The following is a 288358-nucleotide window of genomic DNA, read 5'->3' on the forward strand; positions in this document are numbered from 1 at the left end:
TAACCAAAAAAGTACATTAAAATAATGTCACCTATCAAATTTGTACATTTTTAAAACTCATTATTCTCTAGTTGGCAGATATGGGGAAAAGTCACCTTCCTATACCGTTTGTGGGCTCATAAGCTGGCACAATCCTCCTGGAGGCCAAGTTCATGATATTTACATTAAAAGCCATAAAATACTTGTGACCTTGGACCTCACAACTTCGCCCATAACAATTTAACCTAATAAGATAATTAAGAATGTTTACAAAGATTTATCAACAATATTATTCTCCTCAGCATTATTTATAATAGTGAAAACTTGGAAACAATATTAATGTCTAGAAACAGGACTAGTTAAATAAACTACACTTATATAATAGAACATTATGTGACCATTAAAAGTCATGTTTTTGGGGAATATCTAACAGCCTGGAACATATGACGTTATTGAATAAAAATAACCAATCAGTATTACCTGAGGGTGGTTCTCTAGAATCAGAGCCTGAGACAAGGATTCTTGAGAAAGTGATTTGTTGAGAGCATGCTGTGGGGAGAAGGGAGCAAAGGGAATGAGAGATTGCAGGGGAAGAGAGCCAGGCATGGGTGTGGTCCCTCAGGAGCTCTGGAACAGACTTGTACCCCCTTGTTGGTACCCCTTGTGAAGCTGGTCTTTTGCGTCCCCACAGCATTAGCTGCTAACCACAGGCAGCAGGGTGGTGATGAGGGTGTATAACTTCCCCAGATACCTCTGCCAAGGGCACATCTCCTGAGAAGGGGCACCACTCCTGTCCATTTGTTCTTCATGTGAAGATCACCCCATCCACCCAGAGTTTCTTCAAGATTCTGACAGGTTACACTCTCTGGGAAATCAAGTGGGGACAAGTATTTAGCTGCTGCTGCACATGATACTGAAGTCATGGCTGACCCTTGTCCTTTCCTTCCCCTTGGCGAGCACTTCTGCTAGCCTAGGTGACCTGCCTGGTGGAGCAACCCAGGTCCTTATCCCTGAGGAGTCCGAGCCCCTGATGACCATGCTCTTACCAGGCTATGGCTGCTGTACGTAACCACCTACAGTTACAATGGACTATGAAAGTACCAAGGGGCAACAGAGGATCATGTGATGTAAAACATTTCTTCTCACCACTGTCACAGAGCAGCAATCCTACCTCCTCATGAGGATGAGGACCAATCACTCCTTTCTGTGTTTGCTGGTCTTCTGGTGTGAGACCAGAAATCCAAAGTGACGAGGCAACAGCCATAGCTTAAGTTTAGTGGAACAGCTACTATGTACCTTGGTGGAAGCATCTCCCTTCTGAGACCCAGGATCTCTACATGGATAGACTGAAGTTGCAAACAGGAAGCACAAATTCTCTGGGTGGGTCAGAGAGAGAGAAGAAGAGCAGGGATGCTCCTTTTTACACCCCTTGATTCTCAGACCTATGTCATCTGTCTACTGGGGACATAGCACCATATAATGGCCATTGGTTTAAGATGTATACTCAGCCTAAAGGATGTTGCCCCAACCTTGCAGGTGTCACCTCTAAATTGATACCTCAGCAACATCTTTAAGAGGCCATTCCAATCCTCAGTCAGGCCAGCAGCTTCCAGATGGTGCAATATATCAAAGGATCAGTGGATCTCATGGTTATGTGCTCACTGCCATACCTCCTTTGCCATAAAATGGGTCCCTGGTCCAAGGCAATGTTGTATGGTATCCCGCGTCAGTACATTAACAATGATTTGATTCTTATATTTGTGGGTGGTGCTGGCTGAGACACTGCAGGCAGAAAAGTTAAACCTGAACTCAGAATGTGTCAGTCCCAGTCAGAATGAAATGTTGCCCACCCCAAGCTGGAAGAGGTCTGATATGTAAAGGATTCAGCCATGATTTCTGGTTTTCGCAGGTCAAACATTCAGCTATGGCAGTAGCTAAATCAACCTTAGGGAAAGAAAACCCATGTTGTTGAGACTATGAATAGCCTTCATCTTCGCCACCAATGCCACTCCATACATCAGCCCATTGTGCAAAAGTAACATCAATATATGTACATGTGTGGGTTAGTACTCATACATGTATTTCCTAGTCCTGTCTACTGAGAGGGTTAGATCAATCACACCTCAGTAGCAATGAGCAGACCTAGTGCCAGGTCTTGGTTTCTAAACACTATTCTCGGGACCTCCCTGGTGGTCCAGTGGTTAAGACTCCTCGCTTCCACTGCAGGGGGCAAGGGTTTGATCCCTGATCGGGGGAACTAAGATCACTGCATGCCCCATGCAGTGTGGCCAAAAATAAAATAAAATAAAATAAACGCTATTCTCTAATAAAAGAAACTAGGGCTCCTTATGAAGTGGTCGATAGTAGGGCTACTGCAGGGAAAATAAAAGATGAGCTTGGAACGTGTTGTAGTGCGAGAAAGTAAGAAAGTGCTCGAAAAGATGTGGGCTTGTCCAAAGAACAGAGTACAACCTGAAGGGGCTCTTAATGGCCAAAGCTGGGAAATTTGGGGAAAAAAATAACGACAGTACTCAATGTAACCCCTAGAATAAAATAAATATCCATGAGTCCATACTGATATGAGTGAATGAAGAAAGGAAAAAAATGGAGAGGGAGGGAGGGAGGGAGAAAGGACAGCTTTCTTGCAGTAGATTCCAATTAATAAAGGCAGAAAAAAGAGGGAAGGAGAAAATCATCATTACTCAAACACTACAGTAATAATTTTTGTAGACAATATCTACCAATTTGTGGTAAAATTAGTGGGTGAAAGTTTGAAGAGAACTAGGATGTGAGTAGTTTCAAAGTATCTTCCTCTAGATACTAAGTAAAAAAGGAAGATAGTAACTTTACAGCGGAGAAACCTAGGGGAAACCACCTTAACCAAGCGATGAAAGTCAGCATCACCAGTAGTAAGACATTTTGACATTATGAACCTCTTGATTTGGTGCACGAGAAGGACATAACTAATTTCTTTGGTATTCTTGCCCCCAAAAGGCATACATACCCTCATTCCAAACAGGAAAAAACAAACCAAATTGAGGGATATTCCATACAATAATGATCAGTACTTTTCAGAAATGTCAAGATCATGAAAAAAAAAATTTTTTAACTGAAGAATTGTCAAGACTAAAGATAAACAATAAATAAATGTGCGATTCTGGAACACAGAAAGGACATTGGTGGAAAACTGGTAAAATTCAAATAAAGTGTAAAGTTTGGTTGAGTATTGTACCAATGTTCCTTTCCTGGTTTTGTGCTATGGTTATACGTGCTGTTAACATTAGGGTGAACTGGGTAAAGGACATAAGGGCACTTTCTATACTAATTTCACAGCAATCCTTTATGTCCCAAATTAATTCAAAATGAAAAAGTTAAAAAAAATAAAATAAAATACACTTCACATTTTATAAACCAAGGAAAAAGGAAAAGAAAGTGTAGGCCCAGGTAATGCAAATTCTTTTTAGTGTTACCAGAGCCCAAGTAAAACAAACAACTCAGGTAGAAAAAATAAAAATTATGTTTACTCCCTAACCAAACAGAAACTCTACTAAGAGTCTCCACATGCTGTGTTCTTCCATTAGCATGGATCATTGGAAACTGACTACCTTTAGAAATGATGCCCAGTTTCTCTCTCTAGGTACAACACAAGATAAATTCCCAGGGCAGTGGCCTCTGTTATTGAATCCAGCACTAATTAAGTTAATGTATCCTACCTTGTGTGTAGAGGTGTAATTCAGGTGGTACAAATCCTTTATTGAACTCAAATTCAATAGTCATGTACAAATCCCCTATTTGTGCTATGTACAAAGGTTGTAGGAAAATTATAAAAGGTGATACATTATCATTATATTCCTATGACAGTCGGGTGTTGTCATTGACACAAGCCATTCATGGGGCACCCTTTCATTTGCACAGAGGAAAATGTTCAGTTGAGTAAACATCAGCACACAATCAATGGAGCAGAGGCCTGCAGCTTTTGCCAGCCCAGTATTTTTTTCTCTTTCTTCTGTTAAATTTACCCTGATTTACCTTTGAGGAACTACCTCCTCCCTTCTTGTAGCCCATATAATTCAGGAGGGCAGGTGTCACACCCTAGTTCCAGACATGGGCCCAGGACCCCAGCCTGGCCAACAAGGTTCCCTTCTAGAGCTTTTGTTGGAACTGTTAGGAAAGAGAAGGACTCCTCCTTTCCAGGTGGTACTAAGATGATAGGGGGTAAACCCAGAGTCAGGGGTGCCCATCATGCTGGTATCTTGGAAGAGATGCTGAATGAGGCCAACGGGGGGAAAGCAGAGCTAAGAGAGATGGTGACCAACCAGGTACATTTGTCATGTTTCTTTTCTTTCTTTCTTTCTCCCTTTCTCTTTCTTCCTTTCTTTCCTTGTTTTTTTCTTTCTGTAAGCCAGCTTTAGTTTGGTTTCTAATACTTACAGAGTAAATAATTAAAAAGAAAGATTTCCAGGCCAAAAAAATATTATTTATTTGAAACCTCAGCACCCAGATCTATCTCTGAATTCACTCACTCTGTTATATTATAGCATTATAAGCAATCCTATCTTTCTAATTCTTTTAATTATCCTCTCCTTCACTTTCCTGGTCTTCCCTCTCACCTCACACCTCAACAACACTTATGAATCTCACTTCACCTCAGAGCAATCAAGCATCCCGCCTGCCCATTTCCCCAAGGGTCACACGTTTGAAATCTCTGTAACTCAGACTTTGAATTTTCTCTCTCCTCAGAGCAATCAAGCATCTCGCCTGCCCATTTCTCCAAGGGTCACACATTTGAAATCTCTGTAACTCAGACTTTGAATTTTCTCTAAGCTCTAAAATAAATAGTAAAAAGGAGAGAGACAGAGAGAGGAAGGAAGGGAGTGAAGGGAGGGAGGGAGGGAGGGAGGAAGGAAGGAAGGAAGGAAGGGACGGAGGGAGGGAGATGGGGAAAAGAGTAAGACTTGCATGGTCATCCTGGGGTTAAACGTGGAAGTTTATTCTAACAGGAGAGGCAGCCAGACTGGAAGTTGCCACGGCCTGTGTTTTCATGGCAGCCACTAACCAGTTCAGAAGTCTTGGACAAGACACCTAAAGGCATAGGCTCCAGGTCTTAGGCCATGAAAGGAAGGGTTACACTAGATGGGAGAGGGCGCTTTTTCCACCAATATGCTTTTCATCAAGTCAGATCATCCTCCAGACGGGAAGTTGCAGGGAGGAAAATAATCTTCTAGCGTACCAAGAAACTAGACAAACTTTTACTTCCTGAGTCCCGATGTTCTTATTCAGCCTTAGCATTTTACCCACCTTCCCCCATTAGCCAGCCTCCAAAAGGGCAGAGACCATCTGCTCGCAAGCAAAGAATAGCAACATTGGTAGCAAACGCTTTCTGCATACCTACTATGTGCCAGGCACTACACTAGACACGCTTCTAACTGTATCTCCAATCCTCGCAGCATCCCTTTGAGATAGGCCATTTTAGTCTCCTTTTTTAAACAGGAAAACTGAAGTTCAAAGAGGTTAAATAACTTGACTGAGATCCCACAGCAAGGAAATGTCAGCACCATTGGTCAAATCAGGGTCCGTCTCACCACAGAGCCTCTCCCTTTCCTCTACATCTTGCTCTATATCAGCTTCCAGTCTGAGCAGAAGAGCCACAGGCAGGATGGTGTGTGTGAAGCTGGTGTCTTTGGAGGTGGGCTGGGAGAGCTGGGTCTGCCAAACGGAGAGAGGACCCGACAACCCCCTCCACACCTTCACCCGGCGCTTTAGATTAGCAACGATGAAGAAAAGGTGCAACTTTCCAATGCATATCAAGGGGCAAATCACAACACTATAATGAAGAAAAAAAATCTGGAACCATCACCTGGGAAATGGCTAAGCCAAGTGCCATAGATCACGAGGACAGAGACCCTGTAGCCCTAAAAAATGATATTTGCTATTGTGTACATGAAACAAGATCAAGGGAAAAGAAAAAGAAAAGCAGGAACCAAAAGAATAAAAACATCAGTTAAATAAAATAACTTTTTTTGGTCATATAGTATGTGCGGATATAGTGACTGGCACATTACTTGGATTATCTCACCAAATCCTCAACTGTAACGCTATGAAGTAGGTATTATTATTCCTCCCCACTTTTCAGATGAGGAAACTGAGGCTCAGGTTAAGTACAGTGCCCAAAGTAATTAAACTGGGACTCATTTTAGAAGCTAGGGAAACTTTACTCCAGAGCCTTCTCTTTTAAGTGTTTATCACTGCTATATGAAAACACAGATATGAACATGTATTCAAGAACAATGGATAGGAATGCCCACGTATGCCCAGCACTTTTAGTGTTCTGAGATACAGAATTAACAAAACAGAGAAGGTTGCAGATCTCCTGGAGCTGAGATTCTGGGGGAGGCAGAAGACAGACAAATGTGAGGATGGAGTCATGGACTCTGAAGAAATTGTAGAGCGAGTAGGAGGATGGGGAGTGATGGGGAGGGTGCTAGATTAAAGGTTTGAATAGGGTCATCCAGAAAGGCCTTTTTGAGAAGGTGACATTGGAGCAGAGAAAGAAAAGGAGGGACCAAGCCATGCAGCTGGAGTCGGGGTCAGTGGGGAAGGGGAGGGTGTTCCATGGGAAAGAAGCATTAAGTGTGAAGGCGCTGAGGAAGGATTTACGCACGCACCCAAAGAACAGCAAGAATGTCAGTGTGGCTACAGGAAGAAGGGGTGATGGGAGGTGAGCTCAGAAGGAGGCCAAGATCCTGAAGGACTTCTCGGGCCATTGTAAGGCCTTTGAATTTTATGAAACAGGAACCACTTCAGGAGGGTTATGAGCAAGGAGTGACATGATCTGATTAGGTGGGCCTAAAAGGGGCACAGTGTAAGACTGAATTTCAATCTCAAAATATCTAAAGGCTGTGAGGTCTTTTAAGGGCATCTCATCCATCTATAAATGGGCAAACTGGTCCCAAAGGTGACTGACCTAAGGTCAAATCACAACATGTGTGAAAGGGCCGATTCCTTTGACGACCTGTACAACTTTGGGCAAAGGAAAAGGAATCTCAGTGTTTGAAATCAAAAGAAATAAGGGACTTAGGACCCCTCAGGCATAAGGTCACTGGGGGCCCCCGAATCTCAGTGTTCTTATGTGTAAAATGGGAATAATGGTTACCTCACAGAGTTTCTTTTAAGAAGATGAGACACGTACACTCATCTAGGTGTGGTTATAGATTACTGACTACACTGCACTGTGGTCACCCAACTGAGAAAGCTTAGCAGGTTCCCAGTTGTCTATAGAATAGAAGCTAAATGACTGTCATCCAGATTGCCTCCTAAATATCAGCACTTAGGTAACCCAACCCTTCCTTGCCTATTCCCTTGCAAGTTGTATCAACCCCTAGGTCTCTCTACCACATGTCCCTGTTTCATTTTCTTGATAGCACAAATCCCTGGTTTTCTTATTTATTCCCCTGTCCTGCTCACTGCTATATCCCAAGTACTTGAAACCATATTTGTTACACAGTGCTGTCCTCTACAGGTGTTGACTGAATTGGCTTGAGATTAAAGACCTTGGACAAGACCTTCTTGAGAATGAAGTGATTCCTAAAGGACATTGTGACATCCCCTTTCCTACCTGGAATGGCTTGAAGACTGTCTTGCCAGTGGACAGAGAGTTGGAGCAGGACACCTCTTCAGGCCCTTTCTACTTTTTAGAATTGTTTTGCCTCCCCCTATGTCTCTTTGCCCCTGGAAAGTCTGTCATTTGTGAGAAGAGACAATGAGCCAGCAGCATCTTCTACTTCCCTGTGAAGTAGAAGATACATGTGAAACCCATGCAAAATTGTACAATCTGGTCACGCAGTTGAAACTCAACTCTTGGAAGAGAAGGAGGAAGAGAGCTTTTTATACTCAGGAGCTAAGACTAAAATATGTAAAGAAAAATAACAAAGCTGGCGGTAAGTATTGGCAGCTTCCCTGACAGCAAAATTCAAAATAAATCAGGCAATTCTTGAAACTAGAGCTAGACTTCAGGAAATTAGGGTTTGTGTTCAAGTGGGCACATTACAATTTCATAAAAATTGTCTTAGCTCTTTCTCTGATGTGGACTTGGGACGATAATGATGTGTTTAATGTTACTGATTATGTTGCTGGGCAAATCGGGGACCATGGAATAATTGGAGAAGCAGAGACTGAAAGGTATTTGGAAAGAAATAAACCAGAGGCCATCCTCTAAGACTTGTGTCTTCAGCTCACAGCTTGGGCCAGACCTTCACACCATCCCCCCACCACACTCCTACTTCTACTTTGGCTCCTTTAAGTCAAATTCAACCGAAAGGGACAGAAGATCCTAAGTCCATTCTTAACAGGGATTGTTCTGTTTTCAAATAGACGGTGTCAAAGGGGAAAAAAACCCTGCTGTGTGACAAACCTCATAATGGGTAAAAGCAGCAGGGAAGCCCTTTCTCTGCGAGCAAAGGGTCACTGTGCCTTCCAAACCAAGATTATTCCAAGTCAAAAAAAAAAAATAAAAATGTTTAACAAGAGAATTTACGATTCATCTCCTAGCAAGGAGACTCCATTAGTTTAGGTCCAAAAATGCCTTGCCTTAAAAATACCCAACATAAAGAAAATCGGGTCCTATGGATTGAAAATAAGCCCAAAGTCAACCCTCTCTCATTTCACACAAAAGGAAACAGAGGCTTCAAGACATTGAACACCATGCCCAAGGGGACTTTCCAGAGTCCAGACAAGATCTCAGTTCTCTTTACTCCCAAGTAGGGTAAGCAACCATCCTGGTTTGCCTAGAACTGTACTCATTTTAATATTGCAAGTCCCTCATCTGACTTCCAGTTTCTGGTTGGCACGTAAGGAGTTTGGAGTCTTCACTCCTATCCTAACAACAAGTAAAAAGCTGAACAAGCTGAAAAATCAACAACTTTTCTTAGATCCATCAGAGAAGAGAGGTCACAGGGCAAACCACTGCCCCCAAAATTGGGGAAACACACAAGCAGTTACAGAAAATTATAACTTACTAGAGGAGAAACCCACAAGCAGAAACCAGTACTAGGATAGGAAAACCTGAACTATAACTGATAAATTACTGAAGGTTCATCATGGACAAGTCTGAGAGTTAAAAATACTGGCAGGGCCCAGTCACAGGGAGGTCCTGACATTTGTGAGATTTCCCTCCAGGTAAGTCACAGTGAGGATAGAAGAGAAATTCCCTCATGCTTCAAGCAGGAGGAGGGGGAAGTAGCCATTTTGAAATACACCAGAGCATTGTGCTCTTTCGGACAAGGCCTACCCACAAGAGAAACTATTTTACTGGGGTTTTATCAGAGCCCAACTGACCTGGGGGAGGGAAACACCCAATTCCAACCTGCTCTAGCCTTCCACATGGAAGAGGGGAAATAACCATCCTGTCTCACACAAGGGGGAAAAAATTCCAAGAAACATTGTGACATTCACAGTTCAGGGACACACGTTCACTAAAAGATTGGGACCTAATCCTATGACCATAGAATACTTCTCTTCCCCTATACCTCACCACCATACCACTGAAGGACTATTTATCACAGTTCCTTTTACCCAGTACATCATGTCTGGCTATCAAGAAAAAATTGCAAGGCATACTAAAATGCAAATAAAACACAGTTTTAAGAGGTTGAACAAGCACTAGAACCAAAGTCAGATATGGCAGGAATGCTGAAATTATCAGGCCAAGAATTTTTTTAAACTATGATGTATATGCTAAGGACTCTACTGGAAAAAGTAAACAACATACAGGAACAGATGGATAATATAAACAGAAAGGTGGTAATTCCAAGAATCCAAAAGAAATGTTAGAGATCAAAAACACTGTAACAAAAACAGAGAATTCCTTTCATGGGTTACTAGTAGACTGGATAAGGCTTAGGAAAGAATCTTTGAGCTTGAGGATATGTCAATAGAAACTTCTAAAACTGAAAAAGTCAAAAGAATAAAAGACTGAAAAAAATGGAACAGAATATCCAAGAGCTGTAGGACAGCTACAAAAGGTATAGCAGACATGTAATGGGTAATACCAAAAGGAAAAGAAACAGAGAAATGAAGAGAAGTCATATATCAAGCAATATAGATTGGTAAGTTGCCTCAAATTAATGTCAGATGCCAAACCACAAATCCAGGAAACTCAGAGACAACCAAGCAGAATAAATGCCAAAAAAAACTACACCTAAGTATATCACATTCAAACTGAAAAAAAATCTTGAAAGAATCCAGAGGAAAAATCACCTTACCTATAGAGGAACAAGGATAAGAATTAAATGTGACTTCTCCTCAAAAACCGTTCAAACAAGAAGAGAATGGAGTGAAATATTTAGTGTTGAGAGGGGAAAAAAAAACACCAACCTAGAATTCTGTATCCTACAAAATTATCCTTCAAAAGTAAAGGTAAAAGACTTTCTCAAATAAACAAAAATGGAGAGAATTCATTACTATTAGATCTGCCTTGCAGAAAATGTTAAAAAGAAATTCTTGAAAGAGAAGGAAAATGATACAGGCCAAAAATTCTTAACTACATGAAGAAAGGAAGAGTATTGGAGAAAGAATACAAAATTGTAAAATTCAAAACTTTTATTTTTCTCATGCTTTATTGATCTAACAGATAGCAGCTAGGATGAGTTCTGCTTGTGCCTTACTCAGAAATGGGGGCGAAGTGTCTCTGTAATGATCACAGAGGTTAATGGGGAAATATGTCTAAAAGTTATAGTTGAGGAGAAATCTTCTGAAATGGGTCTCCTACGTAAAGCAAGACATACCTATTAACAATGCCCATAAGTCAAATATTTGAAAGTGGATTTCTTAAATCACAGGTCAAAATGAATTACTTCAGTACTTCTGTCCTTAGGCTGTAAGCCAGCCTCTCAGAAGACAGCATCTAAAATAAGTCCTTTCACCTCCACACACAAGGATTTATGGATATTCTGGCATACACATCACTGAACTATTGGGGGCGGGAGGTAAACTTGCCTTCTAAAATACATATTTTAAGACTTTTAGAGAAATCACATTTTATCTGTTAAGAAACTTACTCCACTCCCCTGAGGGCCCGCAGACCTTAAGGGCTGTGCAGGTTGTAATTGTCATGTGGGGAGGTGGAGAAAGGGGACTGGAGGAAGAGAAGAATGGGCACAAGGACTCCTTGCCGGGAAAAGACTGGTATAAGGAGTGAGGGTTACTTCTCTCCCAGGTTTGTTCCACACACCTGCTTTCCTTTGAAGCTAATGCACCTTGCTGGACCACAGGGTTGGGGGCCTTTTAGACTGCAGTGATGAAGGGGCCCAAATGTCACTAAAATGAGAGGTTGGCCCTTTCCTAAAGAACATTCCCTGATTCTTTGTTTCATTCCAGGAGGCATGCTGAGTGTTCCCAGAACCCCTAAAATGAGGTAATTCCACAGATAAGAGCAGCTTCTCAAACGTCAAAGTGCATTCAAATTACCTGGGAGCTTATAAAATGCAGGTTCTGATTCAGTGGGTCAGGGTGGGGTCTGAGAGTCTGCAGTCCTAACAAGCTCCCAGGTGTTGACAATGCTGCTGGTCTGAGGAGTAACAAGGACTTAACGGTCTCATCCCATGGGCTCGAAATTCATCCTTCACAGACAAACTGGATCCCACACAATTTTCCATAGTTGGAGCTTTATTCCTTGAGATTTAGAAACTTCATCTCATGGTTTAGATACCTTCCATACACTGACAGTTCCCAAAATCATACCTCCAGTCTAGATGTCTCCCCTCAGTTCCAGATTTGTAAATACCACTGCCTAATATCTCCATATAAATGTCCAATAGACACTTCAGACTTACGTGTCAAAAACTAAACTCCGGATCTACCCCCACCAGAAAATATTAAAACAGCTAATCAAACAAACAAAAAGCTTCTTCACCACCAGCCTTCCTTAGCCCAGAGGAAAACGATCCTGTCCTTTCAACTCTTCACATGAAGAACTTGAAGTCATCCTGACTCCTTATTCTCTCACACCCACACCCCATCTGTCAACAAATCTTTTTGGCTGTTTACCATTTCTCCTGGTAACCACTATGGCCTAAACCATTATCATCTCCTGCCTGGGTTGCTGCAGTAGCCATCTAACCAGTCTCCCTGCTTCTGCCCATGCCCCCTGTAGTGGGTTGAATGTCCCTCCCATCCCCCAAAAGATATGTCTGTGTCCCAATCCCCAGAACCTGCGAATGTGACCTTATGTGACAAAGGGGTCTTTGAAGATATAATTGCGTGAAGGTCTCTAGATGAGATCATGCTGGATTATCTAGGTATGCCCTAAATCCAAAGACAAATGTCCTTGTAAGAGTAATACAGAGGAAGATTTGAGAGACAGAGAAGAGACGGCCATGTGAAGACAGAGGCAGAGACTGGAATCATGCAACCAGAAGCCAAGGAAGACCTGGACCCACCAGAAGCCAGAAGAGGCAAAGAACAGATACTGCCCTGGAACCCTAGGGAAGTGCAGCCGGCCAACACCTTGATTTCAGACCTCCGGCCTGCAGAACTGTGAGAAAATATGTTCCTGTTGTTTTAAGGCACCAGATGTGTAGTAATTTGTTGTAGCAGACACAGGAAACTAATATATCCCCCTATAGTCTGATCTCAACGAGCAGCCAGAGGATCCATTTAAATCACAGATCAGATCTGATCACTCCTGTGCTCATGAGGGGAGTTCTACAGTGGCTTCCCATGTCCCTCATGATCTTCTGGATCCCCAGAGGCTCTGCTCCCCACCTCTCCCACCTCATTACTCCTCTGACACCCTCCCCTCTGCTCTCCCTCCTGCCCCTCCACTCCTCGCTCTACGTTGAATGCACCAGGGACACTCCCACAACAGCGCCCTCTGCAGAGATCTGGATGGCCATTCCTTCCCTTCCTTCTACACTTTGATTCAATTTCACACTCTCAATGAGGCCTACCTGACCATTGTTTTTAAGATTGTAAGCCCCAGCTCCCAAATACCCTTACTCTGCTCAGCTTTTTCTTTTTCTATAGCACTTGTCACCTCCTAACATATAATTTCTATATTTATCATGTTTACTATTTATTATCTGTCTCCTCCAAAAAACTATAAGCTCCAGGGTGGCAGCAATTTTTACGCCTTTGTTCACTGATATATCATAAGTGCCTTAAATAGTGCTTGACCATAGTAGCTTCTGAAAAGAGAAAGGAAGAGAGGAAGGAAGGAAGAAGGAAGGAAAGAAGGAAGGAAGGAAGGAATGAGGGAGGGAGGGAGGGGAGAAAAAGAAAGAAGGAAAAGAAAATAAAGGAAAGAAAGAAAAAGAAAGGAGACGAAAGGAAAAGAAAAGAAAAGGAAGAGAAAGAAGGAAAGAAAGAGGGAGGGAGGAAGGGAAGAAAGAAAAACTTTCCTAATATCATAGTAGAGCTGATATTCAAACCCAAGGCTGCCTGGCTCTAAGGCCTTTATTTTTAATCCATGCCACCACCCTAGATTCTTGCTACAATACTACCCTTAAAGTACCTGCCTTTGGACATCCTTGTAGGTTAAACCTCCTAAGAAGAAGCTCTCTTGGAACTCCCATTATAAACACACGTGGAGAGAATCCAGGGCAGACTTAGCTTAGCCACAGCAGAAACTAAGGAGCAGAGTGAGATGTGGACCCTCTGCACAAGGAGAGGGGGCAGTGCAGGGAAGAGCAGAGGTGAGACATGTTTGAAATATGTCAGGAAATAAACCCAGAAGTAATGTAAGTAATGCCACAAGGCAATAAGTCAGACACTTCTAAAACGGGAAAGGGATCAAGGGCCACCTGAGTCCAAACACCCACCGATGTTTAACTCGCCTCTACATCAATCCCACCAAGAAGGTGACTCAACTCTTCAATTAATACCTTAAATTTAACTTTTCTTCCTTTTATTGTATAAAAATAAGTGTCCACCATCAAATCCTCCAAATTAGACCTTCTTTCATAGACCAGAAGCCAGCACATATTTTTTTTGGAAAGGACCAGATAGTAAATAGACTTTGTGGACCATATGTTCTCTTTGGGAACTATTCAACTCTGCTATTGGAGCACAAAAGCAGCCACAGACAATACATAAAGGAATGGGTATAGCTGTTTCAAATAAAGCTTTATTTACAAAGGCAGCCAGCAGACCTTAAGTTTGTCAATCACAGCATTAGACCACCCAGAATAAGTCAAGTCTGTCTTTCACAGGTCAGTCCTACAGATATTCAATAACCCCTCTATTCTCTGGATCAAAAAAGTCCAATTTCTTCCTTTCTCGCTGGTATGGTCTCCAGCTGCTCCATTGGAACCCTCCTCTAACACCCATTTGTCTGTGTAGTTCTCAGTGGGGGTCCTACACTGAATAGGATGCCCCAGCAGGACCAGGCTGCACTAGAGAGGGCCCATCAGCTCCTTCACTCCAGCCATCATGCCTCTAATAACATTGCCACAGGTCACGTGCTTCCCCGCATCCCACATCCCACTGTTGATTCAGAACGCACTCACCATCGGCTAAAACCCCGAATTATACCCACTCGGGCCAAGTCCCTCCCCTGGCCATGTTTGTGCCCTTGGTATTTTAGGCCTGACCTTTGCCCCCTTAGCTGTTACCTCATCAGATTTCAGGCTTTGGCTCCACCCAGTCAAGATCTCTCTGACTCCTACATCTGTCACTGAGTATACTGATCACCCTCCCATCTATGCCATCTACAAATTGATGAGCAGACCCTCTCTATCTTCACCCAAGTCCTTGATAAGAAATCTCTAGGAGGACATGGCCACTTGCCCCTACATTCTCTGGCACTTCTACTCTCCCATGTAGCCCCTTCTGTGGTTCAGAATGACACCCTGAGTCATGATTCCCCTGGCTGCTTTTTCTCTCCTTCAGATCCTGCATCACAGGGGGTGTAAACACCAGGCAGAATAGGATAGAACTGTATGGAACGTGTCCCCATGTCAGTGGCCCCCGGAGGGTGGAGGAAGGGAGGGAGAAGAGCCCCTGCTGGGATACAGCCATCACACTCCAGCACATTTAAAATCCAAAGATGTGCCTGTGCCTACTTTTTAGGGAGTCAATACGACTGCAGTAATTTCACATGATTCTCTCTGATGTGATATTGGATGGAGAAAACCAGCTATCAGTGTTTTATCTCTCACTACCACTAAGGCATTGAAAATGGAAACTTTTGTCCAGTTTCTAGGCTGGCTGGGCTTTTTAAAGATCAGGTAATTGTGGTTTTTTCTTCTTCTTGAAGTATTTTTAAGAGAAAAAAAATAATTGTTTTTCATTAGGTGCTAAGTTATTTTTACTCACCACACTTCTGACACCAGATTTGGTGTTTTTTCCCTCACACCAACCAATTCTCCAACTCTCCAGACACCAGCTGGGTTGCCCTACAATTCAGTTCAATTGACACTAACCACCTGGAATTAGCATCACATCCCACAGGGCTCAGTCCCACAAGACTGCCCCCACTTCAGATGCCAGGGGCAAGCTCCAGACCATCCGTACTGCTGACCAACCGGCTGTAAACTGGGGATTCCCATGACCCTCTCCTCACGTTCAAGAATTCACTAGAACAACTCACAGGACTCAGGAAAATGCTTAACTTACTATTAGCGGTTTGTTATAAAGGGTACAATTCAGGAACAGCCAAACGGAAGAGATACGTAGCGCAAGGGATGGGGAAAGGGCACAGAGCTTCCACGCCCTCTCCAGGCGTACCACTCTCCAGCACTGCAGTGTATTCACCAACCCAGAAGCTCTCTGAACATTGTTGTTCAGGAGTTTTTATGAAGGTTTATTAAGTAAGCAGAATTAAGTCATTGGCCATTAGTTATTGAAGTCAACCTCCAGCCACTCTTCCTGCTCAGGGGCTGACCGGAAAGTTCCAGCCCTTGAATCGCTGGTTCTTCTGGCTACCAGCCCCATCCTGAAGTCCACCAACTAGCTAGTCACCTCACTAGCATAAACAAGTATGGTTGACAGGGGCTCGTTATAAATAACAAAAGGCACTCCTATCACTCAGGAAAATCCAAGGGTTTTAAGAGCTCTGTGATGGAACCAGGCACAAAGACCAGTTATATTGTTTATTTTATCACAAGTACACATCATTGACATCCATTTTTAAAATTTTAAACATCACATCTACTTGGGTCCCAAGGGAAAAGCAACTCAGAAGAAATGTTGGTCTCTCCCTTGTCAGTATCAATCTAGAATCATCTAGTGTTTCATGCTGTAACAGGGAATCAGACTTGCAAAATCAGAGGGAGCAGAAAGAGCCAGAAATACAAAATTCTTTATTGTAGTCCTAAGAAATGAGGCTGGAAATTCATCAGACCTGAGTCGAGACTGATGGTGGCTTTTTCTTCTATTTGAATAGAGACAGGCTTGGAGTATGTATGTGTGAGTATGTGTGCTTCCAGCCAGTTACCCAAATAGAATTTGGTATTCCTGAGTTTTATATTTGTCTGTTTAAGGATGCTCAGACATAAATGGATCTTTAATTACAGGGTCTAAATATAACCCCATTTCCTTGCACACAACCCCACCTTTCACCGGATACATTCATTTGCTCCTACTAACATTAGCTCTTTCTGAGCTTTCAGAGAAAAGCCTAGGGTGACTCAGGGAAGGAGCTTCTTATGTGCAAAGGAAAGACCCCTCCTCAACAAGGAAGCCCTCCTTCTCTTCTGTGAGTCTTCCCCTTTCTAGGAGAAGGGAGGGTGAGAGGAGCCAGCGCTGCCCAGTTGCAGCCTGACCTGTCCATCTGTTATTTGTGAATATCAGCGGTTTTTTTCAGGCTGAGAAGCTTTGCCTTAGTTGGAGGTTGTTACTAAGTGCAAAAAGGCTCCATTCCACAGCCCTGCATGGGAAGTGTTGAGACCCAGGCTGGAAGTCGGTGTCTCTGGGCAAAGTAGGACCACCCTGATCCCTGTCCCCAGGAAAATCTCTCAGCCACTGGCTTCCCAAAACCTGCTGGGTGCGCTGAAGCTTACTCTCTGCAGCATTGACATCCACCAGCTACTCTGATTCCCTGTCTGAATGTAGAGTTGATTCTGGGTTGGTGGGGAGGCAGTAAAGGCAGAGGAATTGTGGGGCAGGAGCTGTGTCTTAGGCAGAAGAACCTGGCTGTGTGTGTCTATTAGATTTGCCTCACCGAGCCTCTTCCTGGAAAGAGCCCAAGGCGTCCCCTCCTCCCACCTGCACTCCCTGAGCACACAGCCACATCCAGCTCCCCACCACACACTTCTACAAGCTTTGAACCCTTCCTTGGCAACCCTGGGTTCTTCTTCTTCCTTTTCTTCTCCGGATGAGCTCAGATACCCCAAGGGAGTGAGGTGAGGCCAGATTCCAATGTATTTCTTTGTGCTCCAAACCTGAGACTTGTTCATTCCCTGGAACTGAGAGCTCTAATAGCCTGCATGCCACGGCAACCACTCCACACTGCAGCCGAGGCAATGTGCGTTTCAAAAGTAAGGAGAGTACATTGCGGAGGAAATATTTTATGCAAATTAACCAAGCTTAACACTTTGATAAAGGCCTTTTTTTTCAAAAAAATCAAGGAATCCAGTACTCCACTGCAAGTTTAACACAAAAGAAAATTTCAAAAGCCTGAATTTTTTAAGTAGGTGACAGCAAGAGACATTAACCACCCGTAAGATGGGACAATAGGCAAAGTGCATGACTCTATTAGTTCAAAACAATATTTATGTGAGCTTATGGATTAAGGTGTTTCAATAATTTAAACAATTCTCTCCCTTCTTTTGAGCGGGCTCATCGCTAAGCCAAAACATATTTGCAGTGGGATCAATGCTACATTTGCACATGAGCTTGAAACCTGCTCTCAAACACAGAAGGAGGAGGAGAACTAAGATTCCTCCAGTGTGAACTGGGCCATTTGGAAGGTGGGCCAAGCCCTGTGCTAGGCACTTCACATGTGTTAGCCCCTTGCAACAAGCGTGCTCTGAATTCCCTCAGAGAGAATGACAAAGGGCCCAGGAAAAGCCACAAGCCGATCATTCTGGGTAAAGACACTTCCCTTTGGAAAGAAAATGGCTGAAAAGAATTCATGTCTTTCTCACTTGCTCCCTGGACACCTGCATAAGATAGTGCTTCAAAGCTGAAAAAGGTGGGTTGAAGACAAAATTTTTTAGAAGCCTACTAATACTGCCACTCATCCCAAATTCAGGCTTCCCAGAAGCCCCGAGCCCATGTCCTCACAATTCCCAGCTAAACAGTTTAGAGGAAGAGGCAGGCTTCAGCATCAGCCAACGTTCTGAGTCTCTTCACCTACTAAGATGTGATTCCCAACAGAGGTTCCCAAACCTGGGTTCTTAAAATTATTACAGAGGGATCCACATGCACGCCAAATTTGTCTGTAGACAGAATGCATGCTTCACGCTTAGGTGCACTGTTTCTCAAATGTGTGTCACTGCTGTGGTGATTAATACAATGCAGATTCATATTTCAAAGTATCTGAATGTGTAGGTTTTGGTCATTATATCGGGTTGGTCAAAAAGTTCGTTCAGGTTTTTCCATAACATCTTATGGAAAAACCAGAACGAACTTTTTGGCCAGCCCAATATATTCTCCATCAATAGACTCTAAAAGTATAATCACTATCCTGTAGGGGTCCACAGTGTTTTTTACCTTAAAAAGACTTCCTAAATGCAATAAACTTGGAAACTGGTGACCTCAAAATGGCTGGAACAGCTGTCACCAAACTCACATGCATTACTATGTAGGAAGAAAACCACAGGCCTGTGCTACAGCCTCAGTGACTCTTGTTTAGAAAGAAATCTTACGAAGCTTGATTACCTATTTTTCCAGAGATAAAATTTATGAATTAGTAATGTGGGAAAACATAAAGGACACTCAAAACACTCAATTGATCTGACTATAGAACTTTAAAAAATTCCTGTGAGTCAAAAATTCTCTATAAAAATTTAAATCACCAACTGGGAAAATAAATATAAGCAAAAGGTTTAATAACCTTAACATTATATATATATATATATATATATATATATATATATATATATACACACACACACACACACACACACACACACACACTCACACACACACACATATATACGTCTTAATGTATAAGACACCAGAGAGCTCCAAAGTAATAAAGGACATGAATAAAATGCATAGAAGTACAAATGACCAATAAACACTTTTTAAAATTCAAACTCACCAGAAATCAAACATGTACAAAATTAAACAATTAGATATCTCTTCTCACCTATCCACCTGGTCAGACATACTTAAAAATAATACCTAATAATGTCAAGAACCTAATGAGAAAGACATTTACATACTTTTAGTTGCAATATAAACTGGTACTGTGTTCTAGAAAGAAATTTGGCCATGTGTAACAAGACCTTCTTTAAAAAATAGCTTCATCAAGGTATAATCAACATACAATAAACTACAAATGTTTGAAGTGTACTACTGATAAAATCTGGCATACATGTATGCCTGCGAAATCATCACCACAATCAAGATAGCAAACATATGCATCACCCACCAGAAGGTTCCTTGTGTCCCTTTGTAAACCCTCCTTACCACTTCTTCCTGCCCCCCATTCCCAGTCAACCATTGAAATGCTTTCTGTCTACACTAGATTCGTTTTTACTTTTTAGAATTTTATGTAAATGGAATCATATAGAATGTGCTCTTTTCTGGTTGGCTTCTTTTACTCAGCATAGTAATTTTAAGATGCATCCACCAGAAAAGGGAATCCTCCTACTCTGCTGGTGGGAATGTAAATTGGAGCAGCCACTGTGGAGAACAGCATGGAGATTCCTTAATAAACTAAAAATAGACTTACCATATGATCCAGCAGTCCCAGACCTGGGCATATATTCGGAAAAGATGAAAACGCTAACTCAAAAAAGATACATGTACCCCAATGTTCATAACACCACTATTTACAATAGCCAAGACATGGAAGCAACCTAAATGCCCATCGACAGATGAATGGATAATGAAGATGTGGTGTGTATATATATATATATATATATATATATATACACACAATGGAATATTACTCGGCCACAAAAAAGAATGAAATAATGCTATTTGCAGCAACATGGATGGACCTAGAGATTACCATACTTAGTGAAATAAGTCAGACAGAGAAAGACAAATATCATATGATATCACTTATATGTGGCATCTAAAAAAATGATACACATGAACTTATTTACAAAACAGAAAGAGACTCACAGACATAGAAAACAAATTTATGGTTACAAAAGGAGATATTGGGGGAAGGATAAATTGGGAATTTGGGATCAACAGATACATATTTCTATATATAAAATAGATAAACAACAAGGACCTACTGTATAGCACAAGGTGCTATATTCGATATCTTGTAATAGCCTATAATGGAAAAGAATCTGAAAAAGAATATATATATATACACACATACATGTATAACAGAATCACTTTGCTGTACACCTGAAACATTGTAAATCAACTATACTTCAATTAAAAAAAAGATGCATCCATGTTGTTGCAGGTAGAAATAGTTTATTTCTTTTTATTGCTAAGTAGTATTCCATTGTATGGATATTTCACAATTTGTTTATCTATTTTCCAATTGAAGGGATTTGCGATATTTCCAGATTTGGGCTACTGTAAATAAAGCTGCTATTGACATTCATAGACAAGTCTTTGTATGGACATATATTTCCTTTTTTCTTGAGTAAAAACCTAGGAGTGGAATGGCTGGGTCACATGGTGGGTGCATATTTAAATTTTTAAGAAACTGACAACCTATTTTCTAAACAGGTTGTACAATTTTATTTATTTTTTTGAATTTTATTTTATTTTTTATACAGCAGGTTCTTATTAGTTATCTATTTTATACATATTAGTGTATACATGTCAATCCCAATCTCCCAGTTCATCCCAGCACCACCACCCCCCAACCGTGCTTTCCCCCCTTGGTGTCCATATGTTTGTTCTCTACATCTGTGTCTCTATTTCTGCCTTGCAAACCGGTTCATCTGTACCATTTTTCTAGATTCCACATATATGCGTTAACATGTGATTTTTGTTTTTCTCTTTCTGACTTACTTCACTCTGTATGACAGTCTCTAGGTCCATCCATATCTCTACAAATGACCCAATTTCATTCCTTCTTATGGCTGAGTAATATTCCATTGTATATATGCACCACATGTTTAAAGAGGTTGTACAACTTTACATTCTCACAAGCAACATAAGAGTTCCATCACCAACAACTGGTATTGTCCATGAAAGACATGTGGCCATATGTATCAAGAGCTTTAAAACAACAACTCTACTATCTGATCTAGTAATCTCACAAGACCCGCAGGCTGTATGTCCAGCCCCCGATTTGTTGGGAGTTGCCCACAGTGTAAACAGAATCAGTGGATTTCAGAGCTGACGGTCCACTGCTGCCTAGTAGGTCTTTTGGAGCTCAAGTCTCACGTGGCTGGTTGGGATATGAATACACCTTCTCAGCAGAGGGCTTCCAGACATTTCTACCCACCGGGTCACATTCCAGGGGAACACACACACACACACACACACACACACACACCTGAGGAAGACTGTGAGGTGATAAAGCCCCAAGAGATAGGTCTGCATCCGTGGGCCAGAAAGACTGGGAGGCTCCCCAGCAATGAGCTTTTGCTGCCAGGACACAGCTCTGAAGTGCAGATTTTTGCTTAGAGAGAAAGCATTTCACAAAGGATTCACTGATACTAAGAAACAGGAATAAAGTTATCAGTTGAGTCCCCAAACTCTTGAATTGAGTTTCCTTGAATTCAACATTCAGAGTGCTCCTTTCACTATAAAAAAAAAAAATCCCCTGACCTCTCCAGTCTGCAGATGGAGATGAAGGCACATTGACCTCAAAAACTCAGATTCCCTACTCTTACCCCACACACTTACGAAAGCCCTTCAGTTCTTGGAGATCCTCCATCACCAAACAGTCCCCGAGAAGTGTCCCGTATAGGCTCATAGGCCCATCTATCACCTGCAGCCACTGTGCGGGACCGTCACATCCCTCCTCTGCCTATCTATGTCCTCCCCATGAGCTGCAACAAAAGACAGCCTTACCCTTGTTGCTTCTGACGGCGCCCATCAGAACACACCGATCGAGGCTTCCCTGGTGGTGCAGTGGTTAAGAATCCACCTGCCGATGCAGGGGACACGGGTTCGAGCCCTGGTCCAGGAAGATCCCACATGCCGTGGAGCAACTAAGCCCATGCGCCACAACTACTGAGCCTGCGCTCTAGAGCCCGCAAGCCACAACTACTGAGCCCACGTGCCACAACTACTGAAGCCTGAGCGCCTAGAGCCCGTGCTCCACAACAAGAGAAGCCACCACAATGAGAAGCCCATGCACCACAATGAACAGTAGCCCCCTCTCACCGCAACTAGAGAAAGCCAGCGTGCAGCAAATGAAGACCCAACACAGCCAAAAATAAATTTTAAAAAAAAGTTATTAAAAAAAACGTCACAGATCCATGCCAACATCCGTGCCAGATGTGCTCTCTCCTGACACCCCCAGAGCCTACAGAGCCACCCGCCTTCCATAACCATGTGGGAGAACACCCCCTCCCTGACCATGAGTCTCTGTATCCTGTGGGCACCAGAGCATCCTCCAGCACCGCCATGGCTTATGGGGTTCTTTGTGAAAACAGCAACTTCAGCTTCCAACCCTAAGCCCTCTTGCCATCAAATTTAGGGACTGGGCTGAGACCAGACCCCAGAGCATCCTCTCCACCACACTTGTCCTCTCCTCACTCTGCTCCAGGTGCTCTGGCCGCTAGAAGTCAGCTCTCATCCTTTAGGCAAAATCCAAAAAGATGCATAAATTGTAACTCCTTGAAATAAAGAACTAAAGGGGTCCAAGACCTATATTTCCTGCTGGATATTTTCAGTCATATGGTCCATCTCTCCTCAGGTTCAGTATGGGTAAACTGAACCCTTCCTGCAAGCATAACCTCTTCCCTACCACTACCCCCTTTCTGTGTCTGTTAGCAAAATTTTCATTCTCCCCAGAGGGAACCAGACTCTCAGAGTTCTCTTGACTCCTGTCTCTCAACTCCACCCCCAGTCACCAAGTCCTAATGTGTCTTTCCTGCTTGCTTCTCTCTTTCTCCAGCCCCAGCTCTGCCAACCTCATGCCCAGACAATGAGACAGTCCCTCACTGGTTTCCAGCCTTCCTCTCTCTCTCTCCCTCTGGTCCACAGCTGGACCACAGCTCAGTGAGAGCAAAGCTGCTAAAGCACCTCTCTGGTCACAGCCCATTCCACATGCCCACTGCAATGCTGGGGTAGACAGTCACCCATGAACAGAGAAGAGTCATGCTCTATTACCCCATGAGCATCAGCAGTAGTGTCCATTTACTGTACACCTGAGCCAGGCACTTTGAATACTTTATTTTACCCATCTTCACACAACTCTGTAAGATAGGAGGTATTGCTCCATTTTACAGATAAGAAAAATGAGGTTCATACACTTAAATTACTTTTCCTCCAAAATAGAGGTTCTAAACCTATTTGAGGTCTCAAAAACCTGTGAGAATCTAACAAAAGCTATGGACCCCCTCGCCCAGAAAAATATATGTGCTTAAGAATTATACTAGAACTATATTGCATATGTATATGTATAATATACTATATATTATATATCATGCATATATGCATGCAATGCAAAGTCCTGCATACTGTTTCAAGGGATTAGCAGATACCATGAAGGAATCCATATGCCTCCTATTGGTGTATCCCAGGTGAAGAATCCCAACTTAACAATGTCTTTCACCATCCCCAGAAGTGGGCATGTAGAATTTTAAGCTAATGGTCTTGAATGGTTAGGTTTTTTTTTTATCTTTATTTTTTAGCACATTCTACTCCCCTGGAATGAGGCTAAGGCACCCAGCTCATAACTCTAAGGAAAGACAAGAGGGTAAGCCATTACACACCCCAATTCCCCTCGAAAAGCCAATTCCTAAATGTGTTTCCCTAAATGTGTGAGAGGCATTTCCCCTGGGCAGCCAGCGTGGCTTTGGAAGAGATGAGCAGAGCAGAGGTGTAACTGAATGGAAGGTAACCCACAGGGTTAAGAAACCAAGCACTTTCCTTCAAGAAGATCAGAATTTAATCTGATTGGTGTCAGAAATACTTCCTTGTGGCACCAAGATTTTAACTCATGACACCAAAAACACAGTGAATGTCCAGCTTTATAATCGCTAAAATGCCCTTGGCCAGCCCCAGGTTAATAGGCTGTCATTCCGAACACAGGTTTAGCCAGAAACAAACCACAGCAATGACAAAACAAAACCTCTTCCTCTCCTTCTCACTCTCCTCTCCATCCATCCAAAATTTATTAGTCACCTATTGGATGCTTGTGGATTCAGAAATGTCCCTGCTTTCAAAGAGCTCACAGCCTACAGCGAGAGACAGATGATTAAATGGATAATTATAGTGTCGTCTGAGTGTGGATAAACGTACATCACAAGGGACAGGTTAAATTAATCATGAAATAGCCATACACTAGAGTCCTATGTAGCCATTAAAAAGAATGATGCAGGGGCTTTCCTGGTGGTGCAGTGGTTAAGAATCCGCCTGCCAATGCAGGAGACACGGGCTCGAACCCTGGTCCAGGAAGATCCCACATGCCGTGGAGCAACTAAGCCCATGCGCCACAACTACTGAGCCTGCACTCTCAACTAGAGAAAGCCTGCACGCAGCAACGAAGACCCAACGCAGCCAAAAATAAATAAATTTATTAAAAAATAAAAAAAAGAATGATGCAGCACCATATTTATTGATAGGGAAAGATCTCAGTATATTAAATGGAGGAGAAAAAGCAGATTGCAAAACAGTATTTTGCTCTCTGTCAAATTATATTTTACACACACGCCAATATCGAAAGGATGTTCACCAAACTACCAGTTAGCTCTGGGTGGTATGTTTTCAAGTGATTTTTACTTTATCCTTCATGCTTTTCCGTTATATTTATACAATGTAAATTTTTCAAAAGGAAACATCTTTCATGGTAAAAATGAGAGGCACTCACGGCAGAAAATTCAACGTGCTAAATTCAGTAATGGAGATACTCCCACACACAGACACACATGCACCCGTACACACCCAACTCACTTGGAGTGCAAGATTCTCTGCACCTGTACACACCCAACTCGGAGTGCAAGATTCTCTAAGGATATGTGAAAGGTGAATGACTGTGTCTAGAGTTTTCTTCCATTTTTCGTTAGCTAGCTAGCTATATGGACCAGAGTTTTCAAAGCTAAAGATTTTGAACTGGGAGATTGGGATTGACATATATAACTAATAAGAACCTGCTGTATAAAAAAAATTAAATTAATTTTTTTTAAAAAAAGCTAAAGATTTTGGAAAATAAGAAATGATACTAAATGGCCTGCAGCATTCACTACCAATAATGGCAACAATTTCCCCATTCTGCAAAAGTGAGCTTCCCTTGACTAACTGAGCAGCTTTCATTTGATTCTACAAGAGTAACAAACCCCACCTCCACTATTCTGGCCAGCCCCTCATGCACTCCAGCCCTCTGGAGTATGTTTACAAAGCACCCAGCAAATCCACTCAGCCCAGATCCTCTGCCTCGGATCCGCCTTTCCTGCTCTCACACCCAAGCAAGGTTGGGGGTTTAGGGTCATTGATTCACTTAACACATACTGAGCCTCCCCTGTGTGCTCGGCTTCCGTTAGGAACTGAGGTGTAGAGATGAACAAGACAGGTATTGTCTCCATCCTCATGGTCAGGACCTGGTGGGAGAGGGGGCTGAAACAAAGGTGACTCTGGAGTCAAACTCCCTGTGTTTAAGTCGTGGGATCCCACTGACCAGCTGGGTCACGTGGGGATGTGGCTTAACCTTTCTGGGCTTCAGCTTCCCTGTCTGTTAAAGGGGTGTAATAAACCCCATTGAGTTGCGAGGGGATTAAATGAGGTGAAATGCTTGGAGCCTGACATGAAGCAGCCCCAGGTGAAGGTTAATTACCATGGTCACAAGCGCTTGCACACGTAGTGGGCTGTGTAAATGAAGAGAACGCAGAGAACAGAGCTGAGGAGCTAGCAGCAGGGTCGCTGCCCACCTTTCCAGAGAAAAGTGGTTCGATAGGAAAAAGGGAAAATGTCATCAGATGTGGCACCATCACTCTCTTTCATTAAAATCGTTTCCATTGAGGATGCACAGCATTGCTGCAATTTCCAGACCACATAGTTCAACTTGGGCAATACTGAAAGGAAGGAGACGGCAGAATGTTAATATCTCTCATTCTGGGAAAATATATAGTAGGAGCCCCACCATGCCGACCTTTTCAACACAGAATATTTTGATTAACTGGCCATCCTGTTCCTCCCCTGCAGGTCTAAAAGGCTATCAGCAGAGAGCAGGTGACTGGTCAGTCAATCACATTTTTGGTTCGCTGAAAAGGTTAAGAGACTGCAATAAAGCACAGTGTCTGGAGGGGGAGAGGAAGCACATCTGTAGTCGTGAAAGGGGGATGTAAGAAGGTGGAGCTTCCCCACCTTGGCTCCTGGTCCTGAGCCAGGCTCAGCCCTTCTGCTGGCCAGTTAATTCCAAGCACCAACATCTGCCCTGAATACTTCAAGATAATTAGCACCACATGTTATCAACAGGAAGCTGGTACCCACGGGCACTTGAGATAATTGTTTCCACACTGGCATATCCCTGCCTACCGTGAAAGGTCACTGCAGCCGATATATTCCCACCACCCCCATCCCTCTCGTTCAATGAAAAAAGCTGTCCCTTGTCACTGCAGTTCTGTCAGTTCTTTGGTGCTGGGCTCAGAGCACCCATACAAAGGCTTCTCAGAGGGAAGCATGCTCCAGGAGTTTGCAATGATTACTTCCTGCGACCTCTGACATCGCAACTGTGGCAAACCCCTCATACAGGCAGTAGCTGAGAAACATAGCCTGGTTTGGTGTGTCTGGGACCTGATATGCTCAGAAGAAAAAATACAATTGCATTAGATGATTGTGACCAAGACTCTCAGGACCCCCAACAAAGTTCAGGGAAGCGTCTTCAGGAGACCAAGGAAAAGTAGAAATCTCAGTGCCCTGGCCAACCCTGCACACGAGCTCCAGCCACACAACTGAGCCATAGTCTCCTTGCTCTAGAACTACAACCGTTCTCCTGTTCTCTTCTCCCTGACCTCACCCCTGCTGGCACATCCACCTCCAGGTCTCCCTTTAGCCAGCGGTGCCCGCCAAGCCTTCCCTGAAGCTGCTGGAAGAGGTCAGGTCCTCCCACAGCCCTCAGTCTCACCAGCCTTGTTTCACCCCAACCTACCCGCTTCCCCACCAAAGGAGAGCCCAGTGGAGCAGGGATCCCAACAGCCTTGCTCATCCCCTCTACCTCCCGTGTCCCGAACAACACTCAATAAATCTTTACTCAGTAAACTTTGAACACACAGAGGGCATTGCTATTTGCTAGCTGATGCTCTGCTGCTTTGCACTCCAAGTAACATGAAATTCAGGAGAATATTAGTCCCCAGGGAGGCACAATCAACAAAATTCTTGATTCCAGAGCAAACGGGAGCAAGAAGACCTTAACTGTGAAGTGAGTCACCAGTCGGAGGCCCCAGCACAAAGTTTCCCAGCAGGCAGCTGCATCCTTCCCGGGGAAACATTCTGACTGCATGGAAGGATGACTGCACCCACAGGTCAAGGCACCAGACACAGCAGCGAGAAACTCAGAACGGCCCCAGGCAGCCGTCGTGTATTTGTTATTCTGTGTGCCCAGCCCACAGAGGCCCCCTGCACCTGGGGCGGGATCCGGAGCTCGCCTTGTGCTGACACCCCCTTCCCGGCCCAGCCGGGCAATAGCTGCACCAAGTCACGGGGTGAGAGAAGCTTTCGTACCTCCCCCCCAACCCCACCCCACTCCATCAGACCGTCACAAGCCCTCACCCCCAGAGCTCTGGCCACACTGGCTTCTCCCCACCTCTAGGAAGTGCCCACACCTGGCTCAGGGCCTATTGGCCTGGCTGGTGCCTCTGCAACCTTCACAGCTCCCGCAGCCACAAAGATGGGTAAAGCCCCGGAGGGCACCACAGTCCTCTCCTGCGCTCACTTTCTCCTGTTGTCATTTTACATCCAGCGTGTGCTTACTTGATTAATGCCGTTTTCCCTCACTAGACCGTCAACATCCTGAGGGCAGGGGCAAGCCTAGGTCTGCTTCCACTCGCCATTTTGTCCCCTGTGCCTGGCACTCGGGTGGCGCACAACGGAAGTCTGCAGAGTGAGGAAATGATCGGCTGACCTAGGTGTGCCTTACCTAAACTGAGTCGTAAGGAAATGATACCACGTGCTCAATAAACAGCGGTTTGAGCAACAGAGTGCTCTCACCTCACAATACACGTCAGCATGTTATTTTTAAAACTCTGAGGGGTCCTGCAAGAAAGAAACTCATTCAACTTTAATCCAATGTTTCCCAATGTACCTGAGTGTGAAATCCTTTTCTCATTCCTTTCAATATCCTAGAGAGAACAGTGTGCCATAGAATACCAGTTTGGGAAACACTATCCTGGGTAACGTTTCTGTTTTTAAATATCCTATTTAAACAAACTGGGGAACCTGCAATTTTTCAAGAATGCTCTGAGCCATCACAGTGGGGTGTGAAGGATCTTCTGTTCCCAGGCTCTGACTCCTACCTGCCCCATCCCTGCCCTTCCGTCCATGGTCTGTGCCAGGTTCGAAAAAAAACATGCTGATAGATGTAGACAGAATGCCCCAGGCTCACTTCCCTTGGGTTTAAATCAGGACTAAGAACCAGGCTGGAACCTGCACAGACCTGGAACACTGTCCTTTTCAAGTTCATGATTCCTTCATATCACATGCTGGCCACACAAAATAAGAACAGCAGTTGGCATTTACACTTTTCAAATCACATTACTGATGTTGTCCTTTTTGTCTCACAAGAAACCCAGTAGGTAATTCAGATATAATTTTCCTTATTTGAAAGAATAGAGGCACTGAGACCCATGCGGTGTGAGTGACTTGCTCAAAGTCACTCAGCCCCAGCAGTTACAGAGCATGAACTAAAGGACAGATCCTATGCCTCTCTGGCCGAGGCTCTTCCCTCTACAAGACGAGGTCACTCTTTCAAACTAAGACTCTTCCAGAAGAGACAGCTTCTGGCCCAAACAGGTCTGCTAGCAGAGAGAATTCCCTTACACAAGGAGACAACCCCAGCTCACCATGGGCCGGGAGAGCCCAACACATCAACGGAAGAGGCTGCAAACAGGTAACCTCTGAGCTGAATCTAGTGGGTTTTGTTCAGTCTAAATAGTGGTGTTGTTTCTTAGCTGCCTGCATTCTAAAATCAACTCCGGAGGCCTGGCCACCTGGGGACTGCATTCCTGTGGCCAGCATCAGTGGCACAGTACTCTCTGTCGTTCTGGACAGGCACGACCCCTCCAGCTCATCCCAGGGCCCCCAGCCTGTATCACTCATTTATTTACCCTCTGGGCATTGTGGGCACTGAAGTTTGACCTCCTGCTTTGTAGATGATGGTCCTTCCCAAGACCACAAGACTCAGAGGTGGGGGCAGAATGGAGGGACACGGGGACAGCGAAAGAAAGAGGGAGAAAGCACCGAGAAGGACATCTTCTGAGGTCTGGAAGAACAACCTCTGCCAAAAACTAAAAGCAAGTTTCTGCAACAAAGAAAAAGCGGACATAAATTCCCTTCACCCAGCAGCCAAACGTTTTAATATTTGTGCCTAGACTTTCCTGGGTGATTTTAATTCACATGTGAGCTTTCCCTATAGAAAGTAAAAAGGAAGACAGAGGGTACAGAATGTGAAAAATACTCAAAGTGCCATCATTTAAATGTAATTGAATCCATTACAAAACACTGTGTCCAGCAAAGCCATTGCCTTGAGAGGTGTTTCGTCAGCTCTATGTACCACTCAAAACCCATCGAAAGCTATGAAAAGCACCTGCTGTCTCAGTGAACTCCAGATTCATTTGCTCTGGGGTTGGATTCTAATGTGGCCCCTTTGCAGCAGGAGCAGAGCTGGGAGCGACAGCTGAGGAACTTCTCAGGCATGTGACAGGCGAACTTATCACATTACATTTCAAAGCCACACACTATATTAAACAGAAGCAATTCCATCCCGGGCAGCAGCATCTCAGTCCCAACTTTATCAGGTCTAGCTGGCACCGGGAGGAGAATACTGATGCAGAACTCGCCAATCACACTTTTGCAAGTCCTTCAGAGTTCAATAGTTCAAGTTGGCTCTTTCTTCCAGTAAATTCACCTCACTCCGGCTGTGGAGTTGGTCGGCTGGGCATTGCACGGGTATGGGAAATAATTTCTCCCCAAAGAGAACTCTCAAGTCAGCCTGCCTTCCAGGTTCAGGTTCACCATTGTCTCCTCCAGGGAGCCCTCCACCATCTCTTCAACCTTCCCCACTCTCACTTTCCTCCCAACTGCTGGAGTCTTTGGTATTTTTAACACTTGGTCTGCTTCCCTGAATTATTAATTATCTTTTCTACATGTGGATCTTTGTGACTGGCAGCTAAGCAGGCTGGTCCCTCACGGCAGAATAGGGCCTCCTACTTCTCTTTGTAAAAACCTGGATAGATGCCGGAATGGCCACTCTTATGCAGAAGGCATTCTGGACATGAGATTTAGGGGCTCCAAGGGTGGCAAATAAACAGCAGAAGCGCAGGCCTGGAGGACCATGTGGCTGGGAGGATGGGCATCTCAGTGGCCAAGGGCCAGGGCTTTCCCAACCCTTTGGCTGCCCAAGACCTGGCACCCTGGCACTCCCCAGAGGAGAGGCAGGACCCAGGAATGACCGAGGCTGAGTTTCTACCACCTGGTATGATGAGGACTGAGATTTACAGAAATGGAACATGTTACACATCTGAGTTTGTGACCAGAGAGTCCCACTGGCCTCAAATCTAATTGAGCGAATGACAGAGACACGAGAAATGAAGTGTAGGTTTTCATCCTCAGTGCAGTGGAGGGAGGGATTGAGAACGTGTGGGAGGAAGTTGCAGCACAGGCTCTAGGAGCAGAGCATAGGGCACGAGTGTGCCCCAAGTCTGGGACCAGCGGAATAGGTTTGCTTATGGAACCACAGTGCCTATTTGTATATAATTTCTCTACTGGTCTCAATAGGTACCCAGAACCCTATTTTCTGTCCCCCGGGAGAAACCATTAAAGGCCACCTGGAGGTCCCCAAGGAAGTAGGGCACCTTCTGAGCAGAGAGTTCTGATCTCAGGGAAGACACCGGGGTGCAAAATCGTGCCATGTCACACTACAAGTGGCTGTCCCGCCACAAAAGCTGCAGTTTCCCCAAACCCCCTTCACCAGCAAGAAGCATGCCTGGCACATGGTTGAATGAAGAATGAATGTCCACAGATAACAAATGCTGGAGACGGTGTGGAGAAAAGGAAACCCTCATACACTTTCAGTGGGAATGTAAATTGGTGCAGCCACTATGGAAAACAATATGGAGGTTCCTTTAAAAACTAAAAATAAAGCTATCATATGATCCAGCAATTCCACTCCTGGGCTTATATTCGGAAAAACCAAAAACACTAGTTGGAAAAGATACATGTAGCCCAATGTTCACAGCAGCACTATTTACAATAGCCAAGACATGGAAGCAACCTAGGTGTCCATCAACAGTTGAATGGATAAAGAAGAAAGGAAGCATAGCACAGGGAGATCAACTCGGTGCTTTGTGGCCATCTGGGGGGGATGATAGGGAGGGTGGGAGGGAGATGCAGTGGGAGGAGATATGGGGATATATGTATATGTATAGCTGATTCACTTTGTTATAAAGCAGAAACTAACACACCATTGTAAAGCAATTATACCCCAATAAAGATGTTAAAAAAAAAAAGAATGCCATAAAGAGACTGATAAGTTAGCCAATGTATTCAAGGGGTAATTTTTAGATTTTTCATGTAATCAGCAATTCTGTGTGCTTCCCAGTTTGGATGTATTTTGACCTGTTAACTGAACTGAAAATATGTTTATATCTATACACTATAAGTAGTCTCAGATATATGTTTTGTGTTTATTCCATTAAGAAAATATGTTCAAAAATCTAGCACGTATACTCTTACCACTTGGAGAGAATAAAAATTTGCCTAAGTATTCTTTTCTGTATGATCAAAAATTGCTAGATGATTATAATAATAAGAATTATAAAAATAATAATTTCCACAATTTATTAAATACTACCTGTATTCCCAATACGATGCTAACTATTTTACCTAATTTATGTATTACTTAATAAATCATTTTGGTTTAATTATCAAAAACAAAAAGATGTGGTGTATATACATACACAATGGAATACTACTCAGCCATAAAAAAGAGTGAAGTTCTGTCATTTGCAGCAGTATGGATGAACTTGGAGGGTATTATGCTAAGTAAAATAAGTCAGACAAAGACAAATGCTCTATGATATCACGTATGTGGAATCTAAAAAATAAAACAAACAAATGAACATAAAATAGAAACAGACTCAGACATAGAAAACAAACTAGTGGTTACCAGTGGGGAGAGGGAAGCGGAGGGGGGCAAGATAGGGGTAGAGGATTAAAAGGTACAAATTACTATGTATACAATAAATAAGCTACAGGGAATATTGCCAATATTTTATAATTACTATAGATGAAATATAACCTTGAAAAATTATGAATCACACTATTGTACATATAAAACATATAATATGTAAATCAACTATATCTCAATAAACATATGTATATAATTTCCCCATAACATGCAAATAAATAGGAAAATTCACAAAGAACAACAATAAAAAACAATGAATGAATGAGTCAATCCATCAGTGAGGCCTACCTGTTCCTCTCATCCACTGAAGAAGTATTCAATCTGCACCCGTTGCCACTTGCCACACACCCTGCAACTGCTCTGCCACAAGACATACAGCAGGATCCAGGGAGACATGGACAGACACAGCTCCCCCCTTCATGAGGTTTGCCCTCTAGATGGGGGAGAAGACCACCCAAAACTGACAAATGAACCATTTCAGGTAGGGATCCGGGCAAATAAAGAGAAGTAAAGCAAGAAAGAATTTTAAAATGTTGGAAGAGCAACCGTCTAGATGGTCACCTGCAGGAAGGGTGACATTTGAGCAGAGACTTTGTGAAGATCCGGGATGAGTGTTCCAAGCAGGGGCAAGAGCAGACACAAAAGGCCTAAGGCAGGAGTGAGTCCAGCAGGAAGAGAGGGAAGGCCAGTCGCGGAAGCAGGAGCGTGGGAGGAGGGGCTGCACCGCGGCCCTGTTTATCATGCACACCTGCTCTGGGAACAGAACCACCTGCTACTCATCTTTCTACCGGCAGTGCCAGCCCCGGAGGGAAATGTGAGGGCAAGGCTCCTACTCCTGCCCTGAGCCTCCAGCACCACTAAGACCCCACAAATCCTGTTCAGAGAGAAGACCTACAGAGCACCCATCCTTCAACGAGATAAAATGGAGTACTTTCCGACCCAGAACTTTCTGAACATCCCCTTTGGGCCCAACATTTATGTTTGACGCCAGCTCAAAGGAAATTTTGTCTCAAAGCGTCAGTTACCTCTGTTCTGCTATTTCTACATCTGGGGAAACAGTGCCTCAGTTTAAAGAAGATTCCAGAGGCTTCTCTCTCCCCTATCCGGATCACTGAAGGGACGCTGAGCTCCCCAGATGGAAACATCAAGGGTGGACAGACGGTCCTTGATCAGCCCTATGACTGGGCCAAGCAGGGGCAGTTTGCACCTACGCTAGAGACCACGGACCTGCCCCAGAAGGAGCAAATAAGAGAAAAGGCCAGGGCAGAGGCCATCAGTGCGGCCCTGGGGTCCTCCCCCATCTCCTAGCCCCTCCACTCCTTCCCCAGCTGCTGACCACCTGTCACGTGGAGCATCACCACAGCGGCAGCCTCACCTCCCACGTCACACTGCCCAGACCGAAGGCCCAGCCGTGACCTTGCTGCTCTCTGTTTACAACCTTTCAGAGGTTGCCACTGCCCTAGGGATAGAGCCCAAGCACCTTTCACAGTCCATCCAGCCTCCCTCCCACCACCCAGTCCTACACTCAGCCCAGCTCAGCCAGCATTTCCCACAAACCTGGGACTGTGCTCATGGCAAGAAGTAGGTTTTGCGGGAGACCCAGCGCACATACCCACACAGGCTCGTGAGACACAGGTTTCAAGAAACACTGATCCTTACCATATACAAGCCCTGATGTTTTTGATTCCAGATCATTCTATTTGCTTTTGAAGCTGGTCATGACACACTAAATTGACCTCATGACCCACTAACAAGTCATGAACCACAGTTTGTAAAACAATATACAAAACCGATTTTGTAGTCGATTTGAGTCATCTCTCCCTCTTGTCCCTCTGAGATTTCATACACGCAGCTCTTTCTGGTGGAATTCCCTTTCTCTTCCCTATTCGCCCTTTCTTTTGCTAATTCAGTTGTTTCCAGTCTCGGGCTGCCCATTAGATTCACATAAGATGCCTTAAAAATATGCCAGTGCTTGGCCCCCAGTCCCCCAGATTCTGATGTAATTGGTCACGGTGGGGCCCTGACTCCCAGATGATTCTCACTCTTAGCCAGGGGTTGAAAAGCCCTGGACTCACTCCTGCTCAGTCTTCAAGTTCATCTGAAACAGCCTCTCCAGACGGACAGACACACACACACACACACACACACACACACACACACACACATGTCTAGGTGACCCTCTCATGAGCTTCTAAAACTCCCTGGCCCAGTCTCTGTAGCACCCACCACGTGCTACTGTACTTGGCATTCTGTCTGTCTCCCTTTAGGTGGTGAGTGGTTTGAGGGCAGGGACGGTGTCACATGTCATCCCCATAAACCCATGGTTCTCAACACACAAAAAGTGCTCAGGAAATATTTGCTACATGAACCTGTGAGGAAGGTCCTATTATGATCCCATTTTACAGATAAGGAAACTGATGTTCAGAACGTTAAATAAATTAGCCAGTGTTGTACAGCTAGAAGTGGTAGAGGTGGGATGAGAACTCAGATCTGCCCATTTCCAAGGTCAGAGCCTGCTAACCAGCACAGAGCTCCCTGTCGTGGTCTGATAGATAAGAGTCACACTAAGTCCACAGGCCCAACTCACAGCTGTTGTTGGTCCATAAGGATGAAGATCCAAGGAAAGCCATTAGGTCACATAGCAGGGCTGTTTCCCACTGGCCCTTTTCCGGCCCTGGGTTCACAAAGCATCCCCCAGGGACTTGGTCCCCGGTCCTCTTATATTTCCACTCTGCCCTCTCACCAAGGATGCCCCAACCCAGACCCCATACTGGTAATGCCAGTTGGACACTTGCAAATGGACATTCTCAGATAATGACTCATCCCAAACTCATGTTCTCCCTCCTCTCACCCAGTCTCACTTCCTCCTCTCTCTCTTAATGCTTCCAATTAACTAAGTTCAAAATATCCTAACCCCAACATGGCTGACCGCCCCCTCCTCCCAGCCCCCCACACCATACCATCCTGCTAGGCACCCGGTCTCCTCTCTTGCCACTTCCCACACTCCACTTCTTAACCCCACCATTCCAGTGGCCCACAGCCAACCTGCTCCCAGTTCATCCCCACCTTCCCTTGGACTGCAGAAGTGGTTTCCATACATCTTTCTGCTTCCAGGTTCTCCCCACCTATTGACCCCCCACAAATAGGATACCTGACAAATCTTCCAAAGCCCAATTCTGGCCAGATCTCTTCTTCATTCAAAATCCTCCAGTGAGCCCATACTAGCCTATACTGGTAGATAAAACCCCAGTGTCAAAGTCCACTGCTGTGACCTGGTAGTATGGGACCTTTCCAGCCACATATCACCATGGCTCTGCCACTGGTGTCTGCGCCACTAACTAACAGGTCTGCCAGGTATGTCATTTCTCAGATATGCCTTCTACTCCCACCCCATCTAGGCCCCAGTATCACCCAATTTCAGGAGAAGGGCTCAAGGGGAAATAATACCTCAGGAGGACCAGGCCAATAAACCAGATGATTCAGACGTTAACCCCCTGCTCTCCATGTTAGGCCCATGACATCGGGTCATAGCTTGAGTTCATTCATAAGCTAAAAGTAGGGTCATGGGGTCATGGAATCTTGGTCATGTTAACTGTGAAAAAAAGAAGGTGGTGATCATAATGGTTTCTAGTGGGGCCATGGGGAAGGTGGTTGTGAGTAAGGTAGCACAAAATTATGGGAGTAGGAGGGCTGGCAGCCTGGAAATTGCACCAGGACACGGGGCCTCTGTGGGCAATAGGGGAAGGGGATATTGGCCCCTGGTATGCCCTCAAGTGAGTTACATTTTCATAAGGGGAGGAGGTTCTGCCAGGGTATCTGTCTGTTCTCAAGTAGATAAGACTCAGAAGTCTTCAGGGAAATATTATTCAGAAACATCTTCCCCTTGGCAGAGGTTTCTTTCCTTCCAGAGACTGGGAAGGTTGAGATCATGCCTCTTCCATCCCACCACACGAGGGGAATCAATCCCGAGGTGTCCCATCCCAGAGGGTCCCCAAGTCAACCCCTTCCTACCCTGCACCCTGTCCCTGGCTCAGGCCTGATGCTCCCTTGCCTGGGTTAAGTTGATTGGGGTCCCTACTTTGGCATTCCAAATGCCTAATTGGGAATAATTACATCTCAGTTATACTTCAATCATTACATACCAACACCACAGCTGCTTTTAAGTTTTATTTTTCATTAAAGCAATGTTTTCAAGAGCCTGTTTTAAAGGAAGGAAAAAAACTACTGAATAATCATTTGTAATTTAAAAGTAAACAATAACAAATTATGTTCACATTTGTGAAACAAAATGCTCTATCCAATCCAGTTAGTTATTAACCTAAAAATCTCCTTGAGTCACCTGGAGCTTCACATGCACTAGGCTCAGAGACTCTGAATCTAAGATCCTAGAGTTAGTTTCCGGTAACCATAGACCCAAAGATACTTTGGGTCCATAGACCCAAACACTACGGTTTTTCCAAGAAAGGATGGCTGTTTGAAAGCAGGACTCACCTACAGAAAAAAATAATTCCTTACACTGATAGAACGCTTTATATATATATATTTTTCAGATGTATTTGTGCATAGCTCCAAGCCTCATTTTCTCTGGTGGTTCTTAACCTTTTAAAGATAAAGCTATGAAAACTCGTCTCCAGAAAAAGGCACATATACCAAATATACCTAAGATTTTGCATCCAATCTTAAGAGGCTCACAAGTTCAATAAGGCCATCCATGAATTCCTTAAGACTTATGATTTGCAAGCTTCTCGATGTTCATTTGTTTGTTTCTAGTAAATGGCTAAAGCATAGACGTACTTGTAAGTTATTGGGTTGGCCAAAAATTTCATTCGGGTTTTCCATACAGGCACTATGAAATTTTTAGATATAATTATTTACAGTTCATTCTACAAACAATGACTAAGCACCTACTGTGTTTCAGGCACTGAGCTCCTTGCCAGAAGAGCGCTAGGCTCTGGTGATGAATCAGATACGGTCCCTTAAGGAACTCACAGCTCAGTGGGAGAGGCAAGGGTAGGACACATGTTATAGTGAGAAGGAAGGGGGAGGAAGCACTGGAAGAATGCTGGTCCCTGTGATGCTGCCACGCTTGGCCTTGCTGCCATAACAAAGCTGCAGCTGGGGTGGGAGGGCAGGGAAATGCCTCAGCACAGACATGCAACAATGGCATTAATGCCAAAACCTGAATCCCATGCTAGGAATGTTGACCCCCTGCAGGCAAGCCCTTGAGCCTGACCCAGTGGCCAGAGAATGTGACCAGTTCATCCATGTACTGAGTATTCTCTAAGGACCCTAGAGTCCAGAAGAGACCTACAGGTCACAGAAGAGAATTTAGAAACTACCACATAAGGGTTTGAAAAATAAAACATGATCAAAGTATACAAGTGACCCTTGAACAATGCAGGGTCAGGAGCACCAACCCTCCGCACAATGTAAAATCCAGGTAAAATGTATAGTCCACCCTCTGTACACACAGTGTCCCGTATACCGGGTGCCTCCGCGTCTGCGGTTCTGCATCCGCAGATTCACCCGACCATGGATCACATAGTACCCTAGTATTTACTATCGAAAAAAATCTGTGTAAGGGACCCTGCACAGTTCAGACCCTTGCTGTTCAAGGGCTGATTGTATAAGAAGCAATTAGCCCTGCCCAGGACAGAAAAAGGAAGGTTTCCCAGTGGAGGAGCTACCCAGGCTGAGTGCTGAAGGATGAAAAGAGCTCCCGTCAGTGTGGTTGATAGAATCCTACAGACACACTGGAAGGGAAGGCAGTTGGTGAGAAGCACAGTGCCAACTTCATTTTTTCAAAACTCTTGTATCTACCAACAGCCCTTATTGTCCATGTCTGTGACTTTTGTACCTTAGATACTGTTATCGCTAGACTCTCCTTACACCCCGAAGCTGGACTTTCCTAATTAAAGGACAAACACTTCAAACTATTACTGGGTGGCCTTGCTCCCTAACAACAGCCCAGTTTTGTTAGCTTTACTACATTTGTGTGTAGTTCCTTATTTTTACAAATACTTTGATATTAGCTTATGGGAGAAAAAAACAAAGGCCTATAACTAGAGGGAAAAAAGCACATAAACTTTGTACAATTTAGAAAAAGAGGAGAACTATTTTGTGAGCCCAGAGTAGTACATCTTTAGTCCCAATAGTACTCAATGGGCTTAAGCCAATCCACTACGTATTCAATTTTGAAAAAGAACAAAAACATGAACATGTAAGACTTGCAGTTAAATATGACCAATTGACAACAAGCACTTATGTCTTCTCCTTCTGAAAAACTCATTAAAATCATAGCAAAGTAATTTTTTAAGTATAACTACCAAGAGAAAGGAGAATGAGAAAGAAGATAGCAGGGAATAAACATTTTCCACAGATTTTGGGAAGACAGAAAGTGGATGCAGGGTTGGTAAACCACACAGCTAGGCGAAAAAAACCACCACCAATGTGCCCACAAAATAGAGATATCTGTGATATACAAAGAAATCCCTTCTTCCCTCATCCACCCCAACACAGACCTCAGAAAAACTGAGGACTTAAGGTTCTAGGTGCCGTCAAAGGCAGTGGGTGAGGAGCGTGAGACACAAAGCTGAAAGGAGGACTCGTGGAAAGTGAACACAGAATTATTTTGCCTCCACAGCCCCAAACAACCAGGTGACTAGCCCCACCGACCCTATTCCCAAAGGTTTATTCTCTGCAGAAATCCATTCCATCCAGACAGGCTCTGGACTCAAGAACATCAGGCATATTAGAGATATAACATAGGTTAACTTAAAGTCTGCAGTCTTAATTCCTCCTCTCTATTCCCAGAAAGCTGGAAACAGGCCATTCTCCTCCCAGGCTGGAGACTAGAGGATTCATATTCAGAGAAAAGATAGCCAGATTCCTACATATCACTGCAGTGAAGTATACTACTTGACCAATCACACACACACACACACACACACACACACACACACACAGTAAACAGCTTTTTAGGACTCTATTGTGAAACATTAACAGACAACCAAAGATCATCTAACATCTGAGGAATTCTTCTGATACAAAAGATAGATCAAAACAAACAAAGTAAAAACAGGTAAACTGAGGTAATCAAGAGAAATAATTGTCAAAATCTTAATTAAAAATGGATACTGCATCCAAGAAAAAAATAGGATTCTCTTTGTTAAGTGTACCGAGTTGAAAAAAAGAAATCTAAAATTAAAAATAAAATAGAAGAAATAAAAAATTCAATGGAAGGCCTGGTAAACAAAGATAAAGAATTTACCTCAAAAGTAGAGTTTTCACCTAGTTTCCTTTTTTCTAGAAAGAGAGACCAAACAAAGGGACAGAATTGAACCTGGGGTGCAGAACATAATGGAGCAACACTTTCAAATGAGTTTTTAACCTGAGATTTCATAACCAGCTAAACTATCATTCATGTGAGAGTAAATAAATTCATTTTCAGACTTGAAAAAACTCGAAACTTAAGCAGGGGTTCTGAAGCAGGAAAGCTGTAGTACCTCTGGGTGTCACTGCCACAGACCTAAAGAATAATCAGTCCAATTTAGAAGCAGGACGATGGAAGCTCCCAGGAAGGAGGACTCTAGGAGGAAAACAACATCACAGAATTGACAGAATATCTATGTGTGTGCTGAGAAAAAATTTTTGATAGGAGTGTGGAGGTTGCTGACAAAAAAGAAATAAAGTTTACGTAAAAAGAAAACTCTTGAAGTAAAAAGAGGGGGTGGGCGGAGATGTTAACTCTAGAAAAAATAAATAAATAAAAAGTCCTCAAAAATAACAGAAAACAACTATAGTACTGAACTTGGCTTGTCCATAAATTAAGCATAATCATGTAACCACTGACTTCAAATTCAAGCAAAATACGCTACATAATCATACTGGAATGGGGAAGCGGCAATGTGGTAAGGAGTGGAAGGTGAGAAGAGGGTTGTGTGTAAGCATTCTAAACCCACTCAAATTAGAATTCAATAATGTCCAAAGTGGATAAATTAAGAAATGGTAAAATAAATAAGCTACAGGACATATTGTACAACACAGGGAATATAGACAACATTTTATAATGACTATAAATGGAACACAACCTTTAAAAGTTGTGAATCACGATGTTGTACATCTGTAACATATAACATTGTCATCAGCTCGATCTCAGTAAATAAATAAACAGAAAGAAATGGCAGTATTAGCATATTATCTATAAATACAGAGTTAAGTTCCCAAAGAAATATTAAAGATGTGGAAAGCAGTCGACTCTGGGGGACAGAGAACTGAAAAGGGACAAGGTAAGGAGAGGGGGGACATTTGACTGCTACTTTCCATTGTAAGTATTTAATGACTGTGCATATATTACCCTCATAAAAGTAAATTTTATTTTTTAAAATAACACACATGAAACATGACCATACCATTTAAGAGTATGTTTAAATGGTAAGAGGCTTTAAGGATTTTGTTACATTTTCAGTTCTCTGAGAACAGACACACTCTTATAACACATGTCTATCGTTCAACATCCATCATTCAACATCCACCTAATCACGTCTGACTTTCACCTGTACGTTCAGGCACATGTTATGGACAAAAGCAGGGGTATGACTGCTAACATTTTCCTACCACTCAGCAGCTAAAGGCTCCCCAGGCCTCTGCAGCTCTGAGTCCAGGCTTGGACTCATAGTTTCATGGTTGGTCCAGCCTGTCTGGCTCACATGCTAATGACTTCATTCATTGTTCCCTATGATAACAACAGCTGAGCCATGATTTTCAACAGCCGGAGCCCTGAGCAGCCTGCCAGGACTGGCCAGTACTCCTGTCTGTTAAGGAATCTACCTGCCCCTCAGTAAGAGCCAGGAAGCTGCTCGTGCCAACTTGCTCCCCTGGCTCAAAACTGAGTACCAAGTCCTCTCCCAATACCTCCTCAGTAGGAAGATGATGAAAGTATCTTTTGCAAGGTAATAATCCCATAATTGTGACGACTAATAATCTCCCTATTGTGAATGTCACATCTTCCCAAGAAGTCAGCAGAAGTTAGGTCCCTACAATCTGTGAAGCTCCCTGGGGCTGGGGTCCTGAATAGTCACTGCATCTGGACCCTCCTTCCCAGAGGTGCCAGAAGATCTCCTTCTGTCCCGATGTGAAAGCCAGTCTGTGTGATACAAGCCTGCTGTTGAGCAGACTATCAAGTGAGCCAGGCTTGACTTGGACAGTCTCAGCCCAAATCCAATCACATCCTAATCAGGCTTAAGTGAGATTAATAACCTCTCACAACGGACTCTTAAGTATTTCATCAACAGACATCCTGCTAAGGAAACAGCTCTGCCAGCCTCCAATCTGGCCAAACAATTTCTGCCCTCCTCCTTCCCCACCCTGGCTCCCAGCCCATCAGACCACCCAACCCTGCAGGAACAGAGGAAAACACCAAGGGCACTGTCAGGGCTCAAAGCAGATGGGAGAAGTCAAAGCAGAACTACTACTGAGTCAGAAATATCAGAAATGAGCAAGCCTCTTTGCCCCACTCTAATGGCCCCTATAGGGTAGACACAGGAAGGTTCTAGAAGCAGTGTGGCCATCGTTGTTTCTAAGATGGGCCAGACCTAGACCATCTGCACTGTGGCTTAATGCTTTCTAGCTCTGCCCACACTGGCTGCCACGCTAGACTAAAAGTCATTCATTTCCTCAAAAGATATTTGTTAAGCACCTACTATGTTCCAGGCACTGAGTTGCAAACTAGAATTTACTGGAGAATAAGATAGACAAGGTGCTTGCCCTCGGGAGTTTAGAGTCTAGGCAGACAGACTAAGTCAATAATCTCAACATGTAGACATGGACCAACAAATTTTAATGAGGGCTGTGAAGTGAGAGTGGGGGGTGGATGGTGGAGTGAAGAGAGGGAACCTAACTTAGATTAGGGGTCAGACAAGACCTCCATAGGGCCAACTGAAGGATGAGTAAGAATTAGCTGGACATGGAGAAAAAGAGCATCCCAGTCAGAGGAACAGTCTGTGCTGTGTCCCTGGGGCAGGACTATGACAGGTGGTTAGTACAGCTGACACAGAGCCAGCAAAGGGGACAGCAACGCAAGAAGAGGCCACAGAAGTCCACAGAGGCTGGATTATGGCACACTGGGTAGGCACAATGGGAAGTTACTTACTTCAGCAGGACAGCCCTTTCTGTGGTTTTGGCAAGATGTCTGGGCATAAACTTTATAGCACTGTCCCTACTTTTCCCGTTTGGAAAACACTTTACCAGAATAAAGTAAATTCATTCGTTCATTCATCCAGCAAGTATATACCAAGGTAATAAGACTGACTCTCCCACACCATGGGTGAAATCAGTGTCATATGGTCAGTGGAAAAGTCTGTCCTAAAGAAATTCTAGGTGCTTCACTGCCTGGGCACATGGAGGCCACAGCAGGAAACACAGGCTCCTGACCTCAAGGGGCTGGGGAGAAAAGGCAGGTCAGCCTGTGGTTCCCCAAACAAGAAAGGCCTTTTTAGACACCTGCTCTAATGGGGTTCTTTTTCCCATCGCGGAGCACAGGCTCCATGCGCAGGCTTAGCAGCCATGACTCACGGGCCCAGCCGCTCCGCGGCATGTGGGATCTTCCCGGACCGGGGCACGAATCCGCGTCCCCTGCATCGGCAGGCGGACTCTCAACCACTGCGCCACCAGGGAAGCCCTAATGGGGTTCTTTTAACTTAGGACTTCAGAAGGAAATAAAACAAGTTGAAAGGAACTAAACTTCACTTAGGAATGAGAATTCTGAAATGTACCAAGCAATACTGTCACATGGACACACACGTTCCAATCTCATTCTAAGGCATTCTCAGCTAAAGGGTGGTCCCGATAGTCAGTGCTGTAAGAGTTAAGAGGGGGAGGGATAGGTCTCTGCTTCTTCAGATGGAAAAGCAAGAAAATCCCCCATCTAGCTTACCTCATCCCCATTAACTCACACTCTGCACATGGGCTATTCAAAGAAGCACTTTATAGAGAATCATAGTTGAACACTTCAAAAAGCTTCAACACTGAAGATGCTTTTTGATGGGGCCTAGAAGGTAATAGCTTTATTCCCAAGAGTTTGCACTGGCATCAACAGCCTATACAGAGCTTTTAAGGTGACCCAATCCTTAGGAACAGCTTTTCAAAAAAAAAAATTGGAAATGGGCCCCTACCTTATCCATTGAGGCATGAATACTGTGCCTATTACCCAAACTGCCAGCTATGAAAGCAGAGAACATGAGATGACTGTCACAGTGAAAGCTGCAATTACCGACAGCTCCAGCTCACCTTTGAGCTTCCCCATCTCCGCTGCTTTTCAATCAGGTGTTTTTTCCAAACCTACTGAAACTCAAGCGCTGGGCTGCGTTCCTGTGGGTTGTCAGAGCTCTCTTTCCTAAGCCCCCCGGGAAAGCCAGAGGCCTCAAATTCTTGTCCTATCTCACTCCTCTTGTCTCAGGACATTGAGTGGGGAGTCCCAAGCCTTGCCAAAGGCACCTTCGGAAAGTCGGGTCCAGGAGCCTCTCTCTGCAGAGCAAAGGGTTAGAGCAGGTAAAGGAGTATGAACAAGGTGTCTTTGGCTGAAAGGGAAGCAAGAGCTATAATGGGGCTGTGATTGCAGAGTTCTCAAAAGCTTAAAAACGTAAATACCAGCACACAAAGCAACCCATGATACGAACTCAAATTGTTCTCTCCTCTCCCTTCCCACTGGCTTTGCCTGAAGTCAGGGACTTGCCACCCATCTTCTGGACTATCGTAGCAGTCTCCCTGCCTCCAGCCTGGCCTCTCCAATCCAGCTCCCCCATAGTCACTTCTATCAGAGTGACTTTCCCCAGACTCGGTTGTGACTCTCTCACTCCCACACTGAACATTTCAACAACCATCCACTGCCTACTAGAAAAAGTCCAACCCATCTCCCTAGAGTAATGTATATGGCCTTTCGTGATCCATCTCCTGTGACCTTCACTGTCTCGTATTCCCCTCACTCTTCTCTTTCCCCAAAATGCACATCCTCTCCCCTCAACAGAAATGCACCACCAGAGACAACTCCTGGGTGTGCCGTAGGGTTTGCATGCCTGTGCCTTTGCGTATGCTCTTCTCTCTGCCTGGGGTGCTTTCTCTCTCTGCCTTATCTGTTCATAAACACTCAGTTAAATGTTACCTCCCTCTGAAGGCTTCTCTGTTCTTCTCTGATAACTGGTCTGCTCCTCTATTGTCTAATACAACCTGTAACACCAAATGGCAAGTGTTGATTTACAGGTTTGTCCACCTCACCAGACTGAGTTCCTTAGAACATAGATTAAAAGGTCATCCTTCTCCAGTCCCTTACCCAGCACCTAGAATGAAAGGATCTTTTCATTGTCCATAATTAGATAGAATCATTCCCATTTTACAGTTGAAAAAAATGAGGCCTAAAGAGGTGAGTCACAATGCCTATTGGCAATAGACTTGGATCTAGAAATCAATTTATCCAACTCTTAATCCAGAGGATTTTCCACCAGGGCTCCCTTCCCACATGGGGTTGGGCCTGCCCATCTCTGCAGAAGGTGAAATCTTCAACCTTAAGTCCCATTCAGCCAGAGTCACTTGATACAGAAGTCTCTGGGGTCTGGTGTCAAGACCAAAACACAGGGCCCCTCCTGGGCACTGCCATGTTACCTCACTGCCTTTTTCACCCATTTCCAGGGAGCTCACTAGACTCCCAGAAGCAGATTAGCGTCAGAGACCTAAACTCACTCAAGCTCCTAAAAGTCCATAGAAGGCCTTACGTAAAACACTGTTTACCAAAGAGTAGAAAAGTGGCCTAGTTGAGAGGCCTCGGACAGAGGGTCAAGGCCAAGATGCAGCACAGGGGCTCAGAACACCCATATTCTCCACATCGTCTTAACCTCCCAGAGTCGTAAGTACAGAGAAGGCCATCAGGAGAGAGCCTTTAATTACCTGCAACTGTCCCAATTAAGCAGCATTGCCTCCCCAATTAGCAGTCCCTTCCACTGGAAATCATTAGGCTTAATTCCATTTCCCAAGAAACACCTTAATCAAGCAAGCTCTGTCCCAACTCCTCAGGCAGCCAGACTCCTGCTGACGTCAACCTGGCCCTGTCTGGCCTAGATGATGATGCTAAATGGGGCTCTGGGTCAATTTCGCAATTAAATACATCCCTTGAATTACACTGTTATCTAATGTTTAGCCAGACCAAGGGAGTATATTTCTTAAATTACTTACTAAAGAAAAGGTAAGAGCATGTTCAAAGAAGGCCCCTCCCTAAAGAAGGAGATAAATTTGTAAGCATATTCCAAAAAAAGCATCTCTGTTATAAAAAATAAATCTCAAATACCACAGGGTGAGAGCTACAAAGCACAGCCTGTTTACATGATGTAAGACAGGAAAACTACAGGCACTTTCACTGTCAAAGCCAGAGGTGCCCTATTTCTCCCCCTTTTATTTTCCTCCGCTATTCCTCCAAATTATTGAGAAAGAATCTAAGGAGAGAAGAGACCTTTCCAGGTGCAGATGCCCATAGAACTTTTCAAATTCTCTGTGTCTGAATACAAAACATTTTAGTCAAAAGGTGAGGGAGAGGAACCAGAGAAAGAAGAGGATTTGGAGTTGTCCACAGCCTGGATGACTATCAATGGAATTGCAGCCTATTACATGTCAGCACTAAAGCCAACTTCTGACCACCAGATTTACAATTTAGAGATACTCCTTTTTGGTTGTGTCCAACTTGCTTGTTCCAAAATCACAGAGCCCCATTCGCAGGCTGACAGAGGGTGCATTGCCAACCAAGGGGCTCACTTCCCCTGTTACACCAGCCTGAAATCCTTCACACTGCAGTGTTGCTAAAGCACCTTTCCTCCTCACTCTCAGCATGGCATCCTCCTCACACTCCACTGCTTTATTTTTTTCTCCCTCTTGCTTCATTACCAGCAGACTTAAACCTCCTGGAAAGGGAAAAGGGAGGGAGGAAAAGTACAAGATGAACTTGGTTCAATCACAATTTAGAGTCCCTGGAAACTTATCCACGAAAACCCTACAAATACATCTTAATTTTCACTCTGAAATAGACTATGTAGTTCAAATCGAATTCTGTTTCCTTCAACTTTTTTTTATATCCATGTTAATCACATTCCTATGAAATTGAAGAGAGAGAAGTGCCCCTCTCCTTGATGCTAAATTTAATATGGAGATGATTAGAAGTGCATTTGCCATTGTTGCCTGGAGAGCTTCACTCATTAGCCCTCCATAAATTAGATCAACACCTAACCATTCCTGCTGCTCCCCAAGTCCTCACCGCAGTGCCAGCCTCTGCAGTTATAACCCTCTATTGATCTTTTTCCCAAATTATTTATTTTTTAAACTTCATGATCAGTTTACCTTAGTTGATTACTATTCAACATTTAGGAACAAACTCCCAAACCCCAGGGAACTCTGATCCTGTCCCCTAATAGGTGGGGAAAAATATATATATGTGTGTGTATGTGTGTATGTGTATATATTTGCTTGTGTGTGTATGTATGTATGTAAAACTTGTCTGAAGTCAATTGTTTTCTGTTGACTTTGACCATTTCTTCCTTCTCTTCCCCAAAGACAAAAGTATTTAGATCTGATAAAGCATCTGGCCTGTTAGATGAGCTTTCCTTTCTCCCTTATAGAAATCCTGATTGAAAATGTCTCTGCTCTGATAGTGGGATAGAGAGTTCCCAGGTGCAAGCCACAATTTGTCATTGGGTTCAGCTGCAAAGCTTTCTGGTTGGGGGAAATGGGACTCTTTAAATTTTCCTTAACAAGTCTCAAGTCAGCCCTGAGAATTCAGATGACATGTGCCCTGTGCCTTGCGACCCATGCCGCCCAGGCCTCGAGGGAGGCTTACTCGAGGCAGTAAGCCAGGTCAAAGCCTTGTGATGATAGTACAGGTGGTCATGATACTAAACTGTTACAAATAATAGTTAACAGTTGAGTCCTAACTATGTTCCAGAAACAATTAAAAAGGGCTCTCCCTGTATTATCTCACTTATATGGTAGGTATTACTATTACCCACATTTTGCAGAAGAGAAAGCTGAAGTTTAGTAAAGTCAAGTAATTTTTTCAAGAACATGCAGCTAGGAAGTGACTGTGCTCAGAATTCAAACCCAGTCTGTTCTATTGCCAAGTTGTCTGAAACTTCAGAATTGACAAGAGAGGAAATTAATACCGAGCTGGGGTTAACATCTACTATGTTAGATACTAAACCTCAATTCCTGCCCTGTTTACATGACTGTAAACTATAATAGATCTCACCCTGGAGTCAGGTTCAGACTTCAGGTGAATCACTTTCTCCTGAGTGTTAGTATTCTCATCTATGCAATGAGAATATTGGACTAAGTGATCTCATGGGAAACTTCAAGCTCTTGGTCTAGGATTCTAGGTGGCTGAGATATAGATAGTGCTATGGACAGACATTGAAAGTTGGAGATGATCTAACCTACGTATGTCAAATGCACAACATACAAGCTACCTCTTCCCTCTGCGGTGCCCACGGCAGATATCACTAATGGATCACAATCTCCTTCTGGCTGAGCCCAGTTGTAGCTTCAGCATCCTTTTCAATTCTATGCTGAGGAAGCAAGCGAGTGAGACAACAGCATATTGGATAAATCTATTTGCTTTCCAAATTTACAAATGAGGAAACTGAGACCCAGAGCAACTATGGAATTCAATAAACATATATTGGGCAATGAATACATGCCAGGTCTTGTGTTAGATCCTGAAGATAAGAAGATGAATGTGACATAGTCTTGTGCTCTAATGACTTTCAGTTTAGTGAGAGATGTAGACTGTAATTACAATACTGATGAGTCTTATTTGGCCACATGGGAAACCACCTAACCTAGACTAACAGATTCATGGAAGGCCTCCTACAGGAAATAGCACTTAAGCTGAGACTTGAAGGGAAACAGGAGTTTGTCAGATGAAGAAGGGGTAAGACAGCCACTCTAAAAAGAGGGAGGAATCCAACAGTGCGAGAGAGCTCAGACTACTCAAGGAGTTAGAAGTTGCTAAGGATGGCTGGACCCTTGGAGCATAAAATCCAATAAGTTAGGGAATGGTGAGCAGAGAGGAGGCCAGCAGCGGCCAGCCCATGAAGGGCCACGCACGCCATGACACCAAGGCCTTCCTCTAAAGACATGGCTGCACTCCTCCCTCTGAGAGGTACGGTCTTTGTCTGTCCTCCTTGAATCTTGGCAGGTTTGTAACTCCTTCAACCAATACAGTACTATGGAAATGATGGCATATGACTTATGAGGCTGAATCATGAAACACCACATAGCTTCAACCTTCTTCACCGGAACTCTCACTCTTGGACCATGAACCGCTGTGTAAGAAGACCGACTACCCTAAGACCACCACGCTGGAGGGGCCACATGTGGGTGATCCAGCTGACAGTCCCATCTAAGCCCAGCCTTTCGGTCCTCCCCACTAAAGTGCCATATATGTAAGTGGAGCCATCTTGGATTTAGACTAGCCCATTACCAGCTGAATATGACCAAATGACCTGTGTTGATGCCCCATGGAACAGAAGAATTGCCCGGCTGAACCCTGCCTGAATTCCTGACCCACAATTTATGAGATATAATAACATGACTGTTGTCTTAAGCTACTAAGTTTTGCAGTAGTATTTTTATGCAGCGATAAGTATCCAGAACAGCAAAGGAGTGATGAAGGTTTTTAGAAAGGAGAGTAACATGATTAGATTTGTTATAGCAGGAGCTATGTGGGGGAATGGTTTGCGGAGGAGGGAGAATGGAGCAGAACAATTCTTTGGGCTACTGCAGCTGTACAGGTAAGTGATGACCAAGAGACTGGCAGTGAGGTGAAGAGAAATGCTGAGCTGACTTGAGGTACATATAGAAGGTGGAGTCAACAGAATGCAGTGACTGATGGGAGAGAGGAGAGTCAAGAAAGATTCCTAGTATTCTGGCTTGGGTGACTGGGTGGATGGCAGTACCATTGCTGCGATGGGGAAGTTTGGAGAAGCATGTATGGGCATCATGGGGAGAGGAGTGAGTCCATCTTAGATGTGTGAGGTAAGATAATGCAGGATGGGGTGGGTAGCAGCTGGAGAACTCAGGAGATCCACCTGCACTGGAAACCCAGATGTGAGAGTCATGCGCCAAGGGATGGTGATGAAAGCCCTGAGGGGGTGGAAGGACCAGGGATCTCACTGCGAGGAATGAAAAGAGGAAAACTGGGCACAGAATCACAGGGAGTAGCAGAGCTGAGACGCAGCGGGAACAGAGCACAGCCTGGCCACCTAAAGCTACTCCTCCTGGCTGAGCCCCAAAAGTTTCTTACCACCTCCCTTCTCCTGTCTCCTATCCCCTAGGAACTTTGAGGCTTTGAACATGACAAACACTGAGGCTGAGGAAATGTGGGACTAGGCTCTCTTCCCCTGGTGCTCATCAGGAATGCATATGCCACCCCATACCAACTTCTTTAATATTTTAAACGCTCTGCTTTGTCCTCCTCTCTCCATTCCCTCCAGCCTGATTGTTTTCTTTTAAATGCTCCTCATTTCTTTACCATTTCATTTTCTTTCATCTGCAACCTGCTATTAAGGTTGTTTTCCCCACAGCTATTTTGACACCAAAGCAGCTTAATCTAGTCTCCTAATTAGCTTGTGATACACAGAGCCCAACATACCCTGCACAATAGCATCTCCTACACAATGGGGCTTTCTTCCTTTCCACTTCCCTATTTCCTCCCACCTGTTCTCAGGGTGATGGCTCTCCCAGCCAGAGCTTCCTCTCTCTCTGGTCAGGTGACCATGGACCTGGACCACTGACCTGCCCAGTGACTGCAGTAGTCATCTTTGGAGTTCTTCCATGGAGTGAGACATTGTCTCCGTAAAGCCCCTGTTAGAATGCACCATAAGAATTAAGCAGTATTAATGATATGTCAGACAGCTTTCTTTGAAAGTTAAATTCCGATGGAGTAAGGAAACTCAATCGAGGGGGAACTCAATTAAGACATTGAATGGGGGAACCAAACTCAAGTCCAAATAAAGAAAAATGTAAAGATGCACCTGGAGAGTGGGCAGCCGGGTCTGGGGTGAAGGGTGGTGTAGGGGATGTTAAGTTGAGCAGATCAGAAGAGAGTTCCCCCTGGTGTGGGGTGCCTATGCCACGTGGAGGCAGTGCAACAGCCTCACAGAGTCTCACGGGCCTCGACTCCTCCCCACTGCCTTCTAAACACACACACATTCCCCCACAAAACAGGCTGCTGATAAAGCTAATGAGCCTAAGCTGGCCAGACTCACCTTGGAAATTGCGTGACTGGCTGGGCACAGCCCCAGCACAAGAGAGAAGAGGAAGAATCTGAAACAGAGGCCAAAATATCATGCTTTCTTCACAACCTCCCACTTTGTTGAAGTTGTTGGCAATTGACTTAATAGCCTACAAAAACTCATTTTAGCCTCCAGACAATCCTGAGTATTTTTCTCATCTTAAAGAGGCTTAGGACTTCCCTGGTGGTGCAGTGGTTAAGAATCCGCCTGCCAATGCAGGGGACATGGGTTCGAGCCCTGGGCCGGGAAGATCCCACATGCCGCGGAGCAACTAAGCCCGTGCACCACAACTACCGAGCCTTCGCTCTAGAGCCCACGTGCCACAACTACTGAGCCCACATGCCACAACTACTGAAGCCCGCGCACCTAGAACCTGTGCTCCGCAACAAGAGAAGCCACTGCAAAGAGAAGCCTGCGCACCGCAACGAAGACCCAACGCAGCCAAAAATAAATTAATTAATTAATTTTTAAAAAAGAGGCTTAGAGGCAACTCCCTGAAAGCCGGACAAAGTCATAGCTTTCTCAATATTCCCAGGGTTCCCCTCCAGCCTTGGCCAGGACTCTAAGTATCACCCCAGGAGGCAGATGTTATCAAAGGATAATACAGGTAGAGGGATTTGCACCAGGGCTCAGATATGTTAGGTCCCCCATGAGTGGTTCTTCTCTAACTTCAAATGCCACAACTCTTTCCACAATGCTTCACAGTGTGCTGAAAACCAAGGGGCCTCACAGCACTGCCCATGATGTAATCCAGGGGTGTCACAACACTGTCCCTTAACATAATCCAGAGATGTCACAACATTGCCCATGATATAACCAGAAACTGCAGCACTACTTCTTCTGAAAATACTGGGTTCCTTAATCCCAAGAACAGTCTCCGTGGGGTGAGCCCCCCGCCGCCAGCTGCTTATGAAAAGAACCACCAAACTCCAAAAGGAAGAATCTTTTTATCATCTGAACTGCAAACAATGTCTATAAACCCTCTGAAAAACCTACAATCACTTGTGGTCTGCATTTCTTTTTCTCAAGCTCACACCCTCCCGTCTAGCCCCCTAATTCTCTGCAGGAGAATTACAGAAACTCACCATCACACTTCAATACACACCTCCTGCTCTTTCCCTAAGGGAACTTGGCCTATTCCAAACTCTCTCCCCAGTCTATATCAGGTTCCTTTCAATAAAGTTTATGGAGCCTGGACTCCCAAAATAATTATAGAAAACACATTTCCTAGACAAGAATATATTTACTCTAAGAAGCATTACCTTCTTAATCTGCCTTGCCCTTTGCACTCCTAATGACTTCCCTAATTGAGTTTTGACAATATTATATATTAAATCATAACTAATACAGTTAGGGCAGTGTCCTGGCCTCTACTGTCCTCTGCCCTTGTCCTATCAAAGCTGTTGGGTAAATACACACCTACAGCTTCTGGAACATCCCGAACCTCATTTCTGAAAGCAGAAAAGTACAGAAACTGGAGGGATGTGTTCTTGCCCTCAGAGGTCAAATATTTGTTGCAGGTGGCTGATTTGCAGAATACACAATATGGCCAAGAACATGGGTTTTAGACTCCATCAGACTGGAATTAAAATTTACTAGCTTAGCCACTTACCAGCCCCATGGCCCTAGGTAAGTTATGAATTTTTTCAGCACCTGTTTTTTAATCCGTAAAATGAAGATGACAACAGTACCTATCTCACAGGGTTATAAGAGAGAACATTATAAAACTCCCAGCACTGAGCAAGGCATAAGGGAAGCACTCAATAAACAACAGTTATTAATTATACATTATGTTGGGGATGTCTTTTATAAACTTTGAGCTTTGTGATGTGGTGCAGGGGCTGTTCTTGGGATGAGAGAACCAGGTGCCTTCCTAAATAGTGCTGGGTAGCATCCATAATTCAGCTGTGATCTCAGGAACCATCTTCACTGCCTGGTAATAGGTTTTGGTGCCACCAAACTTCAGGCACCCCTACATCCTCAGATTGCTTAAAGCTGTCAGTGCCCTTCACACAGACTCTTGGTCCACTCTGAGCTGCAAAGTTGCCATTTTGGGGGGTTATTTCAGGGTTGATTGGATGAAAGTGGGCATCAGCAACCCTCTAGTCCAAAACCCAAACCCCACACATGGGGAAATTAAATCATTCAATTCAATAAACACCCAATCTACCTCCTATCCCAGCTCATTTCTTCTTACTAAGTCACTCCCACTCACCCTCTGGAATGGCAGTACATTAGCTGGGTCAGCAAATATTTAATGAGTACCTACTATGTGTCAGGAAGCACGCTAAGCAATGGGAGTAACAACAATGAACAAAATGGGCAAAAATATCTCTGACTTCATGGAACTTATATTCTACTTAGGGAATACAGACAATAAACAACTAAATGAGTGAGTGGTATAGAGAAAAATGAAGCACGTTCAGGTGAGAAGGCAGCAGGGAAGGAGTCCATCAGTTTCTGTAGAGTAGTTGTAGGACTTTCTCCCAAAGGCCTTGATCAGAGGCCTGCAGAGAGTGAGGAAATGATACCTGGGAAGAGCATTCTGGAAGAGGAGGCCACAAATACAAGGGTCCCAAGCTGGAGCAGAGTGAGTCTGATATGTTGGAAGACCAGCAGGAGATCAGAGTTCATGCAGTGGAGTTATCAAGAGCAAAAGAAGGAGAAGAGGTCAGAGAGAGAGTGAAAGGTCAGATCAGGCAGAACTTGGGAACCAAGATGGCAACTTGGTCTTTAACTCTGGAAAGATAGACAGTCAGTCTGAACTGTGAGTAGAAGAGAGACATAAGCTCACTTAAGCTTTAAAAGGATCACTCTGGGTAGTGTACTGAGAACGGACTGCATGGGTAGCAAGGTAGAAGCAGAGAGGTCACTTAGGAGGTTCCTACATTATTCTAGGAGAGAGTGGGCCAGAAATGCCACTGAAGGTGGTGAGAGGAGAGCTCACACCCCACTTATTATAGGAAGCCTCATTCTCTCCCCTTCTGTGGTGCTTGCACCATCATACCACTTTCACCCTGTATTTTAATTGGCTCTTTCCCTCCACTGACTCTGAGCTCCTAGAGCTAAGAACCCTATTTTATGCATTTCTATAATCTCAGCAACTAACCCAGTGCCTAGCACAGAATACACAGTCCTAATAAAATGAACAAACTTTCATGCCAGGTACTGTAGGGATGAACACCAGTGGTCCATGGCCTTAGAGAATGTAGCAATGAATGTTTATGCTATCAAGAGTGATCCTGAAGGTCCCTGGTTTGTTGTTTTGCTGAAGCACAAATTCAGATTACTTGCCTGAAGATTGGTGTACAAGAAAAAGACACTTATCTAGTGACTGGGCCCCACGACTACCCAGAATACAAGCTCTATCCAATTTGTTTTTCTCTTTTTCCTCAGTGGCATTTGGCAGAGGGATTCAGATATTTCAGGATCCACAAAGATCTCCCTCCTGAAAGTCAAGAACCTATTGTAGATGCAGTATCTACCTTCATCAGGCTCATATTCTATTGGGGAGACACAGACTATAATAAAATATAAGTGCTATAATAAGGTGGAAATATGGAAGAGAAATAAGGAGGATATTTAACATATGAAAATCAATTACTGTTATATACCATATCAATAGAATTCAAAAAAAATGATTATCTCAATAGATGAAGAAAAAGCCCTTGGCAAAATCCAATACCCTTTCATGATAAAAAAAAAAAAAACACCTCAACAAACCAGGAACAGAAGGGAATCTCCTCAGCATGATAAAGTGTATCTAGAAAAAACATACAGTTAACATCATATTAATAGTACTAAAAGTGGATGCTTTCCTCCTAAGATAAGGAAAAACAGAAGTATGTACACTCTGCCACTTTTATTTAACATTTTACCAGATGTTCTGGCCTGGGCAAGAAAATGAAATAAATAAATGACATCCATATTGGAAAGGATGAAGTAAAATTATCTCTATTCACAGATGACATAATCTTGTATGTACAAAATCCTAAGAAGTCCACTAAAAAATTATTGGAATGGGGCTTCCCAGGTGGCGCAGTGGTTGAGAGTCTGCCTGCCGATGCAGGGGCCACTGGTTCGTGCCCTGGTCCGGGAAGATCCCACATGCCGCGGAGCAGCTGGGCCCGTGAGCCATGGCCACTGAGCGTACGCGTCTGGAGCCTGTGCTCCGCAACGGGAGAGGCCACAACAGTGAGAGGCCTACGTACCACAAAATATATATATATATATATATATATATATATATATATATATATATATATATATATAGGAATGAATAAATGAGTGCAGCAAGTTTTCAGAATATAAGACTAATTTAAAAATTTATTGTATTTCTATACACTAGCAATAAACAATCTGAAAATGAAATTAAGAACACAGTTCAATTTACAACAGCATCATAAAGAGTAAAACAGTTTGAATAAGTTTAACAAAACTTACTACACATCTACAGTAATCAAGACCCTGTAGTACTGGCATAAAGATAGATATGTGCATCAAGGGATTGGAACTGAGAATTTGAAAATAAATCCATAATTCATGGTCAGTTGATTTTTCAACAAGGATCTAAGATCATTCAATGGGGCAAAGAATAGTATTGTCAACAAATTGTGCTGGGACAACTGGATAATCCAATGCATAAGAATGAAGTTGTAGTTTTACCTAGCAACATATAAAAAAAATTAACTCAAAATGGATCAAAGGCCTAAATGTAAGAGCCAACACTATAAAACTCTTAGAGGAAAACATAGCAGGAAATCTTCATTACCTTGGATTAGGCAATGGATTCTTAGATATGACGCCAAAAGTCCAAGGAATAAAAGAAAAAATAGATAAATTGGACTTCATCAAAATTAAAAACTTTTTTGCTTCAAAGGACACTATCAAGAAAGTGAAAGACAGACCATAGAATAGTATGAAATATTTCCAAACCATGTCTGACAATGGAGTCGTGTCTAAAATCTAAAAAACACATTCATTAATAAAAACAGATAACAACTTTCAAATGGTAAAAAAAATCTGAATAGACATTTCCCCAAGGAAGATATACAAATGGCCAGTAAGCACATTTAAAAGATGCTCAACATCACTAGTATCAGGGAAATGGAAACTGAAACCAGAATGGGATATTACTTCAAACCCAGTAGAATGGATATAAACAAAAAGTCAGAAAAAACAAGTGCTGGTGAGGATGTGGAGAAATTGGAACTCTCACACATTGCTGGTAGGAATGTAAAATGGCACGGCCACTTTGGAAAACAAACTAGAAGTTCCTCAAAAAGTTATACATGGAGTTACTCAGCAATTCTAGTACTAGCTGTATGCCTAAGAGAACTGAAAACATGTGTCCATACAAAAACTTGTACATGAATGTTTATAGCAGCATTATTTATACTAGCCAAAAGGTGGAAACAACCCAAAAGTCCACCAATTGATAAAGAGATAAGCAAAATGTGGTATATCTATACAACTGAATATTATTCAGCCATAAAAAAGAATGAAATATGGATACAAGCTACAACATGGATTAACCTTGAAGACATTATGCTAAGTTAAAGAAGTTACTCACAAAAGACCACATATTATATAATGTTATTTATAAGAAATGTCAGAACAGACAAATATATAGAGACAGAAAGTAGATGAGTGGTTGCTTAAGATTAGACAGTTTCTTAGTTCAGGCTACTATAACAAAGTACCATAGACTATATGGCTTATAAATTGACATTTATTTCTCATAGTTCTAGAGGATGGAAGTCTGAGATCAGGGTGCCAGCACTGCTGGGGTCTAAGGACCCTCTTCTGGGTTACAGACTGCTGATTTCTTGTTTTATCCTCATATGGCTGAAAAAGAGGGAGTTAGCTCTCTGGTCTCTTATCATAATGGCACTAATCCCATTCATGAGGCTCTCCATCCTCATGACCTACTCACCTCTAAATACCATCACATTGAGAATTATATTTGAACATACGAATTTTAGAGGAAAACAAAAATTCAGACCATAACTGTTGGAATGGTGGGTTGAGAGATGACAGCTAAAGGACATGTACTTTCCTTCTGGGGTGATTAAAAGTTCTAAAATTGATTTAGTGATGGCTTCACAATTTTGTGGATATACTAAGAAACCACTGAATTCTATACTTTAGTGAATTGAATGGTATGTGAACTATATCTCAATAAAGCTATTTCAAAAACAAAGACACAAGGGGGGTAGAAAAAATATATATAACATGTTTAATCAGAGTTCCAAAAGTAGGAGAAAAGAAAATATGTAAGAGAAAACAATCCATAATTTTTTTTTCCTTTTTTCCTTTTTCAATCTCATCAAGCGTCACATCCTCCCTCCCTACTCAAAACTAGAAACAATTAACTTTCTGCCACAAATTTTGGCTGTCAGGCTCCTAAACAAAAAATATTTTCTTTCCTAGAACAACAGAGGACCTAATAGTCCAGTTTCAGCACTGTAGCTTCTAAATGAATATATAAATTTTTTCTATAAGTTCAGTCGTGCCCTATGATGATACAGTTAAATGCATTTTTTAAGTATATTGTAGTAACATTTTTAAAATTTAAGTATACTTGATTTACAATGTTATGTTAGTTTCAGGTGTACAGCAAAGTGATTCATTTATATATATACATATAAATACATATATATTCATTTATATATATATATTCTTTTTCAGATTCTTTTCCATTATAGGTTATTACAAGATATTGAATATAGCTCCCTGTGCTATACCGTACATCCTTGTTGTTTATCTATTTTATATATAGTAGTGTGTATCTGTTAATCCCAAACTCCTAATTTAACCCTCCCCCAAAACACATTTTGATTAAAAAGAATGACAAATCTTTTACATTCCATATATAAGTGATATCATATAGTATTTGTCTTTGTCTCATTTATTTCACTAAGCATAACATTCTCTAGGTCCATCCACATTCCTGAAAATGGCAAAATTTCAACATTTGTTATTTGTAGGAAGCTAAAAAATAAAACAAACCAATGTATATAGCAAAAAAGATCCCTGACTTCAGATTATACTACAAAGCTACAGTAATCAAAATGGTATAATACTGGCACAAAAACAGACACATAGATCAATGCATCAGGATAGAAAGCCCATAAATAAACCCATGCACTTACAGTCAATTAACATACAACAGAGGAGGCAAGAATATACAATGCAGAAAAGGCAGTCTCTTCAATAAGTGAAGCTGGGAAAACTGGACAGACACATGTAAAGGAATGAAATTAGAACATTCTCTAACACCATATACAAAAATAAACTGAAAATGGATTAAAGACCAGAATGTAGGACTGGATACTTTAAAATTCTTAGAGGAAAACATAAGCAGAATACCATTTTACATAAATCACAGCAGTAGTTTTTCTGGATCCACCTCCTAAAGTAAATTAATGGAAATAAAAGCATAGCACTGACATATACACACTACCAAATATAAAATAGATAGCTAGTGGGAAGCAGCTGCATAGCACAGGGAGATCAGCTCAGTGCTTTGTGACCACCTAGAGGGGTGGGATAGGGAGGATGGGAGGGAGACACAAGAGGGAGGGGATATGGGGATATATGTATATGTATATGTATAGCTGATTCACTTTGTTATACAGCAGAAACTAACACAACATTGTAAAGCAATTATACTCCAATAAAGATGTTAAAATATATATATTATATATCTATATATAAATAAAAAATGTTTTAAATTTAAAAATGGGACCTAATTAAATTTAAAAGCTTTTATTTTTTAATCATCAAGTATACGTTGTATGACATACATGAGGACTGACTGAATTCAGATTAAGAAGGAAATTTGACATTAGACAGAGGGTAGGGTTTTTTTTATTTTATTATTTTTTTTATACAGCAGGCTTTTATTAGTTATCTCTTTTATACATATTAGTGTACATATGTCAATTCCAATCTCCCAATTTATCCCACCATCACCACCCCCAGCTTTCCCCCCCTTGGTGTCCATACGTTTGTTCTCTACATCTGTGTCTCTATTTCTTCCTTGCAAAATGCTTCATCTGTACCATTTTTCTAGATTCCACATATATGCGTTAATATACGATATTTGTTTTCCTCTTTCTGACTTACTTCACTCTGTATGACAGTCTCTAGGTCCATCCATATCTCTACAAATGACCCAGTTTTGTTCCTTTTTATGGCTGAGAAATATGTCATTGTATATATGTGCCACATCTTCTTAATCCATTTGTCTGACGATGGGCATTTAGGTTGCTTCCATGATCTGGCTATTGCAAATAGTGCTGCAATGAACATTGGGGTGCATGTGTGTGTGTGTTGAATTATGGTTTTCTCTGGGTATATGCCCAGTAGTGGGATTGCTGGATCATATGGTAATTCTATTTTTAGTTTTTTAAGGAACCTCCATACTGTTCTCCATTGTGGCTGTATTAATTTACATTCCCACCAACAGTGCAAAAGGGTTCCCTTTTCTTCACACCCTCTTCAGCATTTGTTGTTCGTAGGTTTTCTGATGATGCCCATTCTAACTAGTGTGAGGTTATACCTCATTGTAGTTTTGATTTGCATTTCTCTAATAATTAGTGATGTTGAGAAGCTTTTCATGTGCTTTTTGGCCATCTGTATGTCTTCTCTGGAGTAATGTCTATTTAGGTCTTCTGCCAATTTCTGGATTGGGTTGTTTGTTTTTTAATATTGAGCTGCATGAGCTGTTTATATATTTTGGAGATTAATCCTTTGTCCGTTGATTCATTGGCAAGTATTTTCTCCCACTCTGAGGGTTGTCTTTTCATCTTGTTTATACTCTCCTTTGCTGTGCAACAGCTTTTAAGTTTCATTAGGTCCCATTTGTTTATTTTTATTTCCATTACTCCAGGAGGTGGGTCAAAAAAGATCTTGCCATGATTTATGTCAAAGAGTTTTCTTCCTGTTTTCCTCTAAGAGTCTTATACTGGTCTGTCTTACATTTAGGTCTTTAATTCACTTGGAGTTTATTTTTGTGTATGGTGTTATGGAGTATTCTAATTTCATTTTTTACATGTAGCTGTCCAGTTTTCCTAGCACCACTTATTGAAGAGACTGTCTTTTCTTCATTGTATATCCTTGCCTCCTTTGTCCTAGATTAGTTGACCATAGGTGCATGGGTTTATCTCTGGGCTTCCTATCCTGTTCCATTGACCTATATTTCTGTTTTTGTGCCAGTACCGTATTGTCTTGATTACTGTACCTTTGAAGTATAGTCTGAAGTCAGGGAGTCTGATTCCTCCAGCTCAGTTTTTTTCCCTCAAGATTGCTTTGGCTATTCAGGGTCTTTTGTGTCTCCATACAAATTTTAAGATTTTAAAATTTGCTTGTTCTTCTGTAAAACATGCCATTGGTAATAATGATAGGGATTGCATTGAATCTGTAGATTGCTTTGGGTAGTATAGTCACTTTCACAATATTGATTATTCCAATCCAAGAACATGGTATATCTCTCCATCTGTTTGTGTCATCTTTTATTTCTTTCAACAGTGTCTTACAGTTTTCTGCATACAGGTCTTTTGTCTCCCTAGGTAGGTTTATTCCTAGGTATTTTATTCTTTTTGTTGCAATGGTAAATGGGAGTGTTTCCGTAATTTCTCTTTCAGATTTTTCATCATTAGTGTATAGGAATGCAATAGATTTCTGTGCATTAATTTTGTATCCTGCAACTTGACCAAACTCATTGATGAGCTCTAGTAGTTTTCTGGTGGCATCTTTAGGATTCTTCCTGTATAGTATCAGGTCATCTGCAAACAGTGACAGTTTTACTTCTTTTCCAATTTGTATTCCTTTTATTTCTTTTTCTTCTCTGATTGCCATGGCTAGGACTTCCAAAACTATGTTGAATAACAGTGGCGAGAGTGAACATCCTCGTCTTTTCCTGATCTTAGAGGAAATGCTTTCAGCTTTTCACCATTGAGAATGATATTTGCTGTGGGTTTGTCATATATGGTCTTTATCATGTTGAGGTAGTTTCCCTCTATGCCCACTTTCTGGAGAGTTTTTGTCATAAATTGCTGTTGAATTTTGTAAAAAGCTTTTTCTGCATCTATTTCGATGATCATATGGTTTTTATTCTTCAATTTGTTAATATGGTGTATCACATTGATTGATTTGCATATATTGAAGAATGCTTGTGTCCCTGGAATAAATCCCACTTGATCGTGGTGTATGATCCTTTTAATGTGTTGTTGGATTCTGTTTGCTAGTATTTTGTTGAGGACTTTGCATCTATATTCATCAGTGATATTGGTCTGTAATTTTCTTTTTTTGTAGTATATTTGTCTGGTTTTGGTATCAGGGTGACGGTGGCCTCATAGAATGAGTTTGGGAGTGTTCCTTCCTCTGCAATTTTTTGGAAGAGTTTGAGAAGGATGGGTGTTAGTTCTTCTCTAAATGTTTGATAGAATTCACCTGTGAAGCCATCTGCTCCTGGATTTTGTTTGTTGGAAGATTTTTAATCACAGTTTCAGTTTCATTACTTGTGATTGGTCTGTTCATATTTTCTAATTCTCCTGGCTCAGTCTTGGAAGGTTATACCTTTCTAAGAATTTGTCTGTTTCTTCCAGGTTGTCCATTTTATTGGCATAGAGTTGCTTGTAGTAGTCTCTTAGGATGCTTTGTATTTCTGCAGTGTCTGTTGTAACTTCTCCTTTTTCATTTCTAATTTTATTGATTTGAGTCCTCTCCCTCTTTTCCTTGATGAGTTTGACTAATAGTTTATCAATTTTATTTATCGTCTCAAAGACCCGGCTTTTAGTTTTATTGATCATTGCTATTGTTTTCTTTGTTTCTATTTCATTTATTTCTGCTCTGATCTTTATGATTTCTTTCCTTCTGCTAACTTTGGGTTTTGTTTGTTCTTCTTTCTCTAGTTCCTTTCGGTGTAAGGTTAGATTGTTTATTTGAGATGTTTCTTGTTTCTTGAGGTAGGCTTGTATTGCTATAAACTTCCCTCTTAGAACTGCTTTTGCTGCATCCCATAGGTTTTGGATCGTCGTGTTTTCATTGTCATTTGTCTCTAGGTTTTTTTGATTTCCTCTTTGATTTCTTCAGTAATCTCTTGGTTATTTAGTAATGTATTGTTCAGCCTCCATGTGTTTGTGTTTTTTATGGTTTTTTCCCTGTACTTCATTTCTAATCTCATAGCGTTGTGGTCAGAAAAGATGCTTGATATGATTTCAATTTTCTTAAATTTACTGAGGCTTGATTTGTGACCCAAGGTGTGATCTATCCTGGAGAATGTTCCATGTGCACATGAGAAGAAAGTGTAATCTGCTGTTTTGGGATGGAATGTCCTATAAATATCAATTAAATCTAACTGGTTTATTGTGTCATTTAACGTTTGTGTTTCCTTATTTATTTTCTGTCTGGATGATCTGTCTGTTGGTGTTAAGTGAGGTGTTAAAGTCCCCCACATTTATTTTGCTACTGTCGATTTGCTCTTTTATAGCTGTTAACATTTGCCTTATGTATTGAGGTGCTCCTATGTTGCGTGCATATATATTTATAATTGTTATATCTTCTTCTTGGATTGATCCCTTGATCATTATGTAGTGTCCTTCCTTGTCTTTTGTAACATTCTTTATTTTAAAGTCTATTTTAGGGCTTCCCTGGTGGCGCAGTGGTTGAGAGTCCGCCTGCCGGTGCAGGGGACATGTGTTCATGCCCCAGTCCGGGAAGATCCCACATGCTGCGGAGCAGCCAGGCCCGTGAGCCATGGCCGCTGAGCCTGTGCGTCTGGAGCCTGTGCTCCACAATGGGAGAGGCCACAACAGTGAGAGGCCCGCATACCGCAAAAAAACAAATAAATAAATAAAAATAAGAATAAAAAATAAAGTCTATTTTATCTGATAGGAGTATTGCTAATCCAGCTTTCTTTTGATTTCCATTTGCATGGAATATCTTTTTCTATCCCCTTACTTTCAGTCTATATGTGTCCCTAGGTCTGAAGTGGGTCTCTTGTAGACAGCATATATATGGGTCTTGTTTTTGTATCCATTCAGTGAGCCTATGTCTTTTTGTTGGAACATTTAACCCTTTCACGTTTAAGGCAATTATCGATATGCACGTTCCTATTACCATTTTCTTAATTGTTTTGGGTTTGTTTTTGTAGGTCCTTTTCTTCTCTTGTGTTTCTCACTTAGAGAAGTTCCTTTAGCATTTGTTGTAGAGCTGGTCTGGTGGTGCTGAATTCTCTTAGCTTTTGATTCCTCCAACAAATCCGAATGAGATCCTTGCCAGGTAGTGTAATCTTGGTTGTAGGTTCTTCCCTTTCATCACTTAAATATATCGTGCCACTCTCTTCTGGATTGTAGAGTTTCTGCTGAGAAATCAGCTGTTAACCTTATGGGAGTTCCCTTGTATGTCATTTGTTTTCCCCTTGTTGCTTTCAATAATTTTTCTTTGCCTTTAATTTTTGTCAATTTGATTACTATGTGTCTCAGTGTGTTTCTTCTTGGGTTTATCCTGCCTGGGACTCTCTGCACTTCCTGGACTTGGGTGGCTATTTCCTTTCCCATGTTAGGGAAATTTTCGACTATAATCTCTTCAAATATTTTCTCATGTCCTTTCTCTCTCTCTTCTCCTCTGGGACCCATATAATGTGAATGTTGGTGCGTTTAATGTTGTCTCTTAGGCTGTCTTCTTTTTTTTTCATTCTTTTTTCTTTATTCATTCTGAGGCTGTGAATTCCACCATTCTGTCTTCCAGGTCACTTATCTGTTCTTCTGCCCCAGTTATTCTGCTGTTGATTCTTTCCAGTGTATTTTTCATTTCAGTTATTGTATTGGTCATCTCTGTTTGTTTGTTCTTTAAATCTTCTAGGTGTTTGTTCTTTAATTCTTCTAGGTCTTTGTTAAACATTTCTTACATCTTCTTGATCTTTGCCTCCTTTCTTTTTCTGAGGTCTTGGATCATCTTCACTATCATTATTCTGAATTCTGTTTTTGGAAGGTTGCCTATCTCCACTTCATTTTGTTGTTTTTCTGGGGTTTTATCTTGTTACTTCATCTGGTACATAGTCCTCTGTCTTTTCGTTTTGTCTGTCTTTCTGTGAATGTGGTTTTCGTTCCACAGGCTGCAGGATTGTAGTTCTTCTTGTTTCTGCTGTCTGCCCTCTGATGGATGAGGCTATCTAAGGTTCTTGTGCAAGCTTCCTGATGGGAGGGACTGGTGGTGGTAAACTTAAAAGCTTTTGCACAGCAAGGGAAACCATAAACAAAACGAAAAGACAGGGCTTCCCTGGTGGTGCAGTGATTGCAAGTCCGCCTGCTGATGCCGGGGACATGGGTTCATGCCCCAGTCCGGGAGGATCCCACAAGCCGCAGAGTGGCTGGGCCCATGGGCCATGGCCACTGAGCCTGTGAGTCCGGAGCCTGTGCTCCGCAACAGAAGAGGCCACAGCAGCGAGAGGCCCACGTACTGCAAAAAACAAACAAACAAAAACCGAAAAGACAACCTACGGAATGGAGAAAATATCTGCAAACAATGAAACCAACAAGGGATTCATTCCCAAAATATACAAACAGCTCATACAGGTCAATATACATAAAAAAAAAAAGCAACCTCATCAAAAAATGGGCAGAAGATCTAAATAGACATTCATCCAAAGATGACATACAGATGGCAAACAGGCAAATGGAAAATGTTCAACATTACTAAATATTACAGAAATTGCACATCAAAACCACAATGAGGTACCACCACACATAGGTCAGAATGGTCACCATTAAAAGGTCTACAAATAATAAGTGCTGGAGAGGGTGTGGAGAAAAGGGAACATTCCTACACTATTGATGGGAATGTAAATTGGTGCAGCCATTGTGGAGAACAGTATGGAGGTTCCTTAAACAACTAAAAACAGAGTTACCATATGATCCAGCAATCCCACTCCTGGGCATATATCCAGAAAAGACAAAAACTCTAATTCAAACAGATACATACACCCCAGTGTTCATAGCAGCATGATTTACAATAGCCAAGACATGAAAGGAGTCTCGGTGACCACTGACAGAAGAATGGATAAAGAAGATGTGGTATATATACAATGGAATATTACTCACTGATAAAAAAGAATGAAATAATGCCATTTGCAGCAACATGGATGGCGATTACCATACTAAGTGAGGTAAGTCAGACAGAGAAATACAAATATCACGTGATATCACTTACATATGGAATCTAAAAAAAGATACAAATGAACTTATTTACAAAACAGAAATAGACTCACATCCATAGAAAATAAACTTATGGTTATCAAAGGAGAAAGGCAGGGGAGGGATAAATTAGGAATTTGGGAATTAACAGATATACATTAATATATATAAAATAAACAATGAGGACCTACTGTATAGCACAGGGAACTATATTCAACATCTTGTAATAACCTATAATGGAAATTTTTCTGAAAAATAATCTCTCTCTCTTCATATATATATATATATATATACACACATATACATACACATATATGTAACTGAATCACTTTGCTATACAGCTGAAACATTGTAAATGCACTATACTTCAAAAAGAAAAAAACAAAAACGAAACAGACTCACAGATATAGAAAACAAACTAGTGGTTACCAGTGAGGAGAGGGAAGTAGGGACGGGCAAGATAGGGGTGTAGGATTAAGAGGTACAAACTATGTATAAAATACATAAGCAACAAGGTTATGTGGTATAGCACAGGGAATTACAGCCATTATCTTGTAATAACTTTTAATGAAGTATAATCTGTAAAAATACTGAATCACTATGCTGTACACCTGAAATCACTATGCTGTACACCTGAAACGAATATATTATAAATCAACCAAATGTCAGTAAAAATTTAAAGAATGATGAATCTGGGGAGATATATGTGCACGTGTGGTGCTGTCCATGGTTCTGATCCTGCCTGCTAAAGTGCCTTTTTTTCTCCTAATCTGGGACAATGTGATCATTGAGCAACCTCTTCCAAGAATTCTTTTAAAATATGAGGGAAAAGGCAGTGGTGAGAGACAAAGAAACGGGGAAAAATGGGGAGAAGGAGAAAGAGAAAGGAAAAAAGCAAAGACAATTGCAAATGTAGAGACCACTGAAAGATAAATAGCCAAGTGAAAAAGAAGAATACTTTTTGTTTTATTTTTCAAACAATTGTAGTTACCAAGAAGGCATGACTAATCATAACTGAACAATGAATAACAAAATTACTGAAGGAAAGTAGTAAATTTATCAAGAGTACCAAGTGATGCTAAGATTTAATGGTGTTGATACCAGTAAATAAGTTCTTGGGGCTGGATGAGAACAGCAGGTAGGTAGAGATGATATGATTGAGTTGTGTTGTACCAAAGTTTTTACAGGTTTTCTTTACTTTTATTTTATATCTTCATAGCTTCTTTCCATCACGTCTCCAACAGCTAAATTATTTTTCTCTTTGAGAGGTTAAGAGGCAGTCCCCTCCCTGCCCTCCTTCTCCCATACCCATACCTCTCTGAGACCAGCACTGACAGCATACACCACATAGAGTTTACTCAGCCACTGGAAGGTGACAAATGGCCAGTTCTTTCAGCAGATAACAATTCTTCATAGCCTGTTTTCAAAACATTTGAACTCTATAATGCATGCTCACTCTGCTACAAGGAATTACAGAAAATTGATGCGCTCCTCAATATCATAAAGCAGAATTATTGTTCTTTGTTTGTTTACATGTCATCTGGGCTTCAGGGCGTATGAGGAGAAACTGCAAAATTGAGGGCAGTATTCAAGGGGCTTGGAGTATGAGATGGCTGAGAACTGCTCAGAGCCTGGCAAGGACTTCTCTGCAAAGTAATCATGGGCACCAGCACAGAGGGATCACAGCTAGAAATCAAGGTCAGCTGGAGTGTTCCGCATGGGAGATAATTCTATTCAGTCCATTTTGGTGGCCGTTTTTATTCTCAGTATCATTTTTCAGTATTCCAGAATGTCAGAGATAGAAAGGGCTTAAATATACTCCACGTTTTCCAATGTTCTCATTTACAAGCAAACAACAATAAAACCTTGAAACCCCGAGAGGTTGGGTGACTTCTAAGGTCACAGAATTAGTGAGATAATCAAGGCTGGAATCCAAGGCTCTGATCCCAATCCAGTGCCTTCTTTATAACATTATGGTCACTCGGGCTCTACCGCTCACTATGAGTATGAGTAAGCTAATTACCTCCTCTGGGCCCTAGTTTTCTCATCTGTTGAATGGAGACATAATTAACCCCTCTCTCTCTTTGGGTTCATGTGAGGATAAAATGAGATCATTCATGTAAAATGCATAGCACAGTGTCTGGTACATAGTAAATATTCAACAAATGAGAACTCTCATTATTACTAATGTTATTATTAAAATTTCCACCTTACATGTGAAGAAACTAAGTATTAGAGCCTCGAGAAGATTGACAAGAGAAAAAGATTTCAAAATAATTGATTTTGAACTCTAAACCCTAACTTGTTATGGACCCTTGAGATGACTACTCTCAGGGATATGTTTTTTGGGACAAACATGTTTTGAAGCCAGCAAGATTGTACCTCGCATACCCCCAGTGACCACAAGGGCTGGGCTGAGAGCTCTAATATCCAGAAAGAAAACTAAACTCAAACTGCCCTTCACTTTCAGTTTCCTCGTCCTCAAAACCCAGGCTGGCAATAAAGCCATCAGCAGACTGAAATTCTATATCTGACCTGCCTGTAAATTTCATTGCTCAAAATCCCAATTTTTGTTAATCCTCTAACCTGCTTAATGAAGCACAATAAATGTTTGAGGATTAATGAACATGTTAATAAGAAAAAAAGAGATGAATTTACCAAGGATGACTGGAAGATAAAAGAATGAAAGCTGATAGAGGAAAAATATTAAAGGATGGGATTAACTACACATGAGAAAGATGCAGTTACCATTATTGTTTTCAAAAAAAAAAAAAAAACTCATCACATGCATCAGATTAAATTGCTCCTTTTTCCTGAAAATAAAATAGAGACTTGTCTCCTCTGTAATGGAATTCAACCCTCGGCTCTTATGAATCAGGACCAGATTGTAACATTCTTGTCCAATAAGTGTGGAATTATTTCCAGCCAATTCAGAAGCTGTTCACTTTCAGTTATTTAGATCATTAACAAAATTAAAATATAGGGAAGAAGACCCAGCTTTCACACAAATCAGGGGAGAGGGAAGACAAAAGGGGAGAAAACCTGCAGGTGGGAATCAGTTAGACTAGCTCACAGCCTTTGCATACTCTAAGACTCATTCAAAGGACCAGATCCAACTCCAACTCATACTCCCACTCATCACTCATTCCCTAAGACCTCATATTCCTCTCGCAGAAAAAGTCACTTTAGGGCAGGCAAGAGACAACATAGACTAAGAGGGAAGGATGGTGCCTGCCACTTGCCAGAGATTTTGTATATTTTGAAGCTCTTTAGTGTACATGATTCTGTTCAAGCTTTGTACCAGCCCTACAGATGAAGAAGCTGCATTCCCAAGAAGTTCTGTGACTTACCCAAGTTTGTGGGGTTTTTTCCATAATAATAGGGGAAGGATTCAAATTCAAGCTTTGTGGTTCCAGTACTAAAGCTCTTCATTACACACACACACACACACACACACACACACACACACACACACATGATATTGGAAATACCCCCAGGAAATTCCCTGTCACCTGAATTCAGTAGGAGAAATCTAGCAGAAAGAAATTAAATTTGCTGAGCACCTGCTGCCAGCCAAGCACTATGCTGGGCCTGTGCCATGCACCACACTCACAACGGAGGCTCTGCAACGGAGATACTATTTTATGGGGAGATGGCCCCATTTTACAAATGAGGAAACTGGGTCACAGAAAAGCAAAATGACTTGCATGGGCTTCAGTTTCCTCATCTATGAAACTGTAGGATGGAACTTGAGGATCTATAAGGTCTTTTCCATCTCTAAGATCTGTGATTCCAAGACAAGTAAAGAAGCCACCTTCCCCAGGCAGTGGAAGGAACACCTGGGCCTCATCTTCCACGCTCACTGCCTCTCTCCCTGGTGCGCAGGGGCCAACCCCCATTGCCTGAAGCCCTCCTAGGCCAGAAGGGGAGAGGGCTCCTCTGAGAAGTGAGAAGCCCCGTGGAAATTTCTTTTGTCCCTCTCCAGGTGAAAGATCTCCATGATGCTCAGCACGCAGCCCGGACCCACAAGCCCACGGATTCCCATGGAAATGCGGCTCCCAGCTGGGCAGCCCCATATGCTGAGTGGGAGGCCCACATACACACAACCGAAACAAACTTCCTGAGAGCCCCATGGAGACACCCACTTTCTGTGCGCCTCCCCACAGCCCACTTGTCTCGGCCCTCCACTCCTCACAGCAAGAGCCACAGCCCCAGAGACCAAGCCACACCGAGAGGGCATTTATGGAAGTGTCTGGCCCAACCAAGGTTAACTTCCCTTTCCTGATACTAATAAGAGCAGCAGCTGCCGCCATCTGTGCTCTCTGACCTCGTGCCACCCATGGCCCCCAGTGCTTTGTCTTGCACAGCCCGCCCCAGTCAGTCCTTTCCATGACTCTGTGCTGTGGGCACTGCTTGTTATCGCTGTTTTACAGGTTTGAAAACTGAGGCTCAGAGGTTAACTGGTTAAAGTCACAACACTAGGAAATAAAGGACTTGGGAGTTGCATCTAGGTTTTTCTGACCTGACAGCCTATACTCTTAGCGGCTGGCAGCGGGCCCGGTGCTCACCAAGCACCTGCTGGAAGGCGGGGGTGTCCATATGGTAGAAGGACAGGAGCCCTACAAGGGAAGAGTGCCTGGGCTTTGGGAGGAAACACACAGGGCTGCAAACAGGCTGCAAGCAAAGCAGTGCTCAAAACATGAGGGAGACCCTGTACACAACCCTGGGGAGACGAGCCACGCCCTCGCCAAAGACTGGAGGTGAATAGGGACATAGGGTGGGTGGGACCTGGTGTTTATGTTTAGAGGAGCTTCTTTTTCCTGAGTGTCCATTCACTGTACAGTCAAAATTTACAAATTTCAAAACATACAAGGGAATCAACTCCAGAGAAGGTCTTAAGAGGGAAAAGGGGTGGGGTAAGCCAAGTGTAGAGAAAGGGAGGGTGGAGGTGGGATAAGCATTACAGGATAAGGGAACAGCATATGCAAAGCCCTGAAGTCTGAGGCACTGGAGGAAGGCCAGTGTGGAAGACTGTGATGAGGTGAGTCAGAAGGAACGGGCCTGGAGAGTCCCGCAGGACCTGATCATACCAAGTTCTGAAGGCTATGCTCAGCGTGTTCTGTCACTTTGCAAGCACCATGGGAAGTTACTAAGCTGGCAAGAGACAAGAGCAGTTTCTCGTTTTGGAAAAGCCATGCTGGCTGTTGTGCAGAGGATGGATGGGGGCTTGGGGGAGCTGGAAGCAGGGAGGTGAGTTATGAGGCTAATGCTTCCATCCAGGTGAAAGTGAAAGGGTAGCAGATTACTGTGGTGAGACATGCAGTGAGTCAGGTGACATTTTTGGCAGGGACTGGGATGGGGGTAACAAATAAGACTGGAAAGAGCTGGAGCCACATACCTTCCCATCTCCACCTCGCAGAAGCTCCAGGCATGAGGAGATGGGGGTCTCAGCCTCTCCGACACTACTCCCTCACATGTGCAGAAAGCTAAGCATAGTCTGGGTAGCTGCTCCCCCAGCTTTCACTCTCATGTGGGACCCTTCCCACTGAGAGCTAAGTGGCAGTCCCCAACCAGGGCTCCCTGGAGCAGGGGGAGGGGGTCACACTCCTGAGAGGAATACAGATAAAAAGCAGATGAGAGGACAAGAAGTTGCCAATATGCCTCACAAAACAGAGAAGCTTCAGATATCAAGAGGCAGGGAGGCCCAACCCAAACCCAGCCCAGCTCCAAATAAATGCTTTCTAATTGAAGAAAAATCCTGATACGATTACAAATATATACCCAGTCATTTCTAAATGCCATCCTTAATATCATCTCAACTTTTCTAGGGAGGATCAATAGACACATTTGCCCTTATCAAACTCTTGATTCCAGAAAGAGAAGCAGAGACGATGACTCCATCCAGGGAGGCTCCATGCCTGGCAGAGACCACGGTGAGGTCCCAGGTCACTCCCCACTTTCAGACCAGCCAGAGCCCTACACAGCCATCCCCACTAACAGTTCACAGAAGAGCTCCCTTTTCTTTTTTTCTTTTTTTTTTGGGGGGGGGGGTGTTGTCTTATTGGATTATTTTTATTTTTTATTTATTTTATTTTATTTTTTAACATCTTTATTGGAGTATAATTGCTTTACAATATTGTGTTGGTTTCTACTGTATAACAAAGTGAATCAGCTATATGTATACATACACATATACCCCCATATCTCCTCCCTCTTGCATCTCCTTCCCACCTTCCCTATCCCACCCCTCCAGGTAGACACAAAGCAGCGAGCGAACAGCTCCCTTTTCAATATCACCCCACACCCACCCCAGGGCTGGTGGTTCCATCGTAACCCTACTAATGAGAATAACAGCTACAATTTATGGAGCATCTATTGGGAGCCAGACCCACATTTCAGATTGTGTTATTGCAGTTATACAGACAAAGGATCTGAGGCTCAGAAAGGTTAAGCAACTAGTAAGTGATGTAACTAGGACTCAAACCCCAGGTCTGTCTGACTTCCGAGCCACCCTTAACCGCTTTGCTATATCTCCCACTGGGCGCCCTGGGCCACCCCTCCAGGTACTTTTGCATAAATCACCTGGGGCCTGAGAGTGGAGAAAGGGCTGGCAGTGTCCTCTTCTGGAATGAGAATGAGAATGATGGTCCTCACTCTGTCCTCTGCCAGACAGTCAGCCCCCTGTTGCCTGCTGGGCTGAAACAAGAAGAGACAACCTCAGAGCTGAAAGCCAAGGGCCTGGGCGCTGGGTACTCAGAGGCCATTGGATTGCACCTCCCAGAAAGGACGGCCCTGGAACCCCAAATCCAGAGCTGATGGCTCTCCCTGCCCCCTCTCCACTTGTCTCCAGGACAGACACTATTATCCCCCAGGGCCTTTGGCGGGGAGGTCTAACCGGACATTGTCCTACTGCCCTCAGATTCCTCCCAGGTACAGAGAGGCAGTGGAGTGTGGTGGTTAAGAGCAGGGCCCTGGAGTCAGACCACTGGGATTCTAATCTTGGGAACCTTGAGAAAATGACTTTCCCTTTTTGAGGTCACAGTTTCCCCATCTGCAAAATGGGAATAACAGTAATAGCCCTCACTGGGTGGGGGTTGCTGTGAGTGCTGGGTGGGACAATGCAGGTGAAGCCTGGCACATGGCAGGTTGTGTTAGCCGTCATTCCACCTTCCATTCCCGGAAAGGGCTCATGCATCCGGCGAGAATGACACTGATCATGTTAGCTCTGCCAAGAAGCCCTTCTGGCTGTGGGTGTGCACACATCCGTGTGCGGGAGAGCAGGGCGAAGCACCAGCCCTCCACCTGGCCAGCACGACCAGGAGCCCATTGGAGCCTCACCAGAGCCCTCTGAAATCACCCTTTCTATGCAACTTATGTGGAAATGGAGGCTCAGAGAGGCAAAGTGATTTACCCAGAGCTACACAGCCAGGGAGCGGTGCTCCAGGAAGAAGTGAACCCTGATCCAGCGCATGGTCCATCATTTCACACCATCGTTTGTTCTTCCTGTGTAAAGCATGCCGATGAGTATCTTACCATTCGTTTATGGAGAACACAGTCTGGGCCAGACACTGGGCTATGCTCTGCCCTCAAAGATGAACAACCGGTGTAAACGGATGACTGCAATTTATGGCGTGGGTGTCTGCACAAGGTCCCTTAGAGACACAGAGGAGGTGGCAATCAACCCTGCTGGGGAGAGGAAGATAGAAAGCAAAGGCTGCCATGAGGAGAGACACCACAGCCAGGAAGACAAGCAAGGCTGGGGAGGACAATCCAGACCCAGGCATTAGAGAGCTACTTCAAAGGTCTGAGCCTGGTGCAGTCACCTACACCTTGTGCTCCTGTCTCCCTGTGTCTGTGTGCTGCCCTGGTCCACTCTCCTAGAATTCCCCCTGGTTAATCCCCAGAAGCTGCTCCTTAGATCACCTAATACTCTCCCAACCAGTAGGCACGATATCCCACAAAGTGCTGCTCGCCGGGAGGCCACTGTGGTCCAGCCATTGCTCAGCCCTCGACAGTGGCAGGAGAAGCCACCAAGGTTCAGACAGCCTTGGTCTCAGGTCCACTCGAAACCCTCGCCTTGTTCCTCCCTCTAGGGCTGCTTCTGGGCCAGGAGCTGGGGACCACAGTGCCACCTGAGCTGGCATGGCCAGGTTGAGTCACATCTTTCATTCCTGAGGGGTCTTCTCCCACTCCCAGCTCCAGGGTCCTCCCCCGGCCTCACTGAGTCAGCTCATCTAGCGGCTTTATTATTAGCAACAACAACTACTACTAATTTTTAATGCTTACTACATTCCAGGCCAAGAAAAACAATTTTTTTAGTTAAAATGAATATTCTGTCCAGGATCTGCAATTCATGGTTAACACATGCTACCCAAGAAAGACAGTTGAGTCTATCTCCTTCAGAACCTTCCTTGAGAGGAAATTTAACTTTTTATAGGCTAATCATATTTTCCTTTGGAGCGATAACCTACCTAAACGGTTCTACTCCAGAAAGTATGGATATTTCAAGATTATTTCAGGGACCAAATGCCTCAGTGGTAACAAGATCCTTTCTCCCCCCTCCAAATGTGGGCCTGTGAGAATAAAATGATAGACAGGCCTGCTATTCTCCAGCAATCTGTAAAGACAGCAGCAATATACCTCAAAGTATCCCCAGAGATAAAAGAGTAAGATTAAATAATTTGAAGATAATTTATTCCATGAAAAGAATAATGTTGCCATCAAAATGAAAACCCTTGTAATAAAACCAAATTATGCTGAGACCTCGGGAGTACTCTGCCGCTCTCCCGCCATTTCGAGAGAGCACTTCTGCAAAAACGGTGCTGGAACTGTCAGCACAGGGCTTACACAGGAGGCGGAGGCTGGGGGGTTGCAAATGCCCACTCTACCCAGTCCCGCAGGATAACACGGGGACCAGGTCCAATATCAAGTGCTAAGTGAGTAAGCACACAACAGGAGAAGAGAGAAAGCCTGGCCAACACCAAGGAGTCAAAACCAAGCTGTGTCAGACCTGCAGGAAATCAGAACCAGCCACTCTCTTGTCCTCTCCAGTTGGGTCCAGTCCAGTGGGTTGAAGCGTTCCCATTCGGTTTGGGGTCTGTAAATGGAGTGGGCCCAGAGGCAAATCTGTGTATGATTGGAACCCAGTGGGCTGAGAGCAGAGAAAGGCAGCAGATGGGACTTGCAGGGGTGCCTGTAGAATCGAATCCTGCTGGAACCAGGGATTCGAGTACATCATGTGCAAGTCTCCTCCAAAGGCTAGAGTGGGAGAAACTGGGCAGAGAACGTATTTAAGCGTATACATAAGGACAATTCCATTTCTGTCTTAGCACAGTACACCAAAAAGGCTGGCGATATCTTTCCTTCTAATTAAGGGTGTGTTTGAGAAAGTTTGACTTAAAACACAGGGACATAGACTCGTCACTTTAAAAGCACCGAGGGGTAACTCCTCCTCCTCCAAAGCATCCATTGGCGCCCACAGGCCAGGCCCTCAGTGAAATAGTTACATTCATATTAAGACAATAGAGGCAGAGAAAACAACAGGAGTGTTCAGTGTGGGTCTTCAACTGAAAGCCTCAAACACAGACTGCCTGGCCCTCAGGATATGGTTTGTGATGGGGCAGTTTCTTACTGGGCAGCGAGTAGTACCAGGGATTTACTTATTTCATGGTGTTTAATGACTTACCTGAGCCTCAAAGGGGAGGCCAACTGGTCTTCACAACTAGCTGAGCAGAGAGCAGAGAGGAAAGATGCAGAGCATGGCCTGAAGTTTCAGTATGGCCTGGTACCAACAGGACCTGCCTCCAAGGAAAGGCTCTCTACTCCTGTGGCCTCTGCCTGCCTTCCTACCCTAAATGCACCTTTCCAGCGTGGCAGGCTTCCACGTGTACCTGTCCTTCTCTCTCTTCTGAATGCAACTGCCTAGAGCAGGGCTGCATCACCCTGATGTGCCCAGAGTCCTGCGCAGGGCTTAGCACACAATGGGTGCTCCACTGAGGGCTTGGGACTGGATAAACAATGACCAAGTCACTAGGTCTAAGGCCTGAAGCCTGTGAGGTTAACTGAAAGAGGCACTTTGCTATTCCTACCCCCTCCATTCCCATTCCTCCCCTACCCCACTGAGTTTCCTACCTCTCTCAAATTCTGCTCCCCCAGAAGGACCTGAAGCCATCACTTACCTAGCTCTTAGCTGTTTCCTCTGCCCTGGGGCTCCTGCATTTTAAGCTGTGTCCCTGGGATGAAAGGCATTGTCCCTATTTGAACAATGTCAAGCTTAACAGAGAAGGGAACGAGGGAGGCTGGAAGGAGGGAAGGAGAGAGGAAAGGAGGAAGAGAGAAAGGGGGAGAGAAAGAGATTGAAAAGTGTTTGACTTAGTTCAAGCAAAAGAAGCTGGAAGGCAAGAGGAAAGGCAGAGGGGGTCTGTATGCCACCAAACCCAGAGGAGCACGCCCCCTAAAAGAGAGTCCAGGGAAAGTATTAGTTAAGACCTTGATGCCAGACAGACCTGGATTTGAATCCTAACTCTGCCCTTTCCTAGCTGTGCAATTTGGGACAAATTACTTGACGATCCTGAGACATCTCATCATCAGTAGAAGGGGGATGCTAACACTAGGCTCTCAGGACTGCTGGAGTAAATGAGCTGATGTAGATAAGTCATTCAGGGGAGTGCCTGGCACACAAAAGAAATTCAAGGGCCAGTAGCTGTTAAACAATTTGTATTTCTAAATCAAAGAGGGGCCTCTGGTGTGCAAGGAAGGTATTTTCTTAAGTTATAGGACAGAACTGGCTTTTAAAATCTTTGAGATTCTCTTCACACAAAAGGAAAAAGCTTCTAGGATCTCTCAAAGATATAATAAGGAATAAGGCTGGAAAACAGCTTTTAGGAAAAAAATGCTTTGGGGAAGTCACAGACAACCCGGTAAGCCTCCGCATAACATTGTTTATGGTAACTTTAAAAAATTCTCCCACTGTGAGAAACATTGCAAATTTTATACTATCTCAGGGGGTGGGGGGAAGGGGGAGAAGAGTCATGTCTTGTTTCACTTTTTTATATAGCCAATTTCATGCACTTTTGACAACTGTAGCATATCTCTAAGATATGATTCTCTTCCCCTGCCCCCATACATGGAATATCAAAACGATATATTAGGGTTGCCCCAGGCAAAAGAACACAAGGACAAGTACTCAAAACTGAGATGACAAATCAGGTTCATCACTGGTGCCAACTCTCATTGATTAGCAAGAGGCTGCCTGGTGCCTTGTCTTGCAGGGGTCAGTGAGAAGGTGTCATAATTGATTAGTGATGTCTGCCTTGGACGCAGAATAGGGTACCTAGGACTCTAGTGATATGTTTTTGACATCACTAGATTCTGTGCTAATTCTCCAGCTACTTAGGAAGATGAATAATAATGACCAGATTCTGCTCAACAGTTGCTAAAGCAGGCAGGGGAGTGCCCCAAGGAGAGGCACTACTCAGGAGGAGGATGGATCAATGCTTAGTGCTTGGTGAAAATGTACCACCTTTCAGAAGGAAGTGAAAGAACCAAACTTAGTCAATTGGGTCATGATGAGAGGCATCTGTGATGGTTAATTTTATGTTAACTTGACCAGATTAAGGGATGCCCAGATAGCTGGTAAAACATTATTTCTGGGTGAATCTGTGAGGGTGTCTCTGGAAGAGATTAGCAGTTGAATTGGTAGACTTGGTAAAGAAGATCGCCCTCACCAATGTGGTTGGGTGTCATACAATCCACTGAGGGCCTGAATAGAAAAGGTGAGGGAAGGGAAATTGGCTCTCTGCTTGAGCTGAGACATCCATCTTCTCTTGCCCTTGCACTTTGGTGCTCCTGGTTCTCGGACTTTGGGACTCAGACTGGGACTTAACACCATTGCCCACCCACCCACCCACCCTCAATTTTCAGGCCTTCAGACTGCGACTGAATTACACCAGCAGTTTTTCTGCTTCTCCACCTTGCGGATGGCAAATGGTGGGACTTCTCAGCCTCCATATCAACAGAAGCCAATTTCTATGATAAATTTCCATATATATATATGTTGGATTTATTTGGCTCTGTTTCTCTGGAGAATCCTAATACAACATCTTAACAAATAGCTGTTTGATCACATTAGTCAACAGAAAATTTTGGGGGAAAAAAAGAGCAAATGAAGCAATGGGTTGTGCTCAAGAGCATAAAGAACTCTTAGCCGATGAATTTCCTGAATCTTTCCAAAATTGTGGAAAAATTAAAACCAAATGGGGATGAAGAAAAATGAAGATAGACTCCTGTCAGCCTCCTCCAAAACTGATGAGGACTTTGGTTTAGTTTCTACATATTTGGGGGGTTTTCCTCCAGATATACTATAGTTACTGATTTCCAACTTGATTCCACTGTGATCAGAGAATGTACTCTGTATGATTTCAGTACTTTTTTTTTGAATTTTTGAATTTTATTTTTTTATACAACAGGTTCTTATTAGTCATCAATTTTATACACATCAGTGTATACATGTCAATCCCAATCGCCCAATTCATCACACCACCACCCCCACTCCCCTGCCGCTTTCCCCCCTTGGTGTCCATACATTTGCTCTCTACATCTGTGTCTCAATTTCTGCCCTGCAAACTGGTTCATCTGTACCATTTTTCTAGGTTCCACATATATGAGTTAATATACGATATTTGTTTTTTTCTTTCTGACTGACTTCACTCTGTATGACAGTCTCTAGATCCATCCACATCTCTACAAATGACCCAATTTCGTTCCTTTTTATGGCTGAGTAATATTCCATTGTATATACATACCACAACTTCTTTATCCATTCATCTGTCGATGGGTATTTAGGTTGCTTCCCTGACCTGGCTACTGTAAATAGTGCTGCAATGAACATTGTGGTACACGTGTCATTTTGAATTATGGTTTTCTCTGGGTATATGCCCAGTAGTGGGATTGCTGGATCATATGGTAATTCTATTTTTACTTTTTTAAGGAACCTCCATACTGTTCTCCATAGTGGCTGTATCCATTTCCCACCAATGGAGCAAGAGTGTTCCCTTTTCTCCACATCCTCTCCAGCATTTGTTGTTTGTAGATTTTCTGATGACTCCCATTCTAACTGGTGTGAGGCGATACCTCATTGTAGTTTTCATTTGCATTTCTCTAATAATTAGTGATGTTGAGCAGCTTTTCATGTGCTTCTTGGCCATCTGTATGTCTTCTTTGGAGAAATGTCTATTTAGGTCTTCTGCCCATTTTTGGATTCGGTTGTTTGTTTCTTTAATATTGAGCTGCATGAGCTGTTTGTATATTTTGGAGATTAATCCTTTGTCCGTTGATTCGTTTGCAAATATTTTCTCCCATTCTGAGGGTTGTCTTTTCGTCTTGTTTATGGTTTCCTTTGCTGTGCAAAAGCTTTTAAGTTTCATTAGGTCCCATTTGTTTATTTTTGTTTTTATTTCCATTACTCTAGGAGGTGGATCAAAAAAGATCTTGCTGTGATTTATGTCAAAGAGTGTTCTTCCTATGTTTTCCTCTAAGAGTTTTATAGCGTCCGGTCTTACATTTAGGTCTCGAATCCATTTTGAGTTTATTTTTGTCTATGGTGTTAGGGAGTATTCTAATTTCATTCTTTTACATGTAGCTGTTGAGTTTTCCCAGCACCACTTATTGAAGAGACTGTCTTTTCTCCATTGTATATCCTTGTCTCCTTTGTCATAGATTAGTTGACCATAGGTGCGTGGGTTTATCTCTGGGCTTTCTATCTTGTTCCACTGATCTATGTTTCTGTTTTTGTGCCAGTACCATATTGTCTTGATTACTGTAGCTTTGTAGTATAGTCTGAAGTCAGGCAGTCTGATTCCTCCCGCTCTGTTTTTTTTCCCTCAAGACTGCTTTAGTTATTTGGGGTCTTTTGTGTCTCCATACAAATTTTAATTTGAGTCCTCACCCTCTTTTTCTTCATGAGTCTGGCTAATGGTTCATCAATTTTGTTTATCTTCTCAAAGAACCAGCTTTTAGTTTTATTGATCTTTCCTACTGTTTTCTTTGTTTCTATTTCATTTATTTCTGCTCTGATCTTTATGATTTCTTTCCTTCTGCTAACTTTGGGTTTTGTTTGTTCTTCTTTCGCTAGTTCCTTTAGGTGTAGTGTTAGATTCTTTATTTGAGATTTTTATTGTTTCTTGAGGTAGGCTTGTATAGCTATAAACTTCCATCTTAGAACTGCTTTTGCTGCACCCCATAGGTTTTGGATCATCGTGTTTTCATTGTCATTTGTCTCTAGGTATTTTTTTATTTCCTCTTTGATTTCTTCAGTGATCTCTTGGTTGTTTAGTAACGTATTGTTTAGCCTCCATGTGTTTGTGTTTTTTACATATTTTTCCCTGTAATTCATTTCTAATCTCATAACGTTGTGGTCAGAAAAGATGCTTGATATGATTCTAATTTTCTTAAATTTACTGAGGCTTGATTTGAGACCCAAGATGTGATCTATCCTGGAGAATGTTCCGTGTGCACTTGAGAAGAAAGTGTAGTCTGCTGTTTGGGGATGCAATGTCCTATAAATATCAATTAAATCTATCTGGTCTATTGTGTCATTTAAAGCTCCTGTTTCCTTATTTATTTTCTTTTTGGATGATCTGTCCATTGGTGTTAAGTGAGGTGTTAAAGTCCCTCACTATTATTGTGTTACTGTCGATTTCCTCTTTTAGCGCTGTTAGCAGTTGCCTTATGCATTGAGGTGCTCCTATGTTGGGTGCATATATATGTATAATTGTTATATCTTCTCAGATTGATCCCTTGATCATTATGTAGTGTCCTTCCTTGTCTCTTGTACCATTCTTTTTTTTAAGTCTATTTTATCTGATATGAGTATTGCTACTGCAGCTTTCTTTTGATTTCCATTTGCAAGGAATATCTTTTTCCATCCCCTCACTTTCAGTCTGAATGTGTCCCTAGGTCTGAAGTGGGTCTCTTGTAGACAGCATATATATGGGTCTTGTTTTTGTATCCATTCAGCAAGCCTGTGTCTTTTGGTTGGAGCATTTAATCCATTCACGTTTAAGGTAATTATCGATATGCATGTTCCTATGACCATTTTCTTAATTGTTTTGGGTTTGTTTTTGTAGGCCTTTTTCTTCTCTTGTATTTCCCACTTAGAGAAGTTCCTTTAGCATTTGTTGTAGAGCTGGTTTGGTGGTGCTGAATTCGCTTAGCTTTTGCTTGTCTGTAAAGCTTTTGATTTCTCCATCGAATCTGAATGAGATCCTTGTCGGGTAGAGTAATCTTGGTTATAGGTTCTTCCCTTTCATCACTTTAAGTATATCATGCCACTTCCTCTGGCTTGTAGTTTCTGCTGAGAAATCAGCTGTTAACTTTATGGGAGTTCCCTTGTATGTTATTTGTCTTTTTTCCCTTGCTTTCAATAATTTTTCTTTGTCTCTAATTTTTGCCAGTTTGATTACTATGTTTCTTGGCGTGTTTCTCCTTGGGTTTATCCTGTATGGGACTCTCTGTGCTTCCTGGACTTAGGTGGCTATTTCCTTTCCCATGTTAGGGAAGTTTTTGACTATAATCTCTTCAAATATTTTCTCAGGTCCTTTCTCTCTCTCTTCTCCTTCTGGGACCCCTATAATGTGAATGTTGTTGCGTTTAATATTGTCCCAGAAGTCTCTTAGGCTGTCTTCATTTCTTTTCATTTTTTTTTCTTTATTCTGTTCTGCAGCAGTGAATTCCACCATTCTGTCTTCCAGGTCACTCATTGTTCTTCTGCTTCAGTTATTCTGCTATTGATTCCTTCCAGTGTAGTTTTCATTTCAGTTATTGTATTGTTCATCTCTGTTTGTTTGTTCTTTAATTCTTCTAGGTCTTTGTTAAACATTTCTTGCATCTTCTCGATCTTTGCCTCCATTTTTTTTCTGAGATCCTAGATCATCTTCACTATCATTATTCTGAATTCTTTTTCTGGAAGGTTGCCTATCTCCACTTCATTTAGTTGTTTTTCTGGTGTTTTATCTTGTTCCTTCATCGGCTACATAGCCCTCTGCCTTTTCATCTTGTCTATCTGTCCGTGAATGTGGTTTTTGTTCTACAGGCTGCAGGATTGTAGTCTGATTTCAGTACTTTAAATGTACTGAGACTTGTTTTATGGTCTGCATGTGGTTGGCCTTGGTGTACAGATATACTGTGGTAAATAGCAAAAGCCATTTACCCAGCAATGGCCCAGGAAAAGGTGGAGTCTACTTTTTCCATTCTCTGAGTCAGGGTTGGCCATGAGACATCAGCAAATGTGAGAGAAGAATTTGCCACTTGGGGCTTGGACCTCTTTCTGTGCCTGAAGAGATCACCATGTGAACAAGCCTGAAGTAGCCCCATCCCAACAACCTGCCAACCACCAGATATTTGAGTGCAGCCATCCTAGATCCTCGAGCCACTGGCTGACCTGTCACTGACCCCAGGCACAGGAGCAATCCCAGCAGAGACCAGACAGTCTGCATCAGACCAGAAGAACAGGCTGACCAATCCATAGAATAGTGAGAAATTATAAATAGCAGTTATTCTAAGCCACTTAGTTTTGAAGTGTTTGTTATGCAGCAGAAACTGACACAAATGTATATATGCATGTTACATAACACACAGTACACACATACATATATACATACATAGAAGCACACATGCCCCAATTATCCCTTTTCTCTCCTTTTTTCTACTTTATAAAGGCGCTGGTATAGATTGTGGTTGCTAAGTGGATATTTAGGCTTCAGATTATATGCTATCAAGGCAGAATTATCACTGAACTAGAAAAGGAATAATATCACTTAGAGAGGCAGTGACTGATGAAATTTGCTTTCCCTTTGGGGAAACAGGGTAAGGACATTGCAATTTTTGCAGAGGATAGTTGCGTTAAGTTAGAAAAGAGCAAGTTGTTATTGCTGTGGTTGTTTAGACAGGTGGGAAGAAGGGTATGTATGGATATTGAGTAGCAGATGGAAGGAATGTGGCAGATCATGAGGACTGAAAGCTCAATAGGCCTTCTTGTCCCCTCCTACATTGCAGAGGCTGGAAAGCAAAAAAACGACATTTCCCACACAGGGGACTATATTCAATATCATGTGATAAATCATAATGGAAAAGAATATAAAAAAGAATGTGTGTATGCGTGTGTGTGTGTGTGTGTGTGTGTGTGTGTGTGTGTATAACTGAATCACTTTGCTGTACAGCAGAAATTAACACAAAATTGTAAATCAACTGTACTTCAATAAAAAATTTTAAAAATAAACTACAGACTCACTTTACAACTAATGTTTCTAGATATGATTTAGGTTCTGCTAATGAGATGCACTAAAGCAAAACAGGGATTGGGATCTAAGGGAATGGGGAGAGAGGTGGGCACCCATGTTCCTGGTGTGGATGTGGCCGAGGTGGGAGGCATCCAGCCAGGAGCTGCGACAGCCGTCTCTGATTCTGCAGTTCCCCACCTGGGGCAGAGGCAGCTGGGCTCTGGCAGCCTAGCTGTGCAGCACAGCTCTGAGAGCCACAGCAGCCTCGAGCCTCTTTCTTTACCTCTCCCAACAATTCCATAAGCCATTAAATATCCTGCTACCTGTCGCTCTCTCTACAACTGAACCCTGACTAGACAAGGACCAATTCTCCACTGGCACGAGAATCCAACCCCTCACATTCTTAGATGCCATTCTGGGTAAAAGAAAAGGGGACCAGACAAATGTAAGAGGCTAAGAACTACCTAAAAAGGGACTGTTAAAATTTTTGAGTAAGACTAAATTTACCAGATTGGACTAAAAATTGAAGGGTTTTTCCCTCCCGCTAGCCAGAAAGTGGGTGACTTGTGAGGAAAATCAGAGCACTATTAGAGAAACCAAGACTGCATTTTCTCTGTTCATATGACTGTCTTTCCACTAAATGAGATAATACATATATGTATTATCTCATTTAGTCCTCTGAGTTCAGGACTATTATTGCTCCCACTTCAAAGATGAAGTAACAAACTCAGAGAGATAGTTCCCAAGGTCATGCAGCCTATAAGCAGTAGGGCCAGGAATATAACCTAGACAGCATATCCCTGGAGCCCCACTCTTCACTGCTATGCTCTTCTGGCCCCAGTTTCCCCTCCCTGCCTGCTTGGCCTCCACTCAGGTCCCCAGTGCCCTCTGCTTCCCTCACCTTTCAAAATGTACTTAGGTATTCACACTCAGAGAGGAACAACTGTTGAGATGTTAACTTTGACAGGCAGGGGCGTTATCACTTTAACAGCATCAAGATCCTCTGAGCTTGAAGGATAAAACTTCAGAGTAAAGTAAGCAGAGCGAGATGTGTGTGGGTTCTGGAAAACCACCCCACAGTCACCTAGTCTCTCCAAGCACTCATACTGTCTCCCAGCTAATCTCTCCATGCCTGCACACCTCCTCCCAATCTCCCCCGTAGGGAGAAGAATCTACCAAAGGCAACCGAGCTGCACCTACTGATACCTACCCACCACTAGCCAGGATGTATCCAAAAGGCAGCAACTTGGGGCCTCAGCAGCAGCAGGCCTGACAGCGGGCGTATGTGGTGTACATGTCAAGGATAATGTCCTTGATCCTCCGTCAGCCTCCAGGAAGCAGCTTCCTGGGGAAGCCTAGGGGAAAACAGCAGTCAAATTGCATCTTCGTCAGCCCTGACTTCAGTTTATTGAAATCCATAACTCTCCCCATGTCTTCAAGGGAATGTGTTTAGGTGTGGGAGCATCTGATAGGAAACTGAAATACTGATGAAGATAAGCCTATAATTTTTGATAAATAACATGCCTTCCGATACTAGATTTTAGTACTTTGATTTTGTCAAAGTATGAGCAAAAATTTGCACCCAAGGAAAAGGATTAACAATGAGGAAATTCTGTTCATGCCATTCCTTTTTTCCTGTAACTTGGAGAAAACTGCTCTCCCTGAACATCAGCTGTGGCATGGCATCTTTAAGTAGTTGGAAAGGGAACTGCTTACTTCAGTTTGACAAACATTTTTTAGCACCTTATTTATGCCCTGTACTGGGTGCTAAGGACACATTCAGACCTGGTCCCTACCTTCAAACCAATTAATTTTTCAGGAGAAACAAAGCTGTGAATGAGTGAGTGCAAAATAGCATGGAATCGTAGCAAAGAACATGGCCTTCAGACTCAGATAGATGTGACGTCACAATCCTGTGCAAATTTCCACTAGTTATGGAGACCCTGTGCAAGTGGTTTAACCTCTTTGAGTTTCAGTTCACTCAACTGAAAAGGGGGGAAAATGATGCCCACCTCTCATGGTTGTCATGAAGGTCACCCACGAAAGCAAAACTCTGTGCCACTTCCACTCTTAAAGCCTCCTACGGTGGACGTACTGGTGCATAACCCAGCTCCCTGGAGGCACGCGTTCCCCCAGCCTCCTATAGTGTCATGTGCTAATGGCTCACAGCCGAGCCCCTCACCAGAAATCGCTGTCTGCCCAGGAGAGCTGCCTCACCCAAGGTTATATGACCTGCAGGGGTGGGAGGTGAGAGTATACATATAAAATGACCTTTTTCAATGAGTTATAATTCACACTCCCTAAAAACTTGCCCTTTTAAAGTTTAGTTCAGTAGCATTTAATATATTCACAAAATTGTATAACCATCATCACTATCTAATTCCAGAACACTCCATCTCCTCAAAAATACTCCAGATAACTTCATGCCCATTAGCAGTCACTCCCTGTTCCCCTCTCCCGCTGCCTCGTGCAACCACCAATCTAGTTTTTGTCTCTATGGAATTGCCTATTTTGGACATTTCATACAAATGAAACCATACAATATATGGTCTTTCATGTCTGGCTTCTTTCACTTAGCATAATGTTTTCAAGGTTCACACATGTTGTAACTTCACTCACTGCTTCATTCCTTTCTATGTTTATCCATTCATCAGCTAATGGACATTTAGCGTTCCACTTTTTGACTATTAGGAATAAAGCTGCTATGAACATTTGTGTACAAGTTTTTGTGTAGACATATGTTTTCAGTTCTCTTGGATGTATACCAGGTAGTGGAATTGCTGGGTCATATGTTTAACTTTCTGAGGAACTGCCAGACTATTTTGCAAAGAGGCTACACTATTTTACTTTCCCACCAGCAATGTATGAGTATTCCAATTTCTCCACATCCTGGCCAATACTTGTTATTGTCTTTTTTATAATAGTCACGCTAGTGAGTGTGAAGTGGTGTCTCACTGTGTTTTTGTTTTTGTTTTTGTTTTTGTTTGCGGTACGTGGGCCTCTCACTGTTGTGGCCTCTCCCATTGCGGAGCACAGGCTCCGGAAGCGCAAGCTCAGCGGCCATGGTTCACGGGCCCAGCCGCTCCGCGGCATGCGGGATCTTCCCGGACCGGGGCACGAACCTGTGTCCCCTGCATCGGCAGGCGGACTCTCAACCACTGCGCCACCAGGGAAGTTTTGATTTGCATTTTCCTGATGGCTAATGATGTTGAACATCCTTTCATGTGCTTATTGGCCATTTGTATATCTTTTTGAAGAACTGTCTATTCAAATTCTTTGCCCATTTTTTAATTGGTTTATCTTTCCATTGTTGAGTTGTAAGAATTCTTTATATATTCTGGATGCTAAATCCTTATCTGATATATAATTTGCAAATATGTTCTCCCATTCTGTGGGTTGTCTCTTCACTTTCTTGATGGTATCATTTGAAGGATAAAAGTTTTAAATTTTGATGAAGTCCAATTTGCCGCCTTTTTTTTTTTCAATGACTGATTTTTGCAAAGATTCAAAAAGTAGTCCCCTTGTGTCAACTCAGGACAGTACTGAAAGGCTATCCCAGCTCCAGAGTTCCCCAGGCGATGGACTGAGGCCTCTGCTGCAACTGCATTATAGTTCAACTCTCCCTCTACCTCTTCCTGCTTCCCTCTCTCCTTCACGGAGGTTATAGCTAAGAGCACTCGCCAAAAACATTCTGCATGAATATCACAGCATCTAGGAGTATGTTTTGGGGATAATACTTCCAATGTTTTCCCACTGACCTCAAGAAAGAGAATTACCTCCTCCCCATGGTTTCAAGTCCTTTGGGACATGGCTCCTACCCACCTCTCCAGCCCCATTCTTGTGTGTTCCCCTTACGCGCTGTGATCCAGCCATGCTGAACTACTTATGCTTTCTCAGAAAGGCCACCTCTGTAGCCTCTGGGCCTCTACACTTGCTATTCCTTCTTCCTCCCTCCCCCACACCTCCATCTATCCTTTCACCTGGCTATCATCCATCATCCATTCAAAGTAGAACCTTAGCTGCCCATCACTTCCACCAGGACAATTTCCCTGACCCTTCTGTGTACATCCACAGGCCCCTTTACTCACCCCACCCTTATGCGTACCACACTGATTCTAATGCCTTCTTTATTACTTTGTCTGCATGACCAACATGAACCCCACAAGGGCAGGGACCCTCTCATTTACCCCCTGGTGTAGAGCCTAACATCCAAGAAGAGCTCAGTAGACATGCATTGAATGAATAAATACGTATTGAATACACACAAAGTACAGAAGCAGCCCAGAGAATGCAGTGAGTAACTAGGGACTGTCTCATGAAGGGACAGGGAAGCTCCTGCACAGGGTTCAGAGGGCACAGGAGCCCCCAGGCCAACAGTGGGAGGGCTGCAATGAAGCCACTCCAGAGTCTGCAGCCCACTGGGCATCCCTGTATTGTGTAGTCCGCACCACAGCAGACCCCAGTTCTCTTGCTCATCCCACCGTCTCTACCCGGGCCTCCTGAATCCACCCCGGGCAAACCCTCCTGCATTCACAGGATCCCGGTGCCTAGCATTTTCACAAGTCCACACAAAAAAATTCTACTAGAAGCTGCTAGAAATCAAACCACCCTTTCTGAGACATGCATAAAACCTCCTCTGGCTGCCTGGAGAGGGTTTTATGGGTTGCCTTATCAGGGCACTGCAGAAGTCACAGGCACCAGGACAGACCATTCTTTAGTTAATCATTCAATAAGAGGCTGGGGTACATTAAAATGACAGATCTGTGCCTGAGAAATACATTTGGAATGCTCTCTGTAGCCTCAGCCTTTCCCCGCCAGATCCCCTCCTCCCAGGTCCAGGCTGCAGCTTGAAGGTGAAGATGAGGCCCAGAACCAGAGGAAGGCCCTCAAGGGGACCATTAACTCCCAAGAGTGCAGGCTCCCTCCAGACTGGGGTGCAATGCCTGTCTGTCCTTGACCTCAGAGGGCCTGCGGCTGGGCCTGGTTTTATTACCAGGGTCCCCCTGCTAGCAATTGGTGGGCATGAGTTTAAACCCACACTGTCCAGCTCAGAGCCTTAGCTCTTAACCACTATGCTACATTGTCAAACTCTACTTTGCGACTAGATCATCCAGTTCTTCCATGGCCCTCTCCATGCTGCCACACAACCTCCTCACAGGTTCAGGGAAGGCCCAGGCCTCTCCAGCTCAGATAGGACCCCTCCCGCTCCATGGCCAGGGCTGAAGCAGCAGCCTCACTTGGCAAGAACAGCCCCAGGACAGCCCCTTGGCAGCCAGACCGTGCACATCATTTTCTTGACCTCCTTTAACTTAGCACAGCTCAGCCACCACTCGATGGGCCACCATTAGATGTGAGGATGTCCTGGAGTACAGGATGACAAGGGAGTTGGGGAAATGCCTCCAAAAAGCCAACACCAAATCTCACCCACCTCCACCTCCCAGTTTGCGGCTCAGAAAGACTTATGGTGCTGCACACGTGGGTCATTCTTGCGATAAACGTCATAGATCTTGCAGCTGACAGGCCTCCTCAATCAGAGCTTCAGGAAAGCATCCACGACGGTTAAAGGAGCTGTCCCTAAAGCCTCAGTGACAGGCTCCTAAAGGTCTCCGTTGTTTAGATAATGTCTCATTCATCCTGCAAGAGGGACATCCGCTCTTGATGCCAACACAGCAAGGAAGATGGCTGAGTGAGGCTGGAGAGGAAGACTTCCCCACCCAGCCCTGTCCCAGAGCCCCAACTCTGTACCTCCTCAGCAGATGCCAACACAGGGAGCATCATTATCCCTCACTGCAAGGGGCCCTGCATATGGTCAGTATCCAGCCAAACTAACTGCAGGGACAGATGCTAGACTATGGACCAAAATGACGTGTACTTTGGATCCAAGAAGGCTGACCCCTGGAGAGGGAGCCACATGGCACTTGGAGTCAGGAGGCTAATAGGAGCCTTGACTGGGGCCAACATTGCTAATTGCCCACCCGACGTCCTTTCTCCCCTTCTTTCTCCCAGGCAGAACTCTGAGTTTGTTTGGAGCAGCAATGTGCTCAGTTAAAAGCATTCACCTCCTCTGACTCTCTTGCAGCTGGTGGCACCGCAAGGAATTCTGTTAGGAGTTTCTGGAAAGGTTTTACTCTCCTATTACAGGTAGTGCTCCTTCTGCCTCCCCCTCCCTTCTTTTTCATGCCTTTTGCGGATGTGAAAACAGCTGTGAAGTCTCTACCTTGCAACATGCTAAGGATGGAAGAGCAGAAAGACAGAAGGACCTAGGATCCCAATGACACCATGGAACTGCCTGTGCCAGCTCTGGAATGCCTACCTGTAGACTTGTGGTTATCTGGGTAAAAAACCCACTCTTTGGTTAAAGCCACTATTGTCATTTTGCTGTCACACGGAGCCAAACACAATCTTGGTGATAAAGTCCAAGCTCTTACTGACTAGGAATTTGAGTGAGTTGCTTCACCTGTTTCTAGCCTCAGTTTCCCCATCTGTATGAAGGGAACAATGAGAGTGATAATTGCTACCACTAATAAACCACCCACTATGTGCAGGCACCATGTAGTGTTTCAAATGCCCCACCCACTGCATTGAGAAAGTGACCATCGTATATAATAGGTAGACACGCTGCACAAAATAATACCTGCCTTGGCTACCTCACTGAGCTTTTCTGAGAATCAAATGAGACCACGTTTGAAATTCCTTAGCAATAAAGAGTTATACAAGTGCCTACTAAATCCCACATTCTCTGCAGTCGATGGGATCAAATCCAGGGAGATGCTCTACTCCTGGAACAGGAAGTAAACTCATGAAACAAGCCCCCATCACCACCCAGAGGAAAGGAGAAAACAAAAGGGATTGAAACACAGTTGTGTCAAATAGAAAGAAGCCACGTGGCTGCCAGGTGAAAGCAGGCCCCAAGTGCATTGCTTCCCTTAGTGACCTCCTTCAGAAATTAAGCCCTGGGTGAATCCCCAGCCCAGACAAGACCCTGGGCAGAGAGCTTGCCTCCTTTCTCATGTCTGTCTTCCCTCTGCTCATATGCCTGCTGTGGTGACCGCATGCAGTCAGGATGTTCTCTGTGCTGTCACTGCAGAGATTAGGTTCTCATTCCAGAGGTTGTTCTGCTGGGTCCAGCCTCCCCGGGGCCTTGAGTGGCTGCCTTCTACGTTTTAGGGTCTTCTCATGCAGTCTTCTGCATAAGTTCACAAAATTGAGGGCACTGTTGCTGAGAGGCAAAGAGACTGGCTCAAAACCATAAGACCGCCTGACTGAGGTTACATTTGAACCCGCATCTCCGGACTCGGAAGCTTCTGATCTGAAGCTCTAGGCTGACCTGTCTCCTGCCACTTGAAGAAATAACACTGGCTCTGTCTGGCTTGCTCTAGGTCTCTGCCTATGTATTTCTATATGAGTGGCACCTTGTCTGCTACGGGTGCGTGCGTGCGTGTGTGTGTGTGTGTGTGTGTGTGTGTGTGTGTCTTGCTCATTGTGTTTCTGTCTCCCTCTGATTCTGTCTCTGCATGTCTCAGTCTCTCTCTCTTGGTCTCTGTCTCTCTTGCTTTGTGTGCATCTCACACCCTTTCCCCAGGTCTCTGTGAGCTTGTCCCTCTCTCTCTGGGTGCGTGTGTTTCTCTATCCTCCCCACACCCACCCCCCACTAGCACATCATACAGTGCCTGCTGTTTTCCAACTGTGTCCCTCATGGAACTCCAACCTCCAGGTCCACAGGGACCATCTACCTCGTTGGCAGTTGCATTTCAAGTACCCACCACAATGTGCAGCGTAGATGCCGAATGTATTTCTGTTGAATGAATAACTGTTTGTTGAACATACTGTGAAGGGAGAGTAAAAGATTCCCAACACTGGAAAGATGGAGGGAGGGTTTCTCAGAGGCAGCTGGGAACTGAGAATAGGAAGGGAAGGAAAACAAAGGGAAGGAAAGATGTCTAAAGCCAACTTTTCCAGTCCTTACAAAACTCACAGTTAGAGGACTCATCAAACCATCTTGATCATGCATGATTACTGGCAGGGCCCAGTGGCCTAAGAGCTTAAAAACATGTGGGGCATAGTCGTCCAAAACTACTTCCACGGAAAATGTGGGTTCGGAACCTAGCTCCCCACTGTCACTGGGCCTCCTGAACCTCATTTCCTCCCCGGTCAGGTGGGGGCAAGAACAAGACCCTGCAAGTAGAGTAAATGCTCCCACGGATACAAGAGCCCTGTTTACAGATGAGGAACAGAGCTCCAGAAAGGGGGAGGGGTTCCCTGCAGGCCACACAGCTGTGAACAAGGCCTCCTCCCACCTGAGGCCGGGGGAGGACTCAGACACCTGAGGAGGAGTTGGGCCCTCCATCCACCTGGGAGTTTGGAGCAGCCCTCGAAGCTGGAGTGACCACAGGACAGGAGTCTCAGAAAGACCAGGCCCACCGCAACAGGACCACCTCTCCTCTGTCCACCCCAGAAAGGGTGGTGGCTCTCAAGCTTGCGGTCACTCCCTTTCCTCAGCCCCAGCACAACCTCAGGTTCAGGCAGGCAGACACGGGCCCTGGAGCCTCCGCTGGCCTCCTGGGGGACCCGGCTCTACCGCAGGTGCCCTGGCCTGTCTGCAGCTCCAAGCCCCAGTCCCCAATTCTGCAAACACAGGCGCTGGAGTGGACGATGTCGAGGGTCCCAGCCAGGTGCCCCACCCCCTGGGCCCTGATATAGAGCATTACAGGGAAAGCCACCTGGGCAGAAAGGAATGACCAGTGGGGGACGCAGACTGCTCATAGAAAACCTCACGAGGCAGGCAGAACAACAGATTTCATATCAAAATAGACTAGCTAGGTAGGGTCGAAAGACCCTATTTGTAAACTGTAGAAGGATAAGTTGATAGAAAAACCACCAAATATGATTTCACTCTGAACTTCTGGTTAAGGTAAGGAGAAACCAGGCCAAAGGGTCAAGGGGAGGGAAAGGTGTGTGTGCTCAGACAAGCACTCCTTTGCTCATCTGTCCCTCCCCAGGGCCCTCTCAGCGGGGGTGACAAGGGCCCAAGTGGGTGGGCCCACGGCAGGGTGGCGGCGGAGCAGGTCGCCGACCTGGCGCTGGGCTCTGCCTCACTGCCTGCCCTGGAGGGCCAGACACTGGCAACCTCCTCACTCTAGAATGTGCCCACAAGGTACAGCCCCTCTGGGATCCTGCGTGCCACAGTTCAACAATCAGCCTCGGCAGAAGGATGGGGACTGCATCGTTTCTCAAGGTTATGTATGACGTTGAGCCAGTTAATTAGGCCTTGCGATCCTGCGAATTGGGCACCATCTGCCTCTATGAGGTGTTGTGGGCATTAAAGCACAGGGTCTGGTGCATGGTAAATTCACAATAAACGCTAGCCAGTGTGATGATGGAAACAAGCGCGTCCTAAGCCCTCTTCTCAGGCTGATTCTCAAACTCAGTCGTGAGCCAAAAGAGCTAGGAGTTTCCATCTGGGTCTGCTCCGCTGCTCACTTATAACACACCCTCAGACAAACAGATTCACCTCTCTGGGCCTCCTCTGTCCCAGTACGGATGCAATGAATAGTGGTTACTGCTACTATCACCACGGTAACAAATGTGATTATTTGCCAATAGTGTAAGATTGGGACATCGTTGGTCCAACTGGCCTGAAAACTTGGGCTTCAGTATTCTTCTTGAGCCAAGTTTGCACTTCCCAGCAACCCTTAGGGCCTCCCTCTCCTTGGTGCTTCTCAGCATGCCCTGCTCCCGTCATCACCGCCTCACTGCTGGAGTGAGGAGGCTAAGGACACAGACTCTGGAGTGCAACCAATATCCTGCAGCACTGCTACCATAGGCAAGTTGCTTAACCCCTGTGCATCTCATATCTTCATCTGTAAAACAAAGATAATAATAGTAACTCAGAAGACCATGATAAGGATTAAATGTATTGATATAAGTAAAGCACTTAGAAGAGTGTTGGCACATAGTAAACACTCAATAAATGTTAGCTATTATTATTTCATATGTGTTGATATTTTAGCAGTCAGCATATTTAATAGTTGTATATATTTAATAAATGTAATTAATATTTGCATTTTTAATGGTTCAAACATAACAACATATCTATAAAAATCTCTAGGTATTGTAACAAACATTTAAAAATCAATGTTTATTTACAGCCAAATCTCTACCTCCTCCTCCCATGCTGGTACCATCTCACCCACCTCACGGTGATCACCAGGCAGTTGTCCACACAACCGAACACCCACTGGAGAGACTGGCCTCTCTGGGCCTCACTGAAGATCGTTGTGAGTCTGGCACTGTGTCAGATAATAGAGACCAAAGGAACCCAGACTCTGTCCAGCAGATCCTGAAGAGAAAATCTTTTGAATCTGAAGACATGCAGGAGTTAAGTCTGCCCTTTTCATGTCTGAGACCGAGTAAAGAGACTGGACTACAGAAATGAAATACTGAGAAAGGTTCTCACAGTTCAGCTTTTATTAAAGTTAAAGGAACATAAAGTATGGGAACCTAGAACACAATTCCTGTTAAAAGAATACATGTGAGGAACTGTTTCTTCAGCTAGCACTGTAACTGATGGAGCATGTGACAAGTCTTCTTTTACAAACTCTGTGCTCCCTACCGTCCAAGCAGAGACCACCAGATCAAGGACCCGACCTACGCAGTGTGGTGTACAGGGTGTCAGGGATCAAGTCTGCCTGCCTACGGACAACCACATGGACATGGCACCCACACAGACACACAAATTCAGTGTCTTGAATCTTCTTTCAAAGAAAGTATTTTACACATCACATACGAATTAAACAAGAAATTCAACAAGGGTCCTTATTGCCACTAAAAAGGGGGGAAAATAATTTGAAATCTCATAACCAAAGGCAAGAACACTGCACCAGAGCACTTTGTTGCTCCAAATGCCACTGACCCATGCATTACTGCCTTGGCAGATGCTGTAGCTACAAGTCACTGAGCCCCACGATGGAGGCTGCACAGGGGCTCTGAGGTTGTGATTATCCACTACAGAAGAGGCCTCAGGCACTCCCAAACGTCAGAAGTGCTGCCGGCTCTCCTGCTTGGTCAGTAGATACACAGCACAGCTGAATATGAGGGGCTTAGGACTCTAAATAGTGCAAACACTTAAAAAAAAAAAAAAACACATTCCAACCTCCTCGCTTCTCCAGGCAAACAGAGAACCTCCAGCTAACTGGATTATGAATTTGCTCAACTTCCCAATTTGATCTGTCAAGGTGCAAATGGGGAGCAAGCATGGAGGCAATTCAAATGGCACCTGTCCCAATAATAATAAAAATAAAGATTTTTTAAAATGAGACTAATTGGCAGATAAATACACAAAACAGAACCTGGAGTGTAGACACAGCTCAAGAAACAAGTAAGCTGTAAGTGTAGCATGAACATCTGCAAAGCACATGCTGATCACATTCTTAGTGGGGAGCATGAGGAACGAGCCCTCTTTTAAAGTTCATCGACAAGATGCTTCCAGAAGGGACATCATCCAGCAGCAAAAGCCTTAAGCCTGAAGCTCCGAAGAATAAGGAGACAGAAAAGAATGAAGACTAGTCAGCTCGATCTAGGAAAACTCCCGGGACTATGCGCTGAAGGGCAGGCCTTTCCCTGGGCTTCTCCATGCCACAGCATGCCAGGCTCCGTGCCAGGCCATGAGAGATGCCAGGAGATGGGCCAACCAGAGTCCCCCCTGCCTCACCCTGCCAAAAACAGACTCCAAGAAAAGCAGATCGGCAACATAGATGTGGAAGGGCTGAGTCAGGCTTAATGTTAGTCCCTAAACAATTCAGTAAACACCAGTGATTGTGTTTTTTCAGCAATCTCCCTTGAATGTGGTGTAAGAAAGAAGCTTCCAAGTCAACCTGGAGCTACTGAAGTTTGGGGAGGGTGAGAAACAAAGGGAAGATAGCTACAGGCATGAACGATGTTTGAGAGTGAATGATGCATAGAACATAACATTTCATTATCATGGACAATAAAAAGCAATTCAAATATCGTGAAAAATTACTTTATAAAAATATCTACATTAAAATTTTAGCCTGAAAGCTGTAGCTTCAGTTTTATAAAAAGGCAATCTTTGAAAGGATCTGGCTCAGGAATATACAAACATTATACAACAGATATCAAAGTAAGACAGCTCAAAAAGCATCTTAGGGGATATTGCAACTGGTCTGTCATGAAATAGAATTAAGTATTCTTATTGCATAGCAGAAAATGAGGTCACTTTCATTTGCATAATACTGCAACTTATTAGATGGAGAGATGCCATTGGGTACTTATGAGAAAGAACTTTGGAATTCAGAGTCTGACTTCTCTGTTGTCCAAATCAGAATCCAAGTGGTGTCTAAGCTGCTTCTAACCTTGGGCTGCAATTCCATTTCATCGCTGTGATCAGACTTCAGATATCCCACAGGCAAAGCTGCATTCACAAGCAGGTGTGGCCACCAGAAGAGGGGATGCAGGGGGGTTCACCTACCACATGACCAGCACAGACGTGAAAATAAGTCTATTGTGCCCACTGTGGAGACAGAATTGTACCTGGTGATAAAGGGACAGCAGGTTTTGGATGGCATCTGTGGGCAGCTAGAGGAGATTGGCTATTTGGTGATGACGTACCAGTGTTCTAGTCCCCGTGAGAAAGGACACATGAGGATAAAACGAACATGGCCTCAGCAGCACTACCAGCAGGGGCAGTGCTTCCTGGGAAAGGGGACGTGAGGTGGGGTCAATAGCAAAAATCCAAAAGCAGGAAACACAGCTGGCTAGCTCTCAGGGAGGGGATCCTTTCTGGGAAGATGACACACAAACAATAGCCTCCCCCCACATAAGCATGATAAGCCTGGAAGTTTAGCTTCCAGGTGTTGGGGGGGAACTTCACCTTTCGTCTGAAATCAGGAGCTGTGTGATGGCACACATCAGACCCCAACCTCATCCCCCACCCCACCCCCCCACACACACACCCTGAAACAAAGTCCCAAACCTTCCTCGGAGAGGGAGGAAGAACATTTGGAACAGAAAGCGCATTCCATCAGCTTCCGATCCAGAGGCAGGCAGAGCTTTGAGACCACAGTCACCTCCATGCCAGGTAAGAGCAGAACAAACCAGCTAACAGCATGTCTTGATCCCTTTGGAGCTGTTCTTCCAGGTCCACCAAAGCTGGATATTTCAGCCTCTGCCCAAGGTTACTAAAAATTCTGGGTACCTTGGTATTCTCCAAATGTCTCACTGAAATAACATCTGCTCAACATCAGAAGATGTTTCCCCCTCGGGGGAGTTGAGTGGTTCACGCACAATAAATATACAGTAAATACACAAAGTGTCCAACTCACTGGGGAAAGTCCTGGGTTTATAACTTCAGGGTGAAGTGGGGAGAATGACAGTCTCCTATGAAACCTGCTTGGAAGTTGCCCAGTTGTATGAGAAGTCCACCACCAGAGTTCATAAAGCCCCTTGGCTCCCTAAAGGTGGACCTTGACATCAGGAAGGGTCAATTCCAGCCCCCAAGTTGTGAGACTCTTCTCCAGACACAAGACTTCCCCTTCTTATGCTGGAAATTCCAATATAAGCAACTTGCTAGTTCAGGAACAGTACAGCTTTACGGTTCTTTTTTTTTTTTTTTTTTTAATGCAAATGACTCCCTGAGCCCTCAAATACCCTCCTCCGGATGCCTGAAGGTCTGTCATTAATCATTTTTACCTGTGAATTAGCAAAGCTTTCTTCAAGCTCCTCTCTCAAAATGCAAGTACTCCTGAGAGAGATCACACATTCAGGGCCCACCACCATGTCCTCCCTCGCGGGGGAAGCTAGGAGGGGGAAGTTCTGAGGATTGGCGAGAGGGTACAGGCCTGGAATGGGGGAAGAGCACAAGGAAAGGAAGACAAGGATGTGAGACAGACTGGACCAACTGCCGAGGGCCAGGCCCAGGGTGCCAAGTATACACCCCTTTGAATTCATCCATGTCCATGTAAATCACATGTGACCCCATCCAGTGCAGGGACAAACCTATCTTTGGGTTTGGAGGTATGGTGAACTTTTACTTAGCCTCCAAACCAGAACACTTTTGAGAGTAAAACGGGATGCTCTGAAAAATTAAACCTGGATAATAAGTATAAACAGGGACTGTCCTATCCCAGGAAAACCCAGAACTAGGATCCTCTCTGGGACCACTATGGACAAGGACTGAAGCCTTACCACTTTGTTTTCTTGTGTTTTTGTTTTTCATGTATTTTTTTCCTCCAGTGTGTTACTCAGTGCTTCTCTGAAGAGCTAGTTTTCCCAGCTGAAGAGACACGAAATCTCCCAAACCTGGAATCCTTGACCTCAAAGACCAGTAGCCCAGAGACTGGGCAGTTCCGATAAGAAGTTCCAGGAGAAGAGCCCAAGGAAGAGCACCCAGCTGAGGGGCTAGAGAACCTGTGGTCCTAGTTCTAGCACACAGAGGACACGGGGCAGCTTCGAGAACACCCCACTCTTCTGCAGACAATGCGAGTAGTCTAGGCCAGTACATGGGCCTGGTCATTTCTGGACATTCCCGGTATGTCCAACGGCACTTCCAGTAGACAACAGCTCTAGTAGTCTCAAGGTCCCCATGGGGCAAATCCGTAAGAGAGGTTTCTGTGATTTGATTTTTAGCATAGCGGAAGGATCAGTAGTATAGAAATGGAGCAGACCATCACCACCCCCCAATTTAGTGAATCACCACGTTCTGCGCACACACACACACACACAGACACACACACACAGGTTCCAGGTTCTCTGATGTCCCTGTAGAAACACACAAAAGAACATTCAAAGGTGCAGCCGGAGCTATCAGGAGCCCACTGCTCAGGGCAGAGGACGAAACACCTTGCGGGAGCAGGAGGTGGGTCACTGTCTTCCCACCCTGACGACACTGCCAAGTTGGAGGAGGGCGGTCCCCGCTCCTCTGCAGACTCCGGCAGCGAGTGGCACCCAGCCAGCGTGGTCCCACTGTGCCAAGTCACAGGCAGCACCCCTCCCTTCCTCCACCTCCTGGCAGCGGGAGTTGGGGTCACAAGGGCTTGTGAATCACAGCAACACCTAAGATGAAAGGGGGAGAAAGTTACCATCTTAGCTTCTCCGAACTTATTCAGAGTCACAAGGAGTTCGTGACCCACAACACCCCAAGCCACAGCCAAGGGAAATGGGCACGATTTGTACCCAAACACTGAAGGGTCCGTGGACTCAGGCTGCCAGCAGCCGGCTGCTTCCCGCTCTAACAGCCACGTCTCCACACGACGGTTAAACACAGAGCACAGTCCCTCAACACCACAGGGGAGTGATCTCACCCCGCATCGTCACACCGACTCACATCATATCGTAGTGACTCCCCTTCCCAACCCCAGCACTCACTGTAATGACACTCGGCACCCGCACTGGAAACCTCACAGCTCTAGATCTGTATCACTTTAAGAGAAGTGATGAGTGATACATGTCTCCTTTTAGAAGACACTGAAATGAAGTAGAAAGAACAATAGACTGACTTCATGGTAGCAAGAACAACTGAATTCCCATCCTAGCTCTGCCACCAGTCAAACTGCATTGTGGCTTCAGGCAAGTCCATGTACCTCTTCAGGCTCCATTCCCATATATTCAATATTTTCTAACTGAAAGACCCCTCCAATGCTAAATTCTATACTTGGATAAACAGTCTAGACATGTCTGTATGTGCTACTGTTTTGGCCAGGTTGAACTCAATAGCTAACTTATGAGCCTAAAATCTTGCTTGTAAGGGGTTACAGTCATGCAGCAGATACTATAGGCTGATTCATCCAACATCCCTTCTACTTGCTGTCCTCTGCTATAGAGACCAGCAAGTTATGAGGTCAGCTTCCCAGACTACCTTGCAGCTGGAGGTGCTATGTGACCCAATCCTGGCCCACGAGATTGTAACTACAAGTCTGCCAGTGCTGCAACTTTGGTTTTCTTCCTCGTCCTGCCTGGAAGAAGCTCACGCAAGGTGCAAGGGGCAGCAGCAGCAGCTATTCATAAAGCTGGCAGAACAGAAAACACAAGAGAAACCTGATTCTTCGATGATACTCTGAGGCACCAGGCCAGCCCTGGACTCCTTTCTGCCTGGGACAAATACATACATACAAAAAAAGATACTTCCTTATCTAAGCAAGTATCTGTCAGTTTTTCTGGTACCTGCAGCTGAACCAAATTCTAACTTATAGTTAAGGTGTAACTAGGAGCCTTATTTTAACATATTACCACCACTATCAAATCTTCTGGTTGAAAATGAGATTGAGAGAACGTTGCTAAAAGAAAGCCCAGGACACCCCAATGGTGACATTCTGCTAAGACATGCATTTCATGTTAATTCCTGGATAAAGCCACAGACATAAAAGATTAGAAGTGAGGAGAACCCAAGTCCTCAGACCCAGATGTGTGCTGCCTGACCTTGAGAACATCTTGCCTGCACCTGAGGCTCCTCTTTCTCAAGGGAGCATGTCTTTAAAAAGCAGGCTCCTGTATTGCTTCTTATATAAACTTTCTCTTCTGATTCTAAAAATAAAATATTCTCATTATGGAAATTTTGGAAAATACAGAAGAACACCAAGAAAAAGAACTTTAATCCTTACATACAAAAGGAGAGTCACCGTTAGCTCTTTTGGAATATTTCCTGGATTTACTAATAATAACCACAATCATTGACTGAGTGGTTTCTACCTGCCAGGCAGGCACTGTGCTAAGTGCTTTCCACGTATTATCACGTTTCATTCTCACTACAGCCCTAAGAGACTTGATATGATTTTATTCTCATTTTACAAATGAGAAAACAGAGGTTCGGTCAGACTGACTACCTTGCCCAGCGTTCCAGGGCTAGTGGCAGACCTGGGACTCAAATTCAGGTGTGACTCCAGTATCCATTTCTGTAAGCAGGAGCTACTCTAACCCCCATGACCCAGGACTGCTCGACTGAGCTCACGTGGTACATACATTTTGCATCATCCTTTTCTCAACCAGTCTGTCACAAACATCTTCTCATATTAAAAACACGTCCACTGTATAAATATTCCACAACTTATTTAGCTATTTCCCTCATGTCAGACATTAAGTAATTCTCAGTTTTTTGCTCCAATAAATAACTTTGTCCATAAATCTTTGCATTTTAGGCCATATCCATAGATTCTAAGAAAAGAGATTCACTCAGTCAATGGGTTTGAACACAAATCGCACCTCTGCTCATCTCCTTCCCACCTACTTATGGGGTGGGCAAACAGTAAAGAAATGGACATGAAATATTCAGCACTGACACAAAATTCTAACTACTCACACCTGCACCTTCCCCTCTCATTAAGGCTCACGTGGAGGCAAGGTGGGATCCCTCACTGGCCTCGCTGCCTCATACAGGAAAATGCCCTGTACTTCCCACTTCAGCTTTGGAGAGAAAATGACAGTGCTAGTTTTTAATAATTAACCATGAGAACAGAATCACTCTAGGACCAAAATGCCTCTAAAATCTTTTCTATTTAATTGAGAAAAATCCTAAATGAGAAAAAAAATTTAAATAAGTTCATTAATTGAAGCCTTGCACAGACAGAATGCGATACAAACCCCTTTGAGCCTGCATGGCATAATCTTCCTTTGCACTGAAATCCAAACAAGATGGAAAACGGAATAAGAGTACCATTGGAGTTATGACGGAGATTATACATGGTAATGGTCATAAATACTTAGGATGATGCCTGGTACATTGTCCATGCTCAATAAATAAACGTTAGCTCTAATTCTTCCAGTTTCTGGAGAACCAAATACAAGGAGCTGAGTTCTTGGGTTGGCCAAAGAGTTCCTTCAGTTTCTAAGTATAAATAAAAGACACATTTTTCATTTTTACCAAGAACTTTATCGAACAACGTATTCACCATTTTGTTCCACTACCTTCTGACATTTTTCAGGCAACCGCATAATTCCACCTTCCCAAAACCTTGTATCTTTTGAGCAAAGAACTGCTCCAGGTGCCTTTTACAGTCTTCCAGGGAATTGAATTTTTTTCCATTAAGAGAATTTTGTAAAGACCTAAATAAATGGAAATCCGAAGGTGCAATGTCTGGCGAATATAGCGGATGAATCGGAATTTCCCAGCCAAGCTGTAACAGTTTTTACTTGGTCACCAAAGAAACATGCGGTCTTGCGTTATCCTGATGGAAGATTATGCATTTTGTGTTGACTGATTCCGGACGCTTTTCATCTAGTGCTGCTTTCAGTTGGTCTAATTGGGAGCAGTACTTGTTAGACTTAATTGTTTGGTTTTCCAGAAAGAGCTCATAATAGAGGACTCCCTTCCAATCCCACCATATACACAACATCACCTTCTTTGGATGAAGACCAGCCTTTGGTGTGGTTGGTGGTATTCATTTCGCTTGCCCCATGATCTCTTCCGTTCCACATTATTGTAAGTATCCACTTTTCATCGCCCATCACTATTCGTTTTAAAAACAGAATGTTTTCGTTATGTTTAAGTAGAGAATCGCACGCGGAAATATGGTCAAGAAGGATTCCCCCCCACCCCCGCCCCCGCTTAATTTATGTGGAACCCAAACATCAAAGCGATTTACATAACCAAGCTGGTGCAAATGATTTTCAGCGCTTGATTTGGGTATTTTGAGTATGTCAGCTATCTCCCACGTGGTATAACATTGCTTGTTCTCAGTTAATGTCTCGATTTGATTGCTATCAGCTTCCACTCGTCTATCCGGCCGTGGAGCATTGTCCAGCGAGAAATCTCCAGCACAAAACTTCGCAAACCACTTTTGACACATTCGATGAGTCACAGCACCTTCTCCATACACTGCACACATCTTTTTTTGCGTTTCAGTTGTGTTTTTTCCTTTCTTGAAATAATAAAGCATAACATGCCAAAAATGTTGCTTTTTTTCTTCCATTAATATTATAAAATGGCTACACAAAAATTCCCCAGTTTTGATGTTTTTTTAAAACTACACGCTGATATGACAGCTGTCACAATACAATCTAACAAAATTGTTTCAAATGATATTAAAGACAACTAACTGCTACTAGAGCCATCTTATGGGAAAAAACGAACAAACTTTTTGGCCAAACCAATACCTCATAGATATCTATGTTTGCTTGTCTCCCTATAGACCCTCAACCTCAGCCCCACTGACTCTGATCCTGTCCCCCACACCTCATCAAAACCATCACACACCCCACCAGGAATAAGCCTCTATAGCCACCTCATTCCTCCTTCTTCCCTCCAGCCTCTTGCTTAGAATGCTTTTTCCCCCAACCCTGAGCTAGAATAGCACAAAAGGCATGGGCTTGGGACTCAGACCTGGGTTTCAATTCTGACCCTGACATTTTTTTAGCCACATGGTCTTGGGCAGATTACTTAAACATTCCAAACCTCCGTTTCATCATCTATAAAATGGAATGGAGTCTCATTCAACCACAGGGTTGTTGAAAAGATAAGAGTGTATGTATACACTGTACCTAACAGACTGCTTTGTGGCCCAGGGAGTGGGCAGCTGGCAAAGGGCAGCTACCTCTATGACTGTGACCCACCCTCAAAGTTTAATCAGGCTCCACCTCTTCCAGGAAGTGTTCCCTGACATGTCATGTCCTAAAGCCTGTGCAGTACATTTCATTTAGAACTTACACTTACATCATCTTGTATTTCCTATTTTTGTAGGTAGGTCTTATCTTTCCAATTTAATTTCTGGAAAGCAAGAACTGTATCTTATTCCACCTAGGGGCCCGGCACAAAACAAATCAGGAAGGGCAATGAAATTCTAAAACCTCTTATGACAATTCAGATCAGTCGGACGTGGCTCCCTGGAACACTGTGTCAAGAAGAATTCTATGGCTACATTCAGCTTCGCTGGGGAAACGAGTGCTAATTATGGGTATCTGCCGTGGGCGCAGAATGAAGGAGTGGTGACATGTGACAATCATCTGCCATGCCTGAAGGAGGCACTCAGCCCCAAGTTAAGCAAGCTAACCTAGCCCCCACCTGCCCCACCCCACCTGGGCCCCAGGATGGGGGTGGAGCACACTGACCTGCGTAGCTCCGCCCTGTGCTCATGTTGCTTGGCAGCAGCGTCCACTTGTCAGCGACAGGATTGTAGTACTCCACCGAAGCCAGGTTACAGGATCCATCATCCCCTCCAACCACATACAGGAGCCCATTCACTGCACAGACCCCTGGGAATCAAACAGAGGCCAGAGAAGGCATGACAGCAGGAGCAGCAAGGGGATGGACCAGAGACAAGTCTGGATGGCCCTGGAGGCGCTCTTCCTCCCCTTCCTGCTAGAATAACAGACAATTGGCTCCTAGGGTTTAAGTTTGCTCAACGGAGGAACACACAACAGCCACTGGGATCTGAGGATCCCCCTTCCTAACAAGGTCATGTCTCTGACGAGGGAGCTTTCACGACAACATAGCCCCACAGGTGTTCCCTGCCCTTGACCCTAAGAATAGGCAGAGCACTGTAGGTACAGACCCCATTCTACTGCAGCACTGCCCACTGGTGCATGCAGGCCTCCCACGCCCAGTCTGAGCTACGTGTGGAAGGAGACAACTCAGGGGATTTCATGTACACTACTACTCTGCTTGTTAGCTGTTCCTGATAAACCATTTTATCCACACTGTGGGGCACTAATGGTTGTGTCTGTGATCCCTTTACACAATTGGTTTCTGAATCCACATACAGTTCCCAGGGAAAAGGCTTCCTACCCACCCTGATCTCAGAGTGAGCTGGTTTGGAGGCACAGTCTCATGTAGCAGGGACTCAAGAGTAGGAAAATGTAAGTACTGCTCATCAAGATTTAAAAGGCTGTAGTCCAATATACTGTGTATTTTTTCAAAATTAGACTCAGGGATTAACGATGCGCAAAAAGTAGTAATTATCAGTGTTGGTGAACATACTCTCAAATACTGGTGAGTATAAAATGCATCACCTTCCTGGGTGGTGTCAAAAGTACATATACTCCCTCTGATTCAAAAGTTTCACTTCTGGCCTTTTATTCTAAAGAAATAATTTTAAATGTGTGCATTAATTAGCTATAAAGGCTATTTATAATAACCAAAGCATTACTTAGAGAAAAGATGGAAATGACCTAAAAGTCCAATAGTAGCTTGGTTATTTAAATTATGTTATAGCCATTTAGAATAATATTATGTAAATATGTTTAGTGTTATAATAAGATATTCATAAAAGATTGTAAAGTAGATTAAAAAGGCAGGTTATAAAGCAGTATTACAGTATGATTCCATTTTTGTTACAAAAAATAGAAATATCTATATGTGAATGTGTGTCTACACATGCATTTACATCTAAACCTACTTCTTGAATTAGCTGCTTGAAGGTTCTGTAATTCCTCACTTGTGTGTCTCAAGGCCAAATGCCAGGTTATATCACAGCAGGCTTAGACAATGAGCAAATTAATAAACTCCCCTCTTTTTCTTGTTTATGCTTTCAACAAGTCAGCTGCAAATGGGTTTAGCAAGCAGGTAATTTGAGTATAAAGGAAATAAGTCTGCCTGAAAGTCACCTGCTTGTATTTCCAGCCTGGGAAATTGGGCTAAGCCAACACTATGATAGAGTAAGAAGGCATAAAGCAAGATATACCAACATAGGACACAACACATAGGGCAAAGTTCTAAAAGGAAATGGTTTAATAGGGGTGTCAGGCTCCAGGCATAAAAAACCTAAACACTCTAAGGAAAATCATTCCTACAGGAAGGAAAAGGGGAAGGGAAGGGAAGGGAAGGAGAGACAGAAAATACAAAGAAGGGAATAAGGAAAGTGGTCCTATCGGAGAATGGATCACGAATCCTTTCATGGATACCCTTGAAAGGAGGGAAATTGGTTTCTGGTGGGAGGTGAGAGGTTCTCATAGCCAGACACTGGCAAAGAAAAGACAGAACCAAGTATGATTGTCTGACACTGTCCACACAGCCCTATGCTTAGCTACCCAACAAAGCCACTGGGCTGGGGGCACAGATGGCAACCAGAGGCTCTTCTGGGTCTGTGTCCATCTATGTGCAGTGAAAGTCATCATCCTTCACTGGGAGGGAAGGAACCCTCTGCATCTAAGAGGGGACCCTGTGAGGCGCCCCGTGGCTAGCTTTGTGGGTTCCAAGCTCTCCCCTGCCCAGCAAATGGACACTCCCTACTCAGGGTACAAGCTCAGCCCCAGGCCATGGGAGCCTCTCCCCTCTGCCTCTCTTTTAGAGCTAGTGTTTGCAGGAAGAAAAAAACACCCACAACCTCCCCCGGAAGGAGAGGAGGGAGCAGTCATATTACCTGCATTGCGCCGGCACATGTTCATGTCTGCCACCTGCTTCCAGGTGTTTGTTCCAGGATCGTAAACCTCGACACTCTTCCTCACCAAGGGCCCATCATGCCCACCTGTGGCATACAGCTGCCCGCTGAGGACCCCAACGCCTGAAAGGCAGAGCACAGAGTCCCAGCCTCAGGCTGGCTGCAGCGACCAGAAACCAGGAGGCCTGGAGTCCAGTCTTGGGCAGCCATCGCCGGCAGGGTGACAGGGGGAGTGCTGTTCTGTCTCCCTGGAACTCAGGGTCCTCGTCTATAAAACAAATATAATGACACCTACCTGCCTTATAAAATCAACTTGAAAACCGCCAAATATAAAGCAAACATAACCTCATTTCCATTCAGACACATAAAAATAAATATTATATATATAATATATATAGGTGTGTGTTTGTGTGTGTGTGTAGTAAAAAGAGTTGAAATGGAAACTACACAGCAGGTGTGCTGAGATCATTATTGCTGAGGCCTCCCTGCTTGTCTTGAAGCAGAAGCTGTTCTTTCTGCCCCCGTGCTCTCCTCCTTAGATGGCAGAGGGGCACTGAATCACTCACGATGGTGGTAAGCCTGAGCTGAGGGCCAGGACTGCATCATTTACAGGTTTTTACCATAACCTTTTAACATCCTCTAAAACAAGTCAAGGAAATAAAATCCAGAAAGCCCGAGTGCCTAAAAAGAGCAGCTGATGTGGTGGCCAGGACACCTGGGTTCTGGACCTGTGTCTCTAACCTGCCCGCCAGGTGGTGCTTCCCTTTCGGGGCCTCAGTATTCCAACTGCATAGTGAGGGAGCTGGACTAGATCGGTAGTTCCAGTGGGCCACAGACTACTCCACTGCGTGGACAGCTCAATTAGCTGGGGAATTTTTGAAAACACAGAGTCCACAACCTCACTCCCAGAGACACTGGTCAGGAGTCAGAAAAGGTACCTCAGGTGACTGGAATGTGCAGCCAGGTTTCAGACCCAAGGACTAGATTTCCAGAATATAAACTTCATATGGACAAGAACCATGTTTGTCTTATCATGACTGTTTCCCTGTGCGTGACGGTACGTAGTAGGTTCTCAACAAATACCGTCTGAATGACAAGATGTGTAAAATCCCACCAGCAATTATGCAGGTGTGCAAATGGCTCCTCGCAGTTGCCCTAAACTAACAGCAGATGGTGGTGGTGTATCGACAGTGGCTATCTTACGGACCTGAGTTAAATGAAATTCAGTGTGTTCCCAAGCTGCCTCACCTTCCTCACCTCCATGTGCAGGAGGAACTAGCACATGCTGGGACCCAGAAATGGCCTCTTTTCCTCACAGCCATCTGCTAGCACTGCCCACACCCTGCTGAGGAAGCAAGCAGCCTTCCAGGCATTCAGGGGCACCAGTGCCCTTCCGCAGCCTCCTCTGCCAATGCCCACACAGAGCTTTCCTGGACCTAGAGCCACAGGAGCCCCTGCTGCCAGGGTCTCTGGGTCTTTAGCCACCAAAGAACACCTACCAGGACGAGTATGTGGGTTCCCAACTCCAGATGTGAGGCTTCTCCAAATCTTAGGGATGTGAAGCACTAAAGAAAGGCTGCCCTGGGAGCCTGAGGCCAGAGCACTGACAGTGACCTGAGGAAAGAAGCCACCTCCGGGAGAGATACCGCCCCTTAAATCAAGGTCACTGTGCCTCGTGAGAGGCTTGAGCGGCCCCAGTGATCTCCGCTCAGCAATAACCCCTGGGCAGCCTGACAGAGACAGAGCAGCAAGGCCTCCAAAGGCAGCTCCGTCCACAAGATGAGCCTGAGCTTTCTAAGGTGGGTCTGTGCTTGTGGCTCTGTCCGGAGCTGGCCCTCCACACTTTCTGCTTGAGGCACTCCTAGAAACAGCCACGGACCTCAGTGTGCTGCTCCACTCCTGCTGAGCTGTCCCTGCCTCCTTGGGCTTTGAACACTTTCTTGCACACCTCAAGTCACACACAGGATTTCCAGGAAATACAAAGAAGATTCTACCAGTACCGTAAACCAAAACTACTAAAAAGAGCCCTATGATGGCAGGAGAACCAGAGGATCTGTGAATTGAACTGGGCCCTAGGGAACACCTATTGCAACCCATTCATTTCACATCTGAGGAATCAGAGGCCAAGACCACAGGGACATTCGAGCAGACCCAGAACCAAGATCCAGCCCTCCTGACTTCCATGCATTTGCTGCACGTTCAGGAAGGGCCAACCTGTTCGGATCAGCAGAGACGAGCTCCCTAAAAATAGCCTTCCAAACACAAATGTTTCTTAAATGGAATCATACAGCATTTTCTTTTCTAACCAGTGGGCATACAGTGGTTCTTGAAAAATATTAAAATAGCATAATTTTTAAGGAATACTAAGGAAGTGGTCATGTGTTTGGTTGTATAAAATGAGATCACAACTCAATCTTCAAAAATACAAAAAGAAAGATAAAGTAATAACATGGTGGGGAAAAGCTCCCAGTTGTGGCTTCCCTTCCCAGAAGTCACATGGCCTTCCTGCCAGCCAGGTTGGTCATCAGTCACCACTCCCACAGGAACCGGGAGCAGAGAGCCAATGCCCGGCCTTCAGTGCCTCCCTCTGCCCTCCCAGACCCTTTCCTCTGGGCCCCTAGATGATGGGGCAGACAAAGCAGGGAAGAAGGGGCTGTTGCTCCACTTCCCGGAAAATCCCAAAGGACCACACAGCTCCTGGCCTTCCCACAGGAGGCGGAAGTGGGCCCCATGTGGGGATTTCTTCTCCTCCCATGCGGGGGAGGGGGCTGAAGTGAAGAAAAGTTGGGGGGAGACATAAGTTTATCTCCAGATATTAACACTAATAGCTTGGCTTTCAGCCCCCAAGACAGAGACAGGCAAGTTTAGCTTTTCCAAGGAAGACTGGGACAGCCATGCTTGTCACACTACTTCATGAGAATGAGACTCTGATAATCTGGGGTCCAAAAAATCTAACTTCAAAATGCAACAAACCTGAGTAGGAATCCCAACTTTGCCAGTGACTAATGATATGACCTTGGGCTAATTACTCAACCCCTGGTTGACTTACTTTCTAAATCTGTTAAGTGGAGTTATGTCATGTCTACCTTGCAGGGCTGTGAAGAGGATTAAATAAAATGAGGCATAGGAAGTGCTTATTAGGACAGCACCTGGCACATAGCAAGCTTCACTTTTCAAGAGATGCAGACACCTCCAAAGAAATGGAAGAGATGACGATGAAGGGAATATGATCTCATCTGTTCTCTACCAAAGGGATCCCCCTGAGAAGGGTTAACTCCTAAGTGCTTGTGTCAGCTGCAAAGGTGCAAGTGGGATTATATACACTGAAAGGAGAGAAGAGGGAGGGAAAATAAGGTAGAATGTTAAGCTCTTGGCCTCCAGACCCACCTGTGAGATCAGACACAGCCTGACCCCTGACCTTGCCCCCCCCCCCCGCACTGTACCTGCACCGCTGCGACGAGTGCTCATGTCTGCCACGTATGTCCACTCATTGGTCGCTGGGTTGTACTGCTCCACGGTGCTCAGGCACTGGCGGGAAGCCCCATCATAACCCCCAACGGCATACAGCTTCCCTGGAACAGACAAAGTGGCTGAGGGTGGTGCTTCAGACTCGCATAGAACTGGAGCGTGGCGGAAACTCCACTTGTAACCCACTGGGGCACCCTCACCTCCATCAGGGTTCAGGACCCCCTCCCCCAGGAAGACCACGACTTCCTCCCCAACCAGGGTAAGCATGCTTCACGACTCTGTCTCCTACTTCCTCTTAAGCCCTGAGTTCCTCCTCAAAGCAGTACTGACTGAACCTCTTTCTCAAAAAGCACACCCCAAACAGCCAGTGCAAAGCGATGGCCTGCTGTCACTGGGGCTCAACATATTCTTCCTAGTGAACTCATTAGATCTTCTCCAGAACAAGGCACCGGAGAGATGGAAAGCTTGAGGGCCCCAGGTGCAGCCAGGCAGGCAGACTTTCTGGGTAAAGGCTCACAATAGCAGACAGAACAAATAAGGAAACATATTCTCCAACAAGAACCCAAACATTGTCTCCTCCATGTTTTGTACTCTGTCCACAACCCGGGCAGGTGCAACGTGTGAATGGAGTGCTCTGTGTGCACTGTGGGATGGGTTGGCTGGAATTTATCTGCAGACTCCCTTGCAATCTCCGAGCCATGCACAAGACCCCTGAAGCACCATCACCTATTTTAAAAATAAAATACCATAAACGGCTATCAAAGAGCAACAGTTTGTTCTGAGGATGGTGGTGAGGTTGGGCAAGGGGGAAGGAAATTGGTATTTGAATGATCTCAGAGAGAGATTCAAACATTTGGGTTTAACATGTAGTCTTAGAATACAGTGGGAAGGTCTCGTGTGTGTGTGTGTGTGTGTGTGTGTGTGTGTGTGTGTGTGTGTGTTGGGTGTGGGTGTCCTACCTCACCTGGGGTCTCAGTCCTATGGGGACCCTGGAATTATAATAAGGATCTTAAACACTAGCTACAGACTAAATAAACACCACCAGATGCAAATCTACTTAACAGGGTTACTCAATCAAAAGATTTTTTTGGTCACTATGTGCTTTCTTAATGGAGAGGTACCAAGAGTACAACCAAGTATGTGAAAAATCTACAATCATTTTAAGTTAGAAAGAGATTCTCAGGCTCAGAACTATGTTGTACCATCAGGACGTTTGCTGCATCAGATGTAAAATTATTCCTTCTTCTATCATTGAGCCTGGGTTTGTGTTCTGCCCCCACAGCCCTCTCAACCAGCCCTTCTAGAAGAAAAGGACACCTCCTCCTGACTCTGCCCTCGCCTAAGCCGGAGGGCAAAATCCTGACTCAGAGCTCCCCCAGGACCCAGGCTACTCTCGTGGTGTGTGCTGGCTCAGAGGTAACCACCTGCCCAGCCAGCTGTCCATCACTAGGGAGGAGACAGGCCTGGGGCGTGGAGGAGAAGAGAAGCTCCTGAGGGCAACCCCAGGCTCTGTAACACACAACCTCCGCTCTGCAGGGAGCTTCTGCCTAATCTCCCAGCCTCACTGTCCCTCTTCCTATGTAGAGATTCTTCAAGGCAGCCAGTAGCAGATGATCCTGATTTTCTTTCTTTTTTCCCCAGTGTTATTTAGGCTATGTAGCCATGGTAAGGAGACGATGAGAGGGAGGCGGGTTCTGTGCAGACAGCGTGAGGAGCTGTATCTTCAGGGCCACGGGGAAGGAGCCTCCACTTAAGACCCTCCCTGGACATTCTCACCAAAGCTGTCCATTGGACTCTGCTGCCCCAGGGTGACTCCCAGCCGAAACAGCTTCAGATTCAGGTTGGACAAGATCAATAAATCCCGTCTGTCCTCCGGGTCAACAGGGCGTGCTACCACACAGCACTTCTGCCACACAGAACATGCTCGCAGAAGGCTCTGTCAAGGGGAGTATTTCAAATGAGTACCAGGAAGGTATCTCCCCTAACCCCCATCAACCATTCCAACTCTGCGTCAGCTGAAAAAATACCCACTCAGTGTTTCTCCTTTCAGGGATACGCTATTTTTAACCCCAACTCTATTGTTTGATATTCCTGGCTAAGGAAAAAGGGGGGAAATGGGAAGGTGGCTAGACAAAGCACTTGCATTTGGCAGACAAATCAACTTCTGTTCCAACGGGAGGATGAGATTGCAAGAAACAATTTTATCTCAGTAGGAGGACAAAAATCCTTGCACTCACTAAGATGACTCATTCAGTATGTTAGAACAATATACTTTTAAATTAAAATTTAAACTACATAATACTGGTATGGACCAAGAAATGCAGCGAGAGAAAAGAATCCTTATATTAATGTCTAACTCACCGCACATTACACTCTCCCCGAAGCATGTGTATGTGTTGTGTGTGCACGTGACATAGAAAATGCCTGTATACATGTGTGAATGCACAGATTTCCAGCTAAATTCCCACTTCAGGACAGGTTAATGAATCAGTGTTGTCCTGCAAAGTATAGCATTTTAGTCCAAATAATACTCTATGCTTTAATACGTTGAATTCATGCATATTTCTAAAATGTCTCTCTATTAGCATTTGCTAATGGTCTGAGTTGGGAGTTAGAAGACCTGGGTTCAAGGAGTGGCTGTGCTATTTACTAGCACAGGGCACATTGATTACCCCTCTGGGACCAGTTTCCCTTTCTGGAGAACAGAGAAAATCTAAGTCCTGCCCATCTCCTTCAGGAGAGTTTTAGGAACAAAATGAGAAATTGGAGATGAAAACCGTTTAAAAACTACAGTGCACTGTCTAAACAGCCCCCAGACCTCACCATTCGCTCCTGTCTCACCGCACACACCTTTCCTGACTAGAGCAGGACCCACCAACCTGTCTTGTAGTGACTAATCAGAACCGGGGAAAGGTGACCACCTCACTCGGGGCTCTGTTAATAATGCTTAACATGTGAACATGAGGACAAAATTAAACAAACAATTGACTCTCACCCCCTCCACATTATACTCCTGGGTTATATCTTGACTCTGGATTCTCCAACTCGTAATAGAGACAAGTGGCCAAAGCAACAGGCCAGCATCTCCCCTCTAGGCTCCTCCCACGCCCCCCAACCCAGCTCACCCACTTTCTAGCCTTGGGCCAGTAGCTTCACCTTTCTGAGTCTCAATTCTTCTCATCCGCTCATCAGGATACTAGTACCAGACTCAGCAGTAACGGGAGGAATAGAGTCAGGACACCAGGAGAAGGCCCAGGGGCCAGGGCAGGAACAGGCCACCACCCACTGCCACTCCTTACCCTCTACGACACCCACACCCACACTGCTCCGCCGTGTGTTCATTGGGGCCACGAAGAACCACTCGTTGGTCTTGTAGCTATAGGCTTCCACTGACGCCAGGCCTGGGAGACAAGAGACTCATGAGGTTTCTATGGTGCCAAGCCTCACCCTGCTGTGCGAACAGTGAGGATGGGGGAACAGTGCAGACCTGGGGGCTGGAAACCTGGGTGTATGACTCAGCACTACCTCTGCCTCACTGTGCAGCCCGTGGCACCTCCCTAAACACAGCTGCACTGTGTCTGCCTGAGGGGACCACTAAGACCTGACCTAGAGGGTGGGCTGTGAGAGGCCCAGGGGTATAACGTAAACCATAAAACCGACAGAATGGAATAAATACCTGAGGTTGCCTCGCTGAACACCTATTCTATCCCTCTTTTCCCTTGTCTTCCTCTATTTTAGAGGCTGGAAGTCTGAAAACGTACCTTTCCAGAATCCCTTGGAGCTGTGGGTGACCAAGTCAATGCAATCTAAGCAGGATCTCTGAAACAGCCTTTGCTTTTCTGATAAGCCCCCACCCCCCTTCCTGCTTCTTGCTACCTGGAACACAAATGTGTTGGCTGGATGTAACAGCCACCTTGTGACCATGAGGATAAGTCCAAAAGACTCTTCAGGAACTTGGCCCCAGTATCCTTGAGCAACTGGATGAAGGTGGCAACTGCCAACCTCTGAATTTCTTGTTTCATGAACAAAGCAAAAGCTCTCATTTGTTTAAGCCACAGTTTAATCAGGTTTTTTACTGGCAGCCAAAAGCAATGCCTAAAAGAAACAATGCCCCACTATCCTTTGTTCTCTTTATTCCCAGTTCCCACTCACTAGAAGCAGCCTCTGGAGGGGCTACAGATCTTGGCATTAATGAAACAGGCAAAGAGAAGGCTGAAAAAGGTTACCAATTGGTGAAGACACAAATGAAATTTCAGGGAGGTAAAATATATTGTTTTTCCTGTCACTGGGGGCCAAAAGGTATCACTTTAGTTTAACAGAGTTGCTGTCAACAGAGACATCCACCTGGAGATAATCTCTCCAAGTCCATGTCCACTAGTAGTTTCTAATGCTTATTTTGGAGCTAGATGAAAGCCAGGAGCAAGGGGACGCTTCTGCAGTGGCACAACCTTGCACAGCTTTGGTAGGGCAGTAGAAAGGGCAATGGGCAAAGACTGTGTGACCTAAGCCACGTCTCTTCCCATAGCTGAACCTTAGCTCCCTCATCTGTTCAGAGGAGGGTTCAGACCACAGTTCTGAGACACCATCCAGCTGAGCTTGCTCTAAGCCTCATCTCCAGAATAAATGGGTTAACAGACACTGGAAAGGAGAAAAGGGCCTCTTCTGAGGGTGGGGTCCTTCCTAGAGCCCTAGAAATGACAGCACGTGGGCAGTTACATATTCTGTGTGTAGGAAGGTGCGCCTCTGACACGCAAGCTGGGAGAGGAGGAAGGATGGGTATGTTCTCGGGGCAGTAGCTACAGAGGGACCAGCGGTTGGCCCAAGAAATGGCTGACCAAACCAGGGTTGCATGGAAGGTGTGTCCTAGGCTGGATGGGGACTGAGTCTGGGACCTACCAGTACTGCCATCAAAGCCCCCGACGGCGTAGAGCAGGTCGTTGAGCACAGCTGCTCCCAGCGTGCTCCGGCGCTCCTGCATGCTGGCGATGGACGTCCACTGGTCCTTCACCCCGTCATACACGTCCACTGTCCGCACACGCAGTGAACCATTGAACCCGCCCACAGCGTACACGTGGCCAGCCATGAACACCACACCTGAGGCACAGGAAACCAAGGCATCAAGGTCATCTCAGACGGCTGATGACTCACGTTAATGAGTGACAATGGGGGAACGAGGCAGGCATGTAAATAATTCACCACAGAAGGTGATCTCCAACTTTAGATATTTGGGACTCACTGGATTTCTTCTCACATTTGCATTTCTAGTTTTGTTTGATTCAAGCAAGTACCTGGATTAGTCTGAAGTCCCTAAGCACATGAGAACTGACCCCAGAAGGTGCAGCTAGAAACTGTGCAGGTGGGGAAGGGAAAGGAAGGGAGTGTGGAATGCACAGATGCTTTTGGAAACAAGGAGCAGGACTGTGGCACCCAGTAGAGACCTGCGGTGGCGGCAGGGGTGGGGCGGAGTGGAAAGGCAGCCTGCACACCGGGAGGCAGTGCGGCTCACCTGCTCTGCATCTCCTGGAGGGGAGCTCAGCAATCTGATCCCACCGGTCCTCCTCAAAATCATAGCACTCCACACTGCGGATGGCCTTGGGTGCCTGGCCGCCAACCACGATCATGACCTCCAGAAAGACAAGTGGACATTAGCTGGGTCTCCCCAACATCCAGATTCATGGGTCATCAATCCCTGTTACGTCCACATGCTCACTGCCCAGGGTCCGTGGATGATCTGAGATGCCAGTTTACAGAGCTACGTACGTGAAGGTGCTGCCCCTAATCACCAACAGGTCTGAACATTCAAGAAAAGTCTAACGAGCATCTTCCCACAGAAACACAACCGTAAAGTCTACGCTTCCCAAGTGCCCCTGCTCAGGGCTGTGTTGGGGGTATAGCCACTTGGGGCATCTTCTGCAATCTGAGTGTCCTTAAGCATTGGGGGCAAGGGGACTAAACTTTAAATCAAAATAAAATATTCCCATATATATATCAAAATATGCATATATTTTGGAATAGAGTACAGAATTTGGATGCATTTTAAGATAAAATTTATTCAAAAATATTTCTGAATGCATAGATTATAGGGAGCACTTATTCACTGCAGTATGGGAAAAAATTTGTAAAACACCGCTTTGTGGTAGTCACCACAAAAATGCATGTAACTGATGATGTTCTGAAAACACAGTGCTATAGTGTTATTTCCACAAGTAAGGTAGTGGCTACCACTGCCAGTCATCTTGGGAAGTATGTTGTCATTTGTCTGTCACCACAACTCTGCAAGGTAGATATTATCGTCCACATTGACAGGTCAGGAAAGTAAAGCTCAGAGAACATAGGTAAATTGCCCAAGGTCACACAGCTAAGCGCAGCAGAAGAGAGACTGAGAGCCAAGTGCACCTAACACAGGAGTGAGTGCAGCCCCACCTCTCTCCTGCTCCAGAGACAGGGTCTATGCCAGGATAGCTCACTACACCGTGTTTTTCAAACTGCAGGTCACATTTCATTGGTGGGTCACTAGATCAATTTAACGGGTTTCAACCAGCATACTTTTTAATAGAACAGCACAGAAAATATAGTAAGGATGTTATTTCATGAAATATTTGTTCTGGTTATACACACATGTATGTATCTCCTAGAGAGCAATTTAAACATATTTCTTAGCGTAGGATGTAGTATTTTAAAAAACAATGAAAGCCACTGTTCTGCCTGCAGCAACAGAACTTCAGCAGTTCACTGTGGTATCCCCATTGCTGTGACTTTTGTCATGTGTTATTAATAAATAAAAATTAAAGCACCAAAGTTAACAATAGTTTACATATGTCAGTAAGTCTACAAATTCATGGCTGTCGCCACAATGACTTCACTCTCACTCACTCATTCCAAATTGCCTTCTTAAGTGGAGAGAGAGGGATAAAGTCACAGGCAGACAATCAACATAAGTCACAGGATCTTCTCATTATCTGTGGCTTGTCTTATTTACCACAATGGTTCTCAAACTTCAATGTGCATCAGAATCCCCTTGAAGGCTTGCTGAGACACAAATTGCTGGGCCCTACGCCACAGAGTTTCTGACTCAGTAGGTCTGAAGCGGGACTGAAAATATGCATTTCTAACAAGTCCCAGTTGATGCTGATGCTGCATTTCCAAGAGTCATACTTTGACAATTCCTGTTTTAACCCACAAACATAGAGATTTCCTGATGATGTACCATCAACCATTTCTGCCGTTATAATTATCACAGTGATCCCTGCTTCCCTGCAAAGCATTTCTGGGGAGAAAAGTGATCATCAAACTCTGTGAGTGCAGCTAAACATTATCCACCATATAGGGAGACAGGTATAGGGCTGACAGTCATTGCTCAAGATCAATTATTTATGACCCTAGATTCAGGCTCACCTACTGCCCATGTGGGTGGTCACTGGTCATCAGAGTTAGTCTATAGCGCTTCTGTGACCGAATGTAAGTGACCAATGTTCAAAAACTCAGAATTCCGTTCTGACTTCTGGAACATGCCAAAGGAACCCAGGACACATAGTCCAGACTTAGAGCTGTTGGTGCCTCCATAAATAAATGTTCTGCATTTGACTTTCCTCTGCTCAGAAGGTCCACTGCCCTGTGTCAAGAGCAGCCCTTTTCAGAGAGATGCAGAATTCTACATTCCTTCCCATCTGTAATTCTTTGCTTAGATAGGCATCCATGAACAGTTCAAGGGGGATGTTAATGAACACAGCCTCTTGGCAAACTTCAGACAATGCCCAACTTATTCCTCCAGGGCTGAATGACCCGCATTCAAAAACATACCTAGAACTTGTACTGTCTTTCTGGTTTTGAGTTGGTAAAGTTGAAATGAAGTCAAACCATTACAAGGATTTTCTCTGAAATCTGATTTTGGGGCTAACTGGGAATAAAACTAGTTTTTAGTTTTCTTTCTGCAGTGACATCAAGTACCCAACACCCTCTCCTTGAAACACTCTTCCCCCATCTGATCCCCCCCAACAACTGCTTATCTTTCAGCTCTCAGTTTACACGTCACTTCCTCCAAGAGGACCTCTCTGACCTCCAAAGCTGAGTTACAGGTCCTTCTCTGAGAACACATATGCCCTGGGTTCTCCCACTAAAAGTGCCCCACGTTGTGCTGTAACTGTCCAGTAACCTTGTCTCCCTTCTAGACAGTGAGCCCTGCCAGCGCAGAAAAATGTACCTGCCTCAATCACCAAGATAACCCTAGGGCCCTAGGGTACCAGGTAAAAGTGATGACTCAAATATTTATTTGGAATAAAGAATAAATGAATAGTAAAGACCACATGCAAAGAGTTAAATGAAAAAATACATAGTTACAGGGCTTCCCTGGTGACACAGTGGTTAAAAATCTGCCTGCCAACGCAGGGGACTCGGGTTCAAGCCCTGGTCCAGGAAGATCCCACATGCCGTGAAGCAACTAAGCCCATGCGCCACAATCACTGAGCCTGCGCTCTAGAGCCCATGAGCCACAACTACTGAACCCACGTGCCACAACTACTGAAGCCCACGTGCCTAGAGCCCGTGCTCCGCAACAAGAGAAGCCACCGCAATGAGAAGCCTGCACACCTCAACGAAGAGTGGCCCCCACTCGCTGCAACTAGAGAAAGCCCGCACGCAGCAACAAAGACCCAACACAGCCAAAAATAAATAAATTAAATAATTTTTTTAATTTAAAAAAAATACACAGTTAAATAAAAAAAAAAAACACACACACAAGCTAGAATGTCTCCTTCTTGGGTTAAAACATGTTAGACACCAGATTACAATTCTGGGGACAGAATTTGAGGAAAACAAACAAAAAGAGAAAGAGAGCTTTTCCCATCTTTTGACTCAACCACCAGAAGGCTGTTTATTCTTTGCATAAGCTATCAAGACCTCTTCTATAAACAAAAAAGGCAAAGCTTCAGGGGACTTAACCATGTCCCAGAAACCATCTTCCGCCAGGGTAGGGAGGTACATTCATACTGGAGAAAATCCAGCACTCATCTCTGAGAATTTTCATAGTAACACAGAAGCGATATTATAGAAATGCAAAAAATTTAATGTTAAAGTAAAACCTGCATAGAAAGACCAAAAAGATACAGAACAAGGTTTTCAAAATAAACTTGCCTTTGAGCTTATAAAACCACTGGTGAGAGACGACTTTTAAAATTCCAAACTTGTACAATAATCTGGGAAGAGCAATTATGAGGTTTCATGGGGGTAGGACCATTGGTTTCTGAAAATGTAGAGGTAGCTCAAGGCAGAGGGAGGAGTAGGTATACTTTCTCCTTCTCTCGTAGACATGAGAAGTCCAATTTCCATGGCAGGTCTTATAAAAAGCCATCATACAAGGAGCACTACGGTCATCACTGTGTAATTGTACAGCATAAAAAGAATACATTTCCTATCTTGACTACTAACAGATGGTTGTTTCCATAGATACCTGATTTTAGCAACCAATTAGACAAAAACGAGTATTCCCCAAAGTCTACATGTATTACATCTCTGAAACTGTAAACCTCCAGATACTCAAGTCTCTTCTTGTCAGGGCAAGAAGAGACTTGAACCATTCTTTCTTGCAAGCCCACATTTGACATTTCCAGAAAAACTCAGGCCCAAAGACTTCAATAGGCATATTTCTTTCTTCCCCTGACACCCCTAAGTCCCACTTTACTAAAGATGTGTAATGTCTTTAATAGAAATTACTGAGTCAAATCAGCTTATTAAATGATCACTATGTTTAACATTTATCCTTCAAGGTAACTCTGAGTAAGAACTACCGGTGGTCATATGGGAATCATAAAATACTAAAGAACTAGTTCCAGGCTAACAATTATGCTAGACCAAACATAACCTCATCACACTCAAGGACAGCAATGTACTTGGGAGCCCTGCAGGGCACCCAGGGTCCTGACCCCAAGTCTCAGTCATCACTGTGTTAAAGGCTGCAGACCTCTTGGTGAGTGGAGAGTTCTGGGTGACACAACACTGGTGAGCCAGACTCGACTGTGCAGGACATGGCTACTGGACCACTCCCAAGGAAAACACTCTCATTTTAGAAAGTCAAATGGCCATTTACTTTAGGGACATTAGTGAGACCATGTAAAGACTACCTGAGTCCTTGGGAAGGAAATTTCACTCCCAGCATAACAAGATGATTTTTTAAAAAAACATTTAACACTGTTTCTTTCACTTGGATGAGTCTGAACTCCACCAGCGTGACTGTGTCAGTGCAGGCATGTTGGTCCCTCCTCACAACATGACAACTGCTCTGTGTCTGAGAGCCATCAGGTAGCAGAGACTAGCCAGGGGGAGGGCAGGAAGTGAACAGCGCAGAGCTTTCCAGCCCATTTGTGCATCAGGACCCTAACCCTAAGTCATTAGACTCTGCACTCAGGGGAGTGGAATGACCCAGGCTCTGCACACCTTGTTCATCAGGCAAGAGTAGAGTGTGTGTCCAAACTCTCTTCCATGACCGGTGAACTGGGCAGAAGGCAGGCCCAGCCAGTCGGTCCCTCGGGCCAGGGCAGGAAGCAAGAGTCTCTCTTACCCTGGTGCGTGGGGCCGCAGGGCTAACACCAAAAATTCATCCGAAGGAGCATGTCGAGGTCGAGGCAGAAGACTTGTCCCAGCAGGTTCTGAGCAACAGGTGCTCCAGGCAAGGACTGACAGCCAAGGTGCACGGACCACGAGAGGTGAAGAAGCAGCAGCGCGGGAGCAAGACCCACGGAGGAGAGCAGGAGTGGGAAACGGACTTTGGAGTCAGACACACCTGCGCTCAAATACCAGCCCCGTCACTAACTAGCTGTGTGAACCTGGGCAGGCACTTAACCTTGCCAAGCTCGCTTCCATCACCTAAAATATCAGGATAATAGGATGTTTCTCCCATGGGTGTCAGGAGGCTTAAATGATATAAAGCATTTAGCACAGCGTTCGGTAAACAGCACACACTAAATGTTAACTTCTATTATTAGATCAACACCAGCATCATTACTACCATTTAAAGCAGCTGCTAAAACAGATTCCCAACAAATGGTAGAAAAGGACGCTTATGATCTGTGAACGGGAAAGTGAGCGCCAGTAATTCCAGGGATAATGATGGGGGGTTTTCAGGACCCCAGGGTGTTTCCCAGGGTCTTTCCTGGGTCCATTTAAAGGACCGAGATGCGGGAGGAGCAGTGTCCATCCGTGGGCCTGGCCCAGGTGAGAAGTCATCCTACCCACCCTGCCAACAGCCTTGTTTCCAACACTGTCTTCTGAAGGCAGGACAGACCAACTCAGGAGGAAGCCACCCACTTCCAGCCCAAATGGCTTAATGGCTTTTTGGTGTCATTTTAAAGAGTTGAATAAAGATGTCAACTGCACTGAAATGACAGTGAAAAGTGCCAGATTCAGTACATCTCCAAAGGGTTTATTTGCATCTTCCTGGAACCTCATTTCTCTGCTGCCATCTGCAGCACAAGGTAATGCAGGAGTATCGTGAGTGGCTGGGAGTCAGCCCCTGGTTGTCCATGGCAACCCAGCCTCAGGGAAAGTGCTGGGTGGTGAACGTGTGGGAGCCCAGATGATGCTATTAGCTGTTCTGGCTTGAATATGTCAGTATGATCAATGCATATATGGCACAAGAAAAAAACACCCTTCTTAGCCTCTGCAGCTATCTCAAGGCAGAATCTTGTTTCTTTCAGGGAGGAGGTTTGGCTGGCAAACAGGTTCTCTGCTGAGAATTGCTGAGAACAATGTGCAAATCTCTCTCCACCCCTTTGTTTCTCAAAGTCAGCTCTGTCAGAAAGCCAACTTGGACTGAATTCATGAAAGCACAAGCCAGCTGGCCCTTGGAATTCCTGTGGCCACTCCTCCAAGTAGCCCCATTGTCTCTCAACGTCTCTTCTTCCTCCTTTTATTTGGCCACTTGTATATTTCTACCTTACTTTCTCAGAGGGACTTCTTAAAAGTCCTCAGAGGGTAGGAATCAGGTTTCTTTCTACCCAGTACTCAGCTAAAATGCTTTTGTGAAATGTGGAGGCAAGGTCTGAAGTCAGTCACCCTGGACTTAAATCTCAGCTTAGCTATTTACTAGCTGTGCTTCCAGATACATCGCAAATTCTTTGATATTCCTCCACTCAAGACATGGAACTTAATCACCACCCCCTCCCTTGAGTGTGGGGTAGACTTGCTGACTCGCACCCAGGAAATAAAATACAGCAGATGTGATGGGACATCACTTTGAGAGAAGGTTATTTAAAGACTACAGCTTCTGTCATGGGCGTGCTCTCTCATTCTTTTGCTGTAGAATCACTCACTCTGGGGAAGCCAGCTGCCATGTCATGAGGACACCCGAGCAGCTTATGGAGAGGCCTGTGGGGTGGGGAACTGATAACTACAAGCAACCACAAGCGTAAGCTTAGAATCAGATCCTCCCCAAACAAGCCTGGGGGTGACTGCAGTCCCAACCAGCAGCTCAACTACAACCCCACGAGAGGCCCTGGGCCAGGATGACCCAGCTAAGCCTTTCCAGGATCCCTGCCCACAGAAACTAAGATAACAAACGTTTGCTGTGTCAAGCCACCAAGGTTAGGGTAATCTGAAATGCAGCGAGTAGGTGACATAACCCGAGATCCAACTTCCCCATGTGTAAAAGGGGGATAACGACAATTTTGAAAATCTTATTAGATAATAAATGTAAATCACTCAGCTCAGCGCTTGGCAGGTGCTCAGCAATTAGACCTGCTACTATCATCTTTGTGGGGTTAGTATCATGTGATGGTCAAAAGCAAAGACTTTGAGTTGGCCAGACCTATAAAGAACTCTTACAACTCAATAAGTAGAAAATAATTTTTTAAATGGGGAAAGATTTGAACAAAGACTTCACCAAAGAAGACAAACAAATGGCAAATAAGCACATGAAAAGATGCTCAACATCATTAATCATTAGAGAAATGCACATTAAAACCACAGTGAGATACGACCACATACCTACTAGAATGGCCAAATTTTTTTTAAATAGATAATACAAGGAGTGGTGAGACAGTTGAGTAACAAGAACTCTCGTACGTTGCTGATGGGAAAGCACAATGGCACAGTCATCTTGAAAGACAGTTTAGCAATCTCTTAAAAAGTTAAACTTACAGTTACCATTCGGCCCAACAATCCTACTCCCAAGAGAATTTAAAGTATTTACCCAAGAGAAATTAAAATACTTGTCCACACAAAAATCTGTGAGTGAATGTTCAAAGCAGCTTTATTTGTAATAGCCAAAAACTGAACACCCAAATGTCCATCAGCCAGTAAATGGATAAACAAATTACAGTCCATCCATACAATGGAATATTCCTTAGCAATATAAAGGAATTAACTCTTAATACATGCAACAACATGGATGAATCTCAAAAACATGATGCAAAGAGAAATAAGGCAAGATCAAAAGGCTACATATGGCATAATTACAATACATTTATGACATTCTAGAAAAGAGAAGACTGTAAGGACAGAAATCAGATCAGTAGCTGTCAGGAGCTGGGGGTAGGAGAAGTCGCTTGACTACAAAGCAGCACAAGGGAAATTTTTGGAGTGATTAAAATAGTCTATATTTTGATGAGGATGGTGGATATATGACTGCGTGCATTTGTCAAAATTCATCAAACTGCATCCCTCTTTAAAAAGAGCAAATTTTACTGTGAATAAATTATTGTACCTCAATAAATAGGAATTTTAAAAAATATGGGATGTTGATAATGAGGAAAGCTACGCATGTGTGGGGGCAGAAGGTATATGGAGAATCTCTGTACCTTCCCCTCAATTTTTAAAAAAATATTTATTGGGGCTTCCCTGGTGGCGCAGTGGTTGAGAGTCCACCTGCCGACGCAGGGGACACAGGTTCGTGCCCCGGTCCGGGAAGATCCCACATGCCGCGGAGCGGCTGGGCCCGTGAGCCATGGCCGCTGAGCCTGCGCGTCCGGAGCCTGTGCTCCACAATGGGAGAGGCCACAACAGTGAGAGGCCTGTGTACCAGAAAAAAAAAAAAAAAAAATTTATTTATTTGGCTGCGCCACATCTTAGTTGCAGCCCACAGGATCTTTGTTGCTGCATGCAGGATATTCATTGTGGCACAGGAGATCTTTAGTTGCAGCATGCAGGATCTTAGTCCCTGACCAGGGATTGAACCCAGGCCCCCTGCACTGGGAGCATAGAGTCTTAACCACTGGACCACCAGGGAAGTCCCCCCCTCAATTTTGCTATGAATCTAAAACTGCTCTAAAAATATAAAGTACTAACTTAAAAAAAAAGAAGTAAATGTATTAGAAATGCATCTCAATGAGATGAATGAGATATTATATAGCTTTAATTAAAGAATATTTTGATGCGAAAGAAAAAAAAGAAAGATGAAGAGAAGGAAGGAAGGGAGGGAGGGAGGGAGGAAGGAAGGAAAAACAGGGAGAGGGAAGTGAAAAGAAAGAAAAGAGAAAAGAAAAGGAAGAGAAAGAAAAGAATCTTTTTTTATCTGCCACCAAAACGTGAAAACCTGTCCCTGAAGGCAGTTTGGTACAAGACTTCGGAGTGGAACAGACCTTGTTCAAACCCCAGCTCTGCACTTACTAGCTGCATTACTGGGCAAGTTACTTTACCTCTCTGATTAAACTCTGTAAAGTAGGGATATGACTAGCACTGACCTATTATTATCATGATTTAATGAGATAAGGCACAGTCCATAATCCTCAAAGTGACAGCTCCCCTCAGCACACCCCACTCCTCAAACCCACAGTGGAGATCTTGTTAATTCAAGTGCCCACACAATGGTGACAGGAGTAGAGGCTGAGAAGCAGCATGGACAATATAACCTTAAATCATTTAAGGATTAAAGCTGGGGGAACAATGAGGCAAAGAGCAGCAACGCCTTTTTTTAAATTCCTTCAACAGATTCAAAGGAAGTCATGGTGCCAGTCGCCTGCAGAAGGCCATGTGCTCAGAAACCTAAACATTTTCATTTGGAAAATAAATGGTTCCTAAGGAGTAGAGGCGACAGGGGGACAACTTTGGCCTCCTGAAACAGGGGGTGGACTCTTCTCAATTATAGAATCAATATCTGGGAAGGGACACAAGGTATGTTGCAGAGGCGGGGAGCGGGGGGTGGGGGGAGGGTTGTCTCAAGCATGCTTAGTCCAGGCTCAGATACAAACTTGGCTTTGATTTTCAAAACTGTCTTTTCATGGGTGTGTGCTGTAAAAGCCAGACATGGAGCCTAGAAAAGGAGAGGCCACTGGGTAGGGTCACCACACAAAGAAAATGGGCCAGCTCTGCACCATTTCCTTAGCTCCAGAATACACTCCCCAGGAAAAGACGTCATTAACCTGATATTAGATAGGATGAGAACCTCAGTTTTCAAAGAGAAAAGTCACAGACAAGCAATAAGGCCAGCTGGAAACCCGGGATATAAAAAAACCGCCTGCACACAAAACAACAGCGCACCTTAGAATCAATATTCTCCAGACACAAAGCTGGTAGAAATTTAGATCATAATGAGGGTGATATTCAAGTCCATGGGAGAGAGAGATTATTTAATAAGATAACTTTGAGGCAACAGCCTCATGATCTACAATACAAATAAACCTGAATTCCTACCCTCACTCTTTACACCAAAACAAATTCTAAGTGCATCAAAGATTCCAACATAAAACAGAAATCATAAAAGTATTTGAAGAAAACACAGAGTATTTTTTTTAAATCTCAGAGCAGGGAAAACATTTCTAAGCAAAACCTAAGCTATAAAGCAGAAGATAGATTAATTTGACTACTTATTATTTTTCGGGATTCAAAATGTTACAAACAAGTTTAGAGACAAACTAAGAAAAAAATATGTAAAACACATACAAGGGCCTAAACTCTTTAAAAAGAGCATGTAAAAACCATTAATTAAAAAAATACAGTCTAACAGAAAAATGGGCAAAGGACATGAACAGGGAATTTCCACACCTCCCAAATATACAAATGCCAATAATCCTTTGAAACCAAGATTAATCTTACTCACAATTAAAGAAATGCAAACCAAAACAAGATGCCATCTTTTAAAGGATATTTGACACATATATGTTTAGATATTTTAAAAAATGGAAATTATTGCATGGCCCATCGATAGATGACAGTTACATAAATAATAGCACATAAATATAATTAAATGCCATGCACCTATTACAATTTAAATGCTGTTTTTACCCATAGTGATAACACTGAATGCAGTCTGTAGCATCTGGTTGAGTAAGAGAAAAAGATTTCAATCTGTGTAGCAAGAGTCCATTTATCTAAAAGTGTACAGTTTGACCTATTTGTGAATAAGTGCACAGAGATACGTCTGGAAGAAAATTCATCAAAATGATAGCAGTGACTGTCCCTGGGTGGAAGGATTTCAGGTGATTTTTACTTTATTTTGAAATCCTTTTAATAATCTACAATGAGCATACATTTCTATAATCAAAGAAAGCTAAGTTATTTTCATTTTGAAAAAGATGAAGAAGTTTTGATGCAATGTTCCAACAAAACAAAACGCATCAACATGCAATAAGGCAAATGGTCCCAAGGCTGAGACCCATGCCCTGTGGCTGCCCCTCCTAGCTGGCACTGTGCAACAGGAGGCAGACAGGTAGGTAAAAATCAGGTTTACAAAGGTGGAGCAGGTACAGGATGGTAAGGGTTCAAGAACAGGTTTGGAGCGGGAGAAAGACTCAATTCAAAACCTGATTCCAGGCGGCTTCCCTGGTAGCACAGCGGGTAAGAATCCGTCTGCCAATGTAGGGGACAGGGGTTCGAGCCCTGGTCTGGTAAGATCCCACATGCCGCGGAGCAACTAAGCCCATGCACCACAACTACTGAGCCCGCGTGCCACAACTACTGAAGCACGTGCACCTAGAGCCCGTGCTCTGCAACCAGAGAAGCCACCGCAATGAGAAGCTCACACACCACAACAGAGTAGCCCCCGCTCACCGCAACTAGAGAAAGCCCACGCGCAGCAATGAAGACACAACACAGCCAAAAATAAATAAATAAATTTATTAAAACAAAACCAAAAAGAAACCTGGTTCCACCACATTAGCTGTGTTTACTTTGGGCAAGTCAGTTAATCTCTCTGATCCTCAGTTTCCTCCTTCCTGAACTAGGATAACTGCCTCTACTTTCTATACGATATCTTCAGCTCACTGCTTGGCACACAGTAAGTACTCAATAAATGTCAGCTGCTTATATTATTATCTGGGACATTTGTAACCTTTGTTCACATTGCAACCACTATGTTCTCCATGATCTGGGGTCACAAGAGCAGAGCGGAGAGAAGCAAACCTCGGAAAATCCAAATATCTGGTCTTGGACAACATGCTTCTCTAGCCCCGTGAAACCCTTCCTGGAAGCAGCAGGTGAGGAGTAAGGCAGCCAACCGCAAAGAGGAAGAGAAGGACAAGGCAAGGAATCCCTGGGTGCTGCCTAATTGTAGTGGATGAGCCAACACGACTCATTCCTCTCCTCTACCCTTCCTCCTGGGTTGGCTGGGACCTCCCCCTAGACTTCATGTTAGGATCCTGGAAAGACGACTCGAATGCCAAGGTAGAAAGGCCTTGAGAGACCATCTAGTGCAGCATCCTTCATTCTACATGTGAGGAACCTGAGGACCACGGAGGGGAGGGGACTTGCAGGGAACCAGAGAGCCAGTACCCAGCACAGACCTTCCATCATGGTGTCCCCTCCTATGCTCATCCTTCCCTCCCCCTGCCTGCCCCCTCACACGCTCTCATTTCCCCCATCTTTCCCCCACTTCCTTACCTGTAGGACTCCTTAAGGGCCCCTTTCTCCTCTGGCAGCCCTAATTGTCCTTTATGGCTCTGTGATGAGGGGAGAAACCAGACTAGGACTGTTCTGACTCAAAGAATGGCCTAGAAAGAGGACTGCTGTGGCCACCACTACATCAAGACCCACCCAGCTACTCCTCTGCTTCCAAAAGAAACAGAGCCCAAACCATGGTGTAAAACAGGAAGGGAAGAAGAAAGAGACCTGAGTTATTCACAATCCTTCCTGGTGACAGTGAAGGTTACCTTGAAACCCTTAGGAAAGGAAGACCCCGGAAGAGAGAGGTACCAGCAGATTCACGAGGAACCAGCAGACTCCATCTCCTAGGTGGTAAATACAACCAAGAGGCAGGGCAGCCATGGGTGAGGAGAGACTTGGAGACAGGAGTACAAGGCCATTTTCCCAGATCACAGTTCCAACTCTTGGCAGTGACTGGGCTGGGGCTTACCTTGGGCAGGCTAACTGGAGTCCTGGGCTTCGTCCTTGGGTTTTTAATCAAGAGCCTCTGATCCAGAGGGAGAAGATGATATTTCATGGCCTCGATGAGGAAGTCCTTACAGGTGTTGTTATTCTTTATCAAAGCTTCTTCTTCAACTGTCTAGAGGTAATAACCCATAGGTGATCCTGGTGCAGAACTCGGCCCCATTTCCCAAGCCATCTCCCTGGGCTGAGTCATTCCTGTACTCTCACACTCATTCGTTCCCATACCACACCATCTCAGACCCTAAGATAAAGGTCCACAGAGTTACAGCTTAGTGCCCACCTCCTGCATCTCAAGAGAACAATGGAGTAGGTGATTAAGCTCTGGCATCAAGCAGGCAGGGATACAAATCCCAGCTCTACCACTTAACTCCTCAGTTTCCTCATCTGTAAGATGTAAGATGGGCATATTAAAGTCCCCCAGAAACTCATAAGTTGTGTTTGTTTGTTCGTTTATAGGCTTAACGAGATTATGCAAAACAAAGACAACTGATTGTCCTTAAAGCTTCTTTCCACATGCCTTCTGGTTAGAATGTATTATAATGTTTAAGGCAAATGGCCAGATATTTGAGAGAAGGAGAGGGAGGGAAAGAGGAAAACGGTGGGATGCATCGGCTAACCTTTGGAGGCACTGGGTATAGTAAGGTGATATTCAAGAAGAAGAATTCATATTCATTATCTTACAGTGCAAGCCTCAGGGAGAAGTGTCCAGTGAGGCACTCTCCAACAAAGCAGTGGTATCAGAGCAGAAAGAATGTCCTGCACAAAAGTCCCACCAACTGACCTCCACTTGGACTGCATCTAAGCTGGGGCTGTGGCTTCTTCATGCCTTATTCTAGAGCCAAGGACTCAAGCAGGTGCTCAGCAAGTGTGGGCCTAAATATTTCACAAGCAAAGCTAAGGATGAACCATGCTGGTACTCTGACTCTCAAATCTCCACCCTTGGGCACAGGTCAGATTGCTACGTGGCATATCTGTAAGGGGTAGTGTGGTCTTCAGAGGCTACTTCATGTCTTCTTTGCTGGAGTGTTTGGGAGCTGTTGGCAAGGTCAATTCCATTCAGCAGCTAACAGTGATTGAATGTCTCCTGGTTGGGCAGCTCAGTGCTGGACCCCGGGGAGAAAATGATGCACAAGACAAGGGTTCTGACCCAGAAGCCCTCAGGTCCAGTCAGAGAATGAGAAGGGCCTCCCCACCTCAATTATCTCAGTCCTCGAGCTGTCATGCACAGGCCTGGCTGAGCCGCTCCTGGGTCCCCCACCTGTAACTAGGAATGGGAATGCGGCCAGGGCCATCACCTGCTGGGTAGCGTTGGAGATGGCAGGAAAAGAAGGATCAGTGAGGGTGCCTCTGTTATCTCTGGACACCTCCTTCCCCACAGACTATCCCCAGGGACACTCCGTTTTCTTGGAAGGTTTTTTTCCCTCCTACTGAGGGATTGAGGCAGGTAGGGACAAATCATAAACGTTTGGGGTCAGTTAAAAATGAAAAAGGGTGGGAGAGGATCTCTTTAAAAGCTTGGGAAGAAGGAAAAATGCATGAAAAATGCTACTTCTCCCAAAGAACTCATTCGGCTTGAATGAAAAGCTCCCTGGGAGAGTTAGTACTTCATGGGTACAGAGTTTCAATCCGGGATGATGAAAACGTTTTAGAAATGGGTATGGTGATGGTTGTACAGCACAGTGAATGCAATTAATGCCACTGAACTGTACACTTAAAATGGTTACCATGATGAAGTTTATATTGTACATATTTTATCACAAGGACAAATTTTTAAATAAGATATGGCATGTTATACACTTGGCACAATATTTGTAAATATTTAATAAAAGCCTAATAAAGGTTAGCTATTAAAAGAAAACAACAACAACAAAACAACTCCCCCAGAAGTCAGTGTTGGTACAGGTCTTCCCAGAGCTTTCCTTCCTCTCAGCCTCCTCCTCTACCATCAGCCATCCCCAGTGGTTAGACTAGTTTGACGTTTCAAGGTCAACTGAATGGTTTTTTGGGGGGAGGGGTTTGTTGTTGTTTTTTAACATCTTTATTGGAGAAAATGAGTGTTAATGAAACATCTCCTTCCAGAGGTGTTCTGAAAAAAAAAAAAAAGTCCCACACAACAGTTCTCATGCACATTGTCTCTGAGCTCCTCCTTCTCCAGATCTAAACCTGACCTTGCCCTAATAACCCAGGAACTATTTCCTAAAGTCTTCATTAAATTTCCATTGTGGGTACCAGACGGTGGTTGTGCGCAGGGGTATCTAAAGCCCCTTTAGCTTTCTCCGGAACCCAAGTCCACAAGCCGTCCTTCCTCCTTGTGAAAGTGAGACTGTGCTGGAGGCCAGGTGTCCGCCTTCACCAGTGGTCAGGCCCCACTCAGGATAGTGGGAGGTTTGGCTCTGACACGGGGAGCTCAGGTGGGTTCGGTGCCTCTGCTGAGGGGGCCTCTCCTACACGAAGGATGTGCGGCCACCAGGTGGCAGTGGTACCATCCAAAGTGTAAAACGCAGGGCATGTATGAAGGCTTGAGAATATACGCCCCGGCCCCTGAGAAGAGGGCTGAGGTTCAGAGATTCAGAGACCATTCCACTGACTCCTGAGGGCTGTGATCAACAGCACCACAAGATGAAGACTTTATAAGTGCTGGTAAGGATACTCTCTCCCGCTACTACCAACGGTCGTGAAGGCCATAGAGATATCACTGAACACAGGGTTGTAGGCTTTACATGGTTTATCTCATTCTATCCCCAAACGACCCTATAAGGGCAGGGGCTATTTTCACCAGATGAGAAGACAGAGGCTTAGCAAGGCTGAGGATTCGCCCAGTGTCTTACGGTCAAGAAGTGACGGAGCTCAGCTGCTGGGCTGCTGAACCTACTCTTATCCCGGCTTCACATCTGCCATTCCTCCCAGGGACTTCTTGAGGACGGCTGAGGGCTGGCCTACTGCCTTGGCACTTGTTCTTTGTCTATTTAAGTTTTATCCTCTGCCTGCCTGGAAAACATCTAATGCCACTGACACTACAAAGTTAAGTCATGTAAAATATACAAACAGAAGAGAAAGTATTAAAGGTGGCGCCTGCTTAGGGAAGGTGGGTGGTCTAGAGCCAGACAGACTTGGATTTGAATCCTAACCCTGCCACTTACTAGCTGGTGACTCCAGATAAATCCCAACCTCCGTAAGCCTCAAAGCCCACATTTGTAAAAAGGGGATTTTAACCTCTGCTCACAGGGTTGTTACAAGGATTAAATGAGAAAATATGTGGCACCATGTTTTAGAGGAAGCAGACGCAGTATGTATTCCAGGCACTTGCGAAGAGCTGGTTTTTACAGTCCTGAATTGGGCCCCAAGTTGCCTAACACGAAGGCAAGAAGGGAACATAGAAACATGATGGAAATGACCCTTCTTGCTTCAGTTCTGTACAACAAAAACAGCTAATAACTTCTGTTGAACATGTGTCATCCCCAGCTCCATGCTAACACCTGAACCGCATCCTTACAGCTCCTTTGGTCCTCACAACAACACTGCTGGGCTCTAGTATAATTTCCCTTCTAGAGAAAAAGAAACTGAGGCTTAAAGCTAAGATGTAGAAGAGGAGGAACTAAACCTTAGTGTCTCATTCTCAAACCTATGCTCTTAAACCTTACACTACCATGCCTCACACTGAACCCAGGGGGTTGGTGCCCTCACTCCACAGAAAGGACCCAGGAAACTCAGCACTCCATACAACCGGGGTTGCCCACTGCTACTCCTAGGAGGCCTGGGCGAGCAGGGAAGCGCTTGGTTCTTCACATAGCACTCACCTGGACAAGGTAATCCCTCGGTAAGAGAGGGAGACGGACGTGTTCCATCAGCTTTGCCATGTGCTCTAAACGGGTTTCTTTCTCGTAATTGATCCATGAAATCACAGCTTCAAATACCTGTAAGGAAAATCAACATAGGTAACTTTTGCAAAGAGGCATTAACTTTAAACAGCTTTCAAACAACTTCCTCAACCTGAAGAAAGAAAGAAAAGTTACAAGTCATCCACAAAGGTGTTTAGGCTAATGTAAACACCTTTAAATTTAATACTTAAAACAAAAACACAAAGTCTCTACTATCTGACGTCAGAGAGTACTCTCTCTCTCACGCACACACACACAGGTACGCTAAGAAAAACCTGCTACCCCAAACACAGAATTATCAAGGTTCATCGCAAAACAAAAATCAATTCCAATAGTTACCTCAGGGTAGAAATACAGAGCAGTAACTGAACCAAATTTTACAAAGACTGTCCAAGAGGACCAGAAGCCCTGGGGGCAATATCATCATCCCCATCACACACCCCCATCTCTTCATCTATCTCCCATGTTCATTTAATGCAGAATAAAAACAATAAAGATATCCTCTGCAAAAGCTGGCTGTAATGGTGAATGTGACACTGAATGACAGAAAATGGCAAAAATTTCTCCTTGGGTCAAACCTCTCCTTTGAGGAGAGATTTCATTTCTATACAAATCAAAATGGGGCTTCGAAGCAAAAAGGGGAATCTATGGTTTGGATGTTTGCCTTACTCAAGGTTAAGTTCAAATTCAAACTCTGCACCACCATATACACAGAGACACATAAACTTCAGTGTTGGTAAGACAGCGAGGAAACCACGACTGTTAATGGAAACTTAACTAACGCGGCTTAAGAAGGGAAGGAAGAATTTGGCAATATCAATCAAAAATTCAAATGTGCATATCTTTGACCTAGAAATATCACTTCTAGAGCGCTAGTCAACAAAAACATTCACAAAAGTGGTGCAAGAATATGTGTTCCAAGATGTTTGCTGCAGCGTTTTTGTAACAGGATAAAAAAGGAAACAATCCAAAATCCACTAGTGGAGAAATTATTAAACTAGTATCGATACCATGGGATATTTTCAGCTCTTAAAAAACAATAATAACAATAACAAGTGGTAATAAGACAAAACACTTTCTTGCGCCAGAAAGCAAGAAAGTGCTCAAAGATTAAGGGGGACACGACGAACAGACACAGAGCGAGCTAGATGGCGCTTTTTCATTGCCAACGTCTGGGACAATTTAAACATCAAAAAGAAGAATGAAGAAATCAGTTCTGCGCTGACTGGGAAGGGGCCAAAGGAAACTTCTTCTGGTAATGGATATGTTCTTTACCTTGATAGGGCAGGAGCTATGTAAGCATAGGCATTTGTCAAAATGAATCTAATTTTACACTTAATATCTATACATTTCACTGTGTGTAAATCGTACCTCAATTTAAAATACTTTTAGTTAAAAGAAAAGGATAGTAATGAATCATAACCCAAAGAACAAAAAGAGAGTCCATGAGTCCGTAAGGACACTTTAAAAAGTGTGGGAAGGGCTGCTCTTCCCAGAAAAATGTCTTCTAATAAGGTAAAAGGGATGACAGAATAAGAAAAACATTGTTTTGCAACCACCAATGTAATAACTGATTCAGCAAAGACCGTCCATAGATGCTGAAATCATTGGGTGAAAAGTTGTTGGGAAAAAAGATATTCACGGTTCTCAAAGTGTCACCTGACAGATTACTTATTCATTACATGGGGAGAGTGGGGGTGCTTCAAACGGGTATATCTGACAGATACCACCTTTAACAAGTGGTCAAAGTCAGCACCACTAATAAATAGGACAAATTTATATTATTGTGTTAGCCAAAAAGTGCCTTCGGTTTTTAAGTAAAAATAAAAGACACATTTTTCATTTTCACCAATAACTTTATTGAACAACATATTCACCGTTTTGTTCCACTACCTTCTGACATTTTTCAGGCAACTTCATAATTGCATCTTCCCAAAACTTTGTATCTTTTTGAGCAAAGAACTGTCCCAGGTGCCTTTCACAGTCTTCCAGGAAATTGAATTTTTTTCCATTAAGAGAATTTTGTAAAGACCGAAATAAATGGAAATCCAAAGGCGCACTGTCTGGTGAATATGTCTGATGAATCAGAACTTGCCAGCCAAGCTGTAACAGTTTCTGCCTTGTCATCAAAGAAACATGTGGTCTTGCATTATCCTGATGGAAGATTATGCATTTTCTGTTGACTGATTCTGGAGGCTTTTCGTTGAATGCTGCTTTCAGTTGGTCTAATTGGGAGCAGTACTTGTGAGAATTAATTGTTTGGTTTTCCAGAAGGAGCTCATAATAGAGGACTCCCTTCCAATCCCACCATATACACAACATCACCTTCTTTGGATGAAGACCGGCCTTTGGTGTGGTTGGTGGTGGTTCATTTCGCTTGCCCCACGATCATTTCCATTCCACGTTATTGTACAGTATCCACTTTTTATTGCCAATCACAATTTGCTTTAAAAACAGAACGTTTTCATTACATTGGAGTGGAGAATCACATGCAGAAATGTGGTCAAGAAGGTTTTTTCCACTTAATTTATGTGGAACCCAAACATCAAAGCGATGAACACAACCAAGCTCACGCAAATGATTTTCAACACTTGATTTGGGTATTTGAATAAGTCAGCTCTCTCCCACGTAATACAACGTTGATTGTTCTCAATTAATGTCTCAATTTGATCGCTATCAACTTCAACTGGTCTACCCAACCGTGGAGCATCATCCAGTGAGAAATCTCCAGCACAAAACTTCACAAACCACTTTTGACATGTTCCATCAGTCATAGCACCTTCTCCATACGCTGCACAAACCTTTTTTTTGCGTTTCAGTTGGTTTTTACCTTCCTTGAAATAAGAAAGCATAATATGCTGAAAATGTTGCTTTTCTCCTTCCATCTTCAATATTAAAATGGCTACACAAAAATTCACCAATTTTGATGTCTTCTTTTTTTTAATGCATGCAAATATGACAGCTGTCACAATACAATCTAACGAAATTGTTTCAAATGAAGTTAAAGACAGCTAAGTGGGACTTCCCTGGTGGTCCAGTGGTAAAGAATCCGCCTTCCAATGCAGGGAATGTGGGTTCGATCCCTGGTCAGGGAACTAAGATTCCACATGCTGCAGGGCAACTAAGCCTGCATGTCACAACTACTGAGTTTGTGCGCCTCAACTGGAGAGCCTGCGTGTCGCAAACTACAGAGCCCACATGCTCTGGAGCCCGAACGCTACAACTACAGAGCCCACGCACCTTGGAGCCCATGTGCCACAACTAAAGAGAGAGAAAAAAACCCACATGCCACAACCAGAGAGAAGCCCACGTGCCGCAGCAAAGAGCCCACATGCTGCAATGAAAGATCCCGCATGCCTCAACAAACATGCCATGTGCCACAACCAAGACCCGATGCAGCCAAAAATAAATTTTAAAAATAAATAAATAATAAATCTTAAGAAAAACAAAAAACTAAGTGCTACTAGAGCCATCTTATGGAAAAAACCGAACGAACCTTTTGGCCAACCCAATACATTCCTGAATGTGACTTAATGAGAGGGAAACAGCATCCCCTAGGTAGTATTCTTTCTAAAATGTTTAACCTGAATCTTATAGTGAGGAAACAATCAGACAACTCCATGTGTGGGACACTCTACAACACAGGTGTCCTGGATTCTTCGAAACTGCTAGCATTATGAAAACCACTTAAAAAAAAAAGGCAGGGAGATAGTTCTAGATTAAGGGGATTTAGAGACATGAGAACTAAACGGGAGGCATGATCCTTGTTTGAATCATGGATTAAAAAGAAACAACCATGAAAGACTTTTTCTGAGACTGTTAGGAAATTTGAATGCTGACTAGATATTTCTTTGGTATGATAATGGTTTATGGCTAGAAAAGGGAATTTCCTTGTTCTTAGGAGGTGCAAGCTAAAATACTTAGGGGTAAAGTGTCATGATGTCTGCAATTTACTGTCAAATGGTTCAGCAAAATAAAAGATTAAATAGAGAGAGAGAGAAAGAGAAAGCAAGTGAAGCACAACGTTAACAAATGGTGAATCTAGGTAAAGAGTATATGAATGTTCATTCTTTCCAACTTTAGTACAGGTTTGGAATTTTTCAAAATAAAAAGTGGAAGGGAGAAGAAAAGGACACAACCAAACTGGTTGAAATGATTTTCAGTGCTTGATTTGGATATTTTGAGCTATGTCAGCTATCTCCCGCGTGTTATAACGTTGATTGTTCTCAATTAATTTCTCGATTTGATCTCAATCCTACAACAAAATTTACAATTTCAAAATTCAAAGTTGAAAGCTATATCTCCCGGGGTGGGTAAAAAACCTCCAATTTTTCTTACCCTAACTATATTTTTGTGTGTATTGATATGTTAATAATGCTTTGGCCCTATTTCCTAAACATATACTTAAGTCAGGCTAAGCATACTCAGATTGAACAAGATATCAGGAAGGAATCCGTCAGAAAGGGAAGGGAAGGGAAGAGAGATGAGCGGAATGGAACAGAAGGGAAGGAGCAGTATGTATGTATAGTTTGCTACCATTTCTATATAAAATAACCTATATGTGTACAAACATAGACACACACACACACACCATGGAAATTCTCCTTGTCTAGTTCATTTTTTTTTAATTGTTAACTGTCACAGAGCTATGTGTCTCACCCTTATCACATTATTTTGTAAACAGTTGTGTGTTTCTTCAAGTAGCCCTTAAGATCCCTGAAACAGGGACCTTGTCTTACTTGCTGGCGCATAACACACACTCAAATATGTTTTAATGAATGAATGGACAAATGAGTTCAGAATAAGCATGTAAGCAGGCTGGAACAGACAGCAGGACTGGGGAAGCAGAGGCTGGTATCTTGGTGGGGAGGGCAGAGCCAGGCCACAGACCAAAGGATGCTGGAGACTCCTTGCTTTTGCTGCGTTAGGAGGTGAGCAGCCATGGTTCTGTTCTGCCCTGCACTGTGGTTACCCACACTTCCTTCCACTTCCCTTTACTGGACTGTAACTCTTAGAGGGTGAGAAGTATACCAGCTCTGTCTCTGCACTTCCTGCCACTGAACACAATGCCAGGTGACTGGTTGAGAAAGCTTTCATGAAGAATGAACTGCAAGGCCTTGAGTAGGTAGGACTTACTGATCACACCCTTCCCTGTCAACCAGCTTAGTCTTTGCTATAAAAGCTGCAAAGCAGGCTGAGTCTAATGACGTTGATATTTAACCTTATCTTTATTTTTGGCTTGACTTGTCTAACTGGTTCCACTCAGTTGCACTGTTTACCTACTCAGCTGTGAAAGCCACAGCACTCGGCAGCAACGGTGACCTTCTCAGCAGCTAGAGAAGGCCGCATATTTTTTTCATTTAGACGTCATGCTTGGAAAATAAGCAAATAAACTTCCAACTAGCCTATGTGCCTAAAATCGCTCCCAACGGCCCCTGCCATCAAAGGACTGGCCAAGGCAAAGGGGCAACAGGTAGCAGCAGCAGCAGTTCACGTCCATGCTGTGTCAGGCCCTGAGCCACACTCCCCAGAGACACTGTAACCATGGACTCTCCTGACGGCCGCTGAGTAGACACTCCTGCCCCTCATTGACTGACTCATCCAAGTCCAGAGGCAGAAAGCAGCAGGGCTGGGCCCACACAAGCCCATCTCCAGGGCTCAGGCTCTTACCCGTTATTCTCAGCAGCTACCCAGCTGGCAAACCTCAGCCAACAGGCCACATGCACCTGTTTTTGTAAATAAAATTTCCCTGGAACACAGCCACACTCACTCATGACAAATCATCTATGGCTGCTTTCACACTTCAACAGCAGAGCTGAACTGAGACTCTGTGGCCCACAAAAGCCTAAAATATTTACTGTCTGGCCCTTTAAAGGAAAACTGTGTCAACCCCTGGTCTGTAAAATCTAAGCAGAGACCCTGTGGCCTCAATCATGAGACAGGGTGATCTCTACTCAGATGAAAATACTTTTCATGGGCCCCACGATGAAATAATTAGCTGCCTACACGGCACGCTTAGGGTTTCACTTTTAGACAAAGAAATAGCATCATTTCCTCACCGCTTCATGTTCCAGAACCAATTTCTTGAGTGCTACGAGGTTGCTATGTGGAAAGGAGATGGAGGAAATTGGATTTCATCGTCCTCGGGTCACACCTCCAACATAAGCACAAGCTTTGGCCAGAAAATACCAGATGAACCTGATCCTTCTACCCCACCCCCTAAGTCACTGAGACAGCCAAGCCAGATGTTCCCGCACACTGAGTAAAGGGGGGAGCCCTTCACTGGCAAGGGGAAAGGTCCAACAGCTCACGGGATCCCAACCAGGGATTCAACCCGGGCCACGGCAGTGAAAGCCCAGAGTCCTAACCACTAGGCCACCAGGGAACTCCCAACAAGCTCTTGAACAGTAATGAGTAAGGGTCTCCCCATCGGGGTGGGGGTTCATTAATAAAGACCAGGGGCCTGGGTGGCAGACACAGCTTCAAATCACAGAGCTGTCTATTGTCAATAAGCCTTAGTCTCCTCCTCTCCAAATGGCCTTGAGAGCCGTTGTATGCATTAGAAATGATATGCAAAACAGTATGCTGGGTAAAAGAAGTCAGGCACAAAAGCATGCACACACCAGGATTCCATTTATACAGAGTTCAAAAACTGGCAAAACTGATCTACTGAGAAGTCAGAATAGTAGCTTGGCGTCTCGGGATGGGGGGCAGTGACTGGGAGGAAGGCCGGGAGCTCTGTTCCTTGATCTGGATGCTGGCTTTGTGGGTGTTGCACTTTGTACAAAGCTGAACCGTGCACTTTGCATTTGCTCATGTCTCTGAGCTTACTCCAAGCTCACTTACTCCGAGCTTTTTTTCAACGATGTGTGAAATAGTCACAGTGAGCAGCCAAGATAGATTGTTGGTCCTAGCATGGTGGTACTCCCGTCATAGGCACTTACTGAACTGTGCTCTCCAAAGGAGAGCAGTAAGAAGGGTAACACTGACTCAGGGGCCCAGGCCACATCATTGTCTGCAGGCTGAGGATTTGGCAACTCGAATGCTGACCTCAGAGTGTGGCAGGGCTGCCAACAGCTCGGCCTAAGCACGGGATGTACTTCTTTGGGCGCTGGATGATGCCTCAGCAGTAAGCACTGAAGCCCAGCCTACCGGCTGAGGAGCTCCTGCCCACGCCCCAGACCGACCACCGGTGCTGGCGGGAGAGGCTAGGCATTCAGACAGGAGAGCCTGCAACACTAATGATCCCAGGAGACAAGGTCCAATCCCTTCCAGGAGATAAAATATCAGAATTTGTCCCCTGATGAGAGTTTTAGGAGATAAAAGTACATAAAAATGTGATCATGCAGAGAGAAACTAACCTGTTCTTCTCATTATAACACATACTTGGCACTAATTTAATTTTTTGAAGAAACTCAACCAATTCCTTCCTGACCTGTATCTAACATGTGGCCATTTCCCCGTTAGTTCTTACTCTGAGAAGCCTCAATAGTGTTTCATAAGAAGGCATGGAATTCTTGAGAAGTAGAAAGATATTTACCAGCTAGGAAAGCAAAGATTCCGAAAAGTCCAATAACCAGCAACTCGGTGGCAAAACTGCAGTGGAACGCAGGAGTCATATCTCTTCTCCTGGCAGTGTGTTTGTCCTGGAAGGTTGCTTATCCTGCCCCTGGGTCAATGAGGCTGCCCATGGTGACAGCTGAACTTCGTGTCTCAAAGCGTATGCAAAAAACAGGCTTTCTGCTCACAGGGTTAGCTCTAACCCTGCGACACCTCCCATAGGAAAGAATCAGGTGCCTGGGAGGGGCTTGCTTCTCTGTGTTTTCCCTCTCACTGGGCAGGGGTAAGCAGGGGAGAGGGGAGGAAAGTCCTAACCAAAGAACTAGTGATTTTGTGATTCCTACCACATCCACTTGTCCTCTCTCAAATAACAGGAATTTTAAAACAAAAACCACACGGAGGAAAAACAGGAGAGAAAATGGCAAAGATCCACGCCTCCCTCCGACCTCTAGTTCCCACATGTCTCCTTATTCTCTGGAAAAATATTAAAATTATCCCCATAATATCAGCTGGCTCAGGGCAGAGCCCAGCCCCAGTCTGCCTCTTCACTCCCTCGGGGAACGTCTGCTGAGCACCTCCTAGTGCCTCCCAGGTCTCTGTGTCAGGACTGTGCGTGACACAGAGATGGCTAAGTTACCCTCACAGCCCTCAAGGAGCTTGAGCGTAGTGAAGGGGATGAGTCGTGGGCAAAAGCAAGTGCTCTTGGAGGAAGAACAGCACCTGAGCCCTCAGAGAGGCCCAGATGGTGCTGGGGGTGCTGGCGACCCAGAGACAGTTACCACCTCAGCTCCTGCCTGGCACAGAGCCGCAGGTCACGCCAACCACCCAGACCAATATGGGACCCGGGAAGAGCTTCCCCTTGAGAAAGGCCCCAGTCAATGGTTACATGTATCACCTCATTTCATCCTCAGAAGAGCTCTATAAGATAGATACTACACTATCATTACCCGCCTTCACAGATGAGAAAACTGAGACTTAGGTTCTTTTATTCATTCCTTCAACAAATATTTTTTGGTATCTACCATGGACCTGACACCACTCTAGAAGCAACCATAAGATAGTCAAAATTCCTGACTATACATGGTGTATACATTCTGGTAGGAGATGAATAACTGGCCCAAGATCACTCAGCTTGTTAAAGTAGTGGAGCCAGGACTGAATTCAGTTATTCTGGCCGCAGAATCCATACTTTCAAACTTCCAACAAGCAAGCTGCCTGGGCCCAGCCACAGACGCTTAAAGTCATCATTAATAGTAAGATACTACATTTCCTCTATTTTAAGATGCATAGTTTTAAGATGCATCTGAAACCTGGCTGCATTTTATAATATACATTGAAAGAAACCTGTGGGCTGCTGGTAGAGAAGTCAGTCATAATATAACTGATACTGTGTTTCAAGTGTAAATTTTGCTGAACACAGGTCATTTGACTGCCGACGCAACTGAATTTTCTGCAAATGTTAACATTAAATCAGTTGGATTTTAACTTAAATGAAGATCCCTGATACTACTTCAAATACACTCAAAAATTTTCACTATATCGCAAGAAAAAGCTATTATGCATGCAAGCGATTATGCCTATCACACACAATGTAATTAAAGGGAGTAGAAATCACCAAACCTCTTGGAACAGATCACAGAATTTTCAAAGCCTTAAGGGCTAGCGTTCAAATGACAAACATCTAATTGTCAAAAGCTTCCAGCTATTTAACTTCCAGCAATATGTGAGCAATTAAGGGGAAAAAAAATATATGGGTTTTGCCAAAGAGAAAATGCAGGCCAAACCCTACTATTCATTAATAAGACTCAAAATTACATAGCTAAACTTAAACATACCAAAGGGTTCAAGATCATGAGTAATACACTTTCTGAAAAGCATCACATAACTCTGAAGTTACACATAACTTCTGAGAACAAAATATGATACACAACATCAATAATGTGAAAAATACCTACACTCCAAACTGATTCTACAGAAAGAGGAACCCATAGGTAAGCATATGAATAAATGAAAGTCACTATAGACAAGTTTTAAGAGTGTACATCTATTGTCATGTTTCTTTGTTTCTGGAAAGATGCAATTAACACCATGCTTTGTTTCACCATTACCAATGGCAAATCAATACAATTACCATTATCACTGGTACCTCCAAAGAGAGAACTGTGATCATTACAATGATAGCTGCCATTTATTGAGCACCTATCAAACACCGTATTTGATTTTTTTTCACCCAGTATCTCTAATCCTCGTGACAACTCTGTAAGGGAGGCACTCTTAGTATTTCAGTTTTACATGTAAGTAAATTATGGTTCAAAGAAACCAGTGACTTCTCAAGGTCATACGGTCAGTAAGTTGAGTGTGGAACCAGTCCTGCCCAAGTCCAAAACCCAAGTGGTTTCCAGGGCACTATACTGCCCCTCCCTACTAACAACCCACCTCCACCCCTGTCCTGGCATAGCACGCATAGACAAGCCCTCACCTAAAACTTACTATGATCTCAGAGAAGGATGGGCCAGGATGAATTTAAGATCGAAGGGTCTCCCTCTCAATCCAACACCCTAAGTTGATTCAAATCCTGCTACTTATGTGCCTGCTTCCATTTTCTCAAACTACACTTGAGGACATGATCAAGCAGACCCTAAACTGGCCAACAGCCCAACATTCACAGAGCCAAATGACTGGTTCATTCCGTCAAATTGTGCCAATTTGGTAGCACAGTCCAGAGAAGAAAGTACACAAGCTTAGCAAGAAGCGAGGAAAGCCTGTCCATTTCTGAGGCTAGGGCAGGAAGGGGCCTGTGGCCTGGCCAGAAGCATCCTTTCCCCTGGACGTGCTGTTTCACATCAGCTAATGGAAGCAGAGACCTCCCTAAGCCTACAGGAGAGTCCAGCTTGTGCCAGTCACCTTCTGGGGATCCCCCTGAAGTCTCAGGACAGCCCATAGTTCCAACTGACAACTGCTTTTCTTCTTGATCAGACTTTTGCAGGACAACAGGCAGGGGCTTGTGAATTTCACACCCATTCTCTGGACATGTACCTTTGGATGCAGTTCTCGTCTCCAACATAAAATCCTTCTCAAGGGCTTTTCCTTGAATATTCCCTCAGGAAAGGGCCTCAAGCTTGGATGCTGAGATTGGACTAGGACAATTCAAGAAACATTTATTGAGTATCTCTGAGGCTGCAGAGGTGAGTAAGGTGTGGTCCCTACCATCAGGGAACTCACAAGTGAGTGGAGGAGGTAAGACCAGCTCAGAACGAACTACAATATAAAGCAGAACAAGGTTAAGTGTTATCCCAGAGGAAAAAGGGATTAATTCCAGATGCACAGTCAATAATCAATTCAGCTAACACTGACTAGGCACCCACTAGGCAGCAGGTACTATACTAGGCATTTTATATACCTTATCCCATTCAATCCCCACAACCACCCTGTGGAACATGTTCTATTACTACCCACACTTCACAAAATGAGGAAGTAGATGGAGAAGCAAAATATCTTGCCCAAGGTCACATAACTGATTTGTAAATACTAGAGATGAGATTTGGACCCCAGTGGCCAACATGGAAGCGTATGTTATTTCCAGTATAGTAGACTGAATCTCCTGGAGTAAAGAAATTCTTCCTGGTAGAAGAAAAATCTGAACTGTTTGGGAATTCAGCCAGGTGAAGAGGGAAGTAGAGAATATTCCTAGCATAGGGTCAGAGATGAGGAAGGCTGGGAAGTAGGATAGATCAGCAGTCACAGATCAGCTACAGCAGGGGCAGAAGTCAAGCTTCTAGCACAGAGGAAGAGGTGTGTGGTCAGTGAGTCAGGGGACTGGGGTCAGGAGACCTGGGTTCTAGTCCTGGCTTGGCCACCGAAAAACTGTGTGTGACCTTCAGCAGTTTCTATCCCCTCTCTGGGGCTCGGTTTCCTCATCAGTAAAAATTCCAATTCCCTATCGGAGTAGATGTTCCCCAAAGGTATGCTCTGGCTTAAATGCTCAGTGATACTCACAAGAGGCTGTGTGGGACTATGGTTAAGACCAGGTGACATGCAAACCAGCTGAGTGACCTTGAACAAGCTAATTAAATCCTCTGAGTCTGTTTCCTCATCTGTAATGTGAGGACAACAGCGATGCCTGCTTCACCTCACAGGCTGAGGTGAAGGCTGAGTGAACTGAAGAACATCAAGCACTTAGCACAGGGCTTGGCAAACTATAAACGCTTAAGAAAGGGAGGCAAAAAAAAAAAAAAAAAGGGAGGCAGCTTTCCCGCCATCATCATCATCATCACCATTACTCCTTCTTTAAAGGGTCCATAAAGTGAATGTAGCAGTCGTGGGCCAGAAAGCCTTTTTTTTTAAAAAAAAAAAAAAGGACAAAAAAAAATAAGATCTTTTTTTTAATTTGAAAAAGAGAAAAGGTCTCATTGAACCACAAGTCCTTCCCATGACCACCTCACGAGAGAGGCTCCTGTTTCAAAGAAGGGCCATGTCATACCTTCTCTTCTGAAGAAACGGTCAGCTTGTCACTGGATATCAAGCTGCACACCTGGTCCAGACTTAGGCTAAGAAATTCTTCCCCCAGCATCACCTCTGGAAAGTGCTGCTCTGTTCCAAAAAAAGCAGAAGTTCAGAAAACAAAGTTATAACACACTCCTGCCCTTCCATGAACCAAGGCCATGACAATCTGTGGGATTCAGAGCAGAGTCCTGGGAGCTCTGGGGGAGGCAGGAGGCAGAGAGAAAGGCAGACATCCTGGCTGGAGGGAAACCAGCCTCTTAATTCAGCAGCAAAGGCATCCCCCTGTGTGACCCTCTGTCCTGAACATCATCACAGAGGAAAATGGGGCAGAGAGATGCGAGGTTATATTTTTTCCATGCTCCATGAGATTAATAATGGTCTTGCAGAGAAGCCTCACAGGGGCCTGCCTACTTAATCGAGCTCATTTCCCCTCAAGGCACAGGCTGGCAGAGTTGCAGACGGTGCCACCTGCAGCTCAGCCAAACAAAAGTGGGTCAGAACTGCTGTGTGGCTCAAAGTCTCTGGGGGTTCTGGTAGGAAGTCAACATTAGAAGGCTGGCAGAAGGGTTCATCCCATCTTGCCCAAGTCAAGCCTGCTATAGTGAGAATCTGGTTCACAAGGAGGCTCAACTAAGCTTTTGTCCAGGTGTGGCACCAACACGGCTGGCACCACCACCACTGGGAACAGTCCACAGCGGCTGAGCCTATAGAGGCCATAAGATGGAGGGGAGTTCGGGGACAACTAGAACAAGATAAAACTCACAGGCCCGAGGACCACACAAGGGAAATGCCAAGGACAATTCCTACCCTGACATTCGCCCAGGCCGCCATCCTGCTATTACAGAGGCATTTGCCAGTGAAAGAGCATGCACTTCAGAAAGAAGGACCTAGATTCAAGTCCCGGCTTTGTCATTTATGAGTTGTGTCTTTGAGCCAATGGCATCTCTTCCCTGGGTCTCATTATCCCCATCTGTACAATGGAGGTAAAAACCACGTCTCACTCCCTCCCATGCTCTGATGAGAGAGGAATTGAGAACGTGTTTTGCAAGTTCCTTCCAAGTGAACCAGCCCAAGGGCTGACAGTTCCTGGTGTAGCAGACTCTGGAGGTCACAGCGTCCTTTGTCATTTGCCCCATACCTTCCTCGGTTCTCACAACCCTGCACCATCGCCCCAGGAGCATCTGTGCTCCTTGCCCTCCAGGCCTCTCCCCTTCCTTCTGTGGTGGCCCCGCTCTGCCCTGAGAGCTTCTTGGATAATTCCAGAAGCTCCCCACCCCCCACTTGGCCTGGCTGGCTCCTGGAGTGAGATTCTGAGTCCCTCCATGCCTGGGAGGCTGCTGAAACATCAACTCTGCTGCAGCTGCACAATGAAAAGGAAAATCAGAGCATGCTAATCACACTCATCAACTTCTTAAAAACCAAACAAATGAAGAACTTAAGGTTTAAATAATTTTCTTGCAAAAATCATTTTTAACTTTTTATGTTGTAAGAATTTCAGATCCAAAGAATTCCCATATGCCTTTCATCCAGATTCCCTAAATGTTAATACTTTACTCTCAATGACTGAGTTATAAATAATCTTTCCCATCTTTCACTGGACAAAGAGGGCTCCCACTTTCTCCCCACCAGCCTAATGATATAACTGAAGCCACTATTAAAGCTCACCTGTCCTGAGGCTCAGGGATGCTTGTACAAGACAAGACAAATTTAAAAGTCAGATCTTTTACAAACGGAAGCAGCTGTCAAAACGTAAGAAGCTGGTCTTACTTCTCTATATGTCAACAGAAAAAAGCCTTTAGTTAAAGCATAGATTTTAAGTATGACATTCAAAACACCTCCCTAACTATGGGAATATTTAAGACTAGATAGTTATTTTTAAAGTGTCCATTCCTAAAGATTTTTAAATAAAAGCAAGTAAACAATTTTCTTTGGACAATGGGAATTCATTCTTGGCCTGGAGGCTTGGAAAGTAACAGGATTCTCCCTATACACTCTTTCTAGCCCAAGAAGTCTTTGGACCAGAGTCTCCCAATGTGTTGGCAACACCCAAGAAACAGCAGAGAGAAAACTGACAAAGTATAGGGCAGGGAGGCTCTGTGGACCAGCCTCGGCTGAGCTCAGCAGGTGAGTCAGGCAAACCAGTGCCTACATCCCTGTGGCCCAGAGCCATACCTGGTCTTGCCACCTTTATCTTTGGTTGACTGAAAAACCTAACATTTGGAGGAGTGAAAAGAACAGGAGGAGGTGAGAAAGTAAAATTCTGAGCTGTAAGGAATTCTTCCTCAGAGCTCAGAAAGCCAAAAGTAGATGAGCTTGGGTTTTGAAAAGGAGGAAAATAGAAGTGCAGTGATGTGTACCCTAGGTGACTTGGTGAACAAACCAGAAGTCCTCAAAGATAAACCAAGGCAGGAAGTAGTCAGCCCCCCACACCTCCCCATCTCTCACACTCTGGGGCATTGCAGGATGTGAATCTGGGTCCCTTCTCTCTGAAGTCAGCTGCTTATTTGCCCATCAGGAACCTCCCACTGAAAACCTTCAGAAATCCTCCCAGGAAGGAGCATCTGGTGGGGAGGAGGCAACAAGGGAGGTATTGGGCAGGAGCTTCTCACCCAGGGCTGGCACCCCGAGACCCAGGAGATTTGCGAGGCATGAACAGGGGGACACAAAGAAGGGGCCCAGACAAAAACTCCTTCCCTTCCCCCTTTGGTCTGAGGACACAGGGCCCAGAGTCTGGGGACCAGAGCCCCCTTTCTGTTAGCAACACTCAAGACACAACAGGACAGAAAAAACAGGAACAGGATGCTCTGGCTAACTCAGTTTCCTGGGAGACAGGAGCTCCCCAGAAGACTTTGTACTCAAGTCAGCGCTCTTCCCGGCCTCTTCCTGGAAAGAACCCACTATGCTACCAGAAGACACCGCCCTGAGAATCAGCTTCTACCTTTAACACTTGTTTGTTTGTTTGGAGCTTTTTTTAAATTTGTTTTGCTTTGCTGTGAACGTATTAAGGGAGAATGTAGTGACAAACTGTGGCTAACAATCAGAAGACCTGGGTTCAAGTCCCAGCTCCACCTCTTACAGTCACTTCTTTCCAGGCTTTGGCTTCCTGAATCATAAAATGGGGTGGTAATGCCTGACCTCAGTCTCCAGGTTGTTTTGAAGTTCAAAAATGATACTATGTATTAGCCCATTTTGAGATCTATAAGAAACTCTTTAGAAATGAAGGAGGAATATTATGCGCCCATGTTCCTGAGTCACGAAGTCCAGTTCTGTGGGCAGGACTGCTCTCCAACAGAGAAGCGTTTCCGCAGCATCAGAGTCATCCTTTGAGACTGCAGGTCCTGCAGGCAAGGCTGTGGACCTCAAAGGTCTTAAGAGACCCACTTTATTCCACTGAGTTCCACAAACTTTCTAGTGATATAAGTTACTCAATTTCTTCAGATGAGAATACTGAAGGCTTCAGTATTCTCATCTATTAAATAGAGAGAATAATAGCACCTATCTCATAGAGGTGTTATGGGCATTAGATAAGCAAATATATGTAACTCACATTTCCTGAGACCATTGTAAGTGCTCAATAACTGTTCATACATGATGTGCCAAATACAGTGTTTCTTCAAAAATGAAGAAAGCAGAGCCGATGCCTACAAGGAGGCCACTGGCTTACAAAAGGGTAAAACAAGGCACCAGCAACTTCAACCCAAAGTCCACAGGGCCATGACTGGGAGAGGCACTCCAAGTTAAATAAAAGCAGGCAAATTCAGAGCATGACTAGAGAACAAGCAATAGCTCAGTCTAGCTAGAGGGTAGGCTGTGTCTTCATTCATCTAACAAATATGTATAGAGCATCCTGTGCCAGGCTCCCAGAGATGCAGGAGAGACCGGCAAGGCTCAATCTTGGGGGATGGGTGAAATGTGCAGGGGTGTAGTATCTTTCAACCATGGGCTAGCCCCTTGAAGGGGGACTCTCCAAAATAAACTCTAACTTTTCTTGTCTTTTTGCTTTTTTTTCCTTTAGGGAGGAGTGTAAACAGGAAAAAAAAAAGTCAATTAATTAACCATTCTGACTGAGAGTCCCAATTAACCAGGCTTCACTATAAGTAGCAAACACTGTTTAGGATCCAAGTTTTGGAATGGAAATAGTGAGTTGTTTAAGTTATTAGGTATTTAATTTTTCTCTTCATTTGACTAAGTTTTTGCTTATGGAATATAAAGGGAAAACATATTTAAGAGATTATAATAATAACAAAAAATCATAACATTAAGAGAAAATGCAGAATACAAATTTATAGATACTGTTTGTTCACAAATATATAAGTCTAGAATTTCAGGATTAAAAGATAGCTCTTTATTTCCCCTCTGTACTCAAATAAAAAGTATTATTGTAAATATTTTAAAAATCCAAGTTTTGGAAACACTGCTTTGGGAAAGATCTCCAGGGTTCTCCCTACTTGCTGCAAATAATAATAAAGCCTTCCTTCTCCAAAAAAAAAAAAAAAAAAAATCCAAGTTTGGATTAATGAAACATTAATGGATCTGTTCCTGTCCATTTGGATGAGAACTTTTGGAGAAGGGGAGGGGCACCAGACAACTGCAAATCCTTTCCCTGGCAAGCAACACACGCATATCTTCCCAATGTTGAAAGGATGAGGAAATTGGGTGGCACATTCCTAGGAAAGGGGGCATATTTGGGTATTTTCAAGGAAGCAGGCCTGGAGAAAGTTAATGGCTTTTCCTTAAAACAGCTAACACTGTACTAGGTATTTTACATATATTATGTCACTTATATCTTCCAAAAGCCCAGCTGAAGTGAATATCAATATCTCCATTTTACAGATGGAGAAATGGAGGCTTGGAAAGCCTAAGTTATGAGCTTAGTATCATACGGCACAGTAAAGTGGTAGAGCCAGGTTTTGAAATTAAGGCTATCTGAATATAATAACAAACATTCTGATAAGTATTATAGTCCTCAAGATAATAAAAACTTGTCCTGAGCAGGCCATTTTGGTAAAATTCAATATAGACATCAGAGCACTCTAAGAATCCCTCTTAGGGATACTGCAGAGAGAGAAAGAAACAGGAATCTAAAGATATTTCTTTAAAAAAAAATCTTAGAGTAGTAGTGTTCTAAACATTTTGGCATCAGACCTGGATTCAAATCTCAGACCCAACCCTTGGATTGAAATCTTTCTCTAATCCACCTGTCTTCCAGGCTAGATGCCGTGATATTCTTCTGTGTTCCCAAAGCCACCCAAATAGGAAATTAAAATGTTCATACTGCTAGTCAACCTGTCTTACCACCTGAGGTCTTCCTCTCATACTGGAACTATGAGTCCCATGAGGGCAGGGTCTGTCTCATTTGAGTCTGTCTGTGTGAATGTGAATCCTCAGTGTCCAGGACAATGTCTGCAGATATTGAGCTCTGCAATTACTGCGCTTCCTTGTCCATTCTTCAGGACTGCCTAGGGCTCAGGCAACCTCTCAAGCAAGTCCCAAGTCCATTTCTCCCTCTTGATGGGATGAAATAAACCTAAGCCTTTGATCAGGTTCAACTAAGCTACAAGCCCAGACAATAACCCATCTATGACTTCTTTGACCTGCAGAGACGAAATGAACCCAGTTATTCCAGGGCCAGGGGCCCCAGCATAAAAGGTATGAGTGCCTCTGAATGGAACCACTGATCATGCCCCCAGGAATGAATGGCTGACACAGGTGGACACACAAACAGAATCAAAACATTTTAACAGGGTAAAAAAAGAAAACAGCTGATTTAAATTTCTCTCTCCATTATCCTATTTTGGGAGGGCAGAGGTAAGCTTTCTTGAATCAATATTTGGCTTTCAAGGCCCACAGTTTCCTTGCTCCAGGGAGAAGGCTCAGCTCCCACAGAGAAGTAACACAGATCTACCTTGACCTCTTCCCACAAGGGGTCACGACCACCAGCCCTTAGACTCTAAATTTCACTGACTCCACTCTGCCAGGGATGGTGGGATACAAGTTCTCTTTCCACGTCGACCTAATTCCAGAAGTATATATGTTGTACCTCCCTTTTCTCTCTATCACACACACACAGAGCAAAGGGCTATATCAAAACTACCCAGTTATCAGTGCTACTGACTCAACAACAACAAAGTTCCCTGTTCTCCAGAGTATGGAAGGAACAGGGAAGTTTCCTAAAATCCCAACAAGGAGAACACCTAACAACAAAAAATACCTGCATCTGCACTAATACTTCACTTGCCACCTTCAAGGTAGAAGCAGAGGTAGGAGTGAGGCAACTGCCATGGACAGAGAGGCTGAACTGGCCTGGGAAGATGTGAAAATAAACAGTGGGCTCAGAGCACAGGCCCTGGAGACAGCCTCATCATGAATCTTGGCATTGCCACTCACAAACTATGTGATCTGGAGCAAGTTACTAAACTTCTCTGGGGTTTCCATTTCTTCATCTATAAGTTGGGAAAGTAATAACTACTTCTGATAGTTATGTGGCCTCTTATAGTTATGAAGTGTGTAGCACCATGCCTGGCACCTTGCAAGTGTTCAGAAATGGTAGAAACTCCCACCATGATCATCACCACCATTATTACTTTATGATGCCAAGTTGGAGGCAGCAATTTCACAAGATGACCCTCAGTGAGTCAGAGGTTCGTGTGTTTTAAAATGCTTTGTCAAAGTTTTTTGCTGCCCTTAGTTTAATTACTTCATTCCATGGTCTCAAATGACTCCATCAATCGAAAAAAAAGGCCATTTCTCTCCACAAACACGTGAAATTCGATGGCTTTTCCATCCCATGGCTGGAGGGTTTCAGCTCAGCTTTGGCAGACTGATGTAAACAAAATGTCCAAAGAATTTTAATTGCCACTTCATTAACAGGGTCCCATTAATATCCCTCCCAACCAGCTCTGCTGATGGTCCAGTGCATGGCCATCCAATTACCAAACAACAAAGTCCCCATAAACCTGGGCCCAAGCCTCTGAAGTTAAATATTAAGCAGTCCCTGGAAACAATAACAGTGAGATATAAGAAGTCGCAGGATACAAAATTAATACACAGAAATCTCCTGCATTCTTATACACTAACAACAAAAGATCAGAAAGACAAATTAAGGAAACAATCCCATTTACCACTGCAACAAAAAGACTAAAATGCCTAGGAATAAACCTACCTAGGGAGACAAAAGACCTGTATGCAGAAAACTATAAGATACTGATGAAAGAAATCAAAGATGACACAAACAGATGGCGAGATATGCCATGTTCTTGGATTGGAAGAATCAATACTGTGAAAATGACTACACCACCCAAAGCAATTTACAGATTCAAATGCAATCCCTATCAAATTACCAATGGCATTTTTCACAGAATTAGAACAAAAAATTTTACAATTTGTATGGAAACACAGAAGACTCCGAATAGCGAAAGAAATCTTAAGAAAGGAAAACAGAGCTGGAAGAATCAGGCTCCCTGACTTCAGACTATACTACAAAGCTACAGTAATCAAGACAATATGGTACTGGCACAAAAACAAAAATATAGATCAATGGAACAGGATAGAAAGTCCAGAGATAAACCCACACACATATGGTCACCTAATTTATGACAAAGGAGGCCAGAATATACAATGGAGCAAAGACAGCCTCTTCAATAAGTGCTGCTGGGAAAACTGAATAGCTACATGTAAAAGAATGAAATTAGAACACTCCCTAACACCACACACAAAAATAAACTCAAAATGGATTAAAGACCTAAATGGAAGGCCAGACACTATAAAGCTCTTAGAGGAAAACACAGGCAGAACACTCTTTGACATAAATTGCAGCAAGATCTTTTTTGACCCACCTCCTAGACTAATGAGAATAAAAACAAACAAATGGGAGCTAATTAAACTTAAAAGCTTTTGCACAGCAAAGGAAACCATAAACAAGATAAAAAGACAACCTTCAGAATGGGAGAAAATATTTGCAAACGAAGCAAGTGACAAAGGATTAATCTCCAAAAATATACAAACAGCTTATGCAGTTCAATATCAAAAAAACAAGCAACCCAATCAAAAAATGGGCATAAGATCCAAATAGACATTTCTCCAAAGAAGACATACAGATGGCCAAGAGGCACATGAAAAGATGCTCAACATCACTAATTATTAGAGAAATGCAAATCAAAACTATAATGAGGGGCTTCCCTGATGGCGCAGTGGTTGAGAGTCCCCCGCCATGCAGGGGACATGGGTTCATGCCCCGGTCTGGGAGGATCCCACATGCCGGGGAGCGGCTGGGCCCGTGAGCCATGGCCGCTGAGCCTGCGCGTCTGGAGCCTGTGCTCCACAACGGGAGAGGCCACAACAGTGAGAGGCCCGCGTACCGCAAAAAAAAAAAAAGCTACAATGAGATATCACCTCACACTGGTCAGAATGGCCATCATCACAAAATCTACAAACAATAAATGCTAGAGAGGGTGTGGAGAAAAAGGAACCTTGTTTCACTGTTGGTGGGAATGTAAACTGATACAGCCATTGTGGCAAACAGTATGGAGCTTCCTTAAAAAGCTAAAAATAGAATTACCATACGACCCAGCAATCCCACAACTGGGCATATACCCAGAGAAAACCATAATTCAAAAAGACACATGGGGCTTCCCTGGTGGCGCAGTGGTTGAGAGTCCGCCTGCCAATGCAGGGGACACGGGTTCGTGCCCCGGTCCGGGAGGATCCCACGTGCCGCGGAGCAGCTGGGCCCATGAGCCGTGGCCACTGGGCCTGCACGTCCGGAGCCTGTGCTCCGCAACGGGAGAGGCCACAACAGTGAGAGGCCGGCGTGACGCAAAAAAAAAAAAAAAAAAAAAAAAAAAAGACACATGCACCCCAGTGTTCATTGCAGTACTATTTGTAATAGCCAGGACATGGAAACAACCTAAATGTCCATCGACAGATGTGGTACATATATATACAATGGAATATCACACAGCCATAAAAAGGAACGAAATTGGGTCATTTGTAGAGACGTGGATGGACCTAGAGACTGTCATACAGAGTGAAGTCAGTCAGAAAGAGAAAAACAAATATCGTATATTAATGCATACTTGGAATCTGAAAAAATTGGTATAGATAATCTTATTTACAAAGCAGAAACAGAGACACAGATGTAGAGAACAAACGTATGGATACCAAGGGGGAGGGGGTGGGATGAATTGGGAGATTGGAATTGACATATATACACTATTGATACTATGTATAAAATAGATAACTAATGAGAACCTGCTGTATAGCACAGGGACCTCTACTCAATGCTCTGTGGTGACCTAAGTGGGAAGGAAGTCCAAAAAAGAGGGGATATATGTATACATATAGCTGATTCACTTTGCTGTACAGTAGAAACTAACACAATATTGTAAAGCAACTATACTCCCATAAAAATTTTTTTAAAAAGAAAAAGAAACAGGCTGTGCAAAACACTAGGGTCCTTTTCCCAGTTACCCAGGAGAACTATGATACCATCAGCTGGGGGCAAGGGTCTGAGCAGTCAGCTTCTAACTATGGGACTCACCCTCCCCCAGCCCAGAATAATATATATCACAGCAAAAATCTGGGGGCATAACCCTGAAGGGGAAACTGGACCCAGAGGAAGCAGAAGAGACTGCCACAGCAGGAAGAAAAAGGCCCATTCTAAACAGGAAATCAAATAGGGTGGAAAGAGGTCGTGCTCCAGCCCAGCAGAGGCATGCTGTGTCCACCTTCGCCAGGGGTATGAAGACTTATCAGAAGGCCATCGTCGACCTTAAAAGTAGTTCCTCTTTTAGACAGCAATTTGGCAGTATCTTTTTTTAATGCTCACTCTCTTTCAGCTACTTTATGCTGCTAAGATGGTACCCTACAGGTACAAGCTCACTATTACTTACAAAGCAGCAAGTTTCCTCCAAAATATTACATAAAGTAATTCTTGCTAAAGCATTTTATATAAAAGAAAAAAACTGGTAACATTAATGTTCATCAAGAGAGGACTACTTAAATAAATTGTAGTTCATCCCTATGATGCAGTAGACAAAAAGAGTAAGATGTAGCCATACACAAGGGTCTGCCAAGAACTCCAAGATATTGTACTAAGTAAAAAAAAAAATTTTTTTAAGTATAATGAGTACAGAAGGCTTCTATTTGTGTAAGTTAAAAAGCGTAATATATACATATTTTGTAGGGATACCCAAGAGAGTGCCCTGCTCCCTTAAGAGGGCCTGGGAGAAGATCAGCTGAGCATTTTATACCTTGTGTCCTGTTTGAAACTTTTATCATGGGTACAAGTTGCTTTTATTGAATACATTCTCTAAAGTTTTAAAATAATGGTATAGAAATATGTCTGCTGACACGGAAAGTTGTTCAGAATATACTGCTAAGATTTTTTTAGGCTGGAAAACATACACGTGGAATGAAAAAGACTGGGAAAGCTATATACCAGGGCGCTGCCCGTGACTCCCACTGGGTAGGATTGTGGCGCTTTTCCTGCTCTTTCTGCCTGTCGGCTGCTTCTGTAATAATCACAGGTGGTTTTGTATTAAGATAGCAATAACAATAGCAATAATAACAAAAAGAAAGCTCATCTTAGAGAAGGAAGAGGAACAGAATTGAGGCACAGCTTGGGGCTATGGACAGGTGAAGGCAGAGGCCAGCTGGCCAGAGACTAGGGAAGAGGGGGAGGCAGGACATACCCAGCTGTGTATCTGCATACAGAGAAACCACAATCAGAAGCTCTGGAAATGGTCCTCCTCCCCCAAAGTGCAAGCAGTCTGCAGCAGGGGCAGTGGTGGTGACCCGAGGAGTCCCATCTCTCCACCAGGTCCCAGCTCTGAGGCTCTCTTACTACAGATGGCGTGAGTGGCAGGGAGGCTCCAGAGCACGGCCCTGGGTGGCACCTACTTCTGCAGGGGGCTCACCTCCCTGTCCCCCTGACCCCGAAACCATCCTGGAAACAAGGCAGGATGAACTACCCCCATCAGAGAGAGAAGAAAACAGGCCTAGGGCCACTCAGCTCCAAAGTGTTGGCTGGTGTGACCCCTGGTTCTGAGCTGGAGGGTCTCCTCGTAGTCTGTGGGCTAAAATACCTCCTAACTCGAGGCATCGGGCCAGGGAAGCCTGTGACCGCAGGGGCTGACACTGCCCCTTGTGTGCGACTCTGGCCGGTATCCACACCCCCACAGTTAAAAGGGGACGAGGTGGCTGCTCTGCCTCAGCAGGCAGCAATGGCAGAGCCGCCAGGTTCCATCTCAAGTCAATCGGTGCAAGATCAAAGACACAAAGCAGGCCCACAGCAGTGGATGGGTGCATCCAGCAGTGGATGGGTGCAAGGGAGTGAGCACAGATAATCATTTTTTATTTCCTTCTCTAAGCACTTCACCGTGTGAAGTCTTACCTTCACACTGCTTCTTCTGTCTCCTCATCACGGTCTCATCAACCTCTGCGTTACCACACTACCTTAAAAATATGATTTTTATTTTCCCTGCTGCGCACAGCTGACAGCTGCAAAGAAAACTATCCAGGAGCTGGTCCCAGGCTCCACAGAAGGCCTGAACGACAGGCAGAAGGCTCTCAGCCCTAAGTCACGCTGACCGAGACAGGGAAAGGAGGAGGACTCATGCGTGCAGTGAGGGGGCTGCCTCCACGTGCTCCTGGGAGGCAGCCTCCCAAGGGGGAAGAGAAGATATCCACGTCTCACTTCTCCACCCCAAGATGACTAAACACCCCACATCTAGCAGAGACAGCTGGCCGTCTGTCTACACTACTTGGTTGTTGGGATTTGGTAATTGCATGGCACAGACTTCAAGGCTCACACTTCCGATGGAAAATGCCAGCTCTAGCCACCAACACTCCACAGCTACTGATTCACAGAGCCACCCTACATCCAAACTGGGCCTGGAAGCCACAGAATGTAGCAGTTAAAAACATGGCTCTGGAGTAAACACTGTCTGGGTTTGAATCCTGTCTGTCTCTTCCAAATGACCTCAACAAATTACTTCACCCCTCTGTGCCTTAGTTTCCTCAGCTGTTGTATGCATTAAATGCACATAAAATGCTTAGCCTAGGATGTGACCCAAAGTAGAGCTTAGTAAATGCTAGCTAAAAGTAATTCACCAGGACACTGCCTACACACACCCACAATGCTGCAGAACCCAATCACCACGCCCAGATCAGGACCTAAGAGCACCAAGACCACGATATGTTCCCAACTGCATCCTCCCCACTCTCACACAGGTGAGTCTCACCATCAGACAGTGAAAAGGGCAAAGGGAGAAAACACAGATTTTGAAAGTAGGGGAGAGCCAAGCCAGAAGAACCTGGGAGCCTTTGTTAAAGGGGGGGTTCGGTACACAGCCCAAACCTCAGATGACCTTGTAAGCCAACTACAAAAGGATGTGATACTTGCTGTGTGCATGCAAGCACGTGCACTCTATAGAAGGAGAGGGCTGGGGAGGGGAGACCAGGAAGAGAGACAGAGACCTTCTGGCGTCTAAGCACTGTCCCTTTGCCACTGCACCAGCAGATGTCCACAAGCTGACCTGGGCCTTGGCCAAGCTCTCAGCTCCTGCTGAAGCAAAGTCTGAACACATCCCTCAAGAAAGTGGCTGGACTAGAGAGGGCTGGACTAGCAACGGCTCCCTGAGAACAGAAAGGAAGTGGGGTACAACACTGGGAAAGGCAGACACAGGAGGGACAGCAGAGAAACAGGAGAGTCAAGGATTAGGGCCAGGAAGAGTCAGAAGAATTCAGAATTGAGGTGACTGGGGAACGTCCTTCACAAAAATCATCATCACTGACATCATCCTAACAACTGGTCCCATTTGTGTCCTCAGAAACAGACCTCAGGAAGAAATGAGAGTCTGTGTAGGCTCCTGGGGTCTGGGGCTTGATGAGAGCAAAAAAGGATGCTGAAAAACAGAAGAAATGCTTGTTGACTTGTGGATCAAGGGGCTAACACAGCACAGGGAGCTGGCAGGTGGGCAGCCAGCAGGCCCTCAGTTAACTTCCCGACATTAGCTGGACACGACACACAGAACAGACAGCAGCTATGCTGGCGTTTGTTTGGGCAGGGGGAAGAATGAGAGGCTTTACTGCAAGGGAAGGAGGTGGCCGTGACTGAATCTATTGATTCATGTGACCAGATCTGTTTCCTAGGTCACTCATGACCTTCGTCCTCAAGTTGAAATAAATACCAATGAAGACTTCTTTCCAGCTAAACATGGTGGGTTGAACATTCATGTTCATCACTACTCCCTCTGAAAACCCCATTAAAATAGCAAGATGACAAGCTCTAGCAGGGAGAATGTCTCCAAGGAAAATAAAATGGACTCAACAGATTATCTGATATACTGAGAAGACTGTTCAGTGTATCTGTCTTACAAGAGTTAGCAGTTGTAGCAGTCACTGTGTAAAAGAAAAAGCATTTTATTAACTGCCTTACTGAATAAAAAGTTTTCTGATAAAAAACTAATTATAACTTATCTCAGCGGTAGAAATGATGTTAGAAGAATAAAGAGAGGGGGAACAGTGTATGTATATGAGGGGGACGTCTATGAAAGCACAATTATTCTCCTGTGAGAAGTCAACAGATAACATCTAAAACTATTAAGTCCAAAAATAGTGGTACAAACGTTTTATTTAGGTAAATAGAGGTAAATATCAGACAAAGCAGCTTTTAGCTAAATCAGCACATGTATTTTAATTCTTTTAGAATTGCAAGTGAGTGGTTCTAGACAGCAAGACTTCATGTGGAAAAGCAGAGCAGGAGACTCTTATCATTATAAGCCTTGCAATAGTATTTGACTTTTCCAAATCGTGGTCATAGAACACATTGGTCAAAATAGAAATTTTCCTAAATGACAAAGATTTATTTCAAGACCTAGGCCAAATTACTCTTCCCCCACGAAGTCTTCTCAGATCTCCTTCCTCTTCTCTCGTGAAAATCACCGTCTGCACCATTCACCCGACAATTAATCACATTCCACTTGGCAATGAGCTGAACTCTTCTATTGTTAATTATCTTTCCACCTGTGTCTTGTCTCCCTGACTAAATTATAACTTGTTCATAGCAGAGCGCACTTCTCATCATCTTTGAGGAGTCCACCACAGACCAGGTTATTAAATCCACAAGTTCAGAGAGGTACAGCCACCCCACTCCCCATTACCTGCATAAGCGTTGGCCTGCTGCAGGAGGTCGGTACAGGTGTGCACGTCTGCAAACGCGCGGATACCCAGGCAATTGGTGGGATGCAACTGAGACTGCAGGAAGTCACAGCAGTTCTGGCGAACATCCATGAGCTGCAGCAAGCTGGCTGCTGGGAGCAGCACCTGGAAAAGAAGGTGACATTCTGACTTGCAGGATCCCACCACCAGGGTCTCATCTCCCCAAAGCAGTGTTCTAATCAGACCACACCCAAGCTCAAGGTCTTTGCACGGCTCTCCACTACCTGCCCAAGTAAGTCCAAACTTCTCGGCCTGGACTTTGAGGCAAGCCCAGCCTTAGTCCCCACTACTCTCCACTTCATGGACCCTAAGCCCAACAGATTCTCTGTCTCCCTACAGACCAGCAGTGCCTCCCAGTGGCTAATGTGTATATGAATTCCCCTTGGGATCTTATTAACATGCAGATTCTGACTCAGTAGGTTTAGGGTGGGGCCCAAGAGCCTCCATTTTGAATGAGTACCCAGGCTATGCTTGCAGCTGCTGGTCCATGAACCACACTTTGAGTAACAAGACCCTTATAGGCTGAGTGTTTGTGTGCCCCGCAAAAGTTTATACGTTGAAGCCCTAACCCCAAATTTGGGCGGTATTTGGAGATAGGTTAAAGGAGGTCAGAAGGGTGGGGCCCTAATCCATCAGGGCTGGTGCCCTTATAAGAAGAGAAACAGATACCAGAGTTCTCTCTCTCTCTCTCTCTGTCTACCATGCAAGGACACAAGGAGAAGGTGGCCTTCTGCAAGCTAGTAAGAAAGCCCTCACCAGAAACTCAATCAGCTGGAACCTTGATCTTGTACTTCTAACTTCTAACACTGTGAGAAAATTAGTTTCTGTTGTGTAAGCCATGCACTCTGTGGTATTTTGTTACAGCAGCCCAAGCTAAGACAAACTGGTCCTCCTACCTGGAGAATCACCTGGAGAATTTTTAAAATACTGATGCCTGGGTCTCACCCCCAAAGATTCAACTTAATAGGAATGGGGTGTAGCCTGGACAGTGAGATATTGCTAAAGTTCCCCAGGTGCTTCTAATATATAGCCAAGTTTAGAACCACTGCCCTACAGCCTTTAGCTACTGTCTTCACTCAAAGGTCTTTATTGACTTGTTCACAAGCTCATTCACCATTTAATTACTGAGCACCTGTGGGCCTGCCTTTGTGATTCAGTGGTAGGTAAGCAAGAGAAATCAGACCCCTGATCTTATAGAGTTTATCATCTACTGGAACAAGAGCATCATCCCCAAATCCACTGGGACTCAAACAGATACACTCTACTCTCCCATCCAACAGATAAATAATAAAGAACATTTCTGAGTACATTCTCAGCAAAAGGAGAGCTAAGTTTCCTTTTAAAAGGCCATGAGACACATGAGTATTTATACTGTATCCTGGAAGACAGAAATAGTTCCTGCTCAGGTGTGTGTGCATGTGTTTTTCCTAAAAGCCAGGGAAGACTAGCTTGAACAGGCCAGATGGGCGCTCAGACTGTCAACCCTGGTCAAGCTCCCTAGGGCTTTGCCACAGCTACCAAAGCCTGCCCTCGGATCAAAAACCATGATCATTGTCAGAGTCCTTCTTGACACCAGCTCTGCTACCCCTCCCTCCCGACCCTGTGGGAGGGGTAGATGTTCTGAGAGTGACTTAACAAAAAGAAATTCAGAAAAAAAAAAAATCAGAGCAGAACAGTTTGGCTTGAGACTGCATCACTCAGGGACCCCCAGCATCCATTTCACCCCAAAACAACCCCTGTGTCCTGGGCCTTTGCTCTCAGCTGCCCCCCTGACTCTCAGGGAGAGTGTCTAGGCCAGCCAGACTCCAGGTATTCCCAACCACACGGGCTTGCCCAGGAAGACAAGGGCTGCAGATGCATTTGATTTCTTGACTCAGGGCAGTACAAACTTTTTTTTTTCTTTTTTGAGTGATTTAAATTCTGGAGGCTGACGGTCTCCCAAAACAGCTCTGAGCCTCATCTCTAGCCCTCCTCACCTCCATGGGCTAAGGCCAAAATCTCTGCCCCACTTCCCATTCTTGGGCCTTGTCCCACCACTAGGGTAACCAGCCATCCAGGTTTGCCCCGGACTGAAGAGTTTCCCAGGACACAGGACTTTCAGTGCAAAAACTGGGGCAGTTAGCCACCCTTCCTCATTCCTGCCCGCACACAGATGCCACCAAGAGCCTCCACTAACAGTGGTCCTGCTCCCAAGCTTAAAAGCCTGCTCTCAAAGGGAAGCTCTTCCTACCTGCAGGCTTAAACCTCTCCCTCACGATAGCCAAAGTCTAGAAAACATCTCCTCTCTCGTTCCTCTGCCCTCTCTCTTCCACTACCCTATGTCCCCAGCAATACAACAGTAAATTACCATCCTGTCCTTGGTATTTTCTGAACCACTGATTCATTCCAGAGAAGGAAAAAGATAAGATCACCCGTTCTGGAGACTTTGAGACCGTAAGTGAACATAGCCAGGCTCCAAATCTGACCACCTGAGCTCCATCCCCACTAGACAGCCACGTCCCCACGGAGCAGCCATAAACTGGGAAACTCAATTAACCTGTGAGCTTGCTCAGCCTAGCCAAACAGATTCCAGGACCAGATTAGTCTCTCCCTGAGAGTTAAGTGGAGAACCATTAACCATTCTTGCTGAATACATACCAGGAATGGAAAGTCGTGTTCCAAACCCCCAAATGACCTCCATGACACCCGCCCTGACCAGCACCAGCTATAAACCCTAGAGTTAGGGCCATAGGTTGACCAACCATCCTGGTTTGCTCAAACTTTGCCAGTTTTAGCACTCAAAGTCCTGTGTCCCAGGAGAGCCCTCAATCCTGGGCAAACTGGGCTGGTTGTTCACCCCAGAGACCAGAAACTCGTATCCAGTTACACTAAGAAACCCTGGTGGAGAGGAGTAATCCAATGCTGTCCAGCATACACCCTACTTCGGGCGCGGCAAGCCCCCAAGGGTCAGGTGTGATTAGAGGCTGCAATGGACAGCAGCCCTTTAGGTCCGCAGAGGAGGAATTTCTGAGAGTCCAATCCGCCCCCAGATTGCATACCCGCCAAGCCAAGATGCGATCACGCCAGGGACACACGCCTCCTCCGCCTCCCTGTCCTCTTCTCCCCCACAAAGACAGCCGCAGTTTGGGGCTTAATTTTTCAAGCTCGTGACAACCATCCAAAGAAATGAAATAATAAATACTTTCTGAACACATTCCTTAGATTATACTTTCAGTTTTTAGAACCTCCCTGGATAGAGCTACCCACACAGCTTTCAACTTTCCTACTGTTCACAAAACCCACTTCGCAGACAAAAATGATCAGGCTTTCCACCTCTCCATACACCCTCTTCCCATCCTCTTTGGGTCCACTTCTGCCCGAAAGCATTCCCAAGGTGACTTCCCAAAATGAGCGGGGCTGGTGGTTTCTCTAATTGCCCCTTCCCTCCTTTGTCTTTGATCTTATGCTGTGATCCACTTGCTTCATACAGGAAGGCATGAAGAAAAGCAAAGGGATTCAGAATGCTGAGGAGGGTTTAGAGGCTGGAGGATGTATCACTGCTCAAATGCTGAGTCTCAGGGATAAACAGGGGTCTGGTCCAGTAGGGCTCTAGGGGCTGCACACAAGGCGAGTCAACACAAATCCCCACAGGCTACAAAAGAAAAGAGAGTGAAAAACGTCCAGGAGGTGGTCTTTGCTTCCCTCTCCCACAACAAGGGCTAAAAGAGGATTTCCTCTTCTCTTATCTTGCCTGCAACTCGACTCCCTCAAGCGGCAGCAGTAACAAGATTAGGAACAAGAGGCCAAACTCAGGTCCTCAGCTTGGAAGCAAGACTGTCCCGGTGGAATCACTAGGGCCGTGCTGCTTGGCCCCTGGAAGAAGATTGAGACCTGAGAAGGAGCAGTTGGCTGGAATCGCTGCAGGAAGAGAAGACGACCCTGGGTTAAAAGCTTTCAGCTTGGCTCTCGCCGTCTCAGCATTTTGGTGCTGGGAAAACAGGCCCTGGAATGACCCTCAGCAGAGAGTTTACAGGTTCCCCTCCAGCTTGCAAATGGCTTCCCTCCATTTTTCACATGCAGGCACTGTTTTGTTTTTTTTCCTCTCCCTCGGATAACATGAAAACACAGCAGAGGATATCCCGTCACAGAGTTTAGTTTCCTTTAACAAAAACAAAAGGAAATGCCCTGCCTCAGAATGTACCTACTCCTGGAATTTCAGAGAGGCAGGGCCATGCACAGAGGGAGGGTACCAGCCAGAGGGCCAGGTGGCAAGGCTGCCCAGGGCCTCTGCCCACACCACACAGCAGGGGGTCTGCCTCTGCCAGCACCAGGCATGAGGCCTGGCACAGAAATAGTGCTAAATAAAAATCTACTGAGAGAAAGAAGGGAGAGAGAGAGAGAGAGAGAGAGAGAGAGAGAGGTGTACAGATAGATGAACAGGAGAGCTACCAAAAAGTACTGTGATTAAATGTGTCACTTAGAATAATTTTTTAATTTTTTTATTGAAGTATAGTGTCACTTAGAATATTGACTTCTCCACTTACCAGCCATGTGACTAAAGGCAAATAACCTCTCTTACCTCTGACTCCTCAACAGTAAAATGAAAATAATAGTACTGCCTTAAAGGCTTGTTGTTGGGCTCAAATGAGATAATACATTTAAAGCAGCTAACCCAGTGTTTGGTGCATAGGAATTCGTCAGTTAAACTGGTTTTTATTATTATTAATTATTACGAGCTGAAGTCAAGATTCTGATCATTCATTTAACGAGAAACTCGAGTTGACCACATCAACAGGACATAGTGAGCTGGAGAGAGCTGGATTCAAACCCCAACTCCACCCCTTACTACCTGTGTGACCGTGGGTACTACCCACTTAACCCCTTGGAGCATCAGTTCCTTCAACTGTAAGAGAAGAATCATAGTAGAACCTTCTAGTGATGGTTACGATAATTAAATGAAATAATGCATGTGAAATAATCAACACATGCTTGTCTTACAATGAGTATCAATAAGTAACAGTTACGACTTGTTACCTCCACCATAGAAGGGCAGCTCAGACTCTCCAAGGTATGTGTGGCTGGGAAGAGATTTAGGGCATCATCTCCCAGTCACTTAACCAAGCCCCAAGTCTCTGACCCTTGTTTCCCCAGGTGACTCCATGCTCACCGCCTCAGTGCACCAAATCCTCAACACACACTGTCCTCACAGCTTGTGAGCAACTCTCAGCAGGTACATCAGAGCAGTAAGAAGCAACCACATTTTGATCTAAACTTTCTCTTCTCAACTTTTTTTGTTTTGTTTTCCCCCAAGGTCACCCCTGACCAAACCATAGTTTAAAGTGAGGGATAAAAAGGAAAATAGTTCATATATCTGACTGATTCCAAACAATGCAGTTTCCTGAAGGTTCCACATTGTGCTTCTCAGGAGAGCCCCTGAACATGCAGCCCCCTCCCTACTCCCACATACAAATGAATGCAACAGGCCCCTCCAGGGGCTCACACGCCAGCAGGGACACAGACAGGTGGAAGAGGAGGCAGGCCTGACCTCCCAGACCTTCCTTCAAGACCCAGCACACAAAACACTTCCTCAGTGAGGCCTGCCCTGACCATCCTCATCAAGGGGGTGATGACCATTGCCTGCTTCCTGGGTACCTCCACCCTGGCCCCTACCACACTGGAGGGCATGCATTTGCCTGGCCACCTGTCTCCACCTTCAGACTATGTGCTCCTTGATGAAAAAGCTTCTGTGTTCACAGTGCTCTCTGTGCCCATACTGCCTGTTGGCACAGGGTGGCACTCCTCTAAGTGCTTTACCTATAGTAATTCATTTAACCTTCATGCCAACCCTATGAGGTTAAGTACGATTATTATGCCCATAATACAGACAAGAATACTGAGGCACAGAGAGGTTAAGGACCTTCTTGGGGGTCACACAGCTAGAAAATGGTGGAGTCAAGGTTTGAAGGCAGACAGTCTAACTCATGACCACCCAACAGAATGGGTACTATTATGATTCCTGTTTTACAGATGAGAAAACTGATCCTTGAGGCAGCATGTCAGGGAGGGTATCAGAGAAGCTCTAGTAGAAAGGAAGCAGAACAAACCAGAGGCTGGCAGAGTAAGTGTCTTCTCTGATCAGAGGTCACTGAGTCCCATGCCCTCACTTTACAGTCAGGAGACTGACCCCCTGCAGTGGGAAAAGGCAAGAATAAGAGTACTGTGTGAATGAACGTCAAAGCTGAGGCCTGGACCCAGGTCTCCATTCAGACTTGATTCCTGCCTCATCTTTAGTTCTGCATGCCCTCTGAACCTGCACGTCTTCACGCTGGCTCCCTCCCCACGACGCTACAAAGTAGTTTTTAAAAGTAATGGTGACGCCATTTTCTCCAGAGTCCTCGGATTACGCTATCTGTTGCTACCTGCCTTAAGGTAGCTGGTGCTGTAGAGACCACCACTGGGTTAGACCAAAGTTGCAAAGATAAATACCCAGCCAGGCAAAAAGGATCCAGAATGGAACATCTTCTAACTACCTAAGCTTTTAAACACTTTGTACTTTACAGGGAAAAAAAGCTTATTAAATAAACACATGTAGAAAAGGGAGAAAAAAGCTGGTTCCAATTATACAAGTCTACAATCTCCCCTAAACAGTGTTTTAAGTTTGTTTGGTTTTGTTTTGTTTTAGTGACCTAAAACAACAAACAAATTTATTTTCTTACATCTGGAAGTCGGAAGTCCCAAATGGGTTTCACCAGGTTAAAATCAAGGTGTCAGCAGAGGTGAGCTCCTTCTGGAGGTTCTGAGGGAGAATACGTTTCCTTGCCCTTCAGGCTTCTAAAGGCACCCACATTCCTTGGCTCATGGCCTCCCTATCTTCAAGGCCAGAAACATCAAACTGAATCCTTGCCAGGTCACATCGCTCTAGTTCTCTCATTCCACCTCCCTCTTCGATTTAAACACCCCTAGCTATTACCCTGAGCCCACCTGGATAATCCAAGCTAATCTCCCATCACATGTTCAGCTGATTAGCAACATTAATTCCATCTGCAATATTAATTCCTCTGACATTCACCCTAACATATTCACAAAATTCCAGGGGTTAGAACACGAACATCTTTGGGGGCTACTATTCTGCCTACCACACTGTATGATTAATAAGTTACTGATATACCCTAATGCGAGATTTTTAAAAATTATTTATACCCCTGCATATTTTTAGGTTGACATCTAGCATTATTCATTAGAGTTGAAAGGATGTAATTTCTGGCATTTTGTGAATCTTAATATTTATATCAGTCTCAAAAGTACCTAAATGAATTTAAATGTCATGGTGATTTGAAATCACTATCACCCATTAAAAAAATTTTTTTCCATACATGCCCTATACATATTTTATACTAAATTACTTTGCACTTACTGTTACTGCCCAAAAGTCATTCAGCTGTTTAAATTCCGCTGCTAGACCTAGTATGTAACCATGACCTCGCCCACTCTACTCTGGATGGGAAAGACCAAAAATAATGGAATGGCTATGCATTTTACTGTGTATAAAATAAACCTCAATTTTAAAAGGGCAGGGGAGGATTATACCAGATCACTGTAGAAACTGTGCCACCCAAAAGTCTGTCTAGGGGCCAGAGACAAAAGCAGTCTGTACCTTGGGGCAGGCTCTGCAGGCCCAAATGCAGGGTGCGTCAGACCCTCAGTCTGCCTGTGCCCTGACACCCCCAGCAGAGTACCCTTCACCACGCCAAGCTAACTTCCATTCATCCTGCAGTCCTCAGCTCAAATCTTGTCTCCTGAAAGAGCCCTTCCTAGATTCCCTCCTTCATCCAAATTGTTCCTTTCCTTCAAAGGACTTATCACAATTTGTGCATAAACATTACTTGTGTGCTTATTTGGTGAGTGTCCATCTTCACCCCTAGACCACAAATTCCATGAAAGCAGGCAATGGAATGACCTCTGCTCACTGGTACAAACACAGCGCCCAATAAAGTGTCTGGCATGTAAGAGGCACTCAAACATCTGAGCCAAATGGAATCAATACACGATTATCAATTCGGCCTCCCAAATACCTCAATCCTAGAAGAGGGGATGGTGTTCTGGATAAGGGAAATAGGCATTTTGGTCACCAGAGAGGTATCGGCCTATTCACCTAAATAAGGTGAAATTTTGCTTTAAAAAAAAAAAGAAGGAAGAAAAAACCTCCATATCCCACACAATTTCCATTACTTTAATTAAACAGTAAAATCCTTAATGACAAGAAATAGTGTATCCTGCGTCTGTGTTTGGCCTGGTGACTCATAGCGTTCCAGCGTGGGCCACACCCTCAACCATCTTCCCTTCTGAAGCATGACGCTGATGTCTCACGTCCCCACAGTAAAGATCCACACCTTTAGGTGAAGCAGTGTCTTCACTGGCTCCTATTTCAAGGCTCCAGATGGCTTGGGATGAGGGCAGGGTGGCGAAAGGAGGAAAAGGCACAGACAACATGTCTCAGAGCAACATGCCCCTACTGACACTCAAGCCTGGTGCTTGGCACCTCCACAGGCTCAGAGGCATTTCGCTGACGAACAGTTAGACAAGAAAGACTTTTAACAGCCTCACAAGCCAATACTCAAAATCCCTGAGATGAGATAATGACTGAGGAGAAAAGGGGTCACCCAGGCTTCTAATTCTTCCTTTACCAACACTTTAAACCAGCATGAGTTAAAGACTTTCTGCTCTGGAGCCCAAGCTCATTCAGAGGGATTTTGGCCTAGTGGTTAAGAACGTGGGTCCCATGGTCAGGCAGGCAGGAGTCTGACGGTCGTTCACCCTGGCCATGTGACCCAGGGCAAGTCACCTACTCTCTCTGGAGCTTCAGTTTCCTCTCCAGTTACCAACTGAGTTGTTGTGAGGGTTAAATGAAATGATGATGTAAAACAGTGGGCCCCGAACATACAATACACTGAGCTATTAGTTGGAGCTGAATTTACCTGGACGTTCTCTTCAGTCACCTCAATCTCGGCCGTATAGATGTAGTCAATCAGCTTACTCAGGGTCTGCCCATCCACATCCTTGATTTCTATCTTCTTGGCTTTACTCTCAGACATGTCACCTACAGTTCAAAACAAAAACAAAATGGACATGAACTTGGTGCCTAGGGTGTGCTTAACTTTCACATGGCCTCCTGTCCTGTCTTGGCAACATAAAAGCACTGTCTGTGCTCCCGGAGGCAGCAGAAGGGCTCAGGCCCAGAGGAAGATAGACCAGCTGACATCAAGGTCACAACAACTCTGGGTCTGTGATCATCCACAAACCCAATTTCAAGCATTCCCCATTCTATCTGTTGCCCATTTCCACTCTGAAGGCAAATCTATATGGGATAAAGCATTCAACCAAGTTACTGCAAACTTGTACACAGGGGCCAGGGAAAGTGAACGAGATATGCACCTGTCCTCAAGAAGGAGCACCTGTTCTAGTAGGGCAGATATATAAAAATATATGAGATGATAAGAGCTTAATAGAGGTATATGCAAAGTACCAGTAGAACAACAATTTCTTAAAAAAACAATTATTGAGTGCAAACTATGGCCAAGCACTGTGCTAAGCACTTTAAACTGTTGCCTATTTTAATCAACAACCTATGAGTGTTATTAATATCATCCCCATATTACAGATGAAGAAACTGAGGCACAGGAGTGTAGGTAATTCATTTTGCCTACAGTCATACATCTAGGAAGGGGCCAGGCTGGGATTGAAAGCAGGGAGTCTGACTCTAGAGCCCCACACTTGTAATCACTATGGTGTATTGAATCCCAAGAATGCAGACGATAGAGCAACAAACCCTGTCTGGGGAATCCAGGAAGGCATCCTAATAGGAGGTCACATTTGAGCTGGGTATTCCACATGCAGCAGAGGTGAGGAAGGACGAGCTGGATGCAGGAATCATCAGTGCAAAGATAGGGAAGTGCCAAAAGTATTAATGTGGGGAACAGTGAGAGGGCAGCACGGCTGGTACGTGGGGTGACAGTGAGAGGAAGGAGGCTGGAGAGGTAGATAGGGGCCAGGACTTGCAGAGCCCAGCAAACCATGCAAATGAGTTTGCACTTTATCCTAAGAGTAGCACCACTGAAAGGTTTTAAACAAGGGAATGACATCAACAGATGGGTGTCTTTGAATGAAATTTTGGATGTACTGGTGGAAGCTGGATCAGAGGCAGGGAGAACAGATGGGAGGCCCTGACAATAATCCAAAAAAGAGAAGACAGAGGCCTGTGAACTAGGGCAGCAGTGGCACCACATGTGCAGTCCCGAGGCCCCTGACTTCAGCCTGCCCTCTCTATACAGCGCACAGCTCTATCTAGAGCCAGCCTCCTTCAACAAGGGCTGCTGATTTCAGAAGGAAAAGACAGGCAAGACATGTGTCTTTGTAGACTGAAATGAAGGGCAACATGACTACTAGAAACAGGGATTCAGAAGTCCTTATGTGAGTGTGAAAACTGAGCCTGGGCGGTTGTTTTCTCTCTGTGGAATCTGTGCACTGGAGCCAAGAAAATAAAGTACAGTACAGCATGTGGGCTGCAGACGCCCACCTCCAAGCTGCATGGACTGCACATGATTCTTCCACCAATCCCCAGTTCCCACCCTGACACAGTTCTAGATATGAATGACTCTGAACAGGGAGGAAAGGTGGGGGCGGGGGACCTATTCCAGACGTTGCCGGCTCCCACTGCTGCCAGATCAGGTAGCCCAGAGACCCCCAGTTGGTTCTCTCTGACTGTAGTAGAAGCCAGTGAAAAGTCTTCAGCACAAAGAGCCCTGAGATAGGATGAAGAGGCAAAGAGGAAACAGGAAAAGACAGTGGGTTTCTCCTCTGCCTATAAAACAGGCTCTCACAATCTCTTTCTTGAATTTACTCTAAGACAAACAAGAACATACACGCGGGTTTCCCTGGTGGCGCAGTGGTTGAGAGTCCACCTGCCGATGCAGGGGACACGGGTTCGTACCCCGGTCCAGGAATATCCCACATGGGGTGGAGCGGCTAGGCCCGTGAGCCATGTCCGCTGAGCCTGCACGTCCGGAGTCTGTGCTCCTCTCACAACAGTGAGAGGCCCGTGTACCGCAAAAAAGAAGAAAAAAAAAAAGAACATACACGCAAGGAAATCAGAAGTTAAATTCATCTCTCCAAACAGCTACTAAGACATTCACAAATAAAGGTCCAGTTGGTAATTATATTGCAAAAGATCATCAAAGATAGCCAATTCTTAGTTTAAGAACTTGGACCTTAGAGGGACTTCCCTGGTGGTACAGTGGTTAAGAATCTGCCTGCCAACACAGGGGACGCAGGCTCGAGCCCTGATCCGGGAAGATGCCCCATGCCGCGGGGCAACTAAGCCCGTGCACCTCAGCTACTGAGCCTGCGCTCTAGAGCCTGTGCTCCTTTATAAGAGAAGTCACTGCAATGAAAAGCCCGCGCATGGCAACCAAGAGTAGCCCCTGCTCACCGCAACTAGAGAAAGCCCACGCGCAGCAACGAAGACCCAACACCCAAAAAATAAATATATAAATAAATTTTATAATAAAAAAAAACTTGGACCTTAGAAAAACGAGCAACCAGCAACCTGACTGCAAGAACCAAGAGACTCAGAAGCCCTTAGTGAGTGTGAAATCAGAGCCTGGCCTGATTGCTTTCTCTCTATGGAATTAGAGCTTGGGAGTCAGCTTAGGGTTTTGTAACTTGGGGGTAAACAAATGGAAACTCCTGAAATTGCATGAAAACATTTGTATATGTGGGCAAAAGTTTGATTTTCTGAGGGGATGAACAAATCATTTTCATCAGTCTCAAATGTCCAAAAAACATTAAAACACAGTTTTCTAGATGGTGGGACTTTGGGAGATTTTTTTTCTTGCTTCTTTATGTGAATCAAAAGTTTCTAATTTCTACATTAAGTACTTAAAACTCCAACAAGCAAGGAAAAAATGGAAAAAAAGAAAACCTAGGGCCTCAGAGACATGTATTTTCTGAGAAATTTACCTTATAGGAAATTGGAGACCTATATAAATCATAAGGACTCATAAAATGCAATTTAATATCTCTATGAACCAGTAGAAATCACTGCACCAAACTAAGACATCAGTTTAAACAAACCCTGAAAGTGGCAGTAATAATAGTTGCTACTACATGCAGGCCCTCAGGGTTTACACACATTATTTCATTTAGCCCTTGCAATGACCCCAGGAGGTACTAGATATTACTTCCATTTTACAAATTATAGAACTGGCATATCAAGAGGCACTTGCACACAGCTAGTAAGATGCAGGGCTTGGATCTGAACCGTGGCCTAACTCTAGACCTCATGTCATTTCTAATAAATCCCTCTATAATTTAAACCTGACCCTAACTAATGGCTTTGATAAAAGTATTCCCAAACAAAGCCTATGTCCAAATTCTGAGCCAACTTATACTTATTACCCAGTAAGCAAGAACGAAGAGAGATGGGATCTTGTCCTCAACACCTAACAGAGTGCGTGACATATAACAAGCACTGAAAAAATATTTGTTGGTACAAGGAAAGAAAGAAAGAAGAGAGGCTTTCTTTTGACACCTCATAAATCCACAGACTCTGATAATTCTAAAGAGGGAGAAATCATCAAAGGCTTGGTCATTCTTACTCCTTCACTCACCTCCGTTACTTTGACAAATATTTCTAGAGAACAGAACATAAGCCCAATAAGTCCTTCTCTATTGAAGGTCAACCCAAGAGAACTGTTCTGCTGGTTTTTCTCAAGAGGCCCAGCCCAGCCACTTCAGACTCTGAACTTTCAGAAAAGAGGAAATGCAGATGGCCAACACGCACATGAAAAGATGTTCAACATCACTATTCATCAGTGAAATGCAAATCAAAACCACAATGAGGTATCATCTCACACCTGTCAGGATGGCTATCATCAAAAAGAACACAAATAACAAATGCTGGTGAGAATGTGGAGAAAAGGGAACCCTCCTACCACTGTTGGTGGGAATGTAAATTGGTGCAGCCACTGTGGAAAACAGTATGGAGGTTTCTCAAAAAACTAAAAATAGAACTACCTTATGACCCAGGAATTCCATTCCTTGGTATACATAAAAAAAAATTAAAAAAAAAAACCCAAAACACTAATTTGAAAAGATACATGCATCCCAATGTTCACAGCAACATTATTTACAATTGCCAAGATATGGAAGCAACCAAAGTGTCGATCAACAGATGAGTGGATAAAGAAGATGTAGTTTATATACTCAATGGAATACTACTCAGCCATTAAAAAGAATGAAGTTTGCAGCAACATGGATGGACTTGGAGGGTATTATACTACGCAAAATAAGTCAGACAAAGACAAATTCTGTTTGACATCACTTATATGTGAAATCTAAAACATACAACAAATTAGTGAATACAACAAAAAAGAAGCAGACTCACAGATACAGAGAACAAACTAGTGGTTACTACTGGGGAGAAGGAAGTGGGAAGGGGCAATATAGGGTAGGAGATGAAGAGGTACAAACTATTAGGTATAAAATAAGCTACAAGGATATATTGTACAACACAGAGAATACAGTCAATATTTTATTTATGTATTTATTTATTTTGGCTGCATTGGATCTTTGTTGCTGCGCGTGGGCTTTCTCTAGTTGCAACAAGCAGGGGCTACTTTCGGTGTGGTGCGCGGGCTTCTCATTGCAGTGGCTTCTCTTGTTGCAGAGCACGGGCTCTAGGCACGTGGGCTTCAGTAGTTGTAGCACGCGGGCTCTAGGGCACAGGCTCAGTGGTTGTGGCGCACGGGCTTAGTTGCTCCATAGCATGTGGGATCTTCCCAAACCAGGGCTCGAACCCATGTCCCCTGCACTGGCAGGTGTATGCTTAACCACTGCGCCACCAGGGAAGCCCAGTCAATATTTTATAATAACTATAAATGGAGTATAACCTTTAAAAATTGTGAATCACTATATTGTACACCTGTAACTTATATAATATTGTACAGCAACTATACTTGAATTAAAGAAAGAAAAAAAAGAAAATGTCTGTTTGTTGCACATCTTTTGTCCTCTGTTAACAACATATCCTGTTCTTCCAGATAGATCATGATCTACTCAAGGGCAGATATCTGTTCATTCATTCACTCAACAAACATGTATCAAACAGTCCCCATGGGCAAGGCCCAGAGGACACAGTGGTGAACAAGTCATGTTCCCTGCCCTCATGGAGCTCAGTCTAGTAGAAAGAGGGATAAGTAAACCAACAATTACAAAGTATGTTAAATGCTAGAAAAGGAGGTTCAGCTTAAAGGGTTCTTAAGCAGGGAAGCCTATACCCTGAATTGTATGCAAAATGATGAGTACACAGGAGCACACATTTACTATTTTTTGTGGAAAGAATCCATTGTTTTCATCAGACTGATTCGTAATGGTTAAGAACCACTGATCTAACATGAGATCTGGAGGAGTCATGGTTGTTCAGAAGAGCAGTGAGTATGAGGGAAGAATATTCCAGGCAGATAGAATAGTGTATGTAAAGGTCCAGAGGTAAGAAAGAACATGACCTATTCTGGGACCATAAGAAGTTGAGTCTGGCAGAAGCACAGCATGAAAAGGGAGGAAGGGGGAGAGGAGCTGGAGATACAAGCAGGGTCTGGACCACTTGAAGGCCTTGTGGGCCATGCTGAGAAGTTTATACTTCATTCTAAGGGCAATGGGGAGACCTTGACAGACTTTAAGCAAGTAAGGGATACATTCGATTTTTTCTTTTGGAAAGATCACTAAAGCTACAGCATAGAAAATGGGTTTGGGGTGAGGGAACAAAATAGGAGGCAGGTTGACCAATTAGAAGGCTGCTGCAGTAAATCAGGTGAAAGATGATGGCAGCCTGGATTAAGGGTCTGTGTCTTGAACTTCTTTAAATCCTCAGGCTCTACTTTAGGACCTTGCACGTAGAAGTCTCCAAGAACCATAAAGAGCCCAGGAAAGCAAGTCATGGTTCTCGACATAGCAAGCACACCACATGCACAACAGAGCTCTTTTTAGGTGGAAGATTGCCCAAGGGGGAACAGGAGGGAGGAGGTGCATCTTGAGGAGCCAGGAGGGACAACCTTTCACCATCACAGAAGACTTAGGAAGGCTATGAAATCACTGGCTCATCCTCTAGATCACAGTATAAACCCAACCCTATTATTCAGCCAAAGAAGCCTCAAGAGTGAGAAAGGAATGGTAGAGTGGCTGCGAAGTCTTTCTGAAGGACCAGACATAGACCACCAACCACCCCTACAAAGCTGTATGGCAAAGGGAAGAAAAAGTGCATTCAGGAAGCCTTGTGTCATGGAACTCTTCCTCACTCCTCAGCTGAATCCTTACTGTTTTAATTTAATTTCATGATCTGGGTAAAAAGAAAACAGAAGGTCCTTATCCTTTGCACAGTGATCCTGCATGGGTGTTAAGGTGGTTATTAAACTCTCTTACCACGAACCTTCATCTGTCTAAGTCCTAATATCTGGGTTGCCAACTCATTTGGCTAAAGCTGAGACCTATGTCACATGTTAACATCACATGAGAAAAAGAAATACCCTGTCATGTCCCTGAATCCCAGCTAAACCTCCTGCAGGTGAGCAGCCTATGCCATTTAACTGCAAAAGGCTGACCTCTGTCTCCTGTAAAGTAAGGACATTCCTGGCCCTGCCTTTAAGCCAAGGCTATGTGAGAGTCAAAGGAGATAATGAGAGTCTGAGAACTGTGGCAGCAGGATTCAGCAGAGCTGCAATGATGGATATCACCCCAGCACCCAACCTCCCTGGAATCTCGTCCTTCCTCCACTTGGAAAGGTCTTTCTGCTCAGCTAGGGGCACATGGAGCACCAAGTCAGGAAGGAAATGCCTTCCTGATATGAAACAGAGATGTTTCATATCAACCCTAACCACCATCAGGGCAGCTGGTATCAGAGCCACCCCACACATCCACATGAGCTCTGTAAACTATGATGTGCTCTACACATAATAAGAGTAAACTTTATTAAGTACCTATTCTGTATTGGGTGCCTTATTTCCCTTACCTGTATCTGTTCCCTGGTTATTGTTATTATTGTTTTATTGTTGTTATTCCAGTCTCATAAACAAGCAAACAGGATCATAGAGGTTAAGTGAATTCCCTACAAACCGATCAAGTGCTGGAGTCAGGTCACGATGGCTCCAAAGCCCTTTCCAAGACACCACACCATCTCCCAATACAAGGTGGCATTACCACCCCTGTGTTTAATCCTCAGCAAAGAGGCCTCTGCATCAATAACTCCAAACCTCCTCTATGAACATTCATAAAACATTTCTTACCAGTGATCCTCCCCAGTGATGATCTAAATTTCAAGGCTGAGCTACTCCAAGTCCAGACAAGTCTACCGCAGATCATCTTGGTCAAATCAGTTGCACCTTAATGGGTGCTGGTGGGTGTCTGAATAGTGGTCTCTTTTCCTAGACACTACAAAGGCGTATGTTGAACTACATCCAAATCAATTCCTGAAAAACTCACCATTTCCTTAGAGGCAAAACCCTCAGAAACCAGACCCTATCTACTCCGACTAATCTCTCAAGGCCCTCTTTATACAAAGAAAGGATTCTACTCCCTAGTGCTCCCTTCCTCCCTGCCCCACTGCCTTGGATTAAGTCTTGCTAAACTGCATGTTACGCAAAGATCTTCAAAAACATCAATACATCATACAAACACTCAGAACACAGACATAGGCCAGGGCCTGGCAGAGTCAGGCATAAAGAAAGGGTGAAACAATGGTTCTATGGGATGAGTGCATGCCTGGAGGTAAGAGGGCCAGGCCCTAATTTTTCTGCTTGAGGCTAGTTGGTGCTCACATTCCAAGCCCCTTGCCTCTTACCTCCAGCACATTCCTGACTCTCCTCCCTATTTCTGTTCACCATATATTCGAAGACACCAGTTGAATATCAGCCTACATCTAATAAAAACCGGACAGTAACTTTTCTTTAAAAAAACAAAGCCGGGGCTTCCCTGGTAGTCCAGTGGGTAAGACTCTGCACTCCCAATGCAAGGGGCCCGGGTTCAATCCCTAGTCGGGGAACTAGATGCCGCATGCGTGCCACAACTAAGAGTTCACATGCCGCAGCTAAGAGTCCGCATGCTGCAACTAAGAAGTTCCCATGTCACAACTAAAAGTCTGCATGCCACAACTAAAAGATCCATATGCCACAACGAAGACCCAGTGGAGCCTAAATAAATAGAAAAATAAAAACAAATAAAAAATTAAAAAGCCAATTTAATCAGCCACTGCATGTAGCACAACAGAGCCAGAAGATGGGACAGCTCACTCCCAGGGCTTCTTTTGGGATGGAGTTCAAATGTCTTTTAGCCATGGTGATGAGCCTAAGACACTTAGTCCACATATTCTTTAGAACTTCGTTCTTTTAACACCATAAAATGGGATTGTTTTCAAAGTTTTGGATGACATGAAGGGATCCATATGGAGTACAAACACTATAGTACACAGAACACATAGAAAAGGGCATGATAAAAAGAGGGAAAAAAAACTGACTGGGCTATTTTGGGGAAATTATCTTCCCCTGGGATGGAGGTGCTAGATGGGGGGATGGGATCAGAGGGAATTTTAAGTATTCCATATTCACAGAGAAAAGGAGGACAAGACCAGCCCTTCTGGCCTCTCCAATCACACTATGCTGAAGGAGTGGAGAGCAACTCAGGTGACTGCCCATCCCAGACCTTCTCACAGGTTGGCTGCCTTTGGACACTCTTCTGTGGGCACTCAGACCTCAGTTTCACACTTATTACAAGTTATTCTGGGAAGGATATGGTCAAGGAGTGGAGCTGGTATTTGGAACCATCACAGGACATTTGGGCAATATGAACTCAGAGGACAAAAAAATAAAAACACTTTAAGCCTCAGTAAAAGATCTTAATCATACCACTCAAGTCAGAAGAAAGTCACATGTATTTCCTTTTCTTTGGGGCCTTAAACATGCTGATAGAAATGGACTCAACGAGAGTCAGCTGGGCCTTTTCATTACTAATTTTATGCATTTTGAAGCTGAACCTGATAATTAGAACAAAATTTTGCAATGTTACTTTTTTTTTTGTACCTGTTTACCAAGGTTTAAGCAAAACCAAGGGGCCTCAGAAAATACACGAATCTGATGTACTGCCGATGGAAGCGTAAGCTGGTACAACTGTTCTAAGTGTTGTGGAACTGAGGCACGTGTCTCACAAGAATTCAAAATGTGCACACACTTTAACCAAGTATTTTTTATTCTAGGGATCTAAGGAAATAATCAGGAATGTAAGTAAAGACTAAGTTGCAAGGATGCCCATTTTAGCATTATTTACAATAGCAAAATATTAGAAAGAACTATAATTTCCAACCAATAAGGAAATGGATTTTCAATTCGGATACATATGATGGAATCTTATGAGGCCATTAAAATAATGATGTAGATGTGATTTCATTGCCATGAAAATATATTGACAATATAGCGCTAAGTTCAATTAAGCAAATTTTCATTGAGCACCTACCGTACGTAAGATCACGCTAGGCAGCAGGGACATAGCAGTGAATTTAAAAGGTACAGTTTTTACCCTCATAAAGTTTATGACTGACCAGGCAAATCAGACAGTGAGGAAGTAATGAGATAAGTAGTAATAGTAAAGAGAAGCATAAGCTATCACAAGATACATGTATTACATGTATTTTTTTTGCTTGCCCACATTTTCTAATTTTTATTCTGCAATGAACATATGTGAATAGTGTTTGGATGAGGAGATGGATAGGTAGGTGGGTGGGTGGATGGATGCACAGACAGACAGATGATGGATGAATGGATGGACGGATGGATGGAAGGAAGAATGGAAGAATGGATGGTAATCAGATTCAATGGAAAGTTTGGGCTAGGCAACATATTAGACTGCTTTCTTCTCTTGATTCCCTCTTCCCTTCAATTACTAGAATCCAAGACCTGATCCAGAAGCACCTTTTCTCTCCCTTTTTAAAATCACCTTGTTTTGCTAGGCACTTCCACTACCCCCAGAGGCAAGTTCATGAGCAAAAAGTGGAGCCAACAGTACAATTTATTGTAATTCCAAATAGACTCCTCTCTCAACACTGGACTTTCCAAACCACACAAACAGAGAAGAATGACTGGCAGAACTATTTACTGAAGTTGCAGCTAAATAACTATTGTAGACAAGATAAATTATTTTAAAAGAAAGAGACGGATGAAGGACAAGGACAAAAAAAGAAATAAAAACCTTACTACTAGAGTTTGAGGCTACTCCAAAGAGAATGTGGCTCAAAATTTCCAGGTAGTGAAATTAGCTGGTTTTCCAGGCTGCACTGTGGAATTCCTGGCCCAAGGCTCAAAGTGAGGTAAGTGTGGCTTGGTCCACTTAGCAAAAGCACTGCTCCAAGTTGAGGCCAGGTCCTTCACATGATGAGCCAAGGGGGACATACATGTGAGGAATTCTCCAAATGCCAAGTGCTAAGTACTCCCCGCCCCACCAAGAAGCACTCCTGCCCAGCACAGGCTTTGTACTATATTAGGAAAAGGGCAAGAGCCTATTCAGCAAAGATGTGCCTGCACTCACCCATCCTTAGCAACACCACATTCATTCATTTAACCTTCACTTATTCAGTCTCCTAAACATCAGGCCCCGGGGTGGGTGCTAAGGATTCAACAGTGACAAGACATAAGACATAATCTGCAAGCACCCAAAGCTCACAATCAAGGGTAGGAGACATTTTGTTCATTAAAATAATATTTTAGTCCTATTATGTACCAGGTACTCAGGGTACAGAAACAAACAAATCTAACAAGATCCCTGTCTTCATGGAACTGATACTCCAGTAAGGAGACACAGGTAAAAAATATATAAACAACCAACCAATGTGATTTTCAGATAGGGATAAATGTTATGAAAAAAATAGAATCAAGTTATGGAATAGAAAGAGACCTAGTGGGGAACTACGGCTCAGGTGGTCAGAGAGGAGGCAACATTTGATACAGGGTGAGAAGCAGCAGGTACACGAGACCCCAGAGCATGACCACCAGGAAACATGAGCATTTAGAGTGATAGTGACCACACTCAGAGGAAGCACAGGGTACAGATGAGTGTGTGGAAGAGACACCTGACCTCATCCAGCTGGCTTTCAGTCAGCAGTGATGGATACAGCACTGCCTGCACCTGGCTCAGGGGAGGTGCTGTGAGGTACTGCAGACAAGAAGCTCAGCCCATGCGTTTCAGGGAATTCAGTCTTAGAAATAATACACGTGCAATAGTTGGACAAGGCTATTTGGCATGTTCAGGAAACAGGGACTCCCTGGAAAGTTGGCAAAGGTACTGAAACTGAATGCAGATGGTGAATATACCTCTGTCTTACTCTCCCCACCCCAAGCCCCACCATCACTTCTGCCAACTCTACTGCATTCCTATAAAGGTTAGAGGAGACTCAACGTCCCTGCCTGGAAAGAACAGCTAAGGAATAATAAGACGTGGGCCAGCTAGGCCAGCCAGCCCTGGGCCAGACATCCAGAAGCCAAGTTCCACTCATTCACCGTGTGACCTCAGGCAAGTCCCTTCCTTTCTCTCAGCCTCAGGATCCCCCATCTGCAAAATGACAGCTCAGAAGCCTGGGGATGAAGCCAAGAGTCTACATGTCTAACCAGCTCCCTGACATGATTATGATGCATGACAAAGTCTGAGAATTCATAGACTATATGATGCTCCAGAGTTAACTGCAATAGGGCTGCATGCTTGACTCGCCTGGCTGAGGGCCTGTCACGGTGCTCTGCATCTCCATGGTGCAGAGCAAAGAATCTGGCACACAGGAGCTCCTCAGGGTGGGCGTCACAGCCTTCTTTCCTCCCCCCTCTCATGCCACCACCCTCAATATTCTCCCAGTGGGGCTGCAGCCCCACAACCATGGGTTATTGTTTGCCCCTCACCATACCTGTGAACATCGCACAGAAGTAGGGGCTGCAGGCTGCCAGGACCACACGGTGGGCTTCTATCTCAACATCTTCTGCCACAATTACCACGTCACACAATAGCTGTTTGCTGCAAGACACCAGTGGGAGAAAGGATGGGTCACAGCACCAATTCCCACCCCCAGCCACACAAGGGTATTTTTTCTCCCCCACCCTCCACATTCCATACTATCACCACGGTTGTCATACAGACCTACCATATCTTAAGTTAGGCAGGGAGATGGACTCATCAACTTTTCCAAGTCCCTAATAAGCCCCACATTCAGGCTTTCCTAAGGCACTCGACTCTGTAGAGATCTAACTACTGTGTAGCTGCAAATTCAGGGCTCCTTCATTTGTCTTCACATCTCTGCTCCGCAACTCCACAGGCTATGACTGAGAAAGGGGGACAGCAGTTCAAGGAGCAGTGGGAAAAGCTTTGGGCTGTTAGCTGAGTAACTGAATGAATGCCAAGGAGCATGAGCATGCCACTGAGGTGTGCCACCAGCTAGAACAGGTATTAACTCTTCCCCAAGGAGTCCACTGCCTGTGAAACACTGGTAAGAGGCCAGCCAGATCTGGAGGACTCAAGTATGTTTCTTCCCACCCAGGTTTAACACTAACATCAAAAAGACTCCGCCGGGGCTTCCCTGGTGGCGCAGTGGTTGAGAGTCTGCCTGCGGATGCAGGGGACATGGGTTCGTGCCCCGGTCCGGGAGGATCCCATGTGCCATGGAGCGGCTAGGCCCATGAGCCATGGCAGCTGAGCCTGCGCGTCCGGAGTCTGTGCTCCACGACAGAAGAGGCCACAACAGTGAGATGCCCGCTTACCGCAAAAAATAAAAATAAAAAAGACTCCGCCGGTACACACAGTGCTCCCTAAAGATCCTGGGCAAACTCCAATTACTGCAATTATTAAGAAAACTGTAACTACATTTTTACTTGTTTGTCACCCCCATACACTATGAACTTTAAAAAGGACTTGTTTACTGTTATATCCTAGACACCCGGTTGCATGCATAGCACACAGTAGGTCCCAAACTTTCACTAAATAAATAAAGGAATGAAATTTTAAATAGGATCAATCCACACTCAGAAACAGAATGAATATTTGACTACTTTGAAGACCGAAAGGGTACGACAAGCCCTATCAATCCAAGAATTTTTCCTCTACCAGCCTTTCAAGTTCTTATCCTGGCTATTATCAATACAATAGTCAACATTTTATGAGTTACATGTGCCAGGCACTGTTCTAAGCACCTTTTTTAATACATATTATTTCATTTAACCCTCTCTACAACCCTATGAAGTATGACTACTGTTATGCCCCATATTACTAAAAAAGGAAACTGAGGCCCAGAGAAGTAACTTTCCCAGGGTCATACAGAAAGGGAGCAGTGGATTCAGGATTTGAATATAAGCAGCTGAACCCAAGAACCCATGCTCTTAACTTCTATAGTATCGTGGTCACCACTAGTCCTTGCTTTAGATTGAAGCACTAGAAGTGGGAGGGAAGACAGGGAGGATAAACACATTTCAACTGTGATCCACTGGTAGTGGTTACTTAGCACACTATACTGGATTGAGAAGTCTGAGGTCATGACTGGGTTCCACGTGACAGTGATGAGATAAATATAATGAGTATGTCATGGTTAATAGATGGAAGAGAAGCTACATATTTGCTCTCCCTGGTATAGCATATTAAACCATTGCCAACTATTCAGACATTAGTCCAGGTTCACTTTTCAGAGAAATAGAGTCATACAGCCTGGGAAGGCTAGAACCACAAATGCCCTTAGAGATCACCCTATGTATGAAGTTCAGAGAGGTGGCCCAAAGCCACAGAAGCCTTACTCTTGAATCTAGTTCTGACTCCAGGTACAGTACCATAATGCCTCATGATTGGTTGACACTTAGAATGGGAAAAAACAGTAGCTAGGTTATCTCCAATGGGGAAAGGTGACCAGGAAAGGTTCAGCATATAGAATAAGGTACCAGTGAGGGGGCTTCTGGGAAGGGTGAGACCCCTGAGCACCAAGAGGCAAAACCTGGGGGTGGGACCTCATCCTGCAGTGAACAGCACACCTTACACACGAACTTTATCAGAATAAACCAGCTCAACTGGGAACAGAACTGGCTCTGCCCCAACAGGCTACAAGAACATGGACAAATTGACCCCATCAGTTTTCTCATCTTTCTTAGCTGCCTTGGGACATATACCGTGGGGACCAAATGAGATTGCAGATGCCACTTGAGAATAGGCTTGTTTAAATATGATTAAAATATATTGTAAAAATGTATTCCCAACAGTATAGACTCCGCTTGGACATTTTCATTTCTATTAAAGATTCTGGGGAGAAAACAGAGTTATCACTGCTATTTAAAAGTACAAGTAATTTTTTTTGGTAACCAGTATTTTAATAAGGAAAGTGTTGACACAGATGGGTCAGAAATGCTGAGCAAATTTTCAGTGCCAGGTGATGGGCAAGCAAATGTCAAAGTAGGATATCTTACACAAACCCAGAAGAGCTGATAATTCTTGAACAAATGGGAAAGAGACCAGAAGGAATGAGGAGTAAAGATGGAGAATCCAGTCAAGCAAATAAATGAGAGCAGCTCTGATAGGTGGGAAGTGTATCTCAAGGCCAGAGAAACTCTAACCTGGGAGAGTGACCAAGAAAAACTTGCCACAAAGTCAGGGTAGGCTTTCCCAGGTGGTGGGAAAGCCTGTCTACACACTGGAGACATCTCAGTCTCCACTATGCAGGGAAAAGGGAAGAGGCAGCTCTACAAGCACTGCATGGCTCACAAGCACTTCTAATTCCAATTACCAGAGATCCTGTGAGATCCTTTTTTCTGAAGTATCAGACACTACTCCAAAGGACAGTCTTGAGGAGAGAAAAGTAGGGCTATACACACTGTGATTTGTAGGAAATAGAGTAGAGCTGTTAGGAAGGAGCTCAGGCCCTGGAATCAAACTGACCAGGGTTCATGTCCCTTGAGTATCATAGAACTGACATGTGTTGTAAACAAGATAATGAATAGCACTAATAGTAAACATTCAGTAAATATTTATCTCTTTTCTTCCTTTTTTCCACAAAATACTTCAATCAAGATTAGAGTAAGTTTTGGACATGGTAAATTTGAGCTGCCTTTTGGACATCTAAGTGGGGCTGTCAAGTAGGCAAGTGGATACCAGGGTCTGGAGTTCAGAGGTGGGAAATAGTTAAGAAGTTGGGGGAAAGGGGAAGAACCAACAAAAGAGATGAGAAAACAGCCAGTGGGATAGGAGGAAAACCAAAAGGGTGTGATGTCCAAGAAGCCAAGTAAAGACAGGGCTACAAAAAGGAAGGAATGATCAATTGTACAAAATACTGCTGATAAGTAAGATAACATTAGGGTGGCTAGCCAGGGCAATTAGGCAAGGAAATGAAATAAAGGGCATCCAAATTGGAAAGAAAAAAATAAAACTATCTCTATTCACAAATGACATGATCTTGCACATATAAAATCCCAAGGAATCCACTAAAAAACTACTAAAATAAATAAATGAGTATAAGGAGGTTGCAGAATACAAGATCAATATACAAAAAATCAACTGTGTTTCTGTACACTTGCGGTGAACAATCCAAAAATGATATTTTTAAAATCCCATTTACAATAGCATCAAAAAGAATAAAGTACTTTAGGAATAAATTTAACAAAAAAATTCAAAACCTACACCCTAAAACTATAAAACACAGTTGAAGTAAATTAAAGACTTAAATAAGTGGAAAGACCTCCAGTGTTCATGAATTGGAAGATTAATACTGTTAAGATGGCAATTCTCCCCCAAAATGTTCTACAGATTCAATACAATTTCTATCAAACTCCCAGCTGGCTTCTTTGCAGAAAGTGACAAGCTGAGCCTAAAATTCAAATGTAAATGCAAGGTACCTAGAATGGCCAAAACAATCTTGAAAAAGAACAGAGTTGAAGAACTCAGGTTTCCCAATTTCAAAACACTACAAAGCTAAAGACAGTGTAGTAACAGCACAAGGATAGATACATAGATCAACAGAATAGAATTGAGAGTTTAAAATAAACCCTCACATTCACAGTTAATTGATTTCTGAAAAGGATGCTAAGACCATTCAACAGGGAGAGAATAATCTTTTCAACAAATGCTGCTAGGATAACTGGATATCCACATGCAAAAGAATGAAGTTGGACCCCTACCTCACACCATACACAAAAATTAACTCAAAATGGATCAAAGACCTAAATGTAAGAGCTAAAACTATAAAACTCTTAGAAGAGACATTGGGGTAAATCTTCATGACTTTGGATTAGGCAGTGGTTTGTTAGATAGGACACCAAAAGCACAAACAAAAAAAAAAGATACATTAGACATCAAAGTTTACAACTTTTGTGCTTCAGGACATCAGGAAAATGAGAAGAAAACCTACATAATGAAAGAAGAACTTTGTAAATCATATGTCTGATAAGAAGCTTGTATCTAGAATACATAAAAACTTTACAACTCAATAATAAGTAGACATATAACCCAATTTAAAATAGGCAAAGTATCTTAATAGACATTCTCCAAATAAGATACAGAAATGGCCAATGATCACATGAAAAGGTGCTCAACATCATTAGTCATCAGAGAAACGTAAATCAAAACCACAATGAGATAACTCCTCACACATACTAGGATGGTTATAATCAAAAACACAGAAAATAACAAGTGTTGATGAGGATATGGAGAAATTGGGAGCTTCATACACTGCTGATAGAAATGTAAAGTGGTACAGCTGCTGTGGAAAACAGTCTGACGGTTCCTCAAAAGGTTAAACACAGAGTTGTTATTTGACCCAGGAATCCCACTCCCAAGAGGAATAAAACATACATCCACACAAAAACTTGTACCTGAATGTTCACAGCAGCATTATTCATAATAGCCAAATGGCCTCAAATCTGTATATCCATCAATGAAATATTATTCAGGAATAAAAAGGAATGAAATACTGAGACATGCTACAGCATGAATGAACCTTGAAAACATTATGCTAAGTAAAAACTGTTAGTCACAAAAGACACATTATATGATTCCAAAATAGGCAAATCATAAAGACAGAAAGATTAGAGGTTGTCTAGTACTGGGAGGTGAGTGAATAGGGATAACAGGGGGATTACTGCTAAAGTATACAGGGGATGAAAATATTCTAAAATTGATTGATGGTTGCCCAATTCTGTGAATATAATAAAAGCCATTAAATTGTACACTTTAAATGGGTGAATTGTATGGTATATGAATTATATCTTGATGAAGCTGTTACCAAAAAAAGAAAAACAGCATATACATCTGCAAAAAATGAAAATTCTAAATCGAAAAGATATATGCACCCCAATGTTCATAGCAGCAGTATTCACAATAGCCAAGACATGGAAGCAACCCAAGTGTCCAGATGATTGGCTTAAGAAGATGTGATACACACACACACACACACACACACACACACACAATGGTATACTGCCCAGCAATAAAAAAGAATGAAAAATCTCCATTTGCAGCAACACGGATGGACCTAGAGAATACTATGCTTAGTGAAATAAGTCAGACAGAGAGAGACAAATACTATATCACTTACATATGAAATCTAAAAAATAATACAAATGAATGTATATACAAAACAGAAACAGACTCACAGACATAGAAAACAAATTTATGGTTACCAAAGGGGAGGGGCAAATCAGGAGTATGGTATTAAAAGATATAAACTACTATACATAAAAGAGATAAGCAACAAAGATTTACTGTACAGCACAGGAAATTATACTCAATATCCTGTAGTAACCTATAATGGAATATAATCTGAAAAAAAATGAATCAGTATGCTGTACACTTGAAGCTAACACAATATTGTAAATCAACTATGCTTCAATTTTAAAAAGTTATACTAAAAGCAAGAAGGAATAAAAATTTTAAAGGCTAAAAAAAAATGATACACTTCAAAAGAAAAGAAAAACAAAAAGCAGTGTGCTAAAATGGCTCGTTACTAGTAATAAAGCCATACTGGAAAACAATCTAAAAAAAAGATGAAGCAGAGAACTTTTTGCAATGGAGAAATGAGAGATTCAAACTGTAAAGATAAGATAGAAGATTGTCGCTCCTTTTCAGGCCTGGTGAGGGGGTGCTATTCCAACAAGGACCACGTGCCCACTTGCTGGTTGGCTGGTAAGTCAGGAGACAAAGAGCCATTAGGGCTCTGCTGCCCAGAAGCAGCTGTTGGTCTGACCAGAGCAGAGCGAGGAAGTGCAAAAGGAGGAGGAAAGCTGGTTGGTTACCATGTCAGCAGCCCATTTTCTACAATGCAAGTATAAAGAACAGGAAACATGTGAATTGTGTGATTCATAAATTGCAAAGAACATGTGTGCTTGAACTAAAATAGCTTAAAATTGAGGGAGGGGAATGTGAAAATAATGCAAGAAATAACCCTAGGTCCCTGGAATATCAGGTAACATTTCATTAGCCTGACCCCTGAATGGCAAGGTGCTTCACCCTGGCCTTCATCAAAACAAAGTATGCCTCTCTCCAGTTCCCATTAAACTCACCCAAATCAATAAAGTGTCTATTCAGGCCCCCTTTCTCTCCCTGCCTCCCCCATTCCACGCTAGTTTTTTAAGTTAGCCATTTAAATACCTTAGAATTTGATATAGTCTTTGAACACCACTAGAATGCAAGCAAGATTGAGGGCAAGACTTTGTCTCACCTACTGCCATAGGCCTGAAGCAAAAAATTGCCATCAGGGGACTTCCCTGGTGGTCCAGTGGTAAAGAATCCGCCTTGCTATGCAGGGGACACAGGGTCGATCCCCGGTCGGGGAACTAGGATCCCACATGCCGCAGGGCAACTAGGCCTGCGTGTCAGAACTACTGAGCTCGCGCGCCTCAATTAGAGCCACCGTTCCACAAACTACAGAGCCCAGGCATCCTGGAGCCTGCGTGCCACAACTAGAGAAGAGAAAACCTGCACACCACAACTAGAGGGAAGCCCACACACCACAACCGCAACAAAAGATCCCGCGTGCCGCAACTAAGATCCGACGCAGCCAAAAATAAATTAAATAAATAAATAAAGATATCTTTTTTAAAAAATCGCCATCATAATAACAGCTGACACAGAATGTTCACTATGTTGCAAGGACTCATAAAATATCTAAGGAATAGCTATTATTATTATTATGCAACATGCTGTTTAAATTAGCAATTCTACTTCTAGGAATTAATTCTATAGAAATAATTGTAAATATGCACAAGTACTTAACAACAGTAATATATGTGCTGTCACTGTTCTAAGCACTTAACTTATTAATCCTCTTAACAAGCCAGCAAGACTGGAACTATTATTAGCCCCATTTTATGGTTGACAAAAGTGAGGTTGGGGATATTAAAGAACTTGCCCAGGTTCACAGCTAGTCAGCACTGGAGCCAAGATTTGAAACCAGGCTGCCTGGCTCCAGAGTCTGTGCTTGTGACCACTGTGCTATCCTGCTCCACACATAACCACTGCAGGTATTATTTATTTGAGGGATTGGAAAACCTAGACACCCAAAAACAGGGAAGTGTTTTAAAAAAAACAAAAATAGAATATCATGCATCCACTTAAAATGAAGTTGTAGAACAGTAACACAAAAAATTTGTTCAACATAATGTTAAGAATAAAAATCTGGTTGAACACATATACTACTATATATAAGACAGATAAACAAGGACCTACTGTATAGCACAGGGCACTCTACCTAATATTCTGTGATAACCTATATGAGAAAAGAATCTAAAAAGAATGAATATATGTATATGTATAACTGAATCACTTCGCTGTACACATGAAACTAACACAACATTGTCAATCAACTGCACTCCAATAAAATTAAAATATTTTTTAAATAAATAAAATAAAAATCACCCATAGGAAAAAAAATCTGGTTGAGACATACATATTAAAGAAAAAAAAGATCTCCTAAGGGTTAACAATGGTTAGCACTGTGACTTTTTGCTCACCTGTATTTTCTAAATGTTCTATAATATATTCTTTTTACAAAAAATTTACAAAATTTACAAATTTTTAAAGAAAAATTTAAAGGTTTTAATTTAAAAATGAAAGGGAAATCCATGTCTAAACCTGAACTAAAATTTTCCCAACCAAAACATAAACAGATTGTGGTCCATTTGAAAAAATCAAAATCAATTTGAAAAAATCAAAAGGAAGAACAAGACTGTGATGGTTAATATTATATGTCAACTTAACCAGGCTAACTGATGCCCAGATAGCTGATAAAATATTATTTGTGGGTGTGTCTGCAAAGGTTTCTCTAGAGGAGATTAGCCTTTGAACTGGTAGACTGAGAAAAGAAGATCTCTTGCACCAATGTAGGTGGGCATCATCCAATCCACAGAGGGCTTGAAAAAGGTGGAGGAAGGGTGAATTCTCTCTTTCTCTTCTTGAGCTATACTGGCCATCTTCTCCTGCCCTCAGACATCGAAGCTCTTGGTTCTTGGGCCTTTGGACTGCAAGACATACTCCACTGGCTCTTGTTTCTCAGGCCTTCAGATTTGGACTGAATTATACCACTGGCTCTCCTGGTTCTCCAGCTTGTAGACAGCAGATTGTGGCAATTCTCGTCCTCCACAATCATGTGAGTTAAACTCCTATAATAAATCTCCTCTTACATATCTGTGTCTATATATCTGGTTTTCCAGAGAAACAGAAGCAATAATATATATAAATAATATAATAATAATAGATATATAAATAGATATATTATTGGTTCTGTTTCTCTGAAAAACCCTGACTCATACAAAGATGATTCACTTAAATTTCAGCAAAGGACCAGTGTTTTCCAAAATAAGTTTCACAGAACACTCGGTCTATCCATAACAACAACAACCAAAGAGAATTCAAAACCATGTGGGAAACCCTCAGTTAGACAAGTTTATTGTACGACTTCTTAGAGATTTTAATATGCGTATATATATTATGAATCTCAGGGGGTGGGTATAGCAGTTTTATATAACATTTTTCAAACTCATTTTGTTACAGATCTCTTTTTTCCCCACAGAGCATCTTGAGGAAATGTTCCTCAGAACAGCCTTGGCAAACGCTGACTTATACAAAAGAGAAGCAGCAGGACTGTTGGAGGAGGTTAAATCCAAGTTGATGCTTTTGAAGAAAGATGCAAAAATGTGGTAACTTGCAAAAGAAGGAACAGACATAACAGGATTTTTTTTAGGTATTTAAGAAAAAGAAAAAATGCTAATAATATAAAGTGAGGGTTCGGGGAATTCTGTGTGCATGTCTATTTCCTGAGCTCTACCTTTAAGCAGTTACTACAGTTGGCTAAAGCAGGCAGTCTTTTCCCCCCAGTTTTATTGAGCTATAATTGACATATAACATTGTGTACGTTTAAAGCGTATAATGTGATGATTTGACATATATTGTGAAATAATTACCACAGTAAGGTAATACATCTATCATCTCACATAGTTACCATTTTTTTTTGTGGTGAGAACATTTAAGATCTACTCTCTTAGCAACTTTCAAGTATGCAATACAGTACTGCTAACTATAGTCACCACATCGTACATTAGATCCCCAGAACTTATTCCTCTTAAAACTGGAGGTTTGTACCCTCTGACCAACATCTCCCATTTCCCACAACCCCCAGTCCCTGACAACCACTAACCTATTCTCTTTCTGTGAGTTCGGCTTTTTTAGATTTCACATATAAATGGGATCATACAGTCTTTGTCTTTCTCTGTCTGACTTACTTCACTGAATACAATGCCCTCGAGGTTCATCCATGTTGTTGCAAATGACAGGATTTCCTCTTTTTATGGCTGAATAATATTCCAGTGTGTATATATACCACATCTTCTTTATCCATTCATCCACTGACCAGCAGTTAGGTTGTGTTCATGTCTTGGCTACTGTGAATAATGCTGCAATGAACATGGGAGTGCAAATATCTCTTCGAGATGGTGATTTCATTTCCTTCAGATATATGCCCAGACATGTGACTGCTACATTGTAGAGCAGATCAATTTTTTTTAATTCGTTTATTTAATTTTTGGCTGCATTGTATCTTCACTGCTGCATGCGGATTTTCTCTAGTTGCTGAGAGCGGGGGCTACTCTTTGTTGTGGTGTGTAGGCTTCTCACTGCGGTGGCTTCTCTTGTTGCAGAGCATGGGCTCTAGGCGTACGGGCTTCAGTAGTTGTGGCGCACAGGCTTCAGCAGTTGTGGCTCACAGGCTCTAGAGCGCAGGCTCAGTAGTTGTGGTACACGGGCTCAGTTGCTCCGCGGCATGTGGGATCTTCCCAGACCAGGGCTCGAACCCATGTCCCCTGCAGTAGCAGGCAGATTCTTAACCACTGCGCCACCAGGGAAGCCCACAGATCAATTTTTAATTTTTTGAGGAATCTCCATATTGTTTTCCATAGTGGCTGTACCAATTTCCATTCCTACCAATAGCACACAAGTGTTCCCTTTTCTCCACAGCCTCACAAGCACTTGTTATCTCTTGTGTGTTTGTTTTGTTTTGTTTTGTTTTGTTTTGCGGTACGTGGGCCTCTCCTGTTGCGGAGCACAGGCTCCAGACACGCAGGCTCAGCGGCCATGGCTCATGGGCCTAGCCGCTCTGCGGCATGTGGGATCTTCCTGGACCGGGGCACGAACCCACGTCCCCTGCATCGGCAGGCAGACTCTCAACCACTGCGCCACGAGGGAAGTCCTCTTGTGTGTTTTTTATTTGTCTGTTTTTGTTTGTTTGTTTGATAATAGCCATTCTAACAGGTGTGTGATACCTTATTGTGATTTTGATTTGAATTTCCCTGATGATTAGTGATGTTGATCCCCATTCCATGCACCTGTTGGCCATTTGGGTATCTTCTTTGCAAAAATGTTTATTGAGGTCCTTTGCCCATTTTTAATCATTTTTTTCTACTGAGTTCTAAGCATTCCTTGTATGTTTTGGATATTAACCCTTCATAAGATTTATGGTTTGCCAGTATTTTCTCCCTTTCATAGGTTGCCTTTTCATTTTGTTGATGATTTCCTTTGCTGTGAAGGAGCTTTTCAGTTTGATGAAGTCCCACTTGTTTATTTTTTTCCCCTGTTTTCTTCCAGGAGTTTTATGGTTTCAGGTCTTAACATTTAGGTCTTTAATCCATTTTGAGTTAATTTTTGTGAGTGGTGTAAGATAGGAGTCCAATGTCATTCTTTCACATGTGGATGTCCAGTTATCCTAACACCATTGGATGAAAGACTATCCTTTCCCCATTAAGTATTCTTGGCTCCTCTGTCAAATAGTAGTTGACCATATACATGTGGGTTTATTTCTGGACTCTCAATTCTGTTCCACTGGTCTACATGTCTATACCATACTGTTCTGATTACCATAGTTTTGTCATATACAGTTGACCCTTGAACAACATGGGGGTTAGGGGAGCAAACTCCTCCTTCCCCACGCAGTCGAAAATCCACATATAACTTTTCCATATCCACAATTCCACATCCAGGATTCAACCAACCACAGATAGTGTAGTACAATAGCAGTTAATGAAAAAAATCCAGGTAAGGGGACCCTTGCAGTTCAAACCCATGTTGTTCAAGGGCCGATTGTAGTTTGAAATCAGAGAGTGTGATGTCTCCAAACTTTGCTCTTCTTTTACAAGATTGCTTTGGCTGTTTAGGTTCTTTTGTGGTTCCATACAAATTTTAGGATTGTTTCTTCTATTTCTGTGAAAACTGCCATTGGAATTTTGATAGGGATTGCACTGAATCTACAGATGGCTTTGGGGAGTATGGACATTTTAACAATATTAATTCTCTCAATCCATGAGTATGGGATATCTTTCCATTTATCTGTGTCTCTTCTTCAATTTCTTTCATCAATGTCTTATGGTTTTCAGTGTACAGATCTTTCACCTTCTTGGTTAAATTTATTCCTAATATTTTATTGCTTTGACACTATTGTAAATGAGATTGCTTTATTTCTTTTTCAGATAGTTTGTTACTGTATAGAAATGAAACTGACTTTTGTATGTTGATTTTGTATCCTGCAACTTTACCAAATTTGTTTTTAAGTTCTAACAGCTTTTTGGTGGAGTGTTTTAGGGTTTTTTATATATAGGATCATGTTATCTGCAAACAGAGATGATTTTACTTCTTCTTTTCTAATTTGGATGGCTTTTATTTCTTTTTCTTGCCTAACTGCTCTGGCGAGAACTTCCAGTACTATGTTCAAAAAGAAGTGAAAGTGGGCACCCTTGTCTTTTTCCTGACCTCAGAGAAAAAAGCTTTCAAACTTTCACCATTATGATGTTAGCTGTGGGTTTGTCATACAGGGCTTTTAACATGTTGAGGTATGATCCTTCTATACCCAATTTGTTGGGAGTCTTTTATTATGAAAGGATGTTGAATTTTGTCAAACAGCTTTTCTGCATCTATTGAAAGGATCTTATGATTTTTATCCTTCATTCTATGAATGTGGTGTATCATATTTATTGATTTCATTATCTTGAACCACCCTTGCATCCCAGAGATAAATCTCACTTGATCATGGTATATGATCCTTTTATCAGATCATACTTTACCAGATCATACATATACTGTTTGCTAGAATTTTGTTGAGAATTTTTGCATCAATATTTATCAGGGATATTGGCCTACAGTTTTCTTTTCTTATAGTGTCCTTAGCTGGCTTTGGTATCAGGGTAATGCTGGTAATGAGTTTGGGATTATTCCCTCCTCCTCAAGTTTTGGGAAGAGTATGAGAAGGACTAGTGTTAATTATTCTTTGAAAGTTTGGTAGAATTCACCAGTGAAACCATCTGGTCATGCTTTTCTTTGTCGAGAGATTTTTGATTACCAATCCAATCTCCTTAATCATTACTGGTTTGATCAGATTTTCTACTTCTTGATCCAGTCTTCATAGTTTATATGTTTCAAGGAATTTATCCATTTCTTCTAGGTTATCCAATTTGTTGGTATATAATTCTTCATAGTGGCCTCTTGTAATGATTTGTCTTTCTGTGATAACAGTTGTAACGTCTCCTTTTTCATTTATAATTGTAAGTCCTCTCTCTTTTTATCTTGGTTAGTTTAGCTAAAGATTTGTCAATTTTGTTTATCTTTTCAAAGAAACAGCTCTTAGTTTCATTGATTTTTTTCCTATTGTCTTTCTAGTCTCTATTTCATTTTATCTAATCTTTATTATTTCTTTCCTTCTGCTAAATTTGATCTTAGATTGAACTTCTTTTTCTAATTCCTCGAGGTGTAAAGTTAGGTTGTTTATTTGGAGACCTGAAGTCTTAAATCAGACAAAGGACACAAGCCATACTCAAGGGAACTAAATGAGGAACTTCAACAGTGTCTAGGGAACACAACACAAATTCTTTAGTGACAAAAGAGAATTAGGATTGAACGTTAGCACTGCCCACTGCCTAAAACAACTATGGATGGAGCTTCTAGGAAATCTGGCAGGAAGCCTAATAAAAATTGATCAGTAAGGCTTCCCTGGTTGCACAGTGGTTAAGAATCTGCCTGCCAATGCAGGGGACATGGGTTCGAGCCCTGGTCCGGGAAGATCCCACATGCCGCACAGCAACTAAGCTCATGCACCACAACTACTGAGCCTGTGCTCTAGAGCCTGTGCTCCACAACAAGAGAAGCCACCGCAAGGAGAAGCCCATGCACCACAACGAAGAGCAACTTGCCGCATCTAGAGAAAGCCTGTGCACAGCAAAGAAGACCCAACGCAGCCAAAAATAAAATTAATTAATTAAAAATTTTTTGATCAGTAGGGCATAAGACAAGTCTAATTTAACTTGGTTTTTAATGCCAAAGACTAGGCCTTGCAGAAAGGAGAAATGAGTAAATGAATATAGAATTTTTGTTTACAAGTAGTTTAAGCCCCTACCCAAAACACATACCTTCAGCTATATGTGCTTTTGCTCATGCCATTTTCTCTGGCTGGAAGACTTCCCCCTAACCTTACCACTTTTCATTTCTCTAACTCTTACTTGTTCTTCATAATTTAGCTCAAGCACCTTCCCCTTTAGGAAGTGTCCTCCAAAGTTGCGGTTTGACACGCTTGCTTTCACGACACCCTTAAAGAAACTAACAATTATTGCATACCTACCACCTGGCAGGCACCTGATGCAGTTTTCCTTCATAACACCTATTTGCACTGTAGAAAGACCATTTTTATTGACTTACTATCATTTTTTACCTTGTACCCTCACCCACGCATCCCAGAGCCTAGCCAGTATGTCTGGGCATCTTTGGTGGATAACTCAAAGCTCCTATGAAGTACAAGGTGCTAGAGATTAAAATGATTCAGAAGTTGCCCCTGCCCTCAGGGAGCGCATGAACTACAAAGAGGGTATAAACAGTTACAACTCACAATAGGATGAAATATGCAGTAAATAATGGCATGGGCACAACAGAAACATGAAAAGATGCTCAACATCACTAATTATTAGAGAACTGCAAATCAAAACCACAATGAGGCATCACCTCACACCAGTCAAAATGGCCATCATCAAAAAATCTACAAACAATAAATGCTGGAGAGGGTGTGGAGAAAAGGGAACCCTCTTGCACTGTTGGTGGGAATGTAAATTGGTGCAGCCACTATGGAGAACAGTATGAAATTTCCTTAAAAAAAATAAAAATAGAGCTACCATATGATCCAGCAATCCCATTCCTGGGCATATATCTGGAAAAGATGAAAACTCTAATTCAAAAAGATACACGCACCCCAATGTTCATTGCAGCACTATTTACAATAGCCAAGATATGGAAGCAACCTAAATGTCCATTGACAGATGAAGTAAAGAAGATATGGTATATATATACCATATATATATATGATATAGATATAGATATAGATATACACCATCATTTTTTACATATATATATATATAAATATATATATAACGGAATACTACTCAACCATAAAAAAGAATGAAATAATGCCATTTACAGCAACATAGATGGACCTAGAGATTATCATACTAAGTGAAGTAAGTCAGACAGAGAAAGATAAATATCACATGATATCACTTATATGTGGACTCTAAACTAATGATCCACATGAACTTATTTACAAAAGAGAAATAGACTCACAGACATAGAAAACAAACTTATGTCTACCAAAGGGCAAAGGGTGGGGGAGAGACAAATTAGGAGTTTGGGATTAACAGATACATACTACTATATATAAAATAGATAAACAAGATTTACTGTACAGTACATGGAACTATATTCAATATCTTGTAATAATCTATAATGGAAAAGAATCTGAAAAAGAATATATATATATAACTGAATCACTTTGCTGTACACCTGAAACTATCACAACATTGTAAATCAATAATTTATTGTATTTCAATAAAAAAGATAACAAATAATGCCATGGGCAAAGGAAGCTTCTGAGCTCTCTGATAAAGAAGAGATTGTATGCACAGCCTTCGTACAGAAAAACATGTTCAGTGCCCTGAGCCTGTCTTGCAAAAATGCTCAGCAAACATGCACATTGGTCTTACAAATAGCCTGCATACCGCTCACTGTTTAGCTCAGTGAGGATGAGTGCTTCTGCATTTCATTTCTCTCTTTATAGAGTTAAACTGCATTTTAGAAGCTAGGTATTCTTCCATTCATGTGGTTGTCTTGACAAAGACAAAAGTTCAGACCAAAGCATGAGAGAGGGAGGCCCAAATAAAATGCCTGGCATCCACAATCTTTAATCTGCAATTGTGTGTAGGTGTTGCAATCATTCTATTACTGGCCTTCATGCAGCTGGTTCAGTTGGAAATCAAGTTTATGAACAGAACTGCTGTAACCAAAATGGATTTTTTTCCCCAGTGATTAAGCACTGAAACAATAGGTGTTAAATAAATACAAAGGAAAGAGAGAAATTTGAGGAAGCCATTCTGTCTCTATCAGAGTTTGAAAGGGAAAGCCAAGTGACAAGTGTGGGTGAGGAAGAGTCAGACTTCACTAGCTGGTGGTGTTCTGACCTCTGTTCTCAGTCCCTGATGACGCGCACCCAGCAAGTTCCTTCCAAAAGGGCACGAGCAAAATAGGAAAAGTACCTCCGCAGTTCATTCATAACCTTGAACGCCTTCCCCATGTGGGCAGGGTTGACAGTAATCGTCCTCTGGTTCTTTTCGTCATCCCCAGCCTGTATTGGGGGCTGGGAGCTCAGCTTGATGCTGTGAACAGGAAGGGAGTGGGAAGCAAAAGAGAGGATCACATGTTGGTAAACTCGTTCATCCAACTGCCACAAACCCATGCATTTGCCCACCCACCAGGGGCATCTCTGTCAGCCTGTTCTCTTCACCACAGACCCAGCAGGGAAGGAAATCACTGGGTCAGGAATTTCTTCAGGATCTTCCAGTGCAAAATGCACCCCTCAGAAAATGTACCCCTCAGATCCGAGCTCAGCTTCTTCCATCAAGCACAGGTGTAACTTTGTGGGAGGTCCTTATCCTCCATCTCTCCATCCCTAAAAGGGTAGGGGGTGAGGAGAGATTAAGCACTATACCACTCACTTCACAGGGATGTTGGTTCATTCAACGAACATTTAAAGGAGTTTACTATGTGCCAAGCACTGTATTTAAATTCAAGAGAAACACAACAATAAGGAAATCACAGACCTTGCTTTCACAAAGCTTAGAGTTCAGTGACAGAGAAAGCCAGGAAAACATTTCTCAGAAGCACAAAGGATAGGCAACTATCCCAGTGCTGGCAGGTTAAGGAAAAACTTACTAGAAGCTGAGGAAAAACAGAAGTCTTAAGGAAGAGCAGAAATTAGCCAGGTAAAAAGGACGATGGGAAACAGCAGAGGAAACAATATGAACAAAGACCCAGAGAAAAGGAGTCAAGTATGTTCAAAGCACTGGAAGTTCAGTAAAACTAAAGAAGAGTATCAAGAGAAAAGCCTAGAAGACTGATCAGTCTTTTAAGTGTCATAAACAAAGCTAAGGAGTTTGGATTTCATTCTAAAACAATGAGAAGCCATCAGAGTTTTAAGCAAAGAAGTGGAGCAGGAAGTAGGTGAACACATTTGTGCTTTAGAAAGATCACATTGGCTACAGTGTGGAGAACAGTGGCACAAGAGTGAAAGCTTCGGCGAAACCATAATCCCATAGAAAGACAAGGGATTGTAATTGTTATATAAAGACTAGCTATGTGGCCTAAATGAGCAGGTGGTGACTAGCAAGAGCCACCCATAATCTCAAAGCCCTCTATACCAAAGACAAAACACTCAAATTCCTATGGGATGCCAGCCAGATGCCCAATCACTCCTGAGCAACAAGTCTCAACTTGATGGTGGGGTGGGAAAGAAGAATCCAAAAAATGAGCAAGGAAAGGACCTTCTCCCCAAACTGGTAAAACTATTCAGCTCCAAGTCAAGCCCAGGACATTGCAGTTAGGTCTCTTTGGACCAGGTTAAGCTCTGCTTTGCTAGTAGAAAAACAGAACCTTCTCCACTTGTGTAGATTTGGGGACCCACAGTTCACTCCAACTCTAAGACACTGAGAGTAGCTTCCTTTGCCTTCCCCTAGTGGGCCTCCATTGATGCTACCACCTAGTCTTGCAAACTGGCTCAAGATAGGCGTTGCTATGGTTAAGAAAAAGTTCCGGAGACCTGAGAGTCTCTCTCAATTTCACACTGGGATTGGTAACCACTGGAACATTCCAATATAACCAGCATGCCAGACCCACAGCTTGTCTGACCAGGACAGATGCCTCTTCTGGCTTCCTTCCCACTTTCACTTCAGCATGAAAATGTAAGCTACAGACCTCTGAACTTGGGGACTGCCTGCATTCAGGGTGCAAAGAAGTTAGCTAAGCACAGTATGATAAATATCAAGACAGGTGATTAGAATCATGTGTTTAAAAAGGTGAAGAAAATCTCAAAACAGAGAATGTTATCAAGGAAGGGGAGAACCCAGTAAAGATAAAAAACTTCATATTAAAAATCCCACAAGTTGGGCTTCCCTGGTGGCGCAGTGGTTGAGAGTCCACCTGCCGATGCGGGGGACACGTGTTCATGCCCCGGTCCGGGAAGATCCCGCATGGCGCGGTGCGGCTGGGCCCGTGAGCCGTGGCCGCTGGGCCTGCGCGTCCAGAGCCTGTGCTCCGCAACGAGAGAGGCCACAACAGTGAGAGGCCCGCGTACCACAAAAAAAAAAAAAAAAACCCACAAGTATAATTTCTTTTGTAGTTAGTGTCCTTCCCTACTCCATGCCAGACAGATATAAATTTCTATTTTATACCAAAGGTTTAACATTTTTGCTTTTGATATTTAAGCCCTTATTTTATCTGATGTTGATTTTTATGTCACTATATTAAATAATGGATCTAATTTTTTCCTGTAAGTTCCATTTATTGAATACTTCTTTTTCCCACTCACCTGTTATGCCACCTTTAGTCATATATCACAGAATGTTGAACATAAAGTGTGCTAATGAATATTCCTGTCATCTTCCTGCTTTTAAAAAAGATGTTTGTAGTGTTTCCTCACTGTGTGTTAATTTTAGGATTCCTGCAGATGGCCTTTATCAAATTAAGAAAACTCCCTTGTGTTTTATTTTTTAATCATAAAGTTAAACTGAATTTTATCAAATGTTTTTGTGAATCTAATGAGATGATCATACGTATTTTTCCCCTTAATCTTTCAATGTCGTATATGACATGTATTTTCTAATACTACACTATACTTGCATTCCTGGAGTAAATTTAGAAACTGTAAAACACTGCACAAATATTCATTACAAATGTTGTCTTCAAACTGTAGAGAGACTTAAAAGACAGGAAGAGAAAACATAATCTGGTACTGATCAGGAACAACTGAAGGTTTCTGACAGAGAACTAATAAGATTAGAGCTCATAAAAGCCCAGGGGACAGAAATTATTAGTTCTATTTTACATATATGGAAGAGATGTAGACGAAACAGAGCCATTTTGGAAGCACTGACAACCACCTCCACTGTGACTAGTAACTGGGAAGCTTGCTCTCCCTTGTTGTGCTGGACTTTGCACTTTCCAGACTTCCAGAATGGTCCAGGGAGTTAAGTTTTGCCTCCTCTATGAAGCCCTTTGAATACTTCAGTCCTAAGTGATCTCTGCCTTCCCTAAACCACTGCAGTATTTCTGGCCTGTAACTCAGTTGGCACATAGGACACTGACCTGTGTTTGAGTACCTTTTCATAGCACATATTTAGCCACCCAGCCCCCTCATGCTAGATTCGACATTCCTGGTGAGCAAGGACTGTGTGTCCAAGGACTCTCATACGGCCTAGCCTTCCCAGCGTAGGGCCATGCCCACAGCAAGTCTTCATTACATCATTCTCATCAATGAACTCTGATCTGAAGAACTCTCACTGTCCCCACAGTGGTAGAGAGCACAGCAGAAAGGGATGGTCTGCCCCAACCACTGCCCCCAACCCAACAATTTAAAAAAATGAAAGTAGAGCTGGTCTTCAGAGTTAAACTACAAATCAATACACACAAACTATTAATTATAGAAGTTATACATAAACTCTAAACATCAGGCCCTCTTCATGGCACACCACCTCCCACAGCCTTTTCTCCCACCCTCCCCTCTCCTCTAAAGTCCAGAGCCATATATCCAGTGTCTGAATCAACTCCGCTACTTAGATATTCACAGTAACTTATACTCAACTTATGCTCCCCACCCTCCCTCAAGCCTACTCTTCTATCTATATTCTCGATCCCAGAGGTATAACCAACTACCCACTCACCTATCCAAGAAACTGGGATATCATCCTCGATATCTTCTTCCCTCCCTCTCTCTCTCTCACTTCACAAATAACCACAAGTCCCATCGGTCCTAGGTCCTTTACTATCTCTCCACCCCATTCCCTTCTCACGGTCACTGCTACCACGACTTCAGTCCAGGCCATCAAGATCTCTCACCTGGGCTACTACAGTAACTTCCTCACAGACTCCAGAATGATCTTTACAGAATGTCATTGTGCGCATGGCACGTTCTATGTGAAACATCTCACTGGTTCCTCACTGCATCCAGAATAAGCCTCAGAGACCCATCCTGGCCCTGCATAATCTCATCATTGTCCTGAAGACTTCTTGTTACTGAGGTACTAAAATACTCACAATTGCCTTAATAAACCAGGCTCTTTTGCCCTATCCCCACCCACTGTCCCCTATGTCTAGCTCATTCCCACCAGTGCTTCAGACTTCTTGCTGAAGGCCTTCTCTATCATCCTCCACTACCCTGGACTAACTTCCCCTCTTCCGTGTTCCCGCAGTACTCTGTACTTCCCTCTGTATTATACTGTAGTGACCTCTTACTTCTCTGTCTCCTCTTACTTCTTCTCTCCCCCACAGAATGTGTGCTGGTAAATGTGTAAGAGCTGGTTACAAAGAAGGGAGCCCTGATTTGTAACATTTGCCAATTTCCTTGGTGTAAATACCTCCACCATGGCAGATTTCAAGCCACCAATGGGATCTCACTGAACACATGGAGTTGGGAAGAGATGTGCATTATACCACCATATAGTACTTCCACTACACAAGTATAATAGACATAATCTAAAGGGCATAGATATTAGCAAAATAATTAGAAACTGATGAGTCTGTACTACACTTGTTTTTAATATAATTTATTAGTAAGTTACATAATTTAATTTTTAATAAGGGCTGTATTTAATAACTGACTCACAAAATTCTTAAATTTTAACAAACAGCTCCGGCAAGTGGGTGAGTGCTGGCTCTTGCACACCACTGCCCACCCTAGATTTTGAGCTCCATGAGAACCAGGATGGTGCCTTATTTCCCTCTATAGTCTTAACCTCTGGCACATGACATGTGCTCAATAAATGATTACTGAGTAACTGAATGGATGGATAAGTAAATGAGGTATAACGGTCAATTATTCCATCTTTCCTCACATCCCCTCATTAAAGTAATTATAGCTTTATCCCTCTCAACTTCCCCCACCCTCCTCCCCATAGGAGGTACTGGGGGGAGGGGAGGGGCATCCTTAGCCAGTCTAGTCCCCTGCATTGGTGATACAGTATCAGGAGGATGTGGAGGCGGGTGGAGAAGAGAAAGCCAGACTCAACTAGAGTAGAAGGAAGAAAGCAAGAAGGGTTGCCGCTTACTGTGTCAGTTCTCAGGCTCTTTCCATCACTAAGGAAAATCCAGGCAATAAATGGAAAGGAAAGGACAGTAGAAGGCATGTCAGCAAAGCAGGAGACATAAAAACCGCTGAGCATCCAATTGTGCAGAAGTGTTTGGGGGATGTGCCAAACGAGGAGCTCCAGAGCGTCCAGGGTGTGAGAGAATGGGGAGGAGAGGAAATGGGAGTCTAAGAAACGCTGCTGAGGGTTAAAGACTGCATCCCCACTACAAGTCTTCAAGAGATGCAAATAAAGTTCAGGCAGCGTGGGCCACACACACAGAGCCCAAGCACGTTATGGTCAGGCTATAGATGAGACAGAATAAAGAGAGTCAAAGTCACCTAAAGAGGGCAGCACAACTCTGAGTCAGAGTTAAGACTATGCCGAATGCATTAAAATCCCTCAACAAAAATGTCCTTTAGAAAGGGAAATTGAAAAAAAAGAATCAGACTGAGAAAGCCCTTGGTCCAGCTCATCCAACACTATCTATGAAAGATACGATTTAATCATCAGACAATCATTTGGTTCAGCCTCAGGTCAGATCCCTGTTGTGGAACCTGAAACCTATAAACACTCAAATGCCCTAACTCAGTCCCCAGCTCGCAATGGAGGAGCCTCTTGATCAAGTTGGCCTCCCCCATGGTTCTCCTTCAGGAAGCAAGAAAGTGGTAGCAGGCTCTCAGGAACGTTGTGCCAGTAATACTGTTCATCACAAATTAATAAAGTGACACTCTGACTGCTGTACCTCAGTCATGATGAGTTCATCAGCATGACTCCACTACTCCAAGTCTGGGCAGCAAAGGAAACTGACAAGAGAGGATTTCAGAACCTACCAGGCTCTGGGCAAACTGCAGATCTAGCTTATTTCTCAATCCTAAAGTTCAAGGCCAAAATGACCAAATTTAGATGTCTGCATCTGGATGAATGAAGGACCTGGCACTTGAAGACACCCAGGCTGCAGGATTCAGGGTGTGATGGTGCAGTCCTGTCATCAAGAAACACCCCCTACACACAGGCTGCTATAGAGCTCCATATTCTCCTGCACTTTCACAGTGCCACCTCAGTTCACAGCATCAGCTGATTCCCTGCAACGGGACACATGGACACAGAGAAGATAGGTATCAGTAAGCTACAGCTCCTGGGTAACAGTAACAGTTAACATTTACTGAAAGCTTACTTTACCTCTACTATCTCATTTTATCTTCAGAACAACCCTATGAGGTATTATCTCCCGAGGCACTGAGATAAAACTTGTCCAAAAGTCCCACATAACTACTAAGTAGAGAACTGACACTCAAAACCAGGTCTGACTCCAGGGTCTATGCTCTTAATAGCAATGTCCACTGACTTGGGATAATGTCCACAGCCCATCGGCCAATGGGAGCTCAATCCTTATGATCCACTCTCTGAGGGTCTTCATGGTATGGCCAAACCAGGCTAAATGAAAAAGACTGAATCTCCTAGGACCTGTGACATAGCACTGTTTCACTCCACTGATTGTGGGGAACTGCATTACGTACGGGAGTTGATATCATTAATTATACGGAACTTAGAATTTCCACACAAGCCCGTCATGATGCATCAAAGCTGGCCAGCAGCTGCTGCCATTCTTACAATGTGCTCCTTCATAAACAAGCTCAAGAACAGGTATGTTACTAATCACATTCCTAAGAGTCCAATTCACAGATAGCTTCCTTCAAAACCAAGGGGGAAATCTCTTAAGCGGGCTGCATAAAAAATGTAAAACATAAGAGAAACACTTGAGTTCGGACAGATAGAATGAGACAAGGAGAGAGAAAGGCTAAAAGAAAACGCAGTCTCATTATGTGGCATTTTTGGAAGCTAAGCTTCTATTTGGTTTGACTAGGAGAGCTGAGCTCTTCCATGTGTGTGGTTTTGATAGAGGCTACAATAGACTTTCACAAGTTAAAAAGAAAAGTCCAGGAAAGTTGGGCCGAGAGTCTGAAAATCCTTTTAAATTATAAAAAGTTACAGATTTCTAACTTGACAACCATTGAACTTATTTGATAGGGAAAAAAATATCTAAGAACAAAACATGTTCAAGTTATTTTTTACATAGTACATTAATGCTTTTTTAAGTCTAACCTAGTTTTAGGGTTTATCCAGAATTTGAAAAAATTTAGGTCATTCTACAATGGCAAATTTCATCAAATAAAACACTTGCTTTAGAAAACTTACCCCAAAATGTTCTTGTCAGGATGTGTCTTAACAATCTAAAATGTAGTAAGAAGGAGAAGCCTAAAAACCCAAATCTGGGTGTGGGGAAATCAAGAGGTTTCTTTCAACTGACTTTGTTTTCTTGCAGTTGAAAACCTTGCTTCACCAAAAGGTATTTCCAAAATGGAAAATTTGGTTCCATTTATCATGGTTGAAATGCACATATGCTTCAGGCAGCAGTGATGCCGAATAATTTCTACGTAAGTTTCCACCCATGCCTTCTAGGGGTGGGAGAGGGCTGACAGGAAAAGAGAAAGGCTAGGACACTGAACATTTGCTCTTCCCTAGGTCTTGCCAGTGTTACACCTGGCACTGCAAAACTCAGCGTTTGGAGAGTATTGGCTGTGTATGTCATGTTCTTTCAAAAAATATGCTCTATCTATTCCTGATCAAGAATGGAAAGATAAATTCTTGGAGTTCCAGGAGCAGGCTCTCCTCCATAAGGACGAGCCATTCTCCCTCTGAGGACTGCTCACACAAGTTCACAGCACACTGCTGGGCGCACCATGCCCCTCACAATCACGGGCATCCCGATGCTTCTGATGAAGAAAACCACCACAATTTTAAGAAAAATGGACAACGAACTTCCCCTTTTTGTGATGTTTCTTCCAAAAGTTGTGGTTCTCTGCAATTCTTGTGGATATGCCAGAGACTTTGCCTGTAAATTTTTGTAACTGTGGTAAAATATATGTAACTTGAAATTTACCATTTTAACCATTTTTAAGAGTGTAATTCAGAGGCTTTAAGTACATTTATGTTCTTGTGCAACCATGCATTTCCAGAACTTTTTCATTTCCCCAAGTTGAAACTCCATGCCTATTAAGCAGTAATTCTCCATTTTTCTCTCTCCCCAGCCCCTGGCAACCACCATTCTACTTTCTGCCTCTATGAATTTGACCATTCTAGGTACCTCATATAAGTTGGGAATTTATTGTAATCCATCCACAAGGCTGATTTCCAGAAATTAAGTCCCAGTAGCCAGAGCTACTGTCATTTTCAATGTCTATCTGCTCTATACACACACACACAATTTATCACTGTAGTGGCTGAGAGCTGGAGACCCTTTTCCTATGCAAAACAGAAGACAAAGTCATCTTCCTCTGACTGATCAAGGCACAATGATTCTTCACAGAGGGAGATGGGAAACTTGGCATCAGAAGGTCCTGTAGAGAGCTAGAGCGCTTAGGGGATACTGCAAAGGTGAGTGTAAATTCAGTTTCTTCTTAAGATTTTGGCCTGAACAAAGGAGTATCCAGTTCATGGTTCCAAACCACTAAAGCATCCAGATGCCTCAGGGTGTCTATAAAAAGGAGGACAAAGGTAGGTGCTGGTGAATCCTACAAGAGCAAGTGCCACGCCCTGTGTGGTATCTTACTGTGAGGAGACAAGTTTAGGTGGATGGGAGATGATGACCTGATAAGATCTCTCTAATTTTCTCATGGGAACGGTCCCACAAAATCTTCTTTGGATTATAAATATAGGAAGGCCCTAAAATAAGCCCTGGGTACTATCCAAGCACAAACCATGGAGTACAACAGGGCAATAGATGAACACCAACAATAACAGCAACTACCATTTACTGAGTGCTCACGCTGTGCCTGAAAAACTTACTAAATTGCCTCCTTTGATCTTCACAACAACTCTATGAGATATGGAAACGGTCCCTCTACACTGAAAAGAAAAATTAATTCTGAAAAAATGTGACACACTCAAGGTCATACAGTTTATGAAATAGATTTACTGCAAGCTCTGTGTTACCCCAAAGCCCATGATTTTCGTACCCTTATGACAAAGAAAGAAAATTGTTCATCAGAAATCTCTAGGCTGAACATTTTTAATGCTTAAAAACAGCCCCAATTAAGCTTCAGCGGGTTCAGTGTGGAAGAACCAGACTCAGGATCCCTCCAGTCCCCAGAGGTCTGACATGTGATCCTAGGCCAGTCACTCAGCTTCTCTGGCCCTGAGTTTCCCAGGGAACTTGTGAAACAAGGCTACTTCCCCCTCTTCTGCCCCCACCTCAAAGCATTCCATGGGGTCAATTACCTGTGCTGAGATAATAAGGCTGATATCCAAGGATGAACCTATTGGCCAAAGGTTTCAATCACCTCTCTCCTGAGCTTCCTTTTTAGTTATCAGAGCTTCCCACAAAAGTTATCAGCTAATCAGCAAATAATTATCTAACGCCTACTATGTGTGCAGCCACATAGTAGTTAATGTGGAGTATTCAGAGCTATAGGCAGCATCCTTGCCCTTGAGGACCTATCTCCCAGTTTGGGGACTTATAGGAAACAAAAGCACAGAAACTTCTTGTGGGTGGGCCTATTATTCAGTACCCAACTATGGAATTGGAATTAGGAGGAACATCTGCCAGAACCAGAGAAGCTTAGGTTTCCAAGACAAAGTGGAATTTTAAAACAGCCTTGATAGATGAATAACTTTTGGAAAAGTAGAAGCAAAAGGCATTCCAGGCAAAAACAAACTCTGGAAGCTAAGGATCTGAGACTGGATGGAGTACTGTACAGGATGGGTGATCACAAAAGAGACCCACAGATCTCTTGGTAGCAGTATGGGTGAGCACTGGGAATGGAGACTGGAGCCAGATTTCACAAGACTTGAATGCCTGGCAGGGTAAGCTGGTCTTGGAGTGGGAACAAAAGGTAGTGAGCTTGGTGACCTGGTGAACACTGGAAGCTGCAAGGTTTAGATTTCTCTGCCTTTGATAGGAAAAACTAAAAGAACATGTGTGAAAACTAGGTGTTGTAATGCCAAAGACATCAGCTATCCCAGTTGAGAGGCACCAGAGTGTTGAAGAACAAGAGAGCTCCTGGGGGCGAGGACTCATTACATTTCTGAACACAAAACTGAGAACACAATAAGTACCCCAAAATGCTTGGGAAGCAGTACTTTGATCTGCTGCTGCTAGTTTGAAATGGACCTTTCAGCCCCAATATGTAGGCAAATCAAGAATCTCTAAACCTCCATTCACATCACTGCTGCCCTCTGTTGGCTACCAGACCAATAAGAGAAGGTGGGGACACCGTGCACCTCTGTCCCAAGGAAGCAGGCTTTCAGATGCTCTGTCGGCCAGTGGCCACACAGAGTCCAACACTAAGCTCCTGTTGCAAAGGGCACTCAAGGAGAGGCTGTACCAGCACCACACTCAGTCTAAAATGTCCCAATCTCTTCCTGGGAGTCACATCAAGAAACACAATCCCTGGGGGCCTCTTCAGACAAGAGGACACCAAACAATCATGCCAGTTCTAATGGGGTCTAGAGATGTTTAATGACATCATTCTGTCCCATGAGATGGGGCAAGATTTGGGACAATCCATGCAAAAGAAAGTGTACTGAGGTGCTCTCCAGTGTTGACTTAGTGGAACCTGTTATCATTTAACCAGCTGGTTACCATCTGAATCAAACTGGCAACTCAGAGCAGCAGCCCTCCCTCCTCGGCTGTCCACTGCCGTGGCCTGACCGCTCTTGCAGTCTTCTCACCTCAAGGAAAATGGCAAGCCTTGTTCTCTACCAGCCGCAGACCCACAGAATGAAGAGGGGACGTTTTAGCACACAGAGGAATGACCCGCCCCTGCACCACACTGAGCAACTTCACGATGAAAGAATCAGATCCTCAGATAACAGCTTAAAATTTATTAAAATGCATGTGCCTGCCAGGAAACAATCCCTCTCTAGTTAGATCCAGCTCAACAGAAATACTTAAATTTCCATCTGTTAACTTCTATTTCATAAAGAAACCCCTGATGGAAGGAGCAAGAGTTTCTCTAAAGAATATAACTTCCAGTATAATTTGTAAACTTTTCAATGCAAATGGAAGTCAGTTCAGAGCAAGTGTCACCTGAATGGATTTCTCTCCTTCTCACTTGAACTTGTGTGTGTATACAGGTACACACACACACACACACACACACGCACACACACAGTAAGGAAAGACATCAGCTTGGCATGCGTGTTGACAACTTGAGCACTTCAGAGTGAAAATGCAAGCACTCTATGTCAGGCCAGACCTGCTATGATACCAAAAACCCCCCACCCAAGAAAAACCACCCCGGGAAAGCAGCCAGGAAAGGGAAACGCCTCCTTGAAACAGCCTGATTCAGCCCATGCTGAAACTATTCCCGAACACCAGCCAGGAAGTCCCGTCTTTCAGGGTGCTCCGCTGCCCAGCAAACCCAGACCCGCCTCTGTGGAAGCCAGATCTCTGGGGAAAGGGGCTTTCCTGCTCTGACTCTGCTGCCCGCTGGGATCCATCAGTGACCAGGTCTTCCAACCCTGTCTAACCAATGCCAGCGCAAAGCTGGTGGCTGCACCGCGAGCGCACACAAACACACACACACACACACACACACACACACACACACACGTACACACTCAGGCGCGCGCACGCGCGCGCGTGCGTGCACGCACACACTTATACATAACATACCTTTCACCGTCCATTGTGTGAGGCCCAGCCAGGGTGGCAGCCGCTGAACTGTGCATGCACTGGAGGATCCTAGCCCTGTTCTCGTTTCTCCCAGCCAACCAGCGGGAGATCTGATCAGCAACAGTGATTCAGCATGGCTGCAAATGAAGCCTCCTCCCCTCTTGATCCTCCTTCCTCTGACTTACTCGCGGCAGCTTCTACCGCAGAAGCAGCAGCAGCAGAAAATGTCTTACCCAGAGCTCCCTGCAGCCCTTTCAGCTGCTAAAAGCAGCAACCCACTTGCTCCCCCTCCCCCACAGGCTTGCTGCTCCTCTGTCTCCTAGGAACAGCGCAGCGCCAGCAACCCAAGTACAGTGCCACCTTTCCAGCCGCTTCCACATCTGCCCAGGCATCCCCAGCCCAGGCGACTAGCCCACCCCAGTGCCTCCTGCCTCCTCTGCCTAGACTGAAAAGACTCAGGCAGTTCCTCACTAGCCCAAGAAATACGGGCCCCCACCTCCTCCCCTGCCCCCACAGACTACGAGTTCGTCAGCCTGGTCAGATTGCTGGAATGAGGAGGCCCCGCTGTGGCTTACAGTGGACTTTATCCACCTGGGGAAATTGACTTGTAGGTCACATCTCATTTTCCAATTCCTCCTCCCAAAATCTACAGCAGCTCTGAGAGTCTGACAGATGGAGAGAAGTTAGGGCAAAAGAGCCTGACAGAACTGAGAAGAACGCAGAGAGAAATTAGAAAAAGGGAACTGAAACAAATACTATTTTACTACAAGAGGCTAAACTGCAGTAAAACCACCACAATGGTACCACGTACATTTATTTCCCCAGGCCATACCAAAAGACCACAAGTTCTACAGCACAGCCCTAAAGTACCTTCTTAAAGTCTGTCGTGTTGAAATTTAACTTAAGCTGTGGCTCCAACCAGTAAGTCTCCCACTGAATCCCTATCTGCACCCACAGATCTCTCGCACCCTGTAATCTCTAGTTGCTGAGCCTCAATTTTGACCCACCTAATGCAAACACATAATCCTGGGGCACGCTGGAGGCCAGTCTGTACCTCATAGCCACAGTCAAGGGACATAGAGGAAATGGGAATGGCAATCAGCCACTGGTGTTTGGTTAGCCACAAAAATGGGTTAAGAAGCTTCCTTGATGCCTCAGAAAAATCATACATGAGCATCTATATTCTGGGAATTCTCTGGGTCACATCTGTGCTTTTCAGGACCCGTACTGCCACTAGCTGGTTGAGCGACTTTCAGTAAGTCTTTTCTCCACTCTGGACCTCAGCCCCTCATCCATAACATAGGGTCAGACTCTAGAGTCCCTTTTGGCTCTAAAATCACATGATGCTAAAAATGTCTTGAATGTTCCATTTTTCTCCTCATTAGAGTAATCTGTAAGATTGTTTAAGAAGAAATTTTTACTGGACTCCAATGTTTTGAGAGGGCTTCAGGGAGGATAACGTGATGTATGTGAAAGTATGTGGGATGCTTAGTAAACCTATTATAGTTATAATTTTGACCTGATAAATGTCTTCACTGCCAGAAGGCCCTGAAACCAGGGAGGGAGGCTGGACACTGAGGTAACAGAAACTAAGAGTAACTTAAACTTTATACAGCCTCCTGAACTCAAAGTGGCTAATGTGTTACTCTTAAAAATAACCCCCCGCCCTTGACACCGCAATGTTCTCTTAGATGAGGCCATTAGGCCACTACCCAAACTCATTCTTTCTCAAGTGAGAAGAGGCTCGGGTGATTTTATTTACAACCTACAGCCCTGTATCACAACTTCTTCCTTTCACAACAATACCCCTCCTATCTTTCTCCCTCTGCCCTTTCCTCTTCTAATCAGCTTTGTGGCGCTGCTCCAGATATTTCCTCTTGAGGTGAATCACAGGGACCAGAAGCTGAACATCACAAATAAGGAAACTGAATCCCAGAACCCGTGCCAGAGTGCAGACATCCACCAGGAAGACGAGTGGGTGATTCATAAAAGGGACATGAGAATGAGTCTCTCACAACTTCATACCCTCTTTCACAACTTCACCATATAGGAAAGGACGGGGGGAGACTCCCCTGGTATCCAGTGGTAAAGAATCCGCCTTCCAATGCAGGGGATGCGGGTTCAATCCCTAGTCAGGGAACTAAGATCCCACGTGCTGCAGGGCAACTAAGCCCACATGCCACAACTACTGAGCTTGCACGCCTCAACGAGAGAGCCCACGTGCCCTGGAGCCTGCGCGCCACAGCTAGAGAGAGAAAACCCTCACACCACAACTAGAGAGAAGACTGTGCACCACAACTAGAGAGACAACCAAGCAGACCATGGGCTATAAGGAAAAAAGATCCCACATGCCTCAATAAAGACCCCATGTGCGACAACTAAGACCCGACGCAGCCAATAAATAAATAAATAAAACAAATTTTTTTAAAATAAATAAGTAAATAATCCTGTTTATTAAAAAAAAAAGGGGGGGAGAGAACTGTCACATCTAACAAACCAGAGAGAAAATTTTTAAAGATCAGAAAATACTGAAAGGCTGAGCATATTCAGGTTTTAACATACAACTATTGAGAGCCAGTATAAAATTTTTACACAATTTCCTTTGCAACCTACTTTTGCCAAGCTAACCAACATCACTACAACGTATGTGTTGAAACCATAGTGCTACCACCTGCTCACTTTATTCCCCATTCTATCCATGAGAAGTAAGCTGAACAGAGACTACCTAGAGAAGGACATTGAGAAAAGAAAGGCAAAACCAGGGTCAGAGCTGAACCAAGAATCAAAGCCTCCAGACTCCTGGCACAAAGTTGCCACCTAAATCTTCTCTACTATCAGAACTACACTTTACACTTTCTACATTATTATCCAAGTGTTCTCTGGGCCACAGCCTGAACCTGCTTGCTCTAGGCTAACTTTCCTAACTGGACTTCAGATTAAGGAGAGTCACTATTGGATTCTTGCAGTAGAGGAAAGTCAGAGGAACCAAAGTAATCTCTGCCTGGAGGAAGAGGTCCCATCCTTGAATTCCCAGATGTAGTGTCTCACCTCCTTGCTAGCCCTCCTCCCCATACCCAAAGCTTCTCCCACAGCTTACCAATAGTACCCACCTCTCCATCCCAGAGCAATTTACCCAGCCATGTACACCAACTTTGTTCAGCATCCTCCAGCTCTATGTGGCTGAGGAAGAAGCCATGTGAGGAGAAAAAACTTTTATGTGGGTTTGGTGTAGAGAGTTCTCTTCTCCACATCCCATCTCTCTACAAGGAGCCTGTACAGCACAGCTTATCTGGAGGTAGCAAGGCCCATCATTCTTCCTTCTAAGTGTCTTTTTCTTCTTTTCTTGCTTTTATCCTGCTTCTCCAGAGCCTCAGTTCCTCACATGTGCAGGCACCATAACACATACAGTAGCCCCACACCTGCATCAGAACCATCTGCCCAGTGGGTTAAAATTGTAGGCATCAAAGGATCAAAAGATGCAAGGAAACTTTTCAGGGTTATGGAAGTGTTCCATATCTTGACTGTGATGATACTTACACAATTGTATACAACTACTACATTTTATCAAACTAGACACTTAAGTGGGTGAATTTTATTTTATGCAAATTATACCTCAATAAATCTGGGAGAAAGAAAATACTACAGTACCAGGCTCTACCACACACCTACAGAATTGGGGCCCAAGGCACAGGAATTTTAGTGAACTTCATAGGTGACTCTAATACACAGGTAAATGGAAAGACCACAAAGAAAAGAGCTCAGACCAATAGAATCAGACAGACCAGGGTCTGAATATACTTACCAGAAACATGACCCTTAGCAATGTACTTTACAAGTCTCAATTTCCTCATCTGTAAAAAGAAGATAATAATAGTACCTACCTCGCAGTGTTGTTAGGTTTCAAGACTATAAAGCACTTAGCAGAGAGCCTGGCCTGTAATAGGCACTGAGTAACCATTAGCAGCTATTATTTGCATTGCCTATGCCAATGCTACCAAACTATAGCTCTGTGAGTCCTTAGTTTTGAGGTCAAGAAGAAAGTCAACCAGGGTAACTTGTGCCAGGAAGCCCAGCCCTGGGCCTCTCCTAGAGCCATTCAGTGGTCACTATTACCAACAGGCCACCAAGAGCCAGGCAAGACCAAAGCTAAATCAAGACCCACCCACACCTGTATCACCAAAAGTTTCCCTTAGATTCTGGACCACTTGATGAGAGTAGACTCCCCCTGTAGCTGCTTAGCATGCCCCCAGCACAGGAAGCCAGGCAGAAAATGAAAAGGAATTTGAGGTCCAAAAAAGTCAAAAGGTAAAGAGAACAGCATATTATCCAGAGAGATGCTTGGCTTCCCTCAGGACTCCTCCCGTGAAGTAGAAGAACCCATGCCCTGAACATATTCAAGACAATAATTACCCGTGGCACCTGTGTTGCACTTTAAAGCTCACAAAGTTCTTCATGTCCCTCATCTCCTTGGACTTAAGATAACATCCCCTGAATAGTAATAACAGCTCCCATACCTTAACATTTTACTCTGGGCCAGACTCTGTACTCAAGACTATACATATACCCCTCTCATTTAATCCTCACAACAACCCTGTGAGAAGGGACTATTATCCCTGTTTTAAATGTGAGGTGTACAGAAATGAAACAGATTTTTGTATATTGACTTTTTATCTTGCAACTTCACCGAATTTTATTAGTTGTGACAATTTTTTGAGAGAGTCTTTAGGGTTTTCTATATATAATATCATGTCATCTGCAAATAATGATAGTTTTAATTCTTCCTTTCCAATTTGGATGCTTTTTACTTTTTTCTTGCCTAATTGCTTTGGCTAGGACTTCCAATACTATGTTGAATAAAAGTGGTGAGAGTGGGCATCCTTGTCTCATTCCTGATCTTAGAGGAAAAACTTCCAGCTTTTCATCTTTGAATATGAAAATATATGGCCTTTATTATATTGAGGTACATTCTCTCTATACCCACTCTGTTAAAAGTTATTATCATAAATGGATGCTGAATTTTGTCAAATGCTTTTTCTGCTTCTATTGAAATGATCATATGATTTTTATCCTTCGTGTTGTTAATGTGGTGTTCCACAATGATTGATTTGAAGATGTTGAACCATCCTTGCAATCCTGGAATAAATCCCACTTGATTATGGTGCATGATCCTTTAAATATATTGCTGCATTCAATGTGTTATTATTTTGTTGAAAATTTTTACATCTATGTTCATTAGGAATATTGGCCCATAATATTTTTCTTGTGGTGTCCTTGTCTGGTTTTGGTAATAGGTTAATGCTGGCCTCCTAAAATGAGTTTAGTAGAGTTCCCTCCTCTGTTAGAATTAATAAATTCAGTAAAGTTGCAGGATACAAAATCAGTACACAAAACTCTATTGCATTTCTATATACTAATAACGAAGTATCAGAAAGAGAAATATGGAAAAATACCACATTTACAGTTGCATCCAAAAAACCCAAAGTATCTAGGAATGAATTTAACCAAGGAGGTGAAAAACCTGTATATTGAAAACTACAAGACATTAATGAAAGAAATTGGAGAAGACACAAATGAATGGAAAGATATTCCATGCTCGTAGATTGGAAGAATCAATATTGTTAAAATGTTCATACTACCCAAAGAAATCCACAGATTTTATGCACTCTCTATCAAAATTTCAATGGCATTTTTTACAGAAATAGAACAAATTATCCTAATATTTGAAATAGAACAAATTATCCTAAAATTTGTATGGAACTACAAAAAATCCCCAAATATCCAAAGCTATCTTGAGAAGAAAGAACAAAGCCAAGCCATCACATTCCTTGATTTCAAACTATATTACAAAGCTATACTAATTAAAACAGTATGGGGCTTCCCTGGTGGCACAGTGGTTGAGAGTCCACCTGCCGATGCAGGGGACACGGGGATCGTGCCCCAGTCTGGGAAGATCCCACATGCCACGGAGCGGCTGGGCCCGTGAGCCATGGCCACTGACGCTGAGCATCCGGAGCCTGTGCTCCGCAACGGGAGAGGCCACAACAGTGACAGGCCCGCGTACCGAAAAAAATAAAAAAAGATGGGCAGAACATATGAATAGATGTTTTTCAAAAGAAAACATACAGATGACCAACAGGCACATGAAAAGATGCCCAACATCATGGAAATCATGCATCATCATGAAAACGCAAATCAAAGCCACAATGAGATACCACCTCACACCAATCAGAAAGGCTATATCAAAAAGATAAGAATGGTACTGATGAACCTAGTTGCAGGGCAGGAATAAAGAGGTAGACATAGAAAATGGACTTGAGGACATGGGGTGGGAGGGCGAAGGGTGAAGTGAGAGTAGCATCGACATATATACACTACCGAGTGTAAAATAGTTGGCTGGTGGGAAGCAGCAGCATAGCACAGGAAGATCGGCTCAGTGCTTTGCGATGACCTAGAGGGGTGGGATAGGGAGGGTGGGAGGGAGGCTCAACAGGGAGGGGATATGGGGACATGTGTATGCATATGGCTGATTTGCTTTGTTGTGTAACATCAACTAATACAGTATTGTGAAGCAATTATATAATAAAGATCTATTAAAATTTTTTTTTAAAAGATAAGAAGCAAGTGTTGGTGAGGAGATGGAAAAAAGGGAACACTTGTACACTGATGGTGGGAATTTAAACTGGTGCAGCCAATAGGGAAAACAGTATGGAGGTTTATCAAAAAATTAAAAATGGAACTACCACATGATCCAGTAATTCCACTTCTGGGTATATATCTGAAGAAAACGAGGGATTTCCCTGGTGGTGCAGTGGTTAAGAATCCGCCTGCCAATGCAGGGACACGGGTTCGAACCCTGGTCTGGGAAGATCCCACATGCCGCAGAGCAACTAAGCCCATGTGCCACAACTACTGAGACTGCGCTCTACACCCCACGAGCCACAACTACTGAGCCCACGTGTCACAACCACTGAAGCCCGCACGCCTAGAGCCCATGCTCCACAACAAGAGAAGCCACCGCATGAGAAGCATACACACCTCAACGAAGAGTAGCCCTTGCTCGCTGCAACCAGAGAAAGCCCGCGCAGCAACGAAGACCCAGCGCAACCAAAAATAAATTGATTCTTTAAAAAAAAAAAAAAAACGAAAACACTAACTCAAAAAGATGTATGTACCCCCATGATCATTGCAGCATTATTTACAACAGCCCAGATATGGAAACAACTTAAGTGTCCATCTATGGATGAATGGACAAAGATGATACACACACACACACACACACACACACACACACACACACACATATATACACACCCAGAGCGATATTATATAGCCATAAAGAACATTAAAATGCTGCCATTTGTGACAACATGGATGGACATCGAGGGCATTATGCTAAGTGTAATAAGTTAGAGAAAGACAAATACTGTATGATCACTCATATGTGGAATCTAGAAAATTTTTTTAATTAAAAAAAAATCTCACAGATACAGAAAAGAGATTGGGGGCTTCCCTGGTGGTGCAGTGGTTGAGAGTCCGCCTGCCGATGCAGGGGACAGGGGTTCATGCCCCGGTCCGGAAGATCCCACATGCCGCGGAGCGGCTGGGCCCGTGAGCCATGGCCACTGAGCCTGAGCGTCCGGAGCCTGTGCTCCACAACGGGAGAGGCCACAACAGTGAGAGGCCCGCGTACCGCAAAAAAAAAAAAAAAAAAAAAAGAGATTGGTGGTTGCTAGAGGCAGGGGTTGGGGGAGGGAGAAATGGGTGAAGGGGGTCAAAAGGTAAAAAGAAAAATGTTTTTCTTTTCAAAAGTAATGCAGTAAATATAAGCTCGACTGGAACATAAATAAACAAATAAATGTGAGGAAACTGAGGTTCTGAGACTTACAAGGACTTGACCACAGCCCTATAGGTTTGAGCCCAGGTCTCCCTGACCTCAGAGACCATTACTAACTACTGTGCTTGGCAGGCACTACCCCTATCTTACTACCTTCATTCTAGAGAAAAGCCAGCTGAGGCTGAGAGAAAGCAACTGGCTCAAGATCACTCAGTGAGTTGGTGGCCAAGTGGGGCGTGGGACCAAATCCTCAGATGCCTGGCCTAATGCCCTCTCCACCTCACCTGAAGATGGGGAACAACAGCATTTGAACCCCTAAAGATATTAACACAAGCTGGCATCCAAGGCTCCCAACACCTACTATTATAAAGTCCTTAACGCTGGATTCCTCTGGTCCCTTAGCTTACCAAGCAGGCCTAGCCAAAGATTGCTCTTGAGGAAAGCTGGAGGCACATCACTGGACCCCGGGTGAGTCAAAGAAAAGCCAGACCAACTATAGCAGCAAGCAGGGTGCTTCACACAGGCCAGCACATCGCAAACACTTGTCTTTCCGGGTCCCCCTAAGAATTCCATCCTCTCTCTAATCTTCAACCTGCAACTGGTGCCCTCTGCTGGTAAATATGTGCATATCTTTATGAGAAAAGCAAAACCTAATGACTACATCAATGGCTTAGGCAAGGTTCAAAAATCTGCTTCCTTCAAGAATAAGTATTAATTCCTACTTACAACTTTTTCATAGGTACTTGCAACTTTAAATTGACTGCATCAGTCCTCTATCTGCTGCCCCTGTCTCATCTCTCTAGTCCTTTCCATTCTGGTTACAAAGAAAGCTGAGCTGTTTTTTACATGAAGAGGTAAAATACAGATGAGACGTAGCCCCAAAGTCAAGAATACAGGGATGCGTATATGGGTGAGGTCAGGTCTGCCCATCTAGCAGGTACAGAGAACTGAGGCAGGCACATGGTTAAAGTAATGTAAAACCCATGAGAAAGTATGCTCAGACATTCTGGTCACTCTCTGCCTTCATACGACTGCATGCTTATAATTCAGTCTCCCTGAATATCTTACTCTGTCTATGTGATGGGTTGTACCAGGAAGCTGCCACATAAATTCTACAAGAATAGAATGCCAGAGAGCTTACAAACTGATTGGGGAAACTGCACATGGACACATATAAATAATGGTAGAAAACAAGAGACTCAAGAGAAATGAAGAAGAGGTACTACGGGAACTCAGTGGAGTAAGAGACAGCTTCCAGTTTGAGGAAGGAGGGAGTAGGACACAGGAGTAGATATAAAGTTGTGAATTTAGTAAATAATTCCATGGGGCTTTAAAAAGAGTATTCGTAAGTGTAAATAGTTTCAACTGGATAATTTCAATTTCTCATGATTTCACTTAAAATTTTTAAAAATAATTTAAAAGGGTTAATTGTTTAATCTCACTACTTTAATACACTGACATACTATATTACACTAAATACATATTATTATTGCATATTTTATTATAATTTTTATTGTGGTAGAATATACATAAAATTTACCATGTCAACCTTTTTTTTTTTGCCAACAAGATTATTTTTTTTTGCAGGCATTTTTTATTTTTTTAATTAATTTTTATTGGAGTATAGTTGCTTACATCAACATTTTTAAGGGCACAATTCAGTGGCATTAAGTACAATCGCAATGTTATGCAACCATTACCACTATCCATCTCCAGAACTTCATCATCCCCAAAGAAACTCTGTACCCAGTGAACAGTAACTTTCCATTCCCTCCTTCCCCAAGCCCCAGGTAACCTCTATTTTACTGTCTCTATGAATTTGCCTATTCTAGATCCCTCAGATAAGTGCAGTCATACTTGTCCTTTTGTGTCTGGCTTATTTCACTTAGCATAATGTTTTCAAGGTTCATCCATGTTGTAGCATGTATCAGAATTTCATTCCTTTTTATGGCCGAATAATATTTCACTGTATGTAGATAAGACATTTTGTTTATCCATTCACCTGTTGATGGCCAATGGATTTTTAATATCCCACATTTTCACAGAGCACAATTTAGTAAACATTTCCCTAATGTTTGACACACATCAGTTTCCAATCTCTTGCTATAGATGTTATAATGACCATTTTTGTGCAATGACTTTTTCTTTCACTGAATTGTTTTCTTAGGTTAAATTCCTAGTATTGGAGGGCTAGAGAAAAGATATGGATACTTTAGTGGTTCCTACCAAATAAATCCATATTTACCCTCCTCACTCATCATCTTTTCCAGCCTGATGGAGAAGTTACTGTCTGCAATTTCAGTTACAAAAGTACAAAACTGTGATTAAACTCAACTGAAGACAAGCAAACAAACAGTTCCACCAAATGAAAATAAAAGCTTTCAAGCTCATGAACATATGGATCCAGAGATTTGAAGGGAACTGGTTGTGACTCTGAAGTCAGCAATAAATAGAAATTCAGAAGAGCTATGTCAAATGGGCATTTTTGCCACAATCTCCCTTCTGTGACCCACGTTTCATATTCTCCATACCAAAATCTTACTTCATGATGAAAACAGAATAACTTCCTTCCAAGGGGAGTAATACAAAGCAGTTAAATCAGACCATCTCGTTACACATTTCATTGCAGTGTATACAGGCAAAGTGTGATCCTTCTAACACACTGACATACCTACACCTGTTGTCAGATGCTGTTGCTTCTAGTAGCTGTACTTCCTACCTCCCTAAGGAATTATTTATGGTGCCTATGTCAACAACTGCCTTCACTAAGATTACTTTAAAGATCTTTACAAAGCAGTCCTTTTTATAAACTTGCTTACAAAGGATTTACATGGTGGCGGTGAGTCTCCACATGCTCAAAACTGCTAGAAGCTGCAATAATGAAAAGACCTAGAGCTTTTGGAAAAAATGAAAGGAATTAACAAAGCAGAAAGTGCTCAAAAGAGCTCTCCACTAGACACAGAGCTGACTGACCTACGTGATAGGTTTTCCAAAACTGCAACTTCTACCCGCAACCTGATGTTTTCCACTTAACTTGGTTACACACACACACACACCAAAAAAAAAAAAAAAAAAGTTAGCTGTTTCAGGGGTTCCCAAGTACAACACCAGGTTCAGAGACGAACTAAAAAGAACTCACAGAACTCAGTACTGCTAAGTCTTACACTCACAGATAAAGTTTACTACAGACACACAGTGAAGATACACAGTAGGATCATTTGGAGAAAAGACACAGACAGTCTGGAGGAACCCAAGTGCAGGCCTCTTTATGGTCTCTCTGACCATGAGGGGTCACACAGAATACACTTGTGTGTCATGTTTCTGTCCAAGGACTAAGTCCTCCCAAGTTTTATAGGTACCCGCTGCCTAGCACCTATCAAAGCTCTAGAGTCCCAGAAGGAAGGCGGTATTTAGCATAAATCATACTGCTTGCACAGTCTAGACACTGTGAACCACCTTCATCAGTTAGGGAACAGTGGGAACACTCCCTAAATCCAAGTGCCCAGGCAAGGGCCAATCTTGCAAGTAGTTCCTTCTAAAGACAGCACATCACAATTAAAGCTTCATTTCAGCCAAAAAGAATAACCTCTCTCTCAAAAAAGCAGATGCCTATAATAGAATTAAAGAGACTGTGGGTCTTTTTACACCTTAATCCAAATTGTTCTGATTGCTTTTCTCATAAACCCTCATCAAAACCAACCATAACAACTAAAGGAATAGAAATTTTGTTCTAAGAAAATCAGAGAGAATCTTTTAAAATTCAAGGCAGATCATGATCCTCCTCTGCTCAAAACCGTGAAATGGTTCACCAATCATGTGGTAAAAGCCAAAATCCTTACAACAGTTTACAAAGCCCTTTCTTTTGTGATCAGCTACTCCTTTGCTTCTCTTCCCTCAACTCCAGCCACCCTGACCAACTTGCTCTTCCTCAAAAAGTCCAGGCACAATCCTGCCTCAGGGCTTTTGCTCTTCCTAAGCCTCTCCCTGGAATGCTGTTCCCCTAAATATCTACACTGCTCACTCCCACATTTCCTTCAAGTCTCTGTTCAAATGCCACTTTCTCAGAGAGAACTACCCATACCACCCCATTTTAAATTGCACTACCTTCACAAACATCCTGCCCTGCAGCACTCCCAGCTCCTTAGCCTAATTTTTCTATACCACACATCATTTTCTAAATGCCATATAATTTATTATGCTTCATTATCTGTCTCCCCCCCACACTAAAATATAAGCTCTACTGAGGGCAAGGATTTTTGTCTCTTGTTCACTGCTGCATTTCCAGCTGAATCACGAAGGAGAGAAGTCATACATTTAACCTGACATAGTAGGAGACAGGGAGACACTGAATTTCAAACAATGTGGGAAAACTCATGACCGGTGGGGAGAGTAACTTAGTGCAAATAGCTAGATCTTCAAGTTTGGTGGTGCCTGAGAGATCAAGTCACTAGAAAACGTGGAAGGGATTAAATTTTTTTTCACTGAAAGGATGACAACAGATGGCACATTCAAACAGGGTTATTAAAGAGTTTTAATAAAAGGAACTATTTACAAGGATGTGGGCACAGTTAAGGAAAACCAACAAGGTTTGGTGAACCGTCTTGGGGCTAGAAAAAGGGAGCCTGAAGTAGCAATAGGATGGAGTGGTTACCAGAAGCCAGAAAAGACCCAGAGCTGTAAGGGAGGGCCACTGGAGCAGACCTGTAGCCCCCGTTAACCTGTTTGCTGAGTATGTGTACTTGGGAGACAGGGGGAACAAATATCTTGACCTCGCCTTTCTGTCACTCTCCAGAGCTCCTGTTGGTTTCTCCCACTGTCCAAACTCAACATGAAGCCAAAGAAGAGACTATACAGTTCTTTAAGAATCAACCTTCCAAGAACACAAAGCGAGAAATAGAAAGGTATGGAGTGAATCAGGAAGGGCAAAAAGAGAATATGCAGCAGAGATAACCATTTTGTAAAGCTATCTGCAAAACACACAATGCTTCAATGTGTTTACCAGCATCTTCAACTTGCTATGTTCAAACCTTCCTTCTAAATCTCCTCTTCCCATTTTCGGGGACATCACCATCCTCCTACTCACACAGTAATTCTGATTCAACTACTCCCTCTTCCTTATTCCCCCCCATATCCGATCATTTGCCAATTATACTTTCACAACTTCCCTCAAATTCCCTTTCACTCTATTGCCAGTACTACTTCTTTGTTCATGCTCTCATTTTCTTACCTGGTTAACATCAGCTGTCTTAAAGTCCTTACCACCTGAAACATCACTCAAATGCCATCTATTATACTCAGTGTCATTGATTAATCTTTCTAAATTACAGTTCTACTACCACTATTGTTTCTCAAAAACCTTTAGTGACTTCCACCGACCGCCAGATAGACTACTCAAAGACCTCAGTAATATGGTCCCAACTTTTCCCAATTTATTTCCCACAACTCTCCTTTACCCTTAATACAAATTAGCCACTTGTATTTGGAAGCTTCAATTGTAAAGGAAGTTTTGTGCAGACTATGGCCATTGGAATCAGACTTGGATTCAACTCCCAGCTCAATCATTTCACCAGCTGGGTGGCCTTGGGAAAGTTTCTTAACCTTTCTGAGATGAGCTTCAGCTACCTTACCTGTGAAGCAGAAGGTTACTGAATGGATCCAGTGAGAACATTTGCAAATGTACTTAGTACAATGTTTAGCACAGAGTAGGCATGCCAGTATCTCTGCCTATTTGTCCCTCTACCTGAAATTACCTCTTTCTCCCCTCACCTTCTCTATGTGGCCAATTTTTTAAGTGAAATACCCCATCTTCCTCAATGCTTTTCTTGATCTTTCTTCCTACCTGGAAGTCACTCTCAACACATTATTTATATCTTTCTTATAATAACAAATAAACACACACAGCTAACACGGTTCATACCTCTCCTACTAGAGGTGAAGCAGCAGAGGTATAGAGGGTTCCCACATCCAAGCTCACCCAGCAAATCAAGAGAAAGGCCTAGGTTAAAAACAAACCTCAGATACTGAGTGCTCTACGGACTACATACACATGTCACTACTTTTTTTAAGACAGTTATTCATTCACCTCGTTAACTGTGCAAATACCTTGTGGTTGAGGTGGGGGTGAAAAAAGGTACACCTTCTGCCTGTCACATCCCTTATCAGAAGTATAATATTAAAATTACTATATACCAGAGATGACATTATGCCCTTTACATGTATTCTTTCACTGAATTCCTTCAACAACTCTGAGACAGGTATTAATAGTAGTCTCTCCTTTTTAAAGACAAGGAAACTGAGGTTCAGGCCAATTAGCTCAAGATCATGGAACAAGGTGACCGGGTCAAGAAAAGAACCTGTTCTACCTGATACCAAAATGTATGTCCTTAAGGACTATGAAATACTAAATGAGACGCCTACTGAGGCAAATTACATTTGCAACATAAGCATCAGAGAAAAAAATATACCTTTCATATTGTATCCAAATAACAAGTAACCAATAAACGAGTGAGACAATTTTAATCAGAGGATATATACTAAATGACAATGGGACTAACTCCAATTTGTTTGTATGGTGTGAACAATCTGAGATGATGCCACGATGCTGAAAAAGATGCAAGATTTCAAAAGAAACAGAATTCCCAACAGAATGCAAGTTACATGAAGACAGGAACCGTGTTAGTCTTACAGCTGTCTATCTCCAGATCCTAGATGTGTTTTGCACAAAGAAGGTAATCAATACCTAATGAAACTGACAGTAAACACTGGGAAATAAGCATACTGTCCAAATGGTACAAGTTCACATCAGATAATTTTAGAACAGGAGACCATGACACAAACCCATTACAGGTAGAATTTTTATTTTTTTAAGCAAACCTTACAAAGTGGTAAAAGAATCAAAGGGGCCAAAGAAAATCTGCCTGAGTAGAGAATGGAGCACAGAACTGGGGAAAAAAAAAAAAAAAGGAATCTTCTTGAATCCTTTTTTCCTCTCTGAAGATTCAAATCATTCAGCTCCAGGTGCACGTTTAAAAAGTATATGGAATAGGTCAGTACATAAGAGACTCAACTGCCCTTTTTAGCCTTCCTATTATGGGATTCCTTTCTCAAAAGCAGCTTTCTGATATCTTTTTTATGATAAATGTTTTATCTGGTAGCATTTAACTTCTCATTTAGGAAGAATCTGAAGCTCACCCACAAGTAGGCTCCAAATGTCAAAGACTAATTTTCCCAAACCAGTTGCGTGCCTCTCTTGAAAATGAGCAATAAGTCATATTTCCCAACGAGATACTTCCACAAATTATATTTAGGAAGAGGCTATATTTAAGCACCAAGAACATTCAGGATGTGCTAAGCTCAAATTCAATTTGAAGCTAATAATTCATGCCCACTTATTATTCTTCAGACTAACCTTGCCTCCCCACAAATTATAAAACTGTTAATTTTTAAAACAAAATTTACAGTACATATTAAGCTTTCAATTATAGCAAATTAAGTTTTATCAGAACTGTTTACTGCAAAAGTTACTAACAAAACTGTATTTTAAAATCAATAAGTCAAAATATAGGGAAGACATATTAAAGGAAGAAAATGGAGAAAGAATAGTGAGAATACTGTTAACTATGGCTTAATAAAGGGGGTCTCCAAACTATGAATTACACTCCTTACGGAAATATTCATTAATATATAGTGATCATCACTTCCCATTTAAGATCTCAACTGATTTGTGTTTCTATCACTGAATATGCCCCATCTTCCTTAAGCTGATTCTATTAATGCTTAGCAAAAATCGTGAGTCATAAAATAATGCAAAATAAAAATGGACGATGTGCTTCTAAAGTCTTCGTGGTCCAGCAATCTAAGAAAAAACTGTAAGGAGCCCAATACATCGTGCTCTGTGTTTTGGCATAAGTTGTGAAACACCCTTTGCCAACTCATCTACCTAGTCCTAATGTCAAGACTAGTCCAAATGTTAACATTTTTCTTGACCCACAAAAAGTCATCACTACTGCTCATACCTATCTCTGAGTAAAATGTTCATACTCTATCATGATTATTTAAATTCCCCCTACTCAAACAAAACCTATGGGTACCTTGTGAGCATGGGCTGATCCTCTTTGGTACATTGCAAATTGCAACACAAGCCCTGCAAAAGTAGTTTTAAATTATAATCAGAGGAAATATGGAAACATGCTAATCAATAAATAGTGCCTCTCTACTATAGAATACCAGTTATATGAGACAGAGCTATATGTACAGATATGGGTGTCTTTGAAGTTAATATATATATGTATGTATACACAAAATGACTCAATTCTTGTTCTTAAAAAAAGATAAATGTACCTCCCTGCAAATAAAAAGAACTAGAAGTAGACAAACTGTTAACATAGGTTATCTACAGGTACTGGGAGAAAACAGGAAGGAACAATACAATGGTCTTCATAGGCCATTAACTGTTTTATCATGTATAATATAGCTTTGAAGTTTTTCAGTAAAATCTTTTAGTTGAATATACCCTAAGGCTTTAACAATGCTGCCAATGAGCATGTATCCTTCCCTGAATATACATGAGAACTAAAAAATACATACCAGAGAACTGCTGCATTCTCATTATCTAGCATATTTAACTCTAAGGTAGCCATCTCATCAACTAAGTGTATATGTGATGAGCAAGAACATGATGTGAAACAAGAACAATCACTGCATTATGTGTAACAGCAGGAGAAGGAAGAAGCCTCACGTCCATCAACAGCTATGGTACAGCCATGCTATGGAACATTATACAGGCATTAAAAAGGATGAGGAAGGTCTATCTGCCCTGATATAATGTCAATGATATACATACAAACTGCAAAACTATACAATCCTACTTTTAAAAACTAATGTATTTGTTTTCGTTTTTTTGCGATACGCAGGCCTCTCGCTGTTGTGGCCTCTCCCGTTGCGGAGCACAGGCTCCGGACGTGCAGGCTCAGCAGCCATGGCTCAGGGGCCCAGCCGCTCCAAGGAATGTGGAATCTTCCCGGACCCAGGCACGAACCCGTGTCCCCTGCATCGGCAGGCAGACTCTCAACCACTGCACCACCAGGGAATGGCCATCATAAAAAAATCTAGAAACAATAAATGCTGGAGAGGGTGTGGAGAAAACACTCTTGCACTGATGGTGGGAATGTGAATTGGTATAGCCACTATGGAGAACAGTATGGAGGTTCCTTAAAAAACTACAAATAGAACTACCATATGACCCAGCAATCCCACTACTGGGTATATACCCTGAAAAAACCGTAATTCAAAAAGAGTCATGTACCAAAATGTTCGTTGCAGCTCTATTTACAATAGCCCGGAGATGGAAACAACCTAAGTGTCCATCATCATATGAATGGATAAAGAAGATGTGGCACACATATACAATGGAATATTACTCAGCCATAAAAAGAAACGAAATTGAGCTATTTGTAATGAGGTGGATAGACCGAGAGTCTGTCATACAGAGTGAAGTTAAGTCAGAAAGAGAAAGACAAATACCGTATGCTAACACATATATATGGAATTTTAGAAAAAAGTCATGCATGAAGAACCTAGGGGTAAGATAGGAATAAAGACACAGACCTACTAGAGAATGGACTTGAGGATATGGGGAGGGGGAAGGGTAAGCTGTGACAAAGCGAGAGAGAGAGGCATGGACATATATACACTACCAAACGTAAGGTAGATAAAGGTAGATAGTGGGAAGCAGCCGCATAGCACAGGGAGATCAGCTCAGTGCTTTGTGACCGCCTGGAGGGGTGGGAAAGGGAGGGTGGGAGGGAGATGCAAGAGGGAAGAAATATGGGGACATATGTATAAATGATTCACTTTGTTATAAAGCAGAAACTAACACACCATTGTAAAGCAATTATACTCCAATAAAGATGTATTAAAAAAAACTAATGTTTTTTTTTAAAAAAGATCTAGCTGAACATATGCCTATTAACAAGGATTATCCTTCAGAAGAGTTTGCTCATATTGGCAGGGTTTTTACTCATTCTTTGTTTAGTTTGGTTTACAAGCAGTTATTTAAGTATTTAATTCTAATTTTTGAAAATACACCAGCCTCAAGAAGATTCAGTTACATTTGTTTCTTCTATTTCCTAGTAATACTGGTATTTTCTGTGACTTGAAGTACAATCCAAATATGCAGTATTATACTTTTTAAAATAACACAGAAGGGACTTTTTATTGGAAAAAAATTTACAATTTATGTTCACTTTTAATAGAAAGCATTAGACAAAGGCACAGCAATGTAATCTGCAATAAGACACTAAGGAAAAGGCATTGTCTTACACTGGTTTAGAGGCAATCTTTGTTGCCCTGCTTCAGAAAAAAATAAAGCCTTCTAAAACAGGGAAAAGAAATAATTTTTCCCAGTGACCAAAATCTTAACACTGACTCAGTAAGTTGGTTAAAATGGAAGAAAGAGACTTACCTCTTCTAAGTGCAAATACTGTCTTTTGGGGAATAATCCTTACATTACCCAGATGCAATTTTGCTTAAATCAATTCAACATCCAAATGCCCACTTTCAATCAGCAGAGATAAGTTTAAAATGCAAATTCTTGAATTTGAGAAAATTAAGCACACTTGGAAGATACATAAGCCTACAAATCAAATAACTGACACTGCCATTTCTGGTCTTGAGGGAAATAATCATAAATAGCAAATTCTTAAGTATCCTCAATCCTTTAACCTTGCTTAAAAACAAAAATTCATTGTGAAGGTTTAAATATGAAATCTGTGTTCTAAATCACTGTTACAGGAGGAAACAATCAGTATATCATCCTGTTTCGTTATCACTATGAACGTTAACCATTTGCAAGCTTTTTAATATCTGAAATTACTATCAATCTTTTAAACGACTTCCAACTAATGACTACCATTGACTTTATACTAAAAACACTGTAAATGCAAAGTTCTTCACGATAGGGAGACAAAAAAAGGTTCATTTTTATTTTTCTAATCTTTCAAATTAAATTCAAGCATAGCACAAAAATTATATTCAATACTGATTAGGTTCTGTGCCACCTCCTCCCATGAAGTCTTAATTAAATTTGAAGTAGTAATGGTCAGACAGTTCTTACAGGTGAAAGAAATCAAAACATAAGAATAAATAAGTCCCACATGCCAAAAATGCTTGCATAAAATTGACAAGAGGAATTCTGGGAAGACGAAATACCACTACTTTTACCTTCACTAAATACCAATCCAGAGTATAAATTTGTAAAGGTATATACATGACAATGAAATGGTAATATACCATGAACAGAATGCTGTCATTTTTCTAATTAAGAGAAAATCCTTTAACATAATTTTTTTTACAAGTCACTACGTTGGAAATACAAAATGACAGTAACCTTATTACACTATGAAAACCCTCCAAGAGGTGGACTATTCCAATTGAACCAGAAGAAACAGATCTTCCCCTTAAAACTGAGTAAAATACAGGCAGAGTAATAATTATGATAAAAAATTTACACATATCATTTTCTATATCTTAGAGGACCCCCCCAAAAAAGCTGAACCAAATCACCACATGAAGAAAGGCAGTATGATGCATTTTACTGAGAGTAAAAAACAGAAATTTAAGCAAATTGTAAAACCATGTGAGTGCAAAATTTGACTATGTTGCTTATTTATTCAATAGGCAAAAACATCTACCCCATTTGTTGCAGAGGTACTTAAGTATTTGTACCAAGTATCAGCTACCCTTTGTCAAAGTGACTAAGCAGCCTTAAGCAGCCTAGCAATCTTGACCGTTCTTCCTGTCTCCTGAAAGCAGAACCCTAGCAATTAGAAAAAAAAAAACTTTTGGCAAGAATTAAATCTTAATATACAGCAAGAAGAATTAAGAGGAAAAGGGTCAATATATTTTTTTACTTTAAAGCCCAGTAATCTCCCTTCAGAAAGCTTAATACAGCTAGCTTTGGGCTTTCAACCACAAAACTCCAATCAAATATTTTACCATAACATTAAATCAAAATGTAGGTACTGGATTAATAGGTACTCTGAACCCACCCACCAGGTTATACATACTCTCACTCAATCATGTAAAGGATTGAATTCTTTATTTGTGATATCCATAAACGTTGCTATTCTATATGTCTATCCAGGAAGGCAATTTTCTCTGGTATCACTGTTCTGTTTTGCTTTTTATAAACAACAACTTGAATTCTATTGCATGAAAGGGCTACAAATATACATTTGTTAACCAAGCAGAAAACACAGATATTTTGCTTTACAACTTGCACCTAAGATACCAGTACATGAAGCTGGTTCATTAGTCGCCATAGCAATATGGGGCCACTGCCCAAGCTATGCATAGCAGTTTACATTTTCAAATCTCATGTAGAAAGGGCAATTGTGATATTGACTGTTAACTACATTCCTGTAAATCCCATCTTAGTTACAAGTAAATGTATAACCAAAGTCTGCACAGATTTTTGATGGCAAAACTTCTAAATCTGACGCAACTGTCCTAACAAGTTTTTAAACGAATTGTTTTGCAGATATACTGCCATTCTGCCAGTAGATGGTGCCACAAAGGTTGGGGGAAGGATTTCCATAAGGACAACAGTTCAGCTAGAGGGGGAAAAGAAAAACGTCTAAACCTGCTCTGAAAATACAAAAACGCTTTTAGTTTGAGGATAAAATATAACCCTTATTTGTAACCATTCATTACAGACAAACCAGTAAGAGGGATGAAACTAGTCCATCTGAAATTTTTTTAAACAATTCATATGAATGAAAACACATGCTTAATACAAACTATTTTCTTTAGAACTACACGGTACATACTTTGAGGTAAATTCTCATAGAAAGAAGTGACCATGTCAAGATGATAAGCAAATTACTTCGTACAAGAGATGGATGCAAAGAAACTAAAGATTTTAAAAAGCCACATCCACCACTTCAAAAGTTTTACCTGTAAGGGATAAAATTCAACACATCACTACCAGGGCAACAGCCAAGAAGAAGAAAAAAAAAAAACCCACAGGACCTTTTAAAAGTTTCTCGAAGTACACATCAAGAATTAACAAGAAAATTTTTCAACTAACATCCCTTAAAACGGTACGGAATGGATCCTAGAAAAAAATGTTAGACATGTACGGTCAAACACAATGATTTATTAAAAATAAAACGTAAAAATGATTTTTGTACATATGCTTCCAAATTTCGGGCATGGGATCCAAGGAGATTTCATAGAAAACGCTGTAGCCAGATATCAAGTCCTTACAACAAAGTAAACTAACCCGCCCAACCCCCGCCCAGGTTTTGCTACAGAATCAGCAAGTTCACTCCCTCCCCCCAAAAAAAACACAAATTAAAACAAGACATCTTGCTAGTATAAAAACGACCAAGGTCCAAGTAATAATAAAAAAATAGAGTCCATCAATGACTGTAACACAAAAATGTGTATGTGGGGCCAAGTCCATCTTCAGAGGGAGACAAGGGAGGTGGCAGGCAAACAGGGCAACACCCCCAAGGGTGAACAGCCTAAGAAGTGGCTTCCCCAAGGGCAAAACGGGGAAGGCGGTGGGAGGGGAAAGGACTTAGGAGTCGACCCTAGTTGGGTGGTTGAAAACAGCTACCCCTATAGCCACTCCCAGGCATTAAAAAAATTTTAGAAGGAGCTGCCTCCATACCCACCCCCACCGCCATAGCCACCTCTGTAAGGTCCACTGTTACTGCGACCTCCCCAGCTGCTGCCTCCTCCACCGCCGCCGCCGCCACCGCTCTTCATGGGCCCATAGGACGACTGGTGCTGGCTGTAGCTACCGAAGCCGCCGAAGCCGTTACCGTAGTCGCTTCCACCGTAGGACGAACCGCCTCCGCCGCCTCCATAGGCGTTGTAGCCACCGCCGCCGCCGTAACCACCGTAGCTGTTGTAGCCGCCGCCGCCCTTAGACAGGCCGTTCTGGTCACGACCACCGCCCCGACCCCGACCGCCCCGGCCGCCCCGGGAGGAGCGGGAGCCGCCTCCGCCCCCACCGGAGTGGATATCCTCCTTGGGGACAGCCTTCTTCACCTCCACGCGATGGCCCTGGATCGGATGGAACTTGACCACCGCGGCCTTGTCTGCCGCGTCGTGATTCTGAAAATACACGAAGCCGAAACCACGCTTCTTGCCAGACTGCTTGTCGGCAATAATCTCGGCCTTTTCCACGGTGCCAAACTGCGAGAAGTGCTCTATCAGGTCGCCCTCGGCCACGTCTCCCTTAAGGCCCCCGACAAAGAGCTTCTTCACCTTGGCGTGGGCACCGGGCCGCGCCGAATCCTCCCGGGACACCGCCCGCTTCAGCTCCACCGTGTTGCCGTCCACGGCATGGGGCGAGGCGGCCATGGCGGCATCGGCCTCCTCCACATTGGAGTAGGTCACGAAGCCGAAGCAACGGGAGCGCTTGGTCTGGGGGTTCACCACCACCACGCAGTCCGTCAGGGTCCCAAAGGCCTCAAAGTGGCCGCGCAGGCCCGACTCACTCGTCTGCACGTTGAGGCCGCCGATGAACAGCTTACACAGCTGGGAATTCTCCATCTCCACGGCCCGGGCCTTCCCCCCGCCCTGCGAGCTCCGAGGTTTCGCCGTCGCCGTTATCGTTAGCTAAGGCTTCTTCACAGCTTGGGCCCAGCCGTCGCTGGAGCCGCCCCCGCCGGTCACCGACGGGGAAGGGAAGAAGGGAAGGGAAGGGAAAGAGGAAGAGAGGAAGGGGAAGGGAAGGGGAAAGGTGCCGGCTAGAGGGCGATCCGAGGAGAGTTGAAGGCAAGCGAGGACGCCGCTACCGCCACCTCCGCTCCCTTATCTGGGCACCACACAAAGAGGCCGCTGAACGCGCGCGCACCCTCGCCGAGGCGTGCGTCACCGCGGACGTACGACAGCCCAGGGCTGCCCGCCAATCCCCGCCTCGCTCTCATTAGTCCCGCCTACCGCGCTGCCGCGCCGCTCTAGGTCACGGACTCCCCGCCCTCCGCGGTCTATTCAAGCCCTCGGCCTGCGCTGCTCCCACCACCGCCTCTACCGCCCCGTTTTCAACCCCAGGACCCTCAGTTCACCCTGACTAGGGACTCTCCCTGCCCTTAGCGAACCTTTGCGATTCATTTGCCCCCAGCCCCGCGGCTGTTCCCGGTGATTTTCCCCCTCCCCTAGCCGTGTCCCCTCGCCAAGCTCCGCAGTGGCGTTCGCGCCAGCCCCTTGAGAGACGTGTCAGCTCAGCCAATCACGGCGATCCGCTCGCACCCACTTCCGTTTGCGGCAGCTGCTGGACGGGCGCGCTCCCCGGTGCGCGCTGGCCCCGGCGCCCCTAGCGTGCAGAGCTCGCTTGCCACCCTCACGCCTCCTCCCGCCCTGGGCTGGCCGCGGGGTGGGAAATGGGGGAGGGGTCGAACAGGGGACGCGCTGGGGGACGTTCCCAACGGCTGCGGCCTGGGGCGCCACGCGCGGGCTTTTTGAAAACTTGACTGTTGGGGTTGGGGGTCCGGATTTATTTGCCGTGTTTCGGCCGGGCCGCTACACCTGGCGTCCTCGCCCCTCCCGTCCGCACAAAGATGGAGGGAAGAGGCCTAGTCGGGGAAGGCAGTTATTAACCGTTTATAGTGGGCCAGAGCGGCGATTAGACTAAAACGCGGGCACGTGGCCCTGCGCAAAAGAGAGCCCGAGGCCATGTGAAGGACAGCAGCGCGCCTCCACACTTTCCGACCAAGGCGTGGCGCGAAACCCCCGCCACCCCTAGGCCGTCCGTGAAGCCCTCCGGCGACACTCCTCTCAGCCTCCCTTCACGCATTCAGACAGAGGACATTTTCATATTACCCCAGTGTACACATATATTTTTCTTTTTTCTTTTTCGCTGTACGCGGGCCTCTCACTGTTGCGGCCCCTCCCGCTGCGGAGCACAGGCTCCGGACGCGCAGGCTCAGCGGCCATGGCTCACGGGCCCAGCCGCTCCGCGGCATGTGGGATCTTCCCGGACCGGGGCACGAACCCGTGTCCCCCGCATCGGCAGGCGGACTCTCAACCACTGCACCACCAAGGAAGCCCTGTACACATATTTTTATATGTTTACGTTATCTGTGCGAGCTTCCTTCCCAACTAAAACGTTAGGTTTTGGGGTTTTTTTTTTTTGCGGTACGCGGGTCTCTCACTGTTGTGGCCTCTCCCGTTGCGGAGCACAGGCTCCAGACGCGCAGGCTCAGCGGCCATGGCTCACGGGCCCAGCCGCTCCGCGGCATGTGGGATCTTCCCGGATCGGGGCAAGAACCCGTGTCCCCTGCATCGGCAGGCAGACTCTCAACCACTGCGCCACCAGGGAAGCCCAAACGTTAGGTTTTTAAAGGAGTTTACAATCGGACTGGGATCCGAGGGAGTTAAACACATGAACACTGTATGTTAAGTATTACGCACCCCTGAGAACTGCCTTACGGACCCAGATGGGAATGCAAGAAAGTTACAGTGGCTTCCATTTATTGAACCTTTTGTGTGCCAAGCAAGATACAAGGAGTGCGACACGGTGTAAGACATGTGACCAAAAGCCCAAAAACCGTGTGGTAAATTAGAAGAGGAATTCCTCACTGTATCCTGGAATGGAATGTATTCAGAAATGATTAAAGAGGTAGAAGTTGCACTGAATCGCAGAGTCAAAGGCTAGATAAGATTTCTATAGGGAGTTTATCTGAACAAAATCTGGAGGAAATTTATAAGCTCCCAGGGACAAAGAGTAGACCAGTTTGACTGGATCAGGAGGTTTTTGACATTAAAAAGTAAAATAAGGGTCTTGGTATTATGGAATGTTTTGAAATTTAGATTAAGGAGTATGAATATTATTTCAGAGGCATACAGATAGGCTTCAAAATTTGGGGACAATCTATAGTCTGGCTCTAACACCTACTAACCATGTGACCATCAAGTTGTGTGACTTCAGACAGGTCACCTAACCTTTTTAAAATTAAATTATAAGTTTTATTATCTGAAAATCAGAACATAAAACACCTACCCACTGTGGTAAAAATTAAATGAGATTCTGCATGTAAACGCAGAGCACAGTGCCTGGCACATAGTAAGTGCTCAATTTATCCAATAAATACTATACCGAATGCTGGGAACAGGGCAGTAAACAATAGACAAAAATCTCTGCCCTCATGGAACTTATATTCTTGTGGGGAGAAGCAGACAATAAATAAGAATGGTATACAGCATGTTTGATAGTGATAAGTGCCATTGAAAAAATTAAAAGAGAAGGACAATAGGAAACTACTACCTTGTCATTACAAAACACAATTCAGGTATGTCAGGATTTGCTAACCAACTGATAAAGAATGAGGACAATAAAAGCATTCCAGTGTTTGAAATCTGGAAGCCAAAAACTGCAGCATAATAGTGTAAGGCCAACTGGCCCGAGGCAGGGGAACACAATCAGATTCACAGGTTGCATCAGACCGAAACTCTCCGGACCACCCAGTTCCAGGAACTGACCTGGGGACTTTGCACCCGGCCCAGCCTTCCCGCCTTTCGAGGGGCGAGACTAACGGTCCCCCAGGATACCCGTAAAGACCACCAAATAAGGAATACCCTGCGCCCTCCCAGATTCATCACACCCCTTTCCCTTCTTCCCCTATAAAATCTTGCCCAACCCTCGCCCGGGAGCGCTCCCCAAAAAAGCTCACTTGAAGCTTTCCTCTGTTCCGCGGTGCCGTTTGTTAAGATCCGACCTTACAAATAGAACTAGAAAAATCTAACAAAAGAAACTATTTTGGAGGAAGTGGGGGAGATGATGAACATTGTTGTTAATGTTTAAGGTGATACTGGGATATTCATGGGGCACTGTTTTCTGGGATGCCCAAGACTATAGCTCAGATGAGAGATTAGACCTGAAGGAATTCAGAGTCATCCAAATAAATGTAAAATAGTAAAAGGTGAATTTCTGAAAGAGAATAAAACCATAACTTATTTTTCCATCTAAACTGTAAATTCTAAAGTAACAGTTTTTTCCTACATTGTTTTGAAATAATCCTCCATACCACCTTATTGAGGACCCATTGTTGGTTTAATTTCTATTGACTAGGAAAGCTTCAAAGAAATGTATGTCTAGTATAAGCCTTACCTATAGAAGGAGGGTAGGGATGGTGGGAGACAACACAAGCATGTTTGAGAGACATTTAGAAAACCAGGATAAATGCAAGGTAATTGGGATGTTAGATTCTTTTCAGAGATTAGATTGGTAAAGGTAGGGACAGTGAATAAGCAGTGTTATATAAACACTTAAATGATGCTGTCGCTTTCCTACCCCTCAGATCATTCAGGAGAAAAACATTTTTTTTTCTACTTTACCTTTTAGATCATTGCCTGAGTATGGTTCTTGGCTTTACCTTGCTTACAGGTATGTCAGCCTTCCAAAACAAAAAAGTTTAAAAATATAACTGAAATTTAGACAACCTTTGTTTTCCATCCCTCCTACAAATATGATTACAAAAACCTAACTGAATATGGTGTTTAAACAACTCATAGAAATGCACAATAAAAAGGGCATATTTGGGCTTCCCTGGTGGCGCAGTGGTTGAGAGTCCGCCTGCCGATGCAGGGGACATGGGTTCGTGCCCTGGTCCGGGAAGATCCCACATGCCGCGGAGCGGCTGGGCCCCTGAGCCATGGCCGCTGAGCCTGCGCGTCCGGAGCCTGTTGCTCTGCAACGGGAGAAGCCACAACAGTGAGAGGCCCGCGTACCGCAAAAAAAAAAAAAAAAAAAAAGGCATATTTTACTGTACCTAAATATACCCAGAAAAAGAACAAGAGAACTAGAGAAAAGGAAAAAGAATGAGCTGAAGAAGAGGGGGGAAACTATGGCCAGCTATATTTTCAGAAAGCAGCAACTCTGCTTTTTTTTTTTTAAGTCAACTTTTTATTATATCCAAGAGTTTCTTTTTGCAGTTAAAAGTTCTGTTGTGGCCTGAACTGTGTCCCCACCCTCCCCTCTATATTCATATTTTGAAGCCCTAGCCCCCAGTACTTCTGAGTGTAACTATAATTGAAGATAAGGTATTTAAAGAGGTGATTAATTTAAAATGAGGCTCTTAGGATGGAGCCCTAATCCATATGGTTAGTGTCCTTATAAGAAAAAGAAGAGACACCAGGGGCATATGTGCACAGAGCAATGACCATGTGAAGAGGCAGCGAGAGGGTGGTCATCTGCAAGCCAGGGAGAAAGATCTCAGAAGAACTCAACCCTGCTGGCACCTTGATCTTGGACCTCCAGCCTCCAAAAGTTGGAGAAAAAATTTCTGTTGTTTAAACCACATATTCTTTGGTATTTTGTTATGGCAGCCCTAGCAAACCAATACATGTTCCATTTTTATTTACTCAAGGTACTTTCCAAAAGGGCAGTCTGCCATTTGTGATGAGGTACAGTCTTTCTAATGGACTCTTTAGCAACTCACATCAACAGCCTTAAAATCTGACCCATTCTTCTGAACCAGTAATGATACTTCTGGAAATTTATCCTAAGGAAATAATTGAGGATCTGTGTAAGAGTTCAGCTACAACATCTCAATACTGTTTAAACTAGAAAAACAAAAAAAGGAAACTATCTAAATGCCTCCAAATAGCTAACTAATTAAACAAATAAGGAAATAATTAAGTAAATAGTTCAGGTAAGAATATTATGAAGCAGTTAAATTGATACTATATAGGAAAAAAAATGACTGGTACTTGGGTATGAATCTTACACCATTATGATGATGTGTGAAAGGTCACATTACTTATTTTACCAAATCAAATTAAGTCTAACTTTAAACCACATACTTGACAGAATGGCAATAATGACAACATGTCATTATTGGGGCTCCTCTCATCTTTTTCCACTCAAAGGCACTTGCCTCTCTCCCCGTCCCCTCTTGGGCAATCTAAGAGCAATACCCTTGATAAAATGCTTTTTGTTTAAAAAAAAGAAAGGTGTGGGGGACAATGAGGACTGAACTTGAAAGACTCTCCTAAGGCAAAAACATACACAGACATATTCAATCTGTGTATATATTAACTGTATCTTGTTCCAGTGCCTATGTATTTTCTTGCCTCAGGTGCAAAATCTAGGCTTTTAGAAGGAATTTGTATTTGTTTCCTCCACATGGGAGGGGATGTCAAAGGAGGAGGGCTTGGAAAAAGACAGTTTCCCAAGTCTAGGACAAATGACCACACAAAAGGTACAAACTTCCAATTATAAGTCCTGGGGACATCATGTACAGCACAGTGACTATAGTTAACAGTACTACATTGTATATTTGAAAGTTGCTAAGAGAGTAGATCTGAAAAGTTCTTATCTCAAGAAAAAAACTATATGAAGTGAAGGATGTTAACTACACTTATTGTGGTGATCATTTTTGCAGTATATACATATTGCAAATCATTAAGATGTACAGCTAAAACTAATACAATATTTTCTATCAATTATACCTCAGTTTTTAACATTAATTTTGAAACAAAAGACATGACCAGAAGCTTCTGGGTTTTTGTCCATGGGAGGAAACAGTGGCCCAGCCAGTGTACAGCCCATCATTCTACTTTACCCTCCCCTGCTACACACACACACACACACACACACACACAGAGAGAGAGAGAGAGAGAGAGAGAGAGAGAGAGAGATAACAGTGCAGGCTGAACACTATCTTGAAAGCAAGGGATATCACCTTAGTCTTGGGACCAGATCCACATCTGTAGCCCCAAATCAACCTGGAATTCTTACATGTAAAACTCCAATAATAATGGATATTTAATTGCCAACCACTTGGGTGGGAGGTTGGGGAAGATTACCAGAATTAAAGGATGTTATGGACTGAGTGTGTCCCCCCCAAATTCATATGTTGAGGCCTAATCCCCAATGTGCTGGTATTTGGAGGTAGGGACTTTGGGAGGTAAGTCCTGAGAGTGGAGCCCTCATGAATGGGATTAGTGCCCTTATAAAGAGAACCAAAGAGCTTTCTAGCTCTCCTTCCATCATGTGAGGACACAGCAAGAAGACAGCCACTTATGAACTGGGAAGCAGGCCCTCACCAGATACTCAATCTGCCAGCACCTTGATCTTAGATTTCCCAGCCTCCAGAAATATGAGAAATAAATTTTGGTTGTTTATAAGTCACCAAGTCTATGGTATTTTTGTTATCTCAGCCCAAACAGACTAAAACAGAGGACTTAACAAATTGACATTTCTCAGGCTACCTCTTCCCTAAAAAACACACACCTAAGTACAAACATATCCACAGACTCACACACAGAATATGAGCCTTCTAAATTAAAAGTATTTAGAACATTCTATTTTCATTTATTCATCATTCCACTTCATTCATTCATAGGCTAAATGCTGTGAATAAAAGTCCCCTCCAGGAGCTCAACAGTCTTGGAAAAGAGGGAAAATCAACAACAGTAATACGTTGAGAAGACAGACAGATGTTGCAAATATAGTGTGTTGAGATAGAAATGGGCAGAAACCCAAAGTTCAGTAAATTCTTCTAACAGAAGGTAACTTCAGAAGTAGGTTTAAGAGTTAGTTAGGCCTACAAGAAGGTAATGGCGTTTCAAGTACAGGAAACAGTGTGTGTACATGCTGTGTTTGGAGTCACACAGTAGATGATCAAGGGTATGACGCTGTATGGTATATTGGCTTGTTGCTGCTGTAACAAATTACCACAAACTCAGTGCCTTAAAAAACACAAATTTATTATCCTGTAGTAAGGAAATCAAACAGACGTCTCACTAGGCTAAAATCAAGGTGCTGGCAGGGCTATGTTCCTTTCTGCAAGCTCTAGGAGTGAGAAAGCAGCAGTCTGCAAACCGGAATGAGAGGTTTCACAAGAAACCAATCCTGACGGCACCTTGATCTTGGACTTCTAGCCTCCAGAATTGTGAGAAAATAAAATTCTGTTGTTGAAGCCACCCAGTCTGTGGTACTCTGTGATGGCAGTCCTAGCAAACTACTACACCCACCTAGAAAAGAAGTGCTCTCAACGTCCATTATTCAGGGAGTCAGACCTCACTCATTTGTTCATGCAAAGCTTCCTGTACACATCTTGCCTAGATAAGATTACACCAGGGCTTCCCTGGTGGCGCAGTGGTTGAGAGTCCGCCTGCCGATGCAGGAGACATGGGTTTGTGCCCCGGTCCGAGAAGATCCCACATGCCGCGGAGCGGCTGGGCCTGTGAACCATGGCCGCTGAGCCTGCGCGTCCGGAGCCTGTGCTCCGCAACGGGAGAGGCCGCAACAGTGAGAAGCCCGCGTACCGCGGAAAAAAAAAAAAAAGATTACACCAGATTTAGTGTTCTACCTATGAATTCCATAACAAGGTCACAAAATTACATCCTTAAAAATTACATAAATTATTCATCCTTTGGTTTTGAATTTTACGACTTTCATTTATATTTCTCTTAAAGTTTAATGGTACACGGGCCTGTCACTGTTGTGGCCTCTCCCGTTGCGGAGCACAGGCTCCAGACGCGCAGGCTCAGCAGCCATGACTCATGGGCCTAGCCGCTCCGCGGCATGTGGGATCTTCCCAGACCGGGGCACGAACCCGTATCCCCTGCATCGGCAGGCAGACTCTCAACCACTGCGCCACCAGGAAAGCCCAAAGTTTATTTTTTTAGTGCACTGTTTTACTTAGTCCAGTAAGAACTTCAATTTTTTTAATTTTTATTTTCTTCAGCAAATTTTATACAGAATATTTTCCTCTCCAGGAGACATGTATCGGATCCATGTGAAAATGAAGTTTTTTAATCTTACCTGTTAAATCCATTTCAACTTCTAGTTTTAGCCTATAGTATAGTTCAAAATGTGTATAACAGCTTAATAAAGCTTCTTTTCCTCACACAGAAATGGGAAATAATGTGCACTGATTGAGATCAAATTTCCATCAACCTAAAGAGTGGCAAATCAGAGTAAGATTTAATTTGTGAAGTATTCTATACTCAAACCTGTGAATAAAGTAATATTCATACTACCATATACATTTTGAGTCGTCAGGAATCTGGTCCTTCCTAATTTCTAAATATACACTGAACAGTGCAAAGAACAGGTTAGTCTACTCAGTAATAAGCTGTAAGAGTGGTATTTAGTTGTATTTAGTGGTATTTAGTGTACTTAGTGGTATTTAGTGTATTTAGTGGTATTTAGTTCAGTGAGTTCAGATTATGTACAGAGCCCTTCTGGATCATTCGGGGTCTAAACATTTTTAGTCAAATGATATTTATTATCATAATTTCAGCACATTAATACGAGAAAGGAAATTACACGCTTCTTTTTTTTCAAATAAAACTAGGAAAACAGTGGAAAAAAATAAAAATAATTAGCCAAGATTTATACAAGCAACAACAGTATACTAATGATTAGCAGCTATGAAATCAAGAATCAAATGCTTCCTGAGGAACCTATTCCATATGATAATCACTGACTGAGATCTCTCAATGTATTTAGCAGTGATTTGTTTGTTTGGGATTGACTATCTGTACAGCATAATTTACCTAAAATCTGTTTTACTTTGCTGCCCAGGATTCTAAATATGGTCAATTTTCCAGCTTCTGAAATAACATATAAAGCACTTTTCATTCATAGGAATCAAATAAAGCGATTTCTTTCAAGGATTAAAAGTGCATATAATTCAGTTCAAATTCTAATAATATGTTAATTCCCATCATTGGTTTTGAGGAGTTTATGTTTCACCAAGCTCTGATATGATTATCTACTGCGTACAGCCAAAATATATAGTAATACAATTTCTAAGTTTCATCACAAGGTTTTGATCATGGTTTTGTAAAAACACTGATCTGATCTTACTGGCACATTCAAAAGTTCTACCAAAAATAGTAAGTCCCATTATATCTAAGCATGTAATGTCAGTAAGGCTCCTTTATTACCCTGTATTTCTATTTTAAAAGAATCTTCTTACTCTACATTCTAGAATCACAAGAAGAATAGAGCATGAAGAGACCTTTTATTGGTCATCCAGTCCAAAACTTTCATGTGCACATGTGGCCCAGAGAGTTAAAATGACACGCCCAGGGCCACACAGACAGGTAGGGGCAGAGTCACAACTTCTAATCTGCAGTCAACTGGCTTTTTCACACATGGCTAAGCCTATGACAGTCTTCCTCGTATAGTTTCTGTATCGGCTTCCTTATTTGGAAAATAAAAACATCATTAAAGAAGGAGTTGGGTTGTCATTCTATCCTTCTAGCCATCATTTATCTGAAGTCTACTGAAGTAGACTCAATTCAGAGCTCAATTTCTCCTGGCTCAAATTAAGATTAAAAGAAATACGAGGTTTGGGTATTTGAATGACAACTTGTACCTGGAAGATAAAGCTGTAAGAAAACTGGAATTAAACCAGTATTCACCCCATACCTGCTCCCAGCCCCAAGTCAGCTGCAGGAGCACTGGGAAAGCGAAGAGAACATCTGAGTCTACCAAATGTTGAGCTGGCTTGTTCCTTCCTTCCCACCACTTCAGCTTTTGGGTTAGAAAAAATAATACAAAACCAAGCTTGTTGAGGTATATTGAGTCCATCTGGCATTAATTTCTGGAGGCACATATCAAACTGAAATATCTCAGCTGTTTCACAGAAAAGGTACAATTAGACTTATGCCGAATTTTTCTGGGGAAAAAAGTCTTTTCATGTGTAAGTAATTTCCCCCAGATCTTGCGAGCTATAAATGTGTATGTTGAGTATGAAAGTTACTTCACAGTCTAGGCGAAGGAAGCATCATACTCTTTTTCTATTATCAAATCTCATCTTAAGCCACCACTCCTCAAGTTGATAGAAATTTAACCTCAATCACTACTAGGGTCAAGTCCCACCCCTAGGATAAAGACTTCAGGTTGTACACAGTCCAGAATACTTAGGGAGAGCCCCCTGATCTTTGGTCCAGATTGGTCCCTCCTGATAAGACTACAGGGCCCCTTGCAGGAAAGTGACTCTGCTGTTTCCTGAAACTTGCCACCCAGCTCAAGCTGGGACTCCTTTTTACCAAGGCTAGGAACCCCAACACCAAAGGTTCAGCTTCCCACTGTACCACAAAGCCATTCCACACTGAGGACAGGCCGCATCCCCAAGGGGATTATAAAAGAGCAGCTCAGAGGAACTGGATGCTGGTCGCTGACACTCATGGAGCCCTCCCTCCCCGAAAAAATCGCTCTTTGAGGTCTCCATGGTAGACTCTCCCTCTTAGGCTCTTGCCCCTCACTCCTCTCCTCTGGGAACACCTGGCATAAGCCCTTCAATGAGTTTAGGTTTTCTTTTTTTAAATTTTCCTCTCTTTATTCCAGCAAATGAAAAATAAAAATAGATGAAATCATAGTATCACTAAGTCTGAGAATAAACACCAAAACTTGACTGTTTTCTTTCCTTTATGGCAGAACTAGAGGATGAGATTTTTTTTTAACTTTTCATTTTATATTGGCGTACAGTTGATTAACAATATTCTGCTAGTCTCAGGTGTACAGCAAAGTGATTCAGCCATACACATACATGCATCCATTCTTTTTCAAATTCCGCTCCCATCTAGGTTGCCACGTAATATTGAGCAGAGTTCCTTGTGCTACACAGTAGGTCCCTGCAGGCTTTAAAAAACAAAAGGCAATTGTAATTCTGCATCGGTCCAGTTGAACAAAAGCTCAAAGAAAGTAGAAAAGTATTCTTGAAGTAGGGCAGGAAAACAGAATAAAAAGCAAATTAATATTTCAATAAATTATCTTACCGCATGTGTCTATTGTAAGCTGTCCTTTTTGCTAAATTATTTGAAAGCGGGTATGATATGACAGAGGCTACATTCTCCATCCCTATTCATGTTTCTGAGGAGTGCCTCCTGCAGGCACAAGTTTAGGGCAATTTGTGATTGAATTCTCAGTTCAAGAAGCATCGTATGCAGTGTAAGGTCGGATCTTAACAAACGGCACCGCGAAACAGAGGAAAGCTTCAAGTGAGCCTTATTAGGGAGCGCTCCCGGGCGAGGTTCACTGGTCCTAGAGAAACGGGCCAGAGAAGTCGCACCCGGGAGAGGGTTGGGCAAGATTTTATAGGGGAAGAAGGGAAAGGGGTATGGTGAATCTGGGAGGGCGCAGGGTATTCCTTATTTGGTGGTCTTTTCGGGTATTCTGGGGGACCGTTGGTCCCGCCCCTCGAAAGGCGGGAAGGCTGGGCTGGGTTCAAAGTCCCCAGGTCAGTTCCTGGAACTGGGTGGTCCAGAATGTCTCCAGGGCAGTTTCTGGAACTGGGTGGTCCGGAATGTCTCCAGGGCAGTTTCTGGAACTGGGTGGTCCGGGAGAATTTCGGTCTGATGCAACCTGTGAATCTGATTGTGTTCCCCTGCCTCGGGCCAGTTGGCCTTACATGCAGTTTTTAGACAAATAATTATCTGTACCAGTTGGGGAGCATCTTCTTTGACATTATGCTCTTGGTTGTCAGTTTTAGGGTCATAGAAGTGAATATATCCCCTATGTCAGTGAATGGTACCACCGTCCAGCTGAGGTTGTTAGAGGTCTTTTCCTTTGACAGCTGCCCCACGACCAATTTCACACTTTCCAGATGTGCAGAACTAATTGTAATTCTCATAAAAGTCATGTTCTCTGAGCTCCAGGCCTTTGCATATGTGACTCCCTCTGCCTAAAATAATGTTTCACAGCCTTTTACATAATTTGTTGCAAACAAAAAGGATAATATTTATACTACACACAGAGATAAACTGGAAGGAATGTGGAATTATCTATATGGGCCTTGTTGGAAGAAAATTCAACAGAGAAAATATTTAATAAGATATCAAAACATTTTAACGAGAAACTTTAGTTTCCTCATTTAAACATAACTTTATTCTTTTCATGTTAAAATAATTCCGAACTTACAAAAGAGTTTCAATGATAACACTATAAATAACTTTTTTCCCCTTGAGAGTAAATTATCAACATGGATACCCCAGTGCCCATGCTACCCAGATGCCCCCTTCACTTCAATCAAGCTCCAACATCTTGTGCCACACTTGCCGCTGTCACCACTATCCTGTGCAGACAACCTCCTCACCTCTCTCAAGCTCCCAACAACCACACAAGCTGCTACCACCCTCCTCCTCATAAGCACCCTCCTCACCTCACTCAGACTCTGATACACCATGCCAGGCAGCCAACAGCCCACCACACTCCAATGCAGATGCCTACCTTGCCAACCCTACCTAATGGTTTTTTAATTGGATTACTTAGGAAGGATGAAAAGAAGGTAGGAAAACCATAAGGTAGAAAAAACAGGGAAGGGGACGGGAGGGGAGGGGAGGGGAGAAAACTGGTTTTATAATTGAAATGGCCAGGTGTAATTCCTGATCATTTATTTAATGATAATCTCTCCAATTTTTGACAATCACCATCCACAAGAAACTTTATTCATGGGTAGGTAGATGAAAATATAAAACAGTTTTTATAACCATTCTAAAATGGATCACAACTGAAATTATACTTTAAAAAATCTAGTACTTCTTCATTTCCCCTCACTGGCAAATGAAAGCATTCCAGGCAGAGGGAACAACTAGCGTAAAGATCCCAAGGAAGAAAGAAGTCGAGTGGGCTGGAGATTATTGACAGAGCAGGAGAGTGATAGGGGAGATTTCTTGTGCAAATGCAAAAGGATTTCAAATTCAATCAAACTTTTATCAAGGCTTTTAAAGTAATGAAGAAGCTCTTATTTGCAGTCTATACTATAAACAATAGAATAGTTACCTTGTAGTTACCCTCAGATCCCACCAAAAGTATATCCCAAGTGTAGAGACAAAAGTATCTCATTTATATATAAACACAATAATTGAGAGCCACCATCCCAAGCTGTGCCCACCAGGATCCTCTGCTCAGCCCCTCTGCTTCATATTCCAGACCAGCTATACACTATACTCATTGGACTCTTGGATCACTATGTGTTCCATTGACTCCATTGTCTCTTGTCCTTAACAGGCAGCAGCTGGCTCCTAAATAGATGTCCAACTGGTAGATGACATCCTTGGGCTGCACTCAGTACCTTGCATTGTGACAGCAAATGTCAGATATCCTTAAAAATATTTGCTAGTTGCAGGGATGATGGGTCTTATGGTCAAATACTGCTCCATCATAAATGCCCTCTAAGGAGTTCAGCACAGGGATGCTCTTGACACTGTTCCCAGGTTATACCTGAGTATATCAAAGACTGAGGGGATTAACATCTACTGCATGCCTATAATCCATCCTATCACTCTCCTGCTCTGTTAGTAATCTCCAGCCCACTGGACTTCTTTCTGATTGGATATTTCTGGCTCCTTTTTCTTCCCTTCTGTGCCTAGATAAGTCTTATTCTGATTCAGAACTCAGTTTAGAAGTTCAAAATCATTCATTCATTCAATTAACAAATATTTAGAAAGAGAAATGAAGAAAACAATCCTATTTTTAATTGCATCAAAAAGAATAAAATACCTAGGAATAAATATAACCAAGGAGGTAAAAGACCTGTACACTGAAAACTATAAGCTATTGATGAAAGAAATTGAAGACACAAATAAATGGAAATATATTCTGTGCTCATGGATTAGAAGAATTGATATTGTTAAAACGTCTACACTCCCCAAAGCAATCTACATATTCAATGCAATCCCTATCAAAATTCCAATGGCATTTTTCACAGAAATAGAATACATAATCCTAAAATTTCAATGAAACCACAAAAGGTCCTGAATAACCAAAGCAATCTGGAGAAAGAAGAACAAAGCTGGAGGTATCACAATTCATGGTTTCAAACTATATTACAAAGCTATAGTAATCAAAAAGGTAAGGTGGTGGCATAAAAACAGACACACAGATGAATGGAGCAGAATAGAGTTCAGAAATAAACCCATGCATATATGGTTAGTTGACTTACAATAAAGGAGCCAAGAATATAGAATGAAGAAAGTACAGTCTCTTCAATAAATGGTACTGGGAAAACTGGGTAGCCATATGCGAAAGAATGAAACTAGACCACTATCTAACGTCATACACAAAAATCAACTCAAAATGGATTAAAGACTTGAAAATAAGACCTGAAACTATAAAAAGAAAGCACATGGAGTAAGCTCCTTGACATCAGTCTTGGTAATAATTTTTTGGATTTGACACCAAAAAGCAAAAGTAAATAAGTGGAACTATATCAAACTAAAAAGCTTCTGCACAGCAAAGAAAACCATCAACAAAATGAAGAGGCAATCTACAGTATGGGAGAAAATATTTGCAAAATCATATATCTGATAAGGGGTTAAGGTCTGAAATATATAAAGAATTTATACAACTCAATAAATAAACCAAACTATTCAATTTTTAAAAGGGCATAGGATCTGAATAGACATTTTTCCATAGAAGACACACAAATAGCCAACAGGTACATTAAAAGATGCTCAACATCACTAATCATCAGGGAACTGCAAATCAAGACCACAATGAGCTATCATCTCATACCTGTTAGAATGGCTGTTATCACAAAGAAAAGAAATAAGTGTTGACAAGTAGGTACAGAAAAAGGAACTCTTGTGCACTGTTGGTAGGAATGTAAATTGGTGCAACCAATACAGAAAACAGTATTCCTTAAAAAATTAAAAATAGAACTACCATATGATCCAGCAATTCCACTTCTGCAAGAAACAAAATCACTGTCTCAGAAAGATATGTGCACTCCCGCTTTGTGACCACCTAGAGGGGTGGGATAGGGAGGGTGGAAGGGAGGCCCAAGAGGAAGGGGATATGGGGATATATGGATACATATAGCTGATTCACTTTGTTATACAGCAGAAACTAACAGAACATTATAAAGCAATTATACTCCAATAAAGATGTTTAAAAAAAAAGGAAAGAAAGATATGTGTACTCCCATATTCACTGCAGCATTATTCACAATAGCCAAGACATGGAAACAACTAAGTGTCAGTAAATAGATGAATGGATAAAAAAAAAGTGATATATATATATATATATATATATATACACACAGTGGAATATTTTTTAGCCATAAAAAAGAATTACATTGTGTCATTTGAGACAACACAGATGGATCTTGAGGGAATATATGCTAAGTGAAATAAATCAGAGAAAAACAAATATTGTATGATCTCATCTATATATGGAATTTAACAGAAAAAAACAAACTTATAGATACAAAGAACAGATTAGTGGTTGCCAGAAGCAGGGGGTAGGGGCTTCCCTGGTGGCACAGTGGTTAAGAATCTGCCTGCCAATGCAGAGGACATGGGTTCGAGCCCTGGTCTGGGAAGATCCCACATGCCATGGAGGAACTAAGTCCGTGGGCCACAACTACTGAGCCCACGTGCCACAACTACTGAAGCCCACGCGCCACAACTACTGAAGCCCATGCGCCTAGAGACCATGCTCCACAACAAGAGAAGACACTGCAATGAGAAGCCTGCACGCTGCAACGAAGAGTAGCCCCCGCTCACTAAAGAAAGCCCACACGCAGCAACAAAGATCCAATGCAGCCAAAAATAAATTAATTAATTAATTTTTTTAAAAGAAAAGAGAAAAAAGAAGCAGGGCATAGGGGGAGAGTGGAATAGGTAAAAGTGGTCAAAAGGTACAAGCTTCCAGTTATAAGATAAATAGGTGCTGGGGGTATAAAGTATAGCATGGTGACTACAGTTAACAATACTGTCTTGTATATTTGAAAATTATAAGAGAGTAGATCTTAAAAGTTCTCATCACAAGAAAAAAAGTTGTAACTATGGGTGGTGATGGATATTAACTAAACTTAATGTAGTAATCATTTCACAATATATAAATACATATCGTACACCTAAAACTAATATAATGTTTTATGTCAATTATATCTCAAAAATTTTTTTTAAAAAGATATTTTAAAAGTGTCTACCAGGCACCCTGTTAAATTCTGGGAATGCAGCCCTGAACAAGATAGACAAAGCCCTGATTGCAAGGATTTTACAGCTGGTAAAGCAGGTGTTGGGAGAGCAGACAGACAATAAATAAACACACACAAAAAATTAGAATCGATAGGTGCTGAAACACAAATGACAAGAAGAAGCCAGTCATGTGAAGAACAAGGGAAGAACCTTCCAGACAGAGGAAACAGCTAGTGTAAAGGTCCCAAGGAAGAAACAAGGCCAGTGGGCTGGATATTACTGACAGAAGAGTGGTAGGAAATGTGGATAGAGATCTAGCAAGGGCTAGATCATGCAGGGTCTTAAGTCAGGCAAACAAGTTTAGATTTTAAGAGCAACAGAAACCACTGAAGGATTTTAAACAAGGAAGTTACATGATGTGATGTCTTAAAATGTAAAAGATGACTGGTGGCTATATGAATTATGAACTGTAGAATAGAAGTAGGGAAACTAGTAGGGGTCTACTATAGTAATCCAAGGAAGAGACAACAATGTCTGGGACTAGGCTAGTCTGGGACTAGGCTAGGAGACAGAAAAAGAAAGAGTTGAATTCAAATATACTATGATAACAGAGTCAAAAGAAACGTGCTGATGGACTTGATATAGGGTATAAGAGAATAAGAGTCATCAAGAATGGCTCATAGGGGCTTCCCTGGTGGCGCAGTGGTTAAGAATCCACCTGCCAATGCAGGGGACACGGGTTGGAGCCCTGGTCCGGGAAGATCCCACATGCCACGGAGCAACTAAGTCAGTGCGCCACAACTACTGAGCCTGCACTCCAGAGCCTGCGAGCCACAACTACTGAAGCCCGTGTGCCTAGAGCCCATGCTCCACAACAAGAGAAGCCACCACAATGAGAAGCCCACGCGCTGTAATGAAGGGTAGCCCCCACTCACCGCAGCTAGAGGAAGCCCGCGCACAGCAACAGAGACCCAACACAGCAAAAAATAAATAAATATAATAAATTAATTTTTTTAAAAAAGAATGGCTCATAGGCTTCTGGCTTGAGCAAGCAGGTGGACAGAATCCCACCTACTGAAATTTGGAAGAATGGGAGAGGATGCAGGTCTGTGAATGAAATCACGAGTTCTGTTTTGGACACGTTATCTGAAATTCCTATTAGACATCTAAGAAGAGTTGTTAAGTAAGCAAATGGATATAGGGCTCTGGAGATGAGGGAAGGGTCAGGGCTAAAGATGAAGCAATCTGCACACAGCATTTAAAGACATGAGACAAGATGACACAGCAAGAGTGTGTAGACAGAGAAGATATTTCAAAACACTGACCTAGGGTACCCGAACATTTAGAAGGTTAGCGGAAGTAAAGGAGAATAAAGAGGAAGAAGAAGAGGTAAACACACAAATGCGTATGAGAAAGAGCAGCAAGTGAGATAGGAGAAAACCCAGGATAGTATAATCTTGGAAGCCAAAAGAAGAAAGTGTTTCAAGAATAAGGTCTGCTGTAACAGAACACCCCAGACTGGGTGGCTTAAATAACAGAAATTTATTTCTCACAGTTCTGGAGGCTGGAAGTCCGAGATCAGAGTGCCAGCATGGTTAGAGCACTCTGGTATAGTCTTTAACTGTTTCCTCACATGGCTGAATGAGAGAGCGAAAGAGAAGACAGACAGACAGACAGAGACAGAGACAGCATGTATTCTGATCTCTTCAACCCCTTACAAGGGCACCAATCACATCATGGGGTCTCCACCCTCATGACCTATACAACCCTAACTATCTCCCAAAGGCCCTACTTCTAAATACCATCACACTGGGAATTAGGGTTTCCACGTACGAATTTGGGGGAGGACACAAACATTCAGTCTATACAAGATTGCTATAATCTAAAAGATAGACAATAACGAGTATTGGTGAAGATGTAGAAAAATTGGAATCTTCATGCATTGCTGATGGAAATGTAAAATAAAATGGTACAACCACTGTGGAAAAGTCTGGTGGTTCTTTAAAAGGTTAAACGTACAGTTACCATATGACCCAGAAACCCCACTCCTAGGTATAAATCCAAGAGAAATGAAAACATATGTCCACATGAAAACTTGAACTTGAAAACTTGAATTGTTCAGAGCAGCATTATTCATAAGAACCCCAAAATGAAAGCAATCTAAATATCTACCAACTGATGAACGGATTATCAATCTGTGGCATATTCTTACAAATGAATATTATTTGGCAATAAAAAAAGAATGAAGTAGTACTTATACATGGTACAACATGGATGAACCTTGAAAACATTTTGCTAAGTGAAAGAAGTCAGACACAAGGCCACATATTATATGATTCCATTTATATGACATGTTCAGAATAAGCAAGTCTACAGAAACAGAGAGTAGATTAATGGCTGCCTATGGCTGGAACAGGGAAGGAGGGGGAAATAAGGAGTGAATGCTAATGGGTACAGGGTTTCTTTTAGAGGAGACAAAAATGTTCTAACATTAGAGTGGGTGATGGTTGCACAACCCTGTGAATATACTACAAACATTGAGCTGTACAATTTAAATAGGTGAATAGCATGGTATGTAAATTAGGGAAAGGTCACCTAAAGCAAATACTGCTGAGAGATCAGTTAAGATTCGAATAGAGACCACTCTATCGGTTACTATCAAAGTCATGTGTAACCTTGACAAACAAATGTTTAGTGGAGTGATGGAGACAGAAGGCAAATAGGGTGGACTGAGAGGGAATAAGTGAGGAAGTAGAGTCAAAGAAGTTTTGCTGTTAAGGGTTGCAGAGAAACAGGGTAATGAAACAGAGGGATATGGAATAAAGGGAGGGTTTGTTTTCATAAGATGTTTCATAAGATGGGAGATAATACAGCATGTTTGTTGATGAGAATGAATTGATGTGGAGGCAGAACTTGACAGTGAAAGAGAGAAAATGTTTGCTGTTGAATCAAAGTCCTTGAAAAAGGGATGATTAAAAAGCAAAAATGAAAAGGCTGGCATGCCTTCACTTCAACAGGGAGAAGGCAGAGAGCCGAGGCATACATGTCAGTAGACTGTAGATAGTGTTAGGAAATCGAGAGAGGTGCTGCTATTTTCTACATGAGGCCTGAAGCAAGGTGACCAACTTAGGGTAAGGATGTAAAAGTGTATTGATTATATTGCTGTATAACAAAATTACTCCCCCAAACTTAGCAGCTCATGAGGTCATGTTTTTTCTCCACAGTTTCCTAGATTTGATCTTTGCCTAGAAGCCAATTCTTAACCTTAGAATCATTGCTTTTTGGAGATGCTACAAACAATTTTAAGACCAGTAAGTAAGTCCTGGCTTCTTCGTGTTTAACCAGCTTTTCTTTAGCATCTCTCTTAACATTTCACTATAAGCAGCAAGAAGAAACCAGGAAATATCTTCAACAGTCTGCCTGGAAATTTCCTTAGCTAAATCAACAAGTTCTTTATGTATATTTGCTACCTTCCACATTAACACAGGTGACAGTGTTGCTAAACTTTCTGCCTCTACATATATGTGATCCCCTTTCCTTCAGTTTCCACTAATATTTTCCTCACTTCACCCATAGTCTCCTGAAAGGCCATAATGCATCTCCTAACAAACTATTTAAGCCACTTAAACTTTTCTCTAACATTCTCTTCAAAGTCTGTTCGGCTTCTGCCTACTGCTTAGTTCCTAAACTACTCCCATATTTTTAGGTTTTTGTTATAGAGGAATTCTACTTCCAAGTGCCAAGTCTGTATTAGCTCCCTATGACAAATTACCCAAACTCCACAGCTTAAAATGACAAATATTTATTATCTCACAGTTTCTTTGAGTCAGGAATTTGTGAGGTACTGAGCTGGGTGATTCTGGTTCAGGGTCTCACGAGAGGTTGTCATCAAGATGTCAGCCAGGACTGGAGGATCTGCTTCCAGGAGAGCTCACTCACATAGCTTTTGGCAGCTGGCCTCAGTTCCTTGCCATGTGCCCCTCTCCATAGAGATGCTTTGACATGGCGGTTGGCTTCCCCTGGAGTGAGTAATTCGAGAGACAGGGAGAGCAACGGAAGCCACATGCTTTTTATGACCTAGTCTCAGAAGTCATATATAGTCACTTTCTTTATTTTCAGCTTCACTGGGGTATAACTGACAAATAAAATTGTAATATAAAGTGTGCAATGTGCTGTTTTGATATGCGTACATATACCCAGTCACTTCTGCCATATTAGTTTGTTTGAAATGAGTCACTAGGTCTAGCCCATACTCAAGGGGAGGGGAATGAAGCTCCATGACTTGAAAAGAAGATAACCAAAGAATTTGTGGACATATGTTAAACTACCTAAAGGAGGAATGGAGAAAGCGTGCAAAGAGAGAAGGTGAGAAATACCTGTTTCTGAGAGTAAGAAAATGAATATAAGATTACTGGAAAATTGAATAGATTTCCAGAAAATTTTGAGTGTCCATTTAAGATCTGTGATAATGAATTTAAATAACTAGTCAGGGGACTTCCCTGGTGGTCCAGTGGTTAAGACTCCGAGCTTCCACTTCAGGGGGCACGGATTCGATCCCTGGTCAGAGAATTCCCGCATGCCGTGCAGTGCGGCCAAATAAATAGTCAGCCCCCTGAATTCATTGGCTGGGTTAGGTGTCTCTTCCACATGCTCCTCCACCATCCTATGCTTACCTGTATTATATCTTTTATCAGGAAGATCTGCAGTGTCTGTTTACTTATCTGTTTCCCCCAACTAAATGATTAATCTTTCAAGGTCAAGGACTGTGAAATAGTCCTCACATGATAGGTATGCAATGACTATTGGTAATATAATTTAATCTGTTCCAAACACTTGCCTTTAGGCAAGAATAGAGGAGAAGGATGAAAAAGGAAGCTACAACATAACCTCGAAGAGAAGGGTGAAAATAATAGGGTAATGAGCACTTGAAGGGTCATAACATAACCTGGAAAGAGAGGAACAACATTTAATTTGCCAAAGAAACTAGTTTATTTCCACCTTACCTCCAGTTCTTTAGGTTTGCCACTAGCCCAAATTCAAGCTAGCTCTACACTCCTCCCAATCTGAGCTTCCAGACCCAATTCTAATCAAAACATGGGGTGGAGGCTTATATTAGTTTTCTATTCTTGCCGTAACAAATTACCTCAAATCTAGTGGTTTAAAATAACACAACTTATTATCTTACTGTCCTGTATGTCAGAAGTCTGATGACACTGGGCTAAAATTAAAAGTGTTAGCAGGGCTGCATTCCCTTCTGGAGGCTCAAGAGGAGAAACTGTTTCCTTTGTTCACATTCCTTGGCTCATGCTCCCCATCCCCCTCCAGCTTCAAAGCCAGCATCAGTGAGTCTATTTGCTTTCACACTTCAAATTTTTCTTGCTCCTTCTTTCATTGTCCTATCTATCTATCTATCTATCTATCTCTCTCTCTCTCTCCCTCTGGCTCTCTGACTACAACCAGCAAAGGGGCTCACATGATTAGACTGTACCCACCCAGATAACACAAAACAATCTCCCTATCTCAAGGTCCTTAATCTTATCACATCTATAAAGTACTTTTTGCCATGTAAGGTAACACATTTGTAGGTCTGGGGATCAGGATGTGGACACCTGTGAAGGGTCGTTATCCTGCCTACCACAGGGTTACAGACACAGAAGAGGAGAAGAAGCACAGGGAGGAGTAAAGGAGGCCATGCATTTGTACAGCTCATAAAGCCAACACTGATTTAATTAAGAGAAGCGCTGAAGGAAAATTTTAACTTTGATTACTCAGTTTACTTAGCACCACATATGAGGTTGAAAATGCCAGATGCTGAAGCAGCGCAAGGAAGGTAAGAAAAAAGTAGGTAGAGAAGCCATAAAATACCACAGGCAGACAAATCTCCATGCCCTCAAACTATTGCTGTGATTTGGTGGTTTCAATATTTGGAATCACAAACACACACAACCATTTATTGCTTCTCTTCAGTATACTATATTACAATTCTCAGTATAATATATATGTATATATATTTTTAGTATAATATATTATATATGTTTTCAGTATAATATAATACATATTCAGTATATATTTCAAAATAGTTGAAATTCCTTATTTTCCCTCCAAATGCAATGTTCCATTCACATACCACCAGATGGCAGAGAAGAGCAAAGAATAAATTCCAAAATACCAAAGAGACAAACCCAAAACACAAAACAAAAAACAAAAAACCATTTTCTTATACTTGAAGAAGCCCAGCCCTCTGGTTAGGTGGCAAACCCAAACATCTTAGAATAGAAAAACACCTTATTTTTTTTTAACTTTTTTATTATTTCAAACATACACAAAAGTGGAAGGAGTAGTGTAATAAATCCCCATGAATCCATACATTAGCTTCAAGAATTATCAACACATGGCCAATCTCATCTCATCTATATCATTCTCTTGTCCTCTCTCCATTTTTCTTATACAGTAGGTCCTTGTTGGTTATTTATTTTAATATAGCAGTGTGTACATGTCAATCCCAAACTCCCTAACTATCCCTCCCCTCCAGGGAGTCTGTGAGTCTGTTTGTTTTGTAAATAAGTTCATTTGTATAATTTTTGTTAGATTCTGCATATAAGCCATATCATACAATATTTCTCTTTCTCTGTCTGACTTACTTCACTCAATATGACAATCTCTAGGTCCATCCATGTTGCTGCAAATGGCATTATTTCATTCTTTTTAATGGCTGAGTAATATTCCACTGTATATATGCACCACAACTTCTTTATCCATTCCTCTGTCAATGGACATTTAGGTTGCTTTCATGTCTTGGCTACTGTAAACAGTGCTGCAATGAACATTGGGGTGCATGTATCCTTTCGGACCATGTTTTTTCTCTGGATGTATGCCAGAGTGGGATTGCAGGATCATATAGCAGCTCTGTATTTAGTTTTTTAAGGAACACCCATACTGTTCTCCACGGTGGCTGTACCAATTTACATTCCCACCAACAGTGCAGGAGGGTTCCCTTCTCTCCACACGCTCTCCAGCATTTATTGTTTGTAGATTTTTTGATGATGGCCATTTTGAATGGTGTGAAGTGATATCTCATTGTAGTTTTGATTTGCATTTCTCTGATAATTAGTGATGTTGAACATCTTTTCATGTGCTTGTTGGCCATCTGGATGTCTTCTTTGGAGAAATGTCTATTTAGGTCTTCTGCCCATTTTTTGATTGGGTTGTTTGTTTTGATGATATTAAGCTGCATGAGCTGTTTGTAATTTTTGGAGACTAATCCCTTGTTGGTCACATCATTTGCAAATATTTTCTCCCATTCTGTGGGCTGTCTTTTCATTTTGTTTATGGTTTCTTCTGCTGGAAAAGCACCTTATTTTTAAAGGCTTGAAGAGACATGAATTTCACAATTTTCCTCTAATTGATATTTGGACAACCTGTTAAAAATGTGTATCAAGACAATATAGCCAAGATGACCTCAGACTAGTAGGCAAGTTCTAAGTTCAGAAAAAACTAAGAATCACAGTAGCTTAAAAAGAACCTACCAAAACCAAAAATTTTTCAAAAAACCAAAATCCACTGCCTTGGCCCTGACCTCCTTGAGGAAACTTAATGGTTGCCTCCTGATCAATCCCATGTGGCTGACCCTCAAATTCAACTTGTCCTACACTGAACTCACCCTCTTCCTTCCATACTCTCTCTTCCTCCTAGTCCCTGTTTCAGTTAAGAATACTATCATCCACGTGGTTGCCAAAGCCAGAAATCCTCAGGTCATCCTTGTTACTTCCATAACCCTCACACTGTAAAGAATGAATATTTTATTATTCCTTTTTCTTCATCTACTGGTTTGGAAATAATATACTGTTTTTATTTTTTTTAGTAGTTATCTCAGAAATTACTGCATGCATACTTAACTTATCAAAACTAAAATTAATGAATCTCTTTATCCTATGCTTAGGTGATATGAGTATCATTTAAAATGCATTACCCCCCTCCTGGATGACATTATTGTTGTTACTGTTGTATATTTTAATTTTTTAACCCTACTGGGACATTATTATTACTGTTTTATATAATTAGTGTTTGTTACATTTACCCCTATGTTTGCTACCTTCTTTCTTTCTTCTTCTTCCCTTCTTCATCTCAGACCTTCCCTTGGCATCACTTTCCTTCTCTCTGAAGGGCACCTTTTGCAATTTTCTATAGTGAGCATCTGCTACAGATGAACTCTCTTACCTTTTGTTTGTCTGCAAAAATGTCTTTCCTTTGCACTCTTTATTGAAAGATATTTTTGTCTAGTATAAGTTCTAGATTGGCAGATATTTTGTCAGCCCTTTAAAGATAATCATTCCATGGATAAAGAAGATGTGATACACATACACATGCAGAAACACACACACAAAATGGTATACTACTCAGCCATAAAAAAAAAGGTAAAACTTACCATCTGCAACAACATGGATGGACCTTGAGGGTTTATGCTAATTGAAAGTCAGATGGAGAAAGACAAATACCATATGATTTCACTCATATACAGAATATAAAACACACACACACACACACACAAAATAAATGAACAAACCAAACCAAACAAAAATAAACATGTAGATACAGAGAACAGAACAATGGTTAACAGGGGACAAGAAGAGGGGTGGGGAGAGGGCAAAATGGGTAAAGGGAATCAACTGTTTGGTGACAGATGAAAACTAGATTTTTGGTGGTGAGCACGTTATAGGGTATACAGAAGTAGAAATATATTGCTGTACACATGAAACATATAACATTATAAACCAATGTTACCTCAATAAAAAATAAATTTAAAAAATAGATAAATAAAATAAAGATGCCATTCCACTATCACCTGGTTTCCACTGTTGCAGTTAAGAAGCCAACTGTTAATCCAACTGTTGCTCCTTTGAAAATGATCTACTATTTTCCTCTGGTGCTGCTAATACTGTTTGCCTATTGTTTGCTGTAATTTCTATGATGTGTCTTGGGTGGATTTCTTTTTATTTATCCTACTTGAGATTGTAGAGCTTCTTTAATTCATTCCAAAATACTTTCAGTCCTTACATCTTCAAATATTGCCTCTGTCTCATTCTTTCTCTCCTTTCCTTATAAAACCCCAACTAAATGATTGATAAACCCTCTTACTCTATCCACAACACATCTTAATTTCTCTTCCACATTTTCGGTCTTTTTGTCTCTCTTCAAAGCATTGATAATATCTTCTGATGTATCCTCTAGTTCATTAATTCTCTCTTTGGCTTTGCTCAATCTTCTGTCAGACCCTTCAAATGAGTTTTTATTGGATGATTTATTCATCATTTCTGGAAGCTCTATTTGGTTCTTTTTCAAATATTTTCTTTTCCTTTTATAAATTTTCTATTCCCTGCAGACAGTTTAGGCTTGTATTTTATCTCTTTTAACATTGTAAACATACTTGTATTAGTCACAGAAGGCTAAGTTATGTGACAGTAATAAGTGGTTCCAAAATCACAATGGCTTACGACCACAATCACGTATTTTTTTGCTTTCTCCCTATGTTCAGTGTAGGTCAGCTGCAGTATTGACCCACATCTTCTCTGCTGTGGGACCAAGACTGACAGATAAGCCATTATCTGAAATATTAATGCTTGTCATGGAAGAAGTGAAAGAGATTATGGCCAAGCACACGCTGACTCTTAAATCTTCTGCTAGAAAGTGACACATGTCACTTCTGCTCACATTTCAAGTACAATCCTCTTGTAAGGAAGGGCACCAAATCTCATGAGTAATAAAAAGTCTATCACAGCACACCTTATCATTAAATATTCATTTCCCACCATCTGTCACATACTAATAAACTTATCTCCTCCCCAAGGGAGAAAACCCTAAAATTCCACACAGTCACTACTTTGAGCCTAAAGTGCAAGATCTCTGAGTGATATGTGTTCATTGCTATATAAGGTCTAGATGAGGTTCATTTGAATTAATAATACACATTATCTGTTCCACCCCACCCCGATATATATACAATAGTGGAACAGGGTCAGGATAATTGCAATAAATACTTCCACTTGGAAAGAAGAAAGATAAAACAAACAATTCTAAAATCCCACTGGGCAGACGATTATAAGGGGTCCTACTCTGAGGCGGGGGCGGGGTGGTGGTGGAGGATATTTCTTGAATAGGTCCTGATTTCCATAATCCATTGTTCCACTCCCTAATCCACTGTTCACATGGCCCTTGGTTCTGCCCTTTGGCAGAACATCCTTTTCAGTTATTCTTAGTCACTGTGAAGAGGGCATTGGAAAATATGCCCTCCTTGGGGACTTAGCAGCTTTCTTTGCATGTTTCCTTCCTATAGAACATTGGGGCAAACAGTAGCAGACTCTTTTAATCCAGTCTGGTGGTATTTTTGATGTACAATTCTTTCTCAAAAATATGTTTGATTTTTATTTATTTTATTTTAATCAGCTCCCTATACTAATAGCCACACCCACAGTTCTTTTTAAGACAATCCCCCCTCATTAGAATCCATTCAGATACTTGAGCCTATCAAGCTTCTGTTGGGATAGACACACCTCTAGTCCCTTTTCCTTGATCATTCTGTCAAACTAAATAGAACTTAATAAACATCACTTTGATCCACTCATACTTTTTTTTTTTAGTTGCGCGGCACCTGGGATCTTCATTGAGGCATGCAGGATGCGGGATCTTTAGTTGAAGCGTGTGGGATCTAGCTCCCTGACCAGGGATCGAACCCGGGGCCCCTGCATTGGGAGCGCAGAGTCTTATCCACTGGACCACTAGGGAAGTCCCCATTCATAGGTTTAACAATGAGTGTATGTTCACACCCTTGACGTGATCCTTGCTTTAGAGGCTAAGCTTTTTTTTTTTTTTTTTTTTTTTGCGGTACGTGGGCCTCTCACTGCTGTGGCCTCTCCTGTTGCGGAGCACAGGCTCCAGACGCGCAGGCTCAGCAGCCATGGCTCACGGGCCCAGCCGCTCCGCGGCATGTGGGATCTTCTGGGACCGGGGCACGAACCCGTGTCCCCTGCATCGGCAGGCGGGCTCTCAACCACTGCGCCACCAGGAAAGCCCGAGGCTAAGCATTTTTAATCAAACTTTATCATTCAAAGGTCTTAGTTTTATCTTTTACTAGATGGAAATGAGAAATGGAATCACTTACATCTTCCAAACCTGCAAGTTCTGAACTTCTATGCTCTCTTAATTTCCTCTCAAATTAAGGAATTAAATTCTTTTTTGACTTGCAAATCAGCCAATTCTTTTTCAAGCCCATCTCTTTCCTGTCATAGCTTATCAAATGCAACCAATATTAACTAACTCACACTACAAACATTCTATTTTTCCCAAAAATCTTCCCATAAAGAAAACTATAGGCCCAGATGACTTCACCATTAGTGCCTATAAATATTCAAGGGAGAAATAAGTCTAATAACATCCAAATTCTTTTAGACACTTTAAAAAAAGAGTGTATTTTTCCAATTTATTTTATGAAGCTAACGTAACTCTGATACTCTAACATAACTCCACTAAGAACAGTAAGAAAAAGGAGAATTTACAGGTAAGCTCACTGAAGAACATAAATGCAAACTTCCTAAACAAAATATTACACAGAAAACTGCAATGTATAAAGAGGATAAGGCATCATGATTAATTTGTGTTTACAGAAATTATACAAAGTCGATTAAGCAATAAAATATCAATCTTAATAACCAAACAACAGAATAGAAGAGAAACTATGATTATCTTAATAATGACAGAAAATGTATTTGATAAAAGTTAGTACCTAGTCAAGATTTTTAAAAAATAAATCTTAGTGTACTGAGAAAAGAATTTTCGTATCCTGAAAGCAGCATTTACAAAAAACTTACAATAAACAACACACTTAATGGTGAAATGTTCAAAGTTTTGCCTTTAAAGGATGCCTGTTGAAACCACTTTTTATTCAACACTGTACTGAAGAGCCAGTCCAGTAAAGCAAGTATATGAAATTTTAAAGCTGGGCTTGGAGAGAGAGAAACAAAACTATCATTATTTGTAGATGATAGGATCACAAATATGGAAAATTTAAGACTATCTAAAGACAAATTATTAAGACATTTTAGTAAGATGACTGAATATAAAATGAATTTGCAAAATCCACTTTATTCCTATATATCAGCAACAATTTAAAAAATGAAAAAAAATTTAAATACCAACTACGCTAGCATAACATATATGAAATATCTACAAATAAATCTTTAAAGATATGCCAACCTCTATATGGAAATTATAAACTTTATTGAGAGAATTTACAGACCTGAATACATAGAAAGATACACCACATCTATGGAATTTGGAAGACTCAACACTGGAAACATTTCAACTCTTCCAAAATGAAGTACAGATTCAATGCAATCCCTATAAAAGTCACTAGCAGTTTCTTCGTAGGATTTAAAAGCTGATGCTAAAATTTATAAGGAAACACAGAGGATCCAAAATAGCCATGATGGCCCTAGAGTCTGTCATACAGAGTGAAGTTAGTCAGAAAGAGAAAAACAAATACTGTATGCTAACACATATATATGGAATCTAAGAAAGAAAAAAAAAAAAGGTCATGAAGAACCTAGGGGCAAGAGGGGAATAAAGACACAGACCTACTAGAGAATGGACTTGAGGATATGGGGAGGGGGAAGGGTAAGCTGTGACAAAGTGAGAGAGTGGCATGGACATATATATACTACCAAACGTAAAACAGATAGCTAGTGGGAAGCAGCCACATAGCACAGGGAGATCAGCTGGGTGCTTTGTGCCCACCTAGAGGGGTAGGATAGGGAGGGTGGGAGGGAGGGAGACGCAAGAGGGAAGAGATAAGAGAACATATGTATATGTATAACTGATTCACTTTGTTATAAACCAGAAACTAACACAGCACTGTAAAGCAATTATACTCCAATAATGATGTTTAAAAAAAAAAAAGATGTGATTAATGAGAATACTGAAATTGAAATATAATTTTTCAGATTCTTAAAAAATAAATAAATAAAAATAAATAAAATAGTCATGATGCTTTTGAAAAGCAAAACAAGCTGGGAGGACTTATTCTATGATATCAAGTCTAATAAAATACAGTAATTAATATAGTGTTATATTGACATGAGTGGTTAAAAAGACAAACAGAACAAAATAGCCAAAAATAGACCTATACCTATTTGTCCCTTGACAAATGACAGAGATGGCACTGTAAAGTACTAGGGGGAAATACCTCCTTTTCAATAAATGGCTCTGGAACCATCAAGTATCTATGAGAACAAAATTAAACTGTACTTCTACTTTATACCATCAAAGATCAGTTCCAAGTAGATTATAAACCTAAATGTGAAACTCAAACTGAAAAGCTTTTAAAAGATTATATAAGAGAGTATCTTCATGACCTCAAGATAGGGAAGAATTTCTTAAATAAGATGCAGAAAACACTGAAGATTTATAAATTCAACTCCATTAATCTTTGTTGAACTCTGGGGTGAGAAAGAAGATAATAAACTGGATCAGAAAATGATAGCAAAGTAAAAGGTTAGAGGGGTACACCCAAATTGACTGAAATTCCACAAAGTTGGAAAAGAAGTCATTTAAAATGGCAATGGGGAGCTAGAAATAAACAAATAGAGAGATAAATCAATAAAGCTGATTCTTATTATATGTTGTACTTATGGTCTATAAAGTTGCCATGAATGCTAAGTTAGTGAATACTAAAACATTGTTCCTAGGGGAAATACGGGGTTAGGTTTCTGTGAGCCTCTAGTCACGTCTTCATCAACTGATCAACACATAACCTTGTTTTGAATGTTTCTGTTTAAAGATACTTTATTTAATATACTCATGGCAACAGCCATATAACTCATGTTTGAACAAAGCTCATCTAACACATACGTTTTCTCTGTAAGGCCCATCATAGCCTTCTTGCACTTAAGGACAGTAGATAGCACTTCAGCACTACACTTGGGGGACCATTTTAAACAATGAAATCACTATCAAAAAGCATAAAAGTGTGAAAAATATGGCACTAAATAAACTAAAAAAAGGACATCTGTTTACAGTATGAGAGCTAAAACAAGAAGGGAGAACAGCTGCCTTATTCAAACTCAATGTGCTCGTTGTATGATGCAAACTTTCACCACTCTGCACATGTCTACAAATGACCTTGAAAGCACTGTGAGTATTGATTTGGGGGTTATGAATAAATTTTAGTGAGTAGGTGAATTTGTAAATATGTAATCCTTGACTGAGGATCAACTGAATATATATATTCTCTGAGAAGCACCATGTGAAGCTCTGAATTAAATGGGCAAGAGGGTGCAGGAGGGGCACACTGCCTGGAGGGGCTTATATTTTGAGAATACCTAAGGATGATAGAGATGAAAGAAATATTTGGAATTAACAGACCCCAAAATTTCAAATGAAACTCTAATAAAAAGTTCTTTGGGAGGTTTTTATTATGCTTTGACATATCTGTCTGCCACAGCACCACAGGACACTGATTAGGCCTGGATATATGGATATATTCAACATGTTCAAATATCACTGTATCCCAGACTGTTACTTCCTTGGGATAATCTCTAAAAATGAATGTGGGCTAATATTTAGCCACAAATAAAGTTGCTGTTTATAATTTGGTGTTGTTTGTAATGGGGGGACCATCAATAGGAAACTTGTTAAATTATGGTCTACCCATAAAATGGATTATTACTGTTAAAAGGGTATTATCAGGAGTATGTCCTGATTTATATTACCAATTCCCACCCTTACCTCTACTCTCCCCCTCCAAACCTGATCAACCATCATCAAAGAGAGATAGGAGGGTTTCCCTGGTGGCGCAGTGGTTGAGAGTCCGCCTGCCGATGCAGGGGACACGGGTTCGTGCCCCAGTCCGGGAAGATCCCACATGCCACGCAGCGGCTAGGCCCGTGAGCCATGACCGCTGAGCCTGCGCGTCCGGAGCCTGTGCTCCGTAACGGGAGAGGCCACAACCGTGAGAGGCCTGCATACCACAAAAAAAAAAAAAAAAAAAAGAGATAGGAGAAGGTGGGATTCTATAACAAGATAGGTATAAAAGTAGGCATTGCCAAAAAAATAAAAATAAAGGATTATTTTAGCTGCCATTCAACAATCAAGCTACCCACCAGCTCACAGAGTTCTTCCTATAGAGTGAGGAAGATACCGTGTCCCCCATTAAAACTTCTTAAAATTGGAGTTGGGAAGGACTTGATGGATTGTGGGGAAGGAGAGAGTTATGAGATAAAGTTGAAGAGGTAGACAGGAACTACCTCATATAAGACTTTGTCAGGAATAGTAAAGAATTTGGATTTTCTTACAATAGCAATTAAACACTGATGAAAGGCTTTAGGTAAAGAAGTGACATGACCTAATTTATATTTTATCAAAATTCACTCTGATACATTGTGGAGAAAGGATTGGAGGAAGTAAAAGAAAATGTTGAGCAACAAGTAATTATACTATTGCTTTAGTCTTGGTGAGAAATGATGATGGCTTGGATAGGATGAGCACAATAGTAATGAAGAGAAGAGGATGGATTTAAGACACATTTTGGAGAAAATAATCCTCTAAAATGCTAAAATTGATTGCACTACAGTGGCGATATTAAGATTATTTTCCCCCTCAAGTTATTTCCCAAGTTTTTAAAAATAATGTTCTTACATTTAAAATAAAAAACACATGGGCTTCCCTGGTGGCGCAGTGGTTGAGAATCTGCCTGCCAATGCAGGGGACATGGGCTCGAGCCCTGGTCTGGGAAGGTCCCACGTGCCGCGGAGCAACTAGGCCCGTGAGCCACACTACTGAGCCTGCGCGTCCGAGCTTGTGCTCCGCAACAAGAGAGGCCGCGACTGAGAGGCCCACACACCGTGATGAAGAGTGGCCCCCACTCGCTACAACTAGAGAAAGCCCTCGCACAGAAACGAAGACCCAACACAGCCAAAAATTAATTAATTAATTAATTAAATTTTTTAAAAAATAAATTAAATAAAATAAAATACATTTACTCTAAAATAATTAAACCTTGAAATAAACAAATAAAATAAGATACATCTAAACAGACTCATGCCTAATACTTGCAGGGTCCAGGGCAAGATTATAAATGAAACTCATACCATATCTCTAAAAATTCAAAGGTTATAAAACAATCTATTAAATAAAATGTTTAACCTACTTAACTTGATAAGATTAAAAATGTGTAAATCAATAATTTTTATATAACTTAAAGTTGACAAAATATCAAAGACAATTGAATTTAAGTATTATTGCACATGTCCGGATACAATGATGAGCTGGCAATGTACGAATGAATTAATAAAGACATATTTAATTCATAAATTGTAATATATTCCATAAAATTTATTTTTCTTACTTTAATATCAACAAAATCACTAGTTATGTTGTTATAAACAAGATTTTCTCATAATCTGTGTCATATTGCCAATAAGGATCCACAGGATTAAAAATAAAATGCGGTTTAGAATCATCGACAGGAAGACACTGGAACTCACCAAAAAAGATACCCCACATCCAAAGACAAAGGAGAAGCCACAATGAGACGGAAGGAGGGGCACAATCACAACAAAATCAAATCCCATAACTGATGGGTGGGTAACTCACAAACTGGAGAACACTTATACCACAGAAGTCTACCCACTGGAGTGAAGGTTCTGAGCCCCACGTCAGGCTTCCCAACCTGGGGGTCTAGCAATGGGAGGAAGAATTCCTAGAGAATCAGACTTTGAAGGCTAGTGGAATTTGATTACAGGACTGGGGGAAACAGAGACTCTACTCTTGGAGGGCACACACAAAGTACTGTGCACAATGGGACCCAGGGTAAGGAGCAGTGACCCCATAGGAGACTGAACTAGACCTACCTGCTAGTGTTGGAGGGTCTCCTGCAGAGGCAGGAGCGGGGGGCTGTGTCTCACATGAGGACAAGGACACTGGCAGCAGAAGTTCTGGGAAGTATTCCTTGGTGTGAGCCCTCCCAGAGTCCGCCATTAGCCCCACCAAAGAGCTTGGGTAGGCTCCAGTGTTGGGTCGCCTCAGACCAAACAACCAACAGGGAGGGAACCTAGCCCCACCCATCAGGAGACAAGCGGATTAAAGTGTTACTGAGCTCTGCCCATCAGAGTAACAGCCAGCTCTACCCAACACCACTCCCTCCCATCAGGAAACTTGCACAAGCCTCTTAGATAGCCTAATCCTCCAGAGGGCAGACAGCAGAAGCGAAAAGAACTACAATCCTTCAGCCTGTGAAACAAAAACCACATTCACAGAAAGACAGACAAGACGAAAAGGCAGAGGGCTATGTACCAGATGAAGGAACAAGATAAAACCCCAGAAAAACAACTAAATGAAGCGGAGATAGGCAACCTTCCAGAAAAATAATTCAGAATAATGATAGTGAACATGATCCAGGACCTCGGAAAAAGAATGGAGGCAAAGATCGAGAAGATGCAAGAAATGTTTAACAAAGACCTAGAAGAATTAAAGAACAAACAAACAGAGATGAACAATACAATAACTGAAATGAGAAATACACTAGAAGGAATCAAAAACAGAATAACTGAGGCAGAAGAACAGATAAGTGACCTGGAAGACAGAATGGTGGAATTCACTGCTGTGGAACAGAATAAAGAAAAAAGAATGAAAAGAAATGAAGACAGCCTAAGAGACCTCTGGGACAACATAAAACGCAACAACATTCACATTATAGGGGTCCCAGAAGGAGAAGAGAGAGAGAAAGGACCCGAGAAAATATTTGAAGAGATTATAATCAAAGACTTCCCTAACATGGGAAAGGAAATAGCCACCCAAGTCCAGGAAGCACAGAGAGTCCCATACAGGATAAACCCAAGGAGAAACACGCCAAGAAACATAGTAATCAAACTGGCAAAAATTAAAGACAAAGAGAAATTATTGAAAGCAGCAAGGGAAAAACGACAAATAACATACAAGGGAACTCCCATAAGGTTAACAACTGATTTCTCAGCAGAAACTCTACAAGCCAGAAGGGAGTGGCATGACATACTTAAAGTGAAAGGCAAGAACCTACAACCAAGATTACTCTACACGGCAAGGATCTCATTCAGATTCGATGGAGAAATCAAAAGCTTTACAGACAAGCAAAAGCTAAGAGAATTCAGCACCACCAAACCAGCTGTACAACAAATGCTAAAGGAACTTCTCTAAGTGGGAAACACAGAGAAGAAAAGGACCTACAAAAACAAACCCAAAACAATTAAGAAAATGGTCATAGGAACATACATATTGATAATTACCTTAAATGTGAATGGATTAAATGCTCCAACCAAAACACACAGGCTCGCTGAATGGATCCAAAAACAAGACCCAGACCCATATATATGCTGTCAACAAGAGAGCCACTTCAGACCTAGGGACACATATAGGCTGAAAGTGATGGGATACAAAAAGATATTCCATGCAAATGGAAATCAAAAGAAAGCTGAAGTAGCAATTCTCATATCAGACAAAATAGACTTTAAAATAAAGACTATTAGGGCTTCCCTGGTGGTGCAGTGGTTGAGAGTCCACCTGCCGATGCAGGGGACACGGGTTTGTGCCCCGGTCCAGGAAGATCCCACATGCCGCGGAGCGGCTGGGCCCATGAGCCATGGCCGCTAAGCCTGTGCGTCTGGAGCCTGTGCTCCACAACGGGAGAGGCCACAACAGTGAGAGGCCCACATACCGTAAAAAAAATAAATAAATAAAATAAAGACTATTCCAAGAGACAAAGAAGGACACTACATAATGATCAACAGATCAATCCAAGAAGAAGATATAACAATTGTAAATCTTTATGCATCCAATATAGGAGCACCTCAATACATAAGGCAAATGCTATAACCATAAAAAGGGAAATCGACAGTAATACAATAATAGTAGGGGATTTTAACACCTGACTTACACCAATGGACAGATCATCGAAACAGAAAATTAATAAGGAAACACAAGCTTTAAATGACACAATAAAGCAGATAGATTTAATTGATATTTATAGGACATTCCAACCAAAAACAGCAGATCACACTTTCTTCTCAAGTGCACATGGAACATTCTCCAGGATAGATCACATCTTGGGTCACAAATCAAGCCTCAGTAAATTTAAGAAAATTGAAATCATATCAAGCATCTTTTCTGACCACAACGCTATGAGATTAGAAATCAATTACAGGGAAAAAAACGTAAAAAACACAAACACATGGAGGCTAAAAAATACATTACTAAATAACCAAGAGATCACTGAAGAAATCAAAGAGGAAATAAAAAAATACCTAGAGACAAATGACAATGAAAACATGACGATCCAAAACCTATGGGATGCAGCAAAAGCAGTTCTAAGAGGGAAGTTTATAGCAATACAAGCCTACCTCAAGAAACAAGAAAAATCTCAAATACACAACCTAACCTTACACCTAAAGGAACTAGAGAAAGAAGAACAAACAAAACCCAAAGTTAGCAGAAGGAAAGAAATCATAAAGATCAGAGCAGAAATAAATGAAATAGAAAGAAAGAAAACAAGAGCAAACATCAATAAAACTAAAAGCTGGTTCTTTGAGAAGATAAACAAAATTGATAAACCATTAGCCAAACTCATCAAGAAAGAGAGGGAGAGGACTCAAATCAATACAATTAGAAATGAAAAAGGAGAAGTTACAACAGACACTGCAGAAATACAAAGCAACCTAAGAGACTACTACAAGCAACTCTATGCCAATAAAATGGACAACCTGGAAGAAATGGACAAATTCTTAGAAAAGCACAACCTTCCAAGACTGAACCAGGAGAAAAAGAAAATATGAACAGACTAATCACAAGTAATGAAACTGAAATTGTGATTAAAAATCTTCCAACAAACAAAAGTCCAGGTCCAGATGGCTTCAAAGGTAAATTCTATCAAACATTTAGAAAAGAGCTAACACTCATCCTTCTCAAACTCTTCCAAAAAATTGCAGAGGAAGGAACACTCCCAAACTCATTCTATGAGGCCACCATCACCCTGACACCAAAACCAGACAAAGTTACTACAAAAAACGAAAATTACAGACCAATATCACTGATGAATATAGATGCAAAAATCCTCAACAAAATACTAGCAAACAGAATCAAACAACACATTAAAAGGATCATACACCATGATCAAGTGGGATTTATCCCAGGGATGCAAGGATTCTTCAATATACGCAAATCAATCAATGTGATACACCATATTAACAAATTGAAGAATAAAAACCATATTATCTTGTCAATAAATGCAGAAAAAGCTTTTGACAAAATCCAACACCCATTTATGATAAACCTTCTCCAGAAAATGGGCATAGAGGGAACATACCTCAACATAATAAAGGCCATATACGACAAACCCACGACAAACCCACAGCAAACCTCATTCTCTATGGTGAAAAACTGAAAGCATTTCCTCTAAGATCAGGAACAAGACAAGGATGTCCAATCTCACCACTATTATTCAACATAGTTTGGAAGTCCTAGCCATGGCAAGCAGAGAGGAAAAAGAAATAAAAGGAATAAAAATTGTAAAAGAAGAAGTAAAACTGTCACTGTTTGCAGATGACATGATACTATACATAGAGAATCCTAAAGATGTCACCAGAAAATTACTATGAGTTTGGTCAAGTTGCAGGACACAAAATTAATGCACAGAAATCTCTTGCATTCCTATACACTAATGATGAAAAATCTGAAAGAGAAATTAAGGAAATACTCTCATTTACCATTGCAACAAAAAGTATAAAATGCCTAGGAAGAAACCTACCTAGGGAGACAAAAGACCTGTATGCAGAAAACTATAAGACACTGATGAAAAAAATTAAAGAGAATACAAACAGATGGAGAGTATACCATGTTCTTGGATTGGAAGAATCAATATTGTGAAAATGACGATACTACGCAAAGCAATCTACAGATTCAATGCAATCCCTATCAAATTACCAATGGCATTTTTTACAGAACTAGAACAAAAAATCTTAAAATTTGTATGGAGACACAAAAGACCCCGAATAGCCAAAACAGTCATAAGGGAAAAAAACGGAGCTGGAGGAATCATATGCCCTGACTTCAGGCTATACTACAAAGCTACAGTAATCAAGACAATATGGTACTGGCACAATAACAGAAATATACATCAACAGAACAGGATAGAAAGCCTGGAGATAAATCCACGCACCTATGGTCAACTAATCTATGACAAAGGAGGCAAGGATATACTATGGAGAAAAGACAGCCTCTTCAATAAGTGGTGCTGGGAAAACTGGACAGTGACATGTAAAAGAATGAAATTAGAACACTCCCTAACACCATACAGAAAAATAAACTCAAAATGGATTAGAGACCTAAATGTAAGACCAGACACTATACAACTCTTATATGAAAATATAGGAAGAACACTCTTTGACATAAACTGCAGCAAGATCTTTTTTGATCCACCTCCTAGAGTAATGGAAATAAAAACAAAAATAAACAAATGGGACCTAATGAAACTTACCTTTGCAAAGCAAAGGAAACTACAAACAAGATGAAAAAACAACCCTCAGAATAGGAGAAAATATTTGCAAACGAATCAATGGACAAAGGATTAATCTCCAAAATATATAAACAGCTTGTGCAGCTCAACATTAAAAAAACAAACAACCCAATCCAAAAATGGGCAGAAGACCTAAATAGACATTTCTCCAAAGAAGACATACAGATGGCCAAGAAGCACATGAAAAGCTGCTCAACATCACTAGTTATTAGAGAAATGCAAATCAAAACCACAATGAGGTATCACCTCACACCAGTTAGAACGGGCATCATCAGAAAATCTACAAACAACAAATGCTGGAGAGGGTGTGGAGAAAAGGGAACCCTCTTGCACTGTTGGTGGGAATGTGAATTGGTACAGCCACTATGGAGAAGAGTAGGGAGGTTCCTTAAAAAACTAAAAATAGAATTACCATATGACCCAGCCATCCCACTACTGGACATATACCCAGAGAAAACCATAATTCAAAATGACACATGCACCTCAATGTTCATTGCAGCACAATTTACAATAGCCAGGTCATGGAAGCAACCTAAATGCCCATCGACAGACAAATGGATAAAGAACATGTGGTACATATATACAATGGAATATTACTCAGCCATAAAAAGGAACGAAATTGGGTCATTTGTTGAGATGTGGATGAATCTACAGACTGGCATACAGAGTGAAGTAAGTCAGAAAGAGAAAACAAATATCGTATACTAACGCATATATGTAGAACCTAGAAAAATGGTACAGATGAACCTGCTTGCAGGGCAGAAATAGAGACACAGATGTAGAGAACAAACGTATGGACACCAAGGGGGGAAAGCGGCGGGGGGTGGGGGGGGTTGGGGGGATGGGGGGTGCGATGAATTGAGAGATTGGGATTGACATATATATACTAATATGTATAAAATGGATAACTAATAAGAACCTGCTGTATAAAAAAATTAAATAAATAAAGCACTTGGAGGGGGAAAAATGTGGTTTATTCAAAATGTATAAAATTTGAAGATACTGTCATAAAAAATATATACTAAATGTGAAAAATTAAAATTATTTTCACATTTGTTTTCAAATATTATCTTTTTTCCAAACTGCTCAAAATTATCTATAAAATTAGAAAGCAGTATACAAATTGTAATTAACAAATACCAAATTTTAAGTAAGATTATTATAATAAATGGAAACTCATGTAATTTTTTAAAAAACTAATTAAATCCTATTATATATTTTTAAAAAAACAGAACTACTCTCAATTCTAGGATTCGAGGCTCATCCATTGTCACTGTCAACAACTGGCATCACATATATTATGCTTGGACTTTCATGTACAACATTTAAGAGTAATATGAATTGCTTATTATTATAAAATATTCCTCAGCTGCCATGGACCACTGTTACAAATATCACCTTAATTTGTGAGTAGAACCACAAATTGGAATACAATGAAAAATGAGAAAATGGATAGTTAGTAGTACTGGAAAACAGTAATTCATTACACAAGAATCTATTTCATTTATGCTAAGTTAATTAGTCTTTCCTCTCACCTAAGAACTTCTGTCACTCAAGGCATCCCCATACTACAAAGCAGTGTCCATAACATCAATATCCTATAACCTTCATGATATTTGGACATAATCACCTTTATTTTTTGAGGGCATGGGGCATGTGATGGAGAGAAGTGTACCTTGGGCCTGAACAGTCTTAGTCTTTTAAATGTTTAGAATTACAAGTTGTGCTCTGCCAGTGCTGAGTGCTGGAACCAAGATGACACTTTTTTTTTTTTAAAGAAGGATATTTATTTATGCTGTGTTGGGTCTTCGTTTCTGTGCGAGGGCTTTCTCTAGTTGTGGCAAGCGGGGGCCACTCTTCATCGCGGTGCGCGGGCCTCTCATTATCGCGGCCTCTCTTGTTATGGAGCACAGGCTCCAGACACGCAGGCTGAGCCAGACGCGCAGGCTCAGTAGTTGTGGCTCATGGGCCTAGTTGCTCCGCGGCATGTGGTATCCTCCCAGACCAGGGCTCGAACCCATGTCCCCTGCATTAGCAGGCAGATTCTCAACCACTACGCCACCAGGGAAGCCCCATTTTTTTTTTTTTTTAACATGTGGGTCCTCTAAGTACAAGACCCAGGGCAGGTTGTCCTCTGCCCCAAGTCTTAAGGTAGTACTCTAAAGCTTTAGTAAGTAAATAGGTCCTCTAGGATCTACTGAAATCTAAGGAAAAAACAATCAATTCAAGCAGGTTAATCCTAACAGCTTTTCTTTTTAAAAACGCTTATAATGAGACGGCTCTTAACAAAGACAGAGGTAAAGACAACTTCAGCAGGGTGAGAAAAAAAAAACAGAAAGCCTTTCTTTACCAAGCTTTTAGTATAATCAATTATAACACAGATGACTGAGACTTTGAGTTTAGACACTACTTATATTTTTCAAGATGCTCCTCAATCTTGACTTTCTCTAATATGTAAAAGTATGGGCTCAGAGAATCACCTGATGGTTTAGTTTACACTTATCAAGGCACAGCAGATTAAAGACAATAAAATGTGTTTTATAACTAAATATAAAGCTTATAATATAATGAGAGAGAAAGTAACAAAACGGCAAGAGCTTCAGAAAGATGGGAGAAATAATCAGCGGCTTAAGTTCTTTCTTTGGATACTTTGCTTGTTGTCCAAGGCTGTTAGCCTAAAAACTACCTTTTGCAATTAAAACAGTGAATTTTAACTGAGGCAAACAAAACTCAAATGCTTGCTAAATTTTATCACCAATAAAGACAGCAAAGGATTATATCAAACATCCCCTTAAAAATTTAAAAACAACTGTTTTCACCATTTCCCAATATCTCATGCTCACTCTAGGCTTTCTTTGGGAAGGGATGCAAAACACAAAACAATTAACTTTGCTCTTAACATGGATTATATACTTCTACTAAGGCAAACTCTAAAACACAACAATGAGTGCCACTTACTGAATATCTACTATGTGCTACCATTTACCTTCAAAATAATCCTGCCAGACAGATGGCAATATTCACCTTACGGAAAAGAAATCAAAAGCTCACAGAGAAGCTCAAGGTGACCCAGGTTAGGTAACATGGGACAATCTGGGTTCAAAGCCAGCTCTGTCTCACTCAAGCTGCCTCTCAAAATCTTCACCAACATCACAGACAACTAAGATGATTTCTTAGTATGCTAATACTAAGTTATCAGTATGCTAATACCTCACTGCTAGTTATTGCCACTGTTCTATGTACAGAAAAGATATTTGTTGTTTAATAAGCCCTCCAAAGTTTGCTACTCTCTGTATTTCAAGTACAAACAGATAAATAAGTAGTGGGGATACCAGTAAAAGATGACTGGGGGAAGACGAGGTATGGGCCCTGAACTACTCTGACTCTCCAAGTTTCCACAGAGGAGGAGATTGGCTTCCACTCCTGTAGCGCACATCCCAACCCCCTGCCACATACTCCACTGGGCCAGTGACCTGGCAGGGTTCTATAAAACACAGATACATAATTTCAGTGTTGTTGACTGCCTGGTAATTTTGAGTTTTTAATTAGTTTGGTGTATTGGGTAGGGAAATAGAACTGATTTGCATGGCTTAGTTCTAAAATTTGGGCTCCATCAATGAATCCTTGAGTTAGGAAATATTTCAAAATGTTGCTAGTCTATCCACTAGGCTATGTCAGAAAGATCTTCAACCACACTTGATATTCCATAGCCCTGCTTCTCAAAGTCTTTGAACACACTCACTATAAGGAAATACTTCTTATATTTCATTGAAATCTCACTTTTCAGTCTTTTGTAACAGTGAGGAACAGCCCCCTCTTGTAATAATCTTTCAAATATAGAAGAGGGATTTTCAGTCCCCACTTTTATTTAAGAAGCTTAGTTGTTGTCAGTTTCAAAGTGCTTGATGAAAATCTTATTTAATAATACACAACTTTCCTGGGGAACTTAGGTTAACTTTAATTTTAAAAGCATTTTTATTAGTCTCATAAATTATAACAAAATCAGGAATAAAACCCATCTCTTAACTGACAGTAAATTCTCTAAGAACAACCACTAATGCTTATGAATAATTTTCCAGGAATATTTAAATTAAATGTATGATTTTGGCAAAGCTGTTTTTTTAAGTACAAAACATATGTATGCATGCCATAAATGCCACAGATTTTCACATGCACTCTTATTATCATCTCTATAAGATGACTGAAAGTAACATTTTGAACACATCTTGTAAATAGTTCCATCTAACATCACCGCTGCTGTGACTCCTGACTCCTCCCTCTGGCTCTTCAGTGGCCTTCAGATCCTAATGGATTCCTGAGCTTGATCTTCTGTGCAATGATTTCAACTCTGGAAGCAGCTTCTGAAGTTATAGATTGTTTAGTGGATAAATAAGCCAAAAAGGGAGAGGGGCGTATTATGGCTTGGACAGGTGGCTGACATGTCATCTTTTGACATAAAAATAAACTTAGAATAATAATCATGGAAATGAAGAAAGAAAACATGTAGAAGATGAAAAGAATAGCAACAGAGCCAGAAATTTCCAACAGCTAAGAAACTGGGAAACAAAGCTCTAAAATGCTAAATAAAAATCTTGCAAGTATGTTTTTCAAATATTCTTTTCATGTTAAAATAATCCTGTTTTTAGGGCTTCCCTGGTGGCACAGTGGTTGAGAGTCCGCCTGCCGATGCAGGGGACGCGGGTTCGTGCCCCGGTCCGGGAGGATCCCACATGCCGCGGAGCAGCTGGGCCCGTGAGCCATGGCCGCTGGGCCTGCGCGTCCGGAGCTTGTGTTCCGCGGCGGGAGAGGCCGCGACGGTGAGAGGCCCGCGTACCACACACACACAAAAAAAATCCTGTTTTTAAATATGTGAAGATCATTAAAAATTAGAACTGCTGTAAAACTGTTGTATGTTCAGGCCTAATTATACCAGATGTCTTTTGCTTATGTGACCTGAAAAATAACCCCACAGCTTTAAAATGCACCATTGTAAAGAAATTATCAAAACAAATCACCAAATGCTAGTATTGGCAAAATGGAGTTTTCATTACTTTTTGTTTACCTGTTTGTAAATAAACTTAAAAACCTGGTATACTTATATTCATTGGCAGAGTTTAGCTCTCCTTTCTTGATACATTTAATGTGTTGTTATTTTAAGAATTAAAAGCCTCAACATTCCCAATAATGAAAAGTTCAGTCATTAACCTCCACGGAAAATTAAAGATTCAAACAATCTGTATTCACTTGATTTTAAAAGTAACTGTTAGGATCTGAAAAATGAAATGTGTACATTTTCTACTGACATTTTATATGGACTCAGGCAACTGTCAAATTCAAGGAAAAACAGATAAACCATCTCCAGCAGAGAAAATCAAAGTACATGTAATAAAACTCTAATGTTACCCCCAAATCTTAAAAGCATACATTTCTCCAATAGATAGATGTAAAATCTGATTTGGGGGGAATGGGTGAATAGTTGAGTAGGATAAGGATTTTGCACAGTATAGAATAACCAGGCCAATTACACTTTTATAAGGCTGTGAAAGAGTAAGCATTTGTTTCTTGATGCTTCTTATGGTTACTTAACATAGTAGTTTGTTCTTAGGGAAAACTAAAAGATGTGACTTTACAGAGATTCAAGTTCTACTTGTTTTCATGGAACACAAATGATTAATTTGACTGATTCTAAGAAATGACCCAAATAAACTAGAAATATTACTTTGTGTATGGTTTAGAAAGTAGAAGTCCTATTCCTGGCTTTGCTATTAACTATGCAACCATGAGCAAGTCACTGAGTCTTAGTTGCCATGTTTGTAAATCAGAATTAAAGGAGAGTACAGGACTGCTGTTGCGATCAAATAAGAGAACGCACTTTGTCAGTACTTAAATTCGTTTTCAAAAATTGTAATTGAAGTAGAGTTGATTTACAATATTGTGTTAGTTTCAGCTGTACAGCAAAGTGATATCTTGTCATATATACATTTTTTTCAGATTCTTTTCCATTATAGGTTATTACAAGATATTGAATAGAGTTCCCTGTGCTATACAGTAAATCCTTGTTGCTTACCTATTTTATGTATAGTAGTTTATATTATACTCCTATACTAGTTAGTAGTTTATATTATACTCCTATACTAGTTAATTTGTTAATTCTACAGTCCTCTCCCTTTCCCTTTGTTAACCCTAAGTTTGTTTTCTACGTCTGTGAGTCTGTTTCTGTTTTGTATATAGATTCATTTGTATTATTTTTTAGATTTCACATGTAAGTGATATCATATAATATTTATCTTTCTCTGACTTGCTACACTTCGTATGATATTCTCTAGGTTCATCCATGTTGCTGCAAATGACACTATTTCATGCTGTCTTATGGCTGAGTAATATTCCATTGTGTATATATATATATAGATATAGATATACCACATCTTCTTAAACGAATCGTCTGTTGATGGGCACTTGGCTTGTTTCCATTCCTTGGCTACCGTTAATAGTGCTGCTATGAACACTTGGGTGCATGTGTCTTTTCAAATAGAGTTTTCATCTTTTCTGGATATATGCTCAGGAATGGGATTACTGGATAATATGGTAGCTCTATTGTTCGTTTTTTAAGGAACCTCCATACTGTTTTCCATAGTGGCTGTATCAATTTACATTCCCACCAACAGTGCAGGAGGGTTTCCTTTTCTCCACACCCTCTCCTGCATTTATCATTTGTAGATATTTTGATGGCCATTCTGACCAGTGTGAGGTGATACCTCACTGTGGTTTTGATTTGCATTTCTCTAATAATTAGTGATGTTGAGCATCTTTTCATAGCACTTAAATTCTTGAGTGAATAAATAAATGGGGTAGTACTTTAGACAAATTAAGCTCTAAACAAGTGTGAGATGTTATTTGCACCAACACAGGCATAGAATCTATATTCCTAGAGGCTTAAGGAAAAGGAGAGAGAGTTCTTGCAGTGTGATCCTGCACTATTTTGGGACCCTCACATACATACTTGGAGGGTGGGGATGCAAAACTTCACTTTGCCCAAGGCCACAGGCTCTTTGAAATTACATAAGGAAATTTTTTAATATAAAAGAAAATGTTCTGCTCACCTGCTTTTAAAATTAAGAACAACAAATACAGAAGTTTCTTCAAGAAATATAAAACAGGAGGTAGCAGAAAATAGTGGAAAGAGCATGGAACTCTCCAAGAAGCAGGAGACTAAGGCTCTGGTCCCTGTTCTGCCAGTAATTAACTGCAAAGCCACAGCATCTGTCAAATAGGAGGGGTATATTAAAATACCTATAGAGTTTCTTCCAGGTCAAAACACCATAGCACCAAATGAAATATAAGAGATAATCTGAAATATGCTTTAGTTTTTCTGTGTTATGGATAATTAAGGGAAAGGAGGAAACAGAGAACAAGGCAGATAGGCAGAAAGGGAGGAAGACAATGAGAGGTAAGGAGAAAACACACATAGACCAAGAAGCAGACACACAAACTCTATCCCCAACACCTCCCCCCAACCCAAAAAAAGAATTGTATGAATAGAGACAGAAAGAAAGACACACACACAAAAAAAGACATTCAGATACAGAAATAAATATGCATATGCAGACTTTGGCAGAGTAAAGCTTTGATTTTATTCATCTTGAAACTTTTAAACACAAAACTACCAAAAAATGTGTAATGTAATGCTGTACTTTTGCATTAAAAGGTATAAACAGAGCCAGTTCAAGGCATGTGCCTCATGAGCATATCTAGATACAATCAAGTTGAAAGACTGAAGACTACCTACCTCTGCCATATGCTACTCATATTTTGGGGCAAAATATCACTTGGTAATTTGAAATCTCACATCTTTGGGGGTCATTTGCAACCAAACAAGCCAAAGATGAACTTTCCTAAAATAGAAATGTATCCCAAGAATTTTTTTATGAATCAAGGCTTAGCATTACTTTGCTTCCAGATAGGCAAGATTTAAATATTTTAACTTAATAGTTACCAATTATGTAAAGTGTAAATCCCACACTGCCATTGAAAGTCCATATTGGGGATTTACTTGTTAATCTTCTCTGAATTGTAAAGAGGGCACTGGATAATGTAACTCCAGCACTCCCCTTTGATTCCCTCCCAGATGAGGCCCATCTGACCTTCTGAGCTTCAAGCCTCCGTAGGAATTTATAGACTGGGGAACTAATTTGTATTTTGCTACTAATCATTATAGAAGAGAGTAGAGGGGTTTCTACTAAGTTTTAGACCTGCTGTTGCAGGGTGGTGAGTGATACTCATTCACTCGGCCCAGACAACCCAGATCAACAAGAATGGGCAACACAAGGGTTTCCAATGTTTATTCCCATCTCTATTACCAAACTGCTAGGAAATGTGCAAAACTGTATGAATTTCTAAATCTGTAAACAGAAAACTGTTACTCAGACCTAATTTTGCAGGGTTCACAGGAAGCTTTTCTTTATTGTAGACAGTAAGAGCTGGGAAGCACAAGACTTTGTTGGTTTTGTAAAATAGGCCATTTTTAAAATTTCATTTGACAGATAAAGAAATTGAGGCCTAGAGAAGGGGAATGATTTGCCCAAGATCAAAAAGCTAGCTAGGGCTTCCCTGGTGGCACAGTGGTTAAGAATCTGCCTGTCAAGGCAGGGGACACGGGTTCGAGCCCTGGTCTGGGAAGATCCCACATGCCTCGGAGCAACTAAGCCCTTGCACCACAACTACTGAGCCTGAGTGCCACAACTACTGAATCCCGCACGCCTAGAGCCCGTGCTCCGCAACAAGAGAAGCCACCACAATGAGAAGCCGCACACCGCAACAAAGAGTAGCCCCCCACTCGCCACAACTAGAGAAAGCCCGCGTGCAGCAACGAAGACCCAACGCAGCCAAAACTAAATAAAATAATTTTTTTTAAAAAAAGCTAGTTAGCAGCAGGACATGTCTCCTAACAGGAAGTATAGTGCTCATGCTAGCATACCCGTATGTATCTGTACATCTGTACACTGCCTATTTCCTTTTCATCCCTTTTCTCCTCCAAGTAAAGCTTGTTTGGTGGCAAGTAAACAATTTTCTAATTCTCATTTATAGTTCTAGTCCACTGACTGTCATAAAGGGCTTAAATCTATCTTGACATTTCCCTTCAGCCAATATCTGTGAACTCTAATTTTGTTGAACCCCTGAATCATCCAAGCCCTAAACTGCATCTCAAATACCTGTTTACAAATTTTGCTATTCCTACTCATCACCACAGCACATATGAACCATAGATCAGTTCCTTGTGTCCTTCTTTATCTTTTATCAATGCCATGTATGTTGTTTTCTTCAAATTCCTAAATAATAAACCAAGATAAGGGGTATTTTTTTCCTGTGCTCTCTTTCAACATGTCCTCTTTGGGCCAGAAATGTCACCACCTGGAATGGCAGGGCATTCACCATGTCTGCTGTGCATCCTGGTACGAATAACTCCACTGAATTTGACCACCCTAAGCCATGCTGAGCCATAGGATCAAGGACCCCCTTTCCTCTAGAAGTCAGAAAAAGAAGAGACCCAAAGGAAAAGAAAACTGAGGGAATGCTTTCCAAATAAAGTTAATTCTGAGTAATAGCTCACTAGGCACTAGCTATCTTTGCTTGATCTCTAGAATCTGAGCAGTGTACCCAGAAGCTGCTTGTGCCAAGTCTGGCTTCAACCCCAGAGAATGGAAGAAAGAAAAAGAGGGGAAGCCATATGCTGTTCCACAGCGGGCATGATCTGGGAGTCTAGCCCCCAGACTTAAGGCTATAGACTAGCTCTGGGGAGTGGAACTGACAAATTTTATTCAGCACACATATACTGAATACATACTATATACTCTACATTGGGCGTGAGCAACAAATTCAGTTGCATGATCTCATTTAGTCCTCACAACAATGCAGAAAGACATTGTTTATCCCCATTTTACAGCTTTAAAAAACTGAGCCATAAGGGTAATTAACTTATGTCGAAGTCATACAGACACCAAACAGTAATGCTCCAAGTGGAGCCCAACTCCAAATATAGTTACTCTGGCCTCCACAGCACACATATACAAAAAAGACAGAAGGTGATAGGGATGGAAAGATACCTCTGAGCTACCTTATATAGTTAACAGAACACTGTGGCATTCCCTTTCTCATTATCTCTAAAGATTATACTGTTGGGAAAAATAAAACACCCTGAGATGAAAGGAAGGCAAGGATACAGAGACTCTCTGGATATCTCTCTTATGTACTCTCAGGGACATTGTTCCACCTATAGAATTGTCCAGGTTGTTAAGAACTTGCATTAATTTTCTAGGTTTTGTTTAATTTTTAGGATCTCAAGAGCTTATTCAAGTCATTCATGTATTTCCATCAAGCAGACAAAGAGGAAGACTAAACCCCACTAATCACTCATTGGAAGACTCAGAGCAAAGTTCTTTCCAAGAACTGATGGCCAAAATATCCAGCCATAATACAAGTAAGCTTAGAAAAGCTCTTCTTAAACCCTGACATGATGGAATTTTTCCTAAACCATCCAGCATCTAATAAAACCAGTATAAAGAGCAACAACTCTGCACTTTTCTACTTTGAGTCCTGTAGACCCCACTTCCCTAGGCTTGCTCCTATTACTCATAGTCTATACTGTGATCTTAATCATGGACTTTTCTGGAAACCTCTCTCTCATTATTATCATCTTTAAGAAGCAGACAGAAGCTCAGAATGTCACCAACATACTGTACGCCTATCTCTTCCTCTCTGACATCTTGGTACGTGTCATGTACATCCCTTTTACTATCATCTACACTCTGATGGATCACTGGATATTTGGGGATATCATGTGCAAACGCACCTTCTATGTGCATAGTGTCTCCATCTCTGTGTCCATATTCTCACTTGTGTTAACTGCTGTTGAAAGATATCAGCTGATTGTGAACCCTCGGGGCTGGAAACACAGTGTAGCTCACGCCTACTGGGGTATCACATTGATTTGGCTAGTTTCCCTTCTGTTGTCTATTCCCTTCTGCCTGTCCTACCACCTCACCCATGAGCCCTTCCAAAACCTCTCTCTTCCCACTGACCTCTACACCCAGCAGGTGGCCTGTGTAGAGAACTGGCCGTCCAAAATGAACTGGCTCCTCTTTACCACCTCCCTGTTTATGCTGCAATATTGTGTCCCTCTGAGCTCACCCTCATCTGCTACCTGAAGATTGTTATCTGCCTTGGCAGGAGAAATGGGAAAGTAGACAAGAAGAGGGAAAGTGAGAGCTGGGTCAGGGAGAACAAGAGGATCAACGCGATGTTGATTTCTACTGTCGTAACCTTTGGGGTCTGCTGGCTTCCCTTGAACATCTTCAAGGTCATCTTTGACTGGTATCATGAGGTCCTGAGGAGCTGCCACCATGAACTGGTATTTGTATTTTGCCACTTGATTGCTATGGTTTCTACATGCATACATCCTCTGTTTTATGGCTTTCTCAACAAAAATTTCCAGAAGGACCTGGTATTGCTTATTCACCACTGCTGGTGCTTTGCACCTCGGGAAAGATACCAAAATACTGCCATCTCAAGTATGCACACAGATGAATCCAAGGGATCATTAAGATTAGCTCATACATCAAGAAGTATATAAAGGGCTTCCCTGGTGGCGCAGTGGTTGAGAGTCCACCTGCTGATGCAGGGGACACGGGTTCGTGCCCCGGTCCCGGAAGATCCCACATGCCGCAGAGCGGCTGGGCCCGTGAGCCAGCCTGCGCGTCCGGAGCCTGTGCTCTGCAACGGGAGAGGCCACAACAGTGAGAGGCCCACGTACCGCAAAAAAAAAAAAAAAAAAAAAAAAGAGAGAAGTATATAAAAACTGGTAACACTTAGTGCTAAAGCCCTTCTTATGTGAGAGATGGAAAGGTAATGGCTGGGGATAAGGCAAGATGCAAAAGAAGCCAGAACTAAAAAAATTTTTTAAAAAGCAACTTTATGCTAAACAGTTTTGCTTTAGGCCAGACCTATCTGTCTCATATATCCACCCAATACAAACACACACACACACACACACACACACACACACGTGTGCGTGCACATCACCCTTTTCTCTTAGAAGAATAATAACTCACACACCTAGCTGTCATCAATTGTGGCAAAGAATGACAGTGAGAAAGCAATAGAGGCAAGGAACATTGATGGCTGGGGAACAAAATTCCCAGATATTGTTATTCAATGGAATATCCACAAGAGTTATTACTAATGACGTGCCCACTAAAAACAATGCTATATATATCTCCTTAGTGCTGAAGCAATTCCACTTTCTGATATGGAAATTGTAACTTTCAACCATGTAACTATTCAACTAATTAGCAATGTCAGAAAGACCCCTATTATAATTTACTAATTAGCTAACTGAGTTTGGATTGGAAGTTGAAGGAATGGTTTTAAGTTAACATTTAAACTAAGTATTGTAATTATAATTAATTCACATGCCTGAGTCAGATTCTCTAGTTTATGACAACAGTACATTTTCTTCACTAACAATGCTATTAGTGCCACTAGAACTGGTCACAAACTCTTTAGCACTCCAATTATGCACAAATCACATAAACTAACTTATTAATGGCCAATGTAGATAGAGCTTTCATTACAAAATGACTTTTTATCTCTAATTCTTTATGTATATTGAGTAGGGGTTATTATGACTCTATCATTGGGTCTGATGAACTTCATTAGTAACACTTATAGTTAGCTCCAGATTTTTTAAAACCTCTTGCATATCTTATGACTTAAACATTTTAAAAATATCCCTCATCCCTACAGAGTCACTTAAATAGAGAATCAGCTAGATTGTCTTCAAAAAGAATACTAAGCTACTGTTCAAATTAGCTCAATGACTTTTACTAAATGATGACCGGCTTTATCTCTTCCTCAGATACGTCTCCCTATTAAACTGGGGCTGCAGCTTATTTTTATGTTAAAAATAAATCATATTTTCTTCTTTCTTTTGAATAAAGGGTAATGTTTCTCTGAATACCTGTGATTTTTCAATTGTGTGTGTAGTTTTTTTTCCACATTAATCTCCATATTTTCCCCTCCTGAAAAATCTTTTCTCTCTCTCTCTCCCCTTCCCCCCTCTGTCTCTGTTTCTCCCTCCTCTCTCCTTCCCTCCATCTAGCTTTTCCTTCTCTTCAGGACTTCTATTCTCTCTGATATATCATTTTGGGGAAAATGAACAAAAAAAGCACTGCAGGATACCCAACAGAAATAAAACGTAACAGTATCACAGTATTAGCTGCAAATAAAAGCTCTTATCTAAAAACCAGCTTCAAATGGTGTCAGTTTAGACTCCTAAAGGTACAGCTGCATCCCCTTAGCCCAGAAAACAGCTCTCCCTAGATATTTCTATCTCTTCTGACAGACAGTGGTTAATATATACTATAATTAAGATCCAATGTGCGATTTTACTTACTTGGTAAAGATATAATGATTCTAGTTTCCATTACTAAACAGATTTAGACCAAGCCACTGAAAGCAGGAAACGGCTTTCATCAAACTCTGATACCACCCTCTCCCCTCACCGAAACACAGACACCTGGGCTCCGCTAACCCTGGCACCCCACCCCCAGCGTTCACAAGAGATCTCCAACCTGTTCCTAAATATTATAGTGCTCTTTCTGGCTCCATGATAAGAACTATTTCCTTCTCCAATAAAACTGTTCTGTCTTTTCTTCTGAACTTTTCTTGAGCTTTAATGAAATAAAAGTCACTAATGACATACTATCAATTATAGTCTTTTGTATTGCCATTTGCAGCAACATGGATGGACCTGGAGATTATCATACTAAGTGAAGTAAGTCAGAAAGAGAAAGACAAATATCATATGCTATCACTTACATGCAGGATCTTAAAAAAATGATACAAATGAACCTATTCACAAAACAGAAACACTCACAGGCTTAGACAACGAATTTATGATTACTGGGGGAAATGGGGGGGAGGGATAAATTGGGAGTGTGGGATTGACATGTACATACTACTATATTTAAAATAGATAGCCAACAAGGGCCTACTGTATAGCACAGGGAACTTGGCATAATATTCTGTAATAACCTAAGTGGGAGAAGAATTTGAAAAAGAATGGATACTTGTTTGGGTATAACTGAATCACTTTGCTATACACCTGTAACTAACACATCATTGTTAATCAACTATACTCCAATACGAAATTTTTTTTCAATTAAAAAAAAATAGTAGTCTTTCTTGGGTTTATTTTTTCCTCAAAAAAGTAGTGAATTAACTGTAGTTTTAATGCATGCTTTTACCTGTAAGGGATTTTCATTCTGACAGATGGGAGAGCACAGGTCTATAAGTAGCTACTTAGGAAGGTATAATGAGAATATAAACCAAGTGTCGTGCGGACCCAGTGGAGGTAAAATGCATTTTTGAGAGTAAACAAGGAAAGATTTCAGGAAAGTCTACCATACTGTTTCTGCAACATTTGTGGATGGTGCACACCAATTGGTCTACTGTTGAACCACTTGGTGAATGAAATAAGGCCACATTTTCTCACTTGCCTCTCCCCCAGTTGCCAGGTGGGCCTGTATTCTCCCTGCTAGGGATCTATCTGAGACTGGAACTTGACGATGTTTGCCTGATAGCCATGCAAACACAGTTCCCGCTAGCCACTGCTCCAAATATCTGTTCCTCTGTCTCCTGACCTCAAATCATTTTGGATTGAGAGTAATTTCTCTTATCTTTAAAAGTTTCCAGAAAAGACAAGTATTAGTGGGATGTACGTGTCTGCCTACTGAACCAGAGCTGAATGAGAAAATGCTAATACATCCTGCAATGAGTTCCCTAAGTTTTCTCTCTGACCGTTTCTAAAGATCCCCCAGATAATTTCTAACAGAGAATCAACAACATAAATGATCCAACATAACAAATGCCCAAATGTGGTTTAAATACGTATAGTGCATATTTTTCTACAATGGAAATGTAATATCCTGAAAAAGGTGTAAATAACTTGACAGAGCAATAAGCATGAGGCTTCATTTTTCTGTGTGTGTGAATATTTTCTCCCATTCTGTAGGTTGCCTTTTCATTTTGTTGCTTTTAGTCTTTCTTTTTTAAAAAATTGTCATTACTTGAATTGGGAAATTGGAATTGACATATATACACTATTGATACTATGTATAAAACAGGTAACTAATGAGAACCTACCTATAGCACAGAGAACTCTACTCAATGCTTTTTTGGTGACCTAAATAGGAAGAAAATGCCATCCCAGAAAAGGGGAGATATATGTATACATACAGCTGATTCACTTTACTGTACAGTAGAAACCAACACAACATTGTAAAGCAACTATACGCCAATAAAAATTTTTTTAAAAAGCAACAATAAAACCCATTTGAGCTTCAAAATAATAAATAAACAGTCATTACTTTATTTATTTATTTTTAATTTTTGGCCGCACCACAGGGCACGTGGGATCTCAGTTCCCCGACCAGGGATCGAACCCATGCCCCCTGCATTGGAAGGCAGAGTCTTAACCAGTGGACCACCAGGGAAGTCCCTTATTTTATTTTTTTAATTTAACTTTTATTTTATATTGGAGTATAGCTGATTTACAGAGGCTTCAATTGAAAGAAACTGTTCCTCACTCTGTGCTATGGAGGAAGAGTATATAATTCGTCAGCCCAGTAAAAAAGTCAACCTCTCTTCCTGTAAACTTTGTTTTTTGTAGAATAATAAATCAAGATAAATATATTAAGTTCTCACTATGTCTTTAGCAGTGTATTAGGTACAGAATAAGTATGACACAGCTTTAAGAGTTTACAGTCTAGCTGAGGCTTTAAAGAGTTTACAATATACCAGAGGCGTAATTCAATGTCTTGGTTTTGAAGGCTTTCCTCCTGGCTAGGTTGAAAGCTGCCAAAAGGAAAGTTAAGAGTAAATGACGGCAGAGTTGGTATCAAAGGAGGACTCACTTTTTCTTTATACCCATAAGTGAGAATATACTGGGGAAGAAAAGAGGAAGTATTCTAGAAGAGGGGTCAAGGAGGAGTATTTAACATTGATAAGCCCAGGAATTCCTAAAATCCTCCCTGAAGTCACCTATGCAATAAATGCGCTCATGCAATAAACTGGAGAAATGAGACGATGAGTGTTTCCAGTGCGCATTAAGGAAGGCAAGGCAGGTCTGTTTCCCCTGTTACTGTGTCCAAATCAAACTCCTTGTTGATGCTGGGATAGTATTTGCCCTGCGGAAGAAGTGAAAGGATGTGTGATGCCAGTGACAGGAACACATCCATCTTCCATCTGGTCACCGACTGTTTCCTGTGATCCTCTATTTTGGGTAGAGAAATCTGTTCTTCTCAACTAGACTGTGAACTTTCAGAGACGTTAATCTACATCTTTTATTCCTTCTATACCAGCCCCACACTACCCACTCAGAGTATTTAAGATAGGACTAGGCAAGGAAAAGCATTTAATACAGATTTTACAAGTTATTTCTTAAAATACAAGCTAGGCAGTCATTACTCACAAATTATTGAATGCCTGAATGTTCTCAAACCTATGTTTTATTAATTATCCAATGAGAATATAAAGACATAAGCCTAATTACACAGATTATAGTAATGTCAATAAACTACCAAAACCCAAGTGCTTTGGGGCTCCGCTTAAACGTTTCTCAAAAATCTTCTCTAATCTCCCAGGGCTGTTACAATCCCCCTGCTCTCATAGTACCCCGTGTATAGATAACTACCATGCATAACAATGAAGGCCTGTTTACATCCACAAGACATGAACTCCTTGAAGGCAGAGACTGGGTCTTATTCACTGCAGTGCTTCCAGTGCCAAGCATAGCATCTGGCACAAAGTAGGAATTCAATCAATATTTGCAAACTGTAGATGTAGAATAAATCTAGCAATAACAAATCTTTGCTTGGAAGTGGTGTGTGGATCTGAATAGTAAGTGGGGCCTGTACTCCCTGAACTCAGTACTTAAAGAAACAGAATGTCAAACTTCTATCTGAAATATAAGAGCCAAGGCTCAGGAAATCTGCATGAGCCGGAGAAAAAACAGGAACACCTTGGTTCTAGGGGAACCTCAAGGGTAAGGTGGATTTTTATGGCTCACATGTTATTTGCAGATACAAGTCGTGCCAGTAAAAGTCAGCTAACTGGGCAGGTCCTGAGAGTGGAAGAAAATGCCCTACTAACTTCCAATTAACGAAGTTGGCAAAGTTCTTCGAGCAAACAGATTTTAGAAATGAAAGGCCACTCTTCCAGGGCAACCAGCCTCTAGGAGAGTGGGACTCATTATGACTCTACTAGAAGAAAAACCGGACTCTCTATAAAAGGCCAAGGCAGGGCAGAACTTTGTCTTTTTCAGTGAGCCAACTTCTTTTCCACCCAAAAGCAACAGTTACTATGTTACTGATTTGGAGGCAGTCTTCCTCATCCCGGGATCCCAGAAGATGCCCTCTGCTTTTTTACAGCAGTAGGAGTCCCTGACTTCCAGACACTGTCACCAGACAATCATATCCTGAGGATTCAAGTTTTACACCTTTCTATTCCCTGCAAAGTTTCTCAATTTAAAAACAAAGACAAATATTTTAATGTGTATATGTGTGTGCGTGTTTATCCCTGGCTGATAGGACTTTTGGGTGACCTATCTTTACTTCTTTCTTCCTTGTTCCATCTTGCCTTCTAACCTGCCTTCCTCTCTCTTTATTTTTTTTAAAATAAATTTATTTATTTATTTAGGCTGCATTGGGTCTTTGTTGCTGCGCGTGGGCTTTCTCTAGTTATAGCAAGTGGGGGCTACTCTTCATTGTGGTGCGGTGCACGGGCTTCTCATTGTGGTGGCTTCTCTTGTTGTGGCTCGTGGGGTCTAGGCACGTGGGCTTAGTAGTTGTGGTGCACGGGTTTAGTTGCTCCGCGGCATGTGGGATCTTCCCGGACCAGGGCTGGAACCCGTGTCCCCTGTATTGGCAGGCAGATTCTTAACCACTGTGCCACCAGGGTAAGTCCCCCCTCTCTTTCTTTTGGCCTATTTGCTTATCTGCATTTTCTACTATTCTGCTAGGAACATACATTATTTGTATAATTTTTTCAAATGGGTGAGAAAAGGTAAAAACTTTTTTTTTGTTATAAATTTATTTATTTTTGGCTGCATTGGGTCTTCATTGCTGTGCACAAGCTTTCTCTAGTTGTAGCGGGCCGGGGCTACTCTTCGTTGCGGTGCGCAGGCTTCTCATTGCGGTGGCTTCTCTTGTTGCAGAGCATGGGCTCTAGGTACGTGGGCTTCAGTAGTTGTGGCACAAGGGCTCAGCAGTTGTGGCTCATGGGCTCTAGGGCACAGGCTCAGTAGTTGCGGTGCACGGGCTTAACTGCTCCACGGCATGTGGGATCTTCCCAGGTCAGGGCTCGAACCTGTGTCCCCTGCATTGGCAAGTGGATTCTTAACCACTGAGCCATCAGGGAAGCCCTGGGTCCCTATTCTTGAGGAATGCACTGTAAGCCAGACAATTACAACATGGTTAAGAGTTTAGAAAGAGGCAGAGTGGGACTATGCCTTTTCATCAGAATCTAATTCCCCAGCTCCCCCAAGAAACTGAGAGGGAGAGAGGGTACATGATCACTGACAAAAAGACCATACAGATTGGAAATTTTGCAAAGCTATAGCTGAAGCCTGGCATCCCTGACTGGCACTGACCAGCAGCTCTGTCTCCTATACCATTGGGCCCTGCCAGTGTTCAGATGAAAATTTTCCAGGGGAATGGGTGTCCGAATGGTGCCCATGCACCTTACTACACAGAATAAGCATGCTCTCAGCATATCAAACTGATGAGGAACTTCAGCAGTAGCATCACAGGCTCCTAGAGAGAGACAGGTACAAGCTAATCATGCCTGCCATAACCATGGAACATTTCATGAAAGTTTTCAGGCAAAGCCCCTCCATACTCATATGTCTTCTAAAAAATTCTCTCTCTCTCTCTCTCTCTGATTTCAGGGAATTGAGAAAGAAATTACAAAACCAGGATTTCAGCTGCTTCTGGAAGAGCCAGGAGCTCTCAGAAACAGATGTTAAATCTAATTTTGGAGCCTAATAAAAATGTTGGATATCTAGCTTGTTAGAATGAGTCTGGGATATGGCTCATAAGTCAATGATTCAGTGGAACCTAAACCTACAGTATTGTGTAGAGGGGCTTCAATTCCTCCACAGAGCAACTGGTGGGAAACAGCTCACAGATCTCAGATGTTGACTCATCCTCCTGAGAGGCCACAAGGAGCAGCTACTTGCTCATTCATTTAGACCTACAATAAAATTGTCTCTGATGTTGGTGGGACATGGACTGTCAAATAATGCCCCTGGAAGCCAGGAGTCCTGAGACTGTCATCCCAGCTCCTCCAAGGACTTATTTTAGAGCCCTAAGCATGTCAGTTACCCCTCTGTGCCTCAGTTCTGCCATGCATGGAAAGGGACTCCTGCTGCCTTCCTTTCTGGAAGAGATACAGAGATGACACTGGAATATTCACCCCCATGCTTCAGAAGTTAAGTGGTGATATTGCTCCCAGGTCGGGAGGGATGGAAAGGAAAGTGGAAATACATTATCAAAGTATAGTGGACAAAGCTCAAGTTTTGAGCCATCCAGCCCTGCATTTGAATCCTGACCCTACCACTTACCAGCTGTGTGAAATGAGGCAAGCTTCTTTAATATCTCTGACCCTAGAGTTTAATAAGACAGAGAATAATTCCTGTCTTATAGGACTGCTGTGAGGATTCAAGATAATGTATGCATGGTGCCTGGCACAAGTAGGGACTGAAAATAGTAGAAATATTAAAATTTCTGACACCTACGTAGGAAGTCACTCTTCTATAAATTTACCTGAGTCAGAACCAGCCCACAGATCAGAGAGTTGGGTTAAAAATCTATGGAGGAAAAAAAAAAAATCTATGGAGGAATCTAACTTCCTAAAGATGATAGGAGAAAAAAAGCAGACAATTTCACACTGCTCTCAGCATCCTTCCTCAACCCTCATCATATAGAAGGAAACTTTCCACCTTCACTCAGCCATGGCCTTGGTATCACTCTGACAAGAAATCTCTTGTCACCCCATGGGACCTGGCTTCATAACCTGACTACAGAATACTGCAGGGAAGGGAGATGCAGGATGTTGCAGGAAGGGCTTGCAATTTTAAACATGTGGTTTGGGAAGGTTTCACTGAGGTGACATTTGAGAAAAGAACTGAAAGAAGTAAGGAAGTAAGACATGCAGACAGCTGAGGGAAGAGAGTCTAGGGAGAGGGTAGAACAAGTTGCAAGGGCCCTAAGGCAGGAGTATGTCTGCTGGATTCAAGGAATAGCAGGAAGACTGAAGCAGAGTGAGTGAGGGGAGAATAATAAGAGGATGGGGTCTGGGAAGGGAGGGCCTTCACATGTGGTCTCTGAAGTGATAGTCCTCCCTTAGGCCTCAGTTCTCTCATCTAAAAAGTAGGCATAATGGTAATACTCAAGAATAGCATACTTGAAAGGGTAAAGTAAAAAGACAACATAGTGAACAATCTAATGGACTAGGAATCAGAATACTTAGTTTTTAGGCCTATATGTACTCTAGTTGGCTATGTGGCCTTGCGCAAGTCACTTCTCTAAGCCTGTTTTCTTATCTGTAAAATGGAATGATCTTGGTTAACAGAGAATTTTTTAATCTGAAAAGTTATATTGTGCATAAAGTATTTTTCAACAAATGGCTGGAACAACTGGATATTCGTATGCAAAAAAAAAAAGAACTGCTATTCAATACCTCATTCCATATAAAAAGTCAAATTCATCACAGACCTAAATATAAAACTTAAAGTTATAGGGCCTCCCTGGTGGCGCAGTGGTTGAGAGTGCACCTGCCGATGCAGGGGACACGGGTTCGTGCCCTGGTCCAGGAAGATCCCACATGCCGCGGAGTGGCTGGGCCCGTGAGCCGTGGCCGCTGAGCCGGCGCGTCCGGAGCCTGTGCTCTGCAACGGGAGAGGCCACAACAGTGAGAGGCCCACGTACCGCAAAAAAAAAAAAAAAAAAAAACAAGTTATAAAACTTATAGAAGAAAACATAGGGGAAAAAATTAAGAACTTGGGTTAGACAAAGATTTCTTAGATACAACACCAAAAACATGTTCCTTTAAAGAACAAATTGATAAGCTAGACTTCATCAAAATTTAAAACTTCTGTTCTTGAAAGACACTGGTAAGAGAATGAAAAGACAAGCCAAACTGGGAGAAAATATTTGCAGAGCACATATCTGATATAAGACTTTCTGTCCAAAATATATAAAGAACTCTCAAAATTCAATAACAAGAGAACAAACGACCCAATTTTTTTAAATGGGCAAAAAAACTGAAGAGACATTTCACCAAAGAAGATATATAGATGGCAAATAAGCACATGAAAAGATGCTCATGCTCATTAGTCATTAGGGAAATTGAAATGAAAACCACATGATACTAATACTACATATTTGTCAGAATGGCTAAAATTGAAAAGAGTGACACACACAAAGAGATGGCAAGGATACAGAGGAATTGAACCCCTCATAAGCTGTTGGTGGGATCTAAAATGGTACAACCACTTAGAAGTTAAACAGACAACTACCATTTGATGCAGCCGTTCCACTCCTAGATGTTCACCTAATAGAAATAAAAGCATACGCCCATGCAAAGATTTATATGTGAATGTTCATAGCAGTTTTACGTGTAATAGCCAAAAATCAGAAACAATCCAATGTCCATCAACAGATGAATGAACAAACACGGTATATTTATATAATGGATACTATGTGGCAATAAAGAAGAACGAACAATTGATACAGGCTACGATATGGATGGATCTCAAAATAATTACAATGAGTGAAAGAAGTTACACCCTCCCCCCAAAAGAGTACATACTGCATGCCATTTATATAAATTCTAGAGAATGCAAAGTAAACTACACTGACAGAGAGCAAATCAGTGGTTGTTTGAAGATAGAGGGTAAAAGGGAGGTTCTACATGTAGAGACATGAGAAAACTTTGGGGGGTGACGGATATGTTAATTATCTTGAATGTGGTAATGCCTTCATGGGCATAGAGCACGTCAAAACTTATCAAATTGCACACTTTAAATATGTGCAGTTTATTGTATGTTAATATACCTCAATAAAGCTGTAAAAAAATTTTTAAAGAACGCAAAGTATTCATTCCATTTTTTGTCAGCAAACATTTATTAAGCATCTACTTTGTGGCAAGAACCATGCCAGGCACAAGAGAGGCAGAGACAAATGAAATCAGGTTCTCAAGGTACTTACAGCCTCCAGGAAGGAAGCTTTAAAGCAATTTCATGAACCTACTGCACTGTCACCATCCTCTGCAGAAGGGGAGAAAACAAGGGCAACCTCTGACAGTGCTAGGAACCAAAAGGTAAAGCATGGATCAGAATTAACTCTATTCCCTCTCCCCTCCTTGAATCCTCAACTCCCAAACTGGGAACATTCTTCTATACTCCCTCAT

General features: G+C 42.7%; 2 protein-coding genes across 8 annotated transcripts; both read right to left on the reverse strand.

The window, feature by feature from the left end:
* Positions 1 to 94959: 94959 nt before the first annotated feature.
* KLHL3 (kelch like family member 3) lies at positions 94960 to 205973 on the reverse strand. Of its 7 annotated transcripts, none has more exons than XM_073802560.1 (16): positions 205515 to 205973; positions 193757 to 193876; positions 177598 to 177704; positions 165590 to 165711; positions 156578 to 156740; positions 142393 to 142502; positions 130272 to 130388; positions 126440 to 126589; positions 113672 to 113789; positions 113062 to 113259; positions 111465 to 111566; positions 108141 to 108269; positions 104680 to 104820; positions 102431 to 102574; positions 100723 to 100833; positions 94960 to 97447 (listed from the first exon to the last, which is right to left on the reverse strand). In XM_073802560.1, the coding sequence occupies exons 1-16, from the start codon at positions 205568 to 205570 to the stop codon at positions 97419 to 97421; spliced, it is 1917 nt and encodes a 638-aa protein (XP_073658661.1). In that variant the 5' UTR covers positions 205571 to 205973; the 3' UTR covers positions 94960 to 97418. The 7 variants fall into 7 exon arrangements, 6 of the variants coding, with proteins under 6 accessions (XP_073658661.1, XP_073658660.1, XP_033709095.1 ...); XR_012330864.1 differs by lacking the exon at positions 94960 to 97447 and adding an exon at positions 100969 to 101244 and having other exon boundaries at positions 100713 to 100833; positions 205515 to 205972; XM_073802559.1 differs by having other exon boundaries at positions 94960 to 100833.
* Positions 205974 to 226484: 20511 nt separating this feature from the next.
* Positions 226485 to 228215, reverse strand: HNRNPA0 (heterogeneous nuclear ribonucleoprotein A0). Its single transcript, XM_004315134.4, has one exon. It carries the CDS (start codon positions 227911 to 227913, stop codon positions 227002 to 227004), a length of 912 nt encoding a protein of 303 aa, XP_004315182.3. The 5' UTR covers positions 227914 to 228215; the 3' UTR covers positions 226485 to 227001.
* Positions 228216 to 288358: the final 60143 nt, after the last annotated feature.

Source organism: Tursiops truncatus, chromosome 3 (genome assembly GCF_011762595.2).
Source record: "Tursiops truncatus isolate mTurTru1 chromosome 3, mTurTru1.mat.Y, whole genome shotgun sequence".
NCBI classification, from domain to species: domain Eukaryota; kingdom Metazoa; phylum Chordata; class Mammalia; order Artiodactyla; family Delphinidae; genus Tursiops; species Tursiops truncatus.

Coding starts and splice junctions, on each gene's coding strand:
- KLHL3 (XM_073802559.1), bottom strand. CDS start 205,570: ATGCACAGTTCAGCGGCTGCCACCCTGGCTGGGCCTCACACAATGGAC. Junction 156,741..165,589: donor TGACTGAAGAGAACGTCCAG/GTAAATTCAGCT, acceptor CTTCTTTTCCAG/GTGCTGCTCCCAGCAGCCAG. Junction 130,389..142,392: donor CCGTTTCTTCAGAAGAGAAG/GTATGACATGGC, acceptor TTTTCCTTACAG/GTATTTGAAGCTGTGATTTC.
- HNRNPA0 (XM_004315134.4), bottom strand. CDS start 227,913: ATGGAGAATTCCCAGCTGTGTAAGCTGTTCATCGGCGGCCTCAACGTG.